Genomic DNA, 288358 nt, shown 5'->3' with positions numbered 1-288358 from the left:
AGGCAGCTTGTAGGGTTTCACCAAGGTGGTCAGGGATGCTATGGGTGCGGGAGCATGGATCACAGGTTGGTGAGCTGTCCCAAGAGTAGTGAGACACAAGGGAACATTCGTTTTCGACCAGTGGATGTTTCGGGATCGATTTCGGTTTTACCTGAGCGCTGATTGTGCTGAAATTTGTGGGGAGCTTTGTGACGTCTAGGGCTAGCGTTTCAATGGAGGGATTTTATAGTTAACGGTTGGTGTTTATTATACGGTATCGTCTTTGAGACTGTTCTTTTTTGATGCTTCTGTCCAGTTTTGCTATAAAGTCGTTTTTGGTTATGTGGTTTGTTGTAGGGCGTTTTCTGGGCAGTTGCAGACGTTAGGAGAGTCTCAACTGGTTGTATTTGTTGTTATAATCACTTTGATAAGGTGAGTGCGTGACCATGAGCTTATCTGAGCGATTGAGTTGTATGACTTATTTTGTGTGATGATGTGTAGGTGTGGGGAATATGTTATCAGATGTTCTGTTTAATGGCTGGTTTGTCATTTTTTATTTGTGGTTCTACTCTTGATTTGCTTGTGTGTATAGCTCGTAGACGGGAGGATCGCATCAATGGGTATTTATGGTAATACTCACGCATCTCATTGTGCTTGTGGTGCATGGAATGTGTAGCGTGGAATCATGGCGATAAGGAGGAGGATGATCTAGGATCTCGGTTGTACTATTGGTTATGATTAGTATTGTATTTATATTAAAGTGGAATTGGTTTGGTTTGTCTTCCGATGTGCATGTTGATTTGTTGTTGGTTTATTGTTTGGGTTGTAATTAAATATTATGGGATATTTAATTATATTAGTATTATGAAAAAAACGAGTCGGGTCGTTTCAACCAACACCTTGCTCGACATCCTTGAAACCCTAACAGTGTTGACCAACACCTCCACATGGTGTCAACCGACACCCGGACCGACACCAATGCCGAACATCGCTTTCTTTCAAACCAAAACTACGAATCTCGCCTCCAAGCTTCTTCCTATCTGTCCCACACGATCCCAGGAACAGATCTAAGCCTCAGGATTCACGAAAAAGACAACACATCACAAAGAACTCACAAGAAAACGACAACACATCACACAAATCACAGAAACAGAGATCTCACCTTAGATAAGCCATGGTCATACACTCAACTTTGCCAAAAACAATGAGATTTCTAACCAAACGACGAAGCTAGCACCATAGCAACTTTCCCACCATGTTCCTAGCCTTGGATCCACACTCTCCAGGAAGAAACTCACCCCATAGAGACAAAGAATCCACCAAAACCTCAAGAATTCTCACAGAAAATTTGTTCTCTTCTCCTTTCCTTTTAAGATGTGAAAAAGCGGCTAAAAGACTTTGGGAGTCGAGTTTTTCCCTAATAAACTCGAGTCTTAGGGCTCTCCTAAACCAGCTACGCAAACTGGAGGATTAAAATTGAACCAGTTAACCCATGTGCACATGATGTCGATCGACAATACTAGCTGTGTCGATTGATACCCCTACCAAAAATTCAATTTTTGATTCGCGGGTATTACATTACTTAACGAAAATTTAAACTTATAATCTAAAATTCTGTTCTTTTTTACCAAAAAAAAAAATTGTTCTTTTGTTTTTTTTTTTCTTCTATGTTTCTCTATAATACTTGGCCGTGAAAAACTGATGACATAGATGCCACGTATTAGACCCCGTTGTTTTGAAGGACCAACCACGTCTGTAATTTTTTTTCTTTTTTTTTTTTTTTTTTTTTTTTTTGGTTTGGTAAGTGTGCTCGATCACTGGAGCTCGTAGTCACAAGCACTGACCCATGCTTGAGCTACCAACGAGCCACTAGCGACAAGCACTCTTTTTTTTTTTTTTTTTATGAATAAATCGGGAGATTGTCTCCCCTCTCCTACCAAAAAAAAAAACCTAAAATCGATTATTTTATTGATACGACGTAGTGGAGTGTGGGCACATTATCAAAAAAAGCAACATCAAACGTGTGTGATTGTGTCTCATTTTTTTTTTTTTTTTTTGACAAGACGTCTGTGTCATTGAACTTCTTTCAACTCTCGACGAAGAACACAACAATTGGGGTTTCAGTTCTTCTCTGACGATTGACGAATCCGAAGCAAGTAGAAACGGTTTTCGAAGTTAAAGAGTTTTGTGGAAGTGGAATTATAGAAGTAAATAATAGAGTGGACTTGCATATTTCATACATTGATTATTTTTACACTCAGGCTTTTAGTTTGACAACCTTTTTAGAAGTCATGGGTTTCTTATCATCACCAGGCTTTAAACTCAGCTTCTCCATTGTAGAGGTCATACAACTAGAGCTCTTGATAGGAAGAGCAGGGTAGAAAACATTTCTGTTGATCTTGGTGAAAGAGATTCGCTTGTTAGAAGAATCCACCAACGCTCCAACAACTGCTAGGAACTCATAACCAAGGATCAACGGCTTGTGCTTGTCTTTTCTTATGTCGACAATGTGAAAGTCAGTGGGAAAAAAACAGTTTCCTATTTGAAGTAACGCATCAGGCAAGAATCCATGAGGAATTGCAGAAGATGAATCTGCATATTCTATCGAAAGGATGGTAAATACAGAAATCCTTTCTTATCTGCTGTGGTCTTGGACATGACATTCACACTAGCCATTGTATCACAAAGAAACTCCTTGAATTCTTCTCCATTGATTTTGTATGGAACAACAAACTTTCCCAGATTCTCCAGTTTAGAAATTGCCTTTATCTCTAATTTGCTTGTTTCTCCTCTCTTAAGTTCCCTTGGAGAGGGCTCGTCTGGCTTAGGTTGCATGATCACATCCTTTAACTTAAGAGTAGTTTCCTTTGAGATAGGCACATAGTCATTCTCTTCTTGGATGGATGAGGTGTTGTAAAACGCTTTTGCCTTTGTCTCAGCTTGTTTCTTCACAGTTTCTGCAGTTTGAGTCACCTGAACTTCGAGTTTTCTAACATGTTGTACAAGTGATTCAAACTTCTCATTCAAGTCATTGTAAATTCCCTCCAATTTGAAATATAGGTCTTTAGTCTCCTTGGTGTTTTGCTTCTGCCCTTCTATGATATTTTTTTGACTCTCCATGAGTTGCTGTAATAAAAGGTCGGTTTTGCTTTCTTGAGGAGCTGTTGGCGCGTTTGCCTGTGTTTGAATAGGAGCTTGATAACCTTGTTGGAAGTTGTTGAACTGATGTTTCGGTGGAATACTCGTTTGACCAAATTCGGTCCCTCGAACCTGGGAGTTATTTTGAAAACCCTGCACAAACTGCTTTGGCTGAAGGTGTTGTCCTTGTAAATTCTGCTTCTGACTTTCCATGATCTGTTGTTGCCAGAAAAGTTCCATCGTGCTTTCTTGAGGATCTGTTGCCGCGTTTTCTTGTGCTTGAATAGGAGCTTTATAACCTTGCTGGAAGTTGCTGAGCTGTTGTTTTGGTGGAAAATTCTCTTGACCAAAAGTTGTCCCTTGAACCTGGGCATTATTTTGAAAACCCTGCACAAACTGCTTTTGTTGAAATTGTTGTCCTTGCGCTACTTTCTGCTTTTGAAACTCCATGAGCAGTTGCAACAGAATAAGGTCGTTCTTGCTTTCTTGAGAAGACGTGGGTTTTTGTGCTTCCATAGTAGAGTTGTTGAAGTGCTGTTTTGATGGAAAGTTCCCTTGACCAAAGTTGTTCGCTTGAACCTGGTCGTTCTTTCGCAACATCTCCATAAACTGCTTTTGTGGAAATTGTTGTCCTTGTGCTGCATTCTGCTCAGAAGGAGTGACAGCACCAAACGTAAACGACGGGACCTCATTTTGGCTAGGTGCTTCTATTCCCCATTCTTTTATATTGAACTGGACCTCGTGTGGGGGAGACGCTTCTATATCCAGTCCTGGTAATTTGTTGTCAAGGTAAACCTGACTTGCTTGTAACTGTACATAACCTTTTAACAGGGATTGAACGTAGTAAAGTTCAGCTACACGAGCTTTTTCTTCGTTTAGTAGGAAAGAGAACTCAAATATAACCAGTTGACTACCCAACTTCAAGTTCGAGAAGTATAGTGGCGGACTAGCTACATCAAAGTGGTTCCCGAGTCTTCCTATGAACCGACAACCTACCTGGATGCTGAATTTATCATGGGTCAGGGGAACAGATTTACAGTCAACCACGACACAAGCCTTAAATTTGAAGATACGTTGAGAGAGAGGGGTATGGATGACTTCTCTGTCTATGGAGATTCCTTTTCTTCTTGTCTCACTAATCTATGCAGAGTTTTAAAGAGATGTGAGGAGACAAATCTAGTATTGAATTGGGAAAAGTGTCACTTCATGGTGGAAGAAGGGATAGTTCTTGGTCATAATATTTCAGAGAAGGGTATTGAGGTTGACAAAGCAAAAATTGAAGTCATGGTTCAACTTCAACCACCAAAAACAGTCAAGGACATAAGAAGCTTTCTTGGTCATGCTGGATTTTATAGAAGGTTCATCAAGGATTTCTCAAAGATAGCTAGGCCATTGACAAGGTTGCTTTGCAAGGAGACTGAGTTCAACTTTGATGAAGATTGCTTGAAGGCTTTCAAGGAGATCAAGGCTGCTTTGATATCAGCCCCAATAGTCCAAGCTCCAAACTGGGATCTTCCATTTGAGATTATGTGTGATGCTTCAGATTTTGCAGTAGGAGCAGTTCTGGGACAGAAGAAAGATAAGAAGCTGCATGTTATTCACTATGCAAGCAGGACCTTGGATGAAACTCAAGGAAGATATTCAACAACAGAGAAAGAGCTTCTAGCAGTGGTCTTTGCCTTTGAAAAATTCAGAAGTTACTTAGTAGGGTCCAAAGTAATTGTGTACACCGATCATGCTGCTTTGAGGCACATCTACTCAAAGAAGGACACAAAACCAAGGTTTTTAAGATGGATTCTGCTTCTCCAAGAGTTTGACATGGAAATAGTTGATAAAAAAGGGATAGAGAATGGAGTAGCTGATCATTTGTCCAGAATGAGGATAGAGGAGGAGATTCCAATCGATGATTCAATGCCTGAGGAGAAGCTGATGCAAATAGGGACAACTCGGCCTCCAACTCGACCGCCTACTCGAGCATGCACTCGACCGAGTATGTTTGGGCACACGATCGAGCAGGATGAGATGGAGGAGTGGATGGCACTTGAAAGTGAAGATCTACCTTGGTATGCTGACATAGTCAATTACAAGGTGTGTGAAGAAGTCCCAGCAGATATGGACCCTTATAAGAAGAAAAAGCTCCTCAAGGACATCAATGGGTACTATTGGGATGAACCTTACTTATACAAAAAGGGATCAGATGGGTTGTTTAGAAGGTGCATAGCAGAAAATGAAGTTGAAGGAGTGCTAGGGCATTGTCATGGTTCTACTTATGGAGGTCATTTTGCAACTTTCAAGACTGCCCAGAAAGTCTTACAAGCTGGTCTATGGTGGCCTACACTATTCAAGGACACTCACAAGTTCATCACAAAGTGTGATGCTTGCCAAAGAATGGGAAATATCACAAGAAGGAATGAGATGCCCCAAAACCCAATTCTCGAAGTTGAGATATTTGATGTGTGGGGAATTGATTTCATGGGACCTTTTAATCCTCCTTCAAATGGGAATGTCTACATATTAGTGGCAGTGGACTATGTCTCCAAGTGGGTAGAGGCTATTGCCAGCCCTACTAATGATCACAAAGTGGTACTTAAACTTTTTAAGACCATAATCTTCCCAAGGTATGGAATTCCAAGAGCTGTGATTAGTGATGGAGGAACACACTTCATCAACAAGATCTTTGAAGGAATGCTAAGGAAGTATGGAGTTAAGCACAAGGTGTCTACAGCCTACCACCCCCAAACAAGTGGACAAGTTGAAGTGTCAAACAAACAAATCAAGGTCATTCTATCAAGAATAGTAGGAGCAACAAGAAAGGATTGGTCTAGTAAACTTGATGAAACACTTTGGGCCTATAGAACAGCTTTCAAGACACCTATAGGAAGAACCCCATTCCAACTTGGTTCTAGAGAAGCCTTGAATTGCATGAGCTTGAGGAAATCAGATTGGAAGCTTATGAAAACTCCAAAATCTACAAGGAAAGAACTAAAGCCTTCCATGATAAGAAGATTCTCATCAAAGACTTACAGGCTGGAGACCAAGCTTTGCTTTACAATTCAAGACTCAAGTTATTCCCTGGGAAGTTGAAAAGTAGATGGGGAGGCCCTTTTGAGATAAAGGAGATCCTACCATTTGGGGCTACCACACTTCTCAACAAGGATGGTAGTGAGTTCACAGTCAATGTTCAGAGAGTTAAGAAGTATTTGGGAGAAAAGGAAACACCTGAGAAGTGCACAATGCTTCTCCAGGATGCTCCTTATGTCTAAAAAGGCATCAAAGGTCAAGCTTAGTGACTTTAAACAAGCTCACTAGGGAGGAAGTCCCTAAGGTATCCCTGTACATATTGTTTAAGGTTTTTAGTATTTTGATTTTTGTTTTGGTATTTTCATGATCAGGGAAGCAAGGGAGACCAGATAGAAGAGGAAAAGAAGACTCGGAGTCCAGCTCGACCCCCCCACTTGAGCACGTACTCGACCGAGTGCCGGTCGATTCCCATCGTCGAGCTGCCCCAATCTCCACCTCCAAGTCATCAACAAGACCCCAACTACTCCTATGACAGCATGCAGATGGATGTGGACGACTACTTCCACAATCCCTAAGGTACCACTATCACCTTCACTTGTAAATATCATTGCATTTGATGTTGTGTTTTGTTTTCTTTGTTTTTAATCTTGAATCCTCAATCAAATTTCTTTCACACAGAGGACTGTGTGATTTAAGTTTGGGGGAGGGTTTGAGATAGCATTTGATGTTGTGTTTTGTTTTCTTATTTCAAATTTTTAGCATCATCATGTTAATACTTGCATAGCATCTAAGGCATAGAAAAACCCTAAAAATTTGAAATTTTTTGCAAAATTCTTTATAAAAAAAAGAGTGTTCATGTAGTTTGCATTGCATATTAGGATCTTGTTTAGCATGTTTCATGTAGGATTGTATAGTATTTACATTAGGGATCTATGATGAGTATTCCCTTGTTAGCTTGTTTATTCACTAGACTAGGATCAATGTCCAAGTTAATAGTACTTTGATGCTAGTTGAGTGGTTAGAAGCATAAGATTGAACCAAGCCTTGAATTCCTACATTGCATTTGGTCTAAATTGAAGCATGTTGAGATTTGAAACCATTTCCTATTTATAAGAACCTAATATTGACTTTCAATTATCAATGTGTGCATTGCTTTAAACTCATGGATACCATATACATATTTGGATCATCTTCTTCCTTTTTACCACTCTTGTTGATCCAAGTAGCTGATTTCCTCATTAAGAATCAGTTCCCCTACCCCTAAACCAAACCTTCTTTCAAGCCATGTTTATTCTTGTGTGTGTGAGGCCTATTTTTGGGATTGGGCTTGGTAGAAAGTGTTAGGTTTGAACTGACAAGAGCAAAGCCTTGTGTAGTTCTAGTTTGCATTTTTCAAACTAGATAGGACTAGGTGGTTCACTTGTTGGGTTTGGGACTTGGCTGTTAAGAAAAGAAAAGAGGAAAAAGAGAAAGAAAAGAGGGTAGAGTCTTTAAGAGGAGAATGTGTTTAAGTAAAAGTCTAGTGAAAGGATGGGAAGTAAAAAATGTTGAGAGTGGTTCTAATTAAAGAAAAGAAAAGAAAGAAAAGGAAAGTCTAGCAAAGTGCTTATATGTCTTAAGAATAAGAAGAAAAGAGAACCATAGCAAATAAGTAAGAATCTCCCATCCCACTAGAATGATCAAATAAGAAACATCTCCTAAGACTTGAAAACCAAAAGAGAGAAGGGTGAAAAAGAAAAGAAGAAGTTAAAGGGTAGAACTAGGATCATTTGGGTTTAGATTGCTAGGATAAAACACTTTGGGAGCCTTTGGGTAGACAAGGTTTTATTCTTGTATGTGTCTAGGTGTTCTTACCTTTAGCATTCTTCTAAAGCTCAATCCATTTTCATGAGAGAACCTTGATATTGACAAGCCCTACTCTAAAAAGAGACCATCATTGTCTCAAAGCCTTTATTTCCAAGCCAAATGAGTTTAAGCATTGCATAGAATTGATTCATGTTCTTGATTAATGAATGTTAAAGAAAATGGTTGATTTGAATGCATGTGGATGTCTAAGGCTCAAATCAATAAAAGTTGTGATATGCTTGTCTAAAGTCTTTAAGTATAGCTCATTCAACTTGCATCATAGTACCAGTAACTTGGACATTGATTCTAGATAGTCTATTTGCAAGCTTTAGGAGCTGAGATCCCACTTTCAAACCTCACCTACCTTCTTTTGTCTTGATTATTTGCTTGAGGGTAAGCAAAGACTAAGTTTGGGGGTGTTGATGTTCATATATTTTACCTTGTTTTCCCTTAGTTTATTCACAACTTTTGCATCTTTTGCTATCCATTTAGGCCATTATTGTGTAGCTTTAGGACTAATCATGCATTAGAGTATAGTTGCATTGCATTTGCATCTTTTCATGCATAAACAGGTGATTTTGGAGCTTAAGGAGCATGGAAGCAATGCTGAGGAGAAGTGAAGCAATCCTGAGGAGAAAACAAGAGAGTTAAGGCTGAAGAATCAAGGTCCAGAGTCCAACTCGACCGCACACTCGACCAGACACTCGACCGTGTGCTGAGAAGGACTCGACCGAGTGGAGAATGCACGAGAGAAGCCAGCTCGACCAGCCACTCGACCGAGCACTGGTCGAGTGTACCGAGCCGTTGACTGCTTTGACTTTTTGTATTTTTAGGACTTCCACCTCACCTCCTATATAAGGCCCTTGTACCTGCAGCCACCAAAGAGTCCAGCTTTTTAGAGAGTCTAAAACCTAGTTTTTACCTTTTTTAGATTTATTCCTTTTGCACTTTCTTTTATTTTTAGATTTTGTACTTGTTTAAGAAAGAAAGACTAGATTCTTGTATTTTGTTGGTTTCATAACTTTCAAGATATTAAGATTTCGAGTTTTATTTCTTCATCAATATTGTAGATCTCTGTTTCATCTTTCTAATGATGCAAGTTTCAATATTTTCTGGGTTTTTGACTTATTTCACCATGTGTTCTTGTGAGTAGTTTGCTTAGGACCTTGAGGATGGGTTAGGCTGGGATGATCTTGTGGTTTATTTGATTTGGTCAAGCTTGATTGTTGTAGATCTCTTCTAGGATAGATGTTCTTAATGCTGATCCTATATCTGAGAAGGTAGGGTTTGATTCCAAGCATCTTAGCATCACACCAATGTTTAAGGAGCATAGATAAGGCTAGATCTAGAGCTTACCATTAGGCTTCCTAAGAGATTAGAAGTCTTATTTGGTTTGAGATGTATTGCTTAATGTCTGCTTGTGTAGATTCTTTACTTTGTGAGAACAAGTCTAGAAATGCATAGGTTTGATTGTTTCTTGCCATGAGAGTGGATTAAACATGTCTTAGAATAGTATGTCTAGAGATCAGCTCAAAGTTTGCTTGAGATTTATTGACCAAGTTAGATAACCACAATGATTAGTTCAGCCCATGAATCCCTCCTCAAGGTCTTCTTTGTTTATTAATATCTTAGTCTAAATATCATTGCTTGCTTGTTGTTTGATTAGTTTTTGCATTGCTCTGTTTTTCTTGTGTTGCTCTGTTTTCACGTTTAGTCTAGCTCGACCCTGTACTCGACCCACACTCGGTCGAGTGCTGCTCGAGTTCGTCCCCAGAACTTGTGTTTATGATTTGTGATTGTCTTGTTTCATTCCTGTTTCATTTCTATTGCATTCACTTAGTTTTCTGTTCATTACTTGTCTTGCATTAGTTCATTAGCATAATGTCTATTTCTGTTCTAGTTTCATGATAGCTTTAATTTGTCTGTTCTGTTTGCATTTAGTATCTTGTTCTAGTTGTTTTTACTTTCTGCATTTCATATCTCATTATAGGATTGTTAGTGACAAACATCCTTTACATTTGGCTTGACTTAGACTCATATGCACATCTTGATTGTTCACAAACACTCAGATTGGATTGACACCTCTTATACTACAATTGCATAAGGGGAATTGAAACACCCTGACATCCATTCATTCATAACTCATCATTCCATACATCATTCATTCACCACCCATAGAAAAAGTCAGTTTCATCCTCCTCTCGAGAACCCTCACTAGTTTCGCCTCCAAAGTCATGTTAGGCTGAAGATCCTCAGGAATCTTAGCTAACAACTGATCATCCTCACGGAGACACTTCCTTAACATAGAAACATGGAAAACCTTATGGAATGCACGCATAACCTCAGGTAACTCCAGTCTATAAGCCACTGGTCCAACACGCTCAATCTCTCTGAACGGACCCATATACCTCGGACTCAACTTAGTCTCAGTCAATGACCTGTTCGGACCCCGCAACATGGCCATCTTGAGGTACACTCTGTCTCCTACCTAAAACTCAAGATCTCTGCTCCTCCTATCGGCATAACTCCTCTGCCGATCCTGAGCCTCCTTCATGTTCAGCTTGAGAACCCGAATCTTCTCTGAGGTCTCCTGAACAAAATCTGCCCCGTAAATGCTCCTCTCCCCCACCTGAGTCCAGCATAACGGTGTATGACACGGTCTCCCATACAAAGCCTCATAAGGACCCATCTTAATACTTGCCTGATAACTGTTGTTGTAAGCAAACTCTACAAAGCTCAAGTGATCTGCCCAATGGCCTCCCTAATCCAATACACACATCCTCAGCAAATCCTCCAGCGTCTAAATCATCCTCTCTGACTGTCCATCTGTCTAGGAATAATAAGCTGTACTCATATGCACCTTAGTGCCCATATCAGCCTGAAACGCTCTCCAGAACACCGAAGTGAACTTAGAATCCCTATCAGACACAATGCTCGTTGGCACCCCATGCAACCTGACTATCTCCTTCACATACTTCTTAGCAAAGACCGCTGCTCCATCAGTCTTCTTAATGGCCAGAAAATATGCCGACTAAGTCAACCGGTCCACAATGACCCAAATAGCATCAAACGTCCTGGACACTGGCAAACCTACCACGAAGTCCATAGTAATCATATCCCACTTCCACTCTGGAATGGGAAGACTCTTCAGAAACCCTCCTGGAACTTGATGCTCAGCCTTCACTAGCTGGCACACATCGCACCTCGCGACCCAACTAGCTACATCCTTCTTCATCCCGACCCAATGATAGTACCTCTTGAGATCACGGTACATCTTAGTCGCTCCTGGATGAATAGAAAACTTACTCCCATGAGCCTCTCTAAGGATCTCCTGCCTCAACTCATCATCCTTGGGCACACAAATCCGACCGTGCACCAAGATAGTATCATTACCTGAGACCTGATACTCTGAATCAACATCCTTTGAGGCATTCACCAGCCCCAAATCCCCTTCCTGAGCCAACCGCACTCTGCTCAGAAGATCCACTCTATCAACCGCCTTCAAACCCAACGGTTCCTGAGACACAACACACAATCTCAATGCACCGATCTCTCCTACCAGAGACTCTATCTCCTGCCCCTGAGCCGAAGCTACCCTCTTCCGACTCAGAGCATCTGCAACCAAGTTAGCCTTACTAGGATGATAGTCTATCTCCAAATCATAGTCTGCCACAAGCTCCATCCACCGCCTCTGCCTCAAATTCAGCTCAGGCTGAGTGAATATATACTTCAGACTCTTATGATTTGTAAACACCTGTACCTTTGCACCATAAAGATAAGATCTCCAAATCTTCAGGGCAAAAACTACAACACCCATCTCCAAGTCATGAGTAGGATAGTTGCCTTCATGCTTCCGCAACTGCCGCGAAGCGTAGGCAATCAACTTCCCATGCTGCATCAGAACACACCCCAAACCAACTCTAGATGCATCAGTATAAACCACATAGGGTTTTCCTTGCTCAGGCAAAGCCCACACTAGAGCAGTAGTCAACATCTCCTTCAGGCTTGCAAAGCCCTCCTCACACTCCTGTGACCAAACAAAAGGAACATCCTTCCCTGTTAACTTAGTCATAGGACGTGCTCTGCTCGCAAACCCCTGCACAAATCTCCTGTAGTATCCTGCCAATCCAAGAAAACTCCTGATCTCTGTGGCATTCTACGGTCTAGGCCAGTCTCTGATATCCTGAATGTTCTCCGGATCTACAGAAACCCCGTCTGGAGACACAATATGACCCAGAAAGCCCATCTCACGCTGCCAAAAACTGCACTTGCTCAACTTAGCAAACAACTTCTGCTCCTGCAGCTTCTCTATAACTGCCCTCAAATGCACTGCATACTCCTCAGGACTCTTAGAATAAACCAGGATATCATCGATGAAAATAATAACAGATACATCCAGAAACTCCTGAAACACACTGTTCATCAATCTCATAAACGCTGCTGGTGCGTTAGTCAACCCGAAAGGCATCACCACAAACTCATAATGCCCATACCTCGTCGTGAATGCAGTCTTCCTCACATCTGCCTCATCTATCGGTATCTGATGATAAACCGACGCCATATCTACCTTGGAGAAGCAAGTAGCACCCCTCAACTGATCCAACAACTCATCAATCCTGGGAAGAGGGTACTTGTTCTTCACAGTGACCCGGTTCAACCCCCAATAATCAATACACAACCGGAAACACCCATCCTTCTTCTTGACAACCGGAAACAGCACCGGTGCTCCCCACGGTGATACACTAGGACAGATAAATCTCATACTCAACAAATCCTCTAGCTGCTTCTTCAGCTCTGCCATCTCTGCTGGAGCCATTCTGTAAGGAGCCTTGGATACCGTCATCGTCCCTGGTTCCAGTTCAATCGTAAAAGGATCAGACCGAGATGGTGGTAACCCCTGCAACGACTGGAACACATCCTCAAACTCCTCTACAACCGGAATACCGCTAACCGTAGACTTCCCCACTGACTCAGGCATAGATATGGTAACCAAATAAGCCTCACGGTCCTTCTCGATCATCTTCCCAGCCTGAATGGCCGAGATCACGAGACTCCCTGAAGTCAGTCTAATACCCTGAAAAACCAACTTCCCTCCTGGACGCTCAAACTCCACTCAACCCCGATAGCAATCCAAATGCACCATGTGCCAATGCAACCAGTCCATCCCGAGAATCACATCATACAACTCCATTGGACTGATTAGCAAATCCGTTGGCCGTGACTCCCATGCGATCTGAATATCAATTCCTCTGACTCGTCCAATAACCCTTAGGAACTTGCCTCCCGCAACTCTGACAACTCATGTACGCTCCCCGGGATCCCCTCTGATTCCCGCGCTCTCTGCACACTCTGGAGTAATGAAGCTATGAGAAGCTCCAGAATCAAACATAACATGGGACTTAAACCCGCCCACCAACAAGGTCCCTACACAAACCTCATGTGTTGAGAACCTAACACTTTATCACAGGAAAACATAAAATCTGAACTTACTAAGAATTCACAAAGTTAAAGTACCAAAAATTATACCTGTGATCACCCCTGCACTGGTCCCACTAGTCTTTGCAGTCGTGTAAACCCGTGGTGCCTGCTCAATTCGTGCCACCTGCTGCCCTCCAGGCTGCACCTGCTGCAACGGTGCCACTGCCACCGGCTGCAACTTGGGACACATGGGACTGATATGCCCCGGCTCCCTACAATGATAGCATACACGAACCCCTGCCGTCGGAGCACTCCTCTTGGGACAACTAGCATCACCGCCCCTGCTAGAACCACCCTGCTGCTGAGCCCTACTAGGCTGAACTGCTGGACTAACCGCCACTGATTGTGCCCAGATGTCCTCCTCAATCCCTGCTGCAATCTCTATCAGCTCTGCACGCATAGCATAACTCCGCCCTCTATAGTGAACCCTGAAATCATCACGTAGGGCCCTCAAAAACCTCTTGATCTGAGCCTCTTCAGACTCCATAGCCCGACCCCATAACATAAAAGTCGACTGAACTCCAAGTCCAGCTCTCGCACAGACCGCATCCCCTGAGACAACTGAAGGAACTGCACCTCCAACCGGTCCAATGCCTCTCTCGAAAAGTACTTGCGGTTAAACTCCCCCCCACGAAGTCAGCCCAAGTCATCTCCCGCTGCACTCTCCTAGCAGCCACTGATCTCCACCATAACTCAGCATCACCAGTCAAATGGTGAACCCCTATGTCCACCCAAAACTCCTCAGGACATCTCAGAGTATGGAAGTTACGTTCCACACTCGTCCTCCACGCATCTGCGGTAGTAGGATCTGTACCACCCAAAAACTGTGCGGTCACGAGACTCTTCATCTCCTTGAGCATGGACAAATAACGTCCATGTGCTCCTGCATCCGCAGCCACTGGCTGCCGCTCCTTCGTCACCAATGGTGGCACAACCTGAGCCTGAGCCGGTACCACTGCTGGCAACCGCTCCAACAACTGTGCTAGCAAAGCCGTAAAGTCAGCACCAAGGACTCCACCCGCTGGGACTCCCACACCCGGGACCCTAACATCACCGGCCACTGGAGCATCAACACCGTCCCCTCCGGCCACACTCATGGAATCCTCCTGGACACCCTGCGACTCGCCAACACACTCAGCTGTCACACTCTGGTCCTCGGTCTCACTAACCACTGAGACTCTGCCCCTACCACGACCATATTCGCGTCCACGACCACGACCAGCAACAGCACCACCTCTAGCCATCTGCACTACCATGAACAGAAGACTAAGCAAACAATTTATATTACAACACAGAAACATAAACTCACCGTGGAATCACACAGTAGGCTCGAAGAGGATGTTCTAGAACTTCATGCCACACACAATTGACTAACTCACATAATCAATCAAAGCACGAAATTCCCAAACATCTACAGCACAAAGCCTAGTGAACCCAAACCTAGAACGGTAAGGGCTCTGATACCAAAACTGAAACGACCCGACCCATTTTTTTTTAATTAATAAATAATAAATATAAATATAAATAACTACCACTAGTGGTCACATACCCACTAGCCACCTATCCACAACCACAATCAACAGCGGAAATAACAATACCAATAAATGTCCAATAATAAAATAACCAATATTAATCCATAACAACAATCCAATAATCAAGCACCAGGAAACATGAAACCGGCAACCTAACAATGTTTCTAAGACCCAACTCTAGCAACCTAGCAATGCCAGACAACATACAAACGAGTCCCTAGAACATCCTCCTCCTCATCGCCTTGATTCCACGATGACACTTTGCCTTTACCTGCACCACAAACACATATTGAGATGCATGAGTATTTAATAAACACTCAGTGAGCCAATCCTCCCATCTACTAGGTATACACACAAGCAATAATGATATCAATGTTCCAAATAAGCAACAAACAAGACATACAAACCAGGAAATCAAACATCGTCTCGCTGGAAGGGAGGTGTCGACCGACACCAGCCAAGTGTCGACCGACACTGGCCTTGGTGTCGACCGACACTATCCCACCGTGTTGATCGATGCCCAATTTGCTGGTGTCGACCGACACCAAGTGGTGTCGATCGACACTCCCTCTGCAATCGCGATCCGCTCGAAGCCGAGAGACGAATCTCGCTCCCAACCTCCTCCAAATAGCCCAATACTCATAATCCAAGCCAAATACGTCTATAGGAACCTGTAGCAACCAATCCCAGCAGGAAAAACACACAAAAAAACAACAAACAAGCAAGAAAAATGAAATCAAAGGCTTAGATTAGCCATGGTCATGCACTCACCTCTTTGCAGGAAGATTCAGACCAACAGCAACGAATCCAACCTTCCTAGCAAGCTTCTAACTCCTTCTTAGCCTTGGATCTCTCAAGAACAGCAAGGAAATCTCCCAATCTCTCTCTAGAACCTCAAAACACTTTTCTCTCTTTTCTTTTCTCAAAAACGGCGTGAGACAAAATAAAACACGACCTAGGTCGTTTTCTCCCTTTAAAATCTCGGTTCAATGGTTTTCCTTAAACCAAACCGGTCCAAATCGATAATTAAACCGAACTGGTCGAACCAGAGAATATTGGTGTCGATCGACACCACCATGGTGTCGATCGACACCCATCCCAGAAAACCAATAATTGGTTCGCGGATGTTACACTATGCTCCTAAGCAGCAGTACTCTGGTAATTACAATCAACCATTTGCACCACCTGGATTCCAACATCAACAAGGCCCGCCGAACCAAGCCCAAGACGCTGACCTCTGCGGCCTAATTCAGCAGATGATACAAAACCAAGCATCCGCTGCTATGGACAACGCAAAACGGTTTGCAGAGATGAGCAACAAGATCGATTCTAGATACAATGACTTGAATGCCAAGTATGATTCCCTCAACACTAAGCTGCGGTACCTAGAAGGCCACCACACCAACCAACACCTCCAAAGATCAACCAGCTTCCAGGTAAAGCTGTTCAGAACCCAAAGGACTATGCAACCGCCCAAGCCATCTTTCTTGATGATGACTTTGAAGACTACCTCACTGAGGACAGTGATGATCAAGATGGGGAGGCTACAGATACTTATAGGATGAATGAGTATCAGTACTACATATCCGAGTACGGACACGAGCCTTTACCCGAGGAGACTGATCGAGTTGACGATCAAACACTGGTTGGAGAATCACAAAACGAAGAACCACCCGAGTCTAAACTCGATGACACACCCGATGATGGTGATCCGATGATGCATCGAGTAGAGATTCAGATGACGGATCAACCTCAACTCCCTGAAGCTGAAGAAGGGGAACTAGAGGAAAGTTTCAACGCCGCTCTTGACATCCAAATAGAGGCGCTTGCAGAGCGTATGGCCAAGCAAAAAGCTCCACCTCCTAAACTCTTGCCACCACATGAAATTCAAGAGGAAATCGCTAAGGAAGCAGCTCAGCTGGAGATTGAGGTTAAGGATGCTGTCAAGGAGATTGGGAATGAAATTCTTAGGAGTGGAGTGTGCTTAGATCCTAAATTATGAATCGAGGAGAAATTGGAGGATCCTGGTTCTTTCACTCTGCCATGTTCAATAGGCATTAGAATTTTCAAGAACTGCTTGTGCGATCTGGGAGCTTCAGTCAGCATCATGTCGCTATCAGTTGCTAACAAGATGGGTTTCATCAGTTTTAAACCGAGTAGTCTGTATTTGGTTCTAGCTAATAGAACAATCAGACATCCCATTGGTGTCCTGGAAAACTTGCCCTCAGGATTGCAAGAGTGGAGGTTCCTACTGATTTCATGATCCTTGATATGGATAAGGAACCAGACGATCCACTGATCCTAGGGAGACCATTTTTGGCAACAGTAGGAGCAGTGAATGACGTGAAACAAGGCAAGATCAGAATTGAGCATGGGGAGCATTTCAAGATGGAGTTTGGCGTCAAGAAAGGAATTAAAAGGCCAACTATTGATGGTCAAGTCTTTTCAACCAAGACAAAGCAAAGAAGAGTCAAGTATCTTAAAGAAGTTAATACTACATTTGCTGTGGAACCAGGACAAGACCAGGAAGATTGGTTGAGCCAGTCTGTCCCAGTGGAGAGGATTCCAGAACCTCTCCCTCCTAAAACCCATGCTTAAAGAGCATGAAGAGTCAAGCTTAGTGACTTAAAACAAGCTCACTTGGGAGGAAGTCCCAAAGGTATCCTTTATTTTTTTTTTAATTCTTATTTATTTATTTTGTATTATTTTCTGTTTTTGCATATTTACATTTATGTAAAAAAAAAAGAGAGAAAAAGAGGAAAAGAAAATTTTGGGGAATCCAAGGCTCTACCCGATTCTGTACCCGACGTGCCTGATCGTGTTCCTATTCGGGTGGCGAGTGGAGTCCGAATTCCACAGCCCCAAGCCCACACTCGGCGAAGCCCAAGTTGAAAACCCTAGTGGCAGCCACTTCTATTTAAAGAAGACTCTCTCTTCCCCAAGACAAAACCGATAAGTGCTAAAAACTTTTAAACTTCTTTCTTCTTACTTCTTCTCTCTCTCAAACTCGAGTGTTCTAAGATTTTCGGGAACTAATCCTTTTGATCTCGAGTTTAGCTTTTCTTTCTTATTAAGGATTTTACCAATGGCACCAAAGATGAAGACTTACCAAAAGAAGGGGAAAAGATCAACCTCTGCCGCTGATAGAACCGGAGGTGAAGCCGCTGAAGCCCACGATTCACAAGGAAGAGGAGATGTTTCAGGTTCCCAACCGTTGGCTGGACGTTTCGCATCCCCACCCGATGCTCAACCCGACCGTCCACCTGTGCTAGCACTCGAGCACCCGATCGGGTAGATACCCGTGTTCTCTCTCCCGACCTAGTAGCAGTTGCAATCCGCCGATCTCCACGACGTAGGGACCTGTCTACGTCCGAGCGAACCGTTACTGACCCGATGGAGGTCGATTCAGATACAAAAGGAGGCGAATCAGAGGAGATCCAATCCTCTAGGTTGAGAGGCAGACCTTCAGTGGACTAGGATCAATGCCTAAGTTAATAGTACTTAGGGATCTATGATGAGTATTCCCTTGTTAGCTTGTTTATTCACTAGACTAGGATCAATGCCCAAGTTAATAGTACTTTGATGCTAGTTGAGTGGTTAGAAGCATAAGATTGAACCAAGCCTTGAATTCTTACATTGCATTTGGTCTAAATTGAAGCATGTTGAGATTTGAAACCATTTCCTATTTATAAGAACCTAATATTGACTTTAAATTATCAATGTGTGCATTGCCTTAAACTCATGGATACCATATACATATTTGGATCATCTTCTTCCTTTTTACCACTCTTGTTGATCCAAGTAGCTGATTTCCTCATTAAGAATCAGTACCCCTACCCCTAAACCAAACCTTCTTTCAAGCCATGTTTATTCTTGTGTGTGTGAGGCCTTTTTGGGATTGAGCTTGGTAGAAAGTGTTAGGTTTGAACTGACAAGAGTAAAGCCTTGTGTAGTTCTAGTTTGCATTTTTCAAACTAGATAGGACTAGGTGGTTCACTTGTTGGGTTTGGGACTTGGCTGTTAAGAAAAGAAAATAGGAAAAAGAGAAAGAAAAGAGGGTAGAGTCTTTAAGAGGAGAATGTGTTTAACTAAAAGTCTAGTGAAAGGATGGGAAGTAAAAAATGTTGAGAATGGTTCTAATTAAAGAAAAGTAAAGAAAGAAAAGGAAAGTCTAGCAAAGTGCTTATATGTCTTAAGAATAAGAAGAAAAGAGAACCATAGCAAATAAGTAAGAATCCCCCATCCCACTAGAAAGATCAAATAAGAAACATCTCCTAAGACTTGAAAACCAAAAGAGAAAAGGGTGAAAAAGAAAAGAAGAAGTTAAAGGGTAGAACTAGGATCATTTGGGTTTAGATTGCTAGGATAAAACACTTTGGGAGCCTTTGAGTAGACAAGGTTTTATTCTTGTATGTGTCTAGGTGTTCTTACCTTTAGCATTCTTCTAAAGCTCAATCCATTTTCATGAGAGAACCTTGGTATTGATAAGCCCTACTCTAAAAAGAGACCATCATTGTCTCAAAGCCTTTATTTCCAAGCCAAATGAGTTTAAGCATTGCATAGAATTGATTCATGTTCTTGATTAATGAATGTTAAAGGAAATGGTTGATTTGAATGCATGTGGATGTCTAAGGCTCAAATCAATAAAGGTTGTGATATGCTTGTCTAAAGTCTTTAAGTATAGCTCATTCAACTTGCATCATAGTACTAGTAACTTGGACATTGATTCTAGATAGTCTATTTGCAAGCTTTAGGAGCTGAGATCCCACTTTCAAACCTCGCCTACCTTCTTTTGTCTTGATTATTTGCTTGAGGGAAAGCAAAGACTAAGTTTGGGGGTGTTGATGTTCATATATTTTACCTTGTTTTCCCTTAGTTTATTCACAACTTTTGCATCTTTTGCTATCCATTTAGGCCATTATTGTGTAGCTTTAGGACTAATCATGCATTAGAGTATAGTTGCATTGCATTTGCATCTTTTCATGCATAAACAGGTGATTTTGGAGCTTAAGGAGCATGGAAGCAATGCTGAGGAGAAGTGAAGCAATCCTGAGGAGAAAAACAAGAGAGTTAAAGCTGAAGAATCAAGGTCCGGAGTCCAACTCGACCGCACACTCGACCAGACACTCGACCGTGTGCTGAGAAGGACTCGACCGAGTGGAGAATGCACGAAGAGAAGCCAGCTCGACCACCCACTCGACCGAGCACTGGTCGAGTTGACCGAGCTGTTGACTGCTTTGATATTTTGTATTTTTAGGGCTTCCACCTCATCTCCTATATATAGCCCTTGTACCTGCAGCCACAAAAGAGTCCAGCTTTTTAGAGAGTCTAAAACCTAGTTTTTACTTTTTTTAGATTTATTCCTTTTGCACTTTCTTTTACTTTTTTAGATTTATTCCCCGGCAACGGCGCCAAATTGAAACTGGGTTTTTCTCTGGGTGGTGAATGAATGATGTATGGAATGATGAGTTATGAATGAATGGATGTCAGGGTGTTTCAATTCCCCTTATGCAATTGTAGTATAAGAGGTGTCAATCCAATCTGAGTGTTTGTGAACAATCAAGATGTGCATATGAGTCTAAGTCAAGCCAAATGTAAAGATTGTTTGTCACTAACAATCCTATAATGAGATATGAAATGCAGAAAGTAAAAACAACTAGAACAAGATACTAAATGCAAACAGAACAGACAAATTAAAGCTATAATGAAACTAGAACAGAAATAGACACTATGCTAATGAACTAATGCAAGATAAGTAATGAACAGAAAACTAAGTGAATGCAATAGAAATGAAACAGGAATGAAACAAGACAATCACAAATCATAAACACAAGTTCTGGGGACGAACTCGAGCAGCACTCGACCGAGTGTAGGTCAACAAATCATTGTGGTTATCTAACTTGGTCAACAAATCTCAAGCAAACTTTGAGCTGATCTCTAGACATACTATTCTAAGACATGTTTAATCCACTCTCATGGCAAGAAACAATCAAACCTATGCATTTCTAGACTTGTTCTCACAAAGTAAATAATCTACACAAGCAGGCATTAAGCAATACATCTCAAACCAAACAAGACTTCTAATCTCTTAGCAAGCCTAATGGTAAGCTCTAGATCTAGCCTTATCTATGCTCCTTAAACATTGGTGTGATGCTAAGATGCTTGAAATCAAACCCTACCTTCTCAGATATAGGATCAGCATTAAGAACATCTAGCCTAGAAGAGATCTACAACAATCAAGCTTGACCAAATCAAACAAACCACAAGATCAACCCAGCCTAACCCATCCTCAAGGTCCTAAGCAAACTACTCACAAGAACACATGGTGAAATAAGTCAAAAACCCATAAAATATTGAAACTTGCATTATTAGAAAGATGAAACAGAGATCTACAATATTGATGAAGAAATGAAACTCGAAATCTTAATATCTTGAAAGTTATGTAACCAACAAAATATAAGAATCTAGTCTTTCTTTCTTAAACAAGTACAAAATCTAAAAAATAAAGGAAAGTGCAAAAGGAATAAATCTAAAAAAAGTAAAAACTAGGTTTTAGACTCTCTAAAAAGCTGGACTCTTTTGTGGCTGCAGGTACAAGGGCTTTATATAGGAGATGAGGTGGAAGCCCTAAAAATACAAAAAGTCAAAGCAGTCAACGGCTCGGTCAACTCGACCAGTGCTCGGTCGAGTGGGTGGGCTAAGGGTGGGATTCATTTGATATCCACCAATTGCTTAAAGGACCTCCATGCTACCTGACCAACCATAACACTAAAGAAAACAAGATCAAAATAACAAGAAACTTAAAACCAATATGTACAAGGATACCTTTGGGACTTCCTCCCAAGTGAGCTTGTTTAAAGTCTCTAAGCTTGACTTTGCATACTTCTTATGCTTTGGAAGGGTTATAGAGAGGTGATGAAGTCCCCTCTGTTCTTAAAGATTCCATTGCTCCTCTTATTCTTGGGTCAATGCTAAAGAGCTGTGTCTGCTAATAATACTCAGACCTTGTCTTGCTTTCTTTGGAGAGGAACTTCTCACTCTACCATGAAGCTTCTTGATTTGCCCCCTTATGTCCTCATCCTTAGTTGTTAAATCCCTCACTGAATCATGTAGAATGTTGATAGTTTGAAGCTTAGACAGACCATTGAAGGAAGGATTTCTTGGCTCTTGTTGTTGATGAAGCTTGGGGATGAAGTCTGGGCATTTTGGGTGACTTGGTACCACTCGATCGAGTGACTTAAGATGTTCGGTCGAGTGGCAGGTCGAGTGGTAGGTCGAGTGGAAGGCCGGGTGACCTAAAATCTCTGTTTCTACCCCATTCACACCCTGAAAGATTTCAGACTCAGTTTCATGACCTTTCTTTTCAATCCTGAAGGTCTGCCCATCAATAGTTGGCTTCTTCTGCTCAAGCTTTTTAACTTGTGGCTTCTCTTTCATTTCAACATCTTGTAACAAAGGTTCATGACTCAAGACCATCAATGCCTGCTTATCAATAGAAGCCTTGTACTTTTTCAGCATTTGCTCTTTAAACCGTCCTGGAAATGGCAAAGGTGGCTGATAGGAGGAGGAATGAACCGAACCAGCTTGCTAGATTCTTGAGCAATGACTCGATCAGGCACTCGACCAGGCACTCGACCGTGTGCATGGTCGAGTGTATGGTCGAGTGGTGTCTCAAGCTCAGTTCTCTTCTCATTCTGCACCTCTGGTTGAAGAAAATCCTCCCTATCTTGGTTGTAATTGTCCTCAGTGAGCTTTGTAGGTAGTTCTTTGAGAGAGATAGCTTGGACAGTGGCAAACTCCTTTAGATTGTCAATTGATGTCCCATTGAGTTGTCTAGAAGAAGAAGATTCACTCTTGCTCTCAAGGTGAAGGATTCTGCAAGTTAAAGCTTCAATCTTGATATTAAGAGCACCATATGTGGAGTATATCTTGTTTGTCATCTCTGTGAGCTTCTTACTTGTTTCCATATCTCCATTAGCTTGGCCTTGTATGACTTGCTGAAGCATACTCTTCATCTCTTGATCTAGAGCAGGAGCTTGTTGGAGTTGTTGTGGAGGATAGACTTGAACCATAAACTTCTCATCTTCACAAACAACAGGTACGTGCTTTTGTTGGGTTAGAAGTAGTTTATATAGCTTCTCAAGCTTCTCATCTAAGGCCTGTAGTTCCTTTATATGCCCTTCCTCATAAGCAACACCTTCTCTTAAGCTTCTATCATATTCCTCATTGTAATTGCCATTGGACTGAGCAAAGTTCTCTACTAAGTCCCAACCTTCATCTACATCTTTATTCATGAAGCTTCCATCAGAGGCTGTGTCTAGGAGCATCCTGATCTTGGGAAGAACACCTCTATACAAAGTACACAACAAATATTCATTGTTGAATCCATGATGTGGGCATTGTCTCTGGTAGCCTTTGAAGCGCTCCCATGCTTCACTGAAAGATTCACCATTATGTTGGAGAAATCCTGAAATTTCATTCCTCAAATGTGCAGTCCTTGAACTAGTGAAGTATTTTGCAAGGAAGACCTTCTTACAATCAACCCAAGAGGTGATTCTTCCAGGAGGTAGAGTCTTCTCCCACTGATGGGCTTTATCTCCTAGAGAAAAAGGAAACAATCTTAGCTTCAAGGCATCCTCACTAACTCCATTTATATTGGTGAGGCTACAAAGCCGATCAAACTCATCAAGATGTGCAAGGGGGTCTTCAATAGGTAGGCCATTAAATCTGCTGCTCTGAACCATGGAGATCAAACTAGTCTTGATTGTGAAGGTTGTGTTGTGGACAGCAGGAGGCACTATCCCATATCTCTGAGTATGAGTAGTGGGAGCATCACTATCACCAATCTTCCTTCTCCTTTGAGGTTCATGCAGATTCTGTGGAAGTTCCATTTCCACCTCTTCTTCTGTTTTTTTGAGACTCTGAACAGGTGCTCGACCAGGTGCTCGAACAAGCACTCGACCGTTTGCATTGCGGTACTCGGCCGAGTGCCTAGTCGAGTGGTACCTGAGAATGAAAACACAACACCAGAACAAGAGAGAGGTGAGTAATAGAATCAAAAGTAACATAGCTTAATCTTGAAACAATGAAATCTCGACTGGAACATATAAACACCCTAATGGCAACGACGCCAATTGAAACAAGAACTTTTTTAAGTATCTACTTATGAATGAATGAATGATGCAATCAAACAAACAAACATAAGTATGAATGATCAGAATGTAATGCAAGGTGTTTCAATTCCCTTATGATGTTGTAGCATAAAGGATGTCAATCCATAAAGAGTGTGATATGTAAGCAGTCAAGATGTGATCAATGCATTCAAGTTAAGCCAAATATCAAGTGTATTTGTTTCTAACAACCTAATGACAATAATGAAATGCAATGAACTAAGGCATCTTAAGACAATACTAATGCTGAATTAAACTATAGAACAAGTGCAATAAACAAGACTAAGCTGAATTAACTAATAAGCAGAAGAAAACATGAACAGAACAATGCATAAGCAAGAAAGTAAAATGGAGCTCGACCTAGCACTCGGTCGAGTGCATGGTCGAGTGGGAGGTCGAGTTGACAAGGGAATGAACAAAAACAGAGCAAATAATGAAAACAGAGCAAACAGCAAGCAATTAACAATACTTAAACAGGGAAATCAATAAACAAAGAAAATCCTAAGGATGGATTCATGGGATGGACTCAAGCTATGGCTATCTAAATTGGTCAACAAACCTCAATCAACAATGAGCTATCTCTAGACAATGATCTTCTAATACATGTTAATCCATTCTCATGACAATAACAATCAAGCCAAGATACTTCTTAGACCTAGTTCTCACTAGCTATTACATATCAAAGCAGGCATTAAAACCCAGATCATCAATGTCAAAAATCACTTTAAACATCTAATCTCTTAGCATGCTTCATGATAATCTCTAGCATTAGCCTTATCTAACAACTTAGACATTGGTGTGATGCTAAGAAGCTTAAGATCTATCTTTACCCTCTCAGTATAAGAATAGCATAGAGCATATCTAATCTAGAAGAGATATATAACAATCAAGCTTGACCAATCTAAACAACCATAACCTTTACCCAGCCTAATCCATCCCTAAGATCCTAAGCCACTAATAAGATCTAAAAATCATCATGAAGAACACAAACCAAGAAATTAATGAAACTATCATGATTAGAAAGATGAGATAAAGATGAACAATATTGAACAAAGAAGTGAAAGCAAATATTCAACAGATTCAAAGTTATCAAGGTTACAAATGTGTGAAAATCTAGAAAAAAGATAAGAGATGATGCAATAAAGTAAAAGAAGCTAAAAATGGCAAAAACTAGGTTATGAGGTGTCTACATGGTCTCCAGGGTCTCACCCTTTTCGGCCACAAGTGCTAGTACACATATATATAGTAAAGAGAGAGAAGCCCTAGTTAGCTAGAGGACAAAACAGAGAGGCGGCGGTCAGCTCGACCATGTGCTCGGTCGAGTGCATGGTCGAGTGGTTGGTCCGTCACGTAGCTCGAGTCTTCGATCTGGGATGATATCCGTTCAGTAAAATCGGGATAACTCTTGCACTACACCTCTGATTTCCTTTAAACCACCGGCATTAGAGAGTTAACTCAATTTCCTACAACTCTTATGAAGGATGCGGAAGCTGAATCGCAATGGAAGATCTTCATTTGGATCCATCTTTGAGGATCTCGTTATGAATCCGACCGAGTACTCGACCATGTGCCTGCTCGAGTGCTGTGGTCGAGTTGCATTGCGAATCCACTTCCTGATACTTTCAGTCCTCTTGTTTAGATCCAGAAATAACACCAAGTCCTTCCTTACCCTCTTAGAGCTCCATAACACCTAATAATACTCCAAATGCACAAATGTATGCAATGCATGCTTCTAAACATCCTAAGTGTATATTTGGACATAAATGGCTATAAAACCTAAGGAATCATTTCTATATGATGAAAAACATGAACTAAACAAGGCCTTAAATATGGTAAAATATAGTAACATCATGGACGCGGCGGAGGGAGAATTAACGGACAGGGCAGAGGTGGAAAGGGGAATAAACAATCCCCAACTCACCATTGATGCCTTGCTAGCACAAGACTTCAGGAGATTGATGCCAGTTCTTCATCCGGAGAGACAAAATGGAGCTATGTGGTTGATGTTCATATATTTTACCTTGTTTTCCCTTAGTTTATTCACAACTTTTGCATCTTTTGCTATCCATTTAGGCCATTATTGTGTAGCTTTAGGACTAATCATACATTAGAGTGTAGTTGCATTGCATTTGCATCTTTTCATGCATAAACAGGTGATTTTGGAGCTTAAGGAGCATGGAAGCAAAGTTGAGGACAAGTGAAGCTGTCCTGAGGAGAAAACAAGAGAGTTAAGGCTGTAGAATCAAGGTCCGGAGACCAACTCGACCGCACCACTCGACCACCACTCGACCGTGTGCTGAGGAGGACTCGACCGAGTGGAGAATGCACGAGAGAAGCCAGCTCGACCAGCCACTCGACCGAGCACTGGTCGAGTTGACCGAGCCGTTGACCACTTTGACTTTTTGTATTTTTAGGGCTTCCACCTCACCTCCTATATAAGGCCCTTGTACTTGCAGCCACAAAAGAGTCCAGCTTTTTAGAGAGTCTAAAACCTAGTTTTTACCTTTTTTAGATATTATTCCTTTTGCACTTTTATTTTATTTTTAGATCTTGTACTTGTTTGAGAGAGAAAGACTAGATTCTTATATTTTGTTTGTTTCATAACTTTCAAAGTATTAAGATTTCGAGTTTTATTCCTTCATCAATATTGTAGATCTCTGTTTCATCTCTCTAATGATGCAAGTTTCATTATTTTCTGGGTTTTTGACATATTTCACCATGTGTTCTTGTGAGTAGTTTGTTTAGGACTTTGAGGATGGGTTAGGCTGGGTTGATCTTGTGGTTTGTTTGATTTGGTCAAGCTTGATTGTTGTAGATCTCTTCTAGGCTAGATGATCTTAATGCTGATCCTGTATCTGAGAGGGTAGGGTTTGATTTCAAGCATCTTAGCATCACACCAATGTCTAAGGAGCATAGATAAGGCTAGATCTAGAGCTTACCATTAGGCTTGCTAAGAGATTAGGAGTCTTGTTTGGTTTGAGATGTATTGCTTAATGCCTGCTTGTGTAGATTCTTTTCTTTGTGAGAACAAGTCTAGAATTGCATAGGTTTGATTGTTTCTTGCCATGAGAGTGGATTAAACATGTATTAGAATAGTATGTCTAGAGATCAGCTCAATGTTTGCTTGAGATTTGTTGACCAAGTTAGATAACCACAATGATTAGCTCAGCCCATGAATCCCTCCTCAAGGCCTTCTTTGTTTATTGAAATCCTAGTTTAAATATCATTGCTTGTTTGTTGTTTGATTGGTTTTAGCTTTGCTCTGTTTTTCTTGTGTTGCTCTGTTTTCACGTTTAAGTCTAGCTCGACCACCCACTCGACCTACACTCGGTCGAGTGCTGCTCGAGTTCATCCCCAGAACTTGTGTTTTTTGATTTGTGATTGTCTTGTTTCATTCCTGTTTCATTTCCATTGCATTCACGTAGTTTCCTGTTCATTACTTGTCTTGCATTAGTCCATTAGCATAGTTTCTATCTTTGTTCTAGTTTCATTATAGCTTCAAGTTGTTTGTTCTGTTTGCATTTAGTATCCTGTTCTAGTTGTTTTTACTTTCTGCATTTCATATCTCATTTTAGGATTGTTAGTGACAAACAATCTTTACAATTGGCTTGACTTAGACTCATATGCACATCTTAATTGTTCACAATCACTCAGATAGGATTGACACCTCTTATACTGCAACTGCATAAGGGGAATTGAAACACCCTGACTTCTATTCATTCCATACATCATCATTCCATACATCATTCATTCATACACCACAAAGAAACTCAGTTTCAATTTGGCGCCGTTGCCCATTTGAGTGTGTTTTCTGACATTTAGGATCAATATTAGTCTAAGATTAAGTTCGTTTTAAACACTTGTGAAGTTACTGAACTCGAATCTTCCTTTGCTTGGCTGTTTTGTGTTTCAGGTACCCACTCGACCACCTACTCGACCACCACTCGACCGAGCTGTGATCGAGCACTTGATCGAGCCAGAAGCCGGATCAAATTAGCCATTACTTCCCAGTCGACTCGACCACCCACTCGAGCCTGCGCTCGACCGTGTACCTGTTCGAGTCCGTAGTAGAGTTTGTTGATGCACACAAGGTCAAAAGGCAAGGATAGTCTTCAACAGCCTATTGACAACATCCACAGGCTACATAAGGGTTTGAGACATAAGCAAGGAAGAGTAGTTCAACAACAACAAGGTCAAGACATCATGGAGCAACAAGCTATCCATGAGCAAAGACCAAGGCACATTGGTGCAAGAGATGCACCCAATACCCACAACCAAAGGGCTGGAATTGTGCCACCTTCAGTAGCCAACAATAACTTTGAGATCAAGAGTGGATTGATCTCAATGATACAAGCAAACAAGTTTCATGGGTTGCCAATGGAGGATCCATTAGATCACCTTGATGAGTTTGACAGAATATGTGGACTCACTAAGATCAATGGAGTGAGTGAAGATGGATTCAAATTAAGACTCTTCCCATTTTCTCTTGGAGACAAAGCTCACCTTTGGGAGAAGACTCTTCCTACTGGAGCTATCACCACATGGGATGCATGCAAGAAAGCTTTTTTGGCCAAGTTCTTCTCCAATGCAAGGACTGCTAGGCTGAGGAATGAGATTTCTGGGTTTGCTCAAAGGAATAATGAGAGCTTTTGTGAAGCTTGGGAGAGGTTTAAAGGATTCCAAACTCAGTGTCCTCACCATGGCTTTAGCAATGAGTCACTTCTAAGCACCTTGTATAGAGGAGTGCTTCCCAAGATAAGAATGCTTCTTGACACAGCCTCTAATGGCAACTTCCTCAACAAGAATGTGGAAGAAGGATGGGAATTAGTTGAGAATCTTGCTCAATCTGATGGCAATTATAATGAGGACTATGATAGGACCATAAGGAGCTCCTCAACTGATCAAGAGGACAAGTATAAGAAGGATTTGAAGATGGTCAATGAGAAGCTTGACAAGATCCTCCTCAGCCAATCCAAGTCCATTCACTTCATTGGTGAAGAGGAAGCTCCAGTTCAAGAGGGGGAGCCTGAATTTGCTGAGTTATGCTACATGCAGAACCAGGGAGGATTCAAAGGTTACAACCAAGGAGGTTTCAAGAACAACAATCTCTCTTATAGGAGCACCAATGTGGCCAACCCTCAAGACCAGGTCTAACCACCTCCTCAACCTTAACAGCAACAAAACTACATCCCCAAGCAACAACACCAAGTGTTCCGGCCCCAATTGTGTCCCCCACCAGGGTTTCAGACTAACCAAGGCCAGGAACAAGACTTAAGAGCAATGATGCAACAGTTGTTGATTGGGCAAACACAAGGCAAGATTGAAGAAGCCAAACAGTTTGCTGAGTTGAATCAAAGGCTCGCATCACAGTACAATGATCTGAACTTGAAGTTTGAGGGCCTCAACTCCAGAATGAAGTATATGGAGAGTAACATTGCCTCTACTTCAGCTCCTAAACCCAACCAACTCCCTGGAAAAGCTGTTCAAAATCCAAGGGAGTTCACTGCAAAAGCCATTCATATCTCTGATGAGGAAGTCACTGAGGACAGTGAAGTCCAAGTTTGGGGGAATTCATTAGTTACTGAAGCCCCAAGTGATGTTTGTGCAAAGCAACTGGAGTCCGTTATTGCACTCGACCAAGTACTCGAACAGCCACTCGATCGAGTGCATGCTCGAGTGGTCGATCGAGTTGCAGACTCAGAAGCTGTCAAGCCTGCTAAGTACATTCCTCCTGCTTACAAGCCACCTCTTCCATTCCCAGGACGTTTCAAAGCACAAAAGATTAAGGAGCTTAGGGAAATCATTGAGAGAAAGGAGATGATGGCTAAGCAACAAGAGGAAGAGAAGGCTTTGAAGGAAGTGGTTGTGATTGAAGAAGCTGTGGTTGAGGAAGTGTTGGCCATACAAGAGATCACCATTGCTTACCAAGAAGAGGAGAGAGGACTTGCCTTGGAACAGTATGATCCATATCCTCTCTACAAAGACTTTTTGCTTGATTTGTCAAAGAAGAAGGCTGAAGCTCAAGATGAGAAGGATCTTGAGGACCTTGGAGGAGTTATCATTCCAATCAAGCTTAAAGATCCAGGTCCATTCTATCTGCCTTGCACACTTAGCTATCTTCACTACAACCAATGCCTTTGTGACTTGGGAGCTTCAACAAGTGTGATGCCATACTCCATAGCACAAAAGCTTGGGAGAACTGATTTCAAGTCCACCAACCTTCATATATGTTTAGCTGATGGGTCAAACAAAGAAATAGTTGGAAGGTTGGAGAATGTCCCAGTTAAGATAGGGAAGGCAAGGGTTCACACTGATTTTGTGGTGTTGGAGATGGACAAGGAACCTGAAGATCCAATCATTCTTGGAAGGCCATTCCTAGCCACTGTTGGAGCAGTTATTGATGTCAAAGAGGGTCTTGTGACCTTGAACATTGCTGAAGATATAGCCATGAAGTTTAACATCTATAACCCAACCAACCCTCCTACCATTGATGATCAACCTTTTACTATCAAGGACAAAGGAGGTCAAGAAGGTTCAAGTGGTGAAGCAACTCCAAAGGCTAAGCTCTCCTTTCAAGATGATTCTGTGGAAAAGCTTAAGAGGTCAGTTCAAGAGTTGACTAGTATGGTTGAGGATCTTCAAGTTAAGCTGTACAAGAGGTCCTTAAGGAAGGCAAGACCAAGGCTCAAAATCAAGAAGAAACATGGTTTGTGTGTTAAGGGTGAGGTGATCAAGGATCAACTTCACAGTGATCAAGAGGTTCCAGGGAGGATTTCATCACCTCCTTGGTATCTAAACCAAGTCTAAAAAGGACACCAAAGTCAAGCTTAGTGACTTTAAACAAGCTCACTAGGGAGGAAGTCCCTAAGGTATCCTTTGTAAATATGGTTTATTTTCCTTGTAGTTTTGATGTGTTTTCTTTTTTGTTTGTGTTGGACAGGCCTTTAGGTGAGAATGTAGTTGGGTAAGGAGAGGTTTAGACTTGGAGAAGGAGACTCGCAAGCCCACTCGACCAACCCACGAGAGGTACTCGACCGAGCTGGAAAGAAATTGAGGCCCATTTGATCTTCAAATCATTAGAACGATCGAGTGGAGGGAAGAACAAGAAGAAAAATTTTGAAATTTCAAAATTTGGTCAAGGTGCTCGACCGTGTACAGTCGAGTGTGGGGTCGAGTGGCAGCAAAAAGCAGGTCAAAGATTCCCATTTCAAATTTGAATGGTATGGACGCTCCACCCTTGTCTCTTTGTCCCCTTAGCTTCTTTATATAGACTTTGCACGAAATTATACCTCTCACATTCTCTCATTTGCTCAAAACCATTGAATTCAAGTTTTAAAGTCTCTCTCTTAGCTTATCTTTTGCTCAAGCTTAGTTCTTTCAAGTTTTTGGTTCACTAACCTATTAACTTTGAGCTTTGAGTCTATTCCCTTCAGTTCTATTTGAAAAATGTCTTCAAGAATCACTAGGAAGTCTCAACAAACCGCTGCAACCTCCATGGAACGTCATGATGCTAGCCTTGAATCAAGAGGAGAAGCTGGAAGGGCCACTCGACGCCCCACTCGATCATGCACTCGACCGAGTGGTGGTTCGAGCAGCCGGTCGAGCCAGATGCCGCGTCCAAGGAGAGAGAGAGTTGAGGAAGATCCTGAGAGGACTGAGAGTGAAGAGGAAAGGGAGTCAACTCTCAATGAGTTCATGAGGAGACACAAGGCCAAAGGGAAGAGGCCAGCAGTTGAGGTTGAACAAGAGGAGAGTGAGAATGAGAGTGAGGAAGAAAGTGAAAAAGAAGAGATAGAGGATGATGGAGAAGCTGAGTCCTGTGGGTTGTCAAAGAGGCAACTCTATGATGCTTTCATGAGAATGGAGTTCTTAGGGACAAGATATCCACACAAAGAAACCATGGAGAAGCTAGCCATTGGTGAAGATGTGGAGTACCTCTTTGAGAAGAGCAACCTAACCAAGTTTATGGGGCTTTGCATGGAGGGCTACAAAGAAGAGAGTTGTGAGTTTCTGGCCACAGTCAAGCTGCATACATATGCAATGAAGGATGCTGAGTTTGGAGCTGGCCACATTGATTTCACAATCAAGGGGAAAAGGTATGAACTCAATGAAGAAGATAGCCAATGTGTTTGGTTTTGAGGTTGGGAGCAATAGGAGTTTGATGATTCCAAGAGAAGAGCTCTATGCTGTGTGGGAAACCATTGGGGACAACAAATACTACTCATCCTCCAATTCCAAGAGTTCAAGGATAAGGAGCCCAGTCCTAAGGTACTTCCACAAAGCTCTTGCCAACACCTTCTTTGCTAGGAAGGAAACTGGGAATATCAATGAGGGGGAGCTAAAGATGATTGATTTGGCTCTCAATGGAGTCATCTTTCAAGCAAGGAATGGCACCATCATTCTTGGGAGCACTGTGGAGACTGACCTAGCAATGGTACTCATTGATCACATGGTTTACTTGAGAAGTTGGATAGGCAAGTTGGAGAATAAAGGATCAAGAGGAGCACTAACCATTGGAGGCATCATTACTCCAATCCTTCAAGCTGCTAAGGTTCCACTTAGAGGAGAAAGGGTTTCACCAAGATGGATTGACTCTAGCTACCTCACTTCTACTCTCATCCTAGCCAAGGAGCTATATCAAGGGAATCACATTTTCAACTTTGAACTTCCAACACTTGGGAAAAAGCAACTGATTTTGCCTAACCAAGAGCTCACCACCATTCAAGAAGGAGCCAACATTGATTTTTGGCCAGCTGAGGAGCATTTGTTTGATGGGATAGTTCAACTTAGAGTTGATGAAGCTGGAGATGTGCAAATGGCTGATGGGGAGGAGCAATTTTACTTTGAGCATTATGAGCTCAACCCAAGAGATAGTAGAGGAGTGAGGGAGGCTACCAAGAGATTAACCCTTCTGCAAAAATGGAACAAATGGCATGGGAAGAGGTTTGATAAGCTGAAGAAGAAGGTGACCAACATGGCTAAGTCCATCAAGGGCTTAAAGAAGGAGATTGATGAGTTGAAGAGTGGGAATTCTTCACCTACACCATCAAGCCCTTTGAGGAGGAGTAGCTCAACTAGCGCACTTTCTAGAGTTGCGAACCCTGTGGAACCAGCTAGGGCTTCAATGTATGAGCCAAATCAGAGGAAGAGGAGCTCAAGTACCCGAGAACAACCCTTTTCAAGGTACTCGACCGGGTCACTCGAGCACCCACTCGACCGAGCACCCCCAATGCACTCGGTCGAGTTCCAGCCCAGATCACCCTATGGTTTCCCACCTCCAGCTGCTTATCCAGGATATCAAGGTTACCCTCCCATCCCACCCCAGTACTTCATGGATCCAGCACTCTACCAGCAGTTCTACCAGCAGCAAGGTCAACATTTTGACAATTGTGGTCCAGCTCGACCCCCCCACTCGAGCACGTACTCGACCGAGTCCCGGTCGATCCCCATCGTCGAGCTGCCCCAATCTCCACCTCCAAGTCACCAACAAGACCCCAACTACTCCTATGACAGCATGCAGATGGATGTGGACAACTACTTCCACAATCCCTAAGGTACCACTATCACCTTCCCTTGTAGATATCATTGCATTTGACATTGTGTTTTGTTTTTTGTTTTTCATCTTGAATCCTCAATCAAATTTCTTTCACACAGGGACTGTGTGATTTAAGTTTGGGGGAGGGTTTGAGATAGCATTTGACATTGTGTTTTGTGATTCTTATTTCAAATTTTTAGCATAATCATGTTAATACTTGCATAGCATCTAAGGCATAGAAAAACCCTAAAAATTTGAAAATTTTTGCAAAAATCTTTATAAAAAAAAAAAGAGTGTTCATGTAGTTTGCACTGCACATTAGGATCTTGTTTAGCATGTTTCATGTAGGATTGTATAGTACTTGCATTAGGGATCTATGATGAGTATTCCCTTATTAGCTTGTTTATTCACTAGACTAGGATCAATGCCCAAGTTAATAGTACTTTGATGCTAGTTGAGTAGTTAGAATAAGATTGAACCAGGCCTTGAATTCCTACATTGCATTTGGTCTAAATTGAAGCATGTTGAGATTTGAAACCATTTCCTATTTATAAGAACCTAATATTGACTTTCAATTATCAATGTGTGCAATGCTTTAAACTCATGGATACCACATACATATTTGGATCATCTTCTTCCTTTTTACCACTCTTGTTGATCCAAGTAGCTGATTTCCTCATTAAGAATCAGTTCCCCTACACCTAAACCAAACCTTCTTTCAAGCCATGTTTATTCTTGTGTGTGTGAGGCCTATTTTTGGGATTGAGCTTGGTAGAAAGTGTTAGGTTTGAACTGACAAGAGTAAAGCCTTGTGTAGTTCTAGATTGCATTTTTCAAACTAGATAGGACTAGGTGGTTCACTTGTTGGGTTTGGGACTTGGCTATTATGAAAAGAAAAGAGGAAAAAGAGAAAGAAAAGGTTAGAGTCTTTAGGAGGGGAATGTGTTTAAGAAAATTTAAAGTCTAGTGAAAGAATGGGAAGAATAAGGTTGTTTAAAGATGGTTCTAGTTAAAGAAAAGAAAGAAAGGAAAGAGAAGTCTAGCAAAATGCTTTTATGTCTTAAGAATAAGAAGAAAAGAGAACCATAGCAAATAAGTAAGAATCCCCCATTCCACTAGAAAGATCAAATAAGAAACCTCTCCTAAGACTTTAAAACCAAAAGAGAAAAGGGTGAAAAAGAAGAAAAGAAGTTAAAGGGTAGCACTAGCACCAATTGGGTTTAGATTGATAGGATAAACACTTTGGGTACCTTTGGGTAGACAAGGTTTTGTTCTTGTATGTGTCTAAGTGTTCTTACCTTTAGCATTCTTCTAAAGCTCAATTCATTTTTTATGAGAGAACCTTGATATTGATAAACCCTACTCTAAAAAGAGACTATCATTGTCTCTAAACCTTTTACTGCCAAGCCAAATGAGTTTAAGCATTGCATAGAATTGATTCATGTTCTTGATTAATGAATGTTAAAGGAAATGGTTGATTTGAATGCATGTGGATGTCTAAGGCTCAAATCAGTGAAGGTTGTGATATGCTTGTCTAAAGTCTTTAAGTATAGCTCATTCAACTTGCATCATAGTACTAGTAACTTGGACATTGATTCTAGATAGTCTATTTGCAAGCTTTAGGAGCTGAGATCCCACTTTCAAACCTCACCTACCTTCTTTTGTCTTTGATTATTTGCTTGAGGGCAAGCAAAGACTAAGTTTGGGGGTGTTGATGTTCATATATTTTACCTTGTTTTCCCTTAGTTTATTCACAACTTTTGCATCTTTTGCTATCCATTTAGGCCATTATTGTGTAGCTTTAGGACTAATCATGCATTAGAGTGTAGTTGCATTGCATTTGCATCTTTTCATGCATAAACAGGTGATTTTGGAGCTTAAGGAGCATGGAAGCAATGCTGAGGAGAAGTGAAGCTGTCCTGAGGAGAAAACAAGAGAGTTAAGGCTATAGAATCAAGGTCTGGAGTCCAACTCGACCGCACCACTCGACCACCACTTGACCGTGTGCTGAGGAGGACTCGACCGAGTGGAGAATGCACGAGAGAAGCCAGCTCGACCAGCCACTCGACCGAGCACTGGTCGAGTTGACCGAGCCGTTGACCACTTTGACTTTTTGTATTTTTAGGGCTTCCACCTCACCTCCTATATAAGGCCCTTGTACTTGCAGCCACAAAAGAGTCCAGCTTTTTAGAGAGTCTAAAACCTAGTTTTTACCTTTTTTAGATATTATTCCTTTTGCACTTTTATTTTATTTTTAGATCTTGTACTTGTTTGAGAGAGAAAGACTAGATTCTTATATTTTGTTTGTTTCATAACTTTCAAAGTATTAAGATTTCGAGTTTTATTCCTTCATCAATATTGTAGATCTCTGTTTCATCTCTCTAATGATGCAAGTTTCATTATTTTCTGGGTTTTTGACATATTTCACCATGTGTTCTTGTGAGTAGTTTGTTTAGGACCTTGAGGATGGGTTAGGCTGGGTTGATCTTGTGGTTTGTTTGATTTGGTCAAGCTTGATTGTTGTAGATCTCTTCTAGGCTAGATGATCTTAATGCTGATCCTATATCTGAGAGGGTAGGGTTTGATTTCAAGCATCTTAGCATCACACCAATGTCTAAGGAGCATAGATAAGGCTAGATCTAGAGCTTACCATTAGGCTTGCTAAGAGATTAGGAGTCTTGTTTGGTTTGAGATGTATTGCTTAATGCCTGCTTGTGTAGATTCTTTTCTTTGTGAGAACAAGTCTAGAATTGCATAGGTTTGATTGTTTCTTGCCATGAGAGTGGATTAAACATGTATTAGAATAGTATGTCTAGAGATCAGCTCAATGTTTGCTTGAGATTTGTTGACCAAGTTAGATAACCACAATGATTAGCTCAGCCCATGAATCCCTCCTCAAGGCCTTCTTTGTTTATTGAAATCCTAGTTTAAATATCATTGCTTGTTTGTTGTTTGATTGGTTTTAGCTTTGCTCTGTTTTTCTTGTGTTGCTCTGTTTTCACGTTTAAGTCTAGCTCGACCACCCACTCGACCTACACTCGGTCGAGTGCTGCTCGAGTTCATCCCCAGAACTTGTGTTTTTTGATTTGTGATTGTCTTGTTTCATTCCTGTTTCATTTCCATTGCATTCACGTAGTTTCCTGTTCATTACTTGTCTTGCATTAGTCCATTAGCATAGTTTCTATCTTTGTTCTAGTTTCATTATAGCTTCAAGTTGTTTGTTCTGTTTGCATTTAGTATCCTGTTCTAGTTGTTTTTACTTTCTGCATTTCATATCTCATTTTAGGATTGTTAGTGACAAACAATCTTTACAATTGGCTTGACTTAGACTCATATGCACATCTTAATTGTTCACAATCACTCAGATAGGATTGACACCTCTTATACTGCAACTGCATAAGTTTAAAATGTTTCTTTAAAATGTTTAACACAAGTTTAAATTATTTGTCTTACACAAATGGTTTAGTTGATATGGTAAGATGTAGGCTCTGTAGTATATGGGTATATACTAGATGTCCAAGTCGATGATGCAAGTCCAACATTACAAGTTATTAAACAATATCCTTAATAGCACATTTGATTATAGATACTCATTTTGTTTTTGATTTCAGGTTTGGTCTTGATAACCCTCCACGGCGAGCCATCGTTGCTTCGATCCGTAGGCACTTTGATGGACCATGGTATTATATATCTTCGGTTCACAATGAGAGCCTCATGCAATGGTGGGGTGATTTCATCGTAAGTCATTTCTTCTGACTGTTTTTTTTACATAAAGTTTGTAAGAACATGATACATATTAACTACATAACAATTTATCTTCTTTTACAGCAAAGTTTTTTCTGGGATGATGCACTTGGCGGAAAAGTGTATCATTTGTGGTATCATGTTCTTAGTGGCCGCCTTAGAGACATGATTTCCAAGGCTAAAGTTTTGGGTACTAAGCCAAAGTGGATAAGTGGGGAGATCTGGGAGACAATGCAGGAGTATTGGGGAACCGACGCATCGAGGAAGAAGAGCAAGATAGCTTCAGCTAATCGAATGTCTTGTCGTGATGGTTTTGATCCACATGCTCACACCTCTGGCTCACAATCCTACGACCAGCTCCGAGAGTTAATTGTAAGCACTCTCTGAGCATGAGTTTATTATGCTTGATGAAAAATATATAGTCCAAGTTGTAATGTGATTTAACTTTGTGTCTGTATTTTGTAGCGACAACAGGAAGGGATTGAGCCTTCCATGCTTCGCATTCTCAGAGAGACTCACCGCAAATCTGATGGGACTTATGTGGATGATAAGGCGAGGTCGATCGAAGAAGAGATTCAAAGACAGATAGATGCAATCTCTCAAGCCTCTGATGGTGCATCACTAGGAGGTTCAGAAGACACAGGATTGACTCGATATACGCTTACTAAAAGACTTACATGTCTTATGGAAATAAATAAGCATCTTCCTCAATTGAGGAGGATGAGTTGTTCTATAAGGTAACAGTTTCTTATTGGTATCTATTTGGATCATAATTGGTACATAATCTTAGTTTGTTTTCAACAGTGTATATATTCGATTGTTCATATTTCAAACACAAAACACAATTTATATGGTTTTATTGATAATTTGATATTATTTGATTGATTGATCTAGTTACATTATAGTTCACCGGTCATATATTCGTGTTTATGAAGTTTGGATATTGACAATTCTTTTTGTATAGGTAGTACCTTCTCAGAATGGGAGGAACTTCGGACTCGGGGGTCAGAACTACATTCGTGAGCGTGGAGAAAGCTCAGCTGGTGCACTGGAAAGAATCTCTCTTGAACGTCAACTCACTTCTCTTCAAGAGAAGATGGCCACTGTTGTGGAATTTATGAACCAGTATATGACTGCAGGTGCCTCACACTCTTTCCCATCGGTTCAACAAACTAATGCTATTGGTGCGTCTGTCACCACTCCAATTCAAACCAACAACAGGCAGAACTGAGATGCTAATCCGACATCAGCTATGACTGGACCTCCGGAGATGGCTGTTGACACCCACCACAGTCATCCTACTAATGTGCCTGATGAGACTCATGAGCCTGAAGACGATGACGATGAAGAGCTGGTCGGCAGTGCCTTCAATTGATGAACGGATATCTATCACCTTTCTCCACTCCTAGAGACTATTTCGTTTAAAACTAATATCAGTTGTCTTTTGGATTAAAACTATGCTTTGTACCTTCGTTTCAAACTCTTATATGTAGTCTTTTGGGTTAAAACTATGCTTTGTACTAGTATTTTCAAACTCTGATCTGTAGTCTTTTGTGTGTTGTATACCTCCAAACTCTGCTCTGTAATCAGTTATGTGTTATCTGCTTGTAGGCTTTTGAATTATATCTTAGCTTTGTACTCTCGGTTTCCATGGATTTTCCAGATAACCCAGTGGGCGTTAAACCTTGACTCACAAGGCAACAAATTCGGTAACAAACTTACTCATCGAAACGTTACAAATTCGTGTAGCAATCACACCTCAACATTACTTGTACCCAGCAACTTCGTAGCAATTGGTTACACTTTCTTACAGACATTACGAAACAATCTGTTGCTAATTTGTTACCAAATCTTAGTCACAACTCGTAGATTTTTAAGTCGCCTCAAATTGTATGTATTTGTAGCTACTTTGATACAAGATTACGTAGCTAATAGAGGCTAATCCTTACAGAAAATCTGACGCTAATTGTCAATACTATGACAAAATAAACATGTCGCAATTAGTAACACAATAATGACGACTATCCTTGTTTTTTGTGAGACATTTATCCACAATAACTTTGTTACATTTAGTAGATAGTATCTACTAACATGTTTGAAACTGATTGTAACAAATCCTTGTAAATATCTGTAACATTTCGTACTAATTAGCTTTATTTTTTATTGTATCAGATCTGTAGCAGCTTCCGACGACTTGCTACAACCTGGAACATTGCGACGACCAAGTAGTTACAAATCTTATTGGTGTCAAATTTGTAACAAATTTTATTTTGCTACGGATTTATTGTTATTCCTACAATTATATTCCTAACTATATAACTTTTTTTTACTAGTGTCACATGCTTACTCCAACATGCTTTTCTCTTATATTTCTGATTCATTCACCTAATAACTAGATGATTCAATATTACGTCTCTAGGCTGATGACATAAATTGCCGCAATCAATGCATGGACAGAACATTTCTTCAGGATTACCCAAACGTTGTGCTGACTCATAAACAAGAACTTACACCCTGCTGATATTCAAGGCTAGCCTTGTCGGTTAATAAACATATAAAGTTCAGTACTAGTCTGAAAATATTTTGATTTTAAAGAAATTTATGCAAGTTACATACCTTGGAAGCCAAACCTAAGACTTGTCCATGTCAAAAGAACACCACAGCTCCACGAGATATAAATATGAGATAAAAGTTTCATAGATAAGACATATGTATAAAACATAACTGAATATATAAAAAGATTCGTTCTTAATTGGGGAAAACTCTATTGGGCTTAATAGGTTGGGTATGATCCGAGACCAAAATCTTAGTGCTTGACTTGGTGCTTTCCAAGTGAAAAATAAAAAAAGTGTGTTGTGCAATCTCTAAACGCTTTCAATCATCACATCACATAATGGTCAAAGTTTGGTCTAACATAAAACTCTTACCCGAAAGTTGCTGGAGAGGAGTTGAGTAGGAACATATGCAGCCGTTCCGAGAAAAGTGTACGCCTTAGCTTCTGCATAAGTCAAGAATTTATAGACATGCTTAAAATTCCCAATCCCAAAGAAAGGCTCAAGAATATAGAAAAAGATTATGGATTTCCATATTACCGGAAGCTGCATAAGGAAGTACTTTGTTTTGGGAGACTAAAGTTATAACTTCTAAAAGCCAAGAGAAGACAATAGCACTGCAGGAGACAAGGTTCACTTCCGATATTGATGAAGAGGGCCAAGACGCCAAGGACATGGAAGACCTCCAAGTGATTGATCAAGCTACCTAAGAGGGGCTTCAAGAAGACTTCTACTTGAAGAAATAGAAGTACAAGAAGTGATTCAAGGAGCAGATCAACAAGTAGTATAGGAAGTGACTTGAGGAGCATCAGTTGAGCTTAAATCACACTCGGATAAGTTTTATTGAATTGATACTATTTTTGCAAGTTCAACAACTTGACTCGTCAGAAAAACAACACACAAAAGAGAGCTAAGTCAGCCAGCGTAAGCAGTTTTCTTATTTTGTGTTTGTGCGTTTTTCTTGTTTCTTTGTTTGCGTTTTGTTTTTCTTTTTGGCTCTAGGGCAAACTAAAAGACTCCTTTAAAGTCCTCCTGCATCAGTTCTAGGATTTTTGACATTTGATTATTAATAAATAAAAAAAAATCAATTCTTCCCTTCAGGTGTGCTTTTTTTTTTTTTTTTTTTTATAAACGATACCGATTAATATATATTTGAAGAGTATCATTACAACCAATCTGAGCTTCAGTAGTAAGTAAATCACAACATTATAGAGAAGGAGGAAATTGTTGGATTAGTCCGGTTGGAAGTTTGCAAACCAATGGTGGAGGTATGTATCCTGAATGTCCCTTGAGTGAATTGATGAGAGGTTGGTCTTATTGTCCAGTCCAATGAGCCTCCTTCTCAGAATGAGTTGGATCTCCTTTTTCAGCCTTTCCAATGAGCGAAATGAGGTTGTGTGAATCCTTGCATTCCTCTCCATCCATATTGTATAGAGTAAGGCTTGGAACAACAGCTTGCAGATTACATTAAGTTTCCTGTTTGTGGTAGGATTCTTAATCCAAGTGAGAGACCCTAAGAAAGTTGTTGTGGGCGATGGCCCTAGGTGAGCAAAGAAATCAAGCCAAAGAGCTTTGGAGTAAGAGCACTGTAAGAAAAGGTGGCCCCTTGACTCATCCCCTGTAAGACAGAGTAAGCAAGAAGCCAGTACCTGCAAGTTCCAACGCCTCATGTGGTCCCTTGTAGTGATTCTGTCAGAAACTGTTAGCCAAGCCATGAAAGCCATTTTTGGTATCCTTTCTTTGAACCAAATCTGGGAGTGCCAGTTGACATTAGGGCCTGGAGGATGAAGATGATTCCAAGTTCTCGACGAAGAGAAAGTACCTTGCGACTGGTCTGAGGCAAGTTTCCAACTGAAGTAGTCGTTACCTTCTGCCGAGGATGGTGGAGTGTGATCCGCTAGACAGCTTCGTAGGAGTTGAACACGACAGTTCCTTCCTCTTGGAAGAATCCAATGACCATTTGAGGCAGCCTCAGAAACTCGTGCTAAGATACCAATGCCAGTAATTCGAGGTCCACTGTTGCCAATAACCTCAATTAATGGGCCTAAGCCTGTCCAGTTGTCATGCCATAATAGAGTATCTTGACCGGAGACGATATGAGCAAACACAAAAGGACGAGCCAGAGTACACAACTTTAAAAGATGCCTCCATAACCAGCTTCCCAAAGCTCTGAAATCAGCGGTCCAGAAGCAACGACCTCTCATCAGATGATTCTTAGCCCTAGAGACCCAAAGAGAACCCGCTTGAGAGAATAAAAGCCAGGTCAGCTTCAGCCCAAAGATTTTGTTCCAATGAACTAATCTTTTCAACCCAAGTCCCCCGGCTGACTTAGGTTGGCATACCTTCTCCCAAGAGACCTTAGCGCCCCTGGCAGAGTCTGCAACTCCCTTCCGCAAAAAGGCACTGCAAATTCTCTCAAGTTGATGATGTATACAATGGTGAGATATGAATGATGATGGATGGGTGTTTCAATTCTATTGTGGTGTGAATGATGATGTATACAATGGTGAGATATGAATGGAATGATGGATGGGTGTTTCAATTCCCCTTATGCTATTGCAGTACAAGAGGTATCAATCCTAAATGAGTGTTTGTGAACAATTAAGATATGCATATGAATCTAAGTTAAGACAAATGTAAAGATTGTTTGTCACTAACAATCCTAGGAAGAAAATGTAAAATGCAGAAAATAAACTACAAGAACTAACAACTAGATGCAAATGAAACTGAATGATTGAAACAGTGATAAAGCAAGAACAGAAACAGACACTACTACTAATGAACTAATGCAAGATAATTAATGAACTGAAAACTAAATGTATGCAACTGGAATGAAACAGGAATAAAACAAGACAAACACAAATCATAGACACAGAGTTCTGGGGATGAACTCGAGCAGCACTCGACCGAGTGTAGGTCGAGTGGGTGGTCGAGCTAGACTAGACGCAGAAACAGAGCAATGCAATAAAAACAGAGTAATGCTAAATCCAATCAAACAACAAGCAAGCAACAGGATTAAGACTAAGATTTCAATAAACAAAGAAGGTCCTGAGGATGGATTCATGGGATGGACTAATCATTGTGGTTATCTAACTTGGTCAACAAATCTCAAGCAAACTTTGAGCTAACCTCTAGACATATAAATCTAAGACAAGTTTCTCCCACTCTCATGGTCAAGAAACAATCAAACCTATGCAATTCTAGACTTGTTCTCACACAGTAAAGAATCTACACAAGCAGGCATTAAGCAATACATCTCAAACCAAACAAGACCTCTAATCTCTTAGCAAGCCTAATGGTAAGCTCTAGATCTAGCCTTATCTATGCTTCCTAAACATTGGTGTGATGCTAAGAAGCTTGAAATCAGACTCTACCCTCTCAGATATAGAATCAGCATTAAGATCATCTACCCTAGAAGAGATCTACAACAATCAAGCTTGACCAAGTCACACATACCACAAGATCAATCCATCCTAACCCATCCTCAAGATCCTAAGGAAACTACTCACAACAATACATGGTGATCAAAGTCAAAAACCCAGAAAATATTGAAACTTGCATTATTAGAAAGATTAAACAAAGATCTTCAATATTGATGAAAGGATGAAACTCAAATTCTCAATATCTTGAAAGTTATAGAACCAACAAAATATAAGAATCTAGTCTTCTTTCATAAGGAAGTACAAGATGTTAAAAATAAAAATGCAAAAGGAATAAAACTAAAAAAGGTAAAAACTAGGTTTAGGGAATATCTAAAAAGTTGCACACTTTGGTGGCTGCAGGTACAAGGCCTTATATAGGTGAGGAGGTGGAACCCCTAAAAATAGAAAAAGTCAAAGTAGTCAACGGCTCGGTCAACTCGACCAGTGCTCGGTCGAGTCCATGGTCGAGCTGGCTTCTCTCGTGCACACTCCACTCGGTCGAGTCCATCTACCCACTCGGTCGAGTGCTTGGTCGAGTTGGACTCTGGACCTTGGTTCTTCAGCCTTAACTCTCTTGCTTTCCCTTCAAGATTGCTTCACTTCCCCTCAGGATTGTTTCCATGCTCCTTAAGCTCCAAAATCACCTGTTTATGCATGAAAAGATGCAAATGCAATGCAACTAAACTCTAATGCATGATTAGTCCTAAAGCTACACAATAATGATGAAACTGGCTAGCAAAAGATGCAAAAGATGTGAATAAACTAAGAGAAAACATGGTAAAATATATGAACATCAGTATCAGACGGGTAAGGATCCATGAGAAAGATTGAGCATGGTTGCCAAATCGATGGTGGTGCTCGATGGTCTCCCACGGCCATGGTTTGGCCGATGGTCTTGGCCGCGTGTGGCTCCTGTCTTCACTCTGGCTGTATATACGTTCACTAAAACAGGTATAACTTTTTACACGTACATCTGATTGGCCTGAAATCACCTCCATTGCAAAGCTTACTCAATTTCCAATAACTTAGATGAAGAAATCTGGAGCTAAATCCCAAGGAAAGCTCTTCATACGAGTCGATCTTTGAGGGACTGCAGACTGTTTCCGAATCATCAATCATCTTGTGTTCATCCAAATGTGTGTCTTCCATTATATTGCTAATTATTGACTTATTTGGCTCCAAAGCACAATTTCCTTGTACATCTCTACTCCAACATCTGAGATAACAAACTTGATGCAAAATGCAACCTAAACAACCTAAATGCTCATGAATATGCACAAAACAATGAAGAATTAAGCTCTAAAATTACATAAAAACACAAGATATCAACTCCCCCAAACTTATATTTTGCTAATCCTCTATCATGAGACAAAGGATTCAAACCATAGTCCTTAAATGTAATTCAATGGTGCTAGGATCAATCAAAGTCCTTACAAATATTTTTCTACGCTTATCACAATGCACCACTCTAGTTCACCTTCTATCTATTGGTAAAGACTTGCAATCCTATTGAACAACTCTTTCACATTCATTAAAGTGTTTGGTGTGATCATGCAAATGGAAAATAAATCAAGCTCAACTGGTTTAAGGGAAAGGCCTTTTTTTATAAAAAGGTGGTTGGCAATGGTGTTTTTGGGTGGTTTACTCTCAAACAAAGAGGAATGCTAGACAGTTATGAAACCAATCTAAGACTGAGAATAATTTGGGCATACAAAACTTAGTTCTTGATGTTCTACCCACCGAGAAGCTTTTCTACCCTTTTTTGCATCCTTCTTTTCTTTCTTTCTTACCCATAAACTCAACTTGATTCAACTTAAACCCCTTCTCTTCTTTACTTATGGTCTTAAACTTTTGAATATCTCTAAGGCTTCACTTTAAACATAAGCTCCTATTTTTTTTTTAACTTCTTTTGATGAACTCCCATTCTTATTAAACTATGTTTTAGCATTCTCTTCTTTTTTTATGAAACTTTTCTAGGAGACATCAGCTAGACTTTTCTTTTTCTTTTTCTTCTTAAGAGACTTAGAGCTTTTAACCAAACTTAACCTTAGAAACAAATCTTTTCTTTTCTTTTTACCAAGTAATTCTTTCTTTTCTCCCCCCTTAATCTCTCTTGTTTCCAACCCTTTACCCAAATCAAAATTCTAACCACCTATTTCTTTCAAAACCAGTCCTATTAGCTAGTTCTAAAGATTCCAAACCTAGCTAAAACAAGAGCCAGTTCTTTGTCATTCTCAATACTCTCAAGATTTCACAACCTATAGCATTATCAACAAAGAGGCCTCACTCAACAAATCAACACAAGGCTTGAAAGAAAAGGTTGGGGTTCAAAGGTATGGCAAGAGATTGGGTTAAATAAAATAGAGTGGCATAGAGATTGTTAACCCAAATGAAAGTTCCATGAGCTAGCATTCATAGTCCATATGCAAGATAATTTAAAGATCAAATTAAAGTCCAAATAATATAGAGATGCAGCAATGATCAAGCAAGCTTTACACTAGAAGAAAATACTTTCAAGAGACACAATGCTTTAAGCTAGATTCTTCATTTTTCCCAAAGATTAAACAAGCACCAATGAACTAGAAATGAGGGCTGTGGGTTCAATCCTAAGACTCTACTATTACAAGGTAGCTTCATTATCATCCCAAATGCAAATGCATACTAAATGCTTTTTGACTCACTCCTAAAGACAATAATGAATATGCAAAACTACATGCATTTGGTTTTTGGTTTTTGAAAATTTTCAATTTTTTTTGATTTTTCTCAAAACATAGCTATTAACAATGAAACACACAAAATGAAAATCAAAACAAAACACAATGTTAGATGGCTAGTCTCTCCCCAAAACTTAATTTACATTGTCTCGGTGTAAGAAAAATCCAAGAGAAAGACTAACAAAAATAAAGAAAACAAAACTCAAATGATATATACAATGGAAAGTTAGGACCATACCTTGGCCCTAGTTGTGAACCTTAGGGAATGGAGTGAGAGGAGGAGCTTTAGTGCTCCCTTGAGATGCTGTTGAATTGGTGGAAAGAGAGTGGAGGTTGATAGTGATAACTCTTGAGAGAAGGTCATGAAGCTTATCTTTGTCATATTGATATTTGGGATCTAGCCTGGCTTTGACACTTGCAAAGGGTGAAGAAGGACTTTTGTGCTTCACTTTGTACTCTATTGCTCCATCAACAAGCCCCAAGGGATGCAAACACAAAGTCATAGGAGATGAAACAATGGTAGGAGGGTGGATTTGATTCTTCTTCCTCTTCTTCTTGTCAACAACTTTATTTGCTTGACCCAAATCCTCTTCTCTAGAATCTCCTTTGAGGTCATCAAATAAAGAGTCTAAACACTCACCATCCAAAATTTCTTCACCAGAATTAGCAAGTTGTAGAGTATCTTCGTTCATCACATTCACAACTTTGACATCTTCTTGTTGATCCTTCAAAATCCTTGGTTCGTCTCCATTGCTATCAACTACAGAACCATATGAAAGCGTAGAAGTTTCGTGTACCGTTTTCCAATGCTCATCAACCATATCCAAATTATTTGTGAAGATAGCGTGGCAAAACTCCTTGGGGGTAGCTTTGGACCCGGTAATAGTCCACTTGAATTATTTGAAGTAGAAGTGTTGTGAGTTACCTTAAGATCAACAATATTCCTATGAGAAGCCAAGCTAATGATCTTATGATTAATTTCATTGTACATACCATCTATTTTAGTGTGCAGCTCAACAAAACTCTTACTCAAATCTGTATAACCCTTAGTTTGACCTTCTAAAACTCGTTTCAACAGGGCACTCACTTCATTATCTTGAAGAGCAAGTTGAATAGAAGACTTTCCTTGAAGCTTTAAAGGTGGATATGCTTGGTTATAACCGCTGTGTAGATATCTTCTTTCCTCAGTTTTGTCTCCACCCTCTCCTGGGACTCTATCATAGTCGTCATCATAGTATCTTTGATCACTTTGAGCCAAATTCTCAACAAGCAAATCTCCTTGTTCTATAGTGAGGTTTGAAAAACTTCCTTTGCTAGCCATGTCCAATATCAATTTCAGCTCCTTTTTAACTCCTCCATATAAAATACTAAGTATAGCTTGCTTGTTGAATCCATGATGTGGGCAATCTCGAATATATCCCTGAAGTCTTCCCCATGCTTCATGGAAGCTTTCATGAATTTCTTGCTTAAAACTCATTATGTCATTTCTCACTTGAGCTGTTCATTGCTTGGAGTAAAACTTGAGAAGGAAGATCTTCTTACAATCATCCCAACAATTGACCAAATGAGATGGGATAGTTCTCTCCCATTGGCTTGCTTTTTCTCCAAGAAAAAATGAAAACAAAATGAGCTTGATACTATCGTCGGGAACACCTCCAATCCTAAACGTACTACACAACCTCTCAAATGAATCCAAATGATCATATATAGGTAGTCCCAAGAACTTAGAGCCTTGAATCAATCTAATCAAACTTGGCTTGATTTCATAAGCATTGGCTTCTATAATAGGAGGTCGAATTCCATATCTTGACTCATGATAAGGAGCATCAAAGCTTCCTATTGTCAATGTGTTCTCTTGAGGTTGAGTCGGATTTTTTACCAGTACTTGAGGTTTTGGAGCTTTAGTAATGCTTGTTTGATTGTCCACAACCAATACCTTGAATAACCTTGTCTTTCCATTCGTCTTATATTGGTTTGAGTACCTTTGAAAGCATAAGAGAATCAGGGAAGACAAATTAGTAACAACAAGAAAAAGTGAATTCATCATCTCAACTAGATGCATGAAGCTAATCATATTCGCGAAATTAAATGGACTAGTCTCAAGCAAAGATGAAATCCTAATGGTTAAATGAAATTGCAAACCGGCAATGGCGCCAAATTGATGTAGTACTTTTACTTCAATTAAATTATCGAACCTCAGCTTGCAATGATCAACACACTAGGAATACACATGAATGCTTAATCTAAACTAATACAAGAATTGGTTTATTGTAACAATCTTAACTAACAAACTGATTCAAAGAAAGAAAACAAAACAAATTCAAGCAATGCAAACTCAAAACAAGCAAGGACACAACTAAGAACATACTTTAAATCAAGATTAAACAAGTGAACCTTGGGCAAGGTTAATGACTTGGGAGATAGCTAATCAATCCTAGATGTCTAAGCAACAATCAAGAACAATCCTATGGCTAAGAACACTTATTCAAATCAATCCATTTCCATTATAGAGATCCTATGCTAATCAAGTGATAATCAACAATTTCCAACGGTAATCACAAGGTAAGCATGCATTATAAACAAGTCTAAATACCACTAAGCACCCTAATCATCAATTTCCATTGGCTGGGAATGCAAAGCTCTTGAATAGTTTGGTTCAGGAATTTCATCAAACACCTTATAGGCATGGAAATCCAAATGTCTAGATTCAAGCATTATCAATCCTATCTAGCATTATTAACACTAAACAAGATAGGAATCACGTAAATAAACCCCTAGACATTAAAGATCAATCATCTATCTCCCTAATCTACCAAGCCCAAAGTTCTAAAGGATCTACTCACTCATACTTATGATCACACAAAGGAATGGGTTTGATCCTTGTAAAATCATAATTAGAGATTGTATATTAGAGAATATAGAAGAGGAACTTGATATTAAAAACTTAGAAGTACTCAATCATCCAACAAACCAAGAGTAAGAAAGTTTAAGAACCCTAAAAGCTGCTAAACAAGAGATAAACAAAAGTTTAAGAACCCTAAAAGCTGATAAACAAGACATAAACAAAAGATAACAAAAAAATAAGTCTCCCCTTAATAGGGTTAATGTATTTATAGGAAAATAGAAGGGAACCCGGGTCAACCCAAAACAGGTCGGGTCAAACCCGGGTCAAAGATAAAACAAGTGTGGACTAAGGCGGCTGCAGGATGGTCTTGGCCGATTGGTGAGGCTGCTTGGCTCCATCGGCCATTACTTGGAGAAATCTGGATCACCTCCATTGCAAAGCTTACTCAATTTCTAATAACTTAGATGAAGAAATCTGGATCTAAATCCCAAGGAAAGGTCTTCATACGAGTCGATCTTTGAGGGACTGCAGACTGTTTCCGAATCATCAATCATCTTGTGTGCATCCAAATGTGTGTCTTCCATTATATTGCTAATTATTGACTTATTTGGCTCCAAAGCACACTTTCCTTGCACATCTCTACTCCAACATCTGAGATAACAAACTTGATGCAAAATGCAACCTAAACAACCTAAATGCTCATGAATATGAACAAAACAATGAAGAATTAAGCTCTAAAATTACATAAAAACACAAGATATCATGAACTTAAGGAGCCACCTGATGCCTACATTGGAGAAAGATCCAAGAGAGCTTGTCTAAGGACAACTACCTCTCCTCATCCTGCTTGAGAAAGCAAGTTAACGTCGAGCCAACGACGTTAAACAAGAGCGCTTCTTGGGAGGCAACCCATGTCTAGTAAGTTTTTATTTTTATGATTTATTTTCTTTTACTATTGAAATTTTTGCATTTTAGTTTCAGGTTTATAAAAAAAAAAAAAAAAAAAAAAAAACAACACAAAAAAAATAGAAAACAGAAAAGCCAAAAAAAAAAAAAAAAGAAGAAGAAAGACCATGGATTGGCAATGCACACCATGTCTAGTGGCAAGTACCACCTACTAACAGGCCATGATCACCGTGACCGAAGCAAGCCGAAGGCGACGGATCAATCACAATCCTCATGTGATCGATGCCGAGAGTCCCACCAGCCATACCAACAGTAGCCAATGCCATGTCGTACATACCATGTCTTACGTACCGCGTTCGCGTACTATGTACTATGTACCATGTACTATGTACTATGTACCATGTACTATGTACTATGTACCATGTACCATGTACTATGTACTATGTACGATGTACCGTGTACTATATACCATGTACCATGAACCACGTACCATGTACTGCATACCCTGCACCATGACCGACATCCCATGTACCATGTCCTGCGTACCATGTACCATGCCCACCGTTCACCCGTGTACCGCGAGACACTTCCGAACCACCACCATCCTACCACCAACCATCACCATTCTTTTATTTAGGTATGTTTTTAGTATTTTTATTTTCTCATTATTATTGATGGTTTTAGGTTATTGTTTCAAGCAGGATGCATTTAGAGATATATCAAACACAATTCGATTGAACTTTGCCTAGTTCAAACACGATGTCAAGCAACCAAAGGAAGTATAAACGGTTATTCACCACATTTTCATTCCACAGCCGAACTCTAGACAACTTTTTGGGCAACCATAAAATGTCTAAGAGTCGACACAACATTATTCCATCAAGGTGAAATTGTTCTTAAATCCTACACTTTTCCTTATGATTTTTAATCCTCATCTCTTTCTTTTTTTCCCACCGAGGACAGTGTGATTTAAGTCTGGGAGGAAGGATGTTCCATCATATACTAATGCTACTTTCTATTTTGTTGACTTGAGACCTTTTTCCACTTTTTACATCAATAATTTTGACATTTTATCGAGTCACATTTTTTTTATTGAGTCAAAACCAGTAGGGGATTATGATCTTATTCTAACGGTTTATTTGATTTGGATTAACACTCTTATGACTCTTGATTATGCTTGACAACAGAACCAAAGTTTGGAAAGACTGTGAGCCGACTCAACAATCCCCAAAGTCCCTATTCGATGGATATTCAGATGATCTAACGTTGTCTCTAACTTTTATAGGACCTAAACCGGACTTAATTTTCAAGCCCTGGGAATTGGTATACATTGGACTAGATCTCTACATTCAAGCCACACAAGACATTGCACTTCTTCAAGAGTATGTTCCCCTCTCTCTTCCCTTCAATACTATAGAAAAGAAAGAAAAAGAGAATAAAAGATGAGATGATTTTGATCAGTTTAGAGAGGTAGGTAAATTACTTGTGACCTCATTATTCTACTCTTGAGTCAAATGATCACACAAAGCTTGGAAGCGAGGGGTAGGTAAATTACCAATGACCCAAGTATTCGCCTACACTTTTGATTTTTAAAAAAAAAGAGAAGAAGTGAGAAAAGGGAGAGGAAAGGAATCATATGAAGAAAGTCTTGGCTTGAAGAGGGTCTGCAATCCATTGATCGATTTTCCCTTAGTAAGATTTCACTTTTTATTATTGCTTTAATTTATGTAAAGAGATGACAATGGAGATTCTTGAGACTCTAAAGAATTGTGGGATAAAGGAGCGTTGATGATTCTCATGGTGGATTACAAATGGAAATTCCTAATGTCAAGGCGAAGAAGAGAGCAAAGACAATATCCCCAAAGATAAGTGAATTCCCAGTATTTTCAAAACCTCTTTTCCATGATTTATTCTGATTATTTGCTTGAGGACAAGCAAAGTCTAAGTCTAGGGGAGTTGATAACATCATTATTTTACCCATTTTAGCTATAGTTTTAGTATACATTTAGGAAGAGTTTAGTATGATTTCAATGTTTAAATGTCTATTATCAAGTATTTTAGGTTTCAAGAAGGTTTTACAGGTTTTATAGCAAAAAGGACCAAAAGACAAGGAAAATACGTTTTAGGAAAGATTCAGAGCTTTACAGTACGGGCAACTTTTGAAGAACTTTCAGAACTCACATTTCGACGTACATGGTGTCTATGGAAATATGAAAGAGTTATCTTTCTCCTCGAAGTGGAATCAAGTCAATCCATTCAATCATCAGGAAGTTATGCCCGATTTACCGAGACGTGTTACAAACCAACGTAAGGAGAACCATCAAGCCAATGGGCTTTTTATTGAAGGCCTGAACAGATACCACCACGGCGGCCCAGTCCAAGCCTTCACCACGTTCTAGAATCTTCCTATGCCGCCCCTTGCCATGCACTAAACAAGAGAAGACGTTTCTACCCTTACAAAACCCTAAACCTAGACAAAACCCTATAAATACTCTTCTAAACCTAGGGTTTAGAGTGTGCAATCATTGGAGCAGCCAAGAGACACGACCAGAGGACCAGCCGTCGACCAGAAGCTCTCTCTCTCTCATCCCTCTCTTTCAAGCTTTGAGATCTACCAAATCTTTCTATTCTATTTGCTTTGTACTTTGTTTCAAAAGGAAAAAGATCCTAGAACTTTGTTTGACAATCATTGAAGTAATATCTAAATCCTTGTTCTCTATTTATTCTTTTATGTTTATGAGTCTATTAAACCTTGCTTTGATGATTCCCTTAAACATGCTAAAGTAGTTTTCTAGTTGGGTTTAAAGGGATAATCAAAGGGGGGGAGATGATCTTAGTTTAGGTGGCAATTTTTAGGGTTTGTTAGATTTAAATTCCTGTTTATTCTATGCTTTAATTCTAAGTCTTTGCTTAATGCTTTAAGTTAGCCTCATGAACTAACTATGATCTAAACTGTGTGTGCTTTGCCAAAAGCTTGCATGTGTGCTTGACCTAGTTTAGATGTATGGGGAGACATAGGAAGCACATACCCCTTACCTATGGAATTCCATGGATTAGAATCAAACCTGTTTTAAATGCTTTGATCTATGAGTCGTTGCCTGCGACAGTTGAGTAACGGAGTGTAGAGATCTTAGACGGTTAGCTTGAGAACTTTAAGTTAACGGTTCATTAGTGTTTCGTAGTCCAAGTTTTAGATAATCAAACTAACCCTAAACTTTCCTAGATATATAGATCATTGAACCCCTGCGATTCCCCTTGATGCCCAACGCTAGTTTTATTATTTTTATTTGCATTTTATTTATGTTTATTTGCTTGCTACAACCGTGACACTAAAACCCCCATTTTTATTGAGTCCTAGCCTTACATCTCTTCCGACGGATTCTCTAAACAACAACTCTCTCTCTGTGGGATCGATCCTTAAATACTACTACCGATTAGCTGTGCACTTGCAGCAGTTGTGTGGTCTTTTTAAGGTAAAAGATTGAAGTGAAAAACCACGCACATCACCACTTTCAAACATTTTCTCTGTTCTTGAGTTTTTGTCTATTCTTGCTTGAGGACAAGCAAAGATTCAAGTATGGGGGAATTGATGTGTCTGTATTTTATTGGTTTTACCTATAGTTTTTACAATTGTTCTGAGTCTTTTATTGAGTCAAAGTGTGCTTTTAGAATCGTTTTAGTCTTTTGTGAGTCTGTACAGGTTCTATGTTACTTCGGAAGAAAATTGAGTGTTTTGGGGATGAAAACATGCATCTGGAGCCAATTTGGTTAAGACTGATCGGACTAGCAAGCAGATGGAGCAAACAAAGAAAATCCACCCAGGATCGATTGATCCTCATTCGGGATCGACCGATCCCGTACCCAAAGCAACTTTTCCTTTTTTGTTTTAAACCGACTTTTAGGGTTTTATTTTAGTATTTAAGCACGAGGCTCGACCTCTAGAAAAACAACTTTTATTTTACGCAGCCTTTGAGCACTTGTAAGTTTTGGGAGAAGATCTCTAATCCTCTATAACACTTTGGAGAAGAATTCTAAACCCTTTTTATTTCTCTTTTGCAATTCAACTATGTTTCTTCATCATTGATTTGCTGTTCTTTTATCTCCATGTCTGAGTACTTATTCTATTGGGTTTCGAGTTTCAAAGGGGTTTATTATTCTCTAATGATGGTGTTCTAGATTTGGGGGTTGATCTATTTTGTTCTTCATCTATTGCTGTTCTTAATGCTTAAGCTAGATTGATCACCTTGATTAAGATCTTAGGTTTAATTCATCGTGGCACCAAAAGTGTTGTTGAGTTGCTAGAAAATAACTTAGGTGAGCAAGGTGATCCTTAGCCAATGGAAGTTGAAGTTAAGGTACCTTGTGAACAGATCAAACTTAAACTTTTATTGCTTGCTTGGTTGCTAGATCCAAACGACGGTTTAGGGTCTAGTTAATTTGTTGCATAGATAGCTAACGCTGCGGAAGTAGGTTAGTTTTACAATAGTGATTTGAGTTCTCGAACGGTGTCTAATGCATCCCCATCTAACCACCTTAGTCTGAGAATTATATTTCCATAGATTCACTACGCCCAATATTTCCTTTCTGATTTAAAAGCAGTTTATTTACTTTCCGATTTTGATAGTCACTTGAAAGACAAACTTCTTCTTTTTGCTTTAGCTAGATTCAATCTTCTTAGTTTCATAGTTCAATACTTAGTCTATGTGGATTTGATCCTAAAGTGTTACAACAATACTACTAGATCGTGGTGCAGTATGCATTAGCTTTTAATTGACCTTTGATCAAGTGCAAAAATGAAAATAGCAAAAAATATATTTTTTAAAAGGCGTATATACAAAAGGTTATTTATTCCTAACATTTTCTCTAGGAACAATTGCATAATAACTTTTATTACATTTATCCAAATTTCTGAAAAACATAACTCATCAAATTAAAAGGATTCAACAGATTGTTACTAATATATTTTCCATATGTAACGTTTTCCCCCCATAGAAAGAGTCATATTTTTACTTCTTTTTCATAATACTATCTCTCCTTATAATTAATAAGAGCCGTTTTTTTTTCATTTTTAATATTATTTTATAATAATTAAACGTAAGTAATTTAGAAACTAAAAAAAAGGTTCTCTCTCTATATATATTTATAGGGAAACTATCTTAAAACCTCTATTTTATAAAAAATAACATATACTTAAATTTTTGACAAAAAACATATAATTAAATTAAAATATAACCACCTAATTAATAAAATTAGTATATGCTCAAATTCATTTTTTTTTAAAGCTAACAAGGCATAACTTTTTACTTTTCTTAGAATCTTACAAAAATTTATACATTCATATTGATGTCTCATTTTTTAAATGGTTTTAAAAGATTATTTAATATCGACTTTTAAGTCTTTTTGTCGAGAAAAAATTTGATTTGGATGTTTTTGAGTCATTATAGATTTTTGCACATATTGGAGTCAAGAGAGGAGTTTTGGAAGATAAACTGATCAAAATGTGTTAAGAGAAGAAAAGATTCAAGGCGACAATCAATCAGTACACTTATGCCATTGATAGATAGAGAATACACCAACATCGGTACAATAAGTGTACCGATCAATAGAGACTTTAGAAGTTCTTGTTTTCTTCTTTCTGACTCATTGTTTATAAATATGGGTCTTGATCACAATCGCAAAGAGACAGTTTTGAGCGATTTGATGTTTTGTAAATCTGAACGCCTAGACAAACTAAAAACATTATTGAAATTTCTCCATATTTATAAGTATTTAATTATTTTTACATTGAAGTTTAGGGGTTGATGAATTTGTATATATATAATATGATATAAAACTTATTTTAAAGCAAAAAATTCAAATTTATAGTAGAAATTGTTAGAAATACTTATTTGTAGATACCCTTATTCAAAAATATTGTTTTGTCCATTTTCATTTTTTCCTTCTTTTAAATTTTAATGGCTATTTTATCCCTATTAGAATGATATTTAAGTGAACAAAATGAAAAGTTGATTTTTTTCGGACAAAACATGTCTTGCCAAAAAAATATTGGACAAAAAGGTTGGTGGGAACCGTGATCCCGGAAATTTAAAAATTTATAAAGGTTTTTAAAAAGGATTTATAAGGTTTTTGAAAGGGTTTTAACAAATTTACAAAGATTTACTAGGGTCTTAAAAAGATTTTTCAAGAGATTTTAAAAGAACTACAGGTCTTTAAAAGATTTTACAACGGTTTATAAAATATTTACAAGGCCATTTTAAACATTTACAAGGGTTGTTAAAAGGTTTAATAAAGGTTTTAAAACGACTTACAAGAGTGTTTAATGGATCTACAAAGAGTTTTAAAAGTTTTAAAAAGATTTGCAAAATTTTCATTCTCTTATATTTTTTTTCAAAAATATATTTTTATTGTTTATTTTTTGAAACTATTTTATATATAAAATGACTTAATTATCCTTTTTTAGTAAGAACTCATAATGACAAACTAAATTTTTCCGCCAATAATTATTTTTCCGAAAAAACAATTTCCAAGACAAAAAATTTCCGTAACTCCTTAAAAATCCTTCAAAAAATCTCTTTGAAATCTTTAAAAACTCTTGAAGATCTTTAAAAAATCCTTGTAAATTATTTTAAAACCCTTCAATTTTTTTTGAAAATGATAAACCCTTGTAAACCTCTTATAACCCTTGTAAATCTTTTTAAAACTTTTAAAACCACTTAGAATATGATGTCGTACATTAATATGTTTCTGGTGTAAAATTAACGTAGCTCATTTATAGAGAGGCACATTAATATATTTCTGGTGTTAATTTAACACACAGTCCAGTTATAGAGAGGTTATAAAAGCCGACTTTCTGTTGCCATACGCCACGGCACACAGCATGACACACCTCATTGCATATCCGAAGTATCTAAAAGAACTTTCGTAGCCGCCGAACCCCAAAATTGACAATTAACTTATTCTTGCTTTAACATGATTTCCAACATTTAATCGAGCAGTCACGATTACGGTCCAAAAAAGGCGCAGGAAATTCAAAAGACACGTTTGGTATGAGAATTAAAATAACTCTTTTATTACGTGCAAGAGTCGCTTTTTCTACTTTTCTTTTCATACTATATTAACTAATATTAAACAACACCTAACAACTTATATATACAATTAACCAAAAGAAAACGTGAAGATACGTTACTTCTCTTTTTTTAACATTAAAAAGACTCTCTTAATTCTCTTCAAGCAGAATCAAGAACGTAACTAAACATGTCCGATCAACAGAAAATTTATCCGGTAAGCGACCCTGAAGCTCCACCACATCCAACGGCTCCACTTGTTCCACGTGACTCCTCGAGATCAGAACACGGTGATCCCGCCAAGACTCAGCAAGCACCGCCGTTGGATCCTCCAAGGAACAAGAAAGGATCGAGAAGCTGTTGGTGCAAATGCGTTTGCTACACGCTTCTCGTCATCTTTCTCCTTATTGTCATCGTAGGAGCGATCGTTGGTATACTCTACCTTGTCTTTAGACCAAAAGTTCCGGATTACAATATCGACCGGTTACAGCTCACCTGGTTTCAACTAAACCAAGACCTGAGTTTATCCACGGCGTTTAACGTCACTATTACGGCCAAAAATCCTAACGAGAAAATCGGAATTTACTACGAAGACGGAAGCAGAATTAGCGTCTTGTACATGCAAACAAGTCTCAGTAATGGTACGTTAAAAAATCGGTTCGCTATTCTAGTTTTGTTTGGATTAAATTGGTTCAAAATGGTTAACCGGGTTTTGTGATTTTTTCTACAGGGTCCTTGCCAAAATTCTACCAAGGACATGAGAACACAACTGTTATAAACGTAGAAATGACTGGTTTTAATCAGAATGCAACAAGTTTAATGAATATATTGCAAGAGCAACAACGGTTAACGGGAATCATACCGTTGCGGATTAGAGTTACCCAACCGGTTCGGATCAAACTCGGGAAATTAAAGTTGATGGAAGTGAGAGTCTTGGTTAGGTGTGGTGTATCCGTTGATAGCTTGGCTGCTAACAGTGTGATCAGGGTTAAAAATAGTAACTGCAAATACAGGTTTAGACTATAATTTCGTTTCTTATTCATAATTATTTTAAGTTAATATTTATTCATTACAGTACGGAGGGGTTGAGTGTTGTAGTTCCCCCCATCCACGGTCGTCTCCTTTATTTTTTAAGAAAGAACAATTTTGTTTCACACTTGTAAATAACTAATAAAAGAAACATTATATTTCCAATTGTTCATAATTTGGTTGTTTTTTTTTTTTGGTTGTTTCTATTTACTAAGAAGTTTTGGATCTCAAATCTGGAACTATATATTGTAGCCTTGTAGGGTAGATAAAATTTGTTAGTTACCTCTTTTTCTCGAATGTTTGATTTAAAATAAAGAATCACTACAAGAAAACACGCGTTTTGTGATGGACGAATATGTTGCGAATCCCTCGCAAATCCACAAAAGCGAGAGATTTGCGACGAAAGTCCGTTCCTCGCAAATCGGTCAATGTCGCAAATCCCTCGCAAACTAATCGCAAATTGCGAGGACTTGATTAAAAAGCAATTTCCTCGCAAATGTAGTATCTAGTAACTCCCTCGCAAATTTGCGATGAATTTGCAATTATTTTTTCTGTCGCAAATAATAATAATGGTATAAAAAACAAAAATTTCATTTTGGTTAGCTTAATTAGAACTAAACTTGTAATTAAAATTAAACCTGTAATTAGAATTAAACCTTATAACTTATGCAAATTAAAGTTGTAATTAGAAGTACTAAGTTTTCAAATAAGAAAATAAGTTTACAAAGGAGATCAAGTTCTAAGCTAAACATTACAACATTACACATTAAGAGAGAGAGAACTATCAAACATTTCTTCAGGTTGCTTGGCCGCCGGTAGCTTCTCTGTCGGTTGCCTCTCCGTTGGTTGTGTCTCCGACAGCTGGATCTTCTCGGCGAAACTTTGCAGCAAACTCTGGATCTTTCTCTGCAAGATAATCAAAATATGCATCATAACTATGCATCTTCTGTAACTGAGTTGCCTGAGTTGCAAAAGTTGCTTCTGCAGCAGCAAGCTTCGCAGCTAAAACAAGTGGATCTTCAGAAGGAGGAGGCGGTTGACCAATCTGAGCTGAAGATGCTTCTGCTTGCATGTTACCAACCCCATATATCCGGTTCTTTTTCTTCGGAGCAACCTGCCAACAAAACATATGTAAACCATAAGTGTTTACACAAACATAAGTGTTTACACAAACATAAACATAAACAATGAAGCATGTTTTACCTCAACATAAATTTGGTTCTTCACAGTTACTAATAATCCGCCGGAAGCATACTCTCCATGTTATCCGCTGATAATAGCTTAGACTCAGCTTCAGCTATCTTTGACGACACTTGGAACTCTGCTTTCTTGTGGTGGTGATGATTGGTGAATGATATGAGATATGAATGAATGGGTAGAAAGCAAGGGGTTTCAATTCCCTTTATGATGTTGCAGTGTAAAGGGTGCCAATCCAAATCTGAGTGAGATGCAAGCAATCAGGACATGCACATTTATATAAGTTGAGCCAATTATAAAGGATGTTTGTCACTAACAACCTAATGATGAATGTAAAATGCAGAATGTAAAAGCTTATAAAATTAGATGCTAGAAGTAAAGAGAACAGGATGATCTAAACAACAATGCAATGAAACATAAATAGAAACTATAGTAATGCAACTAATAAACTAATGCAAGGCAAGTAATGAACAGGAAACTAAACGAATGTAACAGAAAAGCAACTAAAATGAAACAGGAATTGAAACAGGACAAACACAAAGCATAAACAAGAATTCTGGGGATGAGCTCGAGCAAGCACTTGATCGAGTGTGCGATCGAGGACAGGGTCGAGTCGGACAAATGCGAGAAACAGAGCAATGCAAACAAAACAGAGCAAGACAAAAGTAAATCAAACAACAACCAAGCAACAGGATTTAGACTAAGAAATCAATAGACAAGGAAGGTCTTGAGGAGGGATTCATGGGCTGGACTAATGATTAAGGTCATCTAACTTGGTCAACAAATCTCAATCAACTTGAGCTAATCTCTAGACAATGATCTCCTAGAACATGTTAATCCACTCTCATGGCAAAAACAATCAAGCTCATATATTTCTAGACTTGCTCTTACAAAGCAAAGAAATTATACAAGCAAGCATTAAGCAACAGATCATTTATGTCAAAAATCAAACAAGACATCTTATCTTGCAACCTAGACATTGGTATGATGCTAAGAAACTTAAAATCAAACCCTACCCTCTCGGTTATAGGATCAGCATAGAGTACATCTAGCCTAGAAGAGATCTATGACAATCAAGTTTGACCTAGCTAAACAAACCTCAACCACAATCCAGCCTAACCCATCCTCAAGATCCTAAGCAACTACTCACAAATGCTAAACATGATGAGCAAAGTCATAAACCCAGAAAATAACGAAACTTGCATGATTAGATAGATGAAACAGAGATCTACAATATTGAAGAAGGAATCAAACTCGAATTCTTAATATTTTGAAAGTTATGAAACCAACAAATATCAAGGAATCTCTTGTTTTCCTTCAAAAGTAGATGAGAGATCTAAGAAAATAAAAGTGCAAAGAGCATAAATTCTCAAAAGGGTAAATACTAGGTTTGAGAATATCTAAAAAAACTGGACTCTTGGTGGTTGCAGGGTACAAGGCCTTATATAGAAAAAGGAGTGGAATCCCTAAAAATGCTAGAAGACAAAATAGCTAGGCGGCTCGGTCAGCTCGACCAGGTGCTCGGTCAGCTCGACCAGGTGCTCGGTCAGCTCGACCAGGTGCTCGGTCGAGTGACCGGTCGAGTTGGCTTTTCTTTTGTTCCCTCCACTCGGTCGAGTACTTCTCCGCACACGGTCGAGTGGCGGTCGAGTGGAACTCCGGACTTTGGTTCTTCAGCTCTAACTCCCTTGCTTTCTCCTCTTCAGCATTGCTTCCATGCTCCTTAGTCTCCAAAATCACATGTTTATGCAAGAAAAGATGCAAATGCAATGCAATTATACTCTAATTCATGAACAATCCTAAAACTATGCAATAATGGTCAAAAAGGATAGCAAAAGATGCAAAAGATGTGAATATATTAAGGGAAAACAGGGTAAAATATATGAACATCAACACCCCCAAACTTAGTATTTGCTTGCCCTCAAGCAAATAAACAAGACATAAGAAGGTAGGTGAGGTTTGAAAGTGAGATCTCAGCTCCTAAAGCTTGCCAATAAACCAGCTAGAATCAATGTCCAAGTTACTAGTACTATGATGCAAGTTGAATGAGCTGTACTTAAAGATGTTAGACAAACTATCACAACCTTTACTGATTTGAGCATTTGATATTCACATGCATTCAAATCAACCATTTCTTTTAACATTCATTAATCAAGAACATGAATCAATCTTATGCAATGCTTAAACTCATTTGACTTAGTAATAAAGGTTTAGAGATAATGATGGTCTCTTTTTAGAGTGGGGCTTATCAATATCAAGGTTCTCTCATAAAAAATGGATTGAGCTTTAGAAGAAGGCTAAAGGTAAGAACAATTAGACACATACAAGAACAAAACCTTGTCTACCCAAAGGCACCCAAAATGTTTATCCTATCAATCTAAACCCAAATGATCCTATTTCTACCCTTTAACTTCTTCACTTCTCTTTCACCCTTTTCTCTTTTGTTTTTAAGCCTTAGGAGAGGTATCTTATTTGAATCAACTAGTGGAATGGGGCTTCTTTCTTATTTGCTATGATTCCTTTTTCTTCTCATTTCTTAAGACATAAAAGCTTTTTGCTAGACTCTTCTTTTCTTTCTTTCTTTTTCTTTAATTAGAACCATCTTTAACAATCTCATACTTCCCATTCTTTCACTAGACTTTGGTTTTACTTAAACATATTCCCCTCCTAAAGACTCTAACCTTTTCTTTCTCTTTTTCTTCTCTTCTTTTCAAAACAGCCAAGTACCAAACCCAACAAGTGAACCACATAGTCCTATCTAGTTTGAAAAATTGCAAACTAGAACTACACAAGGCCTTACTCTTGTCAGTTCAAACCTAACACTTTCTACCAAGCTCAATCCCAAAATAGGCCTCACACTCACAAGAATAAACATGGCTTGAAAGAAGGGTTGGTTAAGGGTAGGAGAAACTGATTTAAAAGTGAAATCAGCTACTTGGATCAACAAGAGTGGTAAAAGGGAGAAAGATGATCCAAATATGTGTATGGTATCCATGAGTTTAAATCAATGCACAAGTTGATAATTGAAAGTCAATATTAGGTTCTTATAAGTAGGAAATGACATCAAATCATAACATACTTCAATTTAGACCAAATGCAATGCAGGAATTCAAGGCTTGGTTCAATCTTATGCTTCTAACTACTCAACTAGCATCAAAGTACTATTAACTTGGACATTGATCCTAGTTTAGTGAATTAAGCAAGCTAACAAGGCAAAACTCATCATAGATCCCTAATGCAAATATTAAACAGTCCTTCATGAAACATGCTAACAAAATCCTAATATGCAATGCAAACTACATGAACACTCTTTTTTTTTTTTTTTTTTATAAAGATTTTTTTTGCATAATTTTTCAAAATTTTAGGGTTTTTCGATGCCATAGATGAAATGCAATTACTAACATGATTATGCTAAAAATTTGAAATAAGAAAACAAAACACAACATCAAATACTATCTCAAACCCTCCCCCAAACTTAAATCACACAGTCCTCTGTGTGAAAGAAATTTGATAGAGGATTCAAGACTAAAACAAAACACAATATGACATGCACTGGTATTTACAAGGAAGGTGATAGTGTTACCTCATGGATTGTGGAAGAAGCTATCCACATCCTCATTCATGCTCTCCAAAGTCTATTTGGGGTCTTGTTGTTGACTTGGAGAAGGAGATTGGGGCAACTCGACTATTGCCATCGAATGGTACTCGGTCGAGTGCTCGATCGAGTGGGGGGATCGAGTTGGATGCCGAGTTGGAAAATACTGACCTTGCTGCTGGTAGAATTGCTGCAGGAGTGCTGGATCCATGAAGTACTGGGATGGGAAGGGAGGGTAACCTGGTTAGCCTGGATATGCTGCTAGAACTGGGAAGCCATAAGGAGTTCTGGGTTGGAACTCAGCCGAGTGCTTTTGGGGTGCTCGGTCGAGTGGCTGCAAGAGTGAACCGGTCGAGTGCCTCGAAATTTGTTGTTCTCGGCTACTTGAACTTCTCTTCCTCTGAATTGGCTCGTACATTGAAGCTCTAGCTGGTTCCACAGGGTTTTCAGCTCTTGAAAGTGCTCTAGTTGAGCTATACCTCCTCAAAGCGCTACAATGGCTTGGAGATGAGTTTGCACTCTTCAATTCAGCAATCTCCTTCTTTAAGCCCTTGATGGACTTAGCCATATTGCCCACCTTCTTCTTCAGCTTTTCAAACTTCTTCCCATGCCACTTGTTCCACTTTTGTAGGAGTGTCAACCTCTTGCTAGTCTCTCTCACTCCTCTACTATCTCTTGGGTTAGGCTCATAATCTTCAAAGTAAAACTACTCTTCCCCATCAGCCATTTCTACATCTCTAGCTTCATCAATTCTAACTTGAGCTGTCCCATCAAACAAGAACTCATCATCTGGCCAAAAGTCAATGTTTGCTCCTTCTTGTATGGTGGTGAGCTCTTGATTGGGTAGGACAAGCTGTATTTTCCCAATTGTTGGAAGCTCAAAATTGAAAAGGTGATTTCCTTGATGCATTTCCTTGGATAGTATTAAGTTGGAGGTGAGATAGCTTGAATCAATCCATCTTGGCATGACCTTCTTTCCTCTAAGTGGCACCTTACCAGCTTGTAGTAATGGAGTGATGATGCCTCCAATGGTTAGGGCTCCCATTGAGCCTTTGTTGTGCAATTTGCCTACCCAGCTTCTCAAGTATATCATGTGATCAATGAGCACCATTACAAGGTCAGTTCCCTCTCTGCTTCCAAGGATGATGCTTCCATCTTTTGCTTGAAGGATTATGCTATTGAATGCCACATCAATCATATTGAACTCACCCTCATTCACATTTCCAGTTTCCTTCCTAGCAAAGAAGGTGTTTGCTAAGGCCTTGTGGAAGTACATTAGGACTGGGCTTCTTATCTTGGAACCCTTGGTCTTGGAGGATGAGTATGTGATGTTGTCTCCAATGGTTTCTCAAATAGCATAGAGCTCTTCTCTTGGTATGACCATGCTCCTCTCACTACCAACTTCAAAGGCAAATATCTTGGCTATCTTTTTCAATGAAAGCTCATACCTTCTCCCTTTGATAGTGAAGTCAACATGGCCAGGTCCAAACTCCTTATCCTTCTTTGTGTAGCAATGCATCTTGATTGTGGCTAACCATTCACAGCTTTCTTCTTTATACCCTTCCATGCAAAGCCCCATGAACTTACTTAGTTTGCACTTCTCAAAAAGACATTCCACATCTTCATCAATGCCTAGCTTCTCCATGGTTTCCTTGTGTGGGTATCTAGTCCCCAAGAACTGCATCCTCAAGAAGGCTTCATAAAGCTGCCTTTGAGTTAAGCTACTAGATTCTTCTTCACCATCATCTTCTCCCTCTTCTTCTTCATCTTCTTCTTCACTCTCACTTTCAATCTCCTCTTGTTCAACCTCAACTGCTGGCCTCTTCCCCTTGGCCTTGTGTCTCCTAATGTGCTCCCTAAGAGTGAACTCCATCTCTTCTTCACTCTCAGTTCGCTCAGGGTCTTCCTCAGCTGACTGATGCCTCTCTCTCGCAACCTAACTCGACCGCCTACTCGGTCGTGTGCTTGCTCGAGTGGTGGGTCGAGTGCTTCTTCCAGTTTCTCCTCTTGATTCAAGACGAGCATCACGACGATTCAGGGAGCTTTCAGCCGCTTGTCGAGACTTCCTAGTAATCTTTGAAGACATTTTCGAATAGAATATTCAAATCTGAAATGGGAATCTTTGACCTGCTTTTTGCTGCCACTCGTCCCCACACTCGACTGCAAGTGTTCGAGCTCCTTGAACAAAGTTTGAAATTCAAAAAAAAAATCTTCTTTTTCTCCCTCTTCTCGATCATCCAAGAGAAATAGGAATCGAGTGGGCCTTAGTTTCTTGATAACTCGGTCGAGTACCTCTCGTGGGCCGGTCGAGTGGGCTCGTGAGTCTACTTCCCCAAGTCCAAATCTCTCCATACCCATCTACACTTTCATTAAAAAGCCTGCCCAACACAAACATAAAAGAAAAGAAATCAAAACTACAAGGAAAATAAAACATATGTACAATGATACCTTAGGGACTTCCTCCCTAGTGAGCTTGTTTAAAGTCACTAAGCTTGACTTTTGATCCCTTTTCATGCTTGGTTTAGAGACCAAGGAGGTGATGAAATCCTCCCTGGTACCACTTGATCAATGTGAAGTTGACCCTTGATCACTTCACCCTTAACACACAAACCATATTTCTTCTTAATCTTGAGCCTTGGTCTTGCTTTCTTCAAAGACCTCTTGTTAAGCTTGATTTTGAGATCCTTCACCAATTCAGTCAACTCTTGAACAGAACCCTTAAGCTTTTCCACTGAATCCTCTTGAAGAGAGAGCTTAGCCTTTGGAGTTGCCACTTAAACTTGAGACCTCATGACCTCCTTTGTCCTTGATAGTGAAAGGTTGATCATCAATGGTAGGCAGATTGGTTGGGTTATAGATGTCAAACTTCATGGTTAAATCCTCATCAATGTTTAAGGTTACAAGACCTTCCTTGACATCTATAACAGCTCCAACAGTGGCTAAGAATGGCCTCACTAGAATGATAGGATCTTCAAGCTCCTTATCCATCTCTAGAACCACAAAATCTGTATGAATCATTGCCTTCCCTATCTTGACTGGAATGTTTTCCAACCTACCAACCACATCTTTGTTTGACCCATCAGCTAGGCATATGTGAAGGTTGGTGAACTTGAATTCAGTGTGCCCAAGCTTTTGTGCTATAGAGTAAGGCATCACACTGATAGATGCTCCCAAGTCACATAAGCACTGGTTGTAGTGAAGATAGCTAAGTGAGCAAGGCAGATAGAATGGTCCTGGATCCTCAAGTTTAATTGGGATGATAACTCCCTCAAGCTCTTTAACGTCCTTTTCGTCTTGAGCATGGGCTCTCTTCTTTGACATTTCAAGCAAAAAATCCTGATAGAGAGGATATGGATCATATTGTTCCAAGGCAGGTCCTCTCTCTTCTTCTTGGTAAGCAATGATGACTTCTTGTATGGCCATCACTTCCTTCTTCTCAATCACAGCTTCTTCCTTCAAAGCCCTCACTTCCTCTTGTTGCAAAGCCATCATTTCCTTTCTCTCAATGATTTCCCTTAGTTCCTTCAGCTTCTGTGCCTTGAAACGTCCTGGGAATGGTAGAGGCGGTTTGTAAGCAGGAGGAATGTACTTAGCAGGCTTGACAGCTTCTGATCCTTCAACTCGATCGACCAGTCGAGCTGACACTCGGTCGAGTGCTGGTTCGAGCACATGGTCGAGTGAAATGCCGGATTCAGTTTGCTTTGCACAATCTTCACTCTGGGCTTCAAGAAATGACCAATCCTCCCAGCTTGAATTTCACTGTCCTCAGTGACTTCTTCTTCATAGACATGAATGGCCTTAGCAGTGAACTCCCTTGGGTTTTGAACAGCTTTTCCAGGGAGTTGGTTAGGCTTAGGAGCTGAAGTAGAAGTAGGCTCTCCATATACTTCACTCTAGAGTTGAGACCTTCAAACTTCATGTTGAGATCATTATACTGGGATGTTAATCACTGGTTCAACTCATTAAACTGCTTTGCCTCTTCCATCTTTCCATTAGCTTGCCCAATCAACATTTGTTGCATCATAGCTCTCAAATCTGGTTCTTGGCCTTGGTTAGTTTGAACCCTGGTGGGAGACACAATTGGGGCTGGAACACTTGATGTTGCTGCTTGGGTACATAGTTGTGTTGTTGTTGAGGTTGTTGAGTTGGGTAGACTTGATCTTGAGGATTGGCCACATTAGTGCTTCTATAGGAGAGATTGTTGTTCTTGAATCCTCCTTGGTTGTAACCTTTGAATCCTCCTTGATTATGTATGTAGCACAACTTAGCAAATTCTGCATCTCCTTCTTGAACTGGAACCTCTTCTTCACCAATGAAATGAATGGTTTTTTGCTGGCTTAGGAGAATCTTGTCCAACTTCTCATTAACTGCCTTCAAGTCCTTCTTATACTTTTCCTCTTGATCACTGGAGGTGAACCTTACTGTTCTGTCATAGTCCTCATTATAGTTCCCATCTGATTGAGCAAGATTTTCAACCAACTCCCAGCCTTCTTCCACATTCTTGTTGAGGAAATTTCCATTGGAGGTTGTATCAAGAAGCATTCTTATCTTAGGTAGGACTCCTCTATACAAGGTACTGAGAAAGGACTCATAGCTGAAACCATGGTGAGGACATTGAGTTTGGAAACCTTTGAATCTCTCCCATGCCTCACAAAAGGTTTCATTATTCTTTTGAGCAAAACCAGAAATCTCATTCCTCAACCTAGCAGTTCTTGCATTGGAGAAGAACTTGGCTAAAAAAGCTTTCTTGCAAGCATCCCATGTGGTTATTGTTCCAGTAGGAAGAGTCTTCTCCCAGAGATAAGCTTTGTCTCCAAGGGAAAATGGGAATAGCCTTAACTTGAAGTCATCTTCACTCACACCATTGATTTGAGTGAGTATACAAATCATGTCAAACTCATCAAGGTGGTCTAGGGGATCCTCCATTGGCAACCCATGGAATTTGTTGGCTTGAATCATAGAGATCAATCCACTCTTGATCTCATAATTATTATTAGCAACAGCAGGAGGCACAATACCAGCTCTTTGGTTATGTGTGTTTGGTGCACCCCCAGCACCAATGTGTCTAGCTCTTTGATCATGGTTATCTTGTTGTTCCATGATTACTTGATCCTCTTGTTCTTGCACTACTCTTCTTCTCTGATGTCTTAAACCTCTAGGTAGCCTGTTGATGTTGTCAAGAAGCCTTTGGAGATTGTGATTACCCTGAGACCTTGTTTGCATTAACAAACCCGATCGCCCACTCGGACAGGTACTCGGTCGAGCACAGGCTCGAGTTGATGGTCGAGTCGACTGGGAAGTGAGGTCTATTTGTATCCAGGACTTGGCTCGATCAAGTACTCGATTACTCACTCGGTCGAGTGGTGGTTGAGTTGAAGGTCGAGTGGTGCCTGAAACGCAACACAGACAAGCAGAGGAAGAATTCGAGATTAGTAATGAACAAAGTAGATACAGAACTCAATCTTAGACTTATGTGGATCCTAAATGTCACAAACAAACACTCAAAAGTGGCAACGGCGCCAAATTGGAACTCTGCTTTCTTGTGGTGGTGATGATTGGTGAATGATATGAGATATGAATGAATGGGTAGAAAGCAAGGGGTTTGAAACTGACTTTCTTTGTGGTGTATGAATGAATGATGTATGGAATGATGATGTATGGAATGAATAGAAGTCAGGGTGTTTCAATTCCCCTTATGCAGTTGCAGTATAAGAGGTGTCAATCCTATCTGAGTGATTGTGAACAATTAAGATGTGCATATGAGTCTAAGTCAAGCCAATTGTAAAGATTGTTTGTCACTAACAATCCTAAAATGAGATATGAAATGCAGAAAGTAAAAACAACTAGAACAGGATACTAAATGCAAACAGAACAAACAACTTGAAGCTATAATGAAACTAGAACAAAGATAGAAACTATGCTAGTGAACTAATGCAAGACAAGTAATGAACAGCAAACTATGTGAATGCAATGGAAATGAAACAGGAATGAAACAAGACAATCACAAATCAAAAACACAAGTTCTGGGGATGAACTCGAGCAGCACTCGACCGAGTGTAGGTCGAGTACGTGGTCGAGCTAGACTTAAACGTGAAAACAGAGCAACACAAGAAAAACAGAGCAATGCTAAAACCAATCAAACAACAAACAAGCAATGATATTTAGACTAGGATTTCAATAAACAAAGAAGGCCTTGAGGAGGGATTCATGGGCTGAGCTAATCATTGTGGTTATCTAACTTGGTCAACAAATCTCAAGCAAACATTGAGCTGATCTCTAGACATACTATTCTAATACATGTTTAATCCACTCTCATGGAAAGAAACAATCAAACCTATGCAATTCTAGACTTGTTCTCACAAAGAAAAGAATCTACACAAGCAGGCATTAAGCAATACATCTCAAACCAAACAAGACTCCTAATCTCTTAGCAAGCCTAATGGTAAGCTCTAGATCTAGCCTTATCTATGCTCCTTAGACATTGGTGTGATGCTAAGATGCTTGAAATCAAACCCTACCCTCTCAGATATAGGATCAGCATTAAGATCATCTAGCCTAGAAGAGATCTACAACAATCAAGCATGACCAAATCAAACAAACCACAAGATCAACCCAGCCTAACCCATCCTCAAGGTCCTAAACAAACTACTCACAAGAACACATGGTGAAATATGTCAAAAACCCAGAAAATAATGAAACTTGCATCATTAGAGAGATGAAACAGAGATCTACAATATTGATAAAGGAATAAAACTCGAAATCTTCATACTTTGAAAGTTATGAAACAAACAAAATATAAGAATCTAGTCTTTCTCTCTCAAACAAGTACAAGATCTCAAAAATAAAATAAAAGTGCAAAGGAATAATATCTAAAAAAGATAAAAACTAGGTTTTAGACTCTCTAAAAAGCTAGACTCCTTTGTGGCTGCAAGTACAAGGGCGTTATATAGGAGGTGAGGTGGAAGCCCTAAAAATACAAAAAGTCAAAGTGGTCAACGGCTCGGTCAACTCGACCAGTGCTCGGTCGAGTGGGGGGTCGAGTTGGCTTCTCTCGTGCATTCTCCACTCGGTCGAGTCCTCCTCAGCACACGGTCGAGTGGTGGTCGAGTGATGCGGTCGAGTTGGACTCCGGACCTTGATTCTACAGCCTTAACTCTCTTGTTTTCTCCTCAGGACAGCTTCACTTCTCCTCAGCATTGCTTCCATGCTCCTTAAGCTCCAAAATCACCTGTTTATGCATGAAAAGATGCAAATGCAATGCAACTACATTCTAATGCTTGATTAGTCCTAAAGCTACACAATAATGGCCTAAATGGATAGCAAAAGATGCAAAAGTTGTGAATAAACTAAGGGAAAACAAGGTAAAATATATGAACATCAACACCCCCAAACTTAGTCTTTGCTTGCCCTCAAGCAAATAATCAAAGACAAAAGAAGGTAGGTGAGGTTTGAAAGTGGGATCTCAGCTCCTAAAGCTTGCAAATAGACTATCTAGAGTCAATGTCCAAGTTACTAGTACTATGATGCAAGTTGAATGAGCTATACTTAAAGACTTTAGACAAGCATATCACAACCTTCACTGATTTGAGCCTTAGACATCCACATGCATTCAAATCAACCATTTCCTTTAACATTCATTAATCAAGAACATGAATCAATTCTATGCAATGCTTAAACTCATTTGGCTTGGCAGTAAAAGGTTTAGAGACAATGATGGTCTCTTTTTAGAGTAGGGCTTATCAATATCAAGGTTCTCTCATAAAAAATGAATTGAGCTTTAGAAGAATGCTAAAGGTAAGAACACTTAGACAAATACAAGAACAAAACCTTGTCTACCCAAAGGCACCCAAAGTGTTTATCCTATCAATCTAAACCCAATTGGTCCTAGTGCTACCCTTTAACTTCTTTTCTTCTTTTTCACCCTTTTCTCTTTTGGTTTTAATGTCTTAGGAGAGGTTTCTTATTTGATCTTTCTAATGGAATGAGGGATTCTTACTTATTTGTTATGGTTCTCTTTTCTTCTTATTCTTAAGACATATAAGCATTTTGCTAGACTTCTCTTTCCTTTCTTTCTTTTCTTTAACTAGAACCATCTTTAAACAACCTTATTCTTCCCATTCTTTCACTAGACTTTAAATTTTCTTAAACACATTCCCCTCCTAAAGACTCTAACCTTTTCTTTCTCTTTTTTCCTCTTTTCTTTTCATAATAGCCAAGTCCCAAACCCAACAAGTGAACCACCTAGTCCTATCTAGTTTGAAAAATGCAAACTAGAACTACACAAGGCTTTACTCTTGTCAGTTCAAACCTAACACTTTCTACCAAGCTCAATCCCAAAAATAGGCCTCACACACACAAGAATAAACATGGCTTGAAAGAAGGTTTGGTTTAGGGGTAGGGGAACTGATTCTTAATGAGGAAATCAGCTACTTGGATCAACAAGAGTGGTAAAAAGGAAGAAGATGATCCAAATATGTATGTGGTATCCATGAGTTTAAAGCATTGCACACATTGATAATTGAAAGTCAATATTAGGTTCTTATAAATAGGAAATGGTTTCAAATCTCAACATGCTTCAATTTAGACCAAATGCAATGTAGGAATTCAAGGCCTGGTTCAATCTTATTCTAACCACTCAACTAGCATCAAAGTACTATTAACTTGGGCATTGATCCTAGTCTAGTGAATAAACAAGCTAATAAGAGAATACTCATCATAGATCCCTAATGCAAGTACTATACAATCCTACATGAAACATGCTAAACAAGATCCTAATGTGCAGTGCAAACTACATGAACACTCTTTTTTTTTTATAAAGATTTTTGCAAAAATTTTCAAATTTTTAGGGTTTTTCTATGCCTTAGATGTTATGCAAGTATTAACATGATTATGCTAAAAATTTGAAATAAGAATCACAAAACACAATGTCAAATGCTATCTCAAACCCTCCCCCAAACTTAAATCACACAGTCCCTGTGTGAAAGAAATTTGATTGAGGATTCAAGATAAAAAACAAAAAACAAAACACAATGTCAAATGCAATGATATCTACAAGGGAAGGTGATAGTGGTACCTTAGGGATTGTGGAAGTAGTTGTCCACATCCATCTGCATGCTATCATAGGAGTAGTTGGGAGCTCGACGATGGGGATCGACCGGGACTCGGTCGAGTACGTGCTCGAGTGGGGGGGTCGAGCTGGACCACGATTGTCAAAATGTTGACCTTGCTGCTGGTAGAACTGCTGGTAGAGTGCTGGATCCATGAAGTACTGGGGTGGGATGGGAGGGTAACCTTGATATCCTGGATAAGCAGCTGGAGGTGGGAAACCATAGGGTGATCTGGGCTGGAACTCGACCGAGTGCATTGGGGGTGCTCGGTCGAGTGGGTGCTCGAGTGACCCGGTCGAGTACCTTGAAAAGGGTTGTTCTCGGGTACTTGAGCTCCTCTTCCTCTGATTTGGCTCATACATTGAAGCCCTAGCTGGTTCCACAGGGTTCGCAACTCTAGAAAGTGCTCTAGTTGAGCTACTCCTCCTCAAAGGGCTTGATGGTGTAGGTGAAGAATTCCCACTCTTCAACTCAGCAATCTCCTTCTTTAAGCCCTTGATGGACTTAGCCATGTTGGTCACCTTCTTCTTCAGCTTATCAAACCTCTTCCCATGCCATTTGTTCCATTTTTGCAGAAGGGTTAATCTCTTGGTAGCCTCCCTCACTCCTCTACTATCTCTTGGGTTGAGCTCATAATCCTCAAAGTAAAATTGCTCCTCCCCATCAGCCATTTGCACATCTCCAGCTTCATCAACTCTAAGTTGAACTATCCCATCAAACAAATGCTCCTCAGCTGGCCAAAAGTCAATGTTGGCTCCTTCTTGAATTGTAGTGAGCTCTTGGTTAGGCAAAATCAGTTGCTTTTTCCCAAGTGTTGGAAGTTCAAAGTTGAAAATGTGATTCCCTTGATGCATCTCCTTGGCTAGGATGAGAGTAGAGATGAGGTAGCTAGAGTCAATCCATCTTGGTGAAACCCTTTCTCCTCTAAGTGGAACCTTAGCAGCTTGAAGGATTGGAGTAATGATGCCTCCAATGGTTAGTGCTCCTCTTGATCCTTTATTCTCCAACTTGCCTACCCAACTTCTCAAGTAAACCATGTGATCAATGAGCACCATTGCTAGGTCAGTCTCCACAGTGCTCCCAAGAATGATGGTGCCATTCCTTGCTTGAAAGATGACTCCATTGAGAGTCAAATCAATCATCTTTAGCTCCCCCTCATTAATATTCCCAGTTTCCTTCCTAGCAAAGAAGGTGTTGGCAAGAGCTTTGTGGAAGTACCTTAGGACTGGGCTCCTTATCCTTGAACTCTTGGAATTGGAGGATGAGTAGTATTTGTTGTCCCCAATGGTTTCCCATACAGCATAGAGCTCTTCTCTTGGAATCATCAAACTCCTATTGCTCCCAACCTCAAAACCAAACACATTGGCTATCTTCTTCATTGAGAGTTCATACCTTTTCCCCTTGATTCTGAAAGCAATGTGGCCAGCTCCAAACTCAGCATCCTTCCTTGCATATGTATGCAGCTTGACTGTGGCCAGAAACTCACAACTCTCTTCTTTGTAGCCCTCCATGCAAAGCCCCATAAACTTGGTTAGGTTGCTCTTCTCAAAGAGGTACTCCACATCTTCACCAATGGCTAGCTTCTCCATGGTTTCTTTGTGTGGATATCTTGTCCCTAAGAACTCCATTCTCATGAAAGCATCATAGAGTTGCCTCTTTGACAACCCACAGGACTCAGCTTCTCCATCATCCTCTATCTCTTCTTTTTCACTTTCTTCCTCACTCTCATTCTCAGTCTCCTCTTGTTCAACCTCAACTGCTGGCCTCTTCCCTTTGGCCTTGTGTCTCCTCATGAACTCATTGAGATTTGACTCCCTTTCCTCCTCACTTTCAGTCCTCTCAGGATCTTCCTCAACTCTTTCTCTCCTTGGACACGGCATCTGGCTCGACCGGCTGCTCGAACCACCACTCGGTCGAGTGCATGATCGAGTGGGGCGTCGAGTGGCCCTTCCAGCTTCTCCTCTTGATTCAAGGCTAGCATCATGACGTTCCATGGAGGTTGCAGCGGTTTGTTGAGACTTCCTAGTGATTCTTGAAGACATTTTTCAAATAGAACTGAAGGGAATAGACTCAAAGCTCAAAGTTAATAGGTTAGTGAACCAAAAACTTGAAAGAACCAAGCTTGAGCAAAAGATAAGCTAAGAGAGAGACTTTAAAACTTGAATTCAATGGTTTTGAGCAAATGAGAGAATGTGAGAGGTATAATTTCGTGCAAAGTCTATATAAAGAAGCTAAGGGGACAAAGAGACAAGGGTGGAGCGTCCATACCATTCAAATTTGAAATGGGAATCTTTGACCTGCTTTTTGCTGCCACTCGACCCCACACTCGACTGTACACGGTCGAGCACCTTGACCAAATTTTGAAATTTCAAAATTTTTCTTCTTGTTCTTCCCTCCACTCGATCGTTCTAATGATTTGAAGATCAAATGGGCCTCAATTCCTTTCCAGCTCGGTCGAGTACCTCTCGTGGGTTGGTCGAGTGGGCTTGCGAATCTCCTTCTCCAAGTCTAAACCTCTCCTTACCCAACTACATTCTCACCTAAAGGCGTGTCCAACACAAACAAAAAAGAAAACACATCAAAACTACAAGGAAAATAAACTATATTTACAAAGGATACCTTAGGGACTTCCTCCCTAGTGAGCTTGTTTAAAGTCACTAAGCTTTACTTTGGTGTCCTTTTTAGACTTGGTTTAGATACCAAGGAGGTGATGAAATCCTCCCTGGAACCTCTTGATCACTGTGAAGTTGATCCTTGATCACCTCACCCTTAACACACAAACCATGTTTCTTCTTGATTTTGAGCCTTGGTCTTGCCTTCCTTAAGGACCTCTTGTTCAGCTTAACTTGAAGATCCTCAACCATACTAGTCAACTCTTGAACTGACCTTTTAAGCTTTTCCACAGAATCATCTTGAAAGGAGAGCTTAGCCTTTGGAGTAGCTTCACCACTTGAACCTTCTTGACCTCCTTTGTCCTTGATAGTAAAAGGTTGATCATCAATGGTGGGAAGGTTGGTTGGGTTATAGATGTTAAACTTCATGGCTATATCTTCAGCAATGTTCAAGGTCAAAAGACCCTCTTTGACATCAATAACTGCTCCAACACTGGCTAGGAATGGCCTTCCAAGAATGATTGGATCTTCAGGTTCCTTGTCCATCTCCAACACCACAAAATCAGTGTGAACCCTTGCCTTCCCTATCTTGACTGGGACATTCTCCAACCTTCCAACTATTACTTTGTTTGACCCATCAGCTAAACATATATGAAGGTTGGTGGACTTGAAATCAGTTCTCCCAAGCTTTTGTGCTATGGAGTATGGCATCACACTTGTTGAAGCTCCCAAGTCACAAAGGCATTGGTTGTAGTGAAGATAGCTAAGTGTGCAAGGCAGATAGAATGGACCTGGATCCTTAAGCTTGATTGGAATGATAACTCCTCCAAGGTCCTCAAGATCCTTCTCATCTTGAGCTTCAGCCTTCTTCTTTGACAAATCAAGCAAAAATTCTTTGTAGAGAGGATATGGATCATACTGTTCCAAGGCAGGTCCTCTCTCTTCTTCTTGGTATGCAATGGTGATCTCTTGTATGGCCAACACTTCCTCAACCACAGCTTCTTCAATCACAACCACTTCCTTCAAAACCTTCTCTTCCTCTTGTTGCTTAGCCATCATCTCCTTTCTCTCAATGATTTCCCTAAGCTCCTTAATCTTTTGTGCTTTGAAACGTCCTGGGAATGGAAGAGGTGGCTTGTAAGCAGGAGGAGTGTACTTAGCAGGCTTGACAGCTTCTGAGTCTGCAACTCGATCGACCACTCGAGCATGTACTCGATCGAGTGGCTGTTCGAGTACTTGGTCGAGTGCAATAACGGACTCCAGTTGCTTTGCACAAACGTCACTTGGGGCTTCAGTAACTAATGAATTCCCCCAAACTTGGACTTCACTGTCCTCAGTGACTTCCTCATCAGGGATATGAATGGCTTTTGCAGTGAACTCCCTTGGATTTTGAACAGCTTTTCCAGGGAGTTGGTTGGGTTTAGGAGCTGAAGTAGAGGCAATGTTACTCTCCATATACTTCATTCTGGAGTTGAGACCTTCAAACTTCAAGTTCAGATCATTGTACTGTGATGTGAGCCTTTGATTCAACTCAGCAAACTGTTTGGCTTCCTCAATCTTGCCTTGTGTTTGCCCAATCAACAACTGTTGCATCATTGCTCTTAAGTCTTGTTCCTGGCCTTGGTTAGTCTGAAACCCTGGTGGGGGACACAATTGGGGCTGGAACACTTGGTGTTGTTGCTTGGGGATGTAATTTTGTTGCTGTTGAGGTTGAGGAGGTGGATAGACCTGGTCTTGAGGGTTGGCCACATTGGTGCTCCTATAAGAGAGATTGCTGTTCTTGAAACCTCCTTGGTTGTAGCCTTTGAATCCTCCCTGGTTCTGCATGTAGCACAACTCAGCAAATTCAGGCTCCCCCTCTTGAACTGGAGCTTCCTCTTCACCAATGAAGTGAATGGACTTAGATTGGCTGAGGAGGATCTTGTCAAGCTTCTCATTGACCATCTTCAAATCCTTCTTATACTTGTCCTCTTGATCAGTTGAGGAGCTCCTTATGGTCCTATCATAGTCCTCATTATAATTGCCATCAGATTGAGCAAGATTCTCAACTAATTCCCATCCTTCTTCCACATTCTTGTTGAGGAAGTTGCCATTAGAGGCTGTGTCAAGAAGCATTCTTATCTTGCGAAGCACCCCTCTATACAAGGTGCTTAGAAGTGACTCATTGCTGAAGCCATGGTGAGGACACTGAGTTTGGAATCCTTTAAACCTCTCCCAAGCTTCACAAAAGCTCTCATTATTCCTTTGAGCAAACCCAGATATTTCATTCCTCAACCTAGCAGTCCTTGCATTGGAGAAGAACTTGGCCAGAAAGGCTTTCTTGCATGCATCCCATGTGGTGATAGCTCCAGTAGGAAGAGTCTTCTCCCAAAGGTGAGCTTTGTCTCCAAGAGAAAATGGGAAGAGCCTTAATTTGAATCCATCTTCACTCACTCCATTGATCTTAGTGAGTCCACATATTCTGTCAAACTCATCAAGGTGATCTAGTGGATCCTCCATTGGCAACCCATGAAACTTGTTTGCTTGTATCATTGAGATCAATCCACTCTTGATCTCAAAGTTATTGTTGGCTACTGAAGGTGGCACAATTCCAGCCCTTTGGTTGTGGGTATTGGGTGCATCTCCTGCACCAATGTGCCTTGGTCTTTGCTCATGGATAGCTTGTTGCTCCATGATGTCTTGACCTTGTTGTTGTTGAACTACTCTCCCTTGCTTATGTCTCAAACCCTTTTGTAGCCTGTGGATGTTGTCAATAGGCTGTTGAAGACTATCTTTGCCTTTTGACCTTGTGTGCATCAACAAACTCTACTACGGACTCGAACAGGTACACGGTCGAGCACAGGCTCGAGTGGGTGGTCGAGTCGACTGGGAAGTAATGGCTAATTTGATCCGGCTTCTGGCTCGACCAAGTGCTCGATCACAGCTCGGTCGAGTGGTGGTCGAGTAGGTGGTCGAGTGGGTACCTGAAACACAAAACAGCCAAGCAAAGGAAGATTCGAGTTCAGTAACTTCACAAGTGTTTAAAACGAACTTAATCTTAGACTAATAGTGATCCTAAATGTCACAAAACACACTCAAATCGGCAACGGCGCCAAATTGAAACTGACTTTCTTTGTGGTGTATGAATGAATGATGTATGGAATGATGATGTATGGAATGAATAGAAGTCAGGGTGTTTCAATTCCCCTTATGCAGTTGCAGTATAAGAGGTGTCAATCCTATCTGAGTGATTGTGAACAATTAAGATGTGCATATGAGTCTAAGTCAAGCCAATTGTAAAGATTGTTTGTCACTAACAATCCTAAAATGAGATATGAAATGCAGAAAGTAAAAACAACTAGAACAGGATACTAAATGCAAACAGAACAAACAACTTGAAGCTATAATGAAACTAGAACAAAGATAGAAACTATGCTAATGAACTAATGCAAGACAAGTAATGAACAGGAAACTATGTGAATGCAATGGAAATGAAACAGGAATGAAACAAGACAATCACAAATCAAAAACACAAGTTCTGGGGATGAACTCGAGCAGCACTCGACCGAGTGTAGGTCGAGTACGTGGTCGAGCTAGACTTAAACGTGAAAACAGAGCAACACAAGAAAAACAGAGCAATGCTAAAACCAATCAAACAACAAACAAGCAATGATATTTAGACTAGGATTTCAATAAACAAAGAAGGCCTTGAGGAGGGATTCATGGGCTGAGCTAATCATTATGGTTATCTAACTTGGTCAACAAATCTCAAGCAAACATTGAGTTGATCTCTAGACATACTATTCTAATACATGTTTAATCCACTCTCATGGCAAGAAACAATCAAACCTATGCAATTCTAGACTTGTTCTCACAAAGAAAAGAATCTACACAAGCAGGCATTAAGCAATACATCTCAAACCAAACAAGACTCCTAATCTCTTAGCAAGCCTAATGGTAAGCTCTAGATCTAGCCTTATCTATGCTCCTTAGACATTGGTGTGATGCTAAGATGCTTGAAATCAAACCCTACCCTCTCACATATAGGATCAGCATTAAGATCATCTAGCCTAGAAGAGATCTATAACAATCAAGCTTGACAAAATCAAACAACCCACAAGATCAACCCAGCCTAACCCATCCTCAAGGTCCTAAACAAACAACTCACAAGAACACATGGTGAAATATGTCCAAAACCCAGAAAATAATGAAACTTGCATCATTAGAGAGATGAAACAGAGATCTACAATATTGATGAAGGAATAAAACTCGAAATCTTAATACTTTGAAAGTTATGAAACAAACAAAATATAAGAATCTAGTCTTTCTCTCTCAAACAAGTACAAGATCTCAAACATAAAATAAAAGTGCAAAAGGAATAATATCTAAAAAAGGTAAAAACTAGATTTTAGACTCTCTAAAAAGCTGGACTCCTTTGTGGCTGCAAGTACAAGGGCCTTATATAGGAGGTGAGGTGGAAGCCCTAAAAATACAAAAAGTCAAAGTGGTCAACGGCTCGGTCAACTCGACCAGTGCTCGGTCGAGTGGGGGGTCGAGCTGGCTTCTCTCGTGCATTCTCCACTCGGTCGAGTCCTCCTCAGCACACGGTCGAGTGGTGGTCGAGTGATGCGGTCGAGTTGGACTCCGGACCTTGATTCTACAGCCTTAACTCTCTTGTTTTCTCCTCAGGACAGCTTCACTTCTCCTCAGCATTGCTTCCATGCTCCTTAAGCTCCAAAATCACCTGTTTATGCATGAAAAGATGCAAATGCAATGCAACTACATTCTAATGCTTGATTAGTCCTAAAGCTACACAATAATGACCTAAATGGATAGCAAAAGATGCAAAAGTTGTGAATAAACTAAGGGAAAACAAGGTAAAATATATGAACATCAGGGTTTCAATTCCCTTTATGATGTTGCAGTGTAAAGGGTGCCAATCCAAATCTGAGTGAGATGCAAGCAATCAGGACATGCACATTTATCTAAGTTGAGCCAATTATAAAGGATGTTTGTCACTAACAACCTAATGATGAATGTAAAATGCAGAATGTAAAAGCTTATAAAACTAGATGTGAAAAGTAAAGAGAACAGGATGATCTAAACAACAATGCAATGAAACATAAATAGAAACTATAGTAATGCAACTAATAAACTAATGCAACGCAAGTAATGAACAGGAAACTAAATGAATGTAAAATAAAAGCAACTAAAATGAAACAGGAATTGAAACAGGACAAACACAAAGCATAAACAAAATTTCTGGGGATGAGCTTGAGCAAGCACTCGATCGAGTGTGCGATCGAGTACAGGGGCGAGTCGGACAGATGCGAGAAACAGAGCAATGCAAACAAAACAGAGCAAGACAAAAGTAAATCAAACAACAACCAAGCAACAAGATTTAGACTAAGAAATCAATAGACAAGGAAGGTCTTGAGGAGGGATTCATGGGCTGGACTAATGATTAAGGTCATCTAACTTGGTCAACAAATCTCAATCAACTTGAGCTAATCTCTAGACAATGATCTCCTAGAACATGTTAATCCACTCTCATGGCAAAAACAATCAAGCTCATATATTTCTAGACTTTTTCTCACAAAGCAAAGAACTTATACAAGCAAGCATTAAGCAACAGATCATTTATGTCAAAAATCAAACAAGGCATCTAATCTCTTAGCATGCCTAATGATAATCTCTATATCTAGCCTTATCTTGCAACCTAGACATTGGTGAGATGCTAAGAAGCTTAAAATCAAACCCTACCCTCTCGGTTATAGGATCAGCATAGAGTACATCTAGCCTAAAAGAGATCTATAACAATCAAGCTTGACCTAGCTAAACAAACCTCAACCACAATCCAGCCTAACCCATCCTTAAGATCCTAAGCAACTACTCACAAATGCTAAACCTGATGAGCAAAGTCATAAACCCAGAAAATAACGAAACTTGCATGATTAGATAGATGAAACAGAGATCTACAATATTGAAGAAGGAATCAAACTCGAATTCTTAATATATTGAAAGTTATGAAACCAAAAAATATCAAGGAATTTCTTGTTTTCCTTCAAAAGTAGATGAGAGATCTAAGAAAATAAAAGTGCAAAGAGCATAAATTCCCAAAAGGGTAAATACTAGGTTTGAGAATATCTAAAAAAACTGGACTCTTGGTGGCTGCAGGGTACAAGGCCTTATAAAGAAAAAGAAGTGGAAGCCCTAAAAATGCTAGAAGACAAAATAGCTAGGCGGCTCGGTCAGCTCGACCAGGTGCTCGGTCGAGTGACCGGTCGAGTTGGCTTTTCTTCTGTTCCCTCCACTCGGTCGAGTCCTTCTCCGCATACGGTCGAGTGTCTGGTCGAGTGGGCGGTCGAGTGGGCGGTCAAGTGGAACTCCAGACCTTGGTTCTTCAGCTCTAACTCCCTTTCTTTCTCCTCTTCAGCATTGCTTCCATGCTCCTTAGGCTCCAAAATCACTTGTTTATGCAAGAAAAGATGCAAATGCAATGCAACTATACTCTAATGCATGAACAATCCTAAAACTATGCAATAATGGTCAAAATGGATAGCAAAAGATGCAAAAGATGTGAATATATTAAGGGAAAACAGGGTAAAATATATGAACATCAACACTTCATTGTACACCTTCTCAGACAGTCAATCAACAAACCACCCATCAGGTTTCCTATGAGTGTCTTCTAGGACTCGCAGGAAATCAGGTAGTGGCTCACCAGTCCTCTCAGATTAAAAACAGAGAAATGAAACAACTATATTACTATATTGTAGATATGATATGATTAATGAACTTGTGTTAAACAGAGATACTTACACGCTTTCGTGCTCAGGCTTTAAAAGAGGTCTAACCAGAACGGTGCTTATGTATTCTGGTGCCATCGGGATCACTATAGCGAGCATTACGGCTATTGATACTCTTTGCTTCTGATTTTGGTTCACACCAAAAGTTGACCAAGCCATCCCATACAGTAGGATCAAGCCACCGCGGCATTGCGTCATTACCTTCCTTCTTCCACTTACCCTTCCACCGAGACACTTGATCACTCATCCGGGTCTTCAACTTCTTTTCAAACTCAGCAGCAACCGAAGAATCTTGGTCAAATCCTGATCGTAAAAACTCTAGTTTGTAGAGCCAATTTATGTTTTGCTATGCTTATGATTAATGACCTCTTTTGGACTTTTTAGTCTGATTAACAACGAGAAACAAAAAAAAAATAGAATGTCAGGAAAATAGCAGTGTGTGAGGGAAGTTTCGACTTGTGGCTAGTAGTAAGAGAAGAAGACATTTGAGGGAAGTTGGAGAGGGTACAGGAGAGTGAAGGCTTCGGAGGGTCAGGGGGAAGGGGCGGTGGGGAAAGGGAAAATTGACTACCACCAGCGAAAGAAGGCTTGGGATTCAGGGCGAAAGCACGACCAACAAGGAACCAACTATTCTCCATAAGGAACAATTGTGCTTAACTCTACAGTTGCAATAGATAGTTTTTGAGCTGTTTTTGTTTTTTACAATGAGGAAGAAATAATTCTCTTAGTCATAAAACGAGAAATTCATAAAAGTTTTCAATAAGAGACTAATAAAAAAATTAAAGTCTTTCTCATTGACCAAAAAGACAGATACATTATTCAACTGTCTATACCTATTTTTCGAGAAGCACTTTACTTTTCATCACTTTGCAATACATTTCTCGGACGGTAACTATTTTTCCTTATACATTTCAGCAAAAGATGTAAAAAAAAAGGTCAACACAAAGAGGCTTTCACGTCTCTTATCTTCTGGAGACAAAGTTGAGCTCTCTCAAGAACCATTTCAACTCTATTTTTTCTCTTCGTGACCACTCTCTCACCCATCTTGTTATTATTGTTCTTGTGGATCTTTCCCATTGTTGACGACGACGCTTGGTCTCCGAAATTGTCCATGACACACTTTCTCTTCTTATGTTTTTGCTTATTCTTACAGTTTGATGACTCTGTCCAATGCATCAACAACAATTAATAGCAATTTTTTTCATATACTTTTTTTTTTTTATAACTTATGGTAGATATAACGGATATTTTAATACTAGACAAATGAATCTTCACTATCGGAAAGATATCGTTTTCATTTTCTTGTTCGTCCCAATTCTACTTAATTACTACAAAAATTATATTTGGATTTTTGGAGCTTTTGGAAAATATTGGCATACATCCATCTGTACTTCCAACAGTGATGACGTCCAAACAAACGATTCCATAAAGGTGGTTTATAAGACGGACAAAACAATTGTCTGATGTCGACCGGACAGTTGATGAGAATAACTATCACACTTTTGAGAGCCAGTATCCTATTTTTTATTTAGAACAAATTCCCTATTCATGTTTCAGAACAAATTATCAGAAAACATTTCAACATGGTTTTCACAGGAAAAAAAAAACAAAAATTCCACATGGATAAAGTAAGGATTTATAATCATAAAAGAAAGGTTGTTAATTATTCGAGTGGTATCAGTTTTAATTAATAAAAGATAAATTAGAATATAAATGTTGTATAGAAATTAGAAAACACAAAATAACCTTTTTCTTTCTAAAACATAAGAGTAATAGAAAAAAAAAACAAGGATATAGTAGTATTTCTATTGTTGCAAATTATAGTGACGACCTTGTGAAATGTAATAATCTGACTAATAACTAAGAAAAACAATCTCAGAACTGAGTAACAAAAAATAATGGAGTAATAAAGCAAAAAAAAATGAGAGTAGCTTGAGTAATAAGAACACAAGCCAAACGAAAAGAAACATAAGAATGAGAGTACCTTGAGTAAGAACGACGGAGGAGGAGGAGGAGGAGGATGGTATACGCGGCGGCGCGTGATCTTCACGGAGGTGAGAAATGAAAGATTGAAGATCGGATTTGAGGTAGGCGAAGCGGTTGGGATACTGAGACTGAAGAATCTCGAGTTCCTCTTTAGCTGTTTCCACTAGTTGCATCTCCCACGACAACGACGAAGTCATCTTCTCAGAAGAAAAAAAAAACTTTCTTTCTTCAATTCTTTCACTGCCCGAGAAAGAAGAGAAGAAACCAGAGAGAGAGAGTGAGTAATAATTAGTGTAGTTGGAGGGTATTTTTCCTCTTTATACGATGCACGTACGGATGTGACAGTTCGCTTAAGACACGGAAAGGGATTTGTGTTTTCCTTTCTTGTTTTGTTTTGTCCCTTTTGTTTGTCTCATTGGAACGTGAGAGGCTGAGAGCATAGCAGAGTAATGAAAAGAAAGACGACAAAAATATTAAAATGAATAGTCTGGCTTTCTAGTTTGTTTCCCTACGCACTAACTAAATTTGGGGTCCAATTCACTTTTAGGCGAAGACTCAAATTTTGAAAAGGGAACTCAGTTTGAACTAATCCACCACAAATTCTCGCCTGAGCAAGGGACATTATCCGTAACTTAGAAATGGAGATACGAAACATTTTTGGAGTAAAACAATTTTTCTATAACTAATTTTCAAAATTCAGGCTCATGAAAAGCCGCTTATCAAATCCCTAAATGTTTATGAGGATACAACATTGTGGTTTTACAAATATGGAATGAATTTGAATATGGCAGTGGCCTTGGCTCAGACCACAGAACAAGAAGAAGCCAACTCGGTTACAAGATTTTGTTCAATAAGCAGATCGCTGGACATTGCCGATGCTATTCTATGTCGTTTCAAAATCAAAGAAGTGGCGATTTTTGCGGATTGGTAGTTCAAGAAGATTACCCTCTCATCATCCTCTAAATCCACCCTCAAATTCTCGGTGTTGCAGTTCTCTATGAGCTGACATAGATGTCTCAGATTATCCACTTCCACTCCGTTCACTTTCTTCACCTGTTTTCAACACAAATACAGTTTCTTTTTTCATCAGCCTCTAAGACAATAATAAACTACGAATCTATCATGCCAAAGTTATATAGACAAGTCATGACTGTTCATTTCGAACTTGCTGTAATTAGAATCATATGGTATTCCGTTAAGTTGATTTAGGATTGCCGATTCCTTATATGTCAGAAGTAATTTGCAGTGATTACAATGAGGCTTAACATTAGCTTCTACTTACTTGTAGCTCTGTGAGACGCTCATATCCTGTGTTGATGTCATCCATTAACACCTATATTACACAGAGATTAAATTATCAGTGGTGATGCCTAAATGGCGAGACATCATTGTTGGTATATTTCCTAGCAATACAAAAGCTCTAAAGCAAGCTGTCGTGGTTTAGGAAACACAGATCATCCGGTCAACTGTAAGTGCTTATTATCATTGTAGCTCAAGTGATTTTCAAACCTTCTAACAATTTTAAATTCAGAAAATAGTATGAACCAGAAGTGTTTGATTAAGTTTGTAGTGAAAATCTTTTTAACAGAACGTAATTGGTAAAAAAAAAGAACTAGGGTAAAGAAGGCACAAACTTGAGAGACAATGACAAGTTGTTGACCGGCTTTTTTGGGCAAATCTTTCAATGCACGTACGCATAAACTGCGGGGAGAAGTGTTGTACCAATCTTCTCCATATTCATGAAGGTATGGCTGAGTGAGAGGTACAAATACAAAGCCCGCAAAAATGTAATAACTGGGGAGCTGATCAAATTGATGCACTGGAACAAGCGGTTGCAGCTGCATACAACACAAAACTTTTAAGCTCAGAAGAACAGATGATTGTCCATAATATTAGATGTAATATGAACCAGCGATTAAACGACATACGGTGATTTAGTTAGTAATATCTTTTTATTGGTCAAGAACAAATGACTTACAAGTTTTAGTGTGATACTGAACTCTTGTTCTTTTCCCTCCCTCAAGACTTTAACCAAGGCTGTTTCATTTGGTTTCTTCATAGATACCAGATGATCAAAAGTGATTCTCTCCCTGTTCCGGAAAGGAACTGCAATACACTTCATCAGCAAAACAGACAAACAATTCAGGACCGAGATTCATGGGGATAAATGAATATAAATATACCTGTTCCATCATTTGCTATAGAAACACTATCAAATGAGAGAATAACATCATCCTTCTTCAAAATTCTGTGAGCATCTGAGAGAGGGTTTATTTTGCTTATAAGAACCCCCGTCATTTCAGGACTCATCTGAAAACCAATACGGAGTTGAGCATTCTCCATAGGCTGACATGATACACCCATTGAGCAGAAACCAATGTATTTACCACACTGTTCAACACCAGTTATGAAATGCTTAATTACTGGTGTTGGAATGATATAGCTGCAGTTTGAAACGACAAAATAAAATGTTAGTTTTTAAAGTTTGGCTTGTCAAGACACACGTATACTATACTTCGATTATTATGCATATTGGAAACCAAGATCAGAATCTCAAACTTGGGAGATATCTCAAGACAGCAGAGAAATCACATAGAGCAAGAAACTTTGTTTTTAATCCTCTTCCTGATTACGTTGACTTTGTTAATGCAAATAGAGCTAGAAAGGTATCAAAAATTGATAGTTCCTACTCACCCTATGTTCTCAGCACCTGAAAGATTTTGAAACGCTACACCAGCTACTTTGTTTCCCATAATTGCTGGACCACCACTATTTCCGGGGTTAATCGCCGCATCTATTTGTATAGCCATTAGTTGTGTAGCGCCATGAACATATTGTGTGGGTTCAACTCGAGATACAACACCTGTTGTAACAGAGATGTTGTCACCACCTGTATTCATTACAAAGTCAACACCATTACTTAACACAAAGTGCCAAACATGATCATTCATAACGCAAAGTGTAATAAACTTTGTTATTTAATCATCATCATACGTCACATTTAGACAGCAGAAACGTTTTACAATTCTTTGAATGCATTACAAAAATGTACATGTTTAAGAACAGACCAATGACATGACAGAGCTAGTAGCCAAGATACATCAACAAGTGATACCATCTTAAGCCCTACTTTACTTTGATATGTATCCAAGAACTATTTACCTTGAGGATAACCAACAACAGCGACAGCTTCCTGAAGAAACGGTATATCTCCTAGCTCCAACGGATTCATACCTTCCCAAAACACTTCACTATCAACTACCAATATAGCCAAATCACATTCATGACCAACCGCTTGTACTTCTGCTCTATGCTTTATGGACGAACCATGCTTTCTAACTAACACAAACGAGTGATCAGCCACCACGTGAGCATTCGTTACAATCCTTCTTCCGGAAATCACAAATCCTATATCAATTACCAAACAAACAATTCTAAAGAGACTTAGAACAAAGGGGAAAAAAAGAAAAGAAGGGATTGAGAGTGGTACCAGAGCCCATTGATTCTCGTTGAGACTTATTCTGCCAAGGAAGAAAGTAACTAGGACTTGTAGAAACAGTGAAGATCTTCACCACCGAGTCCAACGCCAAATCTACCGCATCAGCCGCCGGCGAGTTTGTTGGCGATTTTCCCGCCTGCCTCCGCCGTGAAATCTTTCTGTTATAATTAATTCGCGGTGAGATCTTTCTGTTATTAGTCCTCCGTAGAGAAACCGGTGCTGGCGCGTTCGTGTATCGATTCTCATTTTGTGGACTCACGCTAATAGAATAACAGTGGCGAGAGATATGAGTGGGGAAAGGAGTCTCTGATGTTGTTGTTACGCCATTGCAACGTTGTAAGAAGGGAGGAGAAGTGCGAAATCCGGAGACTGAAGAAGTGGAGATTCGGCGGAGAAGCTCGACGGTGCGAACTGACCGGAGCAGCATAATTCTTTTCCGATACTGCTTATTTGGGTTTCCAAATGAGGTTTTAAGCGGCTAGGTTATAGAGTTTGTTAACCGATTCGTACCGACCGGTTTACTCTTGGTTATAATGTTTTAATGCAATTCTTTACCAAACAAAAAAAACAAAGTTTTACTGGAATTACACTATTCGCAACCGCTCCAGCATCCGTGCCAACAAGTCCTCCAAGTTAACACCTCCTACAAGAGCTCCATCTGCTAGAACTTCCGCATCCAGAATCCAAGCATCACCGGCCAATCCGGCACCGATACCATCTACACCGACTCTATCGGCACTTACGGTGCTATCAGTACCCCCACCGGCCACACTCATGGACCCTTCCTGGAATTTTTCCGACTTGCCGACGTCATCAGTTGTCACACTCTAGTCCACGACCACGTCCGCGTCCATGAGCACGACCAGCAACAACACCACCTCTAACCATCTACAATACCATGAACAAAAGGCTAAGCAGACAATCTAAACCAAACACAAAACAAACAACTCACCGTGGAATCACACTGCAAGCTCGAAAAGGAAGTTCTATGTCTCCAAACCACATACAATTGACTAACTCACATAATCAATCAAAGGCATGCAATCCCAACATCAACAACAGAAACCTAGTGAACCCGAACCTAGAATTGTAAGGACTCTAATACCAAACTGAAACGACCCGACCTTTTTTTTTTAATAATAATAAATAATAATTTAGTGATCTCATACTAACTAACAATCTAACTCCAATCAAACAACAACGGATAACATAAACAATACCACTAAACCAATGAAATATCCAATAACCAAATATCTTGTATTAATTCCATAACAATTAAACTAATAAACCAATCCAACATAAATCAAAGAACCAACAATCCTAGATAACATTCTAAGGACTCAACTCTAGCAACCTACAGAAGCCAGACAACCACCAATTGAGCCACTAGAACATCCTCCTCTTCATTGTCTTAATTTCACGATCACACTTTGCCTTTACTTTCACAACAAACACAAATTGAGATGCATGAGTATTGTCATAAACACTCAGTGAGACAATGCTCTCATCTAATGGGCTATACACAAGCAACCGAAATTCCAATGTCAAACAATCATCAAACAAATACAACAAACCAGGAAGGAGAAGTGAGAAGTGAGAAAAGTTAACTTTATATATATAGATAATAATATTTAAAAAATAACTTACGGTGAAAATTAAAAAAGAAAAGTTTGATAAAACAATTTGACATCTCAAAACATTTTTTTACATTTATATCATGGCAAATAAATTAAGAAAAACTTGATAGTTATTGAAAATTTAAATACATTATAAGTATTTAAAATTTAGACAAACACATCTATTAGTATAATATACAACTATTTGAAACAAAGAAATGATACAAAATATGATAAAAATGGAAAACGGAAAATTATGGTAAAAAAGACAATATTTAACTCGTTAAAGTGGAAAAAAAAATATGTTCTTTTATATAGAAAAGTGTTATGCCAGAAAAACAATATTTTTTTTTCTTTCAAATATGTATCACATTAGAAGAGTTCTAGTAACATTCTTTTACGTAATCTTTATTAATTAAAAACTTCCACCAATCCGTTGTATCCCCTATATAATAAAACGGAAGTACACAACTTTTTTGTAGACTATATAATTTTTATAAGTTGATTACAAAATAGGTTATAGATTAAATATAGGTTTCTTACAAAAAAATGTTATAGATTAATTGGTTAATCCATACACTATATGAATATAATTAAAAACTAGGGAGGTACCCGCGCGTTTACGCGCGGTAATAAGATTATAGGAAAAATGGTTTTGATACTTTAGAATATGCTACTTTTTAAATTTAATATGTATTACATATGTGAAATATAGTGTTTCATTTGATTGTCAATAACTTTTTGTATTTGCACATATACATAAGGATTTACTTTCTAAAGATCCATAATATTCTCAATGTAAAATATTAATTAAGTCTTATAAATAAACAATTAAAATGTAGTAAATAGATACTAAGATTTAATAAGTAAATTTAAGCGTAAGCAATTCCAAAAGATCAATATTGTAATGTGTTATCTCATTTACAAAATAAAGATGAGAGTAATCCATATTTAGATTTCAAGTAGCGGTTAGTACAAACATTCAGAAATTTTTAGACATTCAAATATATATAAAAAAATCTTCAAGGCTCCATTCTTTACATCTGAGTTCCTGAGCTTTCACCTTGATGCTCCATCACATGATTTATGTAATAACGTACAGCGAATTCAGACCTGTAAATATATAAAGTGTTAAACAATTTTAATATAACATCATAGGCAACTTGATTTTAATGTACATAATAACATCTTACATAGCCTTGTGATGCTCCAGTCCTTCGAACTCTGGTTTTATAAAGATCTTCGAAGAGGCCAATGTGTTTTCAATACATGGTGCACCTATATACATTTACAATTTGAAGTGAATATATTGGTTACCTTTTGATGATTATATCAGAACTATTTTATGTTACATACCTTCATATTCTCCGATCTTCATAAATCGCATTACACAAAACACATGTTCTGATTTATATATGAGATGGCAACCATTTGATTCCCATGAATACATGAATTGAGAAGCGTAGTTGTCTTTGGCACGACACTTCAAAGTTTCATTCCTACACGTTTAAAAAATTTTAAAAATCTTAACAGAGACCACTTGAAAATGTAAGTGTCTTAAAGATAGAGTAAATGTCTTTTACTTGCCATTTAACAGCGTGATGACAACTTCATTACTATTATTGGCACTTTCATGTCTTCTTTTGTCTTCCACATCTATTATACACCCACAAAAATCTAATTCGAGAAGAAGACATAATTTAGCTTTCCAAAGTGTTGCATATCTATTTTTGGTAAAAGTTTACTTTGTACTTTCATATGGAAGGGACCAATACACAAAGTTACAAAATACTTAAAAAGATTAAAGATTTCCGAACATAAAGATACAATTAAATATATTCACGGATTGTACCATAACAATAAAAAATTTATTAAAGAAATACTTATCGAAAGAGATGGAATGATTTATTCTTCCACAATATATATCATCCAAATCCTCGAATCGAAAGTAATTCTTTGGACTCCATGGTTGGAGCAGCTTCATCGTGGTATCATCCATAAATTTAATTTGATAAAGATGATGAGTATTTCTCTCCTTCAGGGTTGGATTGATTACTTTGAAACTTCTAATATCATACCATGCACTCACCATTGTTGATATATTTTCGGAGTTTAGCGAGTGTATTTGGTAGAAAAGCAGCTTCGATTGTGTCACCCTTCACAATTATATACAATTGTGTCAGAAGCCTTATATATAATTAAGAACTGTTAAATTTTGAAATTTAAGTAAAACATCTTGTTCAATTAACGACACTAACCATTTCATCCACAAGAAGCAGAACTTGTTTCATGAAGAACTCGCTGATTCTCCAAGAATGTAAGACCTTGGCGTGGATACACCAATTAGTTCTTCCGGGACGAAGATCAACAATATAATCGAATCTCATGATTTTCTCAATTTAGGTTTTTTCTTGTTTCTTCTCTGTTATTGAAAAAGAAAAAGGGAACTGAGATTTGTAAGAATACAAAAAGTCATGATTAAATGTTGCGTCTTAATCGTTTTAGTGTCTCAGATTTGGTCTGACTATTAAATTGTTAAATATTATATTAATAAATACAGTTTTAATATAAGGTTTTTCACCCTTGCATGTCCAACATAAAATTTGTGCTAACATATTGAAGATGTTTTCACGTTTTCCTTTTTTAAAACTTAAGACTTAGATATAGATATGAAAAAAAGATAATATTATTAAGAAAAAAAAACTCTGAGAATCGGATGACAAATGTATGAAATGAAACGTTATAGTAGATATTAGATGCTTAAAAGAAAATCATATATTTTCAAAGACTTTTTAGAAACCACATTAAGGGTTTTGTTTTGACATTTCCCTTCTTCATCTGTAATCAAAATCTTCAATCATTTTCTGCTTGTCACTCTAGAGAATGCAACGTATAGTTGTCCATGTACAAATACAGGCTTGGGTAAAAACAATCCAACATGTTCCAACGTCTGACCTTGGCTTTTGTTTATAGTGATCGCAAATGCAAGAGCAACAGGAAACTGACGACGACTCATACGAAAGGAAAACTTTGCATCCGGTGGAGACACAAACATCCTAGGGATAAGAACTTTATCATTAACATTTATTTTACCTGTTACAATCCTTGCTTCAATAACATGATTAGCCATTTGAGTGACAATCAATATCGTACCATTGCATAAACCTCCCTTAGGATCAATATTCCTAAGCAACACGATAGGTACTCCCTTTTTCAAACGTCAGAACATGGTTAGGTAATCCAGAAACATGAATATTGTTTAAGAATTCCTGTGTGTAGATCATATCGTCGTAAGCACTTGTATCGGAAGTCTCAATACTATCTGAACTCTAATATTGTCTTTCTTCCCCTGGATATAATAAAACCAAAATAAGAAAACGTTTATATTGAATTTTGTATACAAAAATGAACTCTTAATATACCTGGAAGTTGTGAGAGCATATATTGATTTATTTTATCAACGTCATCATTTCTTGGACTAAGAATAGCTCTTTCGCAAAAAAAAATTTGCATTGGTCCTTCTTGCAAACTAATTACCGTAGATCTCTTTAACAATTGCTTGTACAAGATCATCACATCCCATAATTAATAAATCCACGGGTATTTCTATTTCGACCTCTTCACTATTAGGCTCGTTGATTTTGCCATCCCCAATATCGAGTAGCTATTTTGAAAACATAGAGAGAGCATCTGCATCTTGACTATTAACTGCCCTACAAAGTCTCATGTTTTGTGTAAGCTGAAGTACTCTACAAATATCCCAAAGCAACAATGAGTTTATAGAGGCTACAACTGTCCCAACTCTACCAGCCCCTGGCACAACCAATAGAATCTGTCTAAAATCACCTCCTAAAACAAAAACATTACCTCCAAAAACTCGATCACACTTCATAATATCTCGCATACTCCTATCCAACATTTCGAAACAAAATATGTTCATCATTGGAGCCTCATCCAATATAATGAGCTTTGCTTCTCTAATTAACTCGGTGAGATGGGATTGACCATCTATTGAACATGTTGTATATTCATCCACATTGATGGGCATTAAATCTAGAATGAGCTGTCCGACCACCTTCCATAAGTAAAACAGCTATACCACTTGATGCAACATTAAGAACATATCATCCTTAGATCGAATGATAGCGCCAAGAATACTCCACAAGAATGTTTTTCCAGTACCACCAAATCCATGAACAAAAAACATCAATTATTTCTAGGTAGACACTTTATTGCTCATCGGTTGACATACTTAATAACCTGTCGTAATCCTCTCTTTGGTCATCACGGTTATAGTTTCTCTCATCTCTGAGAACCATATTCTCAATATTATCTATCAAAGAATCGTTTGGTTTAGGCATATTCATAATAGTTGATCGATTGGTTGAACCAAGTTGGAGAGATTTTTCTTCCCATAAGCACAAGATTCTAACCCGGATTTTTTATTCGTATTTTGAAGAATTCAAACGTGAAACACGATCAGTTGGTGAATACATGACCATAATATAACCTGCACTAAACAAATCCAGTAATTATATTCAAAATTAGATTGTCAAACATATAAAAGCATTGAATGAAGAGAAATTTTTAAGAACCTTAGAATATATTCGAGAGTTGGATATTAATCATATACTCTGCCCGACGTCTATATATATAACCTTAGAGATTGCTATATATTCCTAAATTTATAAAATTAATTAATAGTATAAAATTTATGTATTTATAATAATAGATATGTGTAAATATATAACATATATATCTCTTATATATGTTAACTTACTTATTTAAACAATACTTATTTACATCTTAATCGTATCGATTATGTAAAATTCTGATAAATATCTTTTAATTTTATTTTAAAAGATAACCAAAATATTTTCATTTCCATCTTTATCACTTTAAGTTCATAATAAATATACTCATGAAGATAACCATCCATTTAAGTAATTATATATAACATATATATATATATATTATTTGAGATATGATAATTTTTTTTTCAAACAATAATTATTTCCATCTTTATCATTTCAAATTTGTAAATTTTTAATAAATCGTAAGTTTTATCCTTTGCGAGTATGGTTTTTACAAATAAAGGTATATAATAAAACGTTCTTACATATTTGTCGTTTTAAATTTACAAAATTACATAAGTTTGAAGATATACACTATTATTCTGTCATTCATTTATGTATAATTTATTAATCTATTATAAAATAAATTAAAATTTTATCAGAAAAAATGATGAATAAATATTTTCACAAACTCAATATTTATTAAAAATTGACGATTCTATTATACAAAAGTCATAAAAAAGTGTAATATTTTTAAAGATCAAAGATCAATTTATTAATAATTAGATTATTGTTACATCTAAATAAAGAAAAATTAAATTAAAGGAACAAATGTTATAGGAATATTCTAGGGTGAAAATTTTGTTTTCTCTTTGATCTTGGCTTCCATATCATCTCTTTATGACACCAAACGGATGGAATTGAAATTTCAGCGTAAGTAATGTTTTTTTGGCTTTAGGAGCTTGTGTATTGAATATAATCCAATCCGAAAATTTAGTTCTTGTAGTCCTTGAAGGAATCATGACATCATCCTCAGGACCATCGTCATTGTAGTATTCTTTAGGTATATCCTGTTTAATATATATATATATTTAAAATTAATAATTAAAACATGAAATTATTCTCTATTCCCAAATAATTATAAAACATAATTATTTAATTATCTGAATGAAATTAAACAATTTCGTTTCCACATACCCGAAAATATGCATGGTTATTAACGATCATAGTTTTCCTGCAAACATGGCAATCCAAGTAAAATCAAATTATGAAAAAGAAATTATAAAGATTAGAAATAATTTAACACGTTGATCATTCCGATTATATAATATAATACCTGATACTAATTAGTAATTAGAAACAAATTTGTTGATCGATTCATTTGGTCCATGATACCTACGTCAAATAGTTATTATCTATTATATTAACAGGAAAATAAAAGAATAATAAGATCCATATGCAATATCTCTCTTAAAAAAGATGGAAGATAATTATAAGAATATATTATAAATATTCAATTGAAAAAAAAATCTATTTTTAAAATGTAAATATAAATTTGAGAACATAATAAAAGAGTTAAATTTAAAATCTCAAAAAAGCATAATTATTATACCTTTTCTGAAAGGTGAACCAACAATAACCAAAGCTTTATTATTTATGGATCTTGCTTTCCAAGAAACCACTATACGAACAGGTAAATAAAAGAATCAGTCGATTAATCATAAAATAGAAAATCAGAATACAAATATAAAATTGAGAACATGATTAAAGAATTTAATGTAAAGTCTCAACCAAAAAAGCACAATATTATACCTTTTTTGAAAGATGAACCAACAACAACCAAAGTGTTATGATTTGTGGATTTTGCTTTCCAAGAAACGACTATATGAACAGGAAAATAAATAGGATCAGTCGATGAGTCATAAAAAACAGCAAGATCGGAATACAAATATAAATTTGAGAACATGAAAAAAGAATTATTGAAATTGATAAAACTATAAATTTAAAAGAAGAGAGTTTTTTTTTTCTTTGTTGAGTTACGGTGAAAGCAAACGATAGCATTATATTTATAGTTGTAAATGACCTTTTTTTAGGGTTTCCAGTAAGGAGGTGTATTGTTGTCGTGTTTTTTTTTCTCCTGGAGAATCCCATTAATTTTTATATTAACATTGATCTATCTATAAACAATCTAAGCCCATTAATTATCTCAAATCTGTAGAATTTGTAGTATAAAAAAGAATCATAGTTGTAAAAAGGGTGTTTTCCGAAAAAATATAGGGATATATCTAGCAAATTCTAGTTTTGTAAATAACTTTTTGTGTAAATAGATTATTTCTGTCGATTTTTTTGATTTATTTTTAAATGCAGAAAATTGAGAATTTTACGTCCAAGGGCAAAATATTTCAACGATAGGGGTATATTTCATTAATGGCAAAATGGTAATTTGTGCCTGAGAGTGAACGTGAGACGTTTTTACTTCTGCTTTAATATAATAGATATCCAAAAAAATCTTTTTAAAGAGAATATTCTAATGATTTATACAATTTCCTAAATAAAATCTTTAGTATTCCATATATTTTTACAAAATATATATTGTTAGCCATAAAAATATACTCTTAGGCGTAAAAAGGAATAAAATCTTGGCAATTTATCACACTTAATCGTGATTTTCGAGATCTTATTATGTAATTGAAAATAAAATCTTACTTAAGATCATATTAAAAAACTTTCACCAAACATGTTCAAAAAATTAAAATAAAAACAAACAAACATAACTATTTCTCATAAATAAAATTACAAAATTAACAATATAAAACTTACAAAATAGGTGCTTTTTTGAAACCATCATATTTAGCATATGATTTTATTGCATAATGTTTTATTCAAAAAAAAAATTAAAAACAATCATATAAATTGTATTTTATTCTAAAATTATAATATAAGTAAAAAGAATTTCAATTTGTGCTCTAACACGGGTCATAATCTAGTATATGTTTACTAGAATTTAACCCGCGGTATACCGCGTGTATATATTTTTATTATTATTTATATTTTATATTGTATTTGTTTGTTAAATATTGGATGTTTTTCAAATAGATGAATAACTAAATTTCTCGACCATTTGTGCGATTAAATGTTTATATTATTTTTTTAACCTGCAATATACTTCATGACCATTATTTGTTATATTTAGTTTGTTTTGTTTAGTGTTTGAGATTCTATTTTGATTTTAATTATTATAACAAAAATAAAGGATCTAAATACATAATAAGTCATTTATACGCTATGATTAAGTCACATTTTTCCTTACGATTTAACTATTTTACACAATCTTAGTTAAATCAACTTAATGTTTATATGTCAAATATTCTAATATTAATAGTGTTGACAAATAATAAAATGAGATTTAACCCGTTTTAGCACAAATTAATAATATTTTATTAATTCCAACATGTCGTCTTTATAACCCATCTACTATATAACCATATTATATAGTATTTTTTAAAATTTTAATTTTACATATTTGTAATATTTTAAAATTTTATTAGGTTTATATATATATATTAATTATAATATTTAAATAAATGTGAATCGAAGTTCTTATTACGTTAAGAATCAAAGCTCACAAGTTTTGGAAAAAAACATGAATCAAATTGTTGTTTTTTTTGTTTGCAAATGATTCAGAGATAGAATATCTTCAATGCACAATAGAAGTGTGGTTAAATATATAATAGTTTCTGTTTCCATATTGATTCTGCTGTATTTTTTTAGTTGGAATGGTATGTAAAATATTTAGAAAACAAAATCTGAAGTAATGCTATTTTTGAAAATTTTTTAGAGATTAACTTTGTAAATAAATACAAATATAAGGGTAGAACCCAAAATGTACTTCGTTATATACAGTACAAAGGAGTAGAGAGCAAGCCTAATTAGCAAAGGTTAAGGAAACTAGATAATGTACCGGATAAAGTTAATTAAGCATATGTTGATTCAATCTATCCTAATCTGGAGGCGCCAAAAGGCGATGGATATCTTTCAACTAAAGATTTTAAAAAGATTCAATGTAAATTCTAAACGAAAAAGGTAGTTTGATTCGGAATGAAGAAAGCTGCGCCTGTTTAATTAAGTCGTCGTTTAATTTGTTTTGATGGTAACGCCAATACATGGGTTTTATTTAGCGAAGTTTGTCCAAACAAAAAAAAAAAAAATCACATTTTATCAAAAAAACAAAAAGAGTTTGTCCAGAAAAAGAGAGTTTTATTTAGTTTTTTTTACCCTCCCACAATATTAATATTTACAACATTAATTACTCTTGGTCGTGTATACCATATTTTTATTTTAACTTTTTAGCATCAATATTTTAAATAAAAACAAAAACAAAGAACGAGTAACAAAGACACTCTAGAGTCTAGATTAATGGTTTATAACTTAAGTAATCCATGCAGACGCGCTGTGTCGTTGTTACCCTATTTAATATTAGCTTCAAACGCAACAACTTTTATTCGCCCCTTATCCAACGATTCTTAATTTCTTACAATATACTTTAATCTTCAAATCCATATAGTATATATAATACTTACTATACCTAGTCATTACCATCAACTCTTTTATTCCCTTTTCCTACTTCAATCAACCTGGCAAAAGAAAATTCTAACTCGTTTTCATTTCTCATCATTAAGAAAAAGAAAAAAAAATGGAGAGGGTCCAAAGTACGAATCTACACGCTTACATCCTTATTGCAATAGCCCTCTTCTTGTCTTTGTCAAGATCATCTCATGCAACAAAACAATTCAATGTGTTGAGCTTCGGAGCTAAACCTAACAGTATTGATGACTCAGCTCCAGCTTTTGTCAAGGCATGGGATGCAGCGTGCGGGTCCACTGATGCAGCCGTTATTTACGTGCCGAAAGGACGGTATCTGGTTAGCCCTGTTCGTTTCAATGGTGTGGGTTGCAAGAGTCTTAATATTGTCTTCAGGATCGATGGCACTCTTGTTGGTTCGGAGGATTACATGTTTCTTGGGAAAGAAGCAAACTGGCTCAGCTTTGAACGAGTCAGTGGAGTTTCCGTTATCGGTGGTTCTCTCGACGCCAAGGGACCCTCGTTGTGGTCTTGTAAAGCTTCATCTAGCAACAACTGCCCAGCTGGTGCTACGGTACGCCCATTATCCTTTATATTTACAAAATTACAATGGTACTGTTGCAAGAACTTATCAATAACTTTTGAACAAAACCCTAAATCTCTGACTGTTTTTTTGTTTGTGTGAATGATGTAGACAATGAGTTTTGTGGAGTCGAGTAGAATCAAGGTGAAGGGAGTACTATCACTGAACAGCCAAATGTTCCACATTGTCATCAACCGATGCCGTGATGTTAAGCTCGATGATATTCAAATCGTGGCTGATGGAAAAAGTCCTAACACAGATGGCATCCATGTCCAGCTATCGACCGATGTTGAGATCCGTAACACTTCCATCAAAACCGGTGACGACTGTATCTCTATTGGCCCTGGAACCAAGAACTTGTGGGTCGAACGAGTCAAATGTGGCCCTGGTCATGGAATCAGGTGAGTCCCATAAGTCAGAAAAAGAAAACTATAAATTTTACAATACAGATTCTAATATATATTACATCCTCTATTTGTAAATTTTAAATTTTACAAGATTAAAAAATAAGTTTCTAATATATAAGCGAAGATCAACGTCAATTAGTATGAGACCTTTTGGGAAGCAGCCCAATAAAAAATCCGTGAGTGCTGGACCACTTGGGCCAAAACGGATAATATTATACTAATAGGAGAGTTGGCTCGTGCTTGGAAAACCAACAATACTCTATATATGCACCCCATATGAAACGTACGTGTGTATATAATAATACAATTGTCTTTTTATCTAAAATGAAGCATTGGGAGCTTGGGAAAGGATAGAGAAGAAGAAGGAGTTCAAAATGTGACGGTGAAGAAGACAGTGTTTGTAGGAACAGACAATGGATTAAGAATCAAGTCATGGGCTAATCCAACATCTGGTTTTGTTCAGAGGGTTCGGTTCTTAGACTCTCTCATGTTCAATGTCAAGTTTTCCATAATTATTGACCAACACTATTGCCCTCATAACATCAACTGTCCTTCTCAGGTAACTTATTTATTTATTAGGTGCATTTTTTTTTTTTATATATAATAAAAGATGAGTTGAATTGGTGTACATGAACAATTACTCTCACGACTTATAAACGTGTTAATTAAGGAAAAAAACAATGTACATGAGTTAGAGAGGAGTTAAGCATCTCACTTTACAATTTCTTTTCTTGATGATAATGAACTAGGAATCGGGAGTGAGGATAAACGATGTAATTTATCAAGGCATAAGAGGAACATCAGCTACGAAAATTGCTGTAAAATTGGACTGCAGTTCTAAAACTCCATGCACGCGTATTAGAATGAAGGACATTAATTTGAGATATGCTAATGAAGCTGCACAATCTTCATGTGTCAATGTCCTTGGTGATAGTACTCTTGGTAATTTGGTCAAACCCCAAGCCTGCTTCTGATTCTCATTCAATTCAATAAAATTCATAAAGATGCAATGATGGGGTTGAAAAGATATATGTACATTTGAAGAAACCCAATCAAAATTTCGTTCACCAAGTCTCTCTAATTAGATCTTCTTATATTAATAGTAGGGAGTCACATCATGATCTCTTTAGTTGTTTGTTTATACTTCAGTTGTTGTTCCAAATTTGTGGGACCTCAGTTCCATCTCTTCTTCTGTTTTAGAAATGAAAAAAATAAAAATAAAAAATAAAGGTGGTCTAAAGTCTAAACTATGCCATAAATTAAAAAGGATATTGTGTTTACTTCAAGAGCATGAAAAATAATAAGAATGGTGATATCATGCATGATTCATGGTTCCGATCAACAAACCCAAATAGAGGATGAAAGAAGATTAATACTAATTTAGAAACCAAAAATAAAAAGATTTTGATACCATGAATCGTATGAATATAACTGAGATAGATGATATATGAGAGATACTTTTATAAAGCTTTAAACAAAACAAATTTTACATTTTATATATGCAATGCCTATAAGCAGCGGCATTTGAACCTTTTTATTTACAACCTGACTTGATGATCCATTAAAAAATATATATATATTACAGATTTTGTTGAACATATATTACAGATCTACATGACATTCTTTGGCTTAAATCTACATGAACAGATTTTGAGCCTCCATTGATGGTTTCATGTAGATTTAAGCCAAAGAATGTCTAGAAGTGGGACGAATCTCCTCGGCATGAGCAGTGGGGACATAAACTGCATTCACAAGAGAGCTGTTTCTTCGCCCATAGAAAATGTAAACAAGCACTCCAATGAAAAGCCACACCGATACACGAGCCCATGTCGAAGCTCTAAAACATTAGAAAGACAAAATGTTATTATTACAGTAAACTCATCCGTTAGTAATTTACAAATCTGGTGTAATGATCCATAACTCACCCAAGGTTTACCAAGAGGTACATGTTGATAAGAATGCATACAATAGGCAAAAGCGGAACAAACGGGCAAATGAAGGCTGTATAATACGAAAGAGTTATACGTTACAACTCAAACCTTCCGATTTGTAGCCAAATGAAATGCTTACTATAAAACATTAGGCTGGTTTGTTTTTAGGAAAAACAAAGACATCAGTACCTCCAGAATGCCCAAAACTGTGTCTAGCATCATCCTGATCTATGCAACTCAGAACAATCAAACCAACAAGAAGGAACAATCCACCAACACCACATACAGAATATCTGAGGACTCTGTTGATAATTTGCATAAAAATGGAGCTAAGTATTCTATTTTGAATTCCAGTAAGAGACATAAGCTCAAGTAAATAAACGGTTGATGAACTAACCCTGGAAAGCGGAAGCTTGACGCTGCATAGCTTAAAAGGAAGTTTCCAATACAAGTAACCATAATGCTCCAACCAGCGAGTTTTCTTCTGTTTTCTTTATTGGGAACCCCTACAGAATCAACAACAGATGTGAACCTTTTGCTTAGTCCAAGACAAGAGATGATGAGCAAACATATAGAGCTAGTTTGCAAAAATGATTAGTAACTTACATCCTCCTTGAGCTTCTTGCTTCTCCACAATTGAAGCATCAGTTTGGCAAAGTAAAGGTTGTTTCAATCTAATGGAAGTCCCAACGTGACTGGATGAGTTCTTTTCATCACATTGGAAGGGAACAGAACAAATCCTCTCTTGAAGTGATGACGGAAGGGGCACCTGATAAAAGCGTAGTCAGTCTAGTGCATAGCATTGTAAAGGAGTTGGGGATTCTGGTTTGTCCATTGGAAGATAGTTAGAGACTTCTCTCCTTAACGAAGTATAAAGAAAACGTTTATGGTTCCGATCATATTATTACCTCATCTGGAGGAACATATCTGACTATCAACACTGATACTGCAACCATTGTAAATGCAACAAGTGTCCCGACACTCACCTACACCAACTAAAGCTTGTCAAGTTCTAGTTACAGGCTAAGTGGTGCTTTAAGTACTTAACCAGGTAATTTTGGTTAATCATAATGTGTTAATTACCATTCCCGCCAGTTGCGAAACATCCATAAAGAAAGCTAAGACTGCTGCACACAAACCAGTTGTTATGGTTCCATTAACAGGTACCTGTGTGCGTTGATTCACATTTGAGAAAAATGAAGGCAAGAGACCATCCCTAGCCATTGCCATCAGAATCCGCGGCTGAAAAACGAATAAGCTCTTTAATGAATAAGTTGGTCTTTCACCGCTCAAGCAACAATTACTTAGCAAAGAGTATGGTACAACATGAATCCTGAAATCTATAGATCTTAACACTTGAATTATGTTTATTAGTTTACCTGAGGGAGAATGGAACCCATTAATGCAGAACAAAGAGCCATGACAGCACCTAAAGTTATCAAATACCTATAAGAGAAAAAGGCAATGGAAAAAAAAAAACAAATCAAACTCTAAACAAGTCCAGTCAATGAACAGTATTGCATCTTAACCAACTCATGGACTTACGCAGCCCATTGAATTCCATGACTAGCAAATGCGGAGGATATTGGAGTGTCAGGGTCCATAGCATAATAAGGCACCAAACCAACAATAACAACAGAGACCATCATGTATAGCAAACAACAAAGCAGGAGTGAAAGACCAATACCAAGCGGTAAATCCCGCTGGGGATTTTTCACCTGAAACAGCAATGTTAAGTATATAAACCAATGCAACCTTCAAAATATGATACTGCAACATTACATGATACGAACCTCCTCTGCCATACTTGCAACTGAGTCAAACCCAATGTAAGAAAAGAAAACAGTAGCAGATCCAGTAAGCATTCCATCAACACCATATGGAAAATACCTATGAAACGAAAACTATAATGTCATATAGCTTCCACCGTACAATATGATGGTCGTAGCATCAGCATAAGGAATGGACAATTCACCCTGTTGGAAGCTCATAACCAACCCAACCCGTCTTGAAACACAGGTAACTACCAGCTATTATGACAAATAGCATAACAAAGACATTTGCTGTTGTTACAATTCCCTGAGCAAATGTGCTCTGTAGAGAAGAGATATTTCACTTTAAAAACCAAAAACAGTTCAGCAGAGTTGAGTCTGTCCAAACGAAGTAATTGAAATAAATATGAAATCTATACCTCCTTCACTCCAGTGCACAAGAGGCCTGTTACAATGAACACTAGTACAGCAGCACACGGGTCAACAACAATATCAAGGCCTGGGATTTGATGACGAGCTAATATTGTAGGGAAACAATCTTCACCACCAAAAATCATTGCCTATCATATTATATTAGAATGTCATTCACATGATAACGAAACAATTTCCAAACGTTTATATAAAAGGTAAAAAATTCCCTTTACTGTTATCTATAGCTATAAATATCATTCCAGCTATCACAAGAATCCTTGACAAAATGAGGTCATTGGCTTAAGATTCCCAGCTCAAACAGCAACATAAGAATGCAAAGAAAATGATCTTATAGAGCTTTAATAGTCTCTATGGAAATCCCTGCTAACCATAGTAATAGCTCTATGAAAAGAATTGGTCAACATGCATGCAATACAACGCTACTAAACTTCAATTCAACAAAACAATATAACACCATTCTTCAAGAAACAAAACAATGAATGTACACGATGCAAGCCTAGATCCATCAGTCTGAAATGCAAGGAAGAGAAGATATATCAATCAGTGAAAGGGTAAAAACCAGATTAGGAGATATGCCACGAGCAACTGTTGAACCACCAATAGTGTATTCCAGAATCAGTGCCCAGCCAATCAACCACGCAACACTGCAATAACAAGAATTTCATAACCAAACGCAATGAGTAAAAAACCATCGAGTGACGAAGAAAAGCCCAAGAACCGCTACATAACTAAATAATCAAGTAAAATATGTTACCCTTCACCAATGCAAATGTAGGAATAATGATAGGCACTCCCAGCTGAAGGGAAACGACTAGAGAGTTCTGCATAGCAAAACGCTGAAAGGGCAGCTGATATTCCAGCTATAAGGAAGGAAAAAGCAAGAGCAGGTCCTGAATGCTCTCTAGCCACTGTTCCCACAAGTATATAAACCCCTGCTCCAATCGTTGATCCAACACCTAAAAATTGTGAAAACCAAACTCTTAAGCTTTAGTGAAGAACATAGCCAAAACAAACACAAACCCAACATTTACTCCTTAAAGATACATATATATATAAGTAAACAGATGGAATCATCCTATCAAAAACAAGCAGAAACAGAGGATTATTACAAAGTCAACACACAAAAAGCTTCAATCTTTGAAAACCATCTACGGATCAGATTACATGATAAGAAAACTCATCGACTATCTAAGAAACCCAGATTCCTAAATCATCATTATTACGAGAGTTCAGTTCAAGAAAATGAGATACCAATTGCAATCAAGTGAGGAAAGGTCAAAGCTTTGGCGAGCTGGTGGTGATGATGAGTCTGGGATGATGTGCCATTTGAAGAAGAGTCGACTTGTTTCCTTCTTACTAAATTTCTTAAGAAACCCCATGAATGATCACCACCACCACCTTCGTTTTGCGTATCCACCATAAAACCCATTAACACACACAACACAGCACAACACTTGGGAAAGTATTATTTGATGGAGAACCAATATTCTTTAGATAGACATTATTACAAGTACGTCTTCTTTTCTTTTTTTTGGGGACAAATACAAACTACAAGTACTGTACGTCTTTATTTGCCCAAAAATTGACATAAAAATGTCGGAGTCAGTATTAACTACATCTGAGTTTCAGCCATATAATAATTCTGAATCTGTATTTGGGATTTTTTTAAGAATTGACTCAGTTAGCTGTCGTATGTGTGCTACTAGCCTTCCCTATCCGTTTGATATATTCTGATTTCTACAAATTTTATTTTTCTGTCTTTTCCTGGTAAAATAAAAGGGATGACAGTTAAAAATTTGGATGGTACATAAATTAGCAGTATAGTTAAATATGGTACACAATGATATTAAAATCGTTAAATTAATTTTGTTGAGTTTGTACAAGTTAAAAATAGTTTCTTAGTACGTAAAAATTTGGCTTTCAAAGTTAATAACTGAAATAATTATGAGATTATGAGTAGTTAGTTAATAGGGGAAAAATCTCAAGAAAAAAAAAAACATGACTTATATTTATGACAACTAAAAAAGTTAATTTTTTTTTGGTAAATATGAAATAAGTCATATTTTCTTTATGATTTTTTCCATAAATATTCTTCTTTTTTATGATTAATTTAGTATAAGTGTCTAAAAGAAAAGATGTTTAGAGCACATTTATCAGCTCAATATAATCATAATAATAAATAATAATAATAAAAATAAAGAAGATAAGTATGAGAGAAAGAAGAAAAATGTCACTAGAGTCATATCAATCAAAATAGCCATGTGTCCATTAATCATTGATTTATTTAATAAACATCAATTAAACTATAATTATAATTTATAATAAAACAATAAAAATTTCTTTTTTGAGATACCAACAATCAAACGAATCTTCTTCAACGGGATATGCTCCTAATATACATAGAAAAACGTGTTTAATTTCTTAGTTCATTACTTTTTTTTTTAATTAAAGACATCCAACCTCTATTATTTTACTAATGGAGATGGCCTAATAGATTAAAAAGCTAAATCATATCTCATCCATCAACCAGTTTGGTTTGAAATAACTTGAGGAAGGCCTCCGCATCTGGTTTCGATCTCAAGTTCTCAATCATCACTTGGTTATAATTAATCTGTTTTTTAAGTTCTCTCCCTTCGTTTTTTCTTCTTTTCTTTTTCGTTAAAAGATGTAAAAGTGTTGCTAGGTGGATTCGAACCTGAAAACAAACAAATTTTCTCTCTTAGTTTTAAATATAGCTTTTACATTTCATACAATAAATTAATAGAAGAAAAATAAACCTCCATGTACCATGCAAAACGCATCTACCTGCCCCGTCCCCATCCTCCATGTCACTATTGGAAGCGTTAAAAAAATACGTTCATGACGTTAACATGTTAATGACTACCACACCAGCAAATATTAGTTTTCGCAACTGGCTAATTGGCTCTGAATATTTAATGTAATTGATCCGTTATCCTTCTTGCTAATTAACCCGTCAGAAATTTGACTTTTGTGGCCGGTCATCAAGAACATATATATTTTTTGAACACATATTATATATAATCTTATATAAAAACGATAACAACATTGACGATACCTTAAAATTTTACCAATATTTTTTGAAGTCAGAGAAAATGACGACGCAACTGATATGAGCCTATGACAGACAAAAACTTATAAAATAAAAGTTATCTGGCACTGTGGCACATAATCTCGACGACAAATGGACTCTTCATGCCTTTCAGCCCAACTAAAGAAATAATAACAGGGAAGTGAGATAATCGCATATATATGTTTTATCAAAATTCTTGGACTTGTTGCTAATAGACTCTAACTCTAGCTAGTAAAGAGATGAAGACGGACGTTAGCATACCTCCAGACGCATCTTGTATTTGCAGATGTTGTCTACAGAGTTTTCGTTTTCTTGTCTTTCCTTTCGCTTCCTCAAAGACTAGATTTCCTATTTGATCTCCACATGTTGGAGATGGTGGCATGTATGCACTGGCACCTATATGACCATGAGCCTATATTAGCCGATATATGAACAAAGAAAATTATGACAAAACTACATAAACACAAATTTTAAGTTCTTTTGATGAGCTTATATATGTTTTTCCTCCTTCAAATCCAAACTCCATGTTTTTCAAACAATTTTTTTTAAAGTCTTTCTTTTTATTAGTATATATATCATCTTAATGAAATATAAAACTAATATTAATCTTGTAGCTTTCAAATTCAATCTGGTTCAAAATTTTGCTAATAGAGAATTGTTTTTGTGATAGGTGAGATAGATTTTTATACATAGATGTACTTACGTAGCATGCGGTGTGTAGCTCCAACACGAGAAAAATGGGATAAAATGAGAAGAAACAAAGACAGGAACAGAGAAATATAAGCTGTCTTCGTAGCCATTGTTGACCGACCCTATCATACGTTCCTCTTAATTCTAAATGCTTACAGGGATTATCATATAGATAAACTTATATAAAGCAGCAGCAACTTTTCAATTTGAAGGACTTCAAAACTTTAGTGGCAATAAATGCACGCGCTAAGTTTTGCAGCTAAACTATCTTTTCGATATGTTTTATGTTGGCTATGGTCCATATTGTCCAATGTCCACCATATGGCCCATATGATTGCTTATAATTCAGTATGAAGTGGACAGAGAGGCTCCTACGTAAGTTTTTGGACTCCATAAATTGATCCTTTCACATATATATATCATCATGAAATTCATAGTGATTTTAATTTATTTATAAATTGGTATTTCTTATTTTATATTATAAAATATTAATTTATAGAAGTATTATTTAATTATTAAAACATTTGAAAAATTATCTATAATTTTTCAAAAATAAGATTAGACTTTTTAAACTATATTTTTTATGGTTTTGGAATTAAAATTTTAATATTTAGAACTAAATTTTTTTGAAATAAATTACAAACAAATTCAGGTTTATACATGATATACATAAATTCAAAATATGATTATCGACCTCAGTTTTCGTATCTTAACAGTTTATAAGACTATCAAAATAAAGTGATGAATATTTAGAAATTGAAAATTTCAAAAAAGAAAATGGCTATTTTTATGATATTTTCATTTGAAAATTATTATTAATAATTATTTTACAAAGATGAGGTATAGGAAAAAATTCATTTAAATTAAAATGAATTTAGAAACTAATTAAATAATTCTAAAACTATATATATAATTAATACAATAAAAATATAATGGGTTGCTTTTCTGTTCCGACATATTAGCTTCTGTATTGAACCAGGTGTTAACACTTATCAGTAAAACTTAATAACCTATCAAATTATAACAATTAATAGATGCAGCTTTTCTCTTCCTTACGTGGACAAAGCAAATCAAATCTCTTCTTTACGTGGACAAAGCAAATCAAAAACGGTTTGTAACACTGCCTTTAATTAATTGCTAAATTAATGTTCTTCGTCGCCGTCATACCAACTCTCGACCGACTCTCCTCGACCGACTCTCTTTACCAATCGTTAGTCGATTGATTGATTGCTTGTGGTGGATTTCACAACAATGGAGTACATAAACCCAGAAGGTCTTCGATTAGATGTCGCCGATTCAATGAGGTATGTTTCCCATCTCTCTATTCCTTGTCTTTGTTTGATTCAACGATATACTTATATATGAACACAAAAATTTCAACTTTGTTTTTAGTTCTGCTGTTTTCGAGATGGGAAATACCAAAGAAATTGCAGCTGTCTATGGTCCAAGAGAGATACTTAATTTGACCTATAAAGATTGGTGCTTTAGTTGTATATAATCCAGTGATTTAAGCGAATTGGTTAATATCTGTATGTATCTATCTCGGTGAGAGCATTTTATCTCCGACGGAGAAACCAAGTTGCATATCTAATCTTAAGCTGATCGGAGATTTGAAAGTGTTGGTGCACGCAGATCTGCTATATTATATTGCTTCATCGAAGATTCTGACTGAGGTTGACTAAGTTTGAGTTTCTCTGCGAATTGTCTCTTTGATCTGTATCGTTAAAGAAACAGAGGAGGAAGAAGATGACGTCGGGGACTAGAATGCCGACATGGAGGGAGAGAGAAAACAACAAGAGGAGAGAGAGACGACGGAGAGCAATGGCAGATAAGATCTTCACCGGATTGAGAATGTACGGTAACTACGAGCTTCCTAAGCATTGCGATAACAACGAAGTTCTTAAAGCACTCTACAACGAAGCTGGTTGGATCGTCGAGCCTGATAGCACCACTTACCGCAAGGTTCATTTTTTTCTCCAATCTGGATCTCATTTTTTTTTTTATCTCTGTGCTTACTCAGATTTAAAACAAGAGCATGCATTGGTATTTATATGCTTTCCTGAGTTGCCAAAGCTTCTGCAGAAGGTTTTCAACTATGTGATAAGTTCCCTTAAATTGATAAATAAAGATGAAGATCAAACAAGAAAGAGAAGAGAAGGAGAATAGAAGGAGAAGGAGAAGAGAAGTGTATTCGGGAATCGGAGAAGGAGAAGAGAAGCTGATGATTTGTTCAATGTGTTAATTGTTCTTGTATATGATCCTTTAATAATTAAAAGATTTTGTGTGCTGGGGAGGATAACCTCGTGCCCACCCTTCTGTTATTGACAACACAATGCTTCTTAAGAAGTTTGCTGGTGAAGAAGGAGAAGGGGTTGATGTGCAAAAGCTGTTTGCTTACATTGGACTGTTTACACTTGTTGCTCTCTGGTGGCTTGGTATACTAATATCTTCCATATTTTAGTTTTGCAAGTGTATCATCCAAAACATAACATATGAGACAGGGAATTGTTTGTCTCTTGATCAAAAGTTTGTGTTTTTGGTTGTTTGTTTTCAGTGTGGCCATTAACAGCACTCGGGATTGAACCCAAGTTTACCATACCACACTCTAAAAGTTGATGAAGTTGTCTTAGCCAACGGTTTTGTTGGAAGTGTCCTCTCTGACTATTTTTGGTACGTTACAATGATTCTATGTTGTCAGCTTGATGATTCCAAGTCTCTAGCATTTAGCGACAATTTTTCCAAAAACTCATCATCTACAGAAACGCTATCATTAGAAATATACCATAGCAACAACATAAAAAGGAACACTAACCTGTCTCAAACGCAAAAGCTGGAGAATCTTCTTGCTCTTAGGGTCAATGGCATTGATACTGCAAAATAATTCAAGGAACAACATATACTCTCTTCTTTTTCTTCTTCTTCTTATTATTTTTATTGTCGAATGGGGATCAGAGGAATCAAGCACCAAAGATTCCAATCTACCTAGCACGAACGGGAAACATAATCGAAATCTGCTAGAAGACAATCTTTTCAAATTTCGTTAATAACAAAAAAAACATCACGGTTAAACAAAATAAAAAAGGGCTCCTGAATTGGACTGACACACAATGGGCTTTTTATTTCTACCCTGTTCGAATACTTTCTAAATAAACCAACTAATCAGTTCTACAGTAAAATAAAATATTAACAATACGTTGTTGCTTGCTCTTGCCTTGTTTTATCTTCTTGTTCCTATCTCCACATTCCCTTCATACTGTATATAGTGAGTCATACGTTGTTGCTTGCTCTTGCCTTGTTTTATCTTCTTGTTCCTATCTCCACATTCCCTTCATACTGTATATAGTTTTATAGTCAAAAAACATGGTTTTCCCCAAGCGTTCATTTTTAAGTTGTTCAATTCTTCTTCTTCTGAAAATCTTGTTATAATGGCACTTTTTCATGTCCTTAAATTCACATATTAGGTAAGTATGGCTCACGGCATGGAGCTAATTCCTAAGCGTTGGACCTATGATGTGTTTTTAAGTTTACGGGGAACAGATGTGCGGAAGAACTTTGTAAGTCATCTCTACAATGGTTTTAGAAGATGTGGCATAAATACATTTATGGATGATGTGGAATTGGCAGTGCCGACCTGGAGATATTCGATGCTTAAAGCAAATAAAAAATGTACGCCCCAAAAAAAAAATTTCGCGTCACAAAATAAATAAAAACTTAACTAGTTTATAAGAGTTCTAACGAAAAAATGTTAATAATAAGCAAAAAAAAAAAACATTAGTTTTGTTTATCGCGAAAGATAATTCTCCTTGCCTTCATTCCTACAAATTCATTCATCAATTTTTGGTAATCGAGCTTCTCAACCTGTTCTTGCTCTATAGATATCAACGCCAAACCATTCAATCGATCCTGAGACATAGTCGAGCGTAGATAATTTTTTATGAGCTTTAATTTGAGCTTTAATTTTGAAAAACTTCTCTCCGCAGAAGCAACCGAAACCGGAATGGTAAGTAATATACGATAGGCAATCCATGTGTTTGGATAACAACCATCCATTCTTTTCAAAAATTCCAACACTTCAACCGGTTTTGTAATATCTTTTGGCAACACATCCCTTAAAAGTTTCAGCTCCATAAACAGATCTTCTCCATCTACATCTGAATGCAACATATGTCTGCATAATCCTTGAAACGACCCGACCCGTTTTTTTTTTTAAATAATAATAATAACAATTACAATATATAATTAAGCATCACATACTACTTAATTAAACCGACCTAAACCACAATACAACATTAAACCAGCAATAACCAATACAGAAAGCGGACACATACCAAAAATACAAAACCGATATAACATCAATACAATAATATTCCTACCCATTCTATCCAGCAACCTAACATGCTGCTAACCAAGGTTCCAACATAAACAACATAACCAACAACACACAAACGAGACCCTAGATCATCCTCCTCCTCATCGCTCTGATTCCACGTCACAACCTGCACACCACAAACAACAATTGAGATGCGTAAGTATTATCACAAATACTTAGTGAGGCAATCCTCCCATCCATTGGGCTATACACACAAGCAACTGAGATCTAATGTTTAACAAACAACAAATAAACACAATCAACCATGAAAACACACAAGCTGGTGTCGACCGACACTAGGCCCAGAGTGGTGTCGAACGACACCGATCCCGCAGATACGCTTCGCTCGAAGCCGATCAACGAATCTCTGTTTCCAATCATCTCAAATCCGTCCCAAACTCACCCAAAAGCTTCAGGAACCTATAAGAACCATAACACAACCTCCACAAGCAAGAACAACACCACAAAACACAACAAATCAAGCAAACAAGGATTCTCAGACTTAGATAAGCCATGGTCATGCACTCACCTCTTTTGCAGGAAGATTTGATTGAGAAACAGTGGAACAACACCTTAAGAAGCTTCTCCTTCGTTTTCAACAGCCACACTCCTTCCCACAGTAACATATCTCACCAAAAACCACCAAGAACAAGCCAAAATCTCTCAAGAACGCAAACTCTCACTTTTCTCTCTTTTCTTTTGCAAACGGCGACAAAACATCCAAAAACCCTCGACCTGGGTTGCCTCTACACTTATATACTCGGTTAAGACAAACCAATTAACCCAAACCAACCCAAAACCGCGAATTAAAACAATCTGGTCAAACCACAAAAGCAGGTGGCAATCGGCACATCCTTGGTGTCGATCGACACCCACCACCAAATCCCAATATTTGGTTCACGGATGTTACAGGTGTCGACCGACACCCACTTGGTGTCGACCGACACCGATCCCGCAGATACGCTCTGCTCGAAGCCAATCAACGAATTTCTGCTTCCAATCATCTCCAATCCGTCCCAAACTCACCCAAAAGCTTCATGAACCTATAAGAACCATAACACAACCTCCACAAGCAAGAACAACACCACAAAACACAACAAATCAAGCAAACAAGGATTCTCAGACTTAGATAAGCCATGGTCATGCACTCACCTCTTTTGCAGGAAGATTTGATTGAGAAACGGTGGAACAACACCTTAAGAAGCTTCTCCTTCGTTTTCAACAGCCACACTCCTTCCCACAGTAACAGATCTCACCCAAAACCACCAAGAACAAGCCAAAATCTCTCAAGAACACAAACTCTCACTTTTCTCTCTTTTCTTTTGCAAACGGCGACAAAACATCCAAAAACCCTCGACCTGGGTTGCCTCTACACTTATATACTCGGTTAAGACAAACCAATTAACCCAAACCAAACCAAAACCGCGAATTAAAACAATCTGGTCAAACCACAAAAGCTGGTGTCGATCGGCACATCCTTGGTGTCGATCGACACCCACCACCAAATCCCAATATTTGGTTCACGGATGTTACAGGTGTCGACCGACACCCACTTGGTGTTGACCGACACCGATCCCGCAGATACGCTCCGTTCGAAGCCGATCAACGAATCTCTGTTTCCAATCATCTCCAATCCTTCCCAAACTCACCCAAAAGCTTTAGGAACCTATAAGAACCATAACACAACCTCCACAAGCAAGAAGAACACCACAAAACACAATAAATCAAGCAAACAAGAATTCTCAGACTTAGATAAGCCATGGACATGCACTCGCCTCTTTTGCAGGAAGATTTGATTGAGAAACGATGGAACAACACCTTAAGAAGCTTCTCCTTCGTTTTCAACAGCCACACTCCTTCCCACAGTAACAGATCTCACCCAAAACCACCAAGAACAAGCCAAAATATCTCAAAAACACAAACTCTCACTTTTCTCTCTTTTCTTTTGCAAACGGCGACAAAACATCCAAAAACCCTCGACCTGGGTTGCCTCTACACTTATATACTCGGTTAAGACAAACCAATTAACCCAAACCAACCTAAAACCGCGAATTAAAACAATCTGGTCGAACCAGAAAAGCTGGTGTCGATCGACACCCACCCCCAAATCCCAATATTTGGTTTACGGATGTTACAATTCTCCCCCACCAACAAGGATTCGACCTCGAATCCTGCAGCACCATCCATCCGCCAAAGACCTCCGTGCCACCATCAACACGGCCCGCACACCCTCCGGCCGGACTGAACACCGTCAACCAAGGTTTTTTGTGCCACTATTGCAACAGCCCGCACACCTCCAACTGAACCCTCGAGGTCTCCCTCTAGTCAATATACTCACATCCAAGACGGTATTTGATCACAACTCAGTGCTTCCCCCGTCTGCGGTCACAACCAACGAATCATGCCGGCTCGCTATCAGGCTAACCACCTTTAAGCTACGTCATCCAGGAAGTCACTCACACTCCCCCCGCTCTCAGGTCTCAACCTTCGAGTCATACCGACTCACTGCCAGGCCACAACCTACAGCTACGGTATCCAGGGAGTCACTCACACCCACTCCCCCCGCTCTCGGGTCGCAACCCTCGAGACATACCGGCTCACTGCCGAGCCGCGACTCACAGCTACGGTATCCAGGGAGTCTCAAAATCCCGCTCTTGGGTCGTCACCTTAACGCGCACTCTCGGATTGTCATCCGAAACAAACATACCACTCCCACTCTCTCGCCACAAAGTCTATCGAGCTATCGGTATCACATGAGTTAGGCCCACACGGCCTTGAGCAAACAAGTCTGATGTCATCAAGTATCTCCCGACTAGAACTACCTCAACACTTCCGCAAGAACATTGAAATGTCCTACGGCCAACACTCGCCACAAAGGCTACCGAGACGTCACAAAGACCCTAAACACGTCACAAAAACCACACCAACGTCCCGCAGGACCGCCACTAGGCCACAAAAATGTCCAAAAGAACCTTTAACATTCCCGCCACTCCATGCATTTCACATCCCCTTTCCAAAAATAGACAAGTCTTATCTATTCATAGAACTTTCTATTTATGGACATTGTTCTTTTCTGGAACTTCCTATTTAAGGAAACTTTCCATTTCTAGAATTCCCAAGCTATTTCCTTTCCACTCGACACACGAGTCAAAAACCCAACAAACTCCATTTGCAAAACATCCACTACCATAAATCACGGCCAACAGTATTTCTCGATACCGGCGTGATCTACCAGTTTCCAACAACTTTTCAATAGCCAACTGCACCTCCCGCACAGAAGCTAAAAACACTACACAACTAACAAAACATAAAACAACTTCCCGTGGAATCTCATTGAAGGCTCGAAGAGGATGATACTAGGACTCCATACCACAAACAAATTGACTAACTACTCATAATCAATTCTATCACACAACATCAAGCATCAACCATCATAGAGATCAACTCAACCAATTAAATCCCTAAACCGCTCTAGACCATCCAGTTAACCGTCCTAGAACCGTATAGGCTCTGATACCAAAATGAAATGACCCGGCCCGTTTTTTTTTTAAATAATAATAATAACAATTATAATATATAATTAAGCATCCCATACTACTTAATTAAACCGACCTAAACCACAATACAACATTAAACCAGCAATAACCAATACACACAGAGGAAACATACCAAAAATACAAAACCGATATAACATTAATACAATAATATTCCTACCCATTCTATCCAACAACCTAACATGCTGCTAACCAAGGTTCCAACATAAACAACATAACCAACAACACACAAACGAGACCCTAGATCATCCTCCTCCTCATCGCTCTGATTCCACGTCACAACCTGCACACCACAAACAACAATTGAGATAAGTAAGTATTATTACAAATACTTAGTGAGGAAATCCTCCCATCTACTGGGCTATACACACAAGCAACTGAGATCCAATATTTAACAAACAACAAATAAACACGACCAACCAGGAAAACACACGCAACACACAAGCTGGTGTCGACCGACACCAAAGTGGTGTCGATCGACACTAGGCCCAGAGTGGTGTCGACCGACACCGATCCCGCAGATACGCTCTGCTCGAAGCCAATCAACGAATTTCTGCTTCCAATCATCTCCAATCCGTCCCAAACTCACCCAAAAGCTTCATGAACCTATAAGAACCATAACACAACCTCCACAAGCAAGAACAACACCACAAAACACAACAAATCAAGCAAACACGGATTCTCAGACTTAGATAAGCCATGGTCATGCACTCACCTCTTTTGCAGGAAGATTTGATTGAGAAACGGTGGAACAACACCTTAAGAAGCTTCTCCTTCGTTTTCAACAGCCACACTCCTTCCCACAGTAACAGATCTCACCCAAAACCACCAAGAACAAGCCAAAATCTCTCAAGAACACAAACTCTCACTTTTCTCTCTTTTCTTTTGCAAACGGCGACAAAACATCCAAAACCCTCGACCTGGGTTGCCTCTACACTTATATACTCGGTTAAGACAAACCAATTAACCCAAACCAACCCAAAACCGTGAATTAAAACAATCTGGTCAAACCACAAAAGCTGGTGTCGATCGGCACATCCTTGGTGTCGATCGACACCCACCACCAAATCCCAATATTTGGTTCACGGATGTTACAGGTGTCGACCGACACCCACTTGGTGTCGACCGACACCGATCCCGCAGATACGCTCCGTTCGAAGCCGATCAACGAATCTCTGTTTCCAATCATCTCCAATCCTTCCCAAACTCACCCAAAAGCTTTAGGAACCTATAAGAACCATAACACAACCTCCACAAGCAAGAAGAACACCACAAAACACAATAAATCAAGCAAACAAGGATTCTCAGACTTAGATAAGCCATGGACTTGCACTCACCTCTTTTGCAGGAAGATTTGATTGAGAAACGATGGAACAACACCTTAAGAAGCTTCTCCTTCGTTTTCAACAGCCACACTCCTTCCCACAGTAACAGATCTCACCCAAAACCACCAAGAACAAGCCAAAATCTCTCAAGAACACAAACTCTCACTTTTCTCTCTTTTCTTTTGCAAACGGCGACAAAACATCCAAAAACCCTCGACCTGGGTTGCCTCTACACTTATATACTCGGTTAAGACAAACCAATTAACCCAAACCAACCCAAAACCGCGAATTAAAACAATCTGGTCGAACCAGAAAAGTTGGTGTCGATCGACACCCACCCCCAAATCCCAATATTTGGTTTATGGATGTTACAATTCTCCCCCACCACCAAGGATTCGACCTCGAATCCTGCAGCACCATCCATCTACCAAGGACCTCCGTGCCACCGTCAACACGGCCCGCACACCCTCCGGCCGGACTGAACACCGTCAACCAAGGTTTTTTGTGCCATTATCGCAACAGCCCGCACACCTCCAACTGAACCCTCGAGGTCTCCCTCTAGTCAATATACTCACATCCAAGACGGTATTTGATCACAACTCAGTGCTTCCCCCGTCTGCGGTCACAACCAACGAATCATGCCGACTCGCTATCAGGCTAACCACCTTTAAGCTACGTCATCCAGGAAGTCACTCACACTCCCCCCGCTCTCAGGTCTCAACCTTCGAGTCATACCGACTCACTGCCAGGCCACAACCTACAGCTACGGTATCCAGGGAGTCACTCACACCCACTCCCCCCACTCTCGGGTCGCAACCCTCGAGACATACCGGCTCACTGCCGAGCCGCGACTCACAGCTACGGTATCCAGGGAGTCTTAAAATCCCGCTCTTGGGTCGTCACCTTAAAGCGCACTCTCGGATTGTCATCCGAAACAAACATACCACTCCCACTCTCTCGCCACAAAGTCCATCGAGCTATCGGTATCACATGAGTTAGGCCCACACGGCCTTGAGCAAACAAGTCTGATGTCATCAAGTATCTCCCGACTAGATCTACCTCAACACTTCCGCAAGAACATTGAAATGTCCTACGGCCAACACTCGCCACAAAGGCTACCGAGACGTCACAAAGACCCTAAACACGTCACAAAAACCACACCAACGTCCCGCAGGACCGCCACTAGGCCACGAAAATGTCCAAAAGAACCTTTAACATTCCCGCCACTCCATGCATTTCACATCCCCTTTCCAAAAATAGACAAGTCTTATCTATTCATAGAACTTTCTATTTATGGACATTGTTCTTTTCTGGAACTTCCTATTTAAGGAAACTTTCCATTTCTAGAATTCCCAAGCTATTTCCTTTCCACTCGACACACGAGTCAAAAACCCAACAAACTCCATTTGCAAAACATCCACTCCCATAAATCACGGCCAACAGTATTTCTCGATACCGGCGTGATCTACCACTTTCCAACAACTTTTCAATAGCCAACTGCACCTCCCGCACAGAAGCTAAAAACACTACACAACTAACAAAACATAAAACAACTTACCGTGGAATCTCATTGAAGGCTCGAAGAGGATGATACTAGGACTCCATACCACAAACAAATTGACTAACTACTCATAATCAATTCTATCACACAACATCAAGCATCAACCATCATAGAGATCAATTCAACCAATTAAATCCCTAAACTGCTCTAGACCATCCAGTTAACCGTCCTAGAACCGTATAGGCTCTGATACCAAAATGAAATGACCCGGCCCGTTTTTTTTTTAAATAAGAATAATAACAATTATAATATATAATTAAGCATCCCATACTACTTAATTAAACCGACCTAAACCACAATACAACATTAAACCAGCAATAACAAATACACACAGCGGAAACATACCAAAAATACAAAACCGATATAACATTAATACAATAATATTCCTACCCATTCTATCCAGCAACCTAACATGCTGCTAACCAAGGTTCCAACATAAACAACATAACCAACAACACACAAACGAGACCCTAGATCATCCTCCTCCTCATCGCTCTGATTCCACGTCACAACCTGCACACCACAAACAACAATTGAGATGAGTAAGTATTATTACAAATACTTAGTGAGGAAATCCTCCCATCTACTGGGCTATACACACAAGCAACTGAGATCCAATGTTTAACAAACAACAAATAAACACAACCAACCAGGAAAACACACGCAACACACAAGCTGGTGTCGACCGACACCAAAGTGGTGTCGATCGACACTAGGCCCAGAGTGGTGTCGACCGACACCGATCCCGCAGATACGCTCTACTCGAAGCCAATCAACGAATTTCTGCTTCCAATCATCTCCAATCCGTCCCAAACTCACCCAAAAGCTTCATGAACCTATAAGAACCATAACACAACCTCCACAAGCAAGAACAACACCACAAAACACAACAAATCAAGCAAACAAGGATTCTCAGACTTAGATAAGCCATGGTCATGCACTCACCTCTTTTGCAGGAAGATTTGATTGAGAAACGGTGGAACAACACCTTAAGAAGCTTCTCCTTCGTTTTCAACAGCCACACTCCTTCCCACAGTAACAGATCTCACCCAAAACCACCAAGAACAAGCCAAAATCTCTCAAGAACACAAACTCTCACTTTTCTCTCTTTTCTTTTGCAAACGGCGACAAAACATCCAAAAACCCTCGACCTGGATTGACTCTACACTTATATACTCGGTTAAGACAAACCAATTAACCCAAACCAACCCAAAACCGCGAATTAAAACAATCTGGTCAAACCACAAAAGCTGGTGTCGATCGGCACATCCTTGGTGTCGATCGACACCCACCACCAAATCCCAATATTTGGTTCACGGATGTTACAGGTGTCGACCGACACCCACTTGGTGTCGACCGACACCGATCCCGCAGATACGCTCCGTTCGAAGCCGATCAACGAATCTCTGTTTCCAATCATCTCCAATCCTTCCCAAACTCACCCAAAAGCTTTAGGAACCTATAAGAACAATAACACAACCTCCACAAGCAAGAACAACACCACAAAACACAATAAATCAAGCAAACAAGGATTCTCAGACTTAGATAAGCCATGGACATGCACTCACCTCTTTTGCAGGAAGATTTGATTGAGAAACGATGGAACAACACCTTAAGAAGCTTCTCCTTCGTTTTCAACAGCCACACTCCTTCCCACAGTAACAGATCTCACCCAAAACCACCAAGAACAAACCAAAATCTCTCAAGAACACAAACTCTCACTTTTCTCTCTTTTCTTTTGCAAACGGCGACAAAACATCCAAAAACCCTCGACCTGGGTTGCCTCTACACTTATATACTCGGTTAAGACAAACCAATTAACCCAAACCAACCCAAAACCGTGAATTAAAACAATCTGGTCGAACCAGAAAAGCTGGTGTCGATCGACACCCACCCCCAAATCCCAATATTTGGTTTATGGATGTTACAATTCTCCCCCACCAACAAGGATTCGACCTCGAATCCTGCAGCACCATCCATCTGCCAAGGACCTCCGTGCCACCGTCAACACGACCCGCACACCCTCCGGCCGGACTGAACACCGTCAACCAAGGTTTTTCGTGCCACTGTCGCAACAGCCCGCACACCTCCGACTGAACCCCCGAGGTCTCCCTCTAGTCAATATACTCACATCCAAGACGGTATTTGATCACAACTCAGTGCTTCCCCCGTCTACGGTCACAACCAACGAATCATGCCGGCTCGCTATCAGGCTAACAACCTTTTAGCAAAGAAATGTATTCTTGGATATTGTTTATTATTGTACAAAGAAATGTATTCTTGGATATTGCTTGTTTATTCATTGGGATGGATAGAGACTATGTGAAATTACCCGACCTGTTTTTTTAATAATAATAATAATAATAATAATAATAATAATAATAATAATAATAATAATAATAATAATAATAATAATAATAATAATAATAATAATAATAATAATAATAATAATAATAATAATAATAATAATAATAATAATAATAATAATAATAATAATAATAGTCTAAACTAGTGGTTTCATATCCACTATCCACCTAACCACAATCACACAACAGCGGATAACATAAACAATACCATTGAACCAATAATCCAATAACCAATAACCAATATTAAATCATAACAATTAACCAATAATCCAAAACATCATGAATCAAAGAACCAACAATCCTAAACAACATTTTAGGGATTCAATACTAGCAACCTAATAGAAGCAAGACAACAACCAATTGAACCACTAGAATATCCTCCTCTTCATTGTCTTGAATCCACGATCACACTTTGCCTCTACCTGCACCACAAATACAAATTGAGATGCATGAGTATTTGATAAACACTTAGTGAGGCAATCCTCCCATCTACTGGGATATACACACAAGCAACTGAAATACCAATGTCCAAAATAATCAACAATCAAGACATACAAACCAGGGAACAAGTATCATCTTCGCTGGAAGGGAGGTGTCGACCAACACCAGCCAAGTGTCGACCGACACTGGCTATTGGTGTCGACCGACACTACCCCACACTGTCGATCGATGCTGGCCCATGGTATCGACCGACACCCTCCTGGTGTCGATCGACACTGTCTCCGCAGACGCGATCTGCATCGAAGCCGAGAGTCGAATCCCGTTTCTCATCACCTCCAATCTGTCCAAAACTCGACCAAAAGCCATATAAATCCGTAGAAACCCTATACCAACCATAACAAGGAAGAAAAAACACCACAACAACACCAAACAAGCAAGACAAAGGAAATCTCAGACTTAGATCAGCCATGGTCATTCACTCACCTCTTTGCATGAAGTTTCTGACCAACAATGACGAATCCAACACCTTAAAAAGCTTATCCTTCGTTCCTAACTCTAGATCTCCACTCCACAGGAACAGATCTCTCAAAACTAGCTAAGAATCTCTCCAAAAAGCCTCCAACTCTCAATAACTCTTTTTCTCTTTTTTTTTTCTCTCTAAACACTATGGAACGACGACAAAATAACACTTCCCAAAACCCTTTTCGTCGACTTCACACTTAAATAGCCCAGTTCTAAGGTTTTCTCAAACCAAACCGGCTCAAATCGACAATTACGACAAACTCGCCGAACCAGAAATCATTGGTGTCGACCGACAGCACCCTTGGTGTCGATCGACACCCATCCCCAAAACTTACATTTTAGTTCTGATAAATCGTTCGCATGTTTCAATAATAGGGTACAAACGCAACAAAAGGACTTAGCATGAAAGTTGAAGTTATGAATGTTCAGTACTTCGAAGCTGAAGCTTTTGCAAAGATGCATGAGCTGAGATTGTTACAACGTAGCTATGTAAATCTCAGTGGAAGCTATGAGCATTTCCCAAAAGATCTACGATGGTTGTGTTGGCATGGGTTTTCATTAGAATCTTTTCCAACAAACTTAAGCTTAGGGTGTTTAGTCGCTTTGGACATGCAGTACAACAACCTTAAATGACTTTGGAAAGGTCACTCGGTATGTGGAAATATTGTATAAACACATAAATGTACACTTACATTGATATAGTGATTTCATCTTATTCTCTCTTTTCTTGTAGCATCCTCAACCGGCTAATATGCTGAAATACCTTGATCTCAGTCAATCTGTCTACCTTAGAGAGACTCCAAATTTTTCTTATTTCCCAAACGTCGAGAAGCTGATACTGATGAATTGCAAAAGCTTGGTTCTGGTTCACAAGTCGATTGGCACTCTTGACAAAAAGCTAGTACTATTAAATCTAAGCAGTTGCATCGAGCTTGACGTGCTCCCTGAAGAACTTTATATGTTGAAGTCACTCGAAACTCTCGTTCTCTCAAACTGTTCAAAACTTGAGAGACTGAGTGATTATATAGGAGAATTGGAATCCTTGATAATTCTTTTTGCAGAATTTACTGCTCTAATGGAAATACCCTCTACGATCAACCAGCTGGAGAAACTAAAAATACTCTTTCTTAACAGTTGCAAAGGATTATTGAGTGACGATATCAAAGATCTATATTTTGAAAAGAGTCGTTCTACTTCTCTGTTGCGTCCACTCTCATTAAACGGTTTGAGCTACCTGAAAAATTTATCTCTGAGTTACTGCAATCTGTTTGATGAGTTCCAAAAGATATAGATAGTTTATCTTTTCTCAAGAATCTTGATTTACGTGGCAACAATTTTTGCAATTTGCAATTCAAATTTGCTAGTCTAACAAATCTTTATGATCTCCAATTAAGTGATTGCCTAAAAACTTCACTCAATCCTTAATTTACCTAGAAGCTTGGGTTTTTTAGACGTGGGAAAATGCATCTCGTTGGAAAGAATTCCAGATCTTTCTAAATGCTCTGATTTGTATATACTAATCCTCAGAGTCTGCCTCAGCCTTGTTGAGACCCCAGGGATCTATAATCTGGAAAAGTTAGGCTCCATCAACATGGAAATATGCAAACTTGCATTAAAGACTACTATTGAAATGATGCTCGAGGTTTGTTTTAGTTGATCTGGTTTATTCTCACATATAGGTTAATGATATTTCATCAAGCATTGTAGTCAATACAAGACTATCCTGATCGTGATTAATTAAATGGTTTGTGTTGTAGAATTGGCTTAAGAGGAACCACAAATGCATTTATCTTCCAAGACACTGCGTTCCAAACTGGGTTAGCCATAAGGAAGAGATGTGCCCATTGAGATTTACTATTCTTGAGATTCCCAACTCTGATCTAGTGGTAGGGTACACCTTATGGACGAATTGTGTGAGTCCAATATTTCCTAGGGCCATCATGGTGAGAAATCTTACCAGAGGCGGTACATGGACACATATGATCAAGAAACTAAGCTCCTTGATAAATCTGAACTTTTTGACCAACGATTTCTGCATAGAAATAGGGGACCAAATGGAAGTTGATGTGGACTACGATGATAAAACCATTATTCTTGAGACTAGATTTGCTCTTGCTTACAACACAAAAGACTCCTCAGAATTTAGCTTTGGTGATATCCAGTTTACATTTGAGGAAGATTTTCTTTCCCATACTTGTGATGGTATGTATTTACGTTGTATCCAGACATGATCTGTTACAAGCAGTTGTACATTTTGAAATGAGAGATAGGGAGAGCAAAATTTATTCAATGAATGGGGTAATACCAGACTTATACGCTTGTAGCTTTTTCCCCGAATCCTACAGGTATGAGCCCTTCTTGAAACACATGCAGTTACGAACTACATGTTGTTGTTTACTCTTCTAAGCTTTACAATTCTAAGTACCAAGAAAATAATCAAGCGGACTTGGATATGAAGGATAGCTATCACAGACCCAGCAGGCAAGTATATAGCCCAAAATCAAATGTCCAATTGTATTATTTGCATGTGGTTTATTATTATTATATTTTTAAAAAAATCTTGTACTGATTTGGGTTTCTACAAAATGAGAATGGGTTTAAAGATAATTTTAGGGGCGATCAGTATCTTGACACTTGTTGTAGTTCTTTGAAAGTATGGAAAACCCCTGCTCTCCATCCATCATCACCCTATCGGTGAAAAGGCTATGGAGAAAGATTGACCAGCAGATAAGTCAGAATTTCTACAAACTTGTTACCTTTTTACTCTATATACACCAAGAAAATATGAATTTATAGTTTTTACAAGATAGTAAATCCCTGAAGCGTATATTTCTGTAAAAAATGCATTCGTTATGATTTGTATATGCAACACTAATAAGTAATAACTTGTGGAGTGCAAATAGAACTTTGTATAATTTGTGAAAAGGAACAAAACTTTGCTAGCTCTACAACTGGTTACCTTATGTGAATATTGCAGAACCCAAGTTCATTTCTTTCTTCACTTGTATAGTTTTGTTATTGCATAGTTAAGTAGTTTATATGTTGTGATAATTACAGTTCTAACTTCAAGTTGTCAGGAACTTTAAATTGTTCAAAGTCATTGGAAAGTGGAAACTCTTGGTTCTCTTAGACAGCTCGAAACATGAGATGTTTCAAGAAGCTTTTAGAAGAAATGGAATCACTGAAATCTCTGAGGTAGAATTTCATCAATCATCAAACACAAGAAAATGGAAAAGAGAATCACTGAATGAGTTTTCTGCCGTCATGCATTCTAGAAATAGAGAGTTAGTCCTATTGCTATAACATTAGTGATCTCACTGAATGATTGAAGATGCAAATCAGAACTTTTGTCTCAGTAAATGCAATTTAACTTATAATGAGAGGTTTTTATCAGATTTTTCGAAGAAAAATAAGTTGTATGCTAATATGGTAAACTTAGTTGAGACCCGAAGGATTAATATGAAAGGGTTTCGAACTTTAGATCAATATAGAATTATGTAAAAATGCATTGCTTCTTGAGAGATCCTTTTGGTCTTGCATGATCTTGTTCAAAAATATTTTGTATCCACATAAAGGAATTGATATGGGGGCGGAAGCAAGACAAAGAAATAGGAGAGTTTAAACGAGGACAGAGGTCAAGGGAATCAGACAAAAGGGTGAGAGTCCTCCTCTCAGGGCCTAATGACACAAGCTCTTTAGGGGTAGCTAAAGCTACCTTTGTTTTTGGTTTTTTCTTTTATTGACTCAAAGCAAGATAATCAAAAAGACTCATACAAGACTTCTACTTAAAGACCCAAAAAGATAACTCCAAATAACTAAAAATACGCAAATGATGCAGAGGAATAAAATTATGTTTATCTTTTCCTTGACACAAAAGCCAAACGAAACAAAACTGATGCAAAAACCCAACGAAGACTAAAAGGACAAGATGTCGTCGTTGCAAAGCCCAAGTCCAGAGATGCGCTGCATCAATTCCCTCCCGGTGAGGAAGGATTCAACCACAAATCCGAGTCTGGATTATCGCCACGAAAAGGATAGCGATACTTAACATTGAAGACGTCCGAAGTGCGAATATGATCTGGCAGTTTCAGCCGCTAAGGGTTATCATTGATCCTGGCCACTACTTAGACAGGACCAAGCTTGCGGGACTTCAACTTATTGTACTCACGTAAGGGCATGCGGTCCTTAGTAAGAACAACCCAAACGAGATCACCTGGCTCAAATCGAACAACACGACAGACGCCTCCAACGTTTCCTTCGCCTGACGGTGGATTTCCTGCAACCCTTCCACAAACTTAGCTGCTTGTCCATTCACACTAGTCAGATCAGGTAAAGGAGACAATGCCAATAGGAAGCGGGAAACGATCCCATAAACAACGTGAAACGGACTGAGCCCAATGTTGTGATTAACAACATGATTGTAAGCGAATTCTGTCTAAGCTAGTTTAAGATCCCAGCTTTTGATGTTATCATCGACGAGAAACCGTAGCAGATCACCCAATGTGCGGTTCGTGACTTCAGTTTGACCATCGGTTTGGGGATGATATGCGCTGCTCATATCCAAACTCGTGCATAACAACTTCCAAAAGGAACACCGAAAATGGCTGAGAAATCGAGTGTCACCATCAGACATGATGAATGAAGGTTACCCATGGAGGCGGTAAATTTCTAGAAAAAAACAGTGAAGACATATTCACCGTGTCCGTCGTTCTCTTACACGGTATAAAATAGGCCATTTTCGAGAAACGTTCGACTATCACAGAGATGGAGTCATGGCCGCGTTGAGTGCGGGGTAATCCCAACACAAAGTCTATGCTGATGTTGATCCATGGCTGATTTGGAATCGGTAACGGTAAATATAAACCAGCGTTAAACACCTTGCCTTTGCCTAGTTGACAAATGTGGCAACGATCCACGAACCTCTCCAATTCGGACGCAAAGACGACCAATAATAGGAAGACGTGACCAGTTGCAAGGTTCTGTCCCGTCCCACATGTCCCTTATTATGCAAATCACTAATAATCTTTAGCCGAAGCCTACACTAAGACACACAAAAGCGGGAACCAAGGAATACAAAACCTTCATGGAGCGTGAACTTGCAAGGAAAGCCCTGGGAGAGATCAGCCAAAATCTTAACAAAAAATGGATTTGAAGTGTAGAGTTCAGGGAGGGAAGCAAATCCCTTGACGGAGGTATGCATCGTCTTGAGCAACGAGTGACGACGTCTGAGAGCGTCTGCAACTTGGTTTGTCTTACCAGACTGATGTCGTATAAAAAAGTGAATTGCTCAAGGAATGCAATCCATGAGGCGTGGCGTGAAGAGACCTTAGCCTGACTATCAAGGTGGCGAAGCGCGTCATGATCCGTGAACAAGACAAACTCCCGCTGAACTAAGTAATGACACCAATAATTAATGGCTTGAGCCACGACATAAAAGTCAACATCGTATGTACTATCATGAACATGCGCACCGCTAAGTTTCTCGCTAACTAAGCGACATGTCGTCCATGTTGGCTCAAGACAGCGTCAATACCAAATTTGGAGGCATCACAGTGGAGCTCAAAATTTAGATGAAATTTCGGGAGCACTAAGACCGGAGTTGTGATCAACGCTTCCTTAATGAGGTAGAATGCCTTATCCACTTCATCCGTCTACTCAAATTTACCAAGCTTCATGCAACTCGTTATCGGTGACATAATCCCACTAAAATGCAACACAAAACATCTATAGAAAGACGCTAAACCATGGAAGCTACGAACGTCAATGACAGTATGCGGCACAGGCCAAGACCGGATGGCTTCAACGTTAGACGATTCCACCACTAAGCCTTTGTCATAAACAATGTAACCAAGAAACAATACTTGAACCACCCCAAACTCACATTTCTGTTTGGCCACAAACAATTGTTCTTTGCATAAAACAGTCAACACCGCACGAAGTTGGTCCTCAAGAGCCGCAACAGAAGGGATGTAAATTAAGATATCATCAAAGTACACAACAACAAACTTACCAATAAATGGCCGCAAAGCTTGGTTCATGATGCACATGAACATACTCGGAGCATTAGAAAGACCAAAAGGCATCATGCGTCTTGAAAGCGGTTTTTCATTCATCCTCAGGATGGATCCAAATCTGGTGATAACCACTTTTAAGATCGATCTTGGAAAATATTTTAGCATGGCCGATCTGATCCAGCAAATCGTCCAATTGTGGAATCGGGAACTAGTAGCCTACCGTAATTTTGTTAATAGCGCGACTATCAACGCACATACGCCACGACCTATCTTTTTTTGAAATCATTTTTGAAATCAAAAGGGCTCGCACGGCACAAGGACTGAGACTTTCCCGAATATGGCCCTTTGTCAGCAAGTCTTCAACTTATCGTTGCAGCTCTTCATGTTAACTAGGGCTCAATCTGCAGTGTGGACGATTGGGCAGTGTAGAACTAGGAATCAAATCAATCTGGTGCTAAATATCGCAGAGCGGAGGGAGTCCCTGTGGTAGCTCAGCTGGAAAAACATCGTGAAACTCCTCTAACACGCGAACAAAGTGATGTGAAACTCCTCTAACACGCGAACAAAGTGATGTAACTGACTCGGTACAGTGTTGCTTGCGAGACAGGTCAAAACGGCAAAAGCAACTCCTTACAGTTGTAGTTTGTCCTGAAAACAAGCATAAGAACACAAGAGTGGAGTCACGGGTTGAAGTGGCTTCTGTTCATTCACCAGGATAGAGTCACGAACCTCCAACTTCAATAGGGATAGTGGCTCGCAGGTAAGCAGCAACATGATCTAATGAGTTTCCCAAATGAAACTATATGTATTTTTGGCTTCATCATGGATGACCTTGCGATCAAACTCCCAAGATATTGCCAAAATAAGGTGACTCACATCCATCGAAGCTATGTCGCACCATGTCCTGTCTTTGTAATGCGGACCAATAGAGAAAGGTACACGGGCTCGGTGAGAGATACGTATGGCAATGCCATCCTGTACCCAGCCTAGGGAATATGGTCTTGGATACGCTTCAACTGGCAAACCAAGCTTATGCACCGCGTAGTCAGAAATGACATTGCTACAACTCCCAGAGTCGATGATGAAGCTGCAAACACGTCCATTGATTGTACAAGAAAATCGAAAATTTTCGTACGCAACCAAGTGTCTGTGCGGCTAGGTGGAGCGAGATACGTTCGAGGAAAACCATCATTGTACCCGTATCTCCATGCGTTATAAATGTTTTGTTGTCGTTGGTATGGGCTTTATCGTCCTCTGAAGAATCAAAGATTGTCGCTTGGTCAAGCTGCGCATCATCATCAATCAAACCGCGCCTTGTTTGATTAGGGAAAGCTATTGGCAGTGTCCATTTTCACCACAAGCGTAGCATCGCAATGCATTGCGTACAGAGCGGCGAAGAACATGCTCCTCCGGTGGGTTACGAACAGTGTTGTCAGACATCGAAGTAATGTCACTTGTCTGAGTGTTGACGGGTGCGTAGGTTGTTCTTGCGCGCGACTCCACATTGCTGAGGGCCAAGACAAAGAGCAAAATTGTTGTTCAAACGAGGCTGCTCTTCGATGTGCTTCTCCAATGGTGGACAGGTCAAATTGAGCCAGCGAAGACTGAATCTGTTGGCGTAGGCCGCCGATAAAACATGAGACAAGTTGTACCTCACTGTCATGAATATCATTGCGTGTAAGCAACATATAGAACTCTTCGACATACTCATCGACAGTTCGAGATCCCTGCTTCAAGTTTTGCAACCTTGTAAACATAGTGTGATCATAGTTATGAGGCAGAAAGGTCTCTCGGAGCTTCTTTCTACACTTCTCCCAAGATTGTATCGGTGCTTCACCAGTTCGCGCACGTGTGAGCTTGATTTGACTTCACCATGACGCAGCTTGGCTTCTGAATTTGGTGGATACCAAGGCGACATTACGGTCTTCTGGGACATCTCTAAACTCGAGCACTTCCTCCACCGAGACGATCCAGTCCAGCAACTGATCACCTCTTATTCAACAATGAAATTCTGAAATGTCAACGCGGAATGAAGCCTCCCAACGTGTGTCCGGAGATCTCTCTTCATGACGGCGATATTTGACCAATTCACGGTGAGGGGGTTGTGATGGGCAAACGGGTTGTCTTCTGCCGGAGCAACGACACCGCCGTGATGTTGGTTGCGCTCTCCAAGTCGGTCAGTGATTGTCTCTGTCATAACTCGCAGAGATTCGGTGGTGGAATTCTGCAAATCTAACTGTGAGGCAAGGAGGGCATCGCGAAAGTCGGATCAGTCGTGGGGTTGCATGCCGACACGCACATCGTCTCTAGTATCATCTTTTGGGACAGTCTTTTACTTCATGACGACGGGGAAAGCTACCAGGAACGAAAACAAATCTGATACCAACTGATACAGGGGCGGAAGCGAGACAAGGAAACATGGGAGTTTAAACGAGAACAGAGGTCAAGGGAATTAGACAAAGGGGTGAGAGTCCTCTTTTTAGGGCCTGATGACACAAGTTCTTTAGTGCTGGCTAAAGCTACCTTTGTTTTTGGTTTTTTCTTTTATTGATTCAAAGCAAGATGATCAACAAGACTCGTACATGACTCCTACTTAAAAACCCAAGAAAAAAACTTCAAATAGCTAAAAAGACGCAAACAATGCAGAGGAATAAGATTTATAGTTATCTTTTTCTTGACACAAAAGCCAAACGAAATAAAACCAATGCAAAAACCCAACGAAGACGAAAAGGCCAAAATGTCTTCGTTGCAAAGCCCAAATCCAGAAATGCGCTGCATCTATATGATGAAATTTTTTGTTATCTAACTTTTCGTAATGTTCTTACATTTGAGACTCTTTTGGTGACACATATAGTATCTGATCGAAATGTTGATTTAAAAATAGAAAAATTTAGGGAAAATTCCTGAAAAAGTCCTCCAACAAAATAACATTTGCATAGAAAAATATACTAGCATACTTTTTCGGTTCTCCAAATAATTCATCAATTATTAATAACTTCATATCTAATACATCAAACTGACAAATGTCGTAGGTCTTATACACCCACAAACCGATGATTAGTTTATGCTAAACACATCATATTTGGATAATCTTATGTTTCTCTCAAGTCTTTTTTTATTAACACGTGGGATATTAAGTATTAACAACATGGGCGTTTTCGTCGTCGTCGTTGGCTGTGTGAAATCGTCTAGACTACAAAGAAAAAAGAGTTTGGATTGTTGACTATTGGGTAATAAACCATTTAAAAATCAGTTTTCGTAGATGCAATCATGCAAATAAGTCGTAAGTCGTAACGCGGGGAGAGGAAAATTAGTTGGAAATATAGCAACTAGCCTTACCTACCGAGTTCATTTTAAATGCTATATTTAATAACCTATATAGGTATCAAAATACAAAAGTCTCTTATTTATTTATAGTTTCTCATAATTTCTTTAAGTTTATTTAAGGTAAGAAGAGCCAATGGTGATGAAGAGAACGTCACATGTTCGTCTGCTCCGCCTTCTGCTTTGTCTGATGTTTGTGATTGGTCTTGTAGAAGCTAGTATTCCAGGTCAGTTCACATAACAAGAGAATCACACAATCCTTAGCTTTTGCAATCTTTCATGTTTTGAAGTATAGGTAAAGATTAAAGTAAAATGAAAAATTGTTTAGATCATGAGTTTTACAATCTTTTGGCTCCTCCAAATTAGATATATGGATACTGTTTTTATACAATCATTGATATTCTTCAAATCCAGGAATTGAGAGAAAATAGTGTAGCGAATTTTTATCACTAATATTTCAATATCCTAATTATGAAATAGGTGGTGGTATGGGTCCAGAAATATACACTCCACCATCAGGATCATGTGGAGCTCCTATTGCCAAATACGATATTTCGTCCCAGGTACTAACCAAGAGACCACCACCATGTAGACGTCCTCGACTCGGAAACCAAGAAGATGTTGTGACCCTGACCCATGCCACACGTCCTTGAAATATATACAGGAACAGTACTCGATATATATGTAATGTTGTGTAAAGATTTTCAAAGTGATACATGGAGTGACTCCAATCTCGGTCATTACCAATTTTTTCACTATAGGGATTTACTAGATATTGCTTAAGCCTTTGAAATGTATTTAGACCGACAAAGAAAAAAACTGTGTCGCATTTATTAGCTTTGAACTGTGCATAACGGGCAATGAATATAATCGCATTTATCATAAAGAAAGAAAAAAATCAAACAAAAAGGCTGTTAGCTTTGCATACTACAATACCATACTACAATACTTGCCATGACTGTTGTGGAGTTTTCTTTGCCTAAGAATTCATGACTCATGAGTAGATGTTTCTGACTGTCTAGAAAATTAACGATATAGTCAAGGGCCAAGTTAAGTGAGAAAAAGAAATTTGTATCTTGACTCTAGTGATAGATAAGAGCTTAATTAGCATGGTAATTTGAACAAGCAAATTATTTGTAGTTTTATAATTTTTTTGTTTTGTTTTTCAAGACCATTTATGTGTGGATGTATAATGTGCTTCATGTACACTTTTATATATTTGAAATATATATTATCGCTTAATTTATGTTGTTTACTGTATATGAATATACAGTAAGATGTTAAACTTTTGAAAGTAAATATTTATAAGTAATTTCAGTAAGAATCTTTTCTTTTTGAAAAATGTCAAAATAGTAAGTCATGTTTATGATTTCAGTAATTTCAGTAAGATGTTAAACTTTTTCTTTTTTAGAAGATATAAATTTATTGTTGTGCCAAAATAATTCAATAACTTTTAGACTATGTAACTCGGTTTATTAGATGTAATTTATCTTGGTTTACTTCGGTTATTAGCTTGTATATATATACTACCACTCTTGTAACACAATTTACGGTTAATGAGATGAAACTTTATTTACTCTGTTCTTCTAATATGGTATCAGAGCACTGTCGTAACAAACTTTCTCCGGCGAAGTATCTTCAACTTTCCCGGTGACTTGTTCCGACTGATTTCTTCTCATACCGATCATCCTTAGATCGGATTCTTCTTCCGCTTTCATCTCTGATTTCAATTTCTCATTTCATCTCGTCGTTCTCACCCTCACTCATGGCGAAGAAAGGGATGCGAACGCGAAATCGATCTCCTACGACAATTCCGGTGTCTCCGACTGCTTTGCGACGAGCTCATTCTCCTATTCCAGCTGATTCCAGATCCGTTGGTGGCGATCGAAGAAACACTGGAAGTTATGTGACTCGTGACTCAGATGAAAGGATCTCCTCTGGACTTGAATCCATAGAAAGCTCTCACAGTCCATTCTTCTTACACGCTGCTGATCATCTAGGTTTATCTCTTGTCTCGCACAACCTTGATGGATCTAATTACAATAGTTGGAGTGTTGTGATGACGATTGCGTTGGAATCTAAGAACAAATGGAGTTTCATTGACGGATCTTTACCAAGACCAGATATATCTGAACCTATTTACAAGATTTGGAATAGATGCAATAGTATGGTCAAGTCTTGGTTATTGAATGTGGTGAATCAAGATATCTATGACAGTATCTTGTATTTTGATGATGCGGCTGAGATCTGGATTGATTTGAAGAAAAGATTTCATGTCAGCAATTTACCAAGGAAGTATCAATTAGAACAAGATATTCTCACCTTGCATCAGGGATCGATGGATTTATCCACATACTATACCAAGATGAAGACACTATGGCAATGATTAGCCAGTACCAGGTCACAGAAAATTTGTAAATGTAACTGCGGAAAGGTGGAAGAGTTATTGGAAGATGCAGAGACAAGTAGGATTATACAATTCCTTATGAGATTGAATGATTCATACGCCAACATTCGTGGTCAGATCATTAACAAGAAAAACAGACCCAGTATGAGTGATATCTACAATATGTTGGATCAAAATCACAGTCAGCGAACTGTTAACTCTGCTACTAAAGGATTTGTTGGATCTTCCTCACCACCATCTGCTTTTCAAGTGACTGCTAAAGAATCTATTGGTTCTAGTCAAGTTTATGAAGGGAGTGTGAACGCCAATGAATTATCAGCAGAGACCTCGTCATGTTTGTACTCATTGTGGAGCTATTGGTCACCTTAAAGAGAGATGCTATCGTCTACGGTTTCCCACCTGGCTGGACAGGAGGAAAGAAGAAATTCACTCAGTCATCTTCAGATCCTCAATCTTCTGTGGTTCTAGCTCCTGTTACATCTCAACAGAAGTCTGTTTTTACCACTACTCCGAGTACAAATTTGACTTCTCTGACTCTACAAGGCATCACTACCCCAATGGAGAAAGGTTCAGACCTTCTTGGCAAGAGTTTGAGTACAGAACAACTTCAAGATATCATTTCTTACTGTAGTGGACAACTTCACACCTCTAACATCACACCTACTCTAGCAGTATCTCAAGCCTCTAGTTCAACTTCCGTAACAAATACCTCACCGGTATCTGGTACATTTCTGACACTATATCATCCCACCTATTATGACATGCTTACTTCTTCACATTCTGGAAATGACATCTCTAGGGATTCTTGGGTTATAGATTCAGGAGCCACTCATCATGTGTCTAATAGTAGAGATAGGTTCTTAGACTTCCTAGACTTAGGCCCTGATTGGTAACGGTTGTTACTTATGGCTGTAAGGACTTTGACTTTAAAATTTTAGCTGCAGAGAATTTGGTTGTTGATGTTTTGACTGTAGAAACTTTTAAAGCTATAAACTGTTAAAATCTGATTGTTTACCAACAACTTTTAAAGCTATAGCTGTTATTTTTATTATTATTATAAGTATTAATAATAAATATATATTATGTCAGAAATTAATTTAATAAGATTTTAATGACAAAATAAATTTTATTAATGATAAATTAAAATTTTTAAAAATATAAATCAATCAAATATGAAATTTTGTTTGAAAACTAATTAAAAACAAACAACTATAAGAATAAGAAATAAATAATTGAAGTTGTAGACATCAATTTATTAACTTATTAAATTTTAAATAATGGAAAAAAAAAACTAGTGACGACTAGCCCACATAGCATTAGCAATCTCATCACGGACACCTTCCATGTATTGTCTCAAACTAACGTCTTGCTCCATCACATTTGGAAGTTCTTCCGCATTTGGGGCATGTACGCATTGTGATTGAAAATCAGGATCTTCAATATGTGTATTGCGAATAAAATTATGGAGGGCCATAGTCGCCACGACAATTTTTCTGATCGTTGCGATCTTATATCTCGCTTCATCTCTCACGACTCACCATTTTCGTTTCCATACTCCAAATGTTCTCTCAATAACAGATCTAAGTGATGAATGACGGTGATTGAACATTTCTTTATAACTTCTCTATGGTTGGTTTCTAAAACCAGATAGGTGATATCGTTCTCCTCTATATGGACAAAGAAATCCACGACGTAATGCATATCCTGAATCTCCAAGGTAATATTTACCATCAGGTGGGTGTGGAAAATCAGGATCACCTTCCATAGCAAGCGAGAGAACTTTGACATCATGTGCAGATCCGGGAATACCAACATAAATATATGTAAACATCATGTCTATGTTACATATTGCGAGGATGTTCATAGTTGTATCGCCGTGCCTATTCCAGTCTTTTTGTTTCTGTTGTCCAGAAACCATAACAGGTACATGTGTTCCATCAATTGCACCGATAAATCCTTTAAAATGTGGCCAATAAGGTCGGTGAGCTTGCAATTTTGGATGAACTTGCGTAAGAGCTGTAAGATTTGGTGCAAACATATCAGTGGCCATCAACACAACTGCATGAAGAACTTCATGAAATTTTCTGGAGATCGTCTCAGCTGAATGTCCGAATGTACGCATTGCATTCCTTTGTGTTATGTTATGTCCACACATGTGTAGAAACATAGCTACACTCTATTTGGCAGACATGTTAGAGGTGTCGTACAAACCATATTTTTCTTCGAGAACGCTGCATAATTTGCTAAAAACCTCCGGCCACATCCTTAACATATTTTGGCATTGTTGTGGATGACCATTGATCATATCATGAAGAAAATTACTTCCTCGGACTCCATCTGAACATAAAGGCCTCACGACTCTAATATCTAGATCATCTTCAAGCAATAAATCATCACCTTCTTCATCTTCAAGTATTTCCCATAATAATAATTTCTATATTAAAAAGAGGAAGAAACTTAGTAATCATATTAAAATACAAATCAATAGATTTTAAAATTGTGTCTTTGACATTACCTTACGTGAAGATGATGATGATGATGCCATAACTCTGAAATCTTTTACAAGACTGGTTTTTATTTAAAAATGAAATAGAGATACATAGTGATTTATAGGGTGAACATACGTAACTACAGTATTTATCACTTTTCAAGTGATTGTTTTCCTTAGAATTAGCTCGTAGATTGGCTAAAATTTAGTTGGTTTGTTGACAACTGACCGATCTACATGTGCTAAGTTTTTTGAGTCAACTCCATTTGAATATGAATCGTCTAGCCATATATTTACTTAATACATTAAAAAATACAAAAATTAATAAGTAAAGAAAGCTAAAAAGTTATTTTAATAGTAAAGAACGCTAAAATCTTATTTTTAAAAAAAAACTCCATGAAATAGAACTAATAAGAGTAAGACGTTGTTCGTTGCAGATAATTGAGCACAAGTTAATCGTTTGATAATCCTAGAACCATTTGTCGAGCTGCCTCATTATTTTCAATTAGGGTAATCACATCCCAATAGAAAGATGAGTTGTATTCGATATTAGATAAATGGTGTGTACGACGTACAGCTCTCTCTCTGTCATAACACATGGCTTCCCCTACAATTTTAATAGTCTCCGAACGTCTGTCATATGCCATCGAAATTTCAGTTTTTTCAGTGCTTCCTGAACCTTTACGTTTGCGTCTCACAGCGGTTTGATGCACTTTCTCTCTTTCAGTAGGGTTTTCGTTGTGTGGAGGTACATGAAAATTTTCTTCCTAGTCACCGCCCATGTCAGGTTCATCTACTTCGGTCTATGTGTCAGTCCCATAATCTTGCACTGGCACATACCCATCGGGACCATTTCCAACTACCCACCCGTCATTCGTTCCAATAATCACGTCTCTGAATATTCTTTCCAGCATATCAAGGTCTTTGAGCCCCTTTTTTGTATAAGACCAACTGCTACACCATATTCATGTAAATGACATACACCATCATATATATATTTTGTTATAACGTATATAATATTTGATTAAAGATTATTAAATACAATTTACCCTTTTTCGGTCTTCCAACCATTCTTTATCCATCTTGATTTCTCCCGTAGATTCATTGACATGAATTCCTGTTTTTTTTGCGTAACTTTTGGTATGTACTATACCACAATTTCAGACTGAGATAGTGATTATGAAAATTTTTCCAGGATAACTTATATCCTGTTGCCTGCAAAAATTTAGAAATTACTTCTTCTTTTCCTTCTTTTGTTAACAGTTGTTCTTTCCAATTTTCTTCCTCTTGTTGTGTGATGAACAATTCAAAAAAGGTATGGGTATTATTATCGGACCATATGATTTGTTTCTATGTTTAACAAAAAAAAAATGTATTAGCAAAACATGACATATAAATTTAGCAATAATGTTTTATAAGAAAAAAAATTTGTTCCCTTATGAGCTGATGCCATTCTGTAGAAACAAAAAAGTTCTAAATTAATTCAATGTTCCACATGCAATGAATATCTACTGAAACGTAAAAAGAAAAACATGTGTGGAGATTATAGTACCTGTTGGATTTGCAAGTTCTAAGAAAACACATATTTGTCACTCTATTTATAATGGTTTAAGTAATCTTCCAAAAATAGAATGTAACTATTTTTTTTAAATATCATGATTAAAAACAAACTAGTCAATATAAAATTTCGCTAACAATACACTTCAACAATAAATTAAAAGATAGTAATAATACCAATAGTCAATATAAAATTTCGCTAACAATGTTCTGATTTTTCTTTTGTTTTTGGTGATTGATTCTTGATTGATTATTCTACCAAATATCAATAGTGTCTTTTAATTGTTTTGAATGTTTTTTTTCTATTGAGTAGTTATATGAGCAGTCAAAAATCCATTAACCACTAATCAATGCATTGTTTGAATGTTCTTTTCTTATTAATGATATATTTCATAAACTCTTTTATAGTATTATTAGTGATGATGATGAAAAAATAAAATTTATTATTGAAATGGATCTTAAAAGAAAGAAAAAAAAATGAGAATAATTAATTTATAAAAATAAAATATATAAAATATTTATATATACTTTTGGATAGCTTTTAAATATAAAAGGGTGAAAAAAAAGAAAGCTTTAAAAATTATTTAATTTTAAAGCATGGGTTTTGACGCTTAATAAAAAAGGAGAAAACAAAGAAGAGAAAAAAATGACTTTTAAAACTTTTAAAAAAATTAAAAGCAAAAAAAGTTTGCTTGGCAAAAAATTGGCTGTCAAGGCTTTAAACATTTTTAAAGTCTTAAAAGTTGGTCACCAATCAGGGCCTTAGTCAATACCTTTGTGAATTTGCCTAATGGAACTACAGTGAGCATTGTCGGAATAGGTTCTGTGAAACTTAGTGATCAGATTGTTTTGTGTGATGTGTTGTTTATACCTGTGTTTCGTTTCAATCTTCTTAGTGTCAGTATGTTAACAAAACATTTGAACTCCATTGTCAGTTTCACATCCACTTCTTGCTTTAGTCAGGATCTTACTCGGGAATTGATGCTTGGCAAGGGTAGTGAAGTGTCCAATCTTTATATTCTTCAATCTGATGAAATGCATACTACTTTTAAAATTCAAGGTAGTGTTGATTATTCTTTAAAACCTTCTTGTTATTCTGTTTCAGTTATCAATTCTCATCTATGGCATACTCGTTTAGGCCATCCTTCTCAGTCTATAATTGATGTTATTTCTAATGTTTTACAATTACAAAAATCTCATAATAAAGAAAAAGTTCATCATTATGGCATATGTCCTCTTGCAAAACAAAAACATTTCCTTTTATTTCAAATCAAAATATAAGTTCTTCATCTTTTGATTTGACACATAGATATTTGGGGTCCTTTCTCTGAGTCTACTTATGATGGTTACAAATATTTTTTTAACAATTGTAGATGATCATAGTAGGGCCACTTGGATTTATCTTTTAAAAGCAAAGTCTGATGTCTTGACTGTTTTTCCTGATTTCTTGAATTTAGTTGAAACTCAATATAATACTAGAGTCAAAGCAGTTAGGTCTGACAATGCTCCAGAACTGAAATTCACTATTCTATATCTAGCTAAGGGAATAAAAGCTTATCATTCTTGTCCTGAAACCCCATATTAAATGTAGCTAGAGCTTTGATGTTTCAATCTCAAATACCTTTACAATATTGGGGGGATAATTTCATGACCGCAGTATTCTTGATAAATAGACTTCCTACTCCGGTTCTAGATAATAGGAGTCCATATCATCTTCTCACAGGTCATAAACCTGATTATAGTCAACTTAGAGCTTTTGGATGTCTATGTTATGTGTTAACTTCCCTAAAACAGAGAACTAAATTTGACCCTAGAGCTAGAGCTTGTATCTTTCTAGGCTATCCTACAGGTTTTAAAGGTTACAAATTGTTAGATTTAGAGAGTAATGTCATTTCCATTTCAAGACATGTCGTTTTTCATGAGGATATTTTCCCGTTTGTATCTTCTATATTGACAGAAGATACTCGGACATTCTTTCTGCATCTTCCTTCTCCTGCAAACCATGATTATTCTTTACATTCTGCACAATCATCTTCTGATACACTTCCTCACACTGAAGTGATATCTTCTGAGAATTCTTTGCCTTTGGCATTAAATTCTCGACGGCCTACCAAACTCCCAACACATTTGCAGGATTACTACTTAATTAGTACTTCATTTTCTACTCCTTATCCTATATCTAACTATGTCTCTTATAATAAACTCAGCGTTTCTTTCTGCTCTATCTTTCAAACTATTTCCCTTACTCTTGAACCCCATACTTATTCTGAGGCTAAGAAACTTCAAGATTGGTGTGACGCTATAGGTGAAGAGCTGAAAGCTATGGAACGAACAGGTACTTGGTTGGTTTGTCCTCTTCCACCTGGCAAGAAGGCAATCGGTTGCAAATATGTTTTCAAAATTAAACATAAGGCTGATGGTTCCATTGAGAGATATAAAGCGCGTTTGGTCGCATAGGGCTATACACAAGAGGAGGGAGTTGATTTTGTTGAAACTTTTTCACCAGTAGCTAAGATGGGTTTAGTGAGGATTCTTTTGGCTTTTGCAGCAAAACTGAACTGGCATCTCACACAACTGGATGTGTCAAATGCTTTTTTAAATGGAGAACTAGATGAAGAAATCTATATGGAGTTACCTCCTGGTTATGATGTTCCTGCAGATGTTTAAGGTGATGGGAAGTTAGTTTGCAGATTGAAGAAGTCAATTTATGGACTTAAGCAGGCATCTCGACAATGGTTTCTTAAGTTTTCTGCCACACTTTGTGCTCTGGGATTTCAGAAAACCCACACTGACCACACTTTGTTCTTGAGATTCACTGATAACGTTTTCATTGCTATTTTGGTGTATGTGAATGATATTATCATTGCCAGCAGTTGTGATCGTGTGGTTCCACTGTTAGCTACTCAACTTGAAGGAGATTTCAAGCTCAGAAACATTGGTGCTCCTCAATATTTTCTTGGCCTGGAGATTGCTCGCTCTTCCAAAGGTATCTCTATTTGCCAACGAAAATATGTTCTGGAATTGTTGGTTAATACAGGATTCCTTGGCTGCAAACCTTCATCTATTCCTATGGAGCCTAATCATCATCCTTTAGACAAAGACGATACTCCTATTTTACCGGATCCAGAAGAATCGTTGGGAAATTGCTATATCTTTGCACAACACGCCCAAACATCTCTTATGATATCGGTCTCCTTTGTCAATTCTCTAAGGAACCTAGAGAAATACATCTTCAGGTTGTTCACAAAGTTCTCCGATATCTTAAGGGAAGCATTGACAAAGGTCTGTTTTATTCCTCTGATCCGGATCTTACTTTGAAGGGATTTACAGATGCAACTTGGACAACTGGGAGGTCCACCTCGGGTATCGGTCAATGGCTTATGGCACAAATGAGTGGTTGTGGATTGCTAAACTGATGAAAGATTTGGGAGTCAAGACTCCCATTACGGCTTTACTATATTGTGACAACACGGCAGCTCTTCACATTGCCAAGAATTCTGTGTTCCACCATTTAGCATATAGCTGTATATGCGGCTTTATATGCGGGATATATACGGTAAATATATTTTACCAAAAATATATATAGATATGATAAATTATAAATATATTATATAAAAATAATTAAATATATATAATAAAAAACAAAATAAATATTAAAATCTGTGCAAAAATACTCATGAAATTGTCAAACCAATAGTATCAACCTTAAATTGTCAAAAAATACTCATGAAATTGTCAAAACTCAATAAACCAATTTTAATCTTCAAGTTCTTCTTCTCCGTCGACTTGTAGAATCTGGTCATCGTCAGACTCGCAATCAATATCATCAAGTTCTTCTTCATTGTCGGATATGAAATCATCCTCATCATTTAACTCTCTAATTTGATCTGCATCATCAATTTTTGATCGAAATGGTTCTTCTTCTCCTATATCACCTTGTAAATCGAATTGTGAGTCCTCTCTATCATTGGAAATCCCATCAACTAACCATGATTGAGCATTAACAGCATGATTCGCAACCAATATATCAACATTATTCTCCTTTTGTCTCTTCCTTTGGTTCATCAATCTTAAATTGAATTGGACATACACAAGATTGTTCATTCGACTTACAGCAAGTCTGTTTCGTTTCTTTGTATGTACCTACATATAATAGTAGACAGCAATATAAATAAACTGAACCACTGAACTATATGCATAAAAATCAAGGTAATTGAAAATTAGAGCAAAATAAAGTCTAACCCCTTCAAATATACTCCAGTTTCGTTCACATCTGGATGAACTTGTAGTCAAAGCCAAAATTCTCTTAGCCATTTTTGCTAAATTAGGAACAACATTTCCATATGTTTCCCACCAATAAACTAAAATTGTAAAATATAAACCAATGTAAATGAGCTAAGTAAATAAGTGATATGGTCGTGATGGAGTAGAACTACGTAAATAAATGAACTAAGTAAATAAATGAGCTTGTGCTCTGTTTTTTAAAACATGTTTGTGGTCTGCTCTGTTTTTTAAAACATGTTCGTGGTCTCCTCTGTTTTTCATGCTCTTGCTCTCTTTTTTAAAAACATGCTTTTGCTCAGTTTGAAAAATAAGTGAAAGAAGAGTACCTGGATCATAATCTTTTCTGGCAGCCTAGGATGGCCCATGGTTTTCCAAAGTTCCCTTCTTTATTTTTGTAAATTGCCAGTTCAGAGTTGATGACTTGACATTGTGTGTTGACATCATTGGGGAAAAATGTAGAGACACACTTAAAGACTGCATTTGATACCTCATCACTGTTGGCTTGGCTTGAATCTTTATATAAGTAGTATGGGTTCAACAAATAACTTGTCAGATGCAAAGGATTGTCAAGTCGACCATTAATCTTTTCTTCAATGATACTCAATATCGGCTTAACATTTTTTTCCACATGTTTTAATCCATCACTGATCTTTTTCTTTCCTTCTATCAGTTCTCCATGCAGAAATCCCATTGTAGGCTTCTTATCTCCATCAACAAGTCGAAGCAGTTTGACCAATGGTCCAAAAACTTTCAAGCACATTATCACCCCATTCCAAAATTTAACACTCATCATTGTGTTAAATGCCTTGATTCCTTTGGAATGTTCGATCATTTGCAGTTTCTCCACTCACCGCTAGAAAACATGGCTGCTAGTTGATACCTCTTGTCCAAGAGACTTTGCAAAGTAAGAAATGATGATGCAAATCTAGTAACACCAGGTCTCACAATCTCTGTCCTATTTGTGAATGTTCTCATCAACGCCAATGTCTTATGATGAGCATATATGAATATTGTGAAGTCTTTCGCCATCTGAATTGTGCCTTTGAACTTTGTGAGTTTCGATATGCTTTCAAGCATCAAAATGATGGAGTGAGTCGCACATGATGTCCAAAATATACTCGGTTTGATCTCTTTCATCATTCTTGTCGCAGCCATATTGTTAGCAGCATTATCAGTAACCACTTGAACTACATTCTCTTCACCAATCTCCTCAATGCAGCCTTTGAACATACTCAAAAATATATACACCTGTATGAGCCTCATCTGAACTATCTTTAGATGAGCGAAACATTGTACCTCCTTTGCAATTAACACACAAATTCATGATACTTCTCCTTTTTCGATCAGACCAAGCATCTGTCATAACCGTGCATCATTCTTCTTCCACTCTTCATCTTGTGGTTTCAGCAAACCATGAACTCTATCAACCTCTTCCTTAAGTAAAGGCTCTCGAAGTTGGTGTTGACTTGGTGGTGTGACTCCTGGACCAAATTGTCCTATAGCTTCAACCATTAGCTTAAACTCATTGTTTGCTATGGTATTGAAAGGAACCCCTGAAGCATACATCCACATAGCAATATGTTGCTGAACCTTGTGTAGCTTCTCTTTCCAAAGAGCATCATTGATATTTTGTTGCCTAGTTGGAAGAGGTCTAGATTCTGGATTGATGTTTGTTGCAAACTTATCCATTGGACCAAGTGTCCTTTGCATTTTTCTTGAACCCATTTCTTCAAGTTCAATCACATCATCCATATCTCCACTGCCATGAACATTAACTGTCTGTCGCAGCTCATCATCTAGAGTTACCTTCTTCTTCTTCTTCTTCTTCTTTGCTTCCTCGATAGCAGTCTTGCACTTCTCTTGATCATCCTTTGATGATCTTGGACAAGCAGAAACGTTTCCAGGAATTTTGGCAATGTGTTCTTTTATCCTGTAAGCACCTCCTAAAAATTCTTTCTCACACAATTTGCATTTAACTTTGTCAAGATTCTTCGAATCAGACAACATTCCATATTCCCAAGCAACATATTTCGAGTTTCTCTTCAAAACTGTTGAATCTGATGCTCCACTAGGTTCCTCATTCAAACCAGAATCCATTGGAACTTGAATAATTTTTGCAAAAAAATTACAAAAGACAAATATTTGTAACAATGCTTCGTAACACTGCTTCACGGAAGCTCTGTTTTACGTTTTCAAAACAGAGGAGTTTTGATATCAAAGCAGAGTTTTGCGATATCAAAACCCAATACTCAAACATAGTTTAACATATTAAGAATTATAGGTCTCTAATCATCAAGACAACAATGATAGATGATAAAACCAAAAAAGAAAGATCATATGATATAGTATAATCAAAATAAAAGAAAAAAGAGAAGGAGAGTAAATCAAACCTGAACTCTCTGTATATTGAATGAACTTTGAAACCACCAACCTAAGTGTCACGACAGTAGAAAAAAACGATAAGAAAGCTTAGGGTTTTATCAATTTATGGGTTTACAGTTTGAATGAAGGTTAAAAAGAAAAACGTATCGTATATACGATAACCGTATAGTCGATCGTATAAATGCCGTATAAGCAACCGTATTCGACCAAGCCGTATATATTAAACGCTTAGACAAGAAACGTTATACTGGGTCACCGTATATACGCCCGCCCAAGCCGTATTTTAGAACACTGCTCTCGCCTCCTCTTTACCTAATCAGTTTCAAAGTTATTATTAAGGGTCTCGTTTTAATATTATGGTGATTTTTTTTGAACTTTCATACACTTAAGATCTCAAAAAAGGAAATTCATACAATTTGAAGCTAAGATACTATAATGGAAATAACTATAATGATTCCATGAGTTATCTAAAGGATGCTCAACTTTAAGAAACTTAAAATGTTTGAAAAAATCTTTTGTAACCACAGCGGATTCAAACTTGAAGACCGGTTTAGTAAAATCTTTGACCACAGGGTGGTCGTCATAGATGGTTCGCAAAAACACGCATAAGAGCTGTTATTTCAATCTTATGTATTAGTTTTAGATGCAAAACTTTCTAAAATAATTTACATTCTATATATTGAAAATTATGTGATAGATTTCACTCACTACATTAAGTTCTTACATAATCCGATGTTTTCTTCTTATAAAAATTGAATTTCAATATTTTTTTTTCTAGTTTAAACTTAAAACAAAACTATACAATAAAAATAATCTTCACTATCCCTTCTTTTTCTTTTCTTCAGGAAATGCATATATTATTTCTTTATTCTAAGAAATGCATTCTTCTGTCCACATAAGTAAATCTGAAATAAATTATTACTTTTCCTAATATGAACCCCAAAAAGAAAAGTCATTATGCTACGAATGCTTAATAGCTGATTTTCTTTTGTATTTTTAGTTTAGTATATATGTCACCTTTAAAAAAATTTAAGGATCACAAATTCCTAAAGACCTAATGAAAAAAAATAATCAAATTACATCAAATTTCAATAGACACTTTCAAATAATATAATATAATCAATAAACCATATTTTAGAAGTATTTAAAAAACAAAAATTAAAACATTGGATTTTGTCCTTTTAACATAAATATGTAATTACAATAAATATCATATTAATAAACTAAAAGGATATCAGAGCGAGAATAATAAACCTAAAACAAAAAAAAATTGATAATTTGTCTCCGCTTCTTTTGTTTGGATCTTGCGTCGGGTGAGGAGTAACGCACCCACCCACACACACACACACACTTGTTGATTTCAATCGATAAAAATGGCGCAGAAGCTTAACTTGACTCATCTCTCCGTCCCTCCGGTCACTCACCGCTCTAGTTTCCCCTCCACCTTCACCTTCGGCGTTGCCACTTCCGCTTACCAGGTCCCTCTCTTTCTCTCTTTCCCTTTAACCCTCCAAGATCTGGATTCTTATCTTCTTCTTTCTAGTTTGTTTCCGCTTCGTCTTCTACTTCTCTTTCGTACCAATGCCTTGATTCACTTTGATTTTCTGGAAAATGTTGATTCCGGAATTGAAGGACCAATCGGATTTAAGAAGATTAAGATGTTGTACAAGTTACAAATCAAATTAGTTGTGTTGTTCACTGACCTAAGTGTTATTTGATGGTGGTTTTGTAGATTGAAGGAGGCTGGAATGAAGGTAAGAAAGGGCCAAGTATATGGGATAAGTTCACTCATCTCGAAGGTTTGTGGTTTCCTTCTTAGCTTATCTATCCTCATGTCAAATGATGAAAACTAGTTTGATTAACACTGTTTGTTTCCTTTTTTATTTAGGGAAGATTCTTGATGGAAGTAATGGTGATGTTGCTGTGGATCATTACAACAGATACAAGGTTAAGTAAAGCTTAGAGTGGTAATATGTATGATGATCTTCTTATGGTCTGCATCTTTCTTTGCTAATAATATTGTTAAATTTTTAATGGTTTCGCAGGAAGACATTGAACTTATAGGACAATTAGGATTTGGTGCTTACAGATTTTCCATATCCTGGTCTCGCATTTTCCCTGGTAGGTGTAGGTTCAACTATATTGTCATTTAAACTTGCTACTTTTTCATTTATTTGTGTCCGTTTTAATTAAAATCTAGTTAAACTATAGTGTGAGATCGCTTCTCATTCATTTTTAGTTACAAATCGTTTTGCCCGTTTTGTGTGTGTTTCAGTTAACTAATCATCTCTCTCTGTTTATACTTAAATCTCCATGTCCCCAATCATAGTGTAGCCCATGTCGAAGTTGTTGGAAGGTGGAATTTTCCTTTTAGAACCTTCATCATTTGATCTCTAATTTTGGGGAATCATATTGTTTGACTCTTCATCTTTGAAATGATCGGTATTTTCCTATGAGATCCAGGATATTCGAAGCCGTGGGGTTCCCTTAAAAACTTGAAATCTTGAGTTCCTTTAGCATTGATGCATGTGGCCATAAGTTAGTATACAAAGGAATTGTAAACCAGTATTTGTTTTTGTGTTCTAGACTTCATGTAAAAATATAAATGTTTACTGACTAAAGGGTGTATTGTCTTTTCTTTGTCATTTGTTCTAGATGGCTTGGGGACTGAAGTCAATGAAGAAGTCATCGCTTTCTAAAACAATCTTATCAATGGACTTCTTGCAAAAGGTATTTACTTTAACTGGAATGAGCTTCTTCATCTTCGTGTTGATGATACTTTCATGAGATGATTAGTATTGCAGGTATTCAGCCATTTGTAACTCTGTACCATTGGGATCTCCCATCACATCTCCAGGAAGCAATCGGAGGTTGGACAAATATGAAAATTGTGTAAGTAGTAAACATGCTATTTCAATTTACGTATAAAAAAGGATAAACACACTTATTATTAGGAGTATTGTGTATGATCCCTTTCTTGTGCAAGTTTTAGTGGGGCTGATTATATTTAGTCTCACATCACCATGATTTAGTTTATGCTTCTGAGGGCTATTATCTTTCATTTTTATTGTATGAAGCCTTCCCCTATCTAAAATAAGGAATGCGGCACTTTTCATAGAATTTATTGTTTTGACATTAAATTTTCTTCACGTGCAGCGATTATTTTGGCCTATATGCAGATGCTTGTTTTGCAAATTTTGGTGATAGAGTGAAGCATTGGATCACATTAAATGAACCTCTTCAAACCTCAGTGAATGGACACTGTATTGGTATATTTGCACCTGGAAGAAACGAGAAGCCCTTGATCGAACCATATTTGGTTTCGCATCATCAGGTTTTGGCTCATGCAACTGCTGTTTCCATATATAGAAGCAAGTACAAGGTACTGTAATTATTGTGGTTAAGGAACCTAATTTTTATTTATTATACGTAGACCTTTGGTTATGGGAAGATGCATCAAGAGCTTCATTATTTATCTAGGAAAATCAAGGTGGACAAATCGGTTTGTCAGTCGATTGTGAGTGGGCGGAGCCAAACTCAGAGAAACTGGAGGACAAGGTTGCTGCTGATAGGCGAATTGACTTTCAACTTGGATGGTATGTAGGATATGAAATCAGTGCTTTCTTAATCATTAAGATTTGGAATGGAATCGTATTGATGATGTGTTGAGCTATAAATGTAGTGGCTGGACATAAATTCTTGAAATTTTATAGTAAATAGTTTCTGCGTTCTAGGTTTAGTAGTTTATGATTTTTGATAGTAGTTATCATATGTGGAGATCCGTCATTGATTTATATTTTGTAATGGTAGCTAGTCCCGAGCATATAATCCACTTATTATATTCTACTGTTTCCAAGGGTGCAGTCAAATCATACATAGTCTTTGAATCTTTGTGTGTGATACTTCCTTTCTTATTAAATGAGTAGTCACTGTATAATAGCCTTTTCATATATGTTAAGGTTGCGTAAATGTCATTATTGCTTAAGAAAGTGATAAATATCATATAAATTATTTGCTAACTATCCGTCAAATAATTTGCGCACTTGCAACTATATATCATTCCTTGAAATGACAAATTAAAGTCCTTTGCAGGTTTTTGGATCCTTTGTTTTTTGGAGACTATCCTGCAAGTATGCGCCAGAAACTTGGAGACAATCTTCCTAGATTTACTCCGGAAGAAAAGGAGTTAATGCTTCAGAACTCATGGGACTTTCTTGGCCTAAACCACTACACTTCGAGGTTTATTTCTCATGTCTCAAACAAAGAAGCTGAAAGTGACTTTTACAACGCACAAGAAATGGAGAGGGCTGGTAACAAAGACAAACACTGAAATTACTTTTACTACTAGCATTTTCTTATTAATTACTTCCTAATAATTATTCTCTCTTCTTTTCTATGCGCAGTTGAATGGGAAAGTGGGGAGCCAATAGGTGAAAGGGTAAGAACTCTCGTCTTAGACTCCACTAAATCTAATGACTATATTAACTCTTACGCACATGTACTAAAGACAGGTATGAATGAGCTAGTAATCAACTGAACAATGTATCCAATTACAGGCTGCTTCGGATTGGCTTTATGTTGTGCCTTGGGGAATCCGAAAGACTTTGAATTACATCAGCAAAAAATACAACCAACCTCCAATATATGTTACTGAGAATGGTATCTACCTATCTTTATAATTCTAGTGTTCAGTTTAATATGGTACAATGCATAGTTTGGTTAAGAGGACCAGAACAGTTTTGTTGGCATTAAACAAGAAATATATATGGTCATATCGAACTTCAATTTTATATATCCTGAGGTTTAGATCTCTTGGTCCAACACAACAGGTATGGATGATGAAGATGACGGATCTGCCTCTATTCATGATATGCTCGACGATAAGCTTAGAGTTGCCTATTTCAAGAGTTACCTTGCCAATGTCTCTTAGGCTATCAAGTGAGTGAATATTTTTCCCTTCTTTCATATGTTTACTAGCAAAAAATACGTAGGAAACAGAGATATAGGCAATTTGTAGAAAATTATCAAGTAATTTGCATTATAGATTGAGGTAATAATAGTGTAAGCGTTTTGTAAATGACGAAAACTGAAACAGAGATGGAGTGGACATAAAGGGATATTTTGCATGGTCGTTGCTGGACAACTTCGAGTGGGCGCAAGGGTACACCAAGAGATTCGGTTTAGTATATGTAGACTACAAGAACGGTTTAACCCGTCACCCAAAATCATCTGCGTATTGGTTCATGAAATTTCTGAAAGGTGATGAAGAAAACAAAGGTAAAAAGGACTGAAAACAGAAAAAGGAAAACCAAAGCTACTACTACTTCATATACACGAATTCCATTGTGATGTTATAACTTTTGTACCAAATAGATAAATTAGTTGATGATGATGGTATATAGCTATAACAAACCTAATGGCTTGGGCTACTCTTTCGTTTCAAACTCATTTTCTGATATGTTTTCGATCTTATTTCACCCAACATATGCAAACTCAAGTACGTTGTTTTTTCTTCTTACTCGGGGCGTTTCACATGAAAATATTGTTAATGTTATAAGAACCACTTGAGTTCAACTGGCTTAAAAGATGTGTAGATTTACTGGATTTAACAATGTGTAAGCGGTTGGGACTGTTGGTGTTTGCAGAAGCAACTGTTTATTAGGAATTTACGATTATAGACATCATGAAATGGGTGAATGTGCAATAGAATCGTGACGGTTGATAGCGAACTCGGTAGTGATTTAATGAAAATTACTAAGATTTTAACTATATAGTTTTCCATAACTATGCTGTCCGTCTGCAAAAAAATCTTCCTTGGTGAAGCTCTCTCATTCACCCTTTTTTAATAGCCAATCAAAATTTGTCATGTTCATCTTTACATTTTTTATTAACGAACTTTAATATCAGTTTAAGTATAAATAATAGTTTGAGTTTAGTTTTTACAATTAAACAAAAATATATACAATATATCGGTTTGAGTTTTTTAAAAAGTTATTAGAGTTTAGATTTTACAATTAAACAAAATTATATGTCGATTTGGGTTTATAAAACAAATTAGAGTTTAAATTTTACAATCAAAATTTGTCATGTTCATCTTTAGACTTCTTATTAACGAACTTTAATATCAGTTTAAGTATAAATAATAGTTTGATTTTAGTTTTTACAATTAAACAAAAATATATACAGTATATCGGTTTGAGTTTTTTAAAAAGTGATTAGAGTTTAGATTTTACACTTAAACAAAACTATATGTCGATTTGGGTTTAAAAAACAAATTAGAGTTTAAATTTTACAATTAAAAGAAATTATATGTCGGTTTGAGTTTACAAAAGAGTGGTTAGAGTTTAGATTTTATAATTAAAAGAAATTATAATTTGGTTTGGATTTATAAAAAAATGGTAAGAGTTTAAATTTTATAATTTTAAAAGTAAAAATAATGTTAGGGTTTATGAAATTAAATTTCATATTTAGGTTTTTATTTATTTATTAAACTACACCATGTTGATTTATTTCAATTACTTGTTTTTTTTGTCAATATTTTGAGCTGAACATGTTACCCATTAGCCAAATCCCTACATTTGTAGAGAGGGGAGACTTGATTCCTGGTGTGTGATGGTTCTTTCTACCGTTGTACTTACCATATGCTACTGAACTAATATCACTTCACAAATTGTTTTATTTATATAATATTAATTATTTTAATATATTTAATTAGATTTTATGACAAATTTTGAATGGAAAATAAGGTCTACGCAACTAGTAAAGAAAAATTCAAGTGTTAACTATGTAAATGTAGGTAAAACTACTTGATCAATGAACATATTCACTATTTGCTTCGTTGATTGATCGTTTCTTATCAATCAACGGCTGGGCCGAATTATTGCCACGATAGATTTACATAGCTTCAGGTGGACCTAATTACTACGATAAAAGCCGTTGGTTGATAAGAATGGAACTGTAAATATATAGTTCTTAGACACAAAGATCCGATACACATGGTATACGAGAGAACCTTTATAGCACATAACTACAAACATCAATCCCCCTTCAATAACCCATCATTGCTTCAGAGGAACAAATATAGTTAGTGCTAAACCTGACAATGTTTTAAGAGTACATTTGCATATGACCCAGCCCATCTATTTTATTTTATTTTAACTTAAACCCAATGTTCTAAAAATTGGCTTAAGCGGCGCCAACTAGGCGGTGTCCTCTCGTTCTATCCTAGAGTTTTAGGAAAAACCAATAAAAAATTAAAATTATTTATTTATTTATTTATTTTTGACAACAAAGTACAAGTTCAGCTCAAACGAGCCAATTGGTAGGAAAAACTTTCACATAGGTAATTTGATGCGACTCCACTCTAGCGCGTCGCGCCAGTCTGTCCGCTCTACCATTTTGTGATCGAAGAATTAAGACTATAGAAAATGATAGGAACTCCATCTTGTCTTCTTCAATAACGTCCAAATATGTCTTGAAAGCAGGCCACTCAGAAGGCGAAGACACCATCTTCACCAAATCAGAATAGTCCGTGAAAAAATTACTTTTTCATTATTCGCACCAATCATACACCGCATTGCCCAAATGAGAGCTTCCACTTCAGCATGGAGGGGGATAAGCTCCGGCGAGAATTTGATGCACCCATAGTGGGAGATTCCCCCTCAGGAGAAATGCAAAACCATCCTCGGCCAATAAACTGATCCGTCCCTTTCCAAGATCCATCCACAAAATAGCGGTGACTGGTTCCCATAGTACCAGGGATCGGCCGAGAGCCGGCTAGAGAAGAGGGTCCCAGAGAATCCTCTTGTGCCGAAACCAAAGCTTGGCTTCCTCCTCCACTATTTGTAAAATCGCTAAAGGATTTGAGTCCAAATTACTAAAAATTTAATCATTTCTAGCCTTCCAGATATACCAAAGAATCCACGGAAAAATATCCACCGAAGGAGTCTGCTGAGATCTCTAGAGTAAATGATCCGTGTTTGCATAAATTGAGCTTGAGGATGTCGAAAATGGGGATAAAGCCCACACCTGCCAAGCCGGGGGACATAAGAAAAGGGCATGATAGATTGTCTCCTCCATCGCGCCACAACGTGCACACTCCAGATCACAACTCATACCACGTCGCCGTAAATTAGCTGTAGTAGCCACACAACCCGTAATAGCTTGCCACAAAAAATATCGAATTTTTGGTGGACACCGAAGCTGCCAGACAAATGCCTGTAGTGGAATAATATTGGGACCAGAAACAGATAAAACAGCCTCCGGTTTCTGACACAAGGCCTTATACCCAGATTTAACGGTGTACAAGCCAGATTGTGTCAAATGCCAATCCAATCTATCCGGTGTGTTAAGATTACCAAGAGGTAAAGCAGAAATAAGGCTAACATCCTCCGGCTCGAAAAAGGCCGAAAGCCACGCCAGATTCCAGGAGTGCGAGCTCCTGTCAATGAAAGTTTCAACTCTTAGCGAAGGATTGACTGGCAATCCCGAACGCAATGCTAGATTAAAAAATTGATTTCGACCCATGGCAAATGTCTATGTTGCCCTAAGACGGGCTTGTATCTAGGCGTTTGTAAAGACCCAAGCATTGCAATTTTCTTCTAATCGCACTGGTTTAGGCGGTTTGTTTCGGGAAAAATTGGTGTTAGCGGTCAAATCGTTTGGTTTATATTTTTGATTCCGCCTAGACTCTGATTTATTTGCGTAGGCACTAGGTCCTATCGACGGTCTAAAGAATTTTTTAACATTGTGGAGACGTATTACATATATATAGAAACTTGGGTCCAAAATTTTTTGTTCCGAAATAAGAATTTAATTTAATTTGTGCACAAAAAAAAAGGGTTCAGTTTCTAAGAAATCTGTAATATGAGAGCCCTTTTTGTTTGTGCACAAAAAAGAAAGAAAATTCAGTTTCAGATCTGTAATATGAAAGCCCTTTTTGTTTTTTAGCTCATATATAGCCATCCAAACCATTGACAGTGCCTGGTTCGTGTCGAAGAAGAGTGTGTCCTACTAGCAGATCAAACTGTATATATGGAACCCGTCAACTAGTGAACAAATATTGAAAAGTCACCAACACTAAATGCGTAGAAGATAAGATCAGTGTTTTTGGGATATTTAAAAATCAGAGTTATAAATAGATAAATGATCCCATATGTTTTCAGAAGTAGTAATTTATATGTTTCTCAAAAACAAGTAATGGAACCAGTACGCACATGAACTATCTTATTTTAGATACGTGTGGTCCATTACGTTTGAACAAAATCTCTGCATTGTACTTAAGTGGTCACAGACACGGACCGTAACGCCTCATGTATGGGAGTCACGTTCATGCCAAATGCGAATATTATTTATGCACAAGGATATATATACATAAGTAGGTGAGCACAAGGAGATTTATTTATTCATTATTACAACTAATCTATATATATAAATTTAACTTTGCTCACTTCTCCTTTCTCCATATCAGCATCCACCTAATCAATTTTTTTTGCATAAAAAAGTACTATTTTTAATATTCATTCATTACATATTTATTATTTATAATTAATAATAATAAAAAAAATAAATAAAAAACGAATTAACTAAAATTAATTAAATTTTAAAATAGTATAAACAATAATATAATTTTTAGTCAATAATAAAAATAATCTATATATATAAAGTTAACTTTGCCCACTTCTCCTTCCTCCACATCAGCATCCACCTAATCATTTTTTTTTGCATAAAAAAGTACTATTTTTAATATTAATTCATTGCATATTTATTATTTATAATTAATAATAATAAAAATAAATAAAAAACAAATTAACTAAAATTAATTAAATTTTAAAATATTATACACAATAATATAATTTTTAGTCAATAATAAAAATAATAACTATCTAAAAATGAATTAAGTAAAATAAATGAAAAATTTAAAATAGTAAAAATAATACTATAAATTTGTTTTAGTAATCATGTTATTATTAAAACTATAGCCAAAAATGATTATATTCCAAAATTTATAATGGGTTAATGAGTTTTAGAATGTAAGTAAGATTTTAATGCATGGTGGAGTAAAAAAAAACAAATTATGTAATTGTATTTATAAAAATCTAAACATGAAAATAAAATTGAAGTGAAACATTAGTTTCTAAGAAACATATACCATAAAGATTTATTATTAAATTTTTACTTATAAGAAAGAAAAGATTACTTAACTTAACTTAACTTAAAAGTTTTGATCTAAAACAAAGACATTGTAAGGGGCACACTTTTTTTTGGGAAAAATATGAAAAAGAATTTTGAAAAAAAATATCTATCTCAAAAAACAAAATCAATGGTTAGGAAATATAGAAAAAATGATATGTAAGCCGTTACAAAAAGTGGCATGTGATTTGTGTAAGGTATATTATCAACTGGAGCTACAATATTATAACATGATATTATACATATATAACAAATATAATATATATATATATATTAACAAATGCTTTTAACCCAAAACATTGACAAAAACAACATATTTAAAGTACACTATGATGATTTTGAGAAGACGAAGCTGGGATTGCATCACAAAATTAACATCTGCAAATAATATATGAAATTTTAGAAAAATATGTAACTTGAATTAGTGAAATGATATTCATTGTGGGGTTTAAACGTTTAATCATTTAAGCATTCTTAACTTAGTCGGAAATTCTATTATGGCAGATGATGCATTTGGACAACCTCATTGTAGCGACATAGCACTAAAATTGTTTATGAAACTTTGTATATTCACATTTATTGTAGGATATCGACATGTTTAAATGGTCTCTATAATTAGGTCAACGATCGACAATGACGTTAGAACTTTTAAAATTGTGAATATGGAATGAACTCTTTTAAAGATAAAAGGTCAGAAAATTGTCGATAATATTATTGCGACAAAAGACAATATATGTTATATATAGATTAGTAAAATAAGTACGGGTTTATATATATTTATCTTTTAATCTTCAAATTATATTCATATTCAATGATTCTTATTGATAAATTTTTTAACTAAAATTTCACATAAAATCACAAATAAATATAACAAAAAAATATTATCTTTAAAAATATATATGTTGTATATAACTGAGTAAAGTAAGTTTAGTATTTATATAGATTTATATTCAAAAATTGAAATGATTATATTTGAGTTTAATAATTTCTATGGATAAAAATATTTTAAATTAAAATGTGTCCCTGGGTACAAATTGTAGTTATAAAAAAAAAATTAGAAAACGGAACAGGAGAGGAGAGAGAGAGAGAGGAATAATAAATTAACTTAATTAAGGCAAAAAAAAAAAGAAAAAAAAAATGAAAATAGCTTCTTCTTCCCCGATTCTCACCGTTGTCTCCAGCTCTGGCTCATTGGTGAGTTGACTAAATCTATGATCATCTTCTCTCTTTAAATCTCAAGTTTTTTTTTTTTTCTGTAAATTTCTTGGTTCCACTCTTCTTATCCGACAACCCAGTAAGTCATTTTTCCCAGTTTATTCAATCCCAAAATCGAATCATAGGATCTTTGGAATATGAAAGATATGATCTTTGGGTTATTGTGTTTATTATTTATGTTTTGGGTTACGAAAAGTTTCAGTCTTTTTTCGATTTTGTTTTGTTGCGGGATCTGATAAAGACTCTTCCTTTTTTTTTTTTTTGTTCAGGATCCGAAAATTAGTGGATCATCACTTGGATCTCGAATCCTTCCGTCTACTCAAAGGTGAGTTTTTTTCTTTTTTTTTTCTGTAGAAATTTAGAAAGTATGGGAAATGGTGCTTGGGAACCCCCTGCTATAGTGATTATAATAATGATATGATGATGATGTTTAATGGTGTTTATATTGATATGATGATGGTGATGATGGCCATAAATAGGGATAATGATTCAGGGTTTAGGGGTTTTAAAATCTTTATTGTGTTATGATTGATATTTTGATGAGTTGTGTTATGGTCTTGATGGTTATTTATTAGAAGAATAGCTGTCCTTTGAGCTGCATTGGCCACCACCCTATGGAGTATGAACTTTTCATGGTCTTTTTTGAATGTTGAACATGATTGCTGTTTTTTTAGATTAACCAGTCTTGGTAAATTTTTCAGAATATTAAAAGCTTGGACTTGTTTTTCAGACTTTTAGATTTGGTTGCTTATTTCTTTAACTGTATTCGTTATGAAGCAGTCCTTTCGTTAGCGTAATTGTTTGAGTGTTGTTTGTGTCTTCCTTAATTAGTGTTTGTAACATTGTTTGAAGTTGATGTTTTAGTCTAAAAGACTTTTCCCCTGTAGGTGAGTATGGAAGTGTTTCTTTTATGTCTTGAGTTCTTACAGATTTTGGATTTTCTAATTTGGATCATTTTTGGTTTATCATTGGGTTGTTTTGCTGGCTTGCTAACAAGGACATTTTTGGTTCAGTTAATATTAAAATAGGTCAAGACATTTGTCATTGTGGTTTCAGTTTTCTAAGTTATTATTGTGTGTGTATAATAGATCATCCCCATCGGACAATCTTCTACTCCGTAGGACAATGTCTTCCAATTACCTGAGGCATGTCGAGTCCATGTCCCAGCTACCCTCAGGTGCTGGTAAGATCTCTCAGTTAAACGCCGTCGTTTTAGGAGAATCCCTTGCATCCGAGGAGAATGATCTCATCTTTCCCAGCAAGGAATTCTCCGGCCAGGCTCTTGTTTCCTCCCCTCAACAGGTATATCTTCCAACATCAATTGAGTCGTGAATCAGCACACCTCGTCTTCTCTACTTGCTTTAATGATTTGTAAATTAATTGATCTTCTTGTTATTTGCGTGCAGTACATGGAAATGCATAAGAGGTCGGTGGAGGACCCTGCTGGTTTTTGGTCTGACATTGCGTCTGAATTTTACTGGAAGCAGAAATGGGGTGACCAAGTGTTTTCAGAAAATCTCGATGTCAGGAAGGGTCCTATTCGCATTGAGGTGGATATTTTTCTTCTCTTTTTCCTTTCCTAATCCTTTCTCTACTCTATTCTCTGCATATCCTATGAGAAAATGTTTTCGTCGTGTTGACATGTCTGTAATCTTGTATGACCAGTGGTTCAAAAGGGGAATCACCAATATTTGCTACAACTGTTTGGACAAAAATGTTGAAGCTGGTTTGGGTGATAAAATAGCCATGTACTGGGAAGGGAATGAAATCGGGGTAGATGCTTCCTTAACTTATTCTGAGTTGCTTCAACAAGTTTGCCAGGTATAATAAACACTGTTGTTTGTCCTCTCCAACCACCTCTAGAGCTCTTCTTTCTCATTAAGTTTCTGGTACTGCGTTTTGCCTTGTCCTTGGTGCTGCAGCTTGCTAATTACTTGAAAGATATTGGAGTGAAGAAGGGGGATGCTGTCGTAATTTACTTACCAATGTTGATGGAACTTCCCATCGCTATGCTTGCATGTGCACGCATCGGAGCTGTTCATTCGGTAACCTGTGAAAATTGTACATTTGTCTAGAATGCAACATTTACCTAATTCATTAACACAAAACAAGTTTTCCAAAATTAATTCAATTCTCCCCCAGGTTGTTTTTGCTGGATTTTCTGCTGACTCTCTTGCTCAAAGAATCGTTGATTGTAAGCCAAAAGTAATACTGACTTGCAATGCTGTTAAAAGAGGCCCTAAGACTATAAACCTTAAAGCTATTGTTGATGCTGCACTTGACCAGTCTTCTAAAGATGGAGTCTCTGTAGGTTAGTCTCTATTTAACAAAATCATAATTTGGGTTCTTTTTCCATCTCTTTCCTGTATTTTGGATTTAACTGGATGTTCCCAATTATCATTTGCTGGTTTTTGCTCTTCATGGTTTTCCCTACAGTTTACCTTTTTCTCATCTCTTTACTCCTTTTTTGATAAGTTTCTTTTCCGAGCACAGCAAATAAAAGATAGGAAACAGACATTGCTTGTTCGTAACTGATGATTTTGGCTGTTTTGTCTTTTCCTCTTTAAAAACAGACGTCTGCTTGACCTATGAAAACTCATCAGCGACAACACGGGAAAACACAAAATGGCAAAATGGAAGAGATGTGTGGTGGCAGGTAACTAATGACCTTAATAATTCGAGAAAATGCATTCATTTCATTTTTCCAATGGTTCTTAAAGTCTTCTGTGGGTGGTGGTGATCTATTTAGGATGTCATTCCTAAATATCCAACATCATGTGAGGTGGAATGGGTTGATGCTGAAGATCCCTTGTTTTTGCTCTACACCAGTGGAAGTACTGGGAAGCCAAAGGTAATTTTGGTCCCTGGTTAGATTGTATATTTAACCTAGTTTATTTTATACTTCTCTCTTAATATGGGTTCTTTGAAGGGTGTCCTACACACAACTGGAGGGTATATGATCTACACTGCTACAACATTCGAATATGCATTTGACTACAAACCAACAGATGTATACTGGTATGCATTTGTCTTGACTGTTAAAATTCCTTACTAAAAAGCTATGCTATAGAGTGCTAATCTCTTTGCTTCTCTAACATAAGGTGTACGGCAGATTGTGGTTGGATAACTGGCCATAGCTATGTTACTTATGGACCAATGCTAAATGGAGCCACTGTTGTTGTCTTTGAAGGGGTAATGTACTTAGACATTGTATATTTTTAGTGGTTTATGATTTTCTATCAGTTACTGCCTTGAATCAATGATTCAACTCTAGGTTCCTCTCTCATAGTATCAGTTAATGTCTTGAATCAATGACTCAACTCAGGGTCCCTCTCCCATAGTATCAGTTAATGTCTTAAATCAATGATTCAACTCTAGGTCCCTCTCTGATAGTATCAGTTAATATATTGAATCAATGATTCAACTCTAGGTGCCTCTCCCATAGTAATACGCCAAGAGCTATCAGCAGTTAAGATGAAATGGTTTTACTATTGCTCTCTTTCACTTTGATTGATCAGCTGGTTGTGATAGTATCATCTGGTTTTGAACAGGCTCCAAACTACCCTGATTCTGGACGCTGTTGGGATATTGTTGACAAATACAAGATTTCTATATTTTATACTGCCCCAACGTTGGTGAGGTCTCTCATGCGCGATGACGATAAGGTAAAATATATGCAATCTTTCTGTTATGGTGAAAAAGTAACCAGCATTGTAAATGATGCTTTGAAAGCTACAAAATTACGGGTGTATTAATTTCATACTAAGTATTTAATATTAAATTAAGCCTTATGTGGTATCTAAATCATTTACTAATTATTTTCAACTTATTTTGATTGTTATAGTTTGTAACACGTTATTCTCGCAAATCGTTACGGGTCCTTGGAAGTGTGGGAGAGCCCATTAACCCGAGTGCTTGGAGGTTTTAAGTCTAATATCTCTATTTTTATTCTTGCAGTCAGTTGAATGAGAACTATATTTAATTTTTTACCAATTCTTTGATGTAGATGGTTCTTCAATGTAGTCGGTGATTCAAGGTGTCCCATTTCAGATACGTGGTGGCAAACTGAAACTGGTGGATTCATGGTAACTCTCTGCTCTCTCTCTCTCTCTTTATGTCTCTTGAAACCTTCTAGCATTATGTCTCTTGAAACCTTCTAGCATACTCTCTCTCATGTTCATCAAATTGCATCGCAGATAACCCCATTACCAGGTGCTTGGCCGCAGAAGCCTGGTTCAGCTACTTTCCCTTTCTTTGGTGTTCAGGTCTGTGATCAGGAGTGCAAATGTTAATTTAGCATATTGCTTTGTCCTACAGATATTCGTCTTTGGAGGGCTTCATTCTCATCTCTATCTCTCTGTGTATTCTGCAGCCTGTCATAGTTGATGAAAAAGGCAATGAAATCGAAGGCGAGTGTAGTGGTTATCTTTGTGTGAAAGGTTCATGGCCCGGGGCATTTCGAACTCTGTTTGGGGATCATGAAAGATATGAAACCACATACTTCAAACCTTTTGCCGGATATTATTTCAGTGGTGATGGTTGCAGCAGGTGGACAATCTCTCTAACTTTTGACAAAACCAAAATTGTAGTTAGTGTGTCATTTTTCAACTATGGCTTAGATAGAATCATATTAATGTATTTGATAATATCCAAAGTCGATTGATTTTTACTAAGTTAATAATAAGTTTGATTTTGTATTCCAGAGACAAGGATGGTTACTACTGGCTAACGGGGAGGGTTGATGATGTTATCAACGTCAGGTAGAAGACAATTTTAAAATGATGTCAATCAATTCTCTAAACCTCGTATAATATTCCTACCGCTTAAGTTTGTGTTTTTTCTAATGCACAGTGGCCATCGAATCGGAACTGCTGAAGTGGAATCTGCTCTGGTTTTACATCCTCAATGTGCAGAAGCAGCTGTTGTAGGCATAGACCATGAGGTATGTGGACTAACTATGCATAAGTTGTTGGGATATGAAGCACAGTAAGATACTGATACGACTTCATATGTAATGAACATTTAGCTTGTTAGTCATTGAGCTTAAATAGAAATGACTTATGATGTTTAGGGTGTCTAGTAATTGGTTCTTCGGTTTGATTTTGTTCTTGATTCTGCGTTCCTCGTTTACCAGTGTGAATAATTGATTTAGTTTGGTTCTACTCAGGAACCAATGGAACTAATCGTCAACTCTCTTGCCTGTTTCAGGTGAAAGGTCAGGGTATTTATGCGTTTGTCACTCTTCTGGAGGGTGTTCCGTACAGCGAGGAGCTTCGGAAAAGCCTAGTACTAATGGTCCGAAATCAGGTATGATATATATTAAGAAAAGAAGTGAATAGTTAAAAGCTTTAGAGATGCTAAGCTTTTGAGGAACTGTTACTTGCACACTTTGATATTGTAATGAGTTTTGTTATAAAATTTTGCCATTTTCAGATTGGGGCTTTTGCAGCACCGGACAGAATACACTGGGCACCAGGGTTGCCAAAGACGAGAAGCGGAAAGATAATGAGGAGAATTTTGAGAAAGATTGCTTCAAGGCAATTAGAAGAGCTTGGAGATATAAGCACACTTGCGGATCCTAGTGTAGTTGATCAGCTTATTGCACTTGCTGATGTGTGATGTAAAAACCATACCGTATGACCCCCCAATGGAGAGTGATGGAGTTTTGTGCATCTTTATGTTTCTAGTGTCTTATAGAGGAATCAGTACTACAAAATCTGAAACAATATTCAGGTGTTTGGGAGGAATAAAGTAAGCTGACTATATTGTTGTGTGTTTTTAATAAAAGAAGTTTCAATTTCATGAGTTTGGTTTTGGAGAAATTTTTTTATAGGATTATAAAATTGATTACATTTAAATATAAAGAAGACAAGAAGAGGCTATGGTGACCAAAAGGAAACAGTAAACACACATAGATTAGGTATTATATTGCCTTAGAAGAGTCTATTTAAAACATAAATATAACTCGCAAAGATGCATTAAAATTAAAGAAACGTTTCAGCCAAGACGCTTTGATGTCGCTGCTCCTTCGTACGTCTTGCTTGATTTGCACTGAACTTGGAACATAAGAGCACACAAGTGGGTAACAAAATTTTTGTGTAGATACTCCAAGATACACTTGTTTAAAGTATCCATAATTTCCAACAACATAAGCTAGGTTGCGTGTAGGGTTCGATGCATTTTTACCAAGAACTACAACGATATTCTTCTTCTCGTCAATCAAGAAACTCCTAGCCCAATGTAAATACTGAGGACCAGTGAGTGATGGCAGATTAACCGCTAAGAACAACTTGTTCCACAACGCTTCTCCAGGGTCAATCTTATTCGTAACCCGTATCTCCATCCTCAATGTATCCTTGCCCTTAAATAACACGGCAAGCTGTTCTTCTCTAACACTAGAGAGAGTCACAGTATCCTGATCACAATAAGAGTCAAAGGGCAGACGAAGACGCTGTCCAAATCTCTCAGTTGTAAAATCAAAACAGATCAAGAAACTAGGGAGATCTGTTCTTAGTCTTCCTTCTTCTGCTATACACATCTCTCTAGCAAACCAATAAGTATTTCCCTTGAGAGACACGCCGAGTTGAAAATACGGGATTTTCCAATCCAGCGCCAAATGAAAAACCTTCCAAGAACCAGAGTTAAAATTGTAGATATCAAACTCATTAAATATAGACAAGCGTTTATCATAACGTCTCAAGATTTTGTAGTTACGAAACGAGTCGTTCTTCTCGTATCCAAGAGCGTACCTGTCAAATAACTTGGGATCCGCTCTGAGTTTGATCGACCTGAATTGCCCACAATAAGGATTCCCAACCACCAGAGTAAATCTTATGTCATGCTCATGGGTGATGCATAGCAATAAACCGTCGCAGTGAAAGACACTAGAAATAATATCAACTCCATGATCCGCATCATCGTTTAGGCGAACGAGTTTAGCTTTATGAATTATACATGATTTAACGTTGTCGTCGTCTTTGTGAATTCCATGGAGATTAACACTCATTAAATAAACCTTGTAATCCATCATCATGACCACCAGGAGCTCATTATCCTTAATTGCTAACGTTTTGAGCTTCTTCGTAAAGCTCTGATCGTAGGATAAAGTGTTCCAGTTTTTGCAAGTAGACCTAACTGCTTTGGTGGACTGTACCGGAACCCTAGAGAGTATCCCCTCCAACAAATCCCTTGGAAGATCGGACATAGCCATCGTTGCAGTTGTCTGTTTCTGGTCCGCCAAGTTAGGTCAAGCTACCTTTTTCTCCGATTTCTTCTGGCTATGTTATCTTAACACCAATTGAAGATAAACCCATTGGGTAATCGTAGGCTTCTAATCTAGGAAAATAAAACCCCAAAAAAAGAAAGTCTTCTTTTATGTCAAAACGTAATATTAATTCAATCAAACTTTAAATCCAAAATAGTTGTTCGGAGTACTATTTAGTATTTACAATTGACATAGTTAACCAAAGAAAAAAGAGTTTTGAAGTTATAATTGAAAGAAGTTGGTTTTGGTGCAATTTGTTCTTAAGGAATTCAAAAGAAAGAGTAGTGTTTTGATGAAATAGGCCGTCGTAATGGACTTTCAAAGCAGCTACATTTTACCACAAAAAAAAATATATATATAGTGGACTTTTCAAACTGTCGGTCACATGCCAAAAAGGTGGCTCATTGTGTGCTCCACTTGTACATGCATTTCTTAATAAATAATCAATTAAGGTCCTTTAATCAAGTCAAATTTGTAGTATTTCTGATAACATTTATTACGAAAATGATGGTATAGATGATAATAATTTTTTAAAATGTTCATGTTATGAAACCAAAGTAAGATATATGTCCGATTTGCAACACTCAAGCTTCTTGTCATCTAAATTCTAATGATGCTTTATTTCAATTTCAGTCAAACTATGCAGCAAGATCTACCCATGCTTCCATGAGTCGTTAAAAAGTTCCTTAATAAACAAGTTGGTGGAAGTATTGTCAAAAAAAAAAAAAGGAAAATGGTTGGTGGAAGTATATATTTTGTGAATATATAAATGGAGGGTGAAGAAGAAAGATAGATTTGCGAATTAATAGAGAAAGCATGGATCAGAAAAATTCACAAGTCTCAACTATTCTATTTGCTTTGCTTCTCCTCTCTTCTCTATTTCTCAGCCAACCGCAAGCTTTCTCTGTTGAATCATTAACATTACACCGCAAAATCAGTGAGTAATTTTGTTCTACAAACGTTGGGATTTTGTAAATAATAATCAATTTTCTTAAACTTTTTGGATAGTTCTAATATAATGTTAGTACGAGAGTGCGACTCTTCTAATTAGTGATGTGTTTTTGAAATGCAGTAGAGGGGAAAGATGGGTTGAAACAGATTGGATTCCAAAAAAAGGTTCAAACGAAGCCGAGCAGTTCGAGAAGAGGACCATCGAAGGGTCATCCTCCGGGCTCACCAAGACTATGACACACTTGCCTACTATATATGTGCATGCATACGCATGATTTGTAAGAGATTCAAACGTAGGTTATGATGTATCTTTATTTATGAGGGTTGTAATAAGTGAAAAGATATATGTATGTATTCAAATAGATTTTTTATAGAATATGTTTAAAGATTTGATATTATCTTTATTCATCAAAATATATTTTAAACTTTTATCTTTGTTATTCATCAAAATATATATATATATTTTAAAACTTTTTTTCCATCAACTTCGACTTGGAACTCCCTTATCCGTGGCTTCACGGTTCGATTCCGAAATGTTTGCGAGTGTTGACACTGTGTTCGACGAAATGCGTGTTAGAGACTTGGTTTCTTGGAACGCTATGATCTCTTGCTTTTCCCATGATGGTTTACCTCATCAGGGGTTGGGTATGTACAAGCGGATGGAAATCGAAGGTGTGTGCCCCGACGCTTACACGCTAGCTAGTTGCTTTGTTATCCTCTTGTGCTCACGTCAGTGCTGCTTTGAATATGGGAGTTATGCTACACAATATCTCCTGTGACATTCAACCCCATATTGTGGAGAGTTGCATATTCAGAACTTGTTGACTTACTTATGATCTACTCTCAAGTCTCAACGAATTTAATGTAAAGTAAATAATCTGAATTTATATACATGGAGTCGTTTTATTTTGTGAAAGAAGATCGTGAATCATCAATGAAGTTACGAAGTATCATCTGTGTCACTTTTACCAAAAAAAAAAAAGTATTTCTGAAACTAAAAGTGATAATTCACTATACCGGGAATTTAGAATTTTTTGTCGAAATCGAACCAAAACCAATATAATTCAAACCGAATACCAAATGAACCAAAGCCCGGGTGGATCCGGTTCAGCCAATTTGGTTCGTATTCCACACGTGTACATAAACCCTAAATGGTCCCTTCCTCTCTCGTGAGGGCTGTTCGATTTCATTCATTCTCGCTACCATAAACCTTAAAAATCCCCAATTTTTTTTGAAACTAAGAACGAAAGTGAAATCGTGAACTTCATCTTCTTCCTCTTCTCTTTTCAAACCAACCCCTTATTCCTGTATTGCACACTACTCAAAACTTGGAACGATGGAGAGTGTTGAAGAAGAAGAAGAAGAGGTGAGAAGGATTGTGACTGATGAAGAAAAGCTAGAAGCCAAAAATTTCAACATATTCGATCTCCCTGACGTACCTAAAGGACTTCCTCCGCATCTCGAACTCCAGCGAACTCGTGTTGTCTGCGAAGTTGGTGCTCCTTTACATGTAAGTTACAATTTGCTCTGTATTGGCTTTTGTCTCAATCCCTCTCTCATGTGGGGTTTGCTCTGTTTATTAAAAAATTCCAAATTTTTTTCTTGTGGGTTTGTCAATTTTGTCAGAAATTTGAAGTCTTGTGTTTGTGTGTTTTTGTTTGTAAGGCCACGGGTACCATTTACTCGGGTGCCTATATCTCTTCGGGAGTGGACAACAGTGTGAATCTAGAAAACTTCTCTGAGGATTTCAAAGTTGATGTGATTAGTCTCACAGAGACAGATATGGTATTCGATATGATTGGTATCCCTCAAGGAATCGCTAATGCTTTCAGAAGAATCCTCTTAGCTGAGGTCTGACTCACAACCTTTGATGAATCCTTTATTACTAGAATCTTTTATTAAAAGTGTGTTCATTTGTTTGGACAGCTTCCTTCAATGGCTATTGAAAAAGTGTTTGTAGTAAACAACACTTCTATTATTCAAGACGAAGTTCTTGCTCACAGGTTGGGTCTTATTCCAATCGTAGCTGATCCGAGGCTCTTTGAATATTTATCCGGTAAGGAAATATTTTTGTGGCATGTGATTCATCTTTGTAAGCTCATGATTCTTTGTGTCACAATCTTTGTTTTTTAATCTCTGTGTTATAGAAAACGATCAGCCAAATGAAAGGAACACCATTGTTTTCAAACTCCATGTGAAATGTCCAAAAGGTGACCCGCGTCGTAAAGGTAATATTTGTTCTTTGGTTAGCACAAGAAGAGGATTCATTGTCTTATTGTTAGCTTGATCTCTCATGAACGGTGTCATTTTTATTTTCTTGAAGTTTTAAGTAGCGAATTGAAATGGTTACCAAATGGGAGTGAGCTTCTCAAAGAATCAGCAGGAGGTTCAACCACAAATCCAAAAACTCATACTTCATTCAGCCGCAGCCAAGATTCCTTCCCTGAATTTGCAGATAATCCTATCATGCCGAGCTTTGAAGATATCTTGATAGCAAAACTCGGCCCTGGCCAGGTACTGTTTTATTTATTTATTATATTCCTCTTAATTGTTACACTTAGGAAGACTTCACTTGCGATGAGAGATGAAAGACTTGCGTCTCCTTCTATCTTTTTCTTGCAGGAGATTGAGCTTGAAGCTCATGCGGTTAAGGGCATTGGTAAAACACATGCAAAGTGGTCTCCAGTAGCAACGGCTTGGTATCGAATGTTTCCTGAGGTGAGAAGTTCACCACAATCTTTTGTGCTATCTCCTCTTTTCTTGACTCGTCCTAAGCTTCTTCCTAACGCTTTTATTTATAATATCTTAGGTGATTCTACTAAAGGAATTCGAGGGTAAACATGCTGAAGAACTCGTAAAAGTCTGCCCCAGGAAAGTTTTTGACATTGAAGAGATGGGCCAAGGTGAAGTAAAAGCCCTCCCTAGTTTCCTTCAAAGTCTTCTTACTTGCTTTTTCAGTAACAATAAGAGATTCTGGTGAAAAACCCGAGAACTTTGGCTTGCAAGTGTCTCTGCAATTTGATTTCATATTGACTTCCAAAAGTGGAAAAACAGGTAGAAAAAGGGCAACCGTAGCTCGGCCGCGTGACTGCTCCTTGTGTAGAGAATGCTTAAGAGAAGGAGACGAAACAATAGAAGGAGAAGCAAATTCAAAAGGTAAAGCAGAAGCAAAATCAGAAGGAAAAGCAGAAGCAAAATCAGAAGGAAAAGCAGAAGCAAAAGGAAAAAGAGATTGGGTGGACCAAGTGGCTCTGCGCCGTGTCAAGAACCATTTTATATGTAAGAACCGCTCAATTCAACTAGGCAATTCATGATGTGAAAGAAATTCTAATTGAGTTTTTAATTGTCATTGGCAGTTACGATCGAGTCTACCGGATCACAGCCTCCGGACGTGCTTTTCACAGAAGCAGTGAAGATATTGGAAGACAAATGTGAACGTGTAATCTCTGAACTCTCTTGAGAAGAGGTCCTATAGGTTTAACTCTACCGGTTTAGTTCAGTTTTGGGTTTTGTATCGAGAGTTTATACGAAGAACACTGACATTTAGTTCAGTTTGTGGGTTTTTGGTTCGACAATCGGTTCAAATTAGAATTCATGTGAACATTGAAGAGAAAGATGTATTTACACTTTCACTCTTAAGCACTGAACAGAGGGAGATTTATATGAATTAGTAATTTGAAATCTATAGCTGATGAAAAATATAATTATGTACGAGGATATATAAAAGATGAGAAATCTATAGACCAGTTTTTCAAGTTACAAGACAAAGATGGTAAATTAAAAAAGAAAGAAAATCGAACTATTTTGGTAAAATACTCTTGGGATATTCTGCCTAACTAATATATGTATATACAATTTACTAAACAAGCCATTCATATATTTTTGAGATTAGAGGACAAAAAAATATATATAATTTTTGAGATCTTTTGAGAATTTTTTTTGAGACTAAACAAAGTATTGTAAAGTAAAATAGCTCTCAAAGACGTCACATAAAATACAAAAAAATTTCATGCTTCCACCAAACAGCGGCGGGTGCGGAATAGGATTATTGGTTTATTTGATGTTGATAATGTCTGGGATGAATCGACCTCGGGTATGGAGAATATTGCTACAAAATATTTTGAATATTTTTTTAAGAGATCGGAGGTCACAGATTTCAGAGATGATTCAGGAGCTTTCCCCACTCATCACAGACAATATGAACCGGGATCTAACTAGGGACATCACTGAATCAGAAGTTCAGAAAGCCTTGTTTGCTATGCATCTGGAGAAAACCCCAGGGCCCGATGGAATGACGGCTTTATTTTTCCAACGTTTCTGGTCATCTTTAAAAGGGGATTTGGTGACTTTGGTTAAAGAGTTTTTCCGAACGGGCTGCTTTGACCCACGTTTAAATGAGACAAATATCTGTCTCATTCCTAAGGTTGATCGCCCGCAGCGGATGGCGGAATTTAGACCGATTAGTCTTTGTAATGTGAGTTATAAGATTATTTCTAAGATACTGTGTTTTAGGCTTAAACGTTTCTTGCCATCTTTGGTGTCAGAAACTCAGTCTGCTTTTGTTTCTGGTCGATTAATTACAGATAATATTCTTGTGGCTCAGGAGATGTTTCATGGGCTGAATACCAACCGACGATGTAATTCGGAGTTTCTGGCTTTCAAAACGGATATGAGTAAAGCATATGATCGTGTTGAATGGGCTTTTCTGGAAGCGGTTATGGTTAAGTTAGGTTTTGCTAGGAAATGGATTACATGGATTATGTGGTGTGTTTCTTCTGTGTCGTACCAAGTCCTTCTGAATGGACAGCCTCAGGGCTCTATCATTCCACAGAGGGGTTTACGCCAGGGAGATCCTCTGTCACCATATTTGTTTATACTTTGCACAAAGGTGTTAATTGTAAATATTAAAAAGACCGAACGGGAAAAGAAGTTGACGGGTATCACAATAGCTCGTGACTGCCCCACTATTTTGCATTTATTGTTTGCTGACGATAGTTTGTTTTTTTGCAAAACCGAGGCGACTGAATGTCGAATGGTAATGGATATAATAGATAATTATGGTAAAGCCTCGGGTCAAGAGGTTAATTTGGAGAAGTCTTCTATTATGTTTGGTAAGAAGATTCCATCTGACACAAGATCTCAGTTAAAATCCGTTATTGGGATTTCTAAAGAAGGTGGCATGGGCGCTTACTTGGGTATCCCTGAAAGTCTTCAGGGTTCGAAAACTAAGGTTTTTAGCTACGTTAATGATCGTCTGGATGATCGAGTAAATGGTTTGTCTGCTAAGTATTTATCGAAAGGGGGTAAGGAAGTTATGATTAAATCGGTCGCGCTAGCTCTTCCGACCCATGTTATGTCGTGTTATAAACTGCCGCAAGAGTTAACGTCTAAACTAACAAGCGCTATTTCAAAATTCTGGTGGAAGTATAACGACAAGGCATGTGGTATGCATTGGGTAGTTTGGGATAAATTGTGCAAAGATAAATGCGAAAGGGGGGCTGGGCTTCCGTGCTCTGGAACAATTTAATGACGCCATGCTGGCCAAACAGTATTGGCGGTTAATTCATTATCCGATGTCGTTAATGGCTCGAGTGATGCGAGGTAGATATTTTTGGAATAAACATCCTCTTTTGGCCAAAAAACCATATTCCCCGTCCTTTGCATGGCAGAGCAATTTTTTCAACTAAAGATTTGGTGGTACAAAGAGCACGTTGGGCAGTGGGCTCTGATTGTTCTATTTTGGTTTGGCGGGATCCATGGATATCGGATCTTCGGTCATGGCCAGCTAATGGTCGGGGGAGGTGGTTACATCCGAATTTGATGGTTAGTCATTTAATTAACCCAATTACAAAGGAATGGCATTTGCCTATTCTCGTAGAGCTTATGGATCCAGTGGATATTCAGCTTATTAGGAGTATGATGGTCAGTAAATTTTATAAACTGGATGGCTTAGTATGGCATTTTACTAAGTCGAGAAAGTATTCGGTCAAATCGGGTTATCGCTTTGCTAGGGATTTAATTAAGGAAATTGAATATGGGTCGTCGTGTTCGGCTTTACGGCAGATTGCCTCCGGTACTCTTCCAGTGTTAGAACGACTTCCTCATCGGGGTGTTCGATGCGACACTTTGTGTAAACGGTGTGCTTCTGAGATAGAGACTATAAATCACGCTCTTTTTGAGTATTCCCGTTTGTGCAGTATCTGGAAATTGTCTCCGGTTTCGTTAATTCCTGAGGGTTTTCCCTACGGTTCAATATACTCAAATTTAGATTTTATTTTTTGGCGGACGTCTTCTCAATCGGGGGTTTCAGACATAGCTTTTCGTCTCCCTTGGATTCTTTGGTCAATCTAGAAAGACAGGAATAAAAAAGTCTATCAGGGACTAGAGGCAGAGCCAATTGACATTATAAATCAGGCGATTAATGATAAATTACTATAGGAGGATGCCAAATCTTTCTCTGAGAGATTTTTGGACATCTCACCAATTTTGGAGGAACGGGCCCCCTACCTTGCTGTCAGGTTGATGGTTCCTGGAAAGGTTCTGATGCTTTTGAGGGGATGGGATGGTGGTTTTGTAATAGTGAGGATATAACACTACTTATGGGAGCACAAAGTCATAGACGCAGCCCGACCCCTTTACACGCGGAGTTACATGCTCTGAATTGGGCTGTGGAGTCCTTTCTAGCAGCTGGTGTCCACTGTCAAGCGTTCGAGACGGATAATGCAGAGTTAGTTGTGATGGTGTAGATGCTAGACTATTGGCCCGCTTTTTTGAACCTGCTGGATGATTTCTCTTTGCTCAGATCATCTTTTCCCTCCTTCACCCTTATTAGGGTCCCTCGTCTATCCAACGCTAGGGCGGATTGTCTTGCTCGTTCGTCGAGATCTTTACCTTCTGAAATTTCTTTTGTAAACTCTTATCCTCCTGTGTGGGCAACCAATCTTGGAGTCCTCTTCTAATTTAATTATATGTTTGGTTGAAAAAAAAAGACGACACATAAAATGTTTGTTATATGATTTATGTCATTAAAATGTTTATTGGCTAAGAAGCCGGCTGAAAAAGTATTTTCTCGACAAAAAATTTAGTTGCATGTGGTGTTAGGTGGTTGATAGGATCTGGATGTAATGTTTCAGTTTGGCAAGATCCATGGATTCCCGATAACCACCCCGTCCCGCGAATGGTAGGGATAGGTATTTACATCCAAATTTAATAGTTAATCACTTAATCAATCCGGCCACTATAGAGTGGCATCTGCATATTCTCCAGCAATATATGGATCCGAAAGATATTCAGATTATTTGGCGTATGATTATAATTAAGTCTTTTAAGCCATATCGTTTGGTATGTCATCATACAATATCCGAGAAGTATTCTTTAAAGTTAGGCTACGGGCTGGCACAAGACATGGGTAAAGAGGTAGATATTGGTCCAACTTGCTCAGTTTCAAGAGCTCATGCATGGAAACTTCACGTAGCGCCCAAAATTAAGAATTTTTTCTGGCAAATTGCTTCCGGTTCTCTCCCTGTGATGGATCGTTTAGCTCATTCTGCGGTGCAGACAATTAATCATGTTCTTTTCTGAGTGTCCTCGTTTGCATCAAGTTTGGGAGTTGTCTCAAGTTACGGTTCTACCATGGGGTTTTTCCTTTTGAATCGGTATATGCAAATTGGGATTTCATTTTTTGGAGGGGGGAAACTTTTTCCAGAGATCAGGATAACCATCTTCAGTTACCTTGGATATTATGGTAGCTTTGGAAAGATAGGAATAAAAAAGTATTTCAAGGTACATATTTAGAGCCAAACGATATTATTAATCAGGCTTTATGTAAAAAATCATTATGGGAGGAGGTGCAACTACAACCAGGAGGGTCCTCGGGTATCTCCGGTTTGTCGGAGTCCGTGGAATTTAGGGATAATCAGGGTCAGGTTTCTCGATGTCAGATTGATGGCTCCTAAAAAGTTTCATACATCAGTTCAGGTTTGGGCTGGTGTTGATGTAACGACAACGATCAGACTACATTGTTGGGAGCAAAATGTGTTCGTCGAAGCCCGTCTCCTCTGCATTCAGAGTTGCAAGCTCTACTTTGGGCCATGAAGAGTATTTGTGTTGGAGGAGTTATTTGTTAGAGCTTCGAGACGGATTGTGCAGTATTAGTTGCGATTCAATCCCCTGACGATTAGCCGGCTTTTTCTAATCTACTAGATGACTTCCACCTGCTCCGCTCGACCTTTCCTCTCTTCGCCTTGTCTAAAATATCACGTACGTCGAATCTGAAAGCGGATTGTCTCGCTAGGTCGTCCAGGTCATTATTCTCAAAAGTTACGTTTGCAAACATTTTTCCTCGTGTTTGGACTTCCAACTTTGGTTGACAAATATATATATATATATATATATATATGTATTGTTTTATTTAAAATAATAATTTGTAAGTACAGTATAGTTAAAGAAAAAGGTACCAAAGCTTTTGTTATTGATAACTCTATATTTATCATTTACGTAATAAATTTGTTAAATACTTTGTCATTCTAATTTTTTTGCATGTTTTGAAAACTTAGATATTTTAGATATTTAGTATAAATTAATATATGTCGTTGCACCTAAAAAAGAGTATAAATTAATATATGTAATCTTTGTTTGCTTTCTTTAAGATTACATATAATAATGTGTTAAGAAAACACCCAAAAAATATCTATATATAGATTTATATCAAGGTCGATTAACATCTATATATAGATTTAAAATCTATATATCAGTTCTTTTATAAAAAAAATTGTTAAAGGACTTTGGTCTTATTAAATATGAAATGTACTTTCCAGATCTGAAAGTAAAGCGATGCATACTACTTATTCAATAACTGAAACGAGTTTTCAAGATAACTTGTGCTATACATAATCTTAAGTAGATCACATGTCAACATTTCAGTCATAGTTGACGACCATGACATGATCAGCGCTTGAAGATCCAGCTTCAAAATTCATCATATCAACACCTTCCCACAGATCAAACAGGATTGTCAATGAATTATAACTCTACCTGCTATATCCATAAAACACCAAAGAGACATACTTGGGTTCACCCCTAAGGGTGATGTAATGAACCGTATCATGAAGTACGTACCGGACGAGGAGATGTCTCGGAAAGACAAAGAAAAGAAAAGATTCGAGAATGACCTAAGTAACTTGTGTCTAAAGTTACCAAGTCATGAAAGGGTCTAGAGCCGAAGAACGGACGGGAACCGTTGGGACATCCGGACCAATGGATGATGAATGATCAAGGAAAATGGTGAGAGGACCAAAGGAAGGAAAAAGGAAAATAATGGCCATGGAAAAATGGTACAAAGGACGTAAAACGTACCATGGGAACGGAATGGTCATGTACCGACCAAACGGTCAATGTACGACGGACGATGGTTGGATCGGACGTACGGGACGGAGGTCCGAAGATGGAAAAGACAACCGAGTGTCACGGACGAAGAGGTCCAGAGATGGCCACAAAATTTTGGTGTCACGGTCAAGGGGACCGGGGACTGTCGAGGAAATGGACTTGCGGACGAAGGATGGTTCTGCGGACGAGTACAGACGTACATGGGACGCAAGAGAGACGCCATGTGTCACGCGATTAAGTCACTTCCACCAGCGAGTGAGATGCACGCGCGAGTGGAGGAGAGTACATGCAATTTTTATAACACTTGTCAAATAGAAATTACCACTTGCCTAAGCCAAGAGTCGACCAAAGGGGCTATAAATATCTCCCCTTGGCTTCTCATTTCGACCAAAACCTCTCTAGACAGTTAAACTCTGCCCAAATTTTCTCTCAACTCTCTTAAAGAAGAAAGCTTGTGATTTCGAGAGAAGAGGAAGAAGAGGAGAAGATCTCGGCGAAGAGAGGAGCTAAAGATCAAGGAAGTGCTGTCAGATTGGCGTAGTGTGGTGAAGTTCCAATCGGCCAAAAGTCTCCAAAGCTAAGGTGAGTTGTGGATTTTGGGGATTAGGAGGTGTGTGAGCTCTCTAACTCCTGCATCGGCCCTTGTGTGTTGCATTAGTATCTTGTTGCATGTAGATCTGTAGATTGCATGTAGACAAGAAAGATTTTAAGGGATTTTTAAAGCATTCTGTGGGGAGAATGGCTTTCCCTTAGACTAGATGCAAGTGTGAAATGCCTTGCATGCTAGATCTAAAGGTTTAAAGTGTTTTGGGGTGAAAGAATATTTTTAGAAATCTCATGCAAGTGTGAAATGTCTTGCATGATGGATTTTGGGAATTTTAAGATTTTTCCAAGGGTGGAAAATAATTTTAAAAATCTCATGCAAGTGTGAAATGCCTTGCATGATGGATTTTGGGGATTTTAAAATTTTTCCAAGGGTGGAAAATAATTTTCAAAATCTCATGCAAGTGTGAAATGCCTTGCATGATGGATTTTGGGGATTTTAAGATTTTTCCAAGGGTGGAAAATAATTTTAAAAATCACATGCAAGTGTGAAATGCCTTGCATGTTCGATTTTGGGTTTTTTTCGATCATGGGGATCGATGGAAAAATTAGTAAGATTTTTCTTACTTAAAATTTGGTGAATTGGGGGTGTGTCATGCATGTTAAATTTTATTTAATTTTGCATGAATTTTTGGGAGAGGTTCAACTCCTAGACTTGATGGGAGATCGGTCTAGTTGAGGGGATGCTATTTTTGGTGAGTCCATACGAGAATCTCCTGTGTGGAAAGAGCCGTATGAGGACCCAAAAATATATGAAGATAAAGTTTAACCTCTAAAATGGGAAAGGTGGTTGTTGGTGAGGCCACGCGAGAATCTTCGGGGAGGAAAGAGCCGCATGTGTACCCAAACCAAAGAGAAATAACCTCATGGTGTTGATGGGAGATCAAACCATTAGAGTGTTATTTTTTTAGCCATGCGAGAATCTCCGGAAAGAAAAGAGCCGCATGCATGTGAAAAATATGAGAGTTAAGATGCATGCAAAATTTGATGTTTAAATTGAGGTTAAAACTTTGGGGTTGGGAGAATATAGGATGCATGCATGTTTATTGTTTCTTAAGTTGCTTGATTGTTTTCTTGCGGCTTAGGCCTTGTGTGTGGTGATTGTTTGTTGCTTGCGTGTGACGCTTGCATGTTTGTGTGTGGTATGGTTGTGCTTAATTTTTGGAGTCTTGAGTCCTAGAGTTAAGTGTTGTCCTAGCTAGATCGCGGGTTAAATGTCTCGGCTCTTAGCTAGATGATTGATCTCTATTCCTGACGTGTGTGGAAGTCCGGTGAGCTAATCCAGAGAGATCTCATGGCAGGACGGATTCGGGTCTAGCTAGCTACTAGCCTGAACCGCATGACGATGTGGCAATGTGTCCCCGGTTGTTCACCTGGGATTGGTGACAACGCGGAGGATTTTTGGGGTGTGTCCGGTTGGTTGCCTTTGTGGTATCAACGCGGAAGAGTGTTGGGACGGAACAGAGGATCGATGGGCCCTAGGTTGTGGAGTTGTTTATCATAGGACGTGTGTTCCTAGGTTGTGATGGTGAATCCCCAGGTTGATTGTGATATCCCTGGGAGAGATCTGGTTGTGTTAGTCATGGTGTGGATACCTGACTTGGGTGTCAAGTGTAGTCAAGTGGTCTTGATACACTGATAGCCTTTTTCCACCTTGGCAGTGATTGAGGGTGAAGTGGCGTGGAGGCCAAGATAGAGTTAAGGTCTAAACGAGTCGGGTCTTGTTTGTCCTTGCATGCTTGTGTGTGTGTTGTTTGCTTGCTAAGCTTTCGCATTGCGTGCTTTGATTGTGGGGTAGTTGTGGGGTAGTTGGATGTGTTGAGATAGCATGTTTTAGGGGGATAACATGTTAAAGGGTTGCCCAACTTACTGAGTGATCTTAGATTGTTCACCCCTCTCCACAATTGTTTTTTTTGTAGGGAAAGTTTTTAAGGGGGTAGTACCGAGTTTAATGGATCGGATAGGATGTTTTCGTGCTGTGTTGCAAAGTCCTTGCTCCAACGCTTTTGTTTTGTGTTGTTATTGATTTTGTAAACTTTATTCTATATATAATAAATTGATTATTTTCATACATAATTCGGACAAGTGGAGCTGGTACGGATTAGTCCGGGCCAGCATAACGCCGCGTATGTACCGAGGGTTGCAAAACCTAAGAAATGTACGTAGCAGATAGATAGCTGCCGGTGAACTGGCCGAGGAACCTAATTCGTTGGTGGAACCTTGGCTGGATTGCTAGCAGTTGTCTGAGTGTGATGACCTTCAGGACAGCCCACGGTTAGTCCGGCCGTGTGGATGGAATGAGGGCATTACAGGTGAACCTCTTCATTCACCCCCTTACAAAATAAGGAAATAAAATCTGTATACATTATTATAAAATTAGAAACTTAAACCGCTGTTTTATAAACCCAAACCGATATATAATTTTGTTCTAATTGTAAAATCTAAACCTTAACCATCTCATTTGTAAACCCAAACCGACATATAATTTCGTTCTAATTGTATGTAAAATCTAAAGCCTAACCATCTCATTTGTAAACAATAATCAACATATAATTTCGTTCTAATTGTAAAATCTAAACCCTAATCATCTCATTTGTAAACCCAAACTGACAAATAATTTCGTTCTAATTGTAAAATCTGAACCCTAACCATCTCATTTGTAAACCCAAACCGACATATATTTTTGTTCTAATTATGAAATCTAAACCCTAACCACCTTATTTCTAAACCAAAACCGACATATAATTTCGTTTTAATTATAAAATCTAAACACTTCTCATATATAAACCCAAACCGATATACAAACTCGTTTATTTGTAAAATGTAAACCAAGCCATATTTTAACTTTCTTTAAATAAAAGTATACAAAATTTGTTTCCTTAATTTGTTTTGCTTTTTAGTTTAATTTTGATTTATTTTTTAAATAAAATATTAGATAGAACATTTTGATTTGTTGAGAGGGGGGGGGTGAATACAAAGGTTCACCCCTAGGGGTGAACCTAAGTATTTTTCAACACGAAATATGTAAAATCAACCATTTTATCACACTAATAAAAAAAAGTATGAAGAAGAGAAAAGAAATGGACAATTCTTGGGTTCACCCCTAGGGGTGAACCTCTCTTATTCACCCGCTCTTGATTAAGGAAACAAATTACTAATTAAAGAAACAAAATATGTTTATAATTCAATTTTAATTATAAACATTATATTATAGTTTTTAATTATAACATCTAAATCCAAATTGCATTTTTATAAACCTAAACCGAGATATATATTTTTTAATTGTGTAATTTAAACCCTAACCACTCTTTTATAAATCCAAATTGATATACAATTTTGTTTAATTGTAAAATCTAAAACCTAACCACTCTTTTATAAACCCAAACCGACATTTAATTTTCTTTAATTATAAAATCTAAACCCTAACCACTATTTTATAAACCCAAACCGACATATAAACTTTTTTGATTGTAAAATCTAAACCCTAACCACTCTTTTGTAAACCCAAACCGACATATAATTTTGTTTAATTATAAAGTCTAAACCCTAAATACTAACCACCCTTTTGTAAACCCAAACCGACATATAATTTTGTTTAATTATAAAATCTAAACCCTAACAACTATTTTGTAAACCCAAACCGACTTATAATTTCATTTAATTGTAAAATCTAAACCAAATCACTATTTTGTAAACCTAAACTGACATATAATTTTGGTTAATTATAAAAACTATACTCTAATCATTCCTTTATAAACCAAACCGACATAATTTCCTTATTAAAAAATCAACATAATTTGTTTCCTAAATTTGTTTTGTCTTTTTTATTTTAATTTTGATTTATTTTATAAATATAATATGACATGGTGTTTTGTTGTATTTTGATTGGTTAATTAATATGGGTGAATAAAAAAGGTTCACCCCTAGGGGTGAATCCAAGAATTTGAAATCACCTCATCTTCGGTTTTAAGGTCAAGTTTGTTTGCAACATATTTTTGAGATATGAAATTTGCATGTAACTATTCTTGTGAGTATGAATAAGAATGTTGTGGTGGGTAAAAAAACCCGGCCCGACCCGAACCTGAAAAAAACCCGCCCAAGAAAAACTGGAATACAAAAAATCCGAACGGGTTCTAAGTCCTGTGGATAAACCCGAACGGGTTTTAAAACTTGTGGGTAAACCTGCGGGTACCCTAAATTTCTTTGTCTTATGTTATATGTATTTTGCATGTATTTTGCATTTTACACTACGCATTTTTGTGTCTTTAATTTTTTCATATCAAAAACAAATATGATTTATATTATGTATTTTTGTATATTTTATTATATGTATTTGACCATATTCTTTGATTATATTAAGAAAAAAGAATGTGGTTCTACAAAAAGCCATCAAAACATAGATTGAGTATCAAAAATCAAAAGCATAGACAAGTATCAAAACCAAAAACAAAGTCACAAAAACAACAACAATTTTTTTTTCATTCTTCCTCCTCTGGTTCTTCTTAAACCTGATCAGAATCTAAACAACAAAACAATGGAATTTATGTTATAATGTCATAAATAATTTTTCACAATGTCTATTCTTAAGTAAAAATCTTAATTTTTTTTTTACCTTGGTCTCATACTTCTGAGCTACTCGCCACATATATAGTACCTTCAACTTCATCATCAAAGTTTTCTTCAATATCACCTATAATTAGAAAAATTTAAATCAACATAGCAAGGGAATCTAGAGGTTCATTGTCTAAGTATAACTCTACGTGCAATATCCATAAAACACCAAATATGTAAAATCAACCATTTTATCAAACCAATAAAAAAAGTAGGAAGAAGAGAAAAGAAATCACCTCATCTTCGGTTTTAAGGTCAAGTTTGTTTGCAACATATTTTTTGAGATATGAAATTTGCATGTAACTATTCCTGTGAGTATGAACATGTAAAAAATCGTAAATTTTTTTTATCATTATGAAAGTACCATAATAATTACTAATTGAAAAGATGTGAAAAAGCAAACGTACTTAACCCTCAGTAGGCGATATTTGTTGCAATGTGAAGCCTGAAGGAGGCCTTGGCTTGAGATGTTTAGCAGAGGCAAACAATGTGAGCTGCTTGAAGCTGGTTTGGCGTATTGTATCGCATAGTGATACACTCTGGGTAAGATGGGTTGAGGTAAATCTGCTTAAGAATGCACCCCTCTGGTCAATGAAAAAGAATACACATCAGGGCTCCTGGATCTGGCATACTGTTCAAATACAAGGAGGTGGCTAAAGATTTTTGCAAAGCTGAGGTGGGGAATGGAGAACGTACATCGTTCTGGTATATCCGTGGTCAAAATTGGGTATTCTTGCTGACCATTTAGGAGATAGAGGAGTAATTGTAATCGGCATTGAGTGTAGTAGCTCAGTTGCGGATGCGTGGGGTGGGCTGGTCGACGTCGTGGTCGCCACCGCTCTGACCAACTAGTTCAGATTGAAGATGCTTTGAGTTTGCAGTTGCAGAGCAGAAGTAACAAGGAGGATGGTGTAGTTTGGCAAGGGAAGGTGACGTTCTCAGGCCGCGGGTTTCAACTAAAGACACTTGGAATCACGTTCGAACCACATCAAACACACACACGAAGATTAATGGTAATATATATCTTCTGATTTTACTGACTACTGTATTCTCCGAAGAGATTTAATGTCCTAATTACACACACGGATAAGTCTCATTGTTACATACATATTTTGCTCTTCTTTGGTCAACTTTGCTTTCGTTCTCTTTAAGCATTAATACTTGTAAATTAGGGCCTAAATCTGTTTAAGCTAATGACGCCCAAAGATCAAGTTGTTCCGGTACGGTTTACCGAAATTTAACCGGTGGTTTTAGTGAACCGGATAAAATAAAACCCTACATTTCGTTTGTTTGCTGTCTTCCTCGGATGTTTCGGCTTCTCCGACGCCTTTGCATATCTTGCCGAGTCTTTTCTTCATATCTCTGCTTGTAGAGCCGAAGAAGCCAGCGATATGAATCCTAACTCTCATTCACTGAAACCCCTAAAAAATTAGGTCTTGGATTAAGCTTTTGTAACAAGGTAGGTTTCGAGGTTTTTTTTCTTTTGGGTTACGTTCCTTAGTCTATAAGACTCCTATTTGCGTAGTGAGCTCTAAGTTTCCCTCTATGAATGTTCATGTTGGAAATCCATAAGATTCCTATCTTACCAGTTTGACGTGTTTCTTTGCTTGGATTCTACATGAATCTAAACATCAAACCTTTCTCTGTTTTGTAATATTACTCTCTTCGTTTCGTGCAGAGAATATGGATCGCATAAGCAAACTACCAGACGATGTTGTTGGTCATATATTGTCCTTCCTTACCACAAAGGAGGCTGCTTTGACTTGTGTTCTCTCCAAGAGGTGGCGCAATCTGCTTGCATTTCTCCCTAATCTTGTCATTGATGACCGTAATTTTCTGCATCGGGAACGCTGTAAAGAGTTAAGGGAAGATATTCGACAGAGCTTCATGGATTTTGTTGATAGAGTATTGGCATTGCAGGGTAGTTCTCCCATTAAGAAAATTTCGCTCGATGTTTCGGGCGGTTTTGATATAGCTCGTGTTAATCGTTGGATACAGAATGTGATGGTGCGTAGTGTTTCAGAGATTAATCTATCAGTGACTAGGGATACGGAATCGAGAGATAACTATAATCTGTGTTCAAAAGTTTTCGAGAACAAGAAACTAATAAAGCTGGAATTACGTGGTGCAATGGACTTTTGTTCGGTTGATGGGAGGATTTTCTTACCGATGCTCAAAACTCTTGTTCTTGAGTCAGTTTGGATATCTGTTGATAAGTTTGAGATTCTTCTTCATGCTTTACCTTCGCTTGAGGAATTAGTTCTAGATTATATAGACTGGAAAGAAGAGGAGGAGGCCAATGTGTCTATATCAAGTGCAAGCCTCAAAACCCTAAAAATTGAGTCCAGCTGGGAGTTACGCTGATTATGTCGTGGACAATTATTCCGTAGCTAAAATGGTAAACTTGTTTTGAGGCTCGAATCAGCCTTTTGGTAAGTGCTGAAGAACAAATCATTCGAGCAAGAGCGCCAAACAATGATGGGTTAGACGATGATGTTCTCCAGCTTGCAAATGTGGGGAAGCTTATGAATGGCATTCAATATGTTCGGTATCTAGTTCTGTCTCCTGATACTCTTGAGGTCAGGTTTCTTCTTCTTTTCTCTATTTTTGTGATATTTTGATCCAGCTGGTCTCCATGAAATAAAAGAAAGAAAACCAGCACAATTTGTCATCTTCGTTCTAACTGTGGCTTTGTCTTTGTTGTCAGGTTCTGTCTCTATGCACTGAATTGATGCCAGTATTCAACAACCTCAAAAAGTTAGCTGTTAAGAGTGACAAGAAGCGAGCATGGCAAGCAATGCCAGTTCTTATAAGGAAGAGTCCTCATTTAGAAAATCTAGTCCTTGAGGTATAATTTAAACAACTCATTAGTTTGCCAAATATGTCCAAATATAGAGTTGCATGGCTTATTGTCTCTTTATGCTTTCAGGGTTTATTGCACCATGTCACAGATAAATGTGGGGATGCTTGTGACTGTATTCCACGAGAGGACAAAGGCCGTTCACTAACTTCTTGTCCAGTAAAAATGTTAGAGATTAAAGTGTTTCAAGGAACAGCCAAAGAGATTCACCTGATAAAACATTTCTTGGACTATTTTCCGTGTTTGAAGGAGATTAAAATCTATATTGAAGAAAATGGTCCTACACAGGTCAAAGTCCCCGAAGTGTGTGAAGTTATCACGGGGGAGATGATGGAACACTACAAAAAGTCATCAAGTTGCAATGTCCAGCTCCTAGTGAGTGGTAACTTGTATAAGAAGTGGACTCCATAATGAAGTCTCTAGAGAACAAAAGTTGCTGTTAGGTTTGCCAAAGTCCCTTTTGAATTTGATTTTGGCTTTGATTGACTTGAAAACTGTTTCACACCAAGTGATCGAAATCCGTAGTTTTTACAGTCATTTTGCCCTTAATTTGTTTGAGTTGTTCTTTGTTGGCGTCTTTACTCCAAACGACAAAATTTAATTAATAGTTTACTTTTAAGATTACTTGGAAGGATTATCCATTAGGGGAAGATTATCGGTGGGTTCTTATAAGTGGATTGTTAAACACTGTTTGATTTTTTTTATGAATTAATTGTGTATTGTTTTGAATATAAGAACCCATGATCTTTTAATTAAATTTTTTTTCTTCAATGGTAGTTCTAATTTTGGGTCTCTTATTTTTGAAAATATTGTTTTTTGAAAATTAAAAATTGTAAATAGAATAGAAGTGGTATAAATGTGTAAACATTTAAGATTTTATAAAAATAGAAAATATTACATTTAAGTAATTTTCAAACATACAAAACATAATAAAAACATTAATACATATTACAATAGAAGTGCAATTCATAAATGGAGAAAATGATAAATTTTAATACTGATTTGCTCCAAATTTTGCCCAAATATTCTCAACCAAATCATCTTCCAAGCGTTTATGTTTTTCTCGATCACGAACATCCATTCGAATCTTGAGCATAGTAGCAACACATGAATGCCTGCTTGTTGGAAGCGTGTAGTCAACTTCTGAAGCTCTATTTGACTCCGATTGTGCGAATTCAGTTTCATCAAACAGAGTGTACCCATCTCGTTCGTCCTCGACTATCATATTGTGCAGTATGATACACGCTCTCATTATTTTCCCAATTTTTACCTTATCCCAAATAAGAGCCGGGTTTTTGACTATGGCAAATCGAGCCTGCAAAACTCCAAAAGCACGTTTTACATCTTTACACACAGCTTCTTGTTGTCTCGCAAATAAAAAGACTTTTGGAGTTTGTGGAAGTGGAATAGATTAGATAAAAGTAGCCTATTTTGGATAAATACCATCCGTCAGATAGTAAGCCAATTTATACTCATGTCTGTTAACACTGTATTTAACTTTAGGAGCTCGACCATACAAAATATCACGACTGGAGATTGCTCAAGAATATTGATATCGTTTAATGTACCTGGTGGTCCAAAGAAAGCATGTCAGATCTAGAGATCATATGATGCCACCGCCTCTAAAACGATTGTGGGCTTTCCAGACCCGCGGGTGTATTAACCTTTCCATGCGGTGGAACAATTCTTCCACTCCCAATGCATACAATCGATGCTTCCTATCATGCCGGAAAATCCGCAAAACTCACCAATGTCAAGTAGTCGTTGAAGATCTGCTGGTGTGGGTCTTCTCAAGTACTCATCTCCAAATAAATTTATGACTGAATCTGTAAAATTGTCCAAGCATGATAGCGCCATGGTTGAAAGAAGGGAACTTCATTTGCGAGTTTATCCACAATATGAATGAATAATGGCTTGTTCATTCTAAAACGGCGATGAAAAATGTTGGGAGAGTAAGTAGAATCCTCACTGAAATAATCATTCCACAAGTGGTCATGACCGACTTCTCGATTTCTTTTAATGTAAACTCGCTTTTTTCTTGGTTTAGGTGGTTGTTGATGTTGGATTGGTGGAGTAAGAAAATTTTGCCATACTTGATTGGTGATTTGATCGCATATTTGATTAAAACATTCATCAAGTATGTTATCAACATCATTTTGGGAAGAAGAAGCCATTTTAGAGAGTTTGGAAATAAAGAAAAGGTGTTTTTGTGTTTAAAATTTAGAGAAGGAGTTGTTCTTTTAATCGGTTTGGTGTGAATGTTTTGTGTGCTGGCTTTGGACATTATATAGAAAATTTTGTGGTCAAAGTAAAACTTTAAATTTGTTGTACACAAACATTGGATACAATATGTGGTCTAAAATGATAAGAAAACATGTGTGGTAAAAGTACAAAAATACAAAAGTACTTGTACAAACATGTGGTCAAAGTACAACATTATACAAAAGTGAATCCATTTGCTTTGGCTTTTGGTGTTACGCGGATGAATCCATATCGTGAGATGCTTTTTTGCTTCTTTTGGTGTCACGGGTAAGAGTTTCCCAATTCTTGTTCGACCTGCATTACAATGACAAACCAATTAATACAACATCCCAAGTACCAATTGTATGGCAAACCGATTAATAACAAACATCCCAAGTCCCAATTATCATATCATAACATAACAAACACCTACCGATTAATAAAGCATCCCAATTATCATAAAATAACAAACACCAACCGATTAATAATACATCCCAATTATCATAACATAAACAAACACCAACCAATTAATAATACATCCCAATTATCATAACATAAACACAAATAAACTGAAACAAAAACATAGTTAACACATTCTTTAACAAACTGAAACAAGAACATAGTTAAAACATAGTTAAAACACTGCATTCTTTAACATTCAAGCTGATGACATCATGTCATCAATTAGCTTATCCTTAAGAGCTTTTTCTGATTCAGTTAGTGAATCCTTTTTAGCAATCAGATTTTCAAGCATCACATGCTTGATATGCTCCTTCTTCATAGCGAACTCCTTCTCTTTCAATGCGAAGTCCTTCTGCTTCATCTCATACATCTTCGACACACGCTCCAACTGAAACTCCAAGTAAGCTTTGCCATCTTCCTCCACATCCGGTTGGCTGTTAGAGCTTTTTTTGGACTTCCCCTTGGCAGCCTTAACACCAGGAGGACGGGGCAATGGTTCATCCACATCAATCGGATGGTATACATCCTGTTTAGACCCATCAATACTCACTCTTACCCTTTTCACTCCATTTCCTTTAATAGATGTGGAGGCACACCATTTTTGATCGTATCTTAAGTCTCGCCATGCATGCTCCAAGGTAAAATTCTGTCCATGATCATTAAGGTATATATGATGTGCTAACTTCATCACATCATCTTCATTTTTTCCTCTAGTCTTCTCTCTTGTGGCAGTCTCGTAACAACCAACGAAATTGCACACCAAGTCGTTTATCCTCCTCCACCTCTGCTTACAATGACTCGGCTCCCTCTTTGGTCGACCTTTTGCATTTGGACAGGATGCAAAGTAATCCGCAATCCTTCCCCAAAATGCACCACGTCTTTGCTCATTCGAAGTCACCGGATCCTTGCTCGTGTTGAGCCAAGCGGAGACGAGCATGATATCATCAGTTGGTAACCATGCATGCCTTGACTTGCGGTTTTCTTAAGGGGATTCAGGTTCAAATGGAGCTTCAGAACATGGACTTAGAGAGTGAGTGTATTCGAGTTTTTGGGTATCATGTTGACTTTGTAAAAGATTCAAATAGCCAGAGGTGGGACGATATGGATTCATGTAGTCATTTGGATCCATATTGAAAGGGCGAAGGAGTTATGTTTTGTTTGTTTAAAGGAGAAACAAGATATTGCTAAAGGGCGAAGAAGTTGTGTTTTGTTTTTTCACTATGAAGTGTAAGACTTTGAATTTATAAGGTTTAGGTTATATTTACTTTTACAACTATTTGGTTTAAATTTTAAAATTAAGTGTTTACCTAAACTATAACAACCAAACATTAAACATCTTCACAACCAACTAACAAAAAACTTCAAACAATAATATCAATGACTGACTAGACTAATTCCTACACTAGCAAGTACTAAACCTATTTATCACAACCAACAAACAAAAGCTTTAACATCAATGACTAGACTAATACCTACACTAGCAAGTACTAAATCTATTTATCACAACCAACAAACAAAAGCTTTAACTAACAACAAATAAATGAAAAAAAGTTGAGGATGATGGCCAAAGAGGTAGCACAGTCTATACTCATCAATCCATGTTTGTCCATTTAACCTCAAAACAAAAGAGAGATCCGCGATTAATGAAGCCCGAATTCAAAATACAAATATCATTCATGGCCAAATAAATTCGAATTTGTCAACCATACCAATGATATTACTACAAGCTAAATCGAACAAAAACAATGTACTCTTCAATTATACAATAATGTGTCAATAACAGAGACAATTACAAAATCAGTGATATTGAAAGAGATATTGTTTTGACAAAATCAGTTATATAACATATCCATCTTCAGACGTTATCTAAACTTAACCAAAACAGATCATCATTAGCATCATTATCATCATTAGCATCATTAGCTTCTGTTGAATAACTTTAATCAGCATATCTCGAGACATTCATGGCCAAATCTTTCCAAATTCATCATAACCGGAGTTAAAAAGACAACATCTACTAAGCATAAGGATCAATTCGGAACATATGAACACCAAGAACCCTAATTTTGTAAGAAACATCAAAAAACCCTAATTTGCGATCCAAAATAAAAAAAACTCTAATCATAAAACACTAATCGGGATTGATTCAATCACTAATTGTATTGAGAAACTTACCCTCTGCTTCCAATTGATTCAATCTCTACCGATTGATTGGACTCCCAATTCACGATTCACGATTCCAAATCGCCTCTCCTACAGCCTCTCGGAGCCGATTCACGATTCAATCTATCGCGATGGGACACGGCCGAGTCATCAATTCACGATGATGAGCATCTCCTCCGACCGCAATCTCCTCTTCCTCCACACCCTTTGATTCCAAATACAAATCTTCGTTTTTTCGCAATCGCGAGAGAAAAAGAGAGAGAGAGAGAGAGAGAGAGAGAAAGATAGAGAGAGAACGAAAGAAATGATATGCGATCCAAATAATTTTTTTTTCTCTTTTCTATTTTTTTGTTCGACCAATACAATGCTGACACATATCGTCTCTTAGATTAGAAATGGGTATACTATATAAAGGGCTCTCTTAGATTTTTTCTTTTGTTCTGATTTATTTTTTTCCACCAAAATGCTAAGGTCTTGCGGAATCAGGTACGATCTCATCCTCTACCTACGGCTACTAGTGGTGCAGATGTAGTGTTGTGGAGGGCAGGTATTGACGATTACACTCCACGTTTCTCGACAAAACGCACTTGGACTTTAATTCGACAAGAGAAAGAGAAACTGAGAAGCAAGAACAGAGCTGGCATCGCGTCATTCGGATGAGCTGGGGACGTACGCAAGCTTATCTATTATGCGGCGAATCAAATGAAACAAGCGAGCACCTCTTCTTTGCGTGCCCATTTTCTTTCACTCTATGGATCGGGATTGCTCAGTCACTACGAAGAATCTCCCCAGACTGGAATCACTCAATCTCCTTACGTTTCTGTTTTCAAACTGCAATATACCATCTTTGGCGTGAACGAAACGAGAGAACATTCCTCTCCTGATCATTATGGCTCAGAGCATAATCAAGATCACTCTTGTTTCGCCTCACAGCGCTACACTACCCCTAAGACTCACTAAGCTATGTTTTGTTTTGGCTTCTAATGTTTACAACTCTAAAGTTCAAATTTTATGTTTTAGTTTTACCTTTGAGTCATTAAAACGTTGTACATAACACTTTATTTTTCTTACAAAATTTCACATTTTACAAAAAAAAAAAAAAAAAGGGTTTGAACTAATTCAACTCAAGGAAACCAATATCGATTAACAGTGTATAGTTTAGAAGGTACAGAAGCATTTATTATTGATAACTCGATATTTATCATGTATATATTTGTAAAATACTCTGTCATTCTTTTTTTTTTTTTTTTGCATGCTTTGAAAACTTAGATATTTTAGTTATTTAGTACAATTAAATTAATAAATGTAATCTTTGTTTGCTAACACATTGTTCTCATTAAGATTACATATAATGTGTTAAGAAAACACCCAAAAAATATCTACATATAGATTAAAATCTATATATCGGTTCTTCTGAAAAAAAAAAAACAGAAACACAAAGCAAATTAGTAACTGAAAGTAAAGCAATGCATATATACTACTTATTCAATAACTGAAACGAGTTTTCAAGATATGAGAAAAACTACAAAATAACTTGTGCTATAACAATTCCAGCCATAACTTTATTAACTTTATTAATATCATCTATTTTTTTTTGGCAATCTGCCGTCTGTATGGATATAAACTATGTTACTTTCATAGACAGTGAATCCTAATATTAATGAACTAAACACGAAACATAATAATATATGAAGTAAAGTTGATGAATACTTATTCAATAAATGAAACATGTTTTAAAGATACGAGAAAAGCTACAAGACAACTTGTGCATAACATAAACTTAAGCAGATTACATGTCTATATTCCGGCCATAGTTGACGACCATGACATAATCAGCGCTTGAAGATCCAGCCTTGAAATTCATTATATCAACATTTTTCTTTGTTGTGACCCAACGTTCCCACAAATCAAGCAACATTGTTGATGAGTTTAGAAGTTCATTGTCCAAGTATAACTCTACCTACAATATTTATAAAACACCAAATATGTATAATCAACCATTTTATCAAACTAATAAACCTATCAAGAAAGAAGAAGAAAATATAAGTCACCTCATCTTCGGTTTTAAGATCAAGTTTTTTTGCAACATATTTTTTGAGATATGAAAGTTGCATGTAACTATTCCTGTGAGAATGAACACGTAAATACATATATATATATATATATATATATATATATTATCATTAATTAAAGTACTATCATATATAGCTAATTGTAAAGAGATGAAAAATCAAACGTACTTAATCCTTATGTAAGTAGGCGATATTTGTCGCAGTGGCGCATTCTTATTCCTGCAAACATTTGAGATTATGTTGTAATCTAATATACAATTTTTAGCAATAACGGAAAGAAGAGAATGAACATAGGAAGATTGAGTTAAAATAATGTCTTACCCTCCATTAGAAGCCACCAAACTTAACCATATTGGAATGTTTCTCTTCTTAGTAGCACAAGACGAAATAGTATTTTGTAGTTTATCTTGTACCAATGGTTCAACTACCTTTTCCTCTTTTATATCTTCACTTGATAGAGTAGAAAATTTTCGATCATCGAAACGATTGGAAAGCCTGACCGGCTCAACAGTCACTAAGTCATCATCTCTCTCTAGCTTAACTTCTGTTTTCACGAAGTCATCATCTCTCTCTAACTTAACTTCTGTTTTCACCAAGTCAACATCTCTCTCTAACTTAACTTCTGTTTTCACCAAGTCATCATCTCTCTCTAACTTCACTTCTGTTTTCACCATGGTAGATACTTTTCTGCGCCCTACACAAATATAAATTTTAGTATTTCAAAAGTAGTGAGTCAAATTAATAATAAACTAAAATCCAACCAAAAATAGTGAGCAAATATAAGTCATGGTAGATTGAATAAAAAATGTGTTTGAATCATCATACCAAAATAAATGTTTTCAAAATTACTTATATAAGCTCACATAAAAAAAATATAAACAAAACCTTTATCTTCTTTGTACCTAATGACAACCTGTATGTATGTTTGTATCTGTGGTGCTTTATATGTTTGCTTGTAGCTTTCACAAATCATCTTTGAGAACAAGGATATATGTAATATAGTGTCCAACAACAAATTTTAATTTGGTAAAAAAAGATTTAATTTGATTATTGACTATAAAACACCTCCAAATCTCTTTTAATTAATTAAAATTATTTTTCCTAAATTTGTATAATTGTAAGTCAAATGTGCATGAATCCAATTTCATATGGATTACATACCAAAAATAAGCCATTTTATTTAGAATTCTACAAATTATGGGTAAGTTCAAGAATCAAAGATAATTTAAATTAAATTTCCCTGTAAAGAATGATTTTCTAGGTTAAAATAGTAATACCTTCCATAAAATTCTACTTTTAAATTTGATTTTAAAATACCACAGCATAATAAATAAAAGAAATACATATAAATTTTCCTCAAACTTTTTTTTAGTATAGTAAATTAAATATTTTGTTGGTAGTTTATAGCTAAACATATTTTAATTAGTATGCTATTTTCAAATAATTGTTTTTTAAAATTTTGGTTCAACTTGATCCATGAAAGGATTTTATTTGTCTAAAAGATTTTTAAATAGTATAGGAACGAAAAAATATCAAAATTTACCAAAACAACAAGGGTATACAACAATTTTTCACGTACTTTCGGTCCTACATTCGATTAACTTATAGAAATATATATATATATATATATATATATATATGTCTGTTATTAAAAATCTGTTTATAGCAATTGATCGTTGACTTAAAATTTTAAATTATAAGATATATATTTTTAAAAAATTAATCTTTAGGATGATGTTACAAAAATGTTTTAGTACAGTGATCATATTTGTTTGTAGATTATATCTGCTTGTCACACTAACAAAACGTAGCTTGTCATTTCTTAAGAGCCGAGCGTGATTTGAAGGTGAGCAAGGAATACTTACATATGAATTGTCAGGCTAAGGAACGTTACAAGTACTTAATGCTTAATTTTATGTTTCAAAGATGTCTTTTGTTATAATGGAAGACACTGATCGATTCCCACTGATTGTATATGAAGAAACGAACTAATTTGTTGACCATCAATATGTCGGTTGTCGGAAGAGGATATGGTTATAGGGTCGTGTAACAACTAGTATGGATAAATCATACGATAGGGTAGCTCGAGTATAGAAAGATGTATGAGTCTCAGAACTTGAACTTGCTAACTATATTATTGTTTTCTTTTTGTTAGTTCTTCGTTAGGGTAAACCTTTTGCTAAAACCACAACAAAAGAAGAAAAAAAAGAAGAAGAGTGAAACATGCATCAAACCCGAAAATTAACCTAAACAAGTCATAAACCTTATTGATTTTTTTTTTGTCACTATTAGACCACAACAGACCGGTCTAGATGTGATGGTGTCTTGTGCATTAAAGAATTACTATTTGCCAATGCTCTAAAATCACTTCTAAAATCACTTCACCCTTATTGATTATTTTTAATTCTATAATTGGTTTTATTCATGTAATGAACTTATTGAAACCCCTCAATTTGTCTCCGATCATGGATGAGATCTGAGAATGACACTTCTTTGGGATATATAATTATATATACAAATATATAAAGTTTTGAGATTGTAAGACTGGATATTTGTTGTTAACTTCATCAAGATGAAGGGAGGTATATTGAACTTGATATTTTAGGAGATTTGCTGGGATTTTAATATTTTAGGATTTTAAGAGATTTGAGTGTAATTTTAGGAGATTAGATTATTGAATTTGAGATTTTAGGATTTGATGAAATTTGAAATTTGAAATTTCGTGAGATTTGCGGTAAAATTTTAGGTGATTTTATGATAGTTACAAAAAAAAAAAAAACGGGATCCACCTGGAATTCAAAGTCTACTAAAATTTTCTTAATAAAAAGTATTTAAAAACCAACATAAAGAACGAAAATAATCTAAGTGGGATGTATTTAAAATCTATTCTTATTTTTTATACTTTTTATAGGTTTTGTTAATTCCAAAATTTTGGTTTACAGTTGGTAATACTCTTGTCTCCACGGTTAAGTTCATTAACTGGCTGCCGTCAGTTCATTTCTATCTTAAAAAATTGCTATTGACCATCAACGAGCCCATCTTATCGTGGGAGCTTATTAAAGTATGGGATCAAGAGGCCGAACATAGGCCCAATGGAGCTCAAAAGCATGACAGCGAAGATGCCGGTTCTCGACATCGGTGCTGAAGATCAAATCCGGCAACGTACAAATCGTTCCCGCAATCAAATGGTTCTCTCGTCACAACGTGGAGCTCGTCGATGGTCAGAGGTTAGATATCGATGCAGTGGTTCTCCCACCGCTTTTTTAAACTCTATTTGGTTATATCAGTTTACAATTTTCATTGGCCTCAACAATAAAAAGTGGTGCGAAGTTGAATGAAATGATCAAATTTTTAGCAAAATTTTCCAGAGTTAGAAGGCAGTGGCGTTTTAGCATGTTCCCAGTCTTGATAAGTTGAAGATTTTGACCATCGTCGTTGACGGAAGCTCCGCTGCGGAGGTTGCCAAGAGATCCGGTTTTGATAGAACGGAGGAGAAGACAATTGCTGGAGGTATTCACTTGCAGAGAGAAAGTGAGAAAGTGAGAAAGAGAGAGAGAGAGAGAGAGAGAGAGAGAATATAAAGAGAAGACAAGTTGCAGAGATGGAGGTGTTTACAAAAAATTGCACTTTGTTTCGAACTCTTCTTATAAAAAATCTTTCAAAGTTTCACCTACAAAAGTGTGATTTTGTAAGTCATATTTTTGAACTAAAAATGTTATAAAAATCTCTTAGAATCACATTCAGTAGTTTTAAAAAAAAATTGTGATATTTTGAATAATAGTAGATTTAAAGTGAGATTTGTAAATTATTAACTGAATAATAAAATATTGTATATGATTTTAAATGATTTCTATAAATTTCACATTCAATAACATAAGATTTCAGATGATTTTTAAAAATCACCAATTAAAATAACAGAGAATTTAAGAATAATCTAAAATCTTCTAAAATATCAGATTCAATACACCCCCTAACTTGTTTACATTTTATTTTTAATATTTGATATTTCATTGAATCTTTAATCTTTAGTAAACAGTTCATAACACAAGCAAGACTTTGAAATTTAAATCTTATTAAAACATTTATAACACAGAATTTTAATATATGAAGATGTTTGAATCAGCAAATACAAAAAACAGTTTACTAATTGAAATAACTCGATCCGTTTTTTTTTAATATCTTAATATCTAGTGATCATATACTCGCTAGCAAACTAGCCAAAATTAAACAACAGCGGATAACATAAATCAATAACAATAATCTAAGAACGAATGAAACGAATAACATATATCCAACAATGCTAATATCATAACAAAGTCATAGAACAATGAACAACCAACCTAACAACCGTTCTAGACCACATCGTTCCATTCTAGCAACCTAACAAAAGCACATAACAAACAACCGAGCATCTAGAACATCCTCCTCTTCATCGCCTTGATTCCACGATCACACTTTGTCTTCACCTGCACAACAAACACAATTGAGATGCGTGAGTATTATCATATATACTCTACAAGACGATCCTCCCATCTACTGGGCTATGAAGACAATCAGAAAGACAAAAACAAGCAATACACAAACAAACAAGCAAACCAGACAACTTTGAACACACACGTTGACTTTGCGCACTTGCGTCGACCATTACAACGTCCTTGCATCGACCGATAAACACCTTGCATCGATCGATGCAGTCATGCGGATCATCGCTGAAACGATTTCTCTCGGACTCTCTCGGCTCCAAACTTCGCTTCAACGTCGTTGGTGCCAGAATTCTTCTCCAAAGGGTTAAAGAGAATTAGAGATCTTCTCCCAAATCTTACAAATGCTCAAAGGCTGCGTCGAATAAAAGTTATATTTCTAGAGCTCGAGCCTCATGCTTAAATACTAAAATAAAACCCTAAAAGTCGGTTTAAAACGAAAAAGGAAAAGTTTCTTCGGGTACGGGATCAGCCAATCCCGAATGAGGATCAGTCGATCCTGGATGCTTTTTCTGTGTTTGCTCCATCTACTTGCTAGTCTGATCAGTCTTCAACAAATTGGCTCCAGATGCGTGTTTTCATCCCCAAAATACTCAATTTCCTTCCAAAGTAACCTAGAACCTGTACAGACTCACAAAAGACTAAAAAGACACTAAAAACACACTTTGACTCAATAAAAGACTCAAAACAAATAGTAAAAACTATGGTTGTATCACAAACCACACAACAAACCCGTAGCTAGAACCGTAAGAGCTCTGATACCAAACTGAAACAACCCGACCTTGTTTTTTAATACCCAAATATATAGTGATCCTATACTCACTAGCAACCTAACCTCAATCAAACAATAGCGGATAACATAAATCAATATTAATAATCCAAGAACGAATGAAACAAATAACATTTATCCAACAATACCAATATCATAACAAAGTCATAGAACAATGAACCAGCAACCTAACAACCGTTCTAGACAACATCATTTCATTCTAACAACCTAACAGAAGCATAGAAAAAACAACCAAGCCTCTAGAACATCCTCCTCTTCATCGTCTTGATTCCACGAACACACTTTGTCTTTACCTGCACCACAAACACAATTGAGATGCGTGAGTATTATCATAAATACTCTGTGAGGCGATCCTCCCATCTACTGGACTATACAAACAAGCAGAAAGAAAAACACAAGCAATACACAGAGAAACAAGCAAACCAGAAAACTCTGAACACACATGTCAACTTTGCGCACTTGCGTTGTAACGACCCGACTGCCACCTCTTAGTGGGCACCATGTCCAATCCCTGTCAATGGGCCCACCTTCCTTAATGTGCCTCACGTCCTCTCACTAGGTCTGTGAGCCCATCCATATCCGACGAGTTCTCTGAAGACCCTTGACCGAAAAGATAAGTGCACTTTGATGACATAGGTGGCCAAATCAATTCTTTTAAACCTCTCCGCACGTCGACCAATGCAACGTCCTTGCATCGACCGATGAAATCCTACAAATCCCTAAATGCGTCGATCGATGCACTTCATGCATCGCCGTTAAATCCCTCGTGGATCATCTCTGAAACGATTTCTCTCCGACTCTCTTGGCTCCAAACGTTGCCTCCACGTCGGTGGTACCAAGATCCACCTCCCAAAAACCATGAATGTCACGACAACCACTCACATCAAGCACAAAGCAATCAAACACACCAAATCACACATCTAACCGCTTAGATAAGCCATGATCACAAAATCAAATTTGCAAAACAGAGAGAATAGACCACACACGACTAGAGACAGCACCTCAGCACGCTCCTAACACGTTCACGACCTCATATCTCCAACCACAGGAACAGATCTCTCAAGAACAAACACATAATTCACAGAAAACTCTTTGGAAACTTTTCTCTCTTTTGCAGAAGTGAAAACGGCTGAAACAGGCCAAGGACATCGACAATAAGCTTTGATACACGACCCATAGGGTTCCCAAAACCCCTAAACGGAGAAACACGTACGTTTGGCTTAACTTGTCCTACAAAAAATACCTTGCATCGACCGATGCAGACATTCCAAAACAAGGATCCCGGTTCACGAATGTTACACTAATTAACATTATTAATACTATCTATTTTTTTGGCAATTTGTCGTCTGCATGGATATAAACTATGTTTACTTTCATAGACAGTAAATCCTAATATTTTTGAACTAAACACAAAACATAATAATATATGAAGTAAAGTTGATGAATACTTATCCAATAACTGAAACATGCATGTTTTAAAGATATGAGAAAAGCTACAAGGTAAACTTAAGCAGAATACATGTCTTGTTGATGAATTTAGAAGTTCATTGTCCAAGTATAACTCTACCTAGTTACAATATTTATAAAACACCAAATATGTATAATCAACCATTTTATCAAACTAATAAAACTATCAAGAAAGAAGAAGAAAATATAAGTCACCTCGTCTTCTGTTTTAAGATCAAGTTTCTTTACAACATATTTTTTGAGATATGAAAGTTGCATGTAACTATCCCTGTGAGAACAAACACGTTAAAAACTATATATATATCTATTTTATTATTAATGAAAGTACGATCATATTTAACTAATTGTAAAGAGATGAAAAATCAAACGTACTTTATCCTTACGTAAGTAGGCGATAATTGTCGCAACGGTGTATTTTTTTTTTTTTTTTGATAATTTCAGGAGTGATTCTAAAAGTTTCTCAGGCTCAAAAACTAATATTTCGGGGTTGGGGGAAATCATGTTATATTTTGAATCCGTGTGGCCAATGCTACTCGAATCCAAGTGGAGGGATTTTTCTCCCTTTACCACTGGACCGAAGTGACTTGGTTTGAGATTTTTTATTTCTGAAAACATTTGAGTTTTTTTTTTGACAATCAAACCCCATATATTAAGTTATTGGAGATGACTCTCTTCGAGATAGAGAGCGAGTTAGGAACCGACAAGCTTACATGGGAAAATTAGAAACCTCGTGATCTTGCACATTTTGCAAGTTTATCGACACAGATATTATCCTTTCGAGGAATATATCTAATACTAAACTTAGCAAATCTATCTCTGAAATGAGTAAAATCCTTCAATTCTAATGAAAATGTCGGCCAATCCTCGATATTAGACGTCATCCTTAGGAGGTCTGAACAATCTGTAGCAAAAAAAGCTTTATCAAAGTCCAACGCTAACAAACACTCCATAGCCCAAATAAGGGTATCTAACTCTGCATGTAAATGGGATAGGCTTATGCGCGATCCTTTTAGCCCCATGTGCAGGATTCTATCACCGTTAGATGCAATCCAACCATGTCCACTCCTATCCACCTCTGTATGTCAAGATCCTTCTATAAAGCATACAAGAGATTCTCGTGGAATTGGGGTCGAAGGTATGCCTGCTTGTTCTACCGCTGGTACTAATCTCTATTATTTGCTCTCCTCCAAACTTCTTCTTCTTGGATAGCTTTTTCCACTGTATCTTGCGGAGACTCAGAGATATTTTCAAACACTTTCCTATTTTTTGCCTTCGAAATGTACTACATCACCCAAGGGAATGTCTGCAGATTTTTAACTTCCATGCTTGCACCTTGAGTGTTGTAACACTATGTCCCTGAGGAGAAAGGTTGTAAATGGGGCGAGAAAAAATTTGAGATTATGTTGTAATTTAATATATAATAATTAGCAATAACCGGAAGAAGAGAATGAACATAGAAAGATTGAGTTAAAATAATGTTTTACCCTCCATTAGAAGCCACCAAACTTAACCATATTGGAATGTTTCTCTTCTTAGTAGCACAAGACGAGATAGTATTTTGTAGTTTATGTTGTACCAATGGTTCAACTACTTTTTCCTCTTTTATATCTTCACTTGAAAGAGTAGAAAATTTTCGATCATTGAAACCGTTGGAAAGCCTGACCAGCTCAACAGTCACTAAGTCATCATCTCTCTCTAACTTAACTTCTATTTTCACCAAGTCATCATCTCTCTCTAACTTAATTTCTGTTTTCACCATGGTGGATACTTTTTTGCGCTCTACACAAATATAAATTTTAGTATTTCAAAAGTAGTGTGTCAAATTTATAATAAACTGAAATCCAACCAAAAATAGTGAGAAATATAAATTTTAGTATTTCAAAAGTAGTGAGTCAAATGTGTTTGAATCCTCATACCAAAATAAATGTTTGCAAATCTACTTATATATATGCTCACATACCTTTATTTGCTTTGTATCTAATGACGACCAGTATGTTTGTAGCTGTGGGGGTTTATATATATGTTTTCTTGTAGGTTTCACAAATAATCATCTTTGAGAACAAGGATATGGATATATATATATATATAATGTCCATCAACAAATCTTAATTTGTTAAAGAAATATTTAATTTGAATTGAATTTTTATATAACATCTCATATCTATTTGATTAATTAAAATTATTTTTTCCTAAATTTGTATAATTGTTAGTCAAATGTGCATGAATCACATTTCATATGGATTACATACCCAAAAAAAAAAACCGTTTTTTCTAGAATTCTACAAATTAAGGGTAAGTGCATGAATCAAATATAATTTAAATTAAAATTCCCTTTAAAGAATAATTTTCTAAGTTAAAATTAATCATAGAAATATCTTCTTTAAAATTCTAATTTTAAATTTTTATTTTAAAATACCACATCATAAACAATAAAAGAAATAATTATAGATATTCCAAAAAGTATTTTTTTTTTGTTTGGTTTTTTTGGTTTTTTTTTGTTTGTTTTTAGGATAGTATGTTAATGATTTTTTTGGTCCTTATCTAGCTATTACACACACTCCTATTGTTGTTGTTAGTCTATTAACTTTATGTTTTGCTTATACACTCAAAGATAGTCTTATAAATTACAACCGGGTACACATACTACTTTGTTTATGTTTGTATAACAATTGCATGTAACCAACTGGAAGTCCAATTCTCTAAAACCGCATGATAAAATACCTTTAAGGAAAAACGAAAACCAGAATAAAAGTCACTAAAATTTACTATAAAATACACCCTCCCATTCAAAATACAGGATGTTTTAATCTAAAACACACTGATTAAAAAGTGTTTATTTTAAAAAAGTTCAATCATTCATAATTAAAAATGCATAATATAAAAACTATATATATATATATATATATAATTTGCATAAAAACTTAAAAACATCTTATAATAAAAAATAAAAAGAGTATGAAATAAATTGTTTCATTGTGTTACTAATAGACAACAGATATTTTTGGAATTTTTTTTAGTAAGTCATTGTATTATTAAAGGCAAAAACAATTAAATAAATCATTTAGATCAGAAGAAGAAAAAAACAAGTAATGGCATTCAAATTTCCAAGTGGATGATGCTTTCATAATTATCCATCATGACATAATTGTACGAGTTACGAAACCAGCAGCACTCCCGTATTCCTCCGATTTGAACCTTTCTCAAATGGTTCTTTTGCAGATCATAATAGAGAAAGTAATAAGGGGAATTCCATAGTATGGGTGACATGATAAGCTCGCCGTTTTGAGTTGTACCTTCTACATACATGTCATCAACTAAATGCATCTGACAAGGCTGCAAACCCTGAGATTTCCTCGACCAATTTCCAGCTTCTTCCAAGATCTATAAGTCCAACAAACCCTTTTCTTTAAAATCGGCAATATTAGAAATAGCTGGTTTTCCACCATACTCTATAAAATCCAATGACCCACCAAATTTATGCAGCACATCAGGTGCTTGGATCATATTGATCTCTTGAGACCTAACGTCAAAACTGAAAGCGATACGGCTAGATATATCAGTAGAAGCCAGATAATATATAACTCCGTTGATGCACGGTCCGTATTTTGTAGGTTTATGATGTTGTTGTTGATCAAACTGAATTCTTTTCCAGAAACCTTGGGGCTCTAGTACGAAGACCCAATGCTCTGAAGTTAACCTCTCAAAATCGTCTGAGAGAAGCACAACCGTGCAGACTACTTTGTATTGATCAAGGACGGGATCGTATCCCAAAACGTAGCTGATATCCTTACGTAAACCTTCTTCAGCAAACATAAACGTATTTGGTTTGAGAGCTTTTTCCTCAAGACCGGCCCTTCTAATGTTTTTCTTTTTGTTTCAATTTGCTTTAACGGGCCAAATCCCAATGGTTAGGTTCAGAACCAACACTTTGCAATGTATTCTTGTAGGTTTTATCCCTAGGGAAATTAGGTTTATGAGTTTTTAATATAAGTTAACGTGGGTCTCACGATAATGAAAGAAAGACCACAACGATAATGTAATTTATACTCATGGTAGTAAAGAAAGAGAACAAAGGTCAAAGAGAAATGCCACACCTCTCGTAAACTTGTATCATCGTTTTAAATTTTATTCAAAAACATGTGACCAGATAGGCAGATAAGAGAAGACCAGAGCTGTGAGACGCACTTGAACCTCATTAGCGATTTACCAAGGGAATCTCCTGCGCGACCCAATGGTCTCTTCTTCTTCTTCTTCTTCTTCTTCTTCTTCTTCTTCTTCTTCTTCTTCTTCTTCTTCTTCTTCTTCTTCTTCTTCTTCTTCTTCTTCTTCTTCTTCTTCTTCTTCTTCTTCTTCTTCTTCTTCTTCTTCTTCTTCTTCTTCTTCTTCTTCTTCTTCTTCTTCTTCTTCTTCTTCTTCTTCTTCTTCTTCTTCTTCTTCTTCTTCTTCTTCTTCTTCTTCTTCTTCTTCTTCTTCTTCTTCTTCTTCTTCTTCTTCTTCTTCTTCTTCTTCTTCTTCTTCTTCTTCTTCTTCTTCTTCTTCTTCTTCTTCTTCTTCTTCTTCTTCTTCTTCTTCTTCTTCTTCTTCTTCTTCTTCTTCTTCTTCTTCTTCTTCTTCTTCTTCTTCTTCTTCTTCTTCACTAGCCACCTTATTACCACTGTCTTCTTCACCAGACATCTCATCACCATTGTCTTCTTCTTGTTGTTACCACCACCTAGATAATGTCAGTATGAACACATTAAGCCAACTATTATATGTCTTTTAACTCTCACTTTTAACTCTCACTTTTGCATAGTGTTTTAATTGCTAAAATTATTGGATCAAAAAATATTTCGAATAAAAAATATATTACATAGTATACTAATCAATGAAGTATCATCACAATAGCGTATAACCAACCATGGAGAGAACCTCGGCTCCGCACTCCTCCCTTTGGAGAGAACCTTGCGTCCAACCTCCTCCACCATAAAGAGAACCTTGGCTCCACCTTCTTCCCTCGGATAGATAACCTTGCGTCCAACATCCTCCACCTTCCTCCCTTGGGGAGATAACCTTGCGTCCAACCACCTCCACCGTAGAGAGAACCTTACCGTAGAGAGAACCTTGGCTCTGCCCTCCTCATGTGTGGAGAGAACATGTTCACGTCTTTTAGCTATCTCAAAATGGCTTGCTCCGACAACCAATGAAACTAAAGACCATTTTCTAACATTACAAAATCTTTGATAGTAACTAATATTAAATTTTCTAATGTATTCAAGGAAGTGTTTTTCACACCATGATGTAGCCTTTGTCTGTGGAACGCCCCGATTGCCACCATGCTTAGTAAGCCCATGTCCATGGGCCCACATTCCTTAGTGGACCCTACGTCTACTCCTGGCTCATCTATATCCGACGGCCAGTCTGTTAAGTCCGAGAGACTTTAAATACTTGTTTACGGATCCTACAAATCACCATATGATTTTTTCCCAAATATTATATGTTTGTTTTACTTTCACTTTTGCATAGTATTTTTAATGACTAAAATTATTGGCTTAAAAAATATTTCGAATAAAAAATATATCACATAGTATACTAATCAATGATGTATCATCACAATAGCGTATAACCAACCATGGAGAGAACCTCGGCTCTGCCCTCCTCCCTATGGAGAGAACCTTGGCTCCATCTTCTTCCCTCAGGTAGATAACTTTGCGTTCAATATCCTCCACCTTCCTCCATTGGTGAGATAACCTTGTGTCTAACCTCCTCCACCATAGAGAGAACCTCGGCTCGACCCTCCTCATGTGTGGAGAGAACATGTTCACGTCTTTTAGCTATCTCAAAATGGCTTGCTCCAACAACCAATGAAACTAAAGACAATTTTCTAACGTCACAAATTGTTTTGATAGTAACTAATGTTAAATTTTCCAATGTATTCGTGGAAGTGTTTTTCACACCATGATGTAGCCTTTGTCTCTGGAACGCCCCGACTGCCACCTTGCTTAGGGAGCTCATGTCCACGGGCCCACGTCTACTCATGGCCCATCCCTATCCGATGGCTAGTCTGTTAATCTTACCTATTCCAAACTGAAAAAGGAGAAAGTAGGAAAAAAATTTTGTTTAAAAAAATGTGAAAAATTTATCTTTCTATTAAAAAGATTTTACCAATAGAACAAAGTTGAAAGCGATATTTTTGAATAAATTATTTCTTAGATGAAAAATATAACACGATCTATGTTTATATAGAAGTGAGTATTTACAAAATTTAGAATTAATAATTAATGGTATATTTTCCTTAATCCCATTTCTATTTTTTTTGTAGAATTAATAACTTGAAATTCAAAATAAATGTTATAATTTCGAATTAAAATTTTTTAATTTTTGTAATTTTTGTAATTATCGATAATTATCTTTTTACATTATTAATATTATTTAAAACAAAATCTTTTTTTTTGTTGTAATTTCAAATTCCTCTTATTAGATATTAATTTTTACATATGTCAAAATCTTAGATTGATATAAACATGACATATGTTAATATCTTATTAATGGCTAACTTTCAAAACTCAACTTTATATAATAAGATTTTCATAATTTTATATTTTTAGTATATTACATGTTTTAAATTATAACATTATAACACCATATATAAGCAAAACCTAATTTTTTGTAGAGATACTCTCATACATCATTAATCATAGCCAATATAAATATATTATTTCACTCTCTATCTTTGTTTTAGCTAACTTTAAAATATTTGATTTTTTTTTTACTTTACTGGTGAGATTTGACTTTTTCAAAAAAAATTTAAGTAATAAAAAAGTAGAACTTGAAAGAGTATTTAGTTATATAAATATACTAGATTAGGACCCGCACGATGTGCGGGTTTTAAAAATATTTAATAAAATTAAAATTTTAAAAATATAAATACTTTTTGTAAGTGAAAATATTTTCCAGAATATTAACTATTACGAATATTATTATTGTCAAATTTCAAAACGTTCAACAGCTTATTCACAAAATGTTTTACATGCAATCAGCCCGTCAAATCGTCATCTTGTTAGCATCCACGTACAATTTTACTTTATGTTTTACCACTAATTATGTGTTCTTACACCCTAAAATAATTTATTGTTAAAATACGCTCTTTTATCACCACTTATAAAGTGTATATGTGAACAAATTAAGCCAATTTTTGTCTCTTTAAATTCACTTTGACGTAGTTTCCTTTCACCACTAAACTTTGTAGTGACAGTTTGTTTAATAACTACAATTGTTTACTCAAAAAATATTTTGGATGAAAAAATGAGGAGAAAATATCTACGTGATTGCAATGAGTTTATGACCAACCCAATAAAATTTGAGAAATTAAAAGACAGTTTAAAAAATAAAAAGTTATAACCACGATGATATAGGAGTCTTAGATAATCTCTAGATATCAAATATAAACTATAATAAAAAAATCTAAAAATACTACAGCAAAAGAAATTTTTTAAAATATTTATTTTAAAATGAATAAATAAATATTGATCTTACATATCTTTAACTGAAAAATAAAAAATAAACTCAAAATAATATAGAAAATTTTATTTTAAAATATATACCACGAATTTCTAATAAAAAAATCAAATTTAGGTAAATAATATAACTAAAATATAAAAATACTACAACATAATTAAATTAAAATATTACAAATAAGGAATAAACAAATATTGATAGTACGTAGATTCGTCATCCAAAATTGTATAAGACAAATAGAATAAAAGTTCTTATCATTGTCTAAGTTGCGAAGTTGTAATTTGGGAACCCTGTATTTTGGTAAACTATATGAGACAATGAAAAGTGAAAATCAATGAAAATTTTAAATAATATGATGTCTATTATTCATAGATGTGAAAATAGTCAGATAGGTGGAAGTAGTCAAAGATATATGTCTACATTATATAAATATTGTACTTACACATTGATTTAGTTTGTCTACCTATATATGAACCGTAGTTAAATCTAACCTTAGACGAGGTTCATCTACAAGTGTCTTTTCGATCATAGCAATCTGATCATCACTCATGATACCCCGTTTTCTTTTGCTAGCAAGGTTTTCTTATCTCTCATAGTTTGTATTTGTCTTTTTGGTGTTCATCATTTTCTAGCTTACTTACGATTTTGATTTGATATGGGATACCACTTAATATACATTTTATATAATAAGGCATATGATCTATTTTCTTACGGTGATAGCTGATAGGTAAATATTTCCTTTTTGCTTTTGATTTTTTTTTGTTTGGTAAATATTTTTGGACATTTTTTCTAGCGATTAATTTAGACATGTGTTAAAATCTAAGATCGTTAATTTGGCGCATGTCGTGATCATGTTAAACTGTATTCTGGATACATGTCAACATTTTATTGATATAATAATTGACACGTGCCACGATTTTGTTAATGAGTAACTTTGATATCAAACTTTACATAATAAGATATTTAAATTCTTATGCTATTTTCAAACAATTTTTTTTTAGTCCAAATTGATCCATTAAAGGATTGTATTTGACTAAAATATCTTTAATTACTACATAAACTACAAAATATCAAAGTTTTCCAAAACAACAAGGGTGCAATGTTGCTTTACTTTTGGTCCTAGATTCGATTAACTTATATATAAATATTTGAGTTATATCATTAAAAAGCTGATTATAGCAATTGATCTTTCACTTAAATTTTCAAATTATAAGTTTTAATTTTTTAATAATAAATCTTTTGGATGATGTTACAAAAAATGTAAAATGTTTTAGTACAATGATCATATTTGTTTGTAGATGATATCTGCTTTCACACTATACAAAACGTAACTTGTCATGTCTTAAGAGCCGAGCGGGGATTTGAGGAATACTTATACAATATGAATTGATCCACAAAAGAGAAGAATATCTCCAGTCTAACACACTTTTAAAAAAAAATATTTATCATTACATACACTTTCTACTATTTGGACACTTTATTTATGTCTATTAACTATCATATTTACAACAATACCATCAAACTATAAATATCTTTCTAGTTACCCAATTCACATATTTCTTTTTCATTCTCTTCTCTCTCTTTCATTGTTTAAATAAATATATAATTTTTGTTAGTTGGAAAGTGTTGCCACAAAAGTATATAATTTTTGTTAGAGAAAAGCAAAGTGTTTCTAGCAAAAGTGTTTAGATGAAATATTTCTCTTAAGCTCAAAGGATCGAGGTGCTGGATTCTCAAGTGTTTCTAGCACAAAAACCAGTAATATAATTTCCAAATATTTCTTTACAAGTTAAGAACAATATCAATAAATTCAGAAATTTATAAAGAATCTAAGACAAGAAGTCAAAATTTTTGCTTCCGGACGTAACAAACTGGCCGTCGGATATGGATGGGCTCACGGGCCTAGTGAGAGGTTGTGAGGCCCATTAAGGAAGGTAGGCCTGTAGACTGGGATTGGACATGGAGAACACTAAGAGGTGGCGGTCGGAGCGTTACAAGTGGTATCAGAGCCAAACCCAAAAGAGTGTGGAGTCGAGTGGACTCACACCGTCAGGGGGTGACGGTCTGGGTGCGCAACAAAGACGTTGCGATCTTTTAGTGGAGGTGAATTGTAACACCCCAGTTTCAGATACTTGCGAAGAGGTTTAAAAGAATTGACTTGGCCACTTATGTCACCAAAATGCACTTATCTTTTCGATCAAATGTCCTGAGAGAATTCCACAGGTAAGCGTGCTTATGCTGGAGTAGTCTTAGGATGGGTGACCTTTCGGGAAGTGACTGTCGGAAATGTGCGAGTGAGTAAAAAACACAGGAAAAGATCATGTGGTGATTTGTAGGGACGGTAACAAGTCTTTAAAGCCTCCCGGACGTAGAAAACCGGCCGTCGGATATGGATAGGCTCATGGGCCTAGTGAGAGGTCGTGAGGCACATTAAGCAAGGTGGGCCTGTGGAATGAGATTGGACATGGGACCCATTAAGAAGTGGCGGTCGGGGCGTTACAACTTCACCAAAACAAAAGTAGTTTTTAGTGGACGTGTATAACTTATTGTTCATGTGGACTTGATTTTGTGGACATGAAAGAATAAAATCGGTTGATAGTTAACCATGACTACTTTATTAAACCACAAATTTTTTTAATTAATTAGGTATTCATATATTTTTTCTCTGATATTCCAAAAATAAGTATCCATCTATGCATGTTAACTATCCACATAATAGTGAACAACATCAATGAATTTGAAAATTTATAAATAATGTAATGCAAGAAGTCAAAAATTTGGCCTAATTTAAAGTTTAGGGTTTAATGGTTGGGGTAGGTCAATTTGATGTTTTCTAGTAAAAGATCTTCAGATTTGGCTACATTTGTTAAAATTGCTATGAAATTAAATTTATGATTATGGTTTATGATCTAAGGTTAAGGTCTAAAGTTTAGGATTTAGGCTTTAGGGTTTATACTTTAGGGTTTATAGAACTTAGGGTTTAGGGTTTAAGGTTTAAGGTTTAAGATTCAGGGTTTAAGGTTTAGAGGTTTAGGGTTTAGGGTTTGAGGTTTAGTATAGGATATAATGAACGGATTCATGCTTAGATTTTGCGGGATATGATGAGGTTTAAATTGTTTGATAGTTAATAATGACTATTTCACCAAACGCAAGTGGTTTTTAGTGGACATGTATAACTCATCCATGTGTGGACTTGATTTTATGGACATGAAATATTAAAATCGATTGATAGTTAACCATGAATACTTTACCAAACCACAAGTTGTTTGATTAGTTAGGTTTTCATATTGTTTTTTATCTGGTCAACCAAAAAATAAGTATCCATCTTTGCATGTTAACCATCCACATAATCGCGAACAACATCAATGAATTTGGAAATAATAAAGAATGTAATGCAAGTAATCAAAAATTTGGCCTAATTTAAGGTTCAAGGTTTACTGGTTGAGGTGGGTCAATTTCATGTTTTCTAGTAAAAGATCTTCATATTTGGCTACATTTGTTAAAATTGCTGTGAAATTAAATTTATGATTATGTTATGATCTAAGGTTAAGGTTTATAGTTTAGGGTTTAGACTTCATGGTTTAGGGCTTATAGGTTTAGGGTTTAGGGCTTAGAGGTTTCTGGTTTAGGGTTTAGGATATAATATGATGAAGGGTTTCATGCTTATGTTTTTTTGGGATATGATGAGGTTAACATTGTTTGATAGTTAACAATGACTAGTTCACCAAAACATAAGTAATTTTTAGTGTATGTGTATAATTCATCGTCCATATGGACTTGATTTTAGAATAAGTATAGTATCCACAAATAAGTATCCACATATAAGTATCCACATAATAAGACATTTTTAGCATCCACATAACAATCAACAAATATTCAACTATAATTGGATAATATGTATTATAATTATTAATTTTAAATATAATAAAATGGATCTCAAAATGAAAAAAAAAAAAAAAATTATAATGAATCATAAAAACAAAATCAAAAATATATGTCATAATAATTAAATAAAGTAATTACAAAGAGAGTTACAGAAAAGAAAGTGAAGAATAGAAATAAAAATGTGACAGAAAATCTTGTCCATTGAATTTTAACTAATAGTTTCAATGAATAATATGTATAATTGGATAATATGTATTATAATTATTCATTTTAAATATAGTAAAATGGATCTCAAAATGTAGAAAAATAAAATTATAATGAATCATTAAAACAAAATCAAAAATATATATCATAATAATTAAATAAAGTAATTACAAAGAGAGTAACAGAAAAGAAAGTGAAGAAAAGAAATAAAAATGTGACAGAAAATCTTGTCCATTGAATTTTAACTAATAGTTTCGATGAAATGGTTCTAATTATTTATGACAAATCCTTTCAAATATACTTTTCACATTTATTAGTTAGACTCATGTTGTGGTACACGCTCATTTATAGCTGTAAGATCAAATTTTTAGTTAAAATCGGACGGACTGTAATACAAACTGCTTTTCTCTCTAATTATACCTCAACTTACATGAAGAGAGTTAAAATAGTCTAAAAATTATGTGAACAATGGAAAAATTGGCAGAAAAATGTCTCATGAACAGAAAGTGTGTTAAATGAATATAAACATACTTTCATAGAAAGTGTGTGTATGAATGTAAATCTCCCAAATATATATCGACAAAGGGATATCGTTTCTGAAATTTGATAGTTCTCTCTTCAAGGATCTGTAGTCGGTGCAAATCTAAGGAGTCTTCAGTTCAATCGAAATTAGTGAGTCTTAAATCACTGAAATTTTCTCCTGTCGAGTTTACTAATAACATTAGGACAAGAAAATTTTGATATGCCTTGCTAAATTTTAGATGTGGTTTTGTGTATCTGAGTTGGTCTTTAAGAGAGATTGACTTATTTAGAATTACGTTTGGCAGTCTACCCAATTTTCATTTTGATGCTCCAACTTGTTAAGTTTTGTAACTATAGAAAATGGCAAAGATTGACAAATGGAGTGAATGGACTACGCATTAAGAACAGCACATAATGTGGTCAAGAAAGGTGGGAGAAAAATACATGGTGAAGACAACGTAGAAGACCGAACATCTTTGGGGCTCCATATTATGAAAACAAATTGACATAACAAAATCATAGAGAAACAAATACGACCGTTAATCCCAACAAACACAATTAAGAAAAGAAAAGAAAGATTAAAAAGTTATCGAGCCGTTGCACCTTAATTGAATTCTTTGTCTCGCCCTTTAAGTCATAACGGTCATATTTTCAAAAAAAAAAAAAAAACATATACGACCGTTATTATAATCCCAACAAAATCCCAGCTTTATCGCTTTCTCAAATTTGTTGCATATAAAAAAAGTGGACTAATCAAGAAACTTCAAGAACGTAAGAAGGGAGAGTCGAACTGTGGTTAGGGAGGTCAATTTAGGATGAATGAACCAACTGTGCTACTAATACTCAACTGATGCAAAAAAATTTGTTTTATTATTTGAGGGAGGTCAGTTGATCCCCCTTCCTTTCACGTAGGTCCGCCACTGTATGCAACTACATCCTCTTAGGCTCAGCCTCAAGCTGCATCTTCCTCACGATCTCCCTCTGTCTCTTCCCATCACTCTCTGGTCTCTCTCTCATCTTTTTCTACGCTCTCACCATCGCCACCGCGGTTTCCGGCTGCTCGATCTTCGCCTTCTCCACCACCGCAACCACTAGCGACAGATTATACGGTTCACACATGGTAGCCACAGTCCTCACGGCCATATTCCAAGGCGCGGTCTCTGTTCTGGCGTTCACGAGAACAGGGGATTTCTTAAGGTTCTTGGAATCGTATGTTTTGGAGGAAGACGGTGCGGTGATACTTAAACTCGCTGGCGGTTTGTGTGTGGTGATGTTCTGCTTGGAGTGGGTCGTTCTTGTGCTAGCGTTTTTGTTGAAGTATAGTGATTATTTAGATGAGAGTGTTGTAGATGATGATGATTTCAAGGTTCCAAGGCAAGAAGACGATCTCAAGGATTGGCCTTCTTACCCATTTCAACTCAAGATTTAAAATTTCCAATTTAATTTTATTTAATTTTATTCATACACACGTTTGTGTTGGTTCATGCTTGTAATGTGTTCATATGTCGCACTTTAATTGGTGTAAAAATAATTCATCACTAAATTTTTATATATATAAATATTTCAAAGTCCAAACACATGGCTCTCAAACACTTGGCCTTCATGAGTTCCTATCTCATCCTATAATATCATTATATGTGTGTTTTGGTTGGTGCTTTTGTAATGTAAAGAGTCATAAGAGCATCATTAGCCGAGAAAGGTTCACCGTTACTCAAAGAAAAAAAAAAAAAAAAATTCTCTCCCTTTCTCTCTTTTTTATATTTTTTTATTACTTTTTAATAAAAGAATTTGTGGAACAAACCACCAATGGTGTGACATATCACATGCCAATGTTTTTTTTTTTTTTTTTGTAAAAGAGCACTTTGTTTTTATTTTTTTCACAATGTGTGTCCATCGATTCTTCTTCATCCAATTAATCGGATGATATCTTCTACCACATCCACCCAATTTACCACGTCAGCACCATCATCCATGGACACGTTTAAGAAACAGAAACAAAAATAAAAATTAAAAAAATATACCAAAAGAAGCGGAAAGAGAGAAGAAAAGAGAAAAAAAAATGCTGAGTAGGTCAGTTGCTTCAGCCGTTTCACAGGTCTCTTCTTCTACTTCTTCGCTCTTACCAAACTCTAAACAACTCTTCAGCTTCAAAACGCTCTCTGGATATCGTTCTTCTTCTTTCTGCGGCGGCTCCATTCGTAAAATCAACCATAAGCCTCTTCGAATGACGAGTTCCAGTATGACTCCAAGAGCTATGGCCTCGAAGCAGCTTGAGAACGCTGATCAGCTCATTGATTCTGTCGAAACCTTTATCTTCGATTGTGACGGTCAGTATATAACAAAAAAAAAACCACATAATGTAATTTTGTAATCGCTTAGTTTTAGTTAGATGATAGAGGAATATAGCCAAGAAATGTGCTGAATTCTCTCTTTGATTTTGTTTATTCTTCTGTGTTTGAAGGAGTAATCTGGAAGGGAGATAAACTGATTGAGGGAGTTCCTGAAACTCTTGATATGCTTCGTGCCAAGGTTGGTAAGCAATCTCTTTGATCGATTTGTTTTTAAGTGTGGAATGGTTATGGTTCAGCTTTCCCACTTAATTCTGATTGATAGTTTCTTCCGTTACATATTAATTGCTTTTCCTTGGTATTCTTAACTTTTCTAGGGAAAGAGGTTGGTTTTTGTCACGAACAACTCAACAAAGTCTAGGAAACAGTATGGCAAAAAGTTTGAGACTCTTGGTCTGAATGTTAACGAGGTTAGTTCACAATCTAGCTACTCTAGGTGCTCTTTAAGTCTATATATAATTTGTTTTTAATTATACAATCCATTTTTCCCACCAGGAAGAGATATTTGCTTCATCTTTTGCTGCAGCTGCTTACTTACAGTCTATTAATTTCCCAAAAGATAAGAAGGTAAGCCTTCATTCAACCAAAAACTATTCAGCCAAGACTCAAACTGCGTCTTATAATCAAATGTAAAGACTACAACGCTTCTGTTTGCAAGTTCTGATGCGTGTTTATATTCAGGTCTATGTGATTGGTGAGGAGGGTATCTTGAAAGAGCTTGAACTTGCTGGTTTTCAATACCTTGGAGGGCCGGTATGTATCCGTGACCTTCCTTAGTAGCTTCCCGGATTTGTGTTTGTGTTGATGCTAGCTTCCCTGTTTGTCCATCTCTTCTCTTTTACTTTGTGAAAAAAACTGTCATAATCTGAACATTTAGTTCTTGAAAAACAGGATGATGGTAAAAAACAGATTGAATTGAAGCCAGGATTCCTAATGGAGCATGAACATGATGTATGTCATCCTTCTTATACCTTTGATTCCTTTATGTTGCTGTTTCTCTTTCAACTTACATAAACACATGAATTTGTTGTTCTTGAGAGAGAGAGAGAGAGAGAGAGAGACTGAGCATAGTTTTACTGAAATTGCATTCCAGGTGGGAGCTGTTGTGGTTGGATTTGATCGCTATTTCAACTACTACAAAATTCAGTAGGTCTTCCAATTATGTGTTTCCTTATAGAAGAACTTTGTGTTCTGTGTTTGGTGATCTAATATCTTTTTTCTAATGGAAGGTACGGAACACTTTGTATCCGTGAGAACCCGGGGTGTCTTTTCATTGCGACAAACCGAGATGCTGTCACCCACCTTACTGATGCTCAAGAATGGGCAGGTTGGTTTCTTGTATGCACTTTTTTCAACTTTTTTTATTTAGTTGTAGTTTGAGAAATTGGATTTTACTCCTCTCCTATGATAGAAAAGGCTAGTTACAATAACATAGTGTAGTGCCTTAAATTTGGTAATGGACTGTTATAGAGAAGTTATTTTGTTGTCTATGTTCACCATTTTTTTATCATCCTTGACCGGTCTCAGGTGGTGGCTCTATGGTTGGTGCTCTTGTTGGATCCACTCAACGTGAGCCTCTTGTTGTTGGAAAACCCTCAACTTTTATGATGGACTATTTAGCAGACAAGTAAGGCTTCCAGATTCTCATAATCCTTATTTCTTCTGATTTCTTTCATTTCTCTACTTCCTTAATCTTGTCCAAGTGCTAATAAAACCATTTATTTATTATACCACAAGTGCCAGATCAAAAAGAATCTCAAATGACATCTTTAAGCAATGAAATGTTGATTCACTAATATTGTATTTTGCAGATTTGGAATTCAAAAGTCACAGATATGCATGGTGGGTGATAGACTGGACACTGATATTTTATTCGGGCAAAATGGCGGTTGCAAAACTCTGCTCGTCCTCTCGGGTATAACTGATTTTCTATCAACACTAACTCGGTGTCAACATCTAAGGCCAATCAAAATTTTATTCATTATGTTTTTTTGTGGACTTGAAGGTGTTACTTCAATCTCAATGTTGGAAAGCCCTGATAACAAGATACAACCCGATTTTTACACCAGCAAGATTTCCGATTTTCTATCCCCCAAAGCAGCAACTGTATAATCAAGTAAGCTCCAGCATCAATCACTCTGCAGAACTCAGGATACTGAATCTTTTTATGGGTTTTATAAATACAGTCTATTCATACTTTTTCTTTGTTTTGGCAAGCTTCTTTTATTTGCAGTGCCTACGTGTTGCATAGCAAATTAACGGGCCAATGAGTATTGTTTAGGAAGAGTTTATTGAACCAAGCTTTGATCTGTAAGAGTAAGACTCTTCATTGACTTTAAACATTTTCTTATGTGGTTATGTGCATATACATACAAGGCTCTGCATAACACATTAAAAAAAAAAACGGTAAGAGAGTCAATAAAACGTTCTTCTCAGCATTAGCATCAGTAACAAACTATAACCGTGCATCCTCAAAAGCTTAAGCAATAACCGTGTTGGCCTGAAAAAGAAACCCATCGAAGACAAATCCATTCATGTTCTTCCGTAGATTCTATAAAATCCAGGTAACTTCGACATACTAAATTGATAGTGGCGATTAACACAAACAAGGAACAAGTGAGGAGCACATGATTCATAGTTTTATTCACAGAATTACAAACCGAACATATTTTAACTCGACAATCGTTTTCCTCGATGCAAGCCGATCCAGTACAGCATGGCCACCATACAATGCAACGCCCACCAAAACTATCCCAAAATAAAGGTGCCAACACTCTTCAAAGATGAGGTTTTTTGATGGTAAGGATTCAACTTTAAGAAACAGCAATTTATGTTCAGCTATACAACCAACCTAAAGTCTCTTAAACACATTTAGCGTATGACAAAAAGAAAAAAACACACAGTTAGCTTGTATAAAGAACTGCTCTCTTTATTGATGCTTGGAAAATCACTAAAAACTAAGCAAACATACACAAGCTCTCGTGTGTTCTTGATACGTTTGTCACAACTCGATAAACGTATTTATAATTATATAGATAGCTCTGCTTAGCTAATTCTATTCATAATCCTAGCTCTGAGTTAACAAAGTCAAAACGATTCATAACCGTAAAACATTTACAACATTATGATTGTTTTTTTTTTTATTAAAACTCGCGTTGGAAAATGAAGTCCAAAAGCAACTTAAACTCCGTATTATCTCAAATTTTAAAGTCTTCGAAGTTTGTTAGCAAATTACTATGTGAATGGTATATTAAATAACCTTTTTAAAACCGCTAAAGCTTTTACATTCAGCATCATATATACTCGTAAATTAATAGCCTACATTACATTACTTTCGAATACCACTCAAATCTATATATACACATTTTTGAAGTACATTTTAGGTTATACCCTTTTATTTGTATTTATTTACAAAGTTAATCTCTAAAAAAATTACAAAAATAACATTACTTCAGATTTTGTTTCCTATATATTTTACATACTATCTAGATTCCCAACTAAAAATCAGCAGAATCAATATGGAAACCAAAACTATAATATATTTAACCACACTTTCTATTGTGTATTTAAGATATTTTATCTTTGAATCCTTTGCAAACAAAGAAAACAACAATTTGATTTCTATTTTGTTTTCCAAAACCTGTGAGCTTTGATTCTTAGGTGTTGACTGGTTCTCCCGCTACCTCCCGCAAACGCTGCGTTTGTGGGTGGTAGCGGTTGCTAGCGATTGGAACCAATCGCACAAATCGCTCCCAATCGCTCCTAATCACTCCCAACCGCTCCAAACTACTGAATTCCAAAAGCTGCTTCCTGCAAGCGTTTGCGGTTGCGGGCGATTGCGGTTGGAATTTTTTGTTTTTTTTTTCTAAAAAAACTTAAAAGAAATCAATGATAATGAAATTTTCTTTGTTATATTTTCTATCTAACCATTATCGTAAACCTCCGCAAATGCACCAATTTTAAGCCGCTAAACCAGTCATTCAAAACGCTTAATAACGCTTGAAACCGTAATCGCCCGCTTCCGCAATCTCCCGCAACCGCAACCGCAGCGTTTGAACCAGTCAGGCTCTTAATGTAAAAAGAATTTCGATTCACATTTATTTAAATATTATAATTAATATCTATAAACTTAATAAAATTTAAAAATATTACAAATATGTAAAGTTAAATTTTTTAAAATACTATATAATATGGTTACATAGTAGATGGGTTATAAATAGGAGATCTTGAAATTAATAAAGTATCATTAAATTTGTGATAACACGGGTTAAATCCTCATTTTATTATTTTTCAACACTATTAATATTAGAATATTTGACATATAAAAATTAAGTTGATTTAACTACGATTATGTAAAATAATTAAATCATTAGGGAAAATGTGACTTAATCATAGCGTATAAATGACTTACTATGTATTTAGATCTCTTATATTTTGTTATAATAATTCAAAATCAAAATAGAATCTCAAACACTAAACAAAATAAACTAAATATAACAAACAAATTGTCATGAAGTATATTACGGGTAAAAAATAATATAAAAATTCAGCTGCAAACGGTCGGGAAATTTAGTGATGCTCTATTTGGAAAATATCTAATATTTAACAAACAAATAAAAATATAAATAATAATAAAAATTATATGCACACGGTATATCGCGGATTAAAATCTAGTTTTTTTATAAAAAAAAGTACCAGAAATATGGACTAATTTAATCAATTTGATATTTATTATAAAACGTAGAGAGCGTATGATTATTTTACAATACTAATGCGGTAGCAGTATTACTCATGTTCAACTTACAAAAAGTTGAAGTTAAGTCGGACACAACAAGCTCATGTTCAATCTTTTGATCCTGGACAAGATTTTTTTGAACTTAACTCAGACCAATGATAAATCCTAGTTAATTAGATAATTTAAATTAAAAAAAAAAAGAATACAGACCGGTGATATATATCATTATAATATATGGACGCTTTGTCATCGCCACTCAAGGAAATAACCAATCAGGGATCCTTAAAAGTCCTAGATATGTTACTATCTTAGCTCTATACTATGCAACGAACCTAGTAAAAAAATAATCCAAATTTCAAATTATGCTTAGCCATATCTATCTTTTGTCCAACCTTTTTAGCTCCTCTAACAAAACTTCCATACGACATCGATTTTTTTTGCAAGATTGGTCCATTATTTGTACATGTATTGTTATGATCTTTTTGTAGAAGGGACTTGGACGTATTTAGAAGGGTTTCGGACTTTTTTTTTTTTTTTTTTTTTTAATTTTGTCATTAGATTTCTTTCATAATCATATAATTACCCTTACATCTATTTTTTTCTTCCATAAGATACAAATAACCAAAAAAAAGAAGTGTAGGATACAAAATAGTAATCGTTACATGGAAAATTTGTGAACACCATTATCTAATGAGATAATGTCGTGATGATAACGATTCTCGTTTCCACTTCTCTCTCACACTAAAGTTCAACGAGTTTATCTCAACCATGACCAAAAACAATTGTTCTACTCAAATATGTTTGATAATTTATCCAAGTTAACCAGCCTCTGCCACCTCATATGAATGATATATAGCACTAACTCAAACCAAAGCAGCCGCTTAGGTCAAATTGAGGATAAAGTCACTGTAACATATTAAAAATCAAATCCACAACAACTGATGAGTGATGAGTTACGTAACGAATCTGCAAAAATACAGTAAAGCTATAGTTGAAATATGGCTTATCAATATATTTATGTATATTTAAATTAAGTAAAGAATGTAAATGAAGCAAACGACAGATCAATAACTTAAAGTTGATGATAACACTGGATATTAAGAATTTCACAGGTACTCATGCATACAGAAATAGACAAATCAAAAAACATGTACCGAAAATTCGTTTTATATGTTCATAAAATAATCCTAACATAAGTTTTCGTCGGGCAGGGATGATTTGCTCATTTAAGTTATACTCCTTCTATCTCATTTAATTTAGGGAAACTGTTGGAGATGGTATAAAAAATTGATGTTATAAGAAAAATCATTGGAGATGGTATAAAAAATTGATGTTATACATTACAAAAATTGAAACGATTTTTTTACTTTATGCCCTTTCCACATGGCATGCTATCTAAAGTTTATATTTTTCTTTGTACAAAAAAGTAATCATAAACTAATTTATAAATAAAACTTTAACTTTAACTTTTTCTTAATACAAAACATTAATGTAGTTGAGACAGAGGGAATATCAAGTAATACATTTAAACAAATAAATTTTAAATTTTTATGCTTTGAATAACCATATTTAAAATAAAACTATCTAACTGATCAGGTTTGAGTACTAAAAAAACATAGATTAAGATACGAAATTAGAGTTTGCCAAAAAAAAAAAAAAAAAAAAAGATACGAAATTAGAATTTCCAAAATCAACATCTAAAAAAAACCTAGTTGTACTGACTCAAAAAAAAGAAGTGCAAACTTGATAGAAGAAATTCAGAGCGACCAAAACAAAAGTAAAAGACTGGCAAAAACTTAGAATATTAGGCAGTCTGAAACGTGATTAATAAACCCACTTATGAACTAGTCAAACATCTTATCTTCTGTTGTTTACTAGAAGAAAGTGTGTATAGTTTGTCGGGTAACACACTAATTGTAAGATGAAAAGTAAAAGACTTAAACTCACCATCATTTCACTATAAATATAGGTTGATATTGTGCTTATTTCCTCACGCTACACATACTTTGAAAAGGAAGTTGTAATAGACATGGCTAAGTTTGCTTCTATCACCGCCCTTTTTTTCGCTACTCTAGTTCTCTTCGCTTGTCTTGGTGAGTATATGATCTTATTATATACGTATTAGAATGAGCTATCAAGTTGCTCTTTCTCTGAATAAGATATTTTTGTATGGTTAACCTTGATAAATATATATATATATATATATATATATATATATATAATGCAGAAACACCGACAATGGTGGAAGCAAAGTTATGCGAGAGGTCAAGTGGAACATGGTCAGGAGTTTGTGGAAACAATAATGCATGCAAGAATCAGTGCATTAACCTCGAGGGAGCACGACATGGATCTTGCAACTATCGCTTCCCATATCACAGATGCATTTGCTACTTCCCATGTTGATCCAACCAAACTCTTTAATTTGGTGCTCAGTGGTGTGCGTGTTTTACATAAAATAATTGTCTGTGTCGCTCTACGAGTGACTTTATGACAGGTGTGTTTGTGTTTTAATGTTTGGTGTGGTTATAGTATAACCTTTTATGTACGAAATAAAATAAGATTGCCTCACTCCATGAGTGACTTTATGACATGTGTATTTATGATTGAAGATGTTTGATTAGGTTAGTATAACTATTTATGTACGACGACGTAGTCCAGTTTCGTGTTTTCCATAATTGCCTGCATATAAATTTGAGCCTTTGAGGTTCCATAAGAACAACGATTCAACTCCAGTAAGGCATCACTGATTCAACACCACGAACAAACGCATCTGCGTCGCCTTCGATGAAGCCATGTGCAGAGTGTAATCTGTCAAAATCTGTATAATCTTCCAACACAAAACGATTCTCCATCCAATTAAGCCAAGAACGCAAATCAGATCTCGCACTATGGGGGTTGTTTCGATCCGTGACCACAAACGCACCATTTGATAAGTTTAAAGGTGTGGTCTCTTCTCTCTTATCTCTTCTCAAATCTCTAATACAAACTATGAACCCTAACTGATAAGATCGGAGTTAAAATTCTCCTCTCTTATCTCCATGAACACAGACTCTCTAACAAACTCTCAACTTCAATGATCACGCAGGATGCGTTTACAATACTCCTTTATCTCTATTTACACTCTTCATTCTACTCATACTTCTCCTCTGCTCTTCACACGTGCCTTTCTCTCCCACGTACCTATCAGTACAATTAAGAGCATGCAGCATATATACGTAACAAAACATCTCCGATTTAGTACGAAAGTTAGCTAATTCAACTTTTAGAAACTGGTTGTGTTTTCTTAGTAGATTTTACTCATATAATCACTGAAAGAAACCAAGGACTCTTTTTTTTCCTTGAATTTAATGCTAAGTTCATCCATTCAATATATAATTATAACGGACGGTTTTCATATATGTTTCGGTGCTGAGAAACATATATGAGAATAGTTAAAACCTCGTGATCCTGCTGTTTTTGCAAGGCAGTCATCGCATAGTGTTATAACCCGAATTGGATTGTGAACCGGACTAGCTCTCGGGTTACCGGGTCATCGGGTCAACCGGGTTCGACCACGGGTCAATTGAGTAAAATATGTTTAATGCATTTATGTAAAATAAACATTTTTAAATATATATTTTTTAAAAGAATATCATGTTTAACAAAGTATGAAGTTTAATAACAATAATAAAATGATTAAAACTTTTAAATCCAAATAAAAAAAATAAAAAACACTAATAAAATATCTCCAAAAACAAACAACTGTTCTTACCCAAAGTATGAGAGATGACAAAAAAGTTGAAGATGAGAAGTGTGTCGTGAGTCATGTGTGTTGCCGTATAAGCAACAAAGGAATAAAAGGTTTTTAAAATAATTGAAACTGTGAATCTCTATACTTTTTTAAAAAATCAAGTAGATTTTTTTTGAACCGCTAACTGGCCGGGTCGCGGGTTAATAGCGGGTTTTTTTGGGTTTTACCGGTTTTATTACTACCGGTTATTAGCACTATATCCGAACCGGTAAAGTCTCTGGGTCGCGGGTTAACCGGTCGGACCGGCCAGTCCGGGCCGGGCGTGAAAACATTAGTATTATTATACCAAAGAATAAAATATAAGATAAAAAAGAGTGAAATTAAAAGCGTTTTAATCGGCTGAAATCTTCTTATATATTCTGAAGCAAAAACATACCTTGCAATCGAAATACCAGTGTTCTAAAATGCGGCCTACGCGGGTGCCTAGGCGGCGGTTATACGCTATGCGGTGACCGAACGTCTCGAGTTTCAGCTATACCGTACTTTAGGCGGTTTTAAATAATTCGGATGCCTAATAGCGTTTAGGCGGACATTATGCGGTCTAGGCGGATGCCTGTACGGATTCCAGGCGGTGTATTGACTAAAATAGTAAAAAATACTGTAATTAAATATTCATTAAAATAATATTTTTGTTTCAAATAAATATTATAATTAGCCTCTAAAGTCTAAACTTATGAAATTTAATTTGGTTCCAAAGTAAGTATAAACTTACATTTTGTCAATTTTACAAGTTTTTGAATGGATTATGTTTTTTTTTTGTTTAAAATGTGAGATTCTAAACTATTTTGATAGATAAGAGTTAATTGAATATAATATTTGATACTATCTTTTTTGTTTTATGTTTTTCTAAAATTAAAGTGTATAAATTTTCATCCTATATATATATGTAAATATTATTTTTATATAAATATAAATTTATATATCTAAAATATATAATCCGCCTAGATTCCGCTTAGGTACCTGCATATACGGCTAGGCGCTAGGCATTTGTCCACCGCGTAGCAAGCGCATAGCGCGTTTTAGAACACTGCGAAATACTCACTAGTTTGATCGGGCTAGCAAATTTGCGTTGGGGAATACAAAACAATATATTTGAACACACTGTTGTTCATATATATCAATGCAGTTGTAAATAACATTTAACGGACCATATACTAAATTTTATGCGGCTTCTCACTGAGTGAAATGGAAAATTGGTTAAAATTTTCAAAAATTACCATAAAAAGTTTGCTTTTAATAAAAATATCCAAATCATTATTTTCTAATCTAAAATCGCACACCATCAATTGACACAAATAATTACGACTAGTAAACCGACAGAAATTTTGATATGAATTTAATTGAACTGCAAACACAAAGTTTGACCCTAATTTTATCATGATTTCTTTAACCGACCAAAAATTGGAGCCCAACTCGGTATTTTCTAGCTAAATCAAGTTAAAATTGGGCTCAAAATAATTGAGTATTTATCCCCTATATATTAAAAGAGAAGTACTCTCACAAAAACGCTGAGGTGTCGCGCTCACAGAGCTCATGTACCTTTTCTAATAAATGTTCTTACTTCTCATTGTTATTTACATAAATATGCCACTGAAATATTATGAGCCAATGTTTTTAATTCTATTAGTTTTTAAAAATAAAAGATTAAATCAACTATTTAATCCAAAAATGCATTTAATTATCATTTTTGTAACCTATTTACTTATTAAAAGTAAATTACATTTCAGAAACAAGAAAAAAAATTATTCATTTATTTATCACTTTTATCATTTTTCTCATTGTTTTTTTAAACTTATGATTAGTTTAAATTAAATAAATTAGTTTAAAAATATTGCTTTATCTATTTAATGGTATAGTGATAAAGATAATAATGTGAAACATTTAATATGTGAATTTGATTTTTAGACACACAAAAAGACATCAAAACTTTCTATACCACGTTAAAATTATTTTCCAAGTTTAACTATTTTACAGGTAAAACGTATTTTACAGAAAATAAACGCAAATTTGAATAAACGAAATTTTTTTTACTTACATATTTTGTTTTATACAAACGAATCTTAAATCTCAAATAATAATTTTACTCATATAATTTTATTTAAATATATTTGTCCTGCACTATGTGCTGGTTGGTACCTAGTAATTCTATTAAATTTGGATCAAATTTTGATATTGGCTTAATGTGTTTTGCTAGTTGGAATAAGTTGGATCAATTAGAAGTCTAAAATTTTATCTTACAAATTTTTTTTTTGTGTAGTTTTTTAAAGAACAAATATTTTGTGATGATTGTTTTCATAGAAAAATCACTCCCTTTGTTTTTTAAATACTTGATGTTTGAAGTTTCTACACACCGGCCAAAAAATTATATATTTTTTTTGTTTATTTTATAAACTAATACATGACTTATTATCTACCTAAACATTATGTAACCAATAATAATACAATCTGAAAAAATATAGATCATCAAGACCAATAAAACACCAATTAGTTTTGCGTTCAAAGTTGAAAACATTATCTAATTAAAAAAAAAACTCCAAAAAACATAAGTGTTTTTGTGAAAAACATGAGAAAGCTATATGTATAAAATGAAAATAGAGGCAACCCAATAGAACAGTCCTCGTACATTAACCACCATTTAATTTAATTGAATGATCACGTTTCTCACTAATACTTCCATATGTTTTACAAACAATATCATTCTACATATTTTATTTGTGAAAAAAACTTCATTCTACATTTTTAATGTGATTTTACACTCAGTTTCCTAATTTATCCTTAACACAAAACTATTTTATTGAATTTAAATAATTAACCACTTATTATATAGTAGTGTATATATGTATAATTTAAGTTTTTTTTTAATTTTTGGAAATGTGTTAAAATGACATTTGTTGTGTACACCGAGAAAGTATGTTTTTTGTGTGTGTGATAAATTCTTCATTATGTGTATGTGGGCAAAATACCCGTATCGAAATACTTGTATTGGAACCAAACCGAAAAAACTCGGTTCGGATGGGAGTAGATATTATATAATATATTAGTTGGATCTTGAATATACTTTTGGGTATCGGTTCAGATCGGGTAATATCCGATACCCATTTAGTACCCATATCTATCCAAACCTAGTATATATCTACGTATTTCCCCGCTCCGCCCTCGTTAAGAATGGAAATTGAGATTGTTAAGAATTATGTGTTGATCAGTTCTTCTCCATTACCTATATCTGCCAAAGATTTGTTTTTCCTATATAAATTGTGCAATTCACAATCTCTCAACCGATTCTCTAAATTTCTTCTCTTCATCTTCAGGATCTCCGCTTTCCGAGACGTCTAAGACTCATTCAAAGGTTAGTCTCTTTTATCTTGATGTTTGGTTTAAAATTTGGAGTTCATCAATTGATTGTTGAAGAATCTGCATCTGCTGGTTTAGTTCATTGATTGATTTATTGTTAGACTGTATATAAGAATCTGGATAAGTTAGTTTATTTCATCGATTCATAAAATGATTCTTAGAGTTAGAGTATTAGATGCTTTGGTCTCTGTTTCTTGTAATAAGGATATTAAAGGTTTTACGTTGGAACCTTTAACACAGATAAGAATCATAGCTAAGGTTATGTCTGGTTCTTATCTTCCTTCTTCAGATTCTCTTCTTTCTTTCTTATTGAACCTCGTCAAGAAACAGAGAAAAGAATGGAATAAAGGAAGAAGCTTTAACTATTAGGATTTGTATTGTCTCCATATGTCTAGTATTGTTTGAACCATCTTCTCAATCACTATACTATAAAAGCTGCACCTTTGGAACACCGCATCCAAAGATTGCAGACCAAGATAAATAGTGAACCAAACCACTTGGTGAATTAGATTAAATCTTGGAAAGAACAAAACATGAGATTTCTGAAACAATTTTACATGAGAGAGTTAATAGATTGTATAATTGGTTACGGTCGCTAACTGGATTTCTGTCGGTGTCCTTCACTGACTGTATACAAAAATTCACAACAAAGTTACATTACCATTCATCATAAATCATATCAAGGAAGATACATTGTAGAATACAAGCCAACCTTAGATACTGTAACAAACTCAAAACACACCAAGAACAATCATTTATACTCTAACAGGGTGAACTTGAAAAAATCATCCAGCCACATGTTATATATGTCAGGACTAGCGATTCTTAAATTAGCAGAGGATTAACAAAAAGCAACAACAATACCATCGATTCACCGTGGTAAAAGCCTCAAAAAGTCTCAATATCTTTCACGAAAGAAAAAGCTCAAAAAGATTTCAGCTGTTAACATGCTTGATGGCGAAGAGATGGAAATGAACAACTTAAAAATATATTTTGTTAGTATCAATTTAGTGATTTTGAGATGGATTTGTATCAAAAATATATCAAAACAAACAATATCAATACTAACAACAGCTGAGAGACAGCTTCGAAGACAATGATAAACATGATAAACGAAAAAGCCAAGAGGTGTTAGTTTTTGTCTAATTGTGCAAATATTATATATCTTATTTCTCCTGTTTTAAACCTATAATTATTTTATTCATTTTATAAGGTTCTTTGTCTTGGCGAGATTGATGTGTTTTTTTTTCATAGCTTGGCTATAGTTTTGTTTCTTTTTCACTCTTTAAAAAGCTGAGTGATAAGGCTGATTGCAACAACATATGAACTAATCCACCACATCTCTATTAAACTCTGGCCATAATTTGTTTTTTTTTTTTTAATTTTTAGTGGTGGTTTTTTGTTTGGTTTATTTGGTTGGTGGTGTAGCTAATTTCAAAAGCTGAGAGATAAGGCTGAGTGCAACAACGTATGAACTAATCCTCCACATCTCCACACCACCAAACAAATTAACCAAACAAACAAATCACCACTTAAAAAAAAAACAAATTATGGCCAGAGTTTAATAGAGATGTGGAGGATTAGTTCATACTGTTGTTGGACTCAGCCTTATTTCTCATCTTTTTAAAGAGTGAAAAACAAACAAATCTATAGCCAAACTATGAAAAAAAAACACATCAATCTCGCCAAGACAACAAATGTTATAAAATGGATAAAATAATTATAGGTTTAAAACAGGAGAAATAAGATATATAATATTTGCACAAATAGACAAAGACTAACACCTCTTCGATTTTTCGTTCAACATTTTCATCATTGTCTTCGAAGCCGTCTCTCAGTTGTCGTTAGTATTGAGATTGTTGTTGTTGATATATTTTTGATACAAATCCATCTCAATATCACTAAATTGATACTAATAAAATATATTTTTGAGTTGTTCATTTCCATCTCTTCGCCATCAAGCATGTTAACAGGTGAAATCTTCTTGAGCTTTTGCTTTCGTGAAAGATATTGAGATTTTTTGAGGCTTTTACCATGGTGAATCGATGGTATTGTTGTTGCTTTTTGTTAATCCTCTGCTAATTTAAGAATCGCTAGTCTCGACATATATAACATGTGTCTGTATGATTTTTTCAAGTTCAACATGTTCTTGCAAGAACAGTGCTATATATACTCCTTTTTGACATTGTTGTTATAAGAAAACATTTGATTTTCTACTGCAGATTTCGAAGGAAAGTGGAAAAAAACAGGCGTTTCGTTCAATTTTCCTACAAAAAAATGTTAGAGGTAATCGCCCGAAAGAAATCGGTTTTGGTAGGAATTTCATAGGAAAATGGAAAAAAACTTTTTAACTATTTTCCTACCAAAATGTTCGTAAGAAAAGCATTCTTACTATTTTCTTACCAATTCTATATTACAATTTTCCTACCATATGTTTGCTTCTATTTTTATACCAAAATATTCTTGTGAGATTCCTATGATTTTCCTATCAAATTAATAAATAATATATAAAATATTTTTTTAAATAATAATATTAATTCCAAAATTGAATAAAAATAAAATAATCATTAATGATTAATCTGAATAATATATATCAAATCAATTTATTTACAAATAAATCTAAATTAAATTTATATCAAATTATTATTCTTTTAAACATAAAACATAACCAAATCAACACAACTGGTCTGGTTAGAACTACAAACCGGCCTAAACTGAAATAAACTACCCATCATCGAAGAAGTCGGAGAAAGTATCACCTCCGTGAGGATTTCTTTCCTTGCCATAGATTCCTTAGCTTCCTCGCCGCAGCTTACTGGTCTCGCCACATCGAAGCCGCTATCCAAGCTACGCCGCCGCTGGGAAGGGAGTTTTAACCAATGAAATCAAATATTATATTCAAAGAGATCAAAGTTTCAGGTAAGATCAGATCGAAATTGAACAAATGAATCGATACTAAGGATTTGAGGATGAAGACCGTCCTTAATTAAGCTCATGAGAGCTGCGTTCTTCCGAAATAGAATCCTTGTAACATAATGAATCTGTGGTCTCCTTGTCTCTCCTACCGCAACCTCCATTTTTTCTTGATATAGGGCGCTTCACGCGTTCTTGCTTCAAAGTCCTAAAAATCTAGTAAGGAAGAAAAAAGACGAGAAGAGAAGAACTCAGCCAAAGAAAAAATAAATAAGAGACGAAGACTCTCCAGATCTAGGTTTGAGTGGAGGCGTGAAATGTTTTAAGGGGAGAAAAAAGATCTAGGTTTATTTAGATTGTAGGAATTCTGTAGGTTATGCTTTTTTTTATAGGAATTCAGTAGGATATAAATTTAGTAGGAAATTGGTAAGAAACGTTTCTTACCATTCTTATTATGAAATTGCTTCGATACAGTTATTCTAGGAAATTGAAAGGAAAATTTCTTACCAATTTCGCTTTGATTCCTATTTAATTCCTTCCATTTAATTACAAATTTTCTTATGACTCTAAATTTTGAAAGAATTTCGTAGGAATTTTCCTACGATTTTCTCACGATTATTCTTCGTAGAAAATTTCTTTCAAATTTCTTATGACAACTGTTTTTTGTACACAGCCTAGGAAACGTCGGTAACCGCATCTTCCTCCTTCATCCGCTCAATAGGCAATAGACGACCAGAGCCAAAATGAAATTTGCGGAAAAGCTTGGCGAAGGATTGGGAGTCATCCAGGAAGGGACGAGCGGCAGAGGTGTGAGAAAAGTTCCAACGATAGTCCGTTGTTCTCGGTTTCTTTGGAGGATCGGATCGCTCTTGTCCAACACCCTCCTTCCTCTTCTGAGGACTTTTGACCACCTCGACTTGACGACCGGGAGCTTCGTCAACCTTCCTTTTTGAGGGAAGCGTCTCGACGGGACCAATATGGCGATTTGGGGGAAGACAGTTGGCCTTGACGGGCTGATTACCTTCATGAACCTCGGTCGATCGATGAACTTGAGGAGTAGAAGTCTTCTGAGACGAGCCGGCGTTAACGGGACGAGCATCAGGACGAGTGTCCGATCGAGAGTCTGGACGAGGCAAAGGAGCAGCTTTGGGAGTCCGACGATAGCGGGCGGATGCATTAGGGACGGTCATGTTCAGTCTTCCCATTGCTTCGGCTGGAGATATTAACGACCAAGACTGTTTAAGACATAAAGAAACTAAGGGATATTAACAGTGGGTTTATGCAGCGAGAATTACCTTTCTTTCTCTTTGACGGAGCTCTAGTTTTTCTAGGACGATCCTTTTTCGCTTTGGTACACGGCAAAATATAAGGACAAAACAGTTGATTGCATCAATTTTGGCTTGAAATGAAGGAGGACAAGGAAGGAGACACCTAGGGATGATGACTGAAACCAAAAAGGAAACACATAAGAGTTAAGTCAGTAAACGAGAACGAAGGAAGCATAAATAATCAAGAATGGTCGGCTACTGTGTGAAGGGTTCCACACCGAGAACAAAGGAATAGAAGATTCCTCGATGACCCCAGGGACGACTTCTAGAAAGAAATAAGAGCCCCCCCCCCCCAGTTGTAAGTCTTGCCCTTGGCACCTTCGACGAGAGTCGTTTTCTTTGCTGAGGCCAAATAGTAACTTCCCGGAGTGAGCTTGACATCTGCAGCTTCTGGTAGGATAGAAAGGCCTATCGTGCTGCGGAAAGTCATAGGGAAGAACTGCGAAATGGCTGCCTTGCGCCTGGTGAAGTACGTCATCAAGAAATCGGGGAGCAGAAAAGTAAGCCCACAATCGGTAAAGAATTTCTCCGAGGGCATATGAAGCTTGGGGGAGCATCCCAAGGTCACTGGGAAGAGGACAAAATCAAGATGTTCGGCCGAACACTCAATTTTCTGAGATGGACTGCCTTAAAAGCTGACTTAAGCTTCAGCGTAGATCGGTGAACGAAGGAAAACATGTTTGCACTTACGAGAGGAGGGTCCTGCACTTACGAGAGGAGGTTCGTTGATCAAAGAAGGCACTTGGCGACAAAGAGCGGACGAGATAGAAACTGCTGAATCAGAGAACCAACAGCGTTGAAGAACGGCAAGCTCGGCCATATCGGAGTTCGTCGACGATGAATCGGAGGAGGATTGTCTCGAAGTAGGAGACCCGACCCTGTGGCGGACAGATCTGGCTGAACCTCCGGTATAGGAAGACGTAGCTCGTCGAAGGTGACTTGCGGTGGAAGGGTTATTTGATACAAATTTGGTGGAAGACACAGCAGAAAATACGAAATACTAACAAGGACAGGCGAAAACAGAAGAGAAGAAACAAAGGGGAAGAGAAATCGTACCTGATAGCAAGACGAAAGCGGAGGTGTGTAAAATGGTTGAGAGAAGGAGTATTTATTGGTGAGAAAAAAGATTTTTGAGTCATCATTACGAATTCGAGATGAAGGGCAGAGTTTGGGATGCCAAAATTCACGTGCTAACGGCCTTCACACGCGATGATTGGGGGCTTCCTCGAAAACTAAGATACTTAACTTGCGACCTTCCGTTTTCCAGATCTTTGTCTTCCTGAGACCTTTAAAATACACGTCCTTTGTCTTACTCGAGACCCTTCAGTTTCCAAAAGCCGGCAACAAAGCATAACTTCCCGAATTAAGAAGACTGCGAGACAACTAGCTCTACGCCAAAGCAACACATAGAGTTCGCTGCTCGACAACTACGAACTGAAGGTGGGGGGGGGATACTGAAATGACCGCACCCGGATTCTCAATCCTCACATAGGATCCACGGGAAACGATCTCACCATAACCCCATAATTCCAACGAGACAACCAGCGTAGAAATCGCTTCTTACAAAACTTCCACAAATACACCAAACACCACCTCATCTAGTTACTGAGTCGCACAACCAACCACCCCTAGCGACCGAGTAACAAGAGAGGTGGGATGGAATATTTGATTTCGTCCAGACACAGACAACACTTCCCCACAATTATTCCAACTTACTATCAACTCCTCTAGTGATGAACGTCACCCATCGCACAATTTGCGAACCAACACACAAACCGACACTCACAGAATCACTTCCGTCAGCTCTCCTCAACCAAACCTAACTCCAGCTGTCCTCCTAGGACCCAAACACTCAACAACATGCTGGTGTCGACCGTCACCATCTTGGGGTCGCTGGACACCCCAACTTTACCACAAAACCGTCTATACCAGACCACAATACAAACACTTGATTAAAACACAAACTAACTGTTCATTTCACAAACCCACCGTTGGATATGAAGCTTACAGCACCAAGAAGCTACCTACAGAAATTCAGCCAAATCGGACTCCGTTTCATCCTCCAAACTCTTCCCCGAAGTAGCCCTCTCGAACCAGTTCCCGCTGTTCATCCGCAGGTGTTAGTGTCGACCGACACCACAATGGTGTCGACCGACACCAACCCAAAAACACGATCCAAGCCTCCTAATAACTCTCTAATTTACATGTTTTAGGCATCTTTTTGTCCATATTTTGCATTATATATACCCTAACCTTACCATTTTTAGGTTATTAACTATAGGAATTTGCATTCTTGTATTTGTACATTTTGGATGAAAACATGTGCTTTAGAACCGAAAATGGCGAGAAACAAGGTCAAATCCGAGTATGTACCCGAAGGAGCTATTGAGCAGGAAAAATAGTCTGAACCTCAACCCGATCGAGGAGGATCCAAGACCAGGAAGAACAACCCGAAGACTTACCCAAGGAACAACCCGACGTTATCTTCGTGCACCCCATCGAGCAGACCCTCAAGCAGGACTGAACAGCTAGGTTAAAGGGGTTTCCATATATAAACCCTCCTTTTCTTCCTCTTGCCCTAGCACGCCGCAGACCCTCAGAACAGAGAGCGAGAGCTTCTGAGAGAGAAACTGAGCGACAAAAACTGTTTTTCCACTTTGTTAGGATTCAATTTTCATTTCTTTTGATATTCTTTTTAGTTTCGATTCTGTATTCTTCTACTTCTACTCTATTTTTAATACAATGCAATTTTCGTTTATTTGTGCTTTTATGGTTTCTTCCATGAGATCCGAGTAGTGACATAAAGTTTCTAGGGATGGGATAGACAAATAAGTGTTCTTGATCGGTTAGGATGTCTTAGCTTGAATGTTTATTTTATATAAATTTCCTTCTAGATTGATGTTCTTTATGTGATTTTCAGACCGAGAGGTTGAGACTAGATATAGGGTGTTTTGCCATCAAAAGATGTTGTTAAAATACTTGAATCAATCAATGCTAGAGATTTACTCACTTAGCCTAAGAGATTAGATGTGTAAGGAGTTTATTGACAATAATGAATCGGTTTGTAATGCCTGCGTGGTCATGTTTCTCCAACGAGAGTTGGGTAGGGGAGTGACCAAGGTTGATTGTTTCTATCACGAGAGTGTTTTAGCAAGATTTAAGAGATTCATTGTCTAGGAAATATTTGCTTGAGGCATGTAGGACATCCCATATTGGTCAGGAACACTTAGGAGTCGATTACCCCATCCTTAGGAGCTTTCACATCTTGATTGTTTACGTTTTTATTTATAACTCGACCCCTTACCTGAATTGGTACTTGATCACCAGCTTCGTGTATACCTTCGAGCTGTTCATACCCTTCTTCTTAATCCGATCACTCCACCCAATCCTGTACTCAAATGCTTGCATCGAGTGCTTAGGTCGTGTGGTTCTTGTTCTTTTATTTTTGCTTTTGATTATCTTAGGATTGTTAGATTAAACCCTAATTATTGCTTGGCTTGACTTGCTTGCTTCCGATCATATCTTATCTGCTAGCATAATAAGTATTTGGATTGATAACCATTTGTACTATAACTGCATAGGGAATTGATACCCTGGGTGAAAATCCCATTATCAATTTGGCGCCGTTGCCATTTGGTTGAATTCTATTTGATACGTTTAAGATTTCAGCACTTGCTAGATCAAGTTCTTTTCTATACTTTGGTTCGGAACTGACTTGTTTACTTTCGTGTTTGTTTGTTTTGCATTTCAAGTACAACCTGAGTACCCATCCGACCCGTCACTCGATCACCTAGATCGGGTCGACCTTCGTGTACTCACTCGGTTAACTGATTGTGCATGCAAACACGATCCAAGGGTAACCAAAACTTGAGTCCTTACATCGACAACATCGACATACCAAGGTTACTCCGTTAACAACAAGTACCACAACCGCAACCAACAACAATTGAAGAGGTCATGAATAATCACAATGGTCCACCAGCTCCTCAAGAAAGGACCAACATAGGAGCAGGAGATGATCCATCTACCCACACTCAAAGACATGGCATTGTGCCACCTGCTGTTCCATACAATAACTTTGAGATCAAGAGTAGTCTCATCCAGATGATACAGAGCAACAAGTTTCATGGACTGCTAATGGAGGATCCATTGGACCATCTGGATGAGTTTGATAGGCTCTGTAGCCTTACCAAGATAAATAGAGTTAGTGAAGATGGGTTTAAACTCCAGCATTTCCCATTTTCTTTGGGAGACAAAGCACACATCTGGGAGAAATCACTTCCCAAGGAGTCCATCACAACTTGGGAAGCATGCAAAAAGGTGTTCCTCGCCAAATTCTTCTCCAACTCCAGAACCGCAAGGCTGCAAAATGACATTTTCAGCGTTGTTCAGAAGAGCAATGAGACATTCAGTGAAGCTTGGGAACGTTTCAAGGGATACACAAGCAGAAAGATGCCCTCATTATGGCTTCAGCAATGCTTCATTGCTAAGTACACTCTACCGAGGTGTGGTCCCTAAGATACAGATGTTGCTGGACACCGCTAGTAATGGTAACTTCCTCAACAAGGATGTTGATGAAGGTTGGGATCTAGTGGAGAACTTGGCTCAATCTGATGGGCATTACAATGAGGAGTATGATCGCACTATACGATCTTCTGGCGAGGATGATGCTAAGTTCAAGAGAGACTTGAAAGCCCTCAATGACAAATTGGGCAAACTCCTCAACCAGTAGCAGCATGTCCATGCCATCTCAGAGGAAGACCAGTTTCAGCAACAAGATGGGGAGAGTTCTCAGCTAGAGGATTTGAACTACATCAACAATCAAGGAGGTTACAACAAAGGGTACAACAACTACAAGCCGAACCCAAATCTATCATACCGTAACCCGAATGTTGCAAATCCTCAAGACCAAATATACCCATCCGCAGTCCAAGGGAACCAAGGCCAGCAAAAGCCTTTTGTCCAATACAATCAAGGCTATGCTCCAAAGCAACAATATTCTGGTAATTACCACCAACAAATTGCACCACCTGGATTCCTATCACAACACATAACCAATCTCAAGAAGCTGACCTACGCGGCCTAATTCAGCAGATGATACAAAATCAAGCATCAACCGCCATGGACAATGCAAACCGGTTTGCGGAGATGAGCAACAAGATCGATTCTATGTACAATGACCTGAATACCAAGTATGGTTCTCTAACCACTAATTTGAGATACATAGAAGGCCAACACAAAACCCAACCACCTCCAAAACTCAACCAACTTCCAGGTAAAGCTGTTTAGAACCCAAAAGATTATGCCACTGCTCAGGCCATCTTTCTTGATGATGATTTTGAGGACTACCTCACTGAGGACAGCGATGTTTAAGGTGGGGAGGATATGGATCACTATGGGATGTATGAGCACAAGTACTACATATCTGACTATGAACCCGATCCATCACCCGAGGAGAGTGATCAAGCTGATAACCGAGCACAGGTTCAAGAATCGAGAACCAATGCACAACCCAAGGCTGAACCCGATGACATACCCGATGAAGGTGATCAGATGATACATCAGGTGGATTTCAAATGACAGATCAACTTCAACTGCCTCAAGCCGAGGAAAGGTTCAGAGCTGCTCTTGACATCCAATTAGAGGCGCTTGCAGAGCGTATAAACAAACGAAAAACTCTACCTCCTAACCTCTTGCCACCACATGAACTTCGAGAGGAAATCATCAAGGAGACAGCTCAGCTGGAGATTGAGGTAAAGGAAGCTGTCAAAGAGATTGGAAATACAATTCTGAGTAGTGGAGTGTGTTTAGATCCTGAAATGCGAATTGAAGAAAAATAGGAGGATCCCGGTTCTTTCACTTTGCCATGTTCAATAGGCCTTCGGATTTTCAATAACTGCTTGTGCGATTTGGGAGCTTCAGTCAGCATCATGCCACCATCAGTTGCCAACAAGATGGGTTTCAGCAATTTTAAACCAAGTAGCCTGTATTTGGTTCTAGCTGATAGAACAATCAGACACCCCATTGGTATCCTGGAAAACTTACCTTTCAGGATTGGAAGAGTGGAAGTTCCTACTGAGTTCATGATTCTTGATATGGATAAGGAACCAGACGATCCATTGATCCTAGGAAGACCGTTCTTGGCGATGGTAGGAGCAGTAATAGATGTGAAAAAGGGAAGATCAGCATAGAGCATGGAGAGCATTTCAAAATGGAATTTGACATCAAAGAAGGAATTAAAAAGCCAACCATTGATGGACAAGCTTTCTTCACCCAGGCCAAACCAAGAGGAATCAAGCATCAAACTAATATTACATTTGTTGTGGAACCAGGACAAGACCAGAAAAATCGGTTCAACCAGTCTATTTCAGTGGGGAGGATTCCAGAACCTCTCCCTCCTAAAAACCATGCTTGAAGAGCATGAAGAGTCAAGCTAAGTGACTTAAAACAAGCTCACTTGGGAGGAAATCCCAAAGGTATCCTTTCTTTTCTATTAATTTCACTTTATTTATTTTGTCTTATTTTAGGTTTTTACACATTTACATATATATTAAAAAATAAATATATAAGAAAAAGGAAAAAAAATGAAACTTTGGGGAACCCGAGGCACTACCCGAATCCGTACCCGACGCGCCTGAACGTGTTCCCACTCGGGTGGCGAGTGGAGTCTGAATACCACAAAATCCTAGCCCACTCTCGGTGAAACCCTAGCGACAGCCCTTTCTATTTAAGAGGACAAACCCCTTCTTCCCCAAGACAAAATCGATAAGTGCTAAAAACTTTTAAAATTCCTTCTTCTTATTTCTCCTCTCTCTCAAACTCGAGTGCTTTAAGATTTTCGTGAACTAACCCTATTGATCTCGAGTTTAGCTTTTCTTTCTTTTCAAGGATTCAACAATGGCTCCCAAGATGAAGACTTACCAAAAGAAGGGGAGCAAATCAACCTCCGCCGCTGCTTGAACCGGAGGTGAAGACGTTGATGCTCGCAAATCTCGAGGAGGAGGAGACGTTTCGAATTCCCAACCGTTGGCTGAACATTTCCAGCCCCAACCCGATGCTCAACCTGATCCACCACCCGAGCCGGCTCTCGAGCAACCGATCGTGTAGACACCCGAGTTCGCTCTCCTAGCCCAGTAGCGGTTGCAATCCACCGATCTCCTCGATATATGGATCTGTCTACGTCCGAACAAACCGTCACCGACCCAATGGAGGTCGATTCAGATGCCGATGGAGGAGAACCGGAGGAGAACCAAACCTCACGGTTGAGGAGCAGAGCCACGGTTGCAAGAGGGAAGAGACCAGCTTCTGAAAAAGCTGAGGAGGTAGCTGAGAGGGTGGCTGAGGATGAAGATCAAGGTACCAAGGAAGAGAGCCATGCCCGAGAGGAGGAGCAGAGAGAACGCACCGGTTGGCATTGAGGAGGCTAAAGCAAAGAGAGGTGGAGACTCTGGCCAACCTTTTCAAGGTCCTCCACAAGATGAGTTTCGTTGGTACCCGCTACCCCCACCGTGAAACGATAAAAGAGTTAGGAATCCCAAGAGATGTCGAGTTTCTCTTCGACATATGCCACCTGGGCCAGATGATACAAGCCAACCTCGAAGCTTATGAGGAAGAAACAGTTCACTTCCTTTCCATGCTACGGTTATACTACTTTGAAGACCACCCGACCCTGCTACACGATGGCGGATCGGTTTCACCACTTTCTCCGTGCGCAACAAGGAATACCGACTTACCTTAAAGGAGATGGAGGAGCTGTATGGATTCAAGGCTGGGAGTGGAGAAAACATGGAAGTAGGCAAGGAAGAGATGAAATTCCTATGGCTGACAATAGGAGATAAGCTTCCCTACAAGCCCACAAGCTCCAAATCTGCTCAAATAAGGAGCCCTGTTTTGAGGTATTTTCACAAGTCCCTAGCCTGCACTTTCTTTGCTAGGAAGGAAACTGGGAATGTGAATAATCATGAGCTCCAACTGCTAGATATAGCCTTGTGTGGAATCTTGGATAACACTAGGGATGGTAGAACTCTAGTAGGAGATGTTGCGGACACAAGTTTGGTCTTTGTCTTGCTTCATCAGTTCTTGTATATAAAATCTTGGGCAACGAAAACCAAGAGGAGAGATTGAGCTGGAGAGATATCCATAGGAGGATTGGTCACACCGATTTTGGTAGCCTGCGATGTGCCCCTAAAGGGAGTACTACATAAACCGAGATGGCTAGACATCGACTATCTCACCTTGGCGAGATTCTTGGCTTATGAGAAGCCAAATGATATGTTCTTATTCAAGTTCGTTCATCCTGCAGTCGAAGCTGCTCAAATGATCCTGCCCAATGTCGTGTGCACAAAGATCCGACTAGGGAAGAACATCGACTTCATGCCACCATTGGAAGAGCTGTACAACCCCGAAGGGGAATCCAAAGCTGAAGAGAGAGAGCCAACATGGCAAGTACAGGGAGACAATTCGGAGGACTATGATTTTGAAGAGTATGTTATCTCTCAAAAGCAACCAGTTGGAGTGAGGGAGGCTCTCAAGAGGATCGGGTGGCTGACAAGGATGAACAAGTTCTTAGCAAGGAAGGTAAAGGACCTCACTGGCATAGTAAAGGTGATGGGAGGAAAGATCAAGGAGTTGCAAGACAAGGCAAGTTGTGCCTCAGTTCCCACTTCAGCATATACACCCACATGGATGGGGAGAAGTGGATCACTAAGAGGAATCAGAGGATCGACACCTCTAGAGCCTCACAGGGCAAGATCCTACGAGCCCCAAGCAGAGGGGAATGTCACCAGACCCGATAGATCGCGGAGGAGCCACTCAGATGCCTATCCGACACCTAACCCGATGGGGTACACGATGTCATACCCGATGCCACCATCGAGCACACATCCGGGTGAATACTCAGGTCCTTTCCCTCCGACCTACCAGATGCCAAATCCGATGTCGTACTCGATGCACCCTGCAAGCAGCTACACGACTGATCATTCCAGACCTCTTCCACCATACCCATCGTACTATCCAATGCCCAACCCGATGAGCTACGCGATGCCTTACCCGATTAACCCCTCAGATGCTGGTCCGAGCAGATCGTCCGTGCATATAACCGAGCTCTTTGATGAGCAAATCCCAGTGCCTGCTGAAGCCGTTGACGATCCTGGGTACACATTGGCGAGCATGGAGGCTGCCACAACCTCCTTCTTCACCAACCCATGAGGTACCACTTTCATCCAATCCATTGTTTATACCATTTCATTTTATTTTGTTTCATTTTGTGTGATTCTCAGACTTATTTTTCAGAATTTTATTTACAGAGAGGACTGTGTGATTTAAGTTTGGGGGAGGGTTTAAGAATGTATATAACATTGTGTTTTATTTTCTTAGTTTCTCATTTCAAATTTTTGCATGCTAGTTTTATTCATTCGAGTCTGCATATTTTTGCATAAAAACCCAATTTTTTAAAAAATAGTGTTCATGTAGTTGCATTTACATATTAGGATTGAGTCTACACTGCTTCATATAGGATTGTTGCATATGAATTTTAGGGGACAATGATTAAAATCACCTTGTATAAAGTCACACCTAAGGATTGAAGCTATAGCCCTTAATCACATTTCATTGTTGCTAGATCATTCTTTGGAAAAAAAATGAAAAATCTTTGTTTAAAACCTTGTGTCTTTTGAAAGCTTCCTCCACTTGTGTGAAACTTGCTTGAACATTTGCATCATCTCTATATTATTGGACTTAACCTGAACTTAAATTATCTTGCTTATGGAATTTGAATGCTTGCTCATGGTAACTCTAAACTCGGGTTAACACTCCATTGTTGCCAATCTTTTCGGTTAACCCGATTTGTTTTTCCCTATCCTTAAACCCAAACCTTTCTTTCAAGCCTTGTTGTGAATTGTTGAGTGAGGCCTTTTCATTGTGCTATAGGTTGTGAAACCTTGAGAGTATTGAGAACGACAAAGAACTGGCTCTTGATTTAACTAAGTTAGAAATATTTGGACTAGCTAATAGAATCGGTTTTGAAAGATAGGTGGTTAGCATGATTATTTGGGGTTGGGCTGAGGAATAAAAGAGAAATTAAAGAAGAAAGTCCCTAAGGTTCGATTTAATTAGCTCTAAGTCTCTAAGTAAAAAAAAAAAGAAAGATCTTGCTATAGTCTCTTAGAAAATGAAGAAAAAAATAAAATAAAAAATAATATAGGAATATTATTAGGAGTTTAGCAAAGAAAAAAAAAAAAAAAGAGAGCTATATGTTTAAAGTTTAGACTTTAGGGATTGTAAAAAAAACATGAAGTTAAAATCAAGGTTGTGGCTAGTTTTACTCTAGGGTGTTGGATAAAAAAAAAGTGAATAACAAAAGAGTAAATTATCAATAGTTAAGCTTTGTATGCCCTAATTGTTCTCAATCTTAGATAGTTTTCACAACTGTCTAGCATTCGTTCTTTTGAGAGTAAGCCACCCAAAGATATTGTTCGAAACCCACCTACCAAAAAGCCTTACCCTTGAAACCAATTGAGCTTGATTCACTTCCCATTTGAAATAATTTGCCAAACACTTTAATGAATGTGAAAGAGATGTTCTTTGGAATTGCAAGTCCTTACTAATAGTTGGAGGATGAACTAGATCGATGCATGGCAATAAGCATAGAAAAATATTTGTAAGTATGTTGATTGATCTTAGCACCGTTAAACTATCTTTAAGGACTATAGCTTGAATCCTTTGTTTAGCACAAAAAGGTGATGAGTCCCCATTTTTAAACCTCATCCTCCTACTTCCTTGCTAGAGGACTAGCAAGATTTAAGTTTGGGGATGTGATAACTCTCTAATTTACATGTTTTAGGCATCCTTTTTTTGTCCGTATTTTGCATTATATATACCCTAACCTTAGCATTTTTAGGTTATTAGCTGTAGGAATTTGCATTTAGGCCATTTAGGGTGTTGCATTCTTGTATTTGTGCATTTTGGATGAAAACATGTGCTTTAGAGCCTAAAATGGGGAGAAACAAGGTCAAATCCGAGCATGTACCCGAAGGAGCTATTGAGCAGGAAGAACAGTCCGAACCTCAACCCGATCGAGGAGGATCCAAGAGCAGGAAGAACAACCCGAAGACTTATCCAAGGAACAACCTGATCTTATCCTCGTGCACCTCATCGAGCAGACTCTCGGGCAGGACTGAGCAGCTAGGTTAAAGGGGTTTCCATATATAAACCCCCCTCTTCTTCCTCTCGCCCTAGCACGCCGCAGACTCTCAGAACAGAGAGTGAGAGCTTCTGGGAGAGAAACTGAGCGACAAAAACTCTTTTTCCACGTTGTTAGGATTCAATTTTCGTATCTTTTGATATTTTTTTCAGTTTCGATTATGTACTCTTCTACTTCTACTCTATTTTTAATACAATGTAATTTTCGTTTATTTGTGCTTTTATGCTTTCTTCCTTGAGATCCGAGTAGGGACATAAAGTTTCTAGGGATGGGATAGACAAAGAAGTGTTCTTGATTGGTTAGGATGTCTTAGCTTGAGTGTTTATTTTATATAAATTTCCTTCTAGATTGATGTTCTTAATGCTATTTTCAGACCGAGAGGTTGAGACTAGATCTAGGGTGTTTTGCCATCGAGAAATGTTGTTAAAATGCTTGAATCAATCAATGCTAGAGATTTACTCACTTAGCCTAAGAGATTAGATGTGTAAGGAGTTTATTGACAATAATGAATTGGTTTGTAATGCCTGCTTGGTCATGTTTCTCCAACGAGAGTTGGGTAGGGGAGTGACCAAGGTTGATTGTTTCTATCACGAGAGTGTTTTAGCAAGATTTAAGAGATTCATTGTCTAGGAAATATTTGCTTGAGGCATGTAGGACATCCCATATTGGTCAGGAACACTTAGGAGTCGATTACCCCATCCTTAGGAGCTTTCGCATCTTGATTGTTTACGTTTTTATTCATAACTCGACCCCTTACCCGAACTGGTACTCGATCACCAGCTTCGTGTATACCTTCGAGTTGTTCATACCCTTCTTCTTAATCCGATCACTCCACCCGATTTTGTACTCGAATCTTGCATCAAGTGCTTAGGTCGTGTAGTTCTTGTTCTTTTATTTTTGCTTTTGATTATCTTAGGATTGTTAGGTTAAACCCCAATTATTGCTTGGATTGACTTGCTTGCTTCTGATCATATCATTTTTTAATTGCTAGCATAACAGCCATTTGGATTGATAACCCTTTGTACTACAACTGCATAGGGAAGTGATACCCTGGGTGAAAATCCTATTATCACCTCCCTTCAAGTTCCTTCTTGCCGCAAATCCCCAATTCCTCACAACTATCGATAACGGCCATGAAAAAGCCTCCTTGTCTCTCCCAATCTACCACCAAGCTCCAATCCTTCTCTTAACACATGAGGAGGATGAATCTCCTTTCTAATCCCTTCCAATTGAGAACACCACAACTCTCTCTTTTTCTCCTCTAAAACCACCAGTCGGCTACCCCTGTTAACAAGGGCATCGAAATATAACATATATACTCGAGTCCTAGGGTTTTCCCAAACCAGACCGAATCTAACCGATGATTATAATAATACAATCTGAAAAAATATAGATCGTCAAGACCAATAAAACACCAATTAGTTTTGCGTTCAAATTTGAAAAAATTATCCAATTAAAAAAAAAAATCCTAAAAACATAAGTGTTTTTCTGAAAAACATGAGAAAGCTATGTATAAAAGGAAAATAGAGGCAAATTCAAAAAAAAAGGAAAATAGAGGCAACCCAATAGAACAGTCCTCGTACATTAACCACCATTTAATTTAATTGAATGATCACGTTTCTCACTAATACTTCCATATGCTTTACAAACAATATCATTCTACATATTTTTCTTTGTGAAAATAATGTTATTCTACATTTTAATTATGATTTAACACTCAGTTTCCTAATTTATCCTTAACACAAAACTTTTTTATTGAATTTAAATTATTAATCACTTATTATATAGTAGTCTATATATGTATAATTTAAGGTTTTTTTAATTAGCGGAAATGTGTTAAAATGACATTTGTTGTGTACACTGAGAAAGTATGTTTTTTTGTGTGTAATAAATTTTTCATTATGTGTAGGCGTGGACAAAATACCCGACCCGAAATACCCGTATTGGAACCGAACTGAAAAAACCCGGTTCGTATCGGGGGTGGATCGTATACAATATATTAGTTGGATCTTGAATGTATATACTTTTGGGTATCGTTTCGGATCAGGTAATACCCGATACCCAATTATTACCCATATATATATCCAAAACTATGTATGTATCTACGTATTCCCCCCCCATTAAGAATCGAAATTGAGATTGTTAAGAATCGTTTGTTGATCAGTTCTTCTCCATTACCTATATCTGCGGGAGATTTTTGTTTTCCTATGTAAATTCTGTAATTCACAATCTCTCAACCTGGATTCTCTAAATTTCTTCTCTTCATCTCCGGGCTCTCCGCTTTCCGAGACGTCTAAGACTCATTCAAAGGTTAGTCACTTTTATCTTGATGTTTGGTTTAAAATTTGGAATTCATCGATTGATTGTTGAAGAATCTGCATTTGTTGGTTTAGTTCATTGATTGATTGATTGTTAGACTGTATATAAGAATCTGGATGTGTTAGTTTAGTTCATAGATTCATAAATTGTTTCTTAGAGTTAAGAGTATTAGATGCTTTGGTCTCTGTTTCTTGTAATGAGGATATTAAAGGTTTCGCATTCGAACCTTTAACCCAGACAAGAATCATAGCCAAGGTTATGTCTGGTTCTTATCTTCCTTCTTCATATTCTCTTCTTTCTTTCTTATTGAACCTCTTCAAGAAACAGAGAAAAGAATGGAATAAAGGAAGAAGCTTTAACTATTAGGATTTGTATTGCCTCCATATGTCTAGTGTTGTTTTAACCATCTTCTCAATCACCATTCTATAAAAGCTGCACCTTTGGAACACCGCATCCAAAGATTGTAGACCAAGATAAATAGTGAACCAAACCACTTGGTGAATTAGATTAAATCTTGGAAAGAACAAACACATGAGATTTCTGAAACAATTTTACATGAGAGAGTTAACTGACTGTATAATTGGTTACGATCGCTAACTGGATTTTCGGTGGTGTCCTTCACTGACTGTGTACAAAAATTTACAACAAAGTTTGTGACACCCCGGTTTCAGAGACTTGCGCAGAGGTTTACAAGAATTGATTTGACCACCTATGTCACCAAAGTGCACTTATTTTTTCGGTCAAGGGTCGTGAAAGAACTCCAAAGTTAAGAGTGATTATGCTGGAGTAGTCTCAGAATGGGTGACCATCCGAGAAGTGACTATTGGAACTGTGAGAGTGAGGACAAAACAAATGGAAAGATCATGTGGTGATTTGTAGGGATGGTAACAATTCTTTAAAGCGTCTCGGACGTAGAAAACTGGCCGTCGGATATTGATGGGCTCACGGGCCTAGTAAGAGGACGTGAGACCCATTAAAAAAGGTGGACCCATAAACTGCAATATGACATGGGGCCCACTAAGAGGTGGTGGTCGGGGCGTTACAAAGTTACATTACCATTCATCATAAATCATATCAAGGAAGATACATGGTAGAATACAAGCCAATCTTAGATACCGTAATAAACTCAAAACACACCAAGAAAAGTCATTTATACTGTAGCAGGCTGAACTTGAAAAAATCATCTAGCCACCTGTTATATATGTCGGGACTAGTGATTATTAAATTAGCAGAGGATTAACAAAAAACAACAACAATATCATCGATTTATCGTGGTAAAAGACTCAAAAAGTCTCAATATCATTCCCGAACACTAGTAAATTTGTATCATAAATTACATTTTTTGCTACAAAAAAAATTAATAACAAATAATATCTATAAATTGTTACAAAATTAGTGACAAAATTTAAGTTAATAGTTATTTTAGCTAATTAGTTACTAAGTGTAGCTATATAGTGTAGCTATATAGTGACAAATAGTAACATACATAATTTAGTGACATAAAATTTTGCAACACTACGACACACAACTTTAAATGTAGCAAATTCGTAACATTTTCCTCAGTCTTAAACACTTAAAAACATTTTTCTTTCCCTTCATCATTGTCCTAAAATTTGTTTTTTCCCCAGATTAAAATTAAGGCAATCTGTTTCGAGAGAGTGGGAGATGAAATCTCCGTGGTCCTGACATGAGGAGGAAGATGAGAGAGTGAGTCGCAGTCTTTCAGATCGGAGAAACGTTCGTCAGCTAGGAGCATTTCGACAGGATCCTCCTCCAACCTAAACTCAAAGTCACCAGCTCCGACTTTTTCCTCCACCGTGACTGTGACCTTCAGAATATGCGACTGATTTCCCCTCTTTCTCGTCTTCTAAAACATTACTGGAGTTCTCTCCATCGTAACACCAGCCATAGATGTAATCTTCTTCTTCTTCTTCTTCTCTCTGGTTTTCAATTAATTAAATCATATGGGTTTCGTAAAGTCTTGATCTTTGATTTGTGAAGTTTCTTTAATGGGTTAGATGGAGGAGCAGTCACATCAATTGCAGAGAGACTATCCATTAGGTTAATTTACTTAAGCCATATCTTTCTCTTTCTTTCTTCTTCTTCTCCGACTTGAGTATATCGGCGATGGAGACGAGAAGCCGGCAATTGCAGTGGCCAATCGTGAAAGAGATCAAGAGCTTTTGACTCCCGTCGCTGATTGCGGCGACTAAGACGATGGTTCTTCTTTGAAGCCTTCTCTCTTCGGCTCTGTTTATTATGCAGGTTGCCATTACAAAGGTAACTCCGACAAATACATATTGCTCTCTTTCATGTTTGATTTTGTTCTCTCTTAAATCACGACTTCTGAACTTTAAATATTTGTGTATGCTTTGTTTTTTTTCAGGTTCACCCATCTCAAAATAGCTACTTGGCACACAAACTCATTGTTTGGTATCAGGGACAAGAAGCTTCAATGCTGCTTCCTTTCTCATATGCTGTGGTCTCGGGTGCTATAGGATCATGTTCGATTTTATTTGCCAAGTCACTGTGAGATGCTCTGTGACTTAATTTATTTCTCTCATTGTCACATCGGCTTAATCTATTTTGTCACATAGCCATTGGAGCAATATTCTTTGCTACAGACTCTGTTTGCGCCTTGCAAGTAAGAATTTTCTTAACATTGGGAAAATATTATTCTACTACGTTTGCTAATCAAGAATTAACAAACACTCTTTTGTTAAATCTAGGTGCTTAATCAAGACGACACATCTCTCTTGTCCAGTCTGGTCTTTGGAGAAGGTGTAGTTAACGATGCAACGTCTGTTGTGCTCTTCAACGCAATACAGGGATTTGATCTCACAAACATCTATTCAACTATAGCTTTGGAGTTTGCTGGAAACTTCTTTTATCTCTTCATCTTAAGCACATCACTTGGTGTTGCAGTATGCTTCTTTCGCTCTTCTCCTTAAATTTCAGCACTAGAATTTGGAGTGAACCAGAAAAGTTCTTACTCATTTTCTTTCTCAGGCGGGATTGCTCAATGCTTTCATTATGAAGAATCTCTATATTGGAAGGTATATATTGCGTGTTTATGGCTCGTTATATACATGATTTTCTTTTTTGGTTAGTTCTTGATAGTTCTATGCTTTGTTAGTTACGTTCTTTCTTTAATACTTTACTTTCTTTTTTGGTTAAATCAGGCACTCTACTGATCCTGAAGTTGCACTTATGATGCTATTGGCTTACTTATCATATATGCTGGCAGAGGTAAAGAGACAAATATGATAACTAACGAAGGCTTTATGTTACTTTTTCACCAAGACAAAATGAAATCATGAAATATTATTCCTTTGCAGCTATTCCACTTAAGCTCTATCTTGACTGTGATCTTCTGCGGGATTGTTATGTGTCACTATACATGGCACAGTGTAACAGATAAATCAAAAGTTACCACAAAGTAAGTTTTTTTCCTTCTAATAATAATTACAGAAATTTGTATCTGGTGAATTTTGACTAAAATGAATATATTTTTTTTGGCGTAGACACACTTTTGCTGCATTGTCATTTCTAGCTGAGATTTTTATCTTCCTTTACGTTGGAATGGATGCTCTCGATATTGAGAAATGGGACGTTGTACCCGACAGGTGAGCGACAGGTGAGACTTTCTATAGTGTGTCAAATGAAAATATGTACAATTGTTTTTTGGATCCCTTTTTATCTCCTTCTCCAGGTGTTAGCTATCTTGAAAAAAAAATTTCTAATTTTTTTTTTGTTTAAATGCCTGAAATGTTTTGTTTATTTTCTTCTCAACTAATCGCAAAAATTCTAAATTCTTAAGGATACAAAGGTAACAAAAGGTTTTCTGCAGTAAGTAATATTCTATTTCTATATCTACTCGATTTCATGTAAGTGATTGTGAAGACAGCAGTAAGTGAATATTTTGTCTACAGATTCAAACTGTTATTGGTTTTGTTATCTGCAGTAAGTTATATAATTGACTGATTTCGTTGTCTGCACTATGTGAATATGAAGTCTGATTAACACTTTTTAAGTAGTTTCTGTTACAAAATATTGTCGATAACATTGGTGTTCATGAGATTTCTTGTTAACTTTAATTTTTTTATGTAGGTGGCACCTGCTCAGAATGGGAGGATCTTCGGTATCGGGGGACAAAACTACATACGTGATCGTGGGGAAAGCTCAGCTGGTGCAATGTCTAGAATATCTCTTGAACGCCAATTAAATTATGTTCAAGAGCAGCTGGCCACTTTGGTTGAATTTATGAGGCAATATATGCTTGAAGGTCATGCAAACACTTTCCCCTCTGCTAAACCAACTTCTGCTACGGGTGCGTCGGTCACTGGCCCAACTCAAGGCAACATCAGGGAGAATCGAGAAGCCAATCCCGAAGCTGCGACTGAACGTCCAGAAATGGCTGATGTCCATCAAAGTCATCCAACTTGTAACATGCGCGAACCAAATTCCCGGTTTAAAGATGGATCGGTTGATGCAATAGGTGCATCGGTCGATGCAGGTTCGGTTTTATCGGTCGAGTTTTAAGTTAAACGCTGCGTTTTGGGTTTAGAGAAAACCCTTCAACTCGAGTTTTGCCTCATTCGGCGGGTTTGGCCGTTTTTGAGAGAAAAGAAAAGAGAGAAAAGGTTCTTGAGTGTTCTTGAGGATTTTGGGTGATTTGAGGCTGTTCCTGTAGAGATCTGTAGCTGGGATCGTTGTAGGAGCTTTCTGGGAGCGTTGTTTTGCTTGTATAAGGTTCAGAATCTTCTTGGCAAACGTAAGTGCATGACCCTGGCTTATCTACGCTAGAGATTTCTCTGATCTGCTTGTTTATGTGTTGTTTGGCTTGTTAGTATGTTATTTGGGATGTTGGGAAGCTTTCTTGTGGCTTGGGATCGAGTTTTGTGCTTGCAGGAACAAAGATCCGGCGAGAAGTTTCGGGGAAAAACGATGCTCGACATGGGCATCGGTCGATGCACTTTGTGCGTCGGTCGATGCAAGTGCGAGGACGGCGCGTAAAACCTAGGTTTTTCGTGCTATGTCGAGCATGCGTCGGTCGATGCAGTGGGAGTATCGGTCGATGCAAGGATCGATGCATAACATGCGTCGGTCGACGCAACCCCATCAGGTGTCGGTCGATGCATGTTGGTGTCGGTCAATGCTGAGTACTGGTTTGTTATTGTTGATTGTTGATTGTTGGTTGATGTTTAGAAATGTCTCTATTGCTTGTATGTATAGCCCAGTAGATGTGAGGATTGTCTTACTGAGTGTTTATTAAATACTCATTTATTGCAATATGTGTTTGTGGTGCAGGTAAAGACAAAGTGTGATCGTGAAATCAAGGCAATGAAGAGGAGGATGTTGTAGAGACTCGATTGGTTGTTGTCTGGCATTGATAGGTTGTTAGAGTTGTGTCATTAGAAACATTGATAGGATGCTGGTTTTATGTTTCTTGTTGGTTGAATTTGGATATTGCTTATGTTATAATATTAGTTTATTATTGGATATTGGTGTTGTTTATTTTCGCTGTTAGTTGTGGTTGTGGTTATGTGGTTAGTGGGTATGAGACTACTAGTTGTAGTTTACTTATTATTATTATTACTATTATTTATTATTAAAAAAAAAACGGGTCTGGTCGTTTTACAACTAATGTGCCTGATGAGTCTCGTGAGCAAGAAGACAATGAAGATGCAGAGCTTGTGGGAGGTTTCCTCTTCTAAAGAACTTGTTCTTCCACCTCTATTTACTCAATCTATTTAGCACTCTTTCTTTTCTCTACTGATTTAAAACTCTGTTTTTTTTTTGAATGTTTAAAACTAAGGTTTAATCGGATCTTTTGGAATTTAGTTTTACAATGATATTTACAGGTAAATTGTGTTTGGCGCTACATTTACAAACTTTCCCCACAAGGCAAGGATTTCTGTAGCCCGTACCAATTTTGTATCGTCATCGTAACAATATGTCACAATTACTAACACTATATACGTAGTTATTACAAACGAATAACGTCGGAATCAGTAACAAGTTCGTTAAAAATCGATGTGTAGCTAACTGTCATAATTTGACGACGCCCATTTTGATGCTTTTTGAAGTTAATTGTTACGCATTTTTCAGATGCATTTTGTAACAAATACGACTTTTTCATTAGTAATAAAATTGTAGCAATTTGCGACAATTAGCTTTGACAGAGAATTTTGCTACGACCAAATAGTTATTAACTTCTTTTGTCACAAATTTGTAAAAAAAAACAAAAAAAACCTATAAAAAACACGTTATACCTACTAATATATTCATAACAATACAAAACATTTTTTCTAGTGGAAAGCAAAAGCTCAAGAAGATTTCACCTGTTAACATGCTTGATGGCGAAGAGATGGAAATGAACAACTCAAAAATATATTGTGTTAGTATCAATTTAGTTATATTGAGATGGATTTCTATCAAAAATATATCAACAACAACAATCTCAATACTAACGACAGCTGAGAGACGGCTTCGAAAACAATGATGAACATGTTGAATGAAAAAGCGAAGAAGTGTTAGTCTTTGTCTAATTGTGCAAATATTATATATCTTATTTCTCCTGTTTTAAACCTATAATTATTTTATCCATTTTATAAGGTTTGTTGTCTTGGCGATATTGATGTGTTTTTTTATAGCTTGACTATAGTTTTGTTTATAGCTTGGCTACACCACCAAAAAAATATAGCCAAACTATGAAAAAAACACATCAATCTGGCCAAGACAACAAACCTTATAAAATGGATAAAATAATTATAGGTTTGAAACAGGAGAAATAAGATATATAATATTTGCACAATTAGACAGAGACAAACACCTCTTCGCTTTCTCGTTCAACATGTTCATCATTTTCTTCGAAGCCGTCTCTCAACTGTCGTTAGTATTGAGATTGTTGTTGTTGATATATTTTTGATACAAATTCATCTCAATATCACTAAATTGATACTAACAAAATATTTTTTTGAGTTGTTGATTTCAATCTCTTTGCCATCAAGCATGTTAACAGGTGAAATCTTCTTGAGCTTTTGCTTTCGTGAATGATATTGATACTTTTTGAGGCTTTTAGCATTGAAACTGACTATTTTTATGAATGGTGGTGAATGATGTATGGAATGATGACTTATGAATGAATGGATGTCAGGGTGTTTCAATTCCCCTTATGCAATTGTAGTATAAGAGGTGTCAATCCAATCTGAGTGTTTGTGAACAATCAAGATGTGCATATGAGTCTAAGTCAAGCCAGATGTAAATGTTGTTTGTCACTAACAATCCTATGATGAAATGGAAAGTGCAGAAAGTAAAACTACAAGAACTAGGAGGTAAATGCAAATAGAACAGAGTGATTATGACAAACAGAAATAGAAACCATGGAAATGCAAGTATTGAACTAATGCAAAGTAAGTAATGAACAGGATACTAAATGAATGCAACAGAAATGCAACTAGGGTGAGACAGGACAAACACAAATCATAAACACAAGTTCTGGGTTGTAACTCGAGCAAGCACTCGATCGAGTGCTGATCGAGTGCAGGGTCGAGCTGGACAAATACGCAAAACAGAGCAACACAAGAAAAACAGAGCAATACCAAAACAAATCAAACAACAGGATTTAAGCTAAGAAATCAATAAACAAGGAAGGTCTTGAGGAGGGATTCATGGGCTGGACTATGATTGAGGTCATCTAACTTGGTCAACAAATCTCAAACAACCTGAGCTAATCTCTAGACATATATTTCTAAGACATGTTTAATCCACTCTCATGGCAAGAAACAATCAAACTCATGCATCTCTAGACTTGTTCTCACAAAGTAAAGAATCTACACAAGCAGGCATTAAGCAATATGTCAAAAATCAAACAAGACTTCTAATCTCTTAGCAAGCCTAATGATAGTCTCTAGATCTAGCCGTATCTATGCTCCTTAGACATTGGTGTGATGCTAAGAGGCTTGAAATCAGATCCTACCCTCTCAGATATAGGATCAGCATTAAGAACATCTAGCCAAGAAGAGATCTACAACAATCAAGCTTGACCAAATCAAACAAACCACAAACACAGCCCAGCCGAACCCATCCTCAAGATCCTAAGCAACTACTCACAAGAACACATGATGAACATCAAAGTCATAAACCCAGAAAATGATGAAACTTGAGCCTTAGATGTCCACATGCATTCAAATCAACCATTTCCTTTAACATTCATTAATCAAGAACATGAATCAATTATGTGCAATGCTTAAACTCATTTGGCTTGGTAGTAAAAGGTTTAGAGACAATGATGGTCTCTCTTTAGAGTGGGGTTTATCAATATCAAGGTTCTCTCATAAAAAATGGATTGAGCTTTAGAAGAATGCTAAAGGTAAAAACACTTAGACACATACAAGAACAAAACCTTGTCTACCCAAAGGCACCCAAAGTGTTTATCCTATCAATCTAAACCCAACTGATCCTAGTGCTACCCTTTAACTTCTTCTCTTCTCTTTCACCCTTTTCTCTTTTGATTTTAAAGTCTTAGGAGAGGTTTCTTATTTGATCTTTCTAGTGGAATGGGAGATTCTTACTTATTTGCTATGGTTTTCTTTTCTTCTTATCCTTAAGGCATAAAAGCATTTTGCTAAACTTTTCTTTTTCTTTCTTTATTTTCTTTGACTGAAACCATCTTTAAACAATATCATACTTCCCATTCTTTCACTAGACTTTGATTTTACTTAAAAACATTCCCCTCCTAAAGACTCTAACCTTTTCTTTCTCTTCTCCTCTTTTCTTTTCTTTCTTTTTCAAACAACCAAATCCCAAACCCAACAATGAAATCACCTAGTCCTATCTAGTTTGGAAAATGCAAACTAGAACTACACAAGGCATTATTCTTGTCAGTTCAAACCTAACACTTTCTACCAAGCTCAATCCCAAAAAGGCGTCACACACTCAAGAATAAGCATGGCTTGAAAGAAAGGTTGGTTAAGGGTATTGGAAACTGATTTTAATGATTCAATCAGCTACTTGGATCAACAAGAGTGGTAAAAAGGAGAAAGATGATCCAAATATGTATATGGTATCCATGAGTTTAAAGCAATGCACACATTGATATTTAACAGTCAATATTAAGTTCTTATAAGTAGGAAATGGCATCAAATCACAACATGCTTCAATTTAGACCAAATGCAATGCAGGAATTCAAGGCTTGGTTCAATCTTATGCTTCTAACCACTCAACTAGCATCAAAGTACTACTAACTTGGACATTGATCCTAGTCTAGTGAATTAAACAAGCTAACAAGGCAAAACTCATCATAGATCCCTAATGCAAATATTATACAATCCTACATGAAACATGCTAAACACTCTTTTTTTATAAAGAATTTTGCAAAAAATTTCAAATTTTTAGGGTTTTTCTATGCCTTAGATGCTATGCAAGTATTAACATGATGATGCTAAAAATTTGAAATAAGAAAACAAAACACAACATCAAATGCTATCTCAAACCCTCCCCTAAACTTAAATCACACAGTCCTCTGTGTGAAAGAAATTTGTAAGAGGATTCAAGATCAAAAACAAAACACAACATCAAATGCAATGGTATTTACAAGGGAAGGTGATAGTGGTACCTCAAGGATTGGAGAAGAAACTGTCCACATCCTCCTGCATGCTGTCAAAGGTGTAATTGGGGTCTTGTTGATGACTTGGAGGTGGAGATTGGGGCAGCTCGACGATGGGAATCGACCGGGACTCGGTCGAGTACGTGCTCGAGTGGGGGGGTCGAGCTGGACCGCGAGTGTCAAAATTCTGACCTTGCTGCTGGTAGAACTGCTGGTAGAGTGCTAGATCCATGAAGTACTGGGGTGGGATGGGAGGGTAACCTGGATATCCTGGATAAGCAGCTGGAGGTGGGAAGCCATATGGTGATATGGGCTGGAACTCGGCCGAGTGCATCTCGGGTGCTCGGTCGAGTGGGTGCTCGAGTGACCCGGTCGAGTGCCTCAAAAATTGTTGTTCTCGGCTACTTGAACTCCTCTTCCTCTGATTTGGCTCGTACATTGAAGCTCTAGCTGGTTCCACAGGGTTTGCAACTCTTGAGAGTGCTCTAGTTGAGCTACTCCTCCTCAAAGGGCTTGAATGGCTTGGAGATGAGTTTGCACTCTTCAGCTCAGCAATCTCCTTTTTTAGGCCCTTGATGGACTTAGCCATATTGGTCACCTTCTTCTTAAGCTTATCAAACCTCTTCCCATGCCACTTGCTCCACTTTTGTAGGAGAGTTAACCTCTTGCTAGTCTCTCTCACTCCTCTACTATCCCTTGGGTTGGGCTCATAGTCTTCAAAGTAAAATTGCTCCTCCCCATCAGCCATTTGCACATCTCCAGCTTCATCAACTCTAGGTTGAACTATCCTATCAAACAAGAACTCATAAGCTGGCCAAAAATCAATGTTTGCTTCTTCTTGAATGGTGGTGAGCTCTTGGTTAGGTAAGATCAACTGTTTTTTCCCAACTGTTGGAAGCTCAAAGTTGAAGATGTGATTTCCTTGATGCATTTCCTTGGCCAATATGAGAGTGGAAGTGAGGTAGCTTGAGTCAATCCATCTTGGCAAAACCTTCTCTCCTCTAAGTGGGACCTGGCAGCTTGTAGTATTGGAGTGATGATGCCTCCAATGGCTAAGGCTCCTCTTGACCCTTTGTTTTGTAGCTTGCCTACCCAACTTCTCAAATATATCATGTGGTCAATGAGCACTATTGCAAGGTCAATCTCCACAGTGGTCCCAAGAATGATGGTTCCATTTCTTGCCTCAAGGATGATTCCATTGAGAGCCATGTCAATTACCTTGAGCTCACCCTTATTGAGATTTCCAGTCTCCTTCCTAGCAAAGAATGTATTTGCTAAGGCCTTGTAGAAGTACCTTAGGACTGGGATTCTTATCTTTGAACTCTTGGTCTTGGAGGATGAATAGGTGATGTTGTCTCCAATGGTTTCTCAAATGGCATAGAGCTCCTCTCTTGGTATCATCAAGCTCCTATTACTACCAACTTCAAAACCAAACACATTTGCTATCTTCTTCAAAGAAAGCTCATAGTTCTTCCCCTTGATTGTGAAAGCAATATGACCAGCTCCAAACTCATCATCCTTCCTTGCATATGTGTGCAGCTTGACTGTGGCTAGAAACTCACAACTTTCTTCTTTATACCCCTCCATGCAAAGCCCCATGAACTTGGTTAGGCTGCTCTTCTCAAAAAGGTACTCCACATCTTTATCAATGGCTAGCTTCTCCATGGTCTCCTTGTGTGGATACCTAGTTCCCAGGAACTCCATTCTCATGAAGGCTTCATAAAGTTGCCTCTTTGTCAATCCACAAGATTCTGCTTCTCCATCATCCTCTCCCTCTTGTTCTTCACCTTCTTCTTCACTCTCACTCTCAACCTCCTCTTGTTCAATCTCAACTGCTGGTCTCTTCCCTTTGGCCTTGTTTCTCCTCATGAAATCACTAAGAGTTGACTCCCTTTCTTCTTCACTTTCAGTTTTCTCAGGATCTTCCTCAACTGACTGATTTCTTGAACGCGGCAGCTGGCTCGATCGACCACTCGGACCACCACTCGATCGAGTGCATGCTCGAGTGGGGCGTCGAGTGGTTCTTCCAGCTTCTCCTCTTGATTGTAGGCGATCTTCAAAACGTTCCATGGAGCTTGCAACCGCTTGTTGAGACTTCCTTGTAATCCTTGAAGACATTTTCGAATAGAACTGAAGGGAATAGACTCAAAGCTTAAGTTTAATAGGTTAGTGACCCAAAAACTCAAAAGAGCTAAGCTTGAGCAAAAGATGAACTTTGAGAGAGATTTTAAAACTTGATTTTAGTTGTTTTGAGCAAGTGAGAGAGTGTGAGGGACATAGGATCGTGTAAGGCTTTATTTAAAGAAGCTAAGGGGGCAAGGAGACAAGGGTGGAGCTTCCATACCATTCAAATTTGAAATGAGAATCTTTGACCTGCTTTTTGCTGCCACTCGACCCCACACTCGACCAGCACGTGGTCGAGCTCCTTGACCAAAGTTTGAAATTTCAAAAATTTTCTTCTTGTTCTTCCCTCCACTCGATCATTCTAGAGAAATGAGAATCGAGTGGGCCTTAGTTCTTTGCCAACTCGGTCGAGTACCTCTCGTGGGCTGGTCGAGTGGGCTTGCGAATCTCCTTCCCCAAGTCCAAATCTCTCCATACCCATCTACACTTTCATTGAAAGGCCTGTCCAACACAAACATAAAACAAAACACATCAAAACTACTAAGAAAATAAAGCATATTTACAAAGGATACCTTAGAGACTTCCTCCCTAGTGAGCTTGTTTAGAGTCACTAAGCTTGACTTTGGCTGCCTTCTTAGGCTTTGTTTAGATACCAAGGAGGTGATGAAATCCTCCCTGGCACTTCTTGATCATTGTGAGTCTGATCCTTGATCACCTCACCCTTAACACACAAACCATATTTCTTCTTGATTTTGAGCCTTGGTCTTGCTTTCCTCAAAGACCTCTTGTTTAGCTTGACTTGGAGATCTTTAACCATACCAGTCAACTCTTGAACTGACCTCTTAAGCTTTTCCACAGAATCTTCTTGAAGAGGGAGATTGTCCTTTGGAGCTGCCACTTCACTTAAACCTTCATGACCACCTTTGTCCTTGATAGTAAAAGGTTGATCATCAATGGTAGGAAGGTTGGTTGGGTTATAGATGTTAAACTTCATAGCTATATCCTCAGAAATGTTCAAGGTCACAAGAACTTTCTTAGCATCAATAACAGCTCCAACTGTGGCTAAGAATGGCCTCCCAAGGATGATAGGATCTTCAGGTTCCTTGTCCATCTCCAATACCACAAAATCTGTATGAATCCTTGCTCTTCCTATCTTGACTGGAATATTCTCCAATTTGCCAACCACATCTCTGTTTGAACCATCAGCTAGGCATATATGAAGGTTGGTGGACTTGAAGTCAGTGTGCCCAAGCTTTTGTGCTATAGAATAGGGCATCACACTGATAGATGCTCCCAAGTCACATAAGCACTGGTTGTAGTGAAGATAGCTAAGTGTGCAAGGCATATAGAATGGACATGGATCCTTAAGCTTAATTGGGATGATTACTCCTCCAAGGTCTTCAAGATCTTTCTCATCTTGAGCTTGAGCCTTCTTCTTTGATAAATCAAGCAAAAAATCCTTATAGAGAGGATATGGATCATACTGTTCCAAGGCAGGTCCTCTCTCTTCTTCTTGGTAAGCAATGGTGATCTCTTGTATGGCCATCACTTCTTCTTGTTTCTCAATCACAACCACTTCCTTCAAAGCCTTCTCTTCCTTTTGTTGCAAAGCCAACATTTGTTTTTTCTCAATGATTTCTCTTAATTCCTTAAGCTTCTGTGCCTTGAAACGTCCTGGGAATGGTAGAGGTGGTTTGTAAGCAGGAGGGATGTACTTAGCAGGCTTGACCGCTTCTGACTCTTCAGCTCGATCAGCCACTCGAACACTCACTCGGTCGAGTGCATGCTCGAGCACCTGGTCGAGTGCAATACCGGAGTCAGTCTGCTTTGCACAAACTTTACTCTGAGCTTCAAGAAATGACCAATCCTCCCCAACCTGAACTTCATTGTCCCCAGTGACTTCCTCCTCAAAGAGATGAATGGCTTTGGCAGTAAACTCCCTTGGGTTTTGAACTGCTTTTCCAGGGAGTTGGGTGGGTTTTGGAGCTGAAGTGGATGCTACATTGCTCTCCATATACTTCACTCTTGAGTTAAGTCCCTCAAACTTCATATTCAGATCATTATATTGTGATGTTAACCTTTGATTCAGCTCAGCAAACTGTTTGGCTTCCTTAATTTTCCCATTGGTTTGCCCAATCAACAACTGTTGAATCATTGCTCTTAGGTCTTGTTCCTGGCCTTGGTTAGTCTGAAACCCTGGTGGGGAACACAATTGGGGCTGGAACACTTGTTGCTGCTGCTTTGGTGCATAGTTGTGCTGTTGTTGAGGCTGAGGAGGTGGATAGACTTGGTCTTGAGGGTTGGCTACATTGGTGCTCCTATAAGAGAGGTTGTTCTGCTTGAATCCTCCACCTTGGTTGTAGCCTTTGTATCCTCCTCCTTGGTTCTGCATATAACACAACTCAGCAAACTCCCTATCTCCTTGGACTGGAGCTTCTTCTTCACCAATGAAGTGAATGGTTTTTGACTGGCTTAGGAGAATCTTGTCAAGCTTCTCATTGACCATCTTTAAATCCTGCTTGTATTTGTCCTCCTGATCAGTGGAGGGGATCCTCATGGTTCTATCATAATCTTCATTATAATTACCATCTGACTGAGCAAGGTTCTCAACCAATTCCCATCCTTCTTCCACATTCTTGTTGAGGAAGTTGCCATTTGAAGCTGTATCAAGAAGCATTCTTATCTTGGGAAGCACTCCTCTATACAAAGTGCTTAGAAGAGACTCATTGCTGAAGCCATGGTGAGGACACTGAGTTTGGAATCCTTTAAACCTCTCCCAAGCTTCACAAAAGCTCTCATTATTCCTTTGAGCAAACCCAGAAATTTCATTCCTCAATCTAGCAGTCCTTGCATTGGAGAAGAACTTTGCCAGAAAAGCTTTCTTGCATGCATCCCATGTGGTTATAGCTCCAGTTGAAAGAGTCTTCTCCCATAGATGAGCTTTGTCTCCAAGGGAAAATGGGAATAGCCTTAACTTGAAGCCATCTTCACTTACTCCATTGATTTTTGTGAGTCCACATATTCTGTCAAACTCATCAAGGTGATCTAGAGGATTCTCCATTGGCAACCCATGAAATTTGTTGGCTTGTATCATGGAGATTAATCCACTCTTGATTTCATAATTATTATTGGCCACAGCAGGATGCACCATACCAGCTTTTTGGTTGTGTGTGTTAGGTGCATCCCCAGCACCAATGTGTCTAGGTCTATGATCATGGTGATCTTGCTGCTCCATGACTACTTGTTCGTCCTGTTGTTGAACTACTCTTCTTTGCTTATGTCTCAAACCCTTTTGTAGCTTGTGGATGTTGTCAATAGACCTTTGAAGACTGTCTTTCCCTTTTGACCTTGTGTGCATCAACAAACTCGACTACAGACTCGAACAGGTACACGGTCGAGCGCAGGCTCGAGTGGTTGGTCGAGTCGACTGGGAAGTAATGGCTATTTGGATCCGGCTTCTGACTCGATCAAGTGCTGCTCGATCATGGCTCGGTCGAGTGGTGGTCGAGTGGGTACCTGAAATTCAAGACAGCCAAGCAAAGGAAGATTCGAGTTCAGTAACTTCACAAGTGTTTAAACGAACTTAATCTTAGACTAATAATGATCCTAAATGTCACAAAACAAACTCAAATGGGCAACGACGCCAAATTGGAACTGACTATTTTTATGAATGGTGGTGAATGATGTATGGAATGATGACTTATGAATGAATGGATGTCAGGGTGTTTCAATTCCCTTTATGCAATTGTAGTATAAGAGGTGTCAATCCAATCTGAGTGTTTGTGAACAATCAAGATGTGCATATGAGTCTAAGTCAAGCCAGATGTAAAGGTTGTTTGTCACTAACAATCCTATGATGAAATGGAAAGTGCGGAAAGTAAAACTACAAGAACTAGGAGGTAAATGCAAATGGAACAGAGTGATTATGACAAACAGAAATAGAAACCATGGAAATGCAAGTATTGAACTAATGCAAGGTAAGTAATGATCAGGATACTAAATGAATGCAACAGAAATGCAACTAGGGTGAGACAGGACAAACACAAATCATAAACACAAGTTCTGGGTTGTAACTCGAGCAAGCACTCGATCGAGTGCTGATCGAGTGCAGGGTCGAGCTGGACAAATACGCAAAACAGAGCAACACAAGAAAAACAGAGCAATACCAAAACGAATCAAACAACAGGATTTAAGCTAAGAAATCAATAAACAAGGAAGGTCTTGAGGAGGGATTCATGGGCTGGACTATGATTGAGGTCATCTAACTTGGTCAACAAATCTCAAACAACTTGAGCTAATCTCTAGACATATATTTCTAAGACATGTTTAATCCACTCTCATGGCAAGAAACAATCAAACTCATGCATCTCTAGACTTGTTCTCACAAAGTAAAGAATCTACACAAGCAGGCATTAAGCAATATGTCAAAAATCAAACAAGACTTCTAATCTCTTAGCAAGCCTAATGATAGTCTCTAGATCTAGCCGTATCTATGCTCCTTAGACATTGGTGTGATGCTAAGAGGCTTGAAATCAGATCCTACCCTCTCAGATATAGGATCAGCATTAAGAACATCTAGCCAAGAAGAGATCTACAACAATCAAGCTTGACCAAATCAAACAAACCACAAACACAGCCCAGCCGAACCCATCCTCAAGATCCTAAGCAACTACTCACAAGAACACATGATGAACATCAAAGTCATAAACCCAGAAAATGATGAAACTTGCATGATTAGATAGATAAAGCAAAGATCTACAACATTGAAGAAGGAATCAAACACGAATTCTTAATATCTTGAAAGTTATGGAACCAACAAAATCCAAGAATTCTTTGTTTTTCTCCTTTTAAAAGAAGTACAAGATCTAAAAAAAATAAAAGTGCAAAAGGAATAATTCTAAAAAAGGTAAAAACTAGGTTTTAGACTCTCTAAAAAGCTGGACTCTTTTGGTGGCTGCAGGTACAAGCCCTTATATAGAAAATGTAGTGGAAGCCCTAAAAACGCTAGAAGACAAAATAGCCAGGCGGCTCGACCAACTCGACCCGGTGCTCGGTCGAGTTGGCTACTCTTGTGCTCCTCCCACTCGGTCGAGTCCCTCTCAGCACACGGTCGAGTGTCTGGTCGAGTGGGCAGTCAAGTTGGACTCCGGACCTTGGTTCTTCAGCCTTAGCTCTCTTGCTTTCTCCTCATGATTGCTTCACTTCTCCTCAGTATTGCTTCCATGCTCCTTAAGCTCCAAAATCACCTGTTTATGCATGAAAAGATGCAAATGCAATGCAACTAAACTCTAATGCAAGAACAGTCCTAAAGCTATGCAATAATGGTCAAAATGGATAGCAAAAGATGCAAAAGATGCGAATATATTAAGGGAAAACAGGGTAAAATATATGAACATCAAGCATGGTGAATCGATGGTATTGGTGTTGCTTTTTGTTAATCATCTGCTAATTTAAGAATCGCTAGTCTCGACATATATAACATGTGGTTGGATGATTTTTTAAAGTTCAGCCTGTTACAGTATAAATGACTGTTCTTAGCGTGTTTTGAGTTTGCTATAGTATCTAAGGTTGTCTTGTTTTCTACAATGTATTTTCCTTGATATGATTTATGATGAATGGTAATGTAACTTTGTTGTGAACTTTTGTATACAGTCATTGAAGGACACCGACGGAAATCCAGTTAGCGACTCTCATGTAAAATTGTTTCAGAAATATCATGTGTTTGTTCTTTCCGAGATTTAATCTAATTCACCAAGTGGTTTGGTTCACTATTTATCTTGGTCTGCAATCTTTGGATGCGGTGTTCCAATGGTGTAGCTTATATAGAATAGTGATTGAGAAGATGGTTCAAACAACACTAGACATATGGAGGCAATACAAATCCAAATAGTTAAAGCTTCTTCCTTTATTCCATTCTTTTCTCTGTTTCTTGACGAGGTTCAATAAGAAAGTAAGAAAAGAACCTGAAGAAGGAAGATAGGAACCAGACATTACCTTGGCTATGATTCTTGTCTGGGTTAAAGGTTCCAATGTGAAGCCTTTAATATCCTCATTACAAGAAATAGAGACCAAAGCATCTAATACTCTAACTCTAAGAATCAATTTATGAATCGATGAACTAAGCTAACAGATCGAGTTCTTATATACAGTCTAACAATCAATCAATCAATGAACTAAACCAACAGATGCAGATTCTTCAACAATCAATCGATGAACTCCAAATTTTATACCAAACAACAAGATAAAATAGACTAACCTTTGAATGAGTCTTAGACGTCTCGGAAAGCGGAGAGCCCGAAGATGAAGAGAAGAAATTTAGAGAATCCAGGTTGAGAGATTGTGAATTACAGAATTTACATAGGAAAACAAAAATCTCCCGCAGATATAGGTAATGGAGAAGAACTGATCAACAAACGATTCTTAACAATCTCAATTTCGATTCTTAATGGGGGGGGAATACGTAGATACATACATAGTTTTGGATATATATATGGGTAATAATTGGGTATCGGGTATTACCTGATCCGAAACGATACCCAAAAGTATATACATTCAAGATCCAACTAAGATATTGTACTAGATAAAGACCCGCCCGATGTGCGGGTTTAAAGTTTTGTAACTAAAATAAAATTTAATAAAAATATATTAAAATATATTATATATTATTTATAAAATTTGTTTTTGCTATATTACACTGATTTATATCCATATATAAATATTTTATGTATGTTACCTTCAAAAGATTATTTTTTACACCTAGGTATATTGTATGTTACAAATTTATTATTTACCACCGGTTAAAAAATGTCTATATGAACAAATTAAGCCAACTATTATATGTCTCTTCACTTTCACCTTTGTATAGTTTCTTTAATCACTAAAATTGTTGGTTCAAAAAATATTTTGAATAAAAAATTAATTACATCACAATAGTGTATGACTAACCATAGAGAGAAACTCGATTCTGCCTTCCTCCCTTATGGAGAGAACCTTGCGTCCAACCTCCTCCACAATGGAGAGAACCTTCGTTCCGCCTTCCTCCCTTGGGGGAGATAACCTTTGTAACGCCCGCAAACCAAAACTGTGCGTTTTGGGGGAGGATGTCGATCGACACCAAGGGTGGGTGTCGATCGACACCACTAATTTCTGGTTCGACCAGATCGAGTTTTTGATCGTTTTGGTCCAGTTTGGTTTAAGGAAAACCATTGAACCGAGGTTTAAAAGGGGGAAAACGACATAGGTTTGTATTTTTGTTGTCTTACGCCGCTTGAGAGTGAGAGGAAGAGGAGAAGACAGTTCCTAAAGGTTCTTGAGAGAGTTTGTGAGATTTCAAGGTGTTTTTGGTGAGATCTTGCGGTGGGAGTGAAGATCCAGGGCCATGAACGTCTTAGAAGGTTGCTAGGAGTGTAGGATTCATTGCTGTTGGTCCAAATCTTCCTACACTGAGTTGAGTGCATGACCATGGATAATCTAAGCCTTTGATTTCCTTGTTCTTGCTTGTGTGTTGTTGTTTGTGAGTTTTCTTGCTGGGGAATGGTTGCTACAGGTTTCTAAGGATGTTTCCGGCTTGGGTTTTGAGTATTGGACGAGTTGGTGGAGTTTGGGAGCGAGATTCGACTCTCGACTTCGCAGCGGAATGTAGTTGCAGGTGGAGTGTCAATCGACACCAAGTGGTGTCGGTCGACACCAAGTGGTGTCGGTCGACACCAGCAAAATGGCATCGATCGACACTGTGGGGTAGTGTCGGTCGACACCAATGCTAGTGTCGGTCGACACTTGGCTGGTGTCGGTCGACACCTCCCTTCCAGCGAGACGATGTTTGTTTTCCTAGTTTGTATGTTTTGTTTGTTGTTTGTTTGGAACATTGGAATCACTGTTGCTTGTGTGTATAGCCCAGTAGATGGGAGGATTGCCTCACTGAGTGTTTATAAAATACTCATGCATTGCAATTTGTGTTTGTGATGTAGGTAAAGGCAAAGTGTGATCGTGGAATCAAGGCAATGAATAGGAGGATGTTCTATGGACTCGATTGGATGTTGTCTAGCATTGCTAGGTTGCTAGAGTTGAGTCTTTAGAACTTGCTAGGTTGCTGGTTCCTTGTTTCCTGTTGTTTGATATTGGAGTATTGCTATATTTGATTATTGGCTATTAGTTATTGGATTATTGTTTGGATATTGGTATCTGTTATTTTCTCTGTTGGTTGTGCTTGTGGTTAGGTGACTAGTGGGTATGGGACCACTAATTGTAGTTTATTATTATTATTTATTATTAAAAAAAAAAAACGGGTCAGGTCGTTTCAGTTTGGTATCAAAGCCCTTACGGTTCTAGGTTTGGGTTCACTAGGCTTTGTGCTGTAGATGTTTGGGAATTTCATGCTTTGCTTGATTATGTAAGTTAGTCAATTGTGTGTGGCATAGAGTCCTAGAACATCTTCTTCGAGCCTACTATGTGATTCTACGGTGAGTTTATGTTTCTGTGATATGTATAATTATGTGCTTAGCCTTCTGTTCATGGTAGTGCAGATGGTTAGAGGTGGTGCTGTTGCTGGTCGTGGTCGTGGACGCGGACGTGGTCGGGGTAGGGGCAGAGTCCCAGTGGTTAGTGAGACCGAGGACCAGAGTGTGACAGCAGAGGGTGTTGGCGAGTCGCAGGGTGTCCAGGGTGATTCCGTGAGGGTGGCCGGAGGGGGCGGTGTTGATGCTCCAGTAGCCGGTGATGTTAGGGCCCCAGGTGCGGGTGTCCCAGTGGTTGGAGTCCCGGGTGTCGACCTTGCGGGTTTGCTAGCACAGTTGTTAGAGCGGTTGCCGCCAGTGGCACCAGCTCAGACTCAAGTAGTGCCACCAGTGGTGGCAGAGGAGCGGCAGCCAGTGGCTGCGGATGTGGGGGTCCATTCTCGTTACATCAGTATGCTGACAGAGATGGGCCGTATTCGTACCGAGCAGTTTTCGGGAGGTACTGATCCTACCGCTGCGGAGGCGAGGAGGACGAGTGTGGAACGTAACTTCCATGCTCTGAGATGTCCTGAGGAGTTTTGGGTGGACATTAGGGTCCACCATTTGACTGGTGATGCTCAGTTGTGGTGGAGTTCTGTGGCAGGCAGGAGAGTGCAGAGGGAGATGTCTTGGGCTAACTTCGTCTTGGAGTTCAACCGCAAGCATTTCCCTAGAGAGGCACCTGATAGGTTGGAGGTGCAGTTCCGTCAGCTAGCTCAGGGAACTCAGTCAGTGCGGGAGCTTGATTTGGAGTTCAGTCGACTTCTGAGGTATGGGGGTCAGGATATGAAGTCCGAGGAGGCTCAGATCAGGAGGTTTTTGAGGGCCCTACGTGACGATTTGAGGGTTCACTGTAGAGGGCGGAGTTATGCTATGCGTGCAGAGCTGGTTGAGACTGCAACAGGGATTGAGGAGGATATCGGGGCATAGTCAGTGGCGGCTAGCCCAGCAGTCCAGCCTAGCAAGCCTCAGCATCAGGGAAGTTCTAGCAGGGGCGGCAAGCTTGCACAGGGAACCAAGAGGAGATGGGAGGCTACGTAGAAGTCGGGTGGTCCGAGTTGCTTCGGGTGTGGAGGCAAGGATCACAAGGTTGCTAGCTGTCCTAAGAGGAGTGCTCCGTCGGCAGCAGATTGTGTGTGCTATCATTGCAGGGAGCCAGGGCACATCAAGCCCTATTGTCCCAAGTTGCAGCCGGTAGTAGTGTCAGCGTTGCAGCAGGTGCAGCAGGGAGGACAGCAGGTGGCACGGATTGAGCAAGCACCACGGGTTTACACGACTGTAGAGACTGGTGGAACCAGTGCCAAGGCGATCACATGTATAATTTCTGGTACCTAATCTTTGTGAATTCTTAGTAAGTTCAGATTTTATGTTGTCCTGTGATAAAGTGTTAGGTTCTCAACACATGAGGTTTGTGTAGGGACCTTGTTGGTGGGAGGGTTTAAGTCCCATGTTATGTTTGATTCTGGAGCTTCGGATAGCTTCATTATTCCGGAGTGTGCAGAGAGCACGGGAATCAGAGGGGATTCCGGGGAGCGTACATGAGTTGTCAGAGTTGCGGGAGGCAAGTTCCTGAGGTTTATTGGACAAGCCAGAGGAATTGATATTCAGATCGTAGGGGAGTCGTGGCCTGCGGATTTGCTTAAGAGCCCAATGGAGCTGTATGACGTTATCTTGGGGATGGACTGGTTGCATCAGCATATGGTTTATCTGGATTGTCAGCGGGGTAGAGTAGAGTTTGAGCTCTCAGGGGGGAAGTTGGTTTATCAGGGGATTAGACCGACTTTGGGGAGTCTCGTGATCTCGACCATTCAGGCTGGGAAGATGATCGAGAAGGGCCGTGAGGCTTATTTGGTTACTATATCTATGCCAGAGTCAGTGGGGAAGTGTAATGACCCTCACCAAGGGGTAAATTTTAAAATAAAAACCTCTGGCCAAAGGACCTGGAAAGGACATGAAAAGAAGGCAAGGAAGGAAGGTCGAAAAATTACTGAAGAAGTGTCCGAGAAATTCTGGACGGACCGAGAGATGGCCGATGATACCATGTACCATGTACCATGTACCATACCAGACGTACGTGGAACGACCGGACGTACCAGGCAAACACCGAGCGAACAAGGACTGTGTCCTGGACGGGAAGCGAGAGTGGGAAGGAACCCACTAAGGAGGGTGAATTAAATATTAAAAAGTGGAGTTAGTGGAGTCTCCACTAAGTGATTATTTAATCACAAAATTAACTAAGTGGAATTTTCCACTAAGAGTTAATTTAATCTCATGGAAGTAAGTGGGAGACAAGAGAAGATTCTCTTGGACAAGTGTTGTGCTCACTTAACAAGTGTACACACATGCAAATTGGTGGCTTAGAAGATGGACACTCTTCAAGCATGCATTGGGACAAGTTCTCGCATACACCCTCTATATAAAGACCTCCATCCTCTCTCTTTTCGCCAAAAATTCTTAAGGGAGAAGAAGAGAAAGAGAGAAAGGAGAGGAAGAGAGAAAGAAGAGAGAAAAAGAGAGAGGTGTTGCCGCCAGGGAGAAAGAGTGAAAGAGAAAAGAAGCAAGTCAAGACTATCGACCATTGCAAGGTGTTGAATCGAGTAGGAAATCGATTTCAACAAAGAAAGGGTTTCAAGTGTGCCGTGAAGGAGCTTCATCAAGAAAGTCCGACCACTCCTTACAAAAGATCGCCGGTTTTCTGTGAGTTCAGACACTAATTGCACCGGCTAAATGGGGATTAAAGACATCCATCTAGTGAACGGTTTGCATGAGCATTTAGTTGCATTTTTACTTGAATTTCTTTTGTGATTTTCTTGTTTAAATGCATGTGCTGTGAGGTTATACCAGTTACTAGTTCGAAATGTTCTAGTAACAAAGGTGATAACTAGTTGTGATACTTGTAAAATTATGGGATTAATAACCATAGGAACTCAAATATCAATCTTGCTGAAGTCTTAATGCGTTTTAGTCCACAACAAAGTCCGGCTAGCGTAGTAAGACTGGGGTATTGCTGTCCTTCCTATTCCGTACCACATGCAGCCGCGACATGCAACCCATGTTCGTGTGTGTAGGGTTGGTTACGAATAGCTCGGAGGTTACTGGGCTCACTACCCTGGCCGAGGCTGTCTACACGACGGTGTGACTCTAAATGAAGTCCGGTTGAATGCCTCTGTGGTTGCAACACGGTTGTTTAAAGGGGTGTTAAGGAAAGGAAGCATACCGGGCCCATAAATTAAAACTTGTTTAAAACTCTTTGTTTTTATTCAAGTTCGTGGTGTGGCATGTTGTTGTATGTTGTTGCATGTTGATGCATGTTGTTGTGATTGCTTGCTAGATTAATTTGCTTAGCTCATTATCTTCCGCATGCTATCTCTGATTGTTTGTTGATTGACTGTTTGCTTGCATGTCGTCTGTTATTGGGGTTTGGGATTGGGGCTAATCTCTTTGCAGGAACCCTAAGCTCACTAAGTAATCTTAGATTACTTATGATAATAATTTGTGTTGCAGGTAACCGTAGAGGGAACTAGAGGGCGTGGTGAACGATAGGAACCCGGAGTAATTTTATTTTGTGTCTATTGTAAAATTCAAGTATGTTTCTTTTCGAATCAAACTTTGGCACTAGGCCTTATCTAAAGCTCTACCATCTTTTGGTATCTATTTTGTAATAAATCTTTTTATTTATCAAAGTATTCAGGTTTCTTTTAAACGGGCGAGTGGTACTGATATAGACTTTGTCCGAGTCGGCTCAACGCACGGTGTGTGACAAGGGTTCCACAGCCTTAAGGATGTGCCGTGTTGTCGGGAACCTCACCGATAGACTGGCCAAAGGGTCCTGATCCGTTCTTGCACCCGGCCGGATCGTTGGTGAAAGTTTCCAAAGTAGCGTCCCGGTGCCATCCGCGGTCCACCCGGCCATACGGCGGTTCGGGGCGTTACAACGGTGGTATCAGAGCATGGTCGCAGTATTACTTGTGTTTTCAAATGTTTTAACGAGTCAAAATGGTCGCAGTAGACACTTAGGATAATCCGGTTCGTTCATCACTTAGGGTTAGATGGGATTAAGTAAACCTTATTGATCATGGATGCATATGTCTGGTCAAGGATCCGAAAGGTCTAGATCGATGTACTTTTCGCCGGACACAGGGAGGGGTTCAAGTCCACAGTTTGGTCCGGAGGAATGGGGTCCGCATTTTGGGGATGAAAAAGGGGAGGAATCGTTTCCAAGCATATTCGAACCAAATATGTATATGTCTGAATGGGATGTACCCGTCGCGACGCCGAGGTACACACCATCGAGTTCTACTCGGTACAATATGCCTGAGAATATGTACCAGCCGGCACCAGGATTTTCACCAATTGGTCAGTTCGCTGCCAATCCGAACCAGAATGTGCCAAGGGGAGACCAAGTTCGTGGAGGAGGCCCGAATGAGCCGAGTGTACCAGAGACTCAGCAAACAGTTAAGATGATTCAAGATCTTTTGAATCACATGATCAAACAGCAGCAACAGAACCAAGGAAATCGATCAGGAGAAACTCCATCAGACCACTTTCTAAGATTGGTGGTGATGATGAGGAATGTAGGACTTCACAAGTTCAAAGGAGATCAGAACACGATCCTAGCAGATGCATGGATAAGAGAATTGGAGACTAACTTTGAAATGTCAAGATGTCCAGAGGAATTTAGAAGACCAATCACAGTCAACTTCTTAGAAGAGGATGCTCGTGCATGGTGGGATAGCGTAATTCCTCGCTATCGATACCAGTCTATATCATGGGGGATATTCAGGAGAGAGTTTGAGCAGGGCATTGAAACGGAACAAGGTGATATGAGTGTTCGAGCCTATGGAAAATTTTTCACTAGACTTCGGAGATATTTGTATCAAGGTAATGACGATGAGATAGCTATGGCCCGAAGATTCTTTAACGGACTCAGGCCATATATAAAGGGAAGGTTGCACGCTGTGACATATAGAAGCATTGCAGAAGTGGAAGAGAGAGCGGTGAGTGTTGAGGAGGGCATTGAAACGGAAAAAGAGATTATGGCCCAAGAGAAAAAGAAGGAACGAGTGCAGCAAAATAAGGTTGTGAACTTTCGAAAGGTGAATCAAGTAGCGGGAAGAAATTGGGGTGCAGGTCGTGGTAAAGTCAGTATGACTATTAACCAAGGAGGACGTACCGTGAGCAACATGGATCCTAGGGGATGCTATGTGTGTGGTCAACTTGGGCATTTTGCTCGAGCTTGTCCAACCGTTGTGGAAGCGAAGAATACTAGTCTGTCGTTTGTCACATGTTTCTACTGTGGCGAGATGGGACACTATGCGACCTCATGTCCATCGAAGCCAACCAAACTGAACGCCCAAACTGTGAATCGTGCCCAGCCAGTGCAGCAAGTGAAGGAACCCCCAGCGAAGAAGCAAGCAATCCCAGAAAATGGTTTTGCTTTAGGAGTAGAGCCACCCAAACCTCCAAAGCCTACGAAAAGCCCTAAAACAGGTTTGATTGGGGTCTAACTCTTTTGTGATTGATTGTGAGTTTGTGTGATTGTGTGTTTAGCTTTTGCATTGCATTTTTATATTTGCCTTGCATTTAGGAACATTACTTGTTGGTGGTAACCCCACACATGTATTGTTCGATTCGGGAGCGTCCAATAGTTTTGTGACTCCCGAAGTGGCCGAAAAGTTCAGAGATTTGTGTGAAGAGGAAGAACTGAACATCAATGTCTACACTGCTGGTAATCAACCGCCTCTGAAGACAAGAAGATTGTTCAAGGAAGTGTCAATAGTCTTGCAAGATACAAACCTCTCGGTGAATCCTCTAGTGATGCCGTTGGAGAGGTTTGATGCTATTTTTGGAATGGATTGGTGATGTTCATATATTTTACCTTGTTTTCCCTTAGTTTATTCACAACTTTTGCATCTTTTGCTATCCATTTAGGCCATTATTGTGTAACTTTAGGACTAATCATGCATTAGAGTGTAGTTGCATTGCATTTGCATCTTTTCATGCATAAACAGGTGATTTTGGAGCTTAAGGAGCATGGAAGCAATGCTGAGGAGAAGTGAAGCTGTCCTGAGGAGAAAACAACAGAGTTAAGGCTGTAGAATCAAGGTCCGGAGTCCAACTCGAGCGCACCACTCGACCACCACTCGACCGTGTGCTGAGGAGGACTCGACCGAGTGGAGAATGCACGAGAGAAGCCAGCTCGACCAGCCACTCGACCGAGCACTGGTCGAGTTGACCGAGCCGTTGACCACTTTGACTTTTTGTATTTTTAGGGCTTCCACCTCACCTCCTATATAAGGCCCTTGTACTTGCAGCCACAAAAGAGTCCAGCTTTTTAGAGAGTCTAAAACCTAGTTTTTACCTTTTTTAGATATTATTCCTTTTGCACTTTTATTTTATTTTTAGATGTTGTACTTGTTTGAGAGAGAAAGACTAGATTCTTATATTTTGTTTGTTTCATAACTTTCAAAGTATTAAGATTTCGAGTTTTATTCCTTCATCAATATTGTAGATCTCTGTTTCATCTCTCTAATGATGCAAGTTTCATTATTTTCTGGGTTTTTGACATATTTCACCATGTGTTCTTGTGAGTAGTTTGTTTAGGACCTTGAGGATGGGTTAGGCTGGGTTGATCTTGTGGTTTGTTTGATTTGGTCAAGCTTGACTGTTGTAGATCTCTTCTAGGCTAGATGATCTTAATGCTAATCCTATATCTGAGAGGGTAGGGTTTGATTTCAAGCATCTTAGCATCACACCAATGTCTAAGGAGCATAGATAAGGCTAGATCTAGAGCTTACCATTAGGCTTGCTAAGAGATTAGGAGTCTTGTTTGGTTTGAGATGTATTGCTTAATGCCTGCTTGTGTAGATTCTTTTCTTTGTGAGAACAAGTCTAGAATTGCATAGGTTTGATTGTTTCTTGCCATGAGAGTGGATTAAAGATGTATTAGAATAGTATGTCTAGAGATCAGCTCAATGTTTGCTTGAGATTTGTTGACCAAGTTAGATAACCACAATGATTAGCTCAGCCCATGAATCCCTCCTCAAGGCCTTCTTTGTTTATTGAAATCCTAGTTTAAATATCATTGCTTGTTTGTTGTTTGATTGGTTTTAGTTTTGCTCTGTTTTTCTTGTGTTGCTCTGTTTTCACGTTTAAGTCTAGCTCGACCACCCACTCGACCTACACTCGGTCGAGTGCTGCTCGAGTTCATCCCCAGAACTTGTGTTTTTTGATTTGTGATTGTCTTGTTTCATTCCTGTTTCATTTCCATTGCATTCACGTAGTTTCCTGTTCATTACTTGTCTTGCATTAGTCCATTAGCTTAGTTTCTATCTTTGTTCTAGTTTCATTATAGCTTCAAGTTGTTTGTTCTGTTTGCATTTAGTATCCTGTTCTAGTTGTTTTTACTTTCTGCATTTCATATCTCATTTTAGGATTGTTAGTGACAAACAATCTTTACAATTGGCTTGACTTAGACTCATATGCACATCTTAATTGTTCACAATCACTCAGATAGGATTGACACCTCTTATACTGCAACTGCATAAGGGGAATTGAAACACCCTGACTTCTATTCATTCCATACATCATCATTCCATACATCATTCATTCATACACCACAAAGAAAGTCAGTTTCAATTTGGCGCCGTTGCCCATTTGAGTGTGTTTTTGTGACAATTATTATCAAAAGAAGTCTAAGATTAAGTTCGTTTATCCACTTGTCCACTACTGATCTCGTTTCTTCTACTGCTTGTCTGTGATTGAGTTTCAGGTACCAGCTCGACCACCAACTCGACCACCACTCGACCGAGCTGTGATCGAGCACTTGAGCGAGCCAGAAGCCGGATCCAAATAGCCATTACTTCCCAGTCGACTCGACCACCCACTCGAGCCTGCGCTCGACCGAGTACCTGTTCGAGTCAGTAATGATGTACAACAACAGTATGTTCAATTACATACCCATGCAACATCAACCAGTATACCAGGCTGAATTGTATCCCTCTCCATGGTTCCAGACCTCACAAGCTCAAGAACCTGACTTAAGAGCTATGATGCAACAACTGTTGCTTGGGCAAGCCACTAAGCAGATTGAGGAAGCAAGGCAGTTTGCTGAGCTGCACCAAACGTTGAATTCTTATTCTACTGGAGTGAATAACCAGTTGGAGAGACTGAGCTCTACAATCACGAACATGGAGAGTTGCATGACTTCTACTTCCTCTCCTACACCAAACCAACTTCAACACCCAAGGGAATGCACTGCCAAGGCCATTCATCTCAATGAGGCAGAAGTCACTGCGGACAGTGAAGTTCAAGCTGGGGAGGATTGGTCATTTCTTGAAGCTCAGAGTGAAGTTTGTGCAAAGCAGACTGAATCCGGTAGTGCACTCGACCATGTGCTCGAGCCAGCACTCGACCGAGTGCCTGATCGAGTGGTCGATCGAGCTGAGGACACAGAAACTGTTAAGCCCGCTAAGTACATTCCTCCTGCTTACAAACCGCCTCTACCATTCCCAGGACGTTTCAAGGCACAGAAGCTGAAGGAACTAAGGGAAATCATTGAGAGAAAGGAAATGATGGCTTTGCAACAAGAGAAAGTATTGGCCATTCAACAAGAGGTTGTCATTGAGGAGAAGGAGGAAGATAGAGGACCTCCTTTGGAAAAATATGCTCACCATCCTGCACTCAAGGACATGCTTCTTGAATTATCCAAGCAGAAGGCTCAAGACCAAGACATGAAGGATTTGAAAGAGATTGGGAAAGCTATTGTACCAACAAAACTTGAAGATCCAGGTCCATTCAATCTACCTTGCTCCATCAGCTACCTTCACTTCAACAAATGCTTGTGTGATCTTGGAGCATCTGTTAGTGTCATGCCCTACTCTATAGCAGAAAAGCTTGGACACACTGAATTCAAGCCAAGCAATCTCTACATAAGTCTAGCTGATGGTTCACACAAAGATGTAGTTGGTAAATTGGAGAGCCTCCTAGTCAAGATAGGCAAGGCAAGAATTCCCACTGATTTCATCATAATAAAGATGGATAAAGAGGTAGAGGATCCAATCTTGCTTGGGAGACCATTCCTTGCCACAGCAGGAGCAATCATTGATGTTAAGGAGGGGCTGATAAGGTTGAACATATCTGAAGGTTTGACTATGGACTTTGATATTACAAATCCATCTAACCTACCAACCATTGGAGGTCAACCATTTAAGATTGAAGATAAGGCTGATTTTGGGGTTTTGAGAGAAGAAGAGACTTCAACAGCTAAGGTCACATCTCATGAGGAATCAGTTCAAGATCTTCAAGTTCAGCTCAACAAGAGGTCTTTGAAGAAGGCAAGACCAAGACTCAAACTTAAGAAGAAACAAAGTTCAAGTGTTAAGGAAGTAGTGATCAAGAAGGAACACCAAGGTTACCAAGTCGAACCAGGGGGGATTTCATCACCTCCTTGGTATCTAAACAAAGCCTAAGAAGGCAATCAAAAGTCAAGCTTAGTGACTCTAAACAAGCTCACTAGGGAGGAAGTCCCTAAGGTATCCATGTACATATTGTTTAAGGTTTTTGGTATTTTGATTTTAGTTTTGGTATTTTCATGATCAGGGAAGCAAGGGAGGCCAGATAGAAGAAGAAAAGGAGACTCGCGGTCCAGCTCGACCCCCCCACTCGAGCACGTACCCGACCGAGTCACGGTCGATCGCCATCGTCGAGCTGCCCCAATCTCCACCTCCAAGTCACCAGCAAGACCCCAACTACTCCTATGACAGCATGCAGATGGATGTGGACAACTACTTCCACAATCCCTAAGGTACCACTATCACCTTCCCTTGTAGATATCATTGCATTTGACATTGTGTTTTGTTTTTTGTTTTTCATCTTGAATCCTCAATCAAATTTCTTTCACACAGGGACTGTGTGATTTAAGTTTGGGGGAGGGTTTGAGATAGCATTTGACATTGTATTTTGTGATTCTTATTTCAAATTTTTAGCATAATCATGTTAATACTTTCATAGCATCTAAGGCATAGAAAAACCCTAAAAATTTGAAAATTTTTGCAAAAATCTTTATAAAAAAAAGAGTGTTCATGTAGTTGCACTGCACATTAGGATCTTGTTTAGCATGTTTCATGTAGGATTGTATAGTACTTGCATTAGGGATCTATGATGAGTATTCCCTTATTAGCTTGTTTATTCACTAGACTAGGATCAATACCCAAGTTAATAGTACTTTGATGCTAGTTGAGTGGTTAGAATAAGATTGAACCAGGCCTTGAATTCCTACATTGCATTTGCTCTAAATTGAAGCATGTTGAGATTTGAAACCATTTCCTATTTACAAGAACCTAATATTGACTTTCAATTATCAATGTGTGCAATGCTTTAAACTCATGGATACCACATACATATTTGGATCATCTTTTTCCTTTTTACCACTCTTGTTGATCCAAGTAGCTGATTTCCTCATTAAGAATCAGTTCCCCTACCCCTAAACCAAACCTTCTTTCAAGCCATGTTTATTCTTGTGTGTGTGAGGCCTATTTTTGGGATTGAGCTTGGTAGAAAGTGTTAGGTTTGAACTGACAAGAGTAAAGCCTTGTGTAGTTCTAGTTTGCATTTTTCAAACTAGATAGGACTAGGTGGTTCACTTGTTGGGTTTGGGACTTGGCTATTATGAAAAGAAAAGAGGAAAAAGAGAAAGAAAAGGTTAGGGTCTTTAGGAGGGGAATGTGTTTAAGAAAATTTAAAGTCTAGTGAAAGAATGGGAAGAATAAGGTTGTTTAAAGATGGTTCTAGTTAAAGAAAAGAAAGAAAGGAAAGAGAAGTCTAGCAAAATGCTTTTATGTCTTAAGAATAAGAAGAAAAGAGAACCATAGCAAATAAGTAAGAATCCCCCATTCCACTAGAAAGATCAAATAAGAAACCTCTCCTAAGACTTTAAAACCAAAAGAGAAAAGGGTGAAAAAGAAGAAAAGAAGTTAAAGGGTAGCACTAGGACCAATTGGGTTTAGATTGATAGGATAAACACTTTGGGTACCTTTGGGTAGACAAGGTTTTGTTCTTGTATGTGTCTAAGTGTTCTTACCTTTAGCATTCTTCTAAAGCTTAATTCATTTTTTATGAGAGAACCTTGATATTGATAAACCCTACTCTAAAAAGAGACCATCATTGTCTCTAAACCTTTTACTGCCAAGCCAAATGAGTTTAAGCATTGCATAGAATTGATTCATGTTCTTGATTAATGAATGTTAAAGGAAATGGTTGATTTGAATGCATGTGGATGTCTAAGGCTCAAATCAGTGAAGGTTGTGATATGCTTGTCTAAAGTCTTTAAGTATAGCTCATTCAACTTGCATCATAGTACTAGTAACTTGGACATTGATTCTAGATAGTCTATTTGCAAGCTTTAGGAGCTGAGATCCCACTTTCAAACCTCACCTACCTTCTTTTGTCTTTGATTATTTGCTTGAGGGCAAGCAAAGACTAAGTTTGGGGGTGTTGATGTTCATATATTTTACCTTGTTTTCCCTTAGTTTATTCACAACTTTTGCATCTTTTGCTATCCATTTAGGCCATTATTGTGTAGCTTTAGGACTAATCATGCATTAGAGTGTAGTTGCATTGCATTTGCATCTTTTCATGCATAAACAGGTGATTTTGGAGCTTAAGGAGCATGGAAGCAATGCTGAGGAGAAGTGAAGCTGTCCTGAGGAGAAAACAAGAGAGTTAAGGCTGTAGAATCAAGGTCCGGAGTCCAACTCGACCGCACCACTCGACCACCACTCGACCGTGTGCTGAGGAGGACTCGACCGAGTGGAGAATGCACGAGAGAAGCCAGCTCGACCAGCCACTCGACCGAGCACTGGTCGAGTTGACCGAGCCGTTGACCACTTTGACTTTTTGTATTTTTAGGGCTTCCACCTCACCTCCTATATAAGGCCCTTGTACTTGCAGCCACAAAAGAGTCCAGCTTTTTAGAGAGTCTAAAACCTAGTTTTTACCTTTTTTAGATATTATTCCTTTTGCACTTTTGTTTTATTTTTAGATCTTGTACTTGTTTGAGAGAGAAAGACTAGATTCTTATATTTTGTTTGTTTCATAACTTTCAAAGTATTAAGATTTCGAGTTTTATTCCTTCATCAATATTGTAGATCTCTGTTTCATCTCTCTAATGATGCAAGTTTCATTATTTTCTGGATTTTTGACATATTTCACCATGTGTTCTTGTGAGTAGTTTGTTTAGGACCTTGAGGATGGGTTAGGCTGGGTTGATCTTGTGGTTTGTTTGATTTGGTCAAGCTTGACTGTTGTAGATCTCTTCTAGGCTAGATGATCTTAATGCTGATCCTATATCTGAGAGGGTAGGGTTTGATTTCAAGCATCTTAGCATCACACCAATGTCTAAGGAGCATAGATAAGGCTAGATCTAGAGCTTACCATTAGGCTTGCTAAGAGATTAGGAGTCTTGTTTGGTTTGAGATGTATTGCTTAATGCCTGCTTGTGTAGATTATTGTCTTTGTGAGAACAAGTCTAGAATTGCATAGGTTTGATTGTTTCTTGCCATGAGAGTGGATTAAACATGTATTAGAATAGTATGTCTAGAGATCAGCTCAATGTTTGCTTGAGATTTGTTGACCAAGTTAGATAACCACAATGATTAGCTAAGCCCATGAATCCCTCCTCAAGGCCTTCTTTGTTTATTGAAATACTAGTTTAAATATCATTGCTTGTTTGTTGTTTGATTGGTTTTAGTTTTGCTCTGTTTTTCTTGTGTTGCTCTGTTTTCACGTTTAAGTCTAGCTCGACCACCCACTCGACCACCCACTCGACCTACACTCGGTCGAGTGCTGCTCGAGTTCATCCCCAGAACTTGTGTTTTTTGATTTGTGATTGTCTTGTTTCATTCCTGTTTCATTTCCATTGCATTCACATAGTTTCCTGTTCATTACTTGTCTTGCATTAGTCCATTAGCATAGTTTCTATCTTTGTTCTAGTTTCATTAAGCTTCAAGTTTTTTGTTCTGTTTGCATTTAGTATCCTGTTCTAGTTGTTTTTACTTTCTGCATTTCATATCTCATTTTAGGATTGTTAGTGACAAACAATCTTTACAATTGGCTTGACTTAGACTCATATGCACATCTTAATTGTTCACAATCACTCAGATAGGATTGACACCTCTTATACTGCAACTGCATAAGGGGAATTGAAACACCCTGACTTCTATTCATTCCATACATCATCATTCCATACATCATTCATTCATACACCACAAAGAAAGTCAGTTTCAATTGGTTGTCGGAACACCAAGCCCATATAGACTGCAGCAGAAGCAGAGTTGTATTTGAAAATGGAGGAAGGACACCTCTAGTTTTCAACGGAATTAGCCCAAGTAAGACGACATACTTCGCATCGGCAGTAAGGATTGGAAGATCGTGCGATGAAGAGAATGTTTACCTAGTCACTCGTACCGCCATGGGAGGAGATGACAAGGGAGACATGGGAGTGGAGGACATCATAGTAGTCGGGGACTATGAAGATGTATTCAGGCCATTAGAAGGATTGCCTCCACCAAGGAACCATCCTTTTACCATAAATCTTGAGCCCGGAGCTGCCCCGATTGCTAAAGCACCGTATCGCATGGCACCAGCCGAGTTGGCTGAACTCAAAACTCAGTTAGAGGATTTGTTGGAGAAGGGTTTTATTCGACCGAGTTCATCGCCATGGGGAGCCCCAGTGCTTTTTGTCAAGGAAAAGGACGAAAGTATGCGTTTGTGTATTGATTACCGAGGAATCAATAACATAACCATCAAGGATAAGTATCCGTTACCACGGATTGATGAGCTGTTAGATCAACACAGAGGAGCAAGTTGGTTTTCGAAGATTGATTTAGCCTCCGACTATCATCAAATCTCGATTGCAGAACAAGATGTGATGAAGACGACATTTCAGACAAGATAAGTCCAGTACGAGTTCGTGGTAATGCCGTTTGGACTTACCAATGCACCGGCAGCATTCATGCGTCTAATGAATAAGGTTTTCCATGATTATTTGGATCGATTCGTGATAATATTCATCGATGACATCCTTATATATTCACGGAGTGTAGAGGAGCATGAGGAGCATTTGGAGAAGGTATTGGAAATACTAAGGGAGAAAAAGTTGTTCGCTAAGTTAAACAAGTGCAAATTCTGGCAAAGGGAAATCAGATTCTTAGGACACCGAGTTTCAGAGCAAGGCGTATCCGCCGACCTAGAAAAGATTGCTGCAATTCAGGATTGGCAGAAGCCGACAACAGTGTCAGAGGTCAAAAGTTTCTTAGGCCTGGCCGGCTATTACCGGAAGTTTGTAAAGGGATTTTCATCCATTGTGAAACCTTTGACGCGACTCACTGATAAGGGAGTACCTTTTATTTGGAGTGAAGAGGTGGAAGAAGCTTTTAGGAAGCTAAAAGGAGCATTGACAACGACACCAATTTTAGCTCTTTCTGAGCCAAATCAGTCGTATGCTGTGTACACAGATGCATCAAGAGTTGGCGTTGAATGCGTTCTAATGCAATGAGATAGAGTAAATTGCGTATGCCTCCAACAGTTAAGGAAGCATGAGGAAAACTACTCCACTCATGACCTAGAAATGGCAGCCGTGGTGTTTGCGTTAAGGATATGGAGATCATATTTGTATGGAGAAGCTGTTCAGGTATTTACTGATCATCAAAGTCTTAAATACTTGTTCACGCAACCAGATCTTAATTTGCGCCAGAGAAGGTGAATGGAATTCATTGCCGATTATGACTTGAAGATCCAGTACCACCCAGGCAAAGCGAATGTAGTGGCAAATGCACTAAGCCAAAGGAAAGCACAAGTTGATGCCGAGAAAGACGTGGAGTCTCTAGCAGATGAATTGAAGAAGGTAAGGCTTCTAGACTTAGAAGGAGAATCTAGTGAGCCATTGGGTTTACAAGCTGTAACTCAAGCGAGCCTACTACATCAAATTCGCAAAGAGCAACCCAAGGATGAGAACCTGAAGAAAATTATCGAGGAATTGAAGAGTTTAGACGGACCAAATGCTAGTGGTTACCACTTAGCAGATGATGGCACCTTACTCCTTAATGGGAGAATAACTGTACCTGACTGGGGTGGACTAAGAGAGGAGATATTGAGAGCAGCCCACAGTTCAGTGTTAAGTATACATCTTGGAAGTGCGTAGGTATTATCATTGGCCTGGATTGAAGAGAGCAGTAGCAAAATGGGTAAGCCAATGTGATTCATGTCAAAGAATCAAGGTAGAGCATCAAGTGCCAGCAGGATTGCTTCGCAACTTGCCCATACCAACATGGAAATGGGTCTCTATCTCGATGGATTTTATTACCGGTCTACCAACCAGGAAGGGACGAATCAATGACGCTGTATGGGTAGTGGTTGATCGTTTAACCAAGGTAGCCCACTTGGTTTCAGGGAAGAGCACGGATCAAGCGCCAATTTTGGCAGAGAAGTATATAGACGAGATTTTGAAGTTGCATGGAGTGCCAGCAAACATTGTCTCCGACCGAGATCCAAAATTCACATCGATATTTCGGCAAGATTTGCAGAGGGCGTTGGGAACAGATGTTCACATGAGCACCTCATTCCACCCAGAGAGTGATGGACAGACGGAAAGGACTATCCGAACCATATAGGACATGATCCGACTATGCGCATTGAAATGGTCTACAGATTGGGAAGGGAATTTGCCATTGGTTGAGTTTGCATATAACAATAGTTATAACTCAAGTATCGACATGTTACCGTTTGAAGCGATGTACGGAAGGCCTTGTCGAACACCTTTGTGTTGGACCGAAGTTGGGGAAAGGACAAGTTTCAATCAAAAGTTCATTGACGAGACGACAGAGAAGGTCAAGTTTATTCAAGAGTGCAAGGCGGGAAGTGGAATTTGAAGTCGGGGATATGGTGTACTTGAAGGTAGCACCACAAAAAGGAAAGGATCGATTTGGTAAAGTGGGAAAGCTCGCGGTAAGGTTCATCGGACCATACCGGATTGAGAGAAGAGTTGGAGAGGTAGCCTACCGGCTATCTATGGCAGAGACTATGCGGCTACATAAAGTCTTCCACGGCTCACAACTACCGAAGCATGTACTGGATCCTAACATGATTGTGCCAGAGCCTATCGAGGAATTGGAGCCAAATCTCACATACCCCGAGGGACTGTTGGAATTAGGGCTAAGAAGGACTTGGAAGTTGAAGAACAGGAGCATTCCTCAAATCCAAGTATTATGGGGAAAGCAGAACCGTAAGATCATCACTTGGGAGGATGAGGATAGGATTCGCACCAAGTATCCTCAGTTGTTCATCGGAGAGGATGAAGCAGGGCCATTAGATCCTTATGGAATTCGGGACGAATTCTATTAAGGGAGGGAGAATGTCATGATCCTCACCAAGGGGTAAATTTTAAAATAAAACCCCTTGGCCAAAGGACCTGGAAAGGACATGAAAAGAAGGCAAGGAAGGAAGGTCGATGAATTACTGAAGAAGTGTCCGAGAAATTCTGGACGGACCGAGAGATGGCCGATGGTACCATGTACCATGTACCATGTACCGTACCGGACATACATGGAATGACCGGACGTACCAGGCGAACGCCGAGCGGACAAGGACTGTGTCCTGGACGAGAAGCAAGAGTGGGAAGGAACCCACTAAGGAAGGTGAATTAAATATTAAAAAGTGGAGTTAGTGGAGTCTCCACTAAGTGATTATTTAATCACAAAATTAACTAAGTGGAATTTTCACTAAGAGTTAATTTAATCTCATGGAAGTATGTGGGAAACAAGAGAAGATTCTCTTGGACAAGTGTTGTGCTCACTAAACAAGTGTACACACATGCAAATTGGTGGCTTAGAAGATGGACACTCTTCAAGCATGCATTGGGACAAGTTGTCGCATACACTCTCTATATAAAGACCTCCATCCTCTCTCTTTTCGCCAAAAAATCTTAAGGGAGAAGAAGAGAAAGAGAGAAAGAAGAGGAAGAGAGAAAGAAGAGAGAAAAAGAGAGAGGTGTTGCCGCAAGGGAGAAAGAGTGAAGGAGAAAAGAAGCAAGTCAAGACTATCGACCATTGCAATGTGTTGAATCGAGTAGGAAATCGATTTCAACAAAAGAAGGGTTTCAAGTGTGTCGTGAAGGAGCTTCATCAAGAAAGTCCGACCACTCCTTACAAGAGATCGTCGGTTTTCTGTGAGTTCAGGCACATATTGCATCGGCTAGATGGGGATTAAAGACATCCATCTAGTGGACGGTTTGCATGAGCACTTAGTTGCATTTTTACTTGAATTTCTTTTGTGATTTTCTTGTTTAAATGCATCTGCTGTGAGGTTATACCAGTTACTAGTTCGAAATGTTCTAGTAACAAGGGTGATAACTAGTTGTGATACTTGTAAAATTATGGGATTAACAACCATAAGAACTCAAGTATCAATCTTGCTGAAGTCTTAATGCGTTTTAGTCCACGACAAAGTCCGGCTAGCGTAGTAAGACTGGGGTATTGCTGTCCTTCCTATTCCGTACCACATGCAGCCACGACATGAAACCCATGTTCGTGTGTGTAGGGTTGGTTACGAAGAGCTTGGAGGTTATTGGGCTCGCTACCTGATGTTACTATATTTTACCATATTTAAGGCCTTGTTTAGTTCATGTTTTGCATCATATAGAAATGATTCCTTAGGTTTTATAGCCATTTATGTCCAAATATACACTTAGGATGTTTAGAAGCATGCATTGCACACATTAGTGCATTTGGAGTATTATTAGGTGTTATGGAGCTCTAAAAGGGTAAGGAAGGACTTGGTGTTATTTCTGGAGCTAAACAAGAGGACTGAAAGTATCAGAAAGTGGATTCGCAAGGCAACTCGACAACAGCATTCGAGCAGGCACATGGTCGAGTACTCGGTCGGATTCATAACGAGCTCCTCAAAGATCGATCCAAATGAAGATCTTCCGTTGCGATTCAGGTTCCGCATCCTTCATGAGAGTTGTAGGAAATTGAGATAACGTTCTAATGACGGTGGTTTAAAGGAAATAAGAGGTGTAGTGCAAGAGTTATCCCGATATTACTGAACGGATATCATCCCAGATCGAAGACTCGAGCTACGTGACGGACCGACCACTCAACCATGCACTCGATCGAGCACATGGTCGAGCTGACCGCCGCCTCTCTGTTTTGTCCTCTAGCTAACTAGGGCTTCTCTCTCTTTACTATATATATGTGTACTGGTACTTGTGGCCGAAGAGAGAGACCCTGGAGACCATGTGGACACTTCATAACCTAGTTTTTGCCATTTTTAGCTTCTTTTACTTATTGCATCGTCTCTTATCTTTGCTCAAGATTTTCATAGATTTGTAACCTTCATAACTTTGAATCTGTTGAATATTTGCTTTCACTTATTTGTTCAATATTGTTCATCTTTATCTCATCTTTCTAATCATGATAGTTTCATTAATTTCTGGGTTTGTGTTCTTCATGATGATTTTTAGATCTTATTAGTGGCTTAGGATCTTAGGGATGGATTAGGCTGGGTAAAGGTTATGGTTGTTTAGATTGGTCAAGCTTGGTTGTTATATATCTCTTCTAAATTAGATATGCTCTATGCTATTCTTATACTGAGAGGGTAAGGATAGATCTTAAGCTTCTTAACATCACACCAATGTCTAAGTTGTTAGATAAGGCTAATGCTAGAGCATGAAGCATGCTAAGAGATTAGATGTTTAAAGTGATTTTTGACATTGATGATCTGGGTTTTAATGCCTGCTTTGATATGTAATAGCTAGTGAGAACTAGGTCTAAGAAGTATCTTGGCTTGATTGTTATTGTCATGAGAAAGGATTAACATGTATTAGAAGATCATTGTCTAGAGATAGCTCATTGTTGATTGAGGTTTGTTGACCAATTTAGATAGCCATAGCTTGAGTCCATCCCATGAATCCATCCTTAGGATTTTCTTTGTTTATTGATTTCCCTGTTTAAGTATTGTTAATTGCTTGCTGTTTGCTCTGTTTTCATTATTTGCTCTGTTTTTGTTCATTCGCTTGTCAACTCGACCTCCCACTCGACCATGCACTCGACCGAGTGCTAGGTCGAGCTCCATTTTACTTTCTTGCTTATGCATTGTTCTGTTCATGTTTTCTTCTGCTTATTAGTTAATTCAGCTTAGTCTTGTTTATTGCACTTGTTCTATAGTTTAATTCAGCATTAGTATTGTCTTAAGTTGCCTTAGTTCATTGCATTTCATTATTGTCATTAGGTTGTTAGAAACAAATACACTTGATATTTGGCTTAACTTGAATGCATTGATCACATCTTGACTGCTTACATATCACACTCTTTATGGATTGACATCCTTTATGCTACAACATCATAAGGGAATTGAAACACCTTGCATTACATTCTGATCATTCATACTTATGTTTGTTTGTTTGATTGCATCATTCATTCATTCATAAGTAGATACTTAAAAAAGTTCTTGTTTCAATTGGCGTCGTTGCCATTAGGGTGTTTATATGTTCCAGTCGAGATTTCATTGTTTCAAGATTAAGCTATGTTACTTTTGATTCTATTACTCACCTCTCTCTTGTTCTGGTGTTGTATTTTCATTCTCAGGTACCACTCGACTAGGCACTCGGCCGAGTACCTCAATGCAAACGGTCGAGTGCTTGTTCGAGCACCTGGTCGAGCACCTGTTCAGAGTCTCAAAAAAACAGAAGAAGAGGTGGAAATGGAACTTCCACAGAATCTGCATGAACCTCAAAGGAGAAGGAAGATTGGTGATAGTGATGCTCCCACTACTCATACTCAGAGATATGGGATAGTGCCTCCTGCTGTCCACAACACAATCAAGACTAGTTTGATCTCCATGGTTCAGAGCAGCAGATTTAATGGCCTACCTATTGAAGACCCCCTTCACATCTTGATGAGTTTGATCGGCTTTGTAGCCTCACCAATATAAATGGAGTTAGTGAGGATGCCTTGAAGCTAAGATTGTTTCCTTTTTCTCTAGGAGATAAAGCCCATCAGTGGGAGAAGACTCTACCTCCTGGAAGAATCACCTCTTGGGTTGATTGTAAGAAGGTCTTCCTTGCAAAATACTTCACTAGTTCAAGGACTGCACATTTGAGGAATGAAATTTCAGGATTTCTCCAACATAATGGTGAATCTTTCAGTGAAGCATGGGAGCGCTTCAAAGGCTACCAGAGACAATGCCCACATCATGGATTCAACAATGAATATTTGTTGTGTACTTTGTATAGAGGTGTTCTTCCCAAGATCAGGATGCTCCTAGACACAGCCTCCGATGGAAGCTTCATGAATAGAGATGTAGCTGGAGGTTTGGAATTAATAGAGAACTTTGCTCAGTCTAATGGAGATTATAGTGAGGAATATGATAGCCGCTTAAGGGGAGGTGTTGATTCTGAGGAAGAGCATAGAAAGGAACTACAAGCTTTAGAGGAGAAGCTTGAGAAGCTAGATAACCTCTTTCTAACCCAGCAGAAGCAAGTACATGCTCTTTGTGAAGCTGAGCAAGTTTATGGTCCCAGTTTACCCTCCACAACAACCCCAGCCAGCTCCTGCTCAAGATTATGAGATGAAGAGTATGCTTCAGCAACTCCTACAAGGTCAAGCTAATGGAGCTATGGAAACAAGTAAGAAGCTCACATATATGAATAACAAGGTGGACTGCACATACAATGACCTTAATACCAGGATTGAAGCCTTAACTTGCAGAATGCTTCTACTAGAGAGGAAGAATGAATCTTCTTCTTCTAGTCAACTCAATGGGACCACAATTGACAACCTAAAGGAGTTTGCCACTGCCCAAGATTTCTCTCTCCAAGAACTACCTTCAAAGCGCACTGAGGACAGTTGCAACCAAGTTGGGGAGGATTTTCTTCAACCAGAGGTGCAGAATGAGAAGAGAACTGAGCTTGAGACACCATTCGACCATACACTCGACCATGCACACGGTCGAGTGCCTGATCGAGTCATTGCTCAAAATTTTAGCAAGCCGGTTTGGTTCATTCCTCCTCCTTATCAGCCACCTTTGTCATTTCCAGGACGGTTTAAAGAGCAAATGCTGAAAAGTACAAGGCTTCTATTGACCAGCAAGCAATGATGGTCTTGAGTCATGAACCTTTATTAGAAGATGTTGAAATGAAGGATAAGCCACAAATTAAATAGCTTGAGCAGAAGAAGCCAACTATTGATGGGCAGACCTTCAGGATTGAAGAAAAAGGTCATGAAACTGAGTCTGAAATCCTTAAGGGTGTGAATGGGGTAGAAACAGAGATTTTAGGTCACTCGGCCTTCCACTCGACCTACCACTCGACCGAGCACCTTAAGTCACTCGACCGAGTGGTACCAAGTCACCCAAAATGCCCAGACTTCATCCCCAAGATTCACCAACAACAAGAGCCAAGAAATCCTTCCTTTGATGGTTTGTCTGAGCTTCAAACTGTCAACTTTCTACATGATTCAGTGAGGGAATTAACAACTAAGGATGAGGAGATAAGTGGGCAAATCAAGCAACTCCATGGTAAAGCCAAAAGTTCCTCCCCAAAGAAAGCAAGGGAAGGTCTGAGTATTATTAGCAGACACAGCTCTTTTAGCATTGACCCAGGAATAAGAGGAGCAATAAAATCTTTGGGAACAAAGGGGACTTCATCACCTCTCTATCACTCTTCCAAATCATAAGAAGTATGCAAAGTCAAGCTTAGAGACTTTAAACAAGCTCACTTGGGAGGAAGTCCCAAAGGTATCCATGTATATATTGGTTTAAGTTTCTTGTTATTTTGATCTTGTTTTCTTTAGTGTTATGGTTGGGCAGGTAGCATGAATGTCCTTTAAGCACTTGGTGGATATCAAATGAATCCCACCCTTAGCCCATCCCAAGTAGTACTCCAACTCTATCTTTGTATATACCATTGGATTTGTTGTTTTTGTGCTCTTTCTTGATTCTTAAATCCTCTTTCAAATTTCTCTTACACAAGGGACTGTGTAATTTAAGTTTGGGGGAGGGTTTGAGATGACATTTGATGTTGTGTTCTGTTTTCTTATTTCAAATTATTAGCATAATCATGTTAGTACTTGCATTTCATCTATGGCATAGAAAAACCTAAAAATTTGAAAATTTTTGCAAAAATCTTTACAAAAAAAAGAGAGTGTTCATGTAGTTTGCATTGCATATTAGGATCTTGTTAGTATGTTTCATGTAGGACTGTTTCATATTTGCATTAGGGATCTATGATGAGTTCAGCCTAGTTAACTTGTTTAAATTAGCTAGACTAGGATCAATGCCCAAGTTAATAGTACTTTGATGCTAGTTGAGTAGTTAGAAGCATAAGATTGAACCAAGCCTTGAATTCCTGCATTGCATTTGGTCTAAATTGAAGCATGTTGTGATTTGATGCCATTTCCTACTTATAAGAACCTAATATTGACTTTCAATTATCAACTTGTGCATTGCTTTAAACTCATGGATACCATACACATATTTGGATCATCTTTCTCCTTTTTACCACTCTTGTTGATCCAAGTAGCTGATTTCACTTTTAAATCATGTTTCTCCTACCCTTAACCAACCCTTCTTTCAAGCCATGTTTATTCTTGTGAGTGTGAGGCCTATTTTGGGATTGAGCTTGGTAGAAAGTGTTAGGTTTGAACTAACAAGAGTAAGGCCTTGTGTAGTTCTAGTTTGCAATTTTCAAACTAGATAGGACTAGGTGGTTCACTTGTTGGGTTTGGGACTTGGCTGTTTTGAAAAGAAAAGAGGGAAAAGAGAAAGAAAAGGTTAGAGAACCTTGACTTAATGAGCCCCACTCTAAAGAGAGACCATCCTTGTCTCTAAACCTTTATCTCCAAGCCAAATGAGTTTAATCATTGCACAATCTGATTCATGTTCTTGCTTAATGAATGTTAAAGGAAATGATTGATCTGAATGCATGTGGATATCTAAGGCTTGAATCAGTAGAGGTTGTGATAGGTCTGTCTAAAGTTTTTAAGTACAGCTCATTCACCTTGCATTATAGTACTAGTAACTTGGACATTGATTCTAGGTAGCTCATTAGTAAGTTGTTAGGTTCTAAGATCCCACTTTCAAACCTCACCTTCCTACTTATGTCTTGTTTATTTGCTTGATGGCAAGCAAACACTAAGTTTGGGGGTGTTGATGTTACTATATTTTACCATATTTAGGCCTTGTTTAGTTCATGTTTTGCATCATATAGAAATGATTCCTTAGGTTTTATAGCCATTTATGTCCAATTATACACTTAGGATGTTTAGAAGCATGCATTGCATACATTTGTGTATTTGGAGTATTATTAGGTGTTATGGAGCTCTAAAAGGGTAAGAAAGGACTTGGTGTTATTTCTGGAGCTAAACAAGAGGACTGAAAGTATCAGGAAGTGGATTCGCAAGGCAACTCGACCACAGCACTCGAGCAGGCACATGGTCGAGTACTCGGTCGGATTCATAACGAGCTCCTCAAAGATCGATCCAAATGAAGATCTTCCGTTGCGATTCAGGTTCCGCATCCTTCATGAGAGTTGTAGGAAATTGATATAACGTTCTAATGCCGGTGGTTTAAAGGCAATCAGAGGTGTAGTGCAAGAGTTATCCCGATTTTACTGAATGGATATCATCCCAGATCGAAGACTCGAGCTACGTGACGGACCGACCACTTGACCGAGCACATGGTCGAGCTGACCGCCGCCTCTCTGTTTTGTCCTCTAGCTAACTAGGGCTTCTCTCTCTTTACTATTTATATGTGTACTGGTACTTGTGGCCGAAGAGAGAGACCCTGGAGACCATGTGGACACCTCATAACCTAGTTTTTGCCATTTTTAGCTTCTTTTACTTATTGCATCATCTCTTATCTTTTCTCTAGATTTTCATAGATTTGTAACCTTCTTAACTTTGAATCTGTTGAATATTTGCTTTCACTTCTTTGTTCAATATTGTTCATCTTTATCTCATCTTTCTAATCATGATAGTTTCATTAATTTCTGGGTTTGTGTTCTTCATGATGATTTTTAGATCTTATTAGTGGCTTAGGATCTTAGGGATGGATTAGGCTGGGTAAATGTTATGGTTGTTTAGATTGGTCAAGCTTGATTGTTATATATCTCTTCTAGATTAGATATGCTCTATGCTATTCTTATACTGAGAGGGTAAGGATAGATCTTAAGCTTCTTAGCATCACACCAATGTCTAAGTTGTTAGATAAGGCTAATGCTAGAGCATGAAGCATGCTAAGAGATTAGATGTTTAAAGTGATTTTTGACATTGATGATCTGGGTTTTAATGCCTGCTTTGATATGTAATAGCTAGTGAGAACTAGGTCTAAGAAGTATCTTGGCTTGATTGTTATTGTCATGAGAAAGGATTAACATGTATTAGAAGATCATTGTCTAGAGATAGCTCATTGTTGATTGAGGTTTGTTGACCAATTTAGATAGCCATAGCTTGAGTCCATCCCATAAATCCATCCTTAGGATTTTCTTTGTTTATTGATTTCCCTGTTTAAATATTGTTAATTGCTTGTTGTTTGCTCTGTTTTCATTATTTGCTCTGTTTCTGTTCATTCGCTTGTCAACTCGACCTCCCACTCGACCATGCACTCGGTCGAGTGCATGGTTGAGCTCCATTTTACTTTATTGCTTATGCATTGTTCTGTTCTTGTTTTCTTCTGCTTATTAGTTAATTCTGCTTAGTCTTGTTTATTGCACTTGTTCTACAGTTTAATTCAGCATTAGTATTGTCTTAAGTTGCCTTAGTTCATTGCATTTCATTATTGTCATTAGGTTGTTAGAAACAAATCAACTTGATATTTGGCTTAACTTGAATGGATTGATCACATCTTGACTGCTTACATATCATACTCTTTATGGATTGACATCCTTTATGCTACAACATCATAAGGGAATTGAAAAACCTTGCATTACATTCTGATCATTCATACTTATGTTTGTTTGTTTGATTGCATCATTCATTCATTCATAAGTAGATACTTGAAAAAGTTCTTGTTTCACTACCCTGGCCGAGGCTGTCTACACGATGGTGTGGTTCTAAATGAAGTTCGGTTGCATGCCTCTGTGGTTGCAACGCGGTTGTTAAAAGGGGTGTTAAGGAAAGGAAGCATACCGGGCCCATAAATTAAAACTTGTTTAAAACTCTTTGTTTTTATTCAGGTTCGTGGTGTTGCATGTTGTTGCATGTTGATGCATGTTGTTGTGATTGCTTACTAGATTAATTTGCTTAGCTCATTATCTTCCGCATGCTATCTCTGATTGTTTGTTGATTGACTGCTTGCTTGCATGTCGTCTGTTATTGGGGTTTGGGATTGGGGCTAATCTCTTTGCAGGAACCTTGAGCTCACTAAGTAATCTTAGATTACTTATGATAATAATTTGTGTTGCAGGTAACCCTAGAGGGAACTAGAGGGCGTGGTGAACGATAGGAACCCAGAGTAGTTTTATTTTGTGTCTATTGTAAAATTCAAGTATGTTTCTTTTCGAATCAAACTTTCGCACTAGGCCTTATCTAAAGCTCTACCATCTTTTGGTATCTATTTTGTAATCAACTATTTTTATTTATCAAAGTATTTGGGTTTCTTTTAAACGGGCGAGTGGTACTGATATAGACTTTGTCTGAGTCGGCTCAACGCACGGTGTGTCACAAGGGTTGCAAAGCCTTAAGGATGTGTCGTGTGGTCGGGAACCTCACCGATGGACTGGCCAAAGGGTTCTGATCCGCTCTTGCACCTGGCCGGATCGTTGGTGAACGTTTCCAAAGTAGCATGCCGGTGTCGTCCGCGGTCCGCCTGCCCATACGGCGGTTCGGGGGCATTACAGGAAGGCTACGGTTAGCGGTATTCAGGTTGTAAAAGAGTTTTAGGACGTGTTCCAGTCATTGCAGGGATTACCACCTTCTCGGTCTGATCCTTGTACGATTGAATTGGAACCAGGGACCACACCGTTATCCAAGGCTCCTTACAGGATGGCTCCAGCAGAGATGGCAGAGCTGAAAAAGCAGTTAGAGGATTTTTTGAGCAAGGGATTCATCCGTCCTAGTGTATCACCATGTGGAGCGCCGGTGTTATTCGTTAAGAAGAAGGATGGGAGTTTTCACTTGTATATTGATTACAGGGGTCTCAACCGGGTCACTATGAAGAACAAGTACCCTCTACCGAGGATCGATGAGTTGTTGGATCAGTTGAGGGGTGCTACTTGGTTCTCCAAGATAGATCTGGCGTCGGGTTATCATCAGATACTGATAGATGAGGCAGATCTGAGGAAGACTGCATTCAGGACGAGGTATGGGCATTATGAGTTTGTGGTGATGCCGTTTGGGTTGACTAACGCACCAGCTGCGTTTATGAGATTGATTAACAGGGTGTTTCAGGAGTTTCTGGACATGTCTGTCATCATTTTCATCGACGATATCCTGGTTTATTCTAAGAGTCCTGAGGAGCATGCAATGCATTTGAGAGCAGTTCTGGAGAAGCTGCGTGAGCAGAAGTTGTTTGCTAAGTTGAGCAAGTGTAGTTTCTGGCAGCAGGAGATGGGTTTTCTGGGTCACATTGTGTCTGCAGATGGGGTTTCTGTAGATCCGGAGAAGATTCAGGCTATCAAGGATTGGCCTCGACCGCAAAATGCCAGAGAGATCAGGAGTTTCCTTGGTTTGGCAGGTTACTACAGGAGGTTTGTACAGGGGTTTGCGAGTAGAGCACGCCCTATGACTAAGTTGACAGGGAAGGATGTTCCTTTTGTCTGGTCACAAGAGTGCGAGGAGGGCTTTGCAAGCCTGAAGGAGATATTGACTACTGCTCCGGTGTTGGCTTTGCCTGAGCAGGTAGAACCCTATGTGGTGTATGCAGATGCATTTAGAGTTAGTTTGGGATGTGTGTTGATGCAGCATGGGAAGGTGATTGCCTACGCTTCGCGGCAGTTGTGGAAGCATGAGGACAACTATCCTACTCATGACTTGGAGATGGGTGTTGTAGTTTTTGCCCTGAAGATTTGGAGATCTTATCTTTATGGTGCAAAGGTACAGGTGTTTACAGATCATAAGAGCCTGAAGTACATATTCACTCAGCCCGAGCTGAATTTGAGGCAGAGGCGGTGGATGGAGCTGGTGGCAGATTATGATCTGGAGATAGCCTACCACCTTGGTAAGGCTAACTTGGTTCCAGTTGCTCTGAGTCGGAGGAGGGTAGCTTCAGCTCAGGAGCAAGAGATGGAGTCTCTGGTAGGAGAGATCGGTGCGTTGAGTTTGTGTGTTGTGTCTTAGGAACCGTTGGGTTTGGAGGCGGTTGATAGAGCAGATCTTCTGAGCAGAGTGCGGTTGGTTCAGGAGAAGGATTTGGGGCTGGTGAATGCCTCACTGAGTGGATTGCCTCACTGAGTGTTTATTAAATACTCATGCATTGCAATTTGTGTTTGTGATGCAGATAAAGGAAAAGTGTGATCATGGAATCAAGGCAATGAAGAGGAGGATATTCTAGGGACTCGATTGGATGTTGTCTGGCATTGCTAGGTTGCTAGAGTTGGGTCTTTAGAACTTGCTAGGTTGCTGGTTCCTTGTTTCCTATTGTTTGATATTGGAGTATTGCTATATTTGATTATTGGCTATTAGTTATTGGATTATTGTTTGGATATTGGTATCTGTTATTTCCGCTGTTGGTTTTGCGTGTGGTTAGGTGGCTAGTGGATATGAGACGACTAGTTGTAGTTTATTATTATTATTTATTATTTAAAAAAAAGGGTCAGGTCGTTTCAACCTTGCGTCCAACCTCTCCCACCTTCCTCTCTTGGAGAGATAACCTTTCGTCCAACCTCCTCCACCATAGAGAGAATATCGGCTCTGCCCTCCTCTAGTGTGGAGAGAATATGTTCACGTCTTTTTATTATCTCAAAGTGGCTTGCTCTAGTAACCAATAAAACTAAAAACCCTTTTCCAACGTCACAAAATCTTTTGATAGTAACTAATATTAAATTTCCCAATGTATTCATGGAAGTTTCTTTGACCCACCATGATGTAGCCTCTGTCTTCAAGTTCCTATGGATCTATAACCAACGATTTATGTTTTTCCAATCTATCTATGTTTGATGTAGGCTTGTGTTTGATTAGCCTATTTTATCCAACCATTAGGTTGATGACCTTCTCTCTTTATCTTCTTTTGAGATCGAACGAATGGTAAAAATTATGTTTGCAAAAAAAAAAAAGTTCTATGACCAACCAATCAAGGTTGAAAAACTAGAAGAAAATTAATTTGACATAATTAATGAAATAATAGAAAATTATAAGCACGATAATATATGAATCTCAAATAATTCAAAGAAAAATAAATTAAATAAAATAATCTAAAAATACAGTAGTAGAAAAAGAAGATGCATATATTAGGCTTCCAATTTTTTTTTGGGTCAATATATTAATCTTACCTATTCCAAACTGAAAAAGTAGAAAGTATGTTTTGGTTTAAAAAAATAAGGAAAATTTGTCTTCTCATTAAAAAAAGGTTTGACCAACAGGATAAAGTTGAAAACAATATTTTTGAATAAATTATTTTGTTAGATGAGTAATATAAGATGATCTATGTTTATATAGAAGTGAGTATTTATATTTTTTAAAATTAATAATATACTGTATATTTTCCTTAATCTATTTTCTATTTTTTTGAGAAAATTTCTTCCAATGAGCTTATTATTTTTTTTTTAAAGTTGTTGCTTCTCACTTTCTTGTAAGACATACTATCGTTCGACAATAAGAACACTTTCTGTTTAGTTGATCTATTGTTATATAATTTATATTGTTATCTTGCATTTGTGTATTCATCTTTTTTTTTTATGCTACTTGTCCAGCATATTAATAGAAATAATAATAATACTATGAGAAATTTGTTAAAATCAAAAACCTTAGTTATTATGCATAAAAAACTTTGTTAACACTTCAAAGTCAAAAATTGCGTAGTATGCATTATGAAATTAAGAAACGAAACAAAATTCAAAGAAACGATGACGAAAACACATGGTAATATCTAGGAATCTTTTTATATAGTTTCTTCGATTAGACAACAAACAAATTGCCTTCGAGACTTTTTCAAGAACAATGATGTGTCAAATAAAAGGTTAATAAAAAACAAAGAAGAACATTTTACCAAGAAAAACAAAGCTAGTCGAAATTATTTTGTTTGATAAAAATATGTCATCATTTCTTGGCTTAAATAGAGGGGTGTATTTACAATCTTTTTCCTTTTAGGATTAACATTTTTTTTTTAATATAATAAGATTACAATTATCTTATGTCTCGTTTTATCAAGCTTGAAAACTGTGATTTCTGATCGTTAAAATTGACATGTGTCAAGATGTGATGTGTTACTAACTTTGATATGTGATTTTTGATCGTTAAAATTGACACGTGTGACAACCTGATGAATTACTAATTTGGATATTTAATCGTTAAAACTAACACATTTCACGATCTAATGAGTTTTTAACTTTGATCTCTGATCATTAAAACTAACACGTGTCACGATCTAGTGAGTTACTAAATTTGAGAACCAAATTTTTTTAATATGATAAGATCCACCCTCGATCCGAACTAGGTTTTGTTGGTTCGATTCCAATATAGGTATTTAAGGTAGGGTATTTTGCCCATGCCTACTCTACACCTTCTTTTATAAAATATCCAATTTAATTGTAGCCAGCCACACACAAAATATCAGATTTGTATTCTTCCCGTTTGAAATATCAACTCTCGATTATTGATAAAATATATATATATAACAAACTAGCAAATCTTTAGCTCCCATCTTTGCAAGCAGAGTCTGAGACCCTCCTCGAAAGACTTATCGTGGTCCTTGTATTTAAGACAATGTTTTGAGCTTGTGTATCGTCGAAAACTCTCTGAGCATATAAGAATTTTTACCACACACCACTTGCCTCAACTTCAAAGTTTGAACAAGATTTTCAAAAGAGTTTGCTACAAACTTATTAGGTTATGCTAGGGTTTATAAATCTTCTCTCGGGCTGTTTATATATTATTCGTAAGTTAAGCTAGATTGTCTCCCACGATCGATGATGTAAAATGACAAATCTATTATTCGTACGAACCGTCGAGGTGATAGGTTTCTGTTATAACGGTATCACTATTAACCACTGAGATTGTGGTGAGGCTTTTTTTTTTTTCCTTTTTTTTTCATTTTTTAATTATATTCAAAAATC

General features: G+C 37.7%; 20 protein-coding genes, 2 long non-coding RNA genes, 8 other non-coding genes and 7 pseudogenes across 42 annotated transcripts; 22 read left to right on the top strand and 15 right to left on the bottom strand.

Annotated features, from left to right (window-relative positions):
* The first annotated feature begins 23375 nt into the window (after positions 1-23375).
* Positions 23376-23481, top strand: LOC147934359 (small nucleolar RNA R71). The gene has a single exon (XR_015573344.1). It is a non-coding gene; the product is annotated as a small nucleolar RNA R71 (small nucleolar RNA).
* Positions 23482-28762: 5281 nt separating this feature from the next.
* On the bottom strand, positions 28763-28869 carry LOC147934358 (small nucleolar RNA R71). The gene has a single exon (XR_015573276.1). It is a non-coding gene; the product is annotated as a small nucleolar RNA R71 (small nucleolar RNA).
* Positions 28870-47518: 18649 nt separating this feature from the next.
* On the top strand, positions 47519-47623 carry LOC147934357 (small nucleolar RNA R71). The gene has a single exon (XR_015573422.1). It is a non-coding gene; the product is annotated as a small nucleolar RNA R71 (small nucleolar RNA).
* Positions 47624-57054: 9431 nt separating this feature from the next.
* LOC104724058 (NDR1/HIN1-like protein 6) lies at positions 57055-58155 on the top strand. The gene is made up of 2 exons (XM_010442505.3): positions 57055-57586; positions 57676-58155. The coding sequence occupies exons 1-2, from the start codon at positions 57136-57138 to the stop codon at positions 57969-57971; spliced, it is 747 nt and encodes a 248-aa protein (XP_010440807.1). The 5' UTR covers positions 57055-57135; the 3' UTR covers positions 57972-58155.
* Positions 58156-67363: 9208 nt separating this feature from the next.
* On the top strand, positions 67364-67470 carry LOC147934356 (small nucleolar RNA R71). The gene has a single exon (XR_015573268.1). It is a non-coding gene; the product is annotated as a small nucleolar RNA R71 (small nucleolar RNA).
* A 9185-nt stretch (positions 67471-76655) lies between these two features.
* Positions 76656-76762, top strand: LOC147934355 (small nucleolar RNA R71). Its single transcript, XR_015573335.1, has one exon. It is a non-coding gene; the product is annotated as a small nucleolar RNA R71 (small nucleolar RNA).
* A 5279-nt stretch (positions 76763-82041) lies between these two features.
* LOC104724057 (uncharacterized) lies at positions 82042-83664 on the bottom strand. The gene is made up of 2 exons (XM_010442504.3): positions 83258-83664; positions 82042-82436 (listed from the first exon to the last, which is right to left on the bottom strand). The coding sequence occupies exons 1-2, from the start codon at positions 83454-83456 to the stop codon at positions 82210-82212; spliced, it is 426 nt and encodes a 141-aa protein (XP_010440806.1). The 5' UTR covers positions 83457-83664; the 3' UTR covers positions 82042-82209.
* A 249-nt stretch (positions 83665-83913) lies between these two features.
* LOC104724056 (protease Do-like 10, mitochondrial) lies at positions 83914-87225 on the bottom strand. 2 transcript variants are annotated; one of them, XM_010442501.3, is made up of 8 exons: positions 86750-87225; positions 86422-86667; positions 85954-86149; positions 85443-85702; positions 85238-85365; positions 84894-85097; positions 84542-84592; positions 83914-84312 (listed from the first exon to the last, which is right to left on the bottom strand). In XM_010442501.3, exons 1-8 carry the CDS (start codon positions 87183-87185, stop codon positions 84061-84063), a joined length of 1773 nt encoding a protein of 590 aa, XP_010440803.2. In that variant the 5' UTR covers positions 87186-87225; the 3' UTR covers positions 83914-84060. The 2 variants fall into 2 exon arrangements, with proteins under 2 accessions (XP_010440803.2, XP_087327107.1); XM_087470981.1 differs by having other exon boundaries at positions 86422-86598.
* A 10341-nt stretch (positions 87226-97566) lies between these two features.
* On the top strand, positions 97567-99780 carry LOC104728222 (polygalacturonase-like). The gene is made up of 4 exons (XM_010447242.2): positions 97567-98103; positions 98224-98513; positions 98850-99078; positions 99269-99780. Exons 1-4 carry the CDS (start codon positions 97642-97644, stop codon positions 99491-99493), a joined length of 1206 nt encoding a protein of 401 aa, XP_010445544.1. The 5' UTR covers positions 97567-97641; the 3' UTR covers positions 99494-99780.
* A 185-nt stretch (positions 99781-99965) lies between these two features.
* On the bottom strand, positions 99966-104352 carry LOC104724055 (cationic amino acid transporter 3, mitochondrial). Its single transcript, XM_010442499.3, has 15 exons — positions 103906-104352; positions 103409-103610; positions 103214-103298; positions 102642-102782; positions 102426-102544; positions 102244-102340; positions 101996-102168; positions 101830-101896; positions 101534-101692; positions 101359-101436; positions 101057-101219; positions 100848-100956; positions 100640-100752; positions 100445-100520; positions 99966-100356 (listed from the first exon to the last, which is right to left on the bottom strand). Exons 1-15 carry the CDS (start codon positions 104081-104083, stop codon positions 100200-100202), a joined length of 1917 nt encoding a protein of 638 aa, XP_010440801.1. The 5' UTR covers positions 104084-104352; the 3' UTR covers positions 99966-100199.
* Positions 104353-104933: 581 nt separating this feature from the next.
* LOC104724053 (uncharacterized) lies at positions 104934-106615 on the bottom strand. The gene is made up of 4 exons (XM_010442496.3): positions 106449-106615; positions 106007-106141; positions 105442-105485; positions 104934-105349 (listed from the first exon to the last, which is right to left on the bottom strand). Exons 1-4 carry the CDS (start codon positions 106543-106545, stop codon positions 105170-105172), a joined length of 456 nt encoding a protein of 151 aa, XP_010440798.1. The 5' UTR covers positions 106546-106615; the 3' UTR covers positions 104934-105169.
* Positions 106616-109902: 3287 nt separating this feature from the next.
* On the top strand, positions 109903-122804 carry LOC147934354 (uncharacterized). The gene is made up of 5 exons (XM_087472603.1): positions 109903-109989; positions 120949-121062; positions 121307-121839; positions 122101-122215; positions 122331-122804. The coding sequence occupies exons 1-5, from the start codon at positions 109903-109905 to the stop codon at positions 122802-122804; spliced, it is 1323 nt and encodes a 440-aa protein (XP_087328729.1).
* A 7176-nt stretch (positions 122805-129980) lies between these two features.
* On the top strand, positions 129981-130747 carry LOC109127508 (secreted transmembrane peptide 9-like). The gene is made up of 2 exons (XM_019232415.2): positions 129981-130138; positions 130392-130747. Exons 1-2 carry the CDS (start codon positions 130048-130050, stop codon positions 130562-130564), a joined length of 264 nt encoding a protein of 87 aa, XP_019087960.1. The 5' UTR covers positions 129981-130047; the 3' UTR covers positions 130565-130747.
* Positions 130748-131452: 705 nt separating this feature from the next.
* On the top strand, positions 131453-133339 carry LOC147934353 (uncharacterized; annotated as a pseudogene). The gene has a single exon (XR_015572583.1). The product of XR_015572583.1 is annotated as an uncharacterized LOC147934353 (transcript).
* A 270-nt stretch (positions 133340-133609) lies between these two features.
* Positions 133610-135911, bottom strand: LOC147934352 (uncharacterized; annotated as a pseudogene).
* Positions 135912-140112: 4201 nt separating this feature from the next.
* Positions 140113-140677, bottom strand: LOC104728221 (uncharacterized). Its single transcript, XM_087475575.1, has 2 exons — positions 140606-140677; positions 140113-140506 (listed from the first exon to the last, which is right to left on the bottom strand). The coding sequence occupies exons 1-2, from the start codon at positions 140675-140677 to the stop codon at positions 140120-140122; spliced, it is 459 nt and encodes a 152-aa protein (XP_087331701.1). The 3' UTR covers positions 140113-140119.
* Positions 140678-140978: 301 nt separating this feature from the next.
* On the bottom strand, positions 140979-142010 carry LOC147934351 (uncharacterized; annotated as a pseudogene).
* A 2260-nt stretch (positions 142011-144270) lies between these two features.
* On the top strand, positions 144271-148487 carry LOC104724052 (beta-glucosidase 42-like; annotated as a pseudogene). The gene is made up of 13 exons (XR_015572582.1): positions 144271-144507; positions 144762-144828; positions 144918-144976; positions 145075-145150; positions 145685-145759; positions 145834-145921; positions 146186-146411; positions 146510-146625; positions 147122-147339; positions 147433-147467; positions 147586-147688; positions 147859-147967; positions 148125-148487. The product of XR_015572582.1 is annotated as a beta-glucosidase 42-like (transcript).
* Positions 148488-154184: 5697 nt separating this feature from the next.
* On the top strand, positions 154185-160237 carry LOC104728220 (acetyl-coenzyme A synthetase, chloroplastic/glyoxysomal). 2 transcript variants are annotated; one of them, XM_087471858.1, is made up of 20 exons: positions 154185-154414; positions 154705-154760; positions 155524-155737; positions 155842-155985; positions 156101-156256; positions 156358-156480; positions 156578-156746; positions 157009-157091; positions 157185-157286; positions 157365-157453; positions 157537-157627; positions 157987-158100; positions 158280-158356; positions 158442-158520; positions 158632-158700; positions 158808-158983; positions 159139-159195; positions 159287-159377; positions 159644-159742; positions 159869-160237. In XM_087471858.1, the coding sequence occupies exons 1-20, from the start codon at positions 154358-154360 to the stop codon at positions 160052-160054; spliced, it is 2232 nt and encodes a 743-aa protein (XP_087327984.1). In that variant the 5' UTR covers positions 154185-154357; the 3' UTR covers positions 160055-160237. The 2 variants fall into 2 exon arrangements, with proteins under 2 accessions (XP_087327984.1, XP_087327985.1); XM_087471859.1 differs by having other exon boundaries at positions 154284-154514.
* A 93-nt stretch (positions 160238-160330) lies between these two features.
* LOC104724051 (F-box protein At5g36730-like) lies at positions 160331-161961 on the bottom strand. Of its 2 annotated transcripts, XM_087471860.1 has the most exons (2): positions 161185-161961; positions 160331-161060 (listed from the first exon to the last, which is right to left on the bottom strand). In XM_087471860.1, the coding sequence occupies exons 1-2, from the start codon at positions 161643-161645 to the stop codon at positions 160964-160966; spliced, it is 558 nt and encodes a 185-aa protein (XP_087327986.1). In that variant the 5' UTR covers positions 161646-161961; the 3' UTR covers positions 160331-160963. The 2 variants fall into 2 exon arrangements, with proteins under 2 accessions (XP_087327986.1, XP_010440797.1); XM_010442495.3 differs by having other exon boundaries at positions 160331-161837.
* A 279-nt stretch (positions 161962-162240) lies between these two features.
* On the top strand, positions 162241-163077 carry LOC104724050 (uncharacterized). Its single transcript, XR_757497.3, has 2 exons — positions 162241-162636; positions 162772-163077. It is a non-coding gene; the product is annotated as an uncharacterized LOC104724050 (long non-coding RNA).
* A 740-nt stretch (positions 163078-163817) lies between these two features.
* On the top strand, positions 163818-166333 carry LOC104724049 (uncharacterized). The gene is made up of 9 exons (XM_010442494.3): positions 163818-164160; positions 164316-164501; positions 164577-164706; positions 164798-164878; positions 164974-165164; positions 165273-165368; positions 165460-165553; positions 165705-165929; positions 166007-166333. Exons 1-9 carry the CDS (start codon positions 163987-163989, stop codon positions 166108-166110), a joined length of 1281 nt encoding a protein of 426 aa, XP_010440796.1. The 5' UTR covers positions 163818-163986; the 3' UTR covers positions 166111-166333.
* Positions 166334-178931: 12598 nt separating this feature from the next.
* Positions 178932-180621, top strand: LOC104728218 (putative F-box protein At5g38390; annotated as a pseudogene).
* A 344-nt stretch (positions 180622-180965) lies between these two features.
* On the bottom strand, positions 180966-181910 carry LOC147934350 (uncharacterized; annotated as a pseudogene).
* A 493-nt stretch (positions 181911-182403) lies between these two features.
* Positions 182404-185287, bottom strand: LOC147934349 (uncharacterized). Its single transcript, XR_015570474.1, has 2 exons — positions 184987-185287; positions 182404-182664 (listed from the first exon to the last, which is right to left on the bottom strand). It is a non-coding gene; the product is annotated as an uncharacterized LOC147934349 (long non-coding RNA).
* A 1374-nt stretch (positions 185288-186661) lies between these two features.
* Positions 186662-188006, bottom strand: LOC147934348 (E3 ubiquitin protein ligase DRIP2-like). Its single transcript, XM_087476425.1, has 5 exons — positions 187932-188006; positions 187368-187740; positions 187215-187265; positions 187026-187098; positions 186662-186934 (listed from the first exon to the last, which is right to left on the bottom strand). The coding sequence occupies exons 2-5, from the start codon at positions 187718-187720 to the stop codon at positions 186764-186766; spliced, it is 648 nt and encodes a 215-aa protein (XP_087332551.1). The 5' UTR covers positions 187721-187740; positions 187932-188006; the 3' UTR covers positions 186662-186763.
* An 8874-nt stretch (positions 188007-196880) lies between these two features.
* Positions 196881-199119, bottom strand: LOC147934347 (F-box protein At5g62510 pseudogene; annotated as a pseudogene).
* Positions 199120-206784: 7665 nt separating this feature from the next.
* LOC104728216 (uncharacterized) lies at positions 206785-207464 on the top strand (the record flags this gene model as incomplete). Its single annotated transcript, XM_010447237.3, has 1 exon — positions 206785-207464. A coding segment is annotated over one exon (534 nt), but the record flags the coding sequence as incomplete, so codon positions are not given.
* A 10-nt stretch (positions 207465-207474) lies between these two features.
* On the top strand, positions 207475-210675 carry LOC104724047 (phosphoglycolate phosphatase 1A, chloroplastic). Its single transcript, XM_010442491.3, has 12 exons — positions 207475-208216; positions 208351-208418; positions 208555-208647; positions 208733-208804; positions 208919-208990; positions 209129-209188; positions 209331-209383; positions 209467-209564; positions 209765-209864; positions 210049-210152; positions 210243-210353; positions 210455-210675. Exons 1-11 carry the CDS (start codon positions 207949-207951, stop codon positions 210347-210349), a joined length of 1095 nt encoding a protein of 364 aa, XP_010440793.1. The 5' UTR covers positions 207475-207948; the 3' UTR covers positions 210350-210353; positions 210455-210675.
* A 4274-nt stretch (positions 210676-214949) lies between these two features.
* On the top strand, positions 214950-215560 carry LOC104724046 (defensin-like protein 3). Its single transcript, XM_010442490.2, has 2 exons — positions 214950-215065; positions 215200-215560. The coding sequence occupies exons 1-2, from the start codon at positions 215002-215004 to the stop codon at positions 215373-215375; spliced, it is 240 nt and encodes a 79-aa protein (XP_010440792.1). The 5' UTR covers positions 214950-215001; the 3' UTR covers positions 215376-215560.
* A 13153-nt stretch (positions 215561-228713) lies between these two features.
* LOC147934346 (small nucleolar RNA R71) lies at positions 228714-228824 on the bottom strand. The gene has a single exon (XR_015573428.1). It is a non-coding gene; the product is annotated as a small nucleolar RNA R71 (small nucleolar RNA).
* Positions 228825-239355: 10531 nt separating this feature from the next.
* LOC104728215 (sodium/hydrogen exchanger 3) lies at positions 239356-245049 on the top strand. 8 transcript variants are annotated; one of them, XM_087475257.1, is made up of 10 exons: positions 239356-239786; positions 239892-240153; positions 240260-240517; positions 240603-240797; positions 240883-240929; positions 241056-241122; positions 241212-241312; positions 241398-241510; positions 241984-242647; positions 243184-243390. In XM_087475257.1, the coding sequence occupies exons 5-8, from the start codon at positions 240907-240909 to the stop codon at positions 241501-241503; spliced, it is 297 nt and encodes a 98-aa protein (XP_087331383.1). In that variant the 5' UTR covers positions 239356-239786; positions 239892-240153; positions 240260-240517; positions 240603-240797; positions 240883-240906; the 3' UTR covers positions 241504-241510; positions 241984-242647; positions 243184-243390. The 8 variants fall into 8 exon arrangements, with proteins under 8 accessions (XP_087331383.1, XP_087331384.1, XP_087331386.1 ...); XM_087475258.1 differs by lacking the exon at positions 243184-243390 and adding an exon at positions 244541-245049 and having other exon boundaries at positions 239370-239786; positions 241984-242934; XM_087475256.1 differs by lacking the exon at positions 243184-243390 and adding an exon at positions 244541-245049 and having other exon boundaries at positions 239391-239786; positions 241398-241499; positions 241984-242934.
* A 7290-nt stretch (positions 245050-252339) lies between these two features.
* Positions 252340-252446, top strand: LOC147934345 (small nucleolar RNA R71). The gene has a single exon (XR_015573328.1). It is a non-coding gene; the product is annotated as a small nucleolar RNA R71 (small nucleolar RNA).
* A 9738-nt stretch (positions 252447-262184) lies between these two features.
* On the top strand, positions 262185-272053 carry LOC147934344 (uncharacterized). The gene is made up of 3 exons (XM_087472602.1): positions 262185-263589; positions 263687-263930; positions 271420-272053. The coding sequence occupies exons 1-3, from the start codon at positions 262185-262187 to the stop codon at positions 272051-272053; spliced, it is 2283 nt and encodes a 760-aa protein (XP_087328728.1).
* A 672-nt stretch (positions 272054-272725) lies between these two features.
* On the top strand, positions 272726-273298 carry LOC147934343 (uncharacterized). The gene is made up of 2 exons (XM_087472599.1): positions 272726-272788; positions 272891-273298. The coding sequence occupies exons 1-2, from the start codon at positions 272726-272728 to the stop codon at positions 273296-273298; spliced, it is 471 nt and encodes a 156-aa protein (XP_087328725.1).
* A 737-nt stretch (positions 273299-274035) lies between these two features.
* On the top strand, positions 274036-274497 carry LOC147934342 (uncharacterized). Its single transcript, XM_087472598.1, has one exon. The coding sequence runs from the start codon at positions 274036-274038 to the stop codon at positions 274495-274497; it is 462 nt and encodes a 153-aa protein (XP_087328724.1).
* A 3750-nt stretch (positions 274498-278247) lies between these two features.
* LOC147934341 (small nucleolar RNA R71) lies at positions 278248-278353 on the bottom strand. The gene has a single exon (XR_015573343.1). It is a non-coding gene; the product is annotated as a small nucleolar RNA R71 (small nucleolar RNA).
* Positions 278354-288358: the final 10005 nt, after the last annotated feature.

Source organism: Camelina sativa, chromosome 11 (assembly GCF_030686135.1).
Source record: "Camelina sativa cultivar CO46 ecotype springtype chromosome 11, ASM3068613v1".
Classification (NCBI taxonomy): domain Eukaryota; kingdom Viridiplantae; phylum Streptophyta; class Magnoliopsida; order Brassicales; family Brassicaceae; genus Camelina; species Camelina sativa.
This window is presented reverse-complemented; position numbering and strand designations above follow the sequence as displayed.

Coding starts and splice junctions, on each gene's coding strand:
- LOC104724057 (XM_010442504.3), bottom strand. CDS start 83,456: ATGACTTCGTCGTTGTCGTGGGAGATGCAACTAGTGGAAACAGCTAAA. Junction 82,437..83,257: donor CTCCGTCGTTCTTACTCAAG/GTACTCTCATTC, acceptor TGCATTGGACAG/AGTCATCAAACTGTAAGAAT.
- LOC104724051 (XM_010442495.3), bottom strand. CDS start 161,645: ATGGCTATGTCCGATCTTCCAAGGGATTTGTTGGAGGGGATACTCTCT.
- LOC104724053 (XM_010442496.3), bottom strand. CDS start 106,545: ATGGCTACGAAGACAGCTTATATTTCTCTGTTCCTGTCTTTGTTTCTT. Junction 106,142..106,448: donor AGCTACACACCGCATGCTAC/GTAAGTACATCT, acceptor ATGGTCATATAG/GTGCCAGTGCATACATGCCA. Junction 105,486..106,006: donor AATACAAGATGCGTCTGGAG/GTATGCTAACGT, acceptor CGCTTCCAATAG/TGACATGGAGGATGGGGACG.
- LOC147934348 (XM_087476425.1), bottom strand. CDS start 187,720: ATGGTGAAAACAGAAGTGAAGTTAGAGAGAGATGATGACTTGGTGAAA. Junction 187,099..187,214: donor CCTACTTACATAAGGATTAA/GTACGTTTGATT, acceptor TCATTCTCACAG/GAATAGTTACATGCAACTTT. Junction 186,935..187,025: donor ATCTTAAAACCGAAGATGAG/GTGACTTATATT, acceptor TAAATATTGTAG/GTAGAGTTATACTTGGACAA.
- LOC147934354 (XM_087472603.1), top strand. CDS start 109,903: ATGGCTCACGGCATGGAGCTAATTCCTAAGCGTTGGACCTATGATGTG. Junction 109,990..120,948: donor CAGATGTGCGGAAGAACTTT/GTAAGTCATCTC, acceptor TTTCAATAATAG/GGTACAAACGCAACAAAAGG. Junction 122,216..122,330: donor CTATTGAAATGATGCTCGAG/GTTTGTTTTAGT, acceptor TTTGTGTTGTAG/AATTGGCTTAAGAGGAACCA.
- LOC104724056 (XM_010442501.3), bottom strand. CDS start 87,185: ATGCTGCTCCGGTCAGTTCGCACCGTCGAGCTTCTCCGCCGAATCTCC. Junction 86,668..86,749: donor ACGAGAATCAATGGGCTCTG/GTACCACTCTCA, acceptor TAATTGATATAG/GATTTGTGATTTCCGGAAGA. Junction 85,098..85,237: donor TCAGTATCACACTAAAACTT/GTAAGTCATTTG, acceptor TGTTGTATGCAG/CTGCAACCGCTTGTTCCAGT.
- LOC104724047 (XM_010442491.3), top strand. CDS start 207,949: ATGCTGAGTAGGTCAGTTGCTTCAGCCGTTTCACAGGTCTCTTCTTCT. Junction 209,565..209,764: donor TGATGCTCAAGAATGGGCAG/GTTGGTTTCTTG, acceptor GACCGGTCTCAG/GTGGTGGCTCTATGGTTGGT. Junction 209,865..210,048: donor ATGGACTATTTAGCAGACAA/GTAAGGCTTCCA, acceptor TGTATTTTGCAG/ATTTGGAATTCAAAAGTCAC.
- LOC104728220 (XM_087471858.1), top strand. CDS start 154,358: ATGAAAATAGCTTCTTCTTCCCCGATTCTCACCGTTGTCTCCAGCTCT. Junction 155,986..156,100: donor AGGGTCCTATTCGCATTGAG/GTGGATATTTTT, acceptor TTGTATGACCAG/TGGTTCAAAAGGGGAATCAC. Junction 158,521..158,631: donor CTGAAACTGGTGGATTCATG/GTAACTCTCTGC, acceptor ATTGCATCGCAG/ATAACCCCATTACCAGGTGC.
- LOC104728222 (XM_010447242.2), top strand. CDS start 97,642: ATGGAGAGGGTCCAAAGTACGAATCTACACGCTTACATCCTTATTGCA. Junction 98,104..98,223: donor ACTGCCCAGCTGGTGCTACG/GTACGCCCATTA, acceptor TGAATGATGTAG/ACAATGAGTTTTGTGGAGTC. Junction 98,514..98,849: donor GGCCCTGGTCATGGAATCAG/GTGAGTCCCATA, acceptor TCTAAAATGAAG/CATTGGGAGCTTGGGAAAGG.
- LOC104728221 (XM_087475575.1), bottom strand. CDS start 140,677: ATGGCTAAGAGAATTTTGGCTTTGACTACAAGTTCATCCAGATGTGAA. Junction 140,507..140,605: donor ACTGGAGTATATTTGAAGGG/GTTAGACTTTAT, acceptor TATTATATGTAG/GTACATACAAAGAAACGAAA.
- LOC104728215 (XM_087475256.1), top strand. CDS start 240,907: ATGAAGAATCTCTATATTGGAAG. Junction 240,930..241,055: donor AAGAATCTCTATATTGGAAG/GTATATATTGCG, acceptor TGGTTAAATCAG/GCACTCTACTGATCCTGAAG. Junction 241,500..241,983: donor TGGGACGTTGTACCCGACAG/GTGAGCGACAGG, acceptor TTTTTTATGTAG/GTGGCACCTGCTCAGAATGG.
- LOC104724049 (XM_010442494.3), top strand. CDS start 163,987: ATGGAGAGTGTTGAAGAAGAAGAAGAAGAGGTGAGAAGGATTGTGACT. Junction 164,502..164,576: donor GAAGAATCCTCTTAGCTGAG/GTCTGACTCACA, acceptor TTGTTTGGACAG/CTTCCTTCAATGGCTATTGA. Junction 164,707..164,797: donor GCTCTTTGAATATTTATCCG/GTAAGGAAATAT, acceptor TCTGTGTTATAG/AAAACGATCAGCCAAATGAA.
- LOC104724058 (XM_010442505.3), top strand. CDS start 57,136: ATGTCCGATCAACAGAAAATTTATCCGGTAAGCGACCCTGAAGCTCCA. Junction 57,587..57,675: donor GCAAACAAGTCTCAGTAATG/GTACGTTAAAAA, acceptor TTTTTTCTACAG/GGTCCTTGCCAAAATTCTAC.
- LOC104724055 (XM_010442499.3), bottom strand. CDS start 104,083: ATGGGTTTTATGGTGGATACGCAAAACGAAGGTGGTGGTGGTGATCAT. Junction 102,783..103,213: donor GTGGCATATCTCCTAATCTG/GTTTTTACCCTT, acceptor ATAATATGATAG/GCAATGATTTTTGGTGGTGA. Junction 101,220..101,358: donor GATATGTTCCTCCAGATGAG/GTAATAATATGA, acceptor CGCTTTTATCAG/GTGCCCCTTCCGTCATCACT.
- LOC147934342 (XM_087472598.1), top strand. CDS start 274,036: ATGGTGTACTTGAAGGTAGCACCACAAAAAGGAAAGGATCGATTTGGT.
- LOC104724046 (XM_010442490.2), top strand. CDS start 215,002: ATGGCTAAGTTTGCTTCTATCACCGCCCTTTTTTTCGCTACTCTAGTT. Junction 215,066..215,199: donor AGTTCTCTTCGCTTGTCTTG/GTGAGTATATGA, acceptor TATATAATGCAG/AAACACCGACAATGGTGGAA.
- LOC109127508 (XM_019232415.2), top strand. CDS start 130,048: ATGGTGATGAAGAGAACGTCACATGTTCGTCTGCTCCGCCTTCTGCTT. Junction 130,139..130,391: donor TGTAGAAGCTAGTATTCCAG/GTCAGTTCACAT, acceptor ATTATGAAATAG/GTGGTGGTATGGGTCCAGAA.
- LOC147934343 (XM_087472599.1), top strand. CDS start 272,726: ATGGCAGCCGTGGTGTTTGCGTTAAGGATATGGAGATCATATTTGTAT. Junction 272,789..272,890: donor TGTATGGAGAAGCTGTTCAG/GTATTTACTGAT, acceptor TATGACTTGAAG/ATCCAGTACCACCCAGGCAA.
- LOC147934344 (XM_087472602.1), top strand. CDS start 262,185: ATGTCTGGTCAAGGATCCGAAAGGTCTAGATCGATGTACTTTTCGCCG. Junction 263,590..263,686: donor TACGAAAAGCCCTAAAACAG/GTTTGATTGGGG, acceptor CCTTGCATTTAG/GAACATTACTTGTTGGTGGT. Junction 263,931..271,419: donor CTAGTGATGCCGTTGGAGAG/GTTTGATGCTAT, acceptor TATAGACTGCAG/CAGAAGCAGAGTTGTATTTG.